The following is a 288358-nucleotide window of genomic DNA, read 5'->3' as shown; positions in this document are numbered from 1 at the left end:
GTCCTCCCTCTCCTCCCACCCCTCAGAATGTCCAGCATCTCTCTTTCTACTACTTCACTCTCCCCATGGTCTCCAGCATTTCTCTTGTTCCTTCTCTCCCTCCTTCCACTCCTCCCTTTTGTTTCCCTTCCCAAGGGTAAATGATGTAGCATGGTAGCTACATCATTTACCCTACATCAGTAGTAGCTCAAGGTGAGTTATATTCAGGTACACTGGGTATTTTCTCTGTCCCTGGAGAGCTCACAATCTAATTTTGTACCTGAGGCAATGGAAGGTTAAGTGACTTGCCCAAGATCACAAGGAGCAGCAGTGGTATTTGAACTGGCCACCTCTGGATATCAAGACTGGTGCTCTAACCACTAGGCTACTTCTCCACTCCATCTGCTGCCCCTTCTGTACTTTCTGTTTCAGAGGGGATGGGAGCTAGCAGGCCTTGAGCATGCATGGATGCTTAAGGTCCCATGCCATCCACCTTGCATTTTCTATAGCAGCCAACTGCCATGTCACCATCCCGGAGGAAGGAAGGTAAGACCTGAACACCTCGGAGTAGAAAGAGGGAGAGAAGGAAGAAGAGGAAACCTGGTGACCAAATGCCAATATGATGCCAGCCCCAAAATTGTGCCACCCTAGGCAACTGCCTAGATGCGTCGTGGATGGGCTGGCACTGACAATGATACTCATGATGTCGGCACAATACAAATGAAACTCCTCAACAGGCATGCAGTAGAACATTAAATAACACAGATATCATTCTAACGCTTGTTCATACAATACTATGAAATCTTAATATGTAGCAGATGGGGAAAGTGCAGTTGAGATATATAGACAGGTCAAGATGGGTAACACAAAGTCATTGGGATAAACAGATGGGTAATGAAAAGTATGTCTCCCTAGAAATATGTCTCCGCATCCTGTGCAGTTCACACCTGCTCTGTTTGTCACTGTTTGGCACCTGGGAAGGCCTCTGGTACTCCACAGCACAAACACTTGCATACAATCAACTCACTCAACTGTTCAGGTTTTTCTTTTTAAGTTATACTTTGTGGGACTTTCAAATTCAGTCAACTGTCAAATTTATTGGCGTTTATCTTTTCAACTCTGCAAAATAGGGCTGATATTAAAGAGTAAGCCAGTGACTTTGGGAGTTACCCCTGTGAATCTTTGCTTTTGAATTTCCCTTCTCACAAGCTGGTTAAATGTTGTCCAGACAACATATTAGACCAGAAGTGAACCTGTTAGTTCCCAGTGGCATGCCAGGGGCATGGTTAAACATGTGAAGGGAATTCTATAAAGAACTCCTATTATTAGGCACCTGGAACACATGCAAATGCTGGTATTGTAGACATTTATGCCCATATGTGAACACACGTGTTCTGGCTACATGTAAATATGCACCCTGCCCATGCTGTTCTGTAAGTCCTCTCCAATATTCTCTGGCACATTCTTTGCAGGTGGGCAGAGCTGGGTGGAGCATGGGCAGGGTGCATATTTACATGCTATGCTATGCTATCTATGTCTTATATAACACTCATTGATCCATAGTGGACTTCTCAGCAGTTTACATATTCAAGATAAAACTCTTCTCATGAAGACAGAACTACAAATTAAAGACCGACAATTATTATACCGTATATAATTCACTTAAAACTCCTTAAAACCAGACTTCAGAAGATTATTAATACTCATACATATAAGTCTTTAAACGTTTCCGAAAATGAAAGAGTGGTAACGCTTGTTTAATATCCAAAGGTAAGGTAATGAATTCCAAAGCCTAGCTCCTTGACCTAAAAAAAAAAACTGTCATGAATGGACTTGTAACGTACATTTTTAAGTAAGGAAAACCCAAACATAAAGTCCTAGAAAAACAAAGTTTACGGCCTTGAGATGATATCATCAATAGTTCTCCAACTCCCTCAGAATTTAATCCATGTAAAGACTTATGGATCAAACTAATAATTTTAAATGGGATGTGTTTTTGAATAGTTAATCAATGGAGATCTCTTAATGCAGGTGAAATGCTATAATCTATGCATTCTTTCACAGTCTAGGTGCTAGAATTTACACGAGCTCCACAGCCATTGCCAGTACAGTATAAAGTACAGCAAGGGCCTACTTTTCTTTATAGAATAGGCTCCAGATAGGCATATTCTTTCACCCTGTTTAGAGAATTACCTTCTAAGGAGAAATTCTATAACTAGTTGCCTTCATTTAGGCACCTCATGGCCATGTGGTAGGTACCTAGATTCCATTGTAGAATACTAGCGTAATTCAGTGGTTGCATGCCTAACATTTAGGCACCCTGTAGAGGTGTTTCTCTGGATCTCACCTTTGTTGGGTCTGCAGACTGGCTACAACATGAATCATCTTTTCTGAAGCACTATGGATTCTGCAGCCTGAGGCTTGGCTACATCACGAACCATCTTTTCTGATACAAAAGGGATTCTGTAGTTCTTCCTGGCAGCATTGCGCTGGCTGGCATCTTTCAAGAACATGATGTTTACTTGCTTTGGCCCGTTAGTTATCTCCTGGGAAGCTGTGTAGGAGAGAGATTCTCAGAGACAGTGCCTCCAGTATCTTGTGTGAAACTGTGTAGGAGACTTTTGCACTGCAAGACAAGAATGAGGTAATGCTACCTGTTTACCTCATTTGCGAGTCAACTACTGAAGCCCAAGGCCTCACTGTGATGACTGTAGGTAACTTACTGAACAGGGGTACATGGTTTCTGATTTGGTCCCTCATGATCACCTGGACCTGGAGGGCTGTGCCAACCCTGGATGTGAGAAAGAGAGAATGAACAAAGAAGAGAGGAGGATCTCATGGTGTATGCATCTCTCTCGGAAGAGGAGGACTGAATTGCTCATATACCTGTGAACTGTATCTCTGTGCTGAGTGCAGTACAAGGCCAAATTCAGGAGTAGATTCAGCTTCCACCAGACGGAGTGCAAGGACACATCGGACTGCAACTTGATAACAGGAGGGACGCACAAGAAAATCTGCACGAGCCTGAAGAGGAGCCAATTCATCACTCCATCTGGATGCTGAAGTTGCAGACTGCAAGGGTGAGAAAAAGGGTTCTAGGTTAATTAGTTCTGATCTTTGCCTGTGAATGACTGGTTTTGCTCAGGCCAATGGCCATTAGCCTACTATAGCTGCTGAGTTGGTAATTTCTTCTCAGGATAGTATTGTAGTAGTGTAATCACATACACATATATAGCTTTATATATATTCATATATATATTTTTGTTAATAATCAGAATTTTGGTGCACAGTATTTTTTTTTTTGTATTTTGCTTATCTATAATAAATAATATACATATTTCTACATTGGCATTAGTCATTCATTATGAACAGCCTAGCTAGGACCCAGAAAGCCACTTTAGGCACTGTCATATCCCTAATCAAATGTGTCCACAGCAATTGCTATCTGAGTGATTACCTGTCTCTAGCAGTGCCTACAACCCGCAGTTACACCAGCCATAAAACTGGTGTAAGTGTGGTCGCTTAAATGTGGTAGGGGCACATGTAACTTGCTACATGTATCAATGGGAGCCCCCTACCTATGTCTATGCCTCTTGAAAATACCTCCTCTGTAAATGAAGTGAATATTTACAGACTGGTTCTTAGGCGCCCTGATAGTACTTATGCAGATACAGTGCAATCTGCTTAAGTGCAAGGGTCTGGGACCAAAGAAATGCATGCAGTTAACTGGAGCGTGCACTTATCCGCTGTGACCCAAAGGAGTTTGACATCTGATAAACATATGTACAGTACTGTTTATTATACGTACAGTATACAGTCTCCGTTAACTGACGTTAGGCTTACTTGAAGTAATCAGTCATAGTCCTCTGTACACTCTTGTGTCTGTGAGTTCCATAGACTACGTCTGCGAGACGGTAAAAATTGTCATAGCACTGACATCCAGTGGCCTCCAGATAGGCCCGCATGGTATTGAGACTCTCCAGCGCTCTTGCAAAAGTGACAGAAGGTTGTTGAATTTCGTCAGCATGTGCCTCGCTGCTCATTTCATCATCTGTTTCATCATCAGCCGTTGCCTGCGTGTAGGCGCATATCTCGACATCAGTGCGGTTGTCAGCTGTTTGTAGATTGTAATCAACAGCTACGTAGTATGAAACTCCTCTTCAGTAACACCAGCTGGGATGTCAATAGCCTGTTCATCTGACACGTTTGCAACAGCTGCATCTGTTTCATCCCTCTCCACATCCTTAACACAATGGTTGCCTGTGTAACATGATTTCAGGCTTCTTTCTGCATATGTAGGGAATCCAACAGTGATAGATTATGAGCCAGTTCAACAACACGTTTATCCTTGCCAGTCTGGTCATCCATAACGCTCATCAGACGACATAGCACAAGAGTCCGATAATGTTGTTTGAAATTGGCTATTATGCCCTGATCCATAGGTTGGATCAGAGAGGTAGTGTTTGATGGCAGGAAGACCACCTTGACGTTAGACAGCCTGACATCATCACTGTGTGCAGCACAATTATCACAAAGCAACAAAATCCGACACTTTTGTGCCCGCATTCTAGTGTCTAAGTTCTTTAGCCACTGCTTCCAAATTTCCCCAATCGTCCATGAATTTGCGTTAGCCTCGTATGACACAGGAAGTCACTTAACATTCTTGAAGCAACGGGGCTGTTTGCTCTTTCCAATGACAAGGGGTTCCAACTTCTCACTCCCATCCATATTGCAGCAAAGGAGGATCGTCAGTTGGTCCTTCGACGTTTTACTTCCTGTAGTTTCGGCTTGTTTGCATGCAAGTGTTCCATCAGGAATCGCTCGCCAGTAGAGACCATTTTCGTCAGCATTGAAAATGTCACGAGGTGCAAACTCGTTCAAGATGGTAGGAAGAACTGAAACAACCCAAATTTCAGCACCAAAGTCATCAACGTCTTGTTTTTCACCATACTGTTTCTTGAATTTTATGTTGCTCCTCTCCTTCCACCTTTCCAACCATCCAACAGTGGCTTTGAATTCAGTTAGTTCAAGACTTTCAGCTAGCTGATTAGCTTTCTCCATAAGCAGTGGACCACTGACAGGAAACTGTCTGCTCCTGACTTGAGAAAACCACCGAAGAAGAGCATCTTCTACCTCCTCAGCTTTTCCCGCCCGTTTTCGTTTCCTGTGAGGATTTGTATTGTTTTGCCAGTCTTCCAGAAGCTGATCTTTCTGCTTCAAGATACGTGAAATTTGACTGGGATTGACACCATATTCTTTAGCAATAGATGCTTGACTTTTCTAATTTTTTAAGAACTTCAATTCATTCAGTCAGTGTTAAAGTCTTACAGTTGCGCGACGATAATGACTCCAGTGTACACTCTAACAACATTCTTTCACTTATTCTGCCTATGACAGTTAACCGAGATTTCAAATTTACTGCCTCTTTGTCACGTGCCAATCGGCTTTCATATTCCGTGCGTGCGCTTATGCGGAGCCTTTCTTGCAAAGAAGCAGTCTTAAACCATGCATATAAGCGAATCTTGCACTTATCAGTGGTGTGCTAAACCGAAGTTTGTCCCCATAGAAATTGATGGCACCAAAAATGGGACCGAAATACGGCATGCAGTTAAACAGACGTGCACTGTATATGTGCACATACATACATACATTGAATGCTAAACATTTATATGTGTAATGCACACTTGAATGTGGGCACCTGGGTTTATAAACCTGCCCTTTGCCTGGAAAACACTGATATTCAGCACCATCTGGTTAAGCCTGGATGAAAAAACTGCTGTCCTAACATTCAGTGGATATATTTTAAATATCTGGTTAACCGGATACACCATATCTAAGTCTTGGCCCAATTATGGCAAGAGAAAAATAAGGGAGAAAGATCTTTAGATCCCACTTTACATCCTTTGCTTTGGTGCTTATTACTCACACATGAATATTTATTATAGGTACCTTGAAATCCAGACCATCTGTCTGAGGGGATCCTGAGGCTAGAATTCAGAAATACTGTACTAGCAGAAGAAAGGCAAAGAGTGCAGATGGTCCTTGAGGACCACAAACAAATCTAATTCAAAATTATCACCATGAATATTTATGACATACATTTACATAAATTAATTTATCTAGTTTGGTTACCATGAAAACCAGATCTGTTTGTGGCCCTCTGGGACTGCACTTATGCACCCTCACCTTAGGAGTTCATCTTCAAATGAAGTTTCCTGTTTATAAGAATGAAAGTATTTTTTGCTGTTTACTTCCTCCCAAGCTGTAATTTTTCATGCAAAAGTCATACCTCTTCAACAACTACTGAATTATGCTGTCTGGAAAGGCACACTTTCTTTTCTATTTTAAATTTTTATTAAATTCTCAACAGTATTACAATCAATAAGAGTAACATACCTGTATATGTAAAGCCATAACAAAACATAAGGCTTTCCTTCTCTTTAAACCCTTAGACTTGTGGCATGAAAAGAAACTTCTGAAAGATCCTCTTCCTTTCCTCGCTCTTTCCTTTCTTTGCCTTTCCATAAATGGCCTGTAAAGGTGTCGTTGGTATCCCTCATCAGTGCACAGGATACATGGATGGGTGACTCCTTTAAGATGCACAAGCAATACTGCAGGCTGATCACTAGGGGCAGCATTTTGAGTAAAGGGAAGCTCAGGAGTACATTTTTGAACCTCAAAAAGGTGAATATGCTTTTTTAGTTTTATATTAGCCCTGTGAACACTTGATTTTTAAAAAGTTGGATAGAAAACGGCAAAGTATTTTTATTAGACATGAGCTACAGTGAGGGGAATCGTCGATATGACGTCTAAGTCCAACTTTGGATGTTTTGCTCAAAATGTCCAAAATTCAAGTGGGGAATATTGCTATTTTTGAAACAGAAAAACATCTATTTTTTTTTTTAAATAGCTATTTGCTAGGTGCTTTTATGCTCTGTGTGTTTATCTTTTTGGCCCATTAAAAAAAAAAGGTTCAAGTGAAAAACACACAAAATCAAGCCATTGGGAAGTAGGAGGAGCCAGCATTCTTAGTAGATGGCCACACAAACATCCAAGAAGAGCAGTGGGGCACTGAAGTGGAGTTCACATAAAAGGTCCCAGGTACTCATCTCACCATTGCGCCCAAATATTGTATGATGAGCCCTCCAAAACTGACCAAAAATCTACTGTACACCACTACAAAAGCCCTTATGTCTGCAGGTGTCACCTACATGTGGGTACAGTAGGTTTTTGATGGGTTTGGGGGAGGGCTGACACTTTCCACCACAAGGGTAATAGGGTGGATTATGAGCCTGGGTCCCCTTCTCCACACAGCACTGCACTGACCACTAGGCTACTCCAGGGACCTGCTTGCTGCTCTAATAGAACTGGCCATAACATCTGAAGCCGTCATAGAGGCAGGTATATACGGTTTCTTTCACATCTTGGGGGTGGGGTCAGGGTCCACTGGGGAAGTAAGGGGGGTCATTCTTTTATTTCTCCAGTGGTTATCAGGTCTTTAGTGGCTTATTCGTTCTAAAAAAAAAAAAACGGTCTAGCACAAAACATCTTAGTTTTAGTTCTGGAAGGTTTTGTTTTGTTCCATTAAGAATGAAAAACATCCAGGTCTTAGGAATGCCCAAATTCCGCCCTTAACATGTCCCCTTGAGATATGGATGCACTGTAGGCACACAGCATAAAAAAAGTCTGGAAAATGGGTTTCAAAAATACGGATTTGGACATTTTTGTGAGAAAAACATCCAGATGCTGATTTATGCCATTTTTTAAAGATGTTTTTCTCTTTTGAAAAGAGCCCCAGTAGTTCTTAATCTGATCCTCAATGTATGCAAACATATATGTTGTACATACTCATTGGAAATATTCTAAAAATCAGAGTGGCCAGGTAGCCCCCTAAGATAAGGTGAAGAAACACTGGACCAGAAAATTTTCACAGGATGCTATTGTAATGCTTGCCATTAATCTGAAGGTCTTTCCAAAGGCAGGTTTTATTGGTTTGTTCTACTAGACCTCAATAAATAAGAACCCTTCAAAATGAGGAACAAATAGCACCGAAGGATGACATTTATTGAATGCCTATTTACAAGTTTTGGCAGTTTTACTTGATATGAGGGGACTGATACATCATATTTATGCTGATGATACCCAGATATTCCTGCCAATTGATGTAGATGTGGATCATACCTTTCATCAGGACTTAGATGCAAAGTAATCATTTGTTGTTGAAACCTGCAAAGACTTAGGAGTAGATATTCAGCCAGCAGTGGTATTTTGCTGACTACTGCTGGCTTTATGCCCAAATATTCAATGCCGAGCCATATTTGAATTCCAGCACCAAATATCTAGGGTATGTGGCCAGCTAAAACTTAGCCGGTAAGGGGCCCTTTTACTAAATGGTTGGCATGCGGCAACAGGCTTTGCCACATGACAATCTGGAACTAGCACTGGGCTATTGCAGGAGCCCGGTGGTAGTTCCCACCCCCAGCATATGCCATTTCCGGCGGTAATCGGGTAGTCCCAAAAAACAGCAAGGCAATCGATCTGCAAACTCCAATGTGGACAAACAAAACAGCAGATCAAGATAAACGTGAAGATTTTATTGATATCATATACCAGAATATTGCCGGACACAGGCCGTGTTTTGCCCAAAAGGGCTGCGTCAGGGGCTAAATTATTATCTGTGCAGAACCAATGTTCCAACTGGAAATATGATTTATACACATCAAACATAAAGGACATATAGTAAAAAACCAGCAAGGTGACCACAACTTTTGTATAACGATCAACCAAACGCCTCACAACTCTGAATACTGGAATAAAAAAAGGAAAAAAATTCAGAGTTGTGAGGTGTTTGGTTGATCGTTATACAAAAGTATGCGGTATGCCTTCCACTCACGCGATTCAACCGTTGAATCGCGTGAGTGGAAGGCGTACCGCCCTCAGAGTGAAGCAAGTATACTGGTAGCGGAATCCTGGATGGATCTTGGTTCTCCTGATGACGCGCAATATCGCGAAACACCATGTGTGTTGAGAACAACAAGGAATAATAGTGTTACAATTGGAAGAAGCATTAACTATAAGCCGTCTTTTGGATGGCAGCATGAACTTGAAGTTTTTAATTTCACTTTCACCCAGTCACGAATTACCCGGGCGATGATGGAGCTACAACTGGCTACAGCGTGATCACATCGTACCGCTCCTCCCCGCAGCTAAGTGTTTTTAAATTCATAGTAGTGTTTATCCAACATACAAGTTATAGGAGGTGAGGGAGGGTGCAAGTGCGATGATGTCTAATAAGACATATTACTCTTTCTGTTGACTCGTCCGAGTAATATGCACTTCACTGAGCACTTTAATAATATTTAAGCACAGTATATTTGGGTCACAGCATAATAAAAAAAAAAAAAAAAGTAGATAAATGAGATACAGCCAACGGTTTCTATGTATGTTATAGGCTTAAATTTAAGGTGCCAAGTTATAGAATGAGAGGACAAATGCTTTATTTATCAGTTAAAATCTATTTGTCCAAAGAAGAAAAATTCCTTTCAACAAAAGTGTGCCTTTGATTTTTAATCCCAAACGTAGTGTTCATGTAAGACAATGAGGAGAGTGTCAAAAGGATGGTGACATGACGTGAAATGCCATTGCTGCTTAAAGAGATTAACATTTCACTGTTGTCTAGTGCGCTATTACCAGTGGACAGTAATGCTGTCTAGACTGCTACATCAATATGAGCTGAAAGTGACTTAACTATGTTTCAAACAAGCTGCATGCAGACTAGAGCATGATAGTACAGCATAATTCCCCCGTGCATTACAATGCTTTTAACTACCCCATTTTACAGATGAAATGAACATGATATGAACGGCACAAAATGCTCTTGCAAAAGCAGGGCAAGAAATAACTGTGTGCCAAAGATAAGTTGATAAGTACCTCACAGAAAGAAATCACATGACTGTTAATAGAAAGAGTGCAAAGGAGAGATTGATTTTCAAGTGCACTGACAATTGAGTCGTGTCCTCTCCACCATAAGCAAGAAGGATGAAACAAATCAATAAACCAATAAGAATAAAAGGTTTGCACTGGTGAAACCCGTGCCTGAGAATATAACAAGGTTAGTGAGCATGCATGCAAAAGCCGATGGCAGTCTAAAAGCCAGCATCCCTTATTCTGGCCCTCATCTGCCACCCACAGATCTGGTTTGCTGGATGCACAGAAAGAGTAATTCATAATATATAAAGGCATGTATTTGCTTAGTTTACATATGATAGCCATCCTGAGATCCAGACCTGTTCTCTCAGGGTTCATATCAGCTTCCTCGGTCCTATGCTTCTGAACAGTGGTATATCTAGACAGAAATAGTTAGGATGGCAACAGGAGGGAGGGGGGAGACAACCTAGGTATGGAGGGGGTGGGCCACCCATAGTGACATTACCACACATCATGCCCTTCACCACATCACATACCCCTTTCCCCAACCCCCTGCATATACTACTACTACTAATCACTTTTATAGCGCTAAAGGTAAACTGCTTTAGTTTAACCCAGAAAGGCAGTATATCAAATCCACGACCCTTTACCATTTTTAAAAATTAGTGATATAAGACACCATGAACATCACTAACCTTGTTCTATTCTCAAGCACAGGTTTCACCAGTGCAAACCTTCTATTCTTATTGGTTTATTGATTTGTTTCATCCTTCTTGCTTATGGTGGAGAGGGTGGTGGACGCTTGGAATGCCCTCCCGCGGGAGGTGGTGGAGATGAAAACGGTAACGGAATTCAAACATGCGTGGGATATGCATAAAAGAATCCTGTGTAGAAGGAATGGATCCTCAGAAGCTTAGCCGAAATTGGGTGGCGGAGCAGGTGGGGGGAAGAGGGGTTGGTGGTTGGGAGGCGAGGATAGTGGAGGGCAGACTTATACGGTCTGTGCCAGAGCCGGTGATGGGAGGCGGGACTGGTGGTTGGGAGGCGAGAAATACTGCTGGGCAGACTTGTACGGTCTGTGCCCTGAAAAAGGCAGGTACAAATCAAGGTAAGGTATACACATATGAGTTTATCTTGTTGGGCAGACTGGATGGACTGTGCAGGTCTTTTTCTGCCGTCATCTACTATGTTACTATGGTGGAGAGGACACGACTCAATTGTCAGTGCACTTGAAAATCAATCTCTCTTTTGCACTCTTTCTATTAACAGTCATGTGATTTCTTTCTGTGAGGTACTTATCAACTTATCTTTGGCACACAGTTATTTCTTGCCCTGCTTTTGCAAGAGCATTTCGTGTCATTTATATCATGTTCATTTCATCTGTAAAATGGGGTAGTTAAAAGAATTGTAATACACGGGAGAATTATGCTGTACTATCATGCTCTAGTCTGCATGCAGCTTGTTTGAAGCATAGTTAAGTGGAGGAGTGGCCTAGTGGTTAGGGTGGTAGACTTTGGTCCTGGGGAACTGAGGAACTGAGTTCGATTCCCACTTCAGGCACAGGCAGCTCCTTGTGACTCTGGGCAAGTCACTTAACCCATGTAAGCCGCATTGAGCCTGCCATGAGTGGGAAAGTGCGGGGTACAAATGTAACAAAAAAAAAAAGTATAAAGAAACCCCTTCCTTGCAGCTCATTTCAGCTACCAGATAAAACCACCATTATAATTAATAGCACCATTCAGTAAATTCTTCTGGGTGGAATGAAGTCTGGATTCTCTATAGGATTGGTCAGAATATAAACCCTGTTCCTCCAGTTCTCCAAGACAAAGTCCATGATCCCGAAAAACGGAGCTATCCCTCTTACAACATGCTACACAAAAAAATATTCATATTGTGATTATCACCTCAAGAACAGCAGACACTCCTTCTACTGTCAAACACTTTGTTTAAAGCAGATGAATTTTTGTTTGTGTGGTTGTTCTGCAGGGCGTAGGTTTTTATTTTGGGGGCAAAGTGTTTAATTTCAAATAGGGTGAGACACTTTGCAAAGTAATATCAAACCCTGCAAAAAGACATTCAAAACCTATATAAGCAAACTTACCAAACCATAAACCACCAGACAGCGCTGTTTTCGAAGAGGTAGATTTAAAAGGAAGGTGACAATATCTTTGTGATTAGCTGTAGAATTTTTTGAAGAGGTAGGTTTTAATTTCTTTTCTGAATTTGAGGAGATTTGTGATGCTTCTTATGATATTTGGTATCAAGTCCACTATATAGAACCCTGGTAGCTAAATCCTGCTGTGCAGATAGTTTTGTAGATGGTGTTTTTGCAGTTCAAAAAATTCTACAGCTAATCACAAATATATTGTCGCCTTCCTTTTAAATCTACCTCTTCAAAAACTATATGAATAAACATCACGAAAACTCTACAAGTGAACACAAAAGCTACCAAGACCTTTTTCTCTTCAAAAACTCTATAAATAACCACATGAACTACACATGCCCTCTCCACATTGCACAATACTATATAGTAACTCCACAAAAATGCAAATTGTAAGCCACTTTGAACCAAAGTTTGTTTTTGGATAATAGTGGGATACAAGAATGCATAAATAAATAAATATATGTAATACATGAATTTTGTTTTTTTTAATATATACTTGTGCTATTTTATAGACTCCAGAGGCAGGCGTTTCAGTGCTGAAACACAGAATTGTGTCAAGTCTTGTAGGTGTATCTTCTATCTTCCTCACGTTCTTGGAAGGACTATCCCTTTTATACTCTACTCCTTGGTTCTCTACCATCAAATCTGTCCAACATCCTCTGTACTCATCCTCTCAGTCCTCACCTATCCTCTACTGCCTCTCTTCTCACCAGCTTCAACTCCATCCATGTCTCCCCTTTCCTCTTTACCTCCAGGCTAGTATTCTAATCTCTTACCTCCTACCCTAATTATATTACCTCTCTTTCACCATCTTTTTAACCCCATTTCCATCCTCACTCTTCCCCTTCAGAAACCCATCCCCTTCTTTCCATACCCCTCCATAGGAACCCCATCCCTTATCAATGCCTCTCTTCTTCAGTCTTTCAGATCATCCATATTGTCTCAGCCTTCCCCCATTTTTCATCCCCTTTCTCTTAACCCCCATTTCACACTTTCACTCATTTTCTGAACCCATCAAGCCAGCCCACTCGTACCTACCAATTGCTGCTACTACTACTACTAACCATTTCTATAGTAATACTAGATGTACGCAGCACTGTACATATATTTTAGGCAGGTATTTTCTCTATCCCTCTCACAATCTAAGTTTTTGCACCTGGGGCAAAGGAGGGTTAAGTGACTTGTCCAAGGTCAAAAGGAGCTGTAGTGAGAATTGAACCCAGGATCAAAGCCTGCTGCACTAACCTATAGGTTACTCCATTCACAAGTCTATCTCCATCTCTCCCATCCATAGTCCACCCCCAACACTCCCCAACTCAATCACCAATTCCCAGTCATCTTCTGCTCTGTCTCCCTAGCCACCCCCTCTAATTCCATCTATCATCTGCTCTTTTCCCCAACCCCCAAGTCTAATTATCTTGAATTTTCATCATCTTTTTATTTGGCTCATAAGGAATGTTCAAAGCACAAAAAAAAATCTTGAGTCTTCTTTCTTTTATCAAGGTGTGAAAATTCGGAGTAACTTAACTCTGAGGATTTGTACAATTCAGATATATTTTGTATTTTGAAAATCTTTAAAGACTTATTTTCTGAAAAGGTTTGATTTTTTTCTGGGATGAGGAAGACAATGTAATTCTCCTGATACATAGGACTTCTTTCTATGTTATTCGCTTAGAATCTAAATGGAGTTTAGCAGACTATAAGAACCAAATAGCATAGCATCTTCTGCTCTTTCTAGGATCTCTAGTCCATCTGACATTTCTTCTCTCTCCATGCCAGTCATTCCCTCTGCATCCCTATATGTCCTATCTAGCATCTAGTCTCTGTGTCTCTGTTACTTCCCTGCAGGTTCAACACCTGCCCTCTGTGTCGCTATCTCTCCTGTGTCCCTGACCATCTCTGTGTCCAGATTTTCCCCTCTCTTTCCCTTCTCCTCCTGCAACCCTCATCCCAGGGCCAGCATCTCTCTCTTTTTTTTTCTCTCTCTCTCCATCTTTGGATCCAGCATCTCTTCCCCTCTCTGGTTTCTCTCTTTTCCCTCTGCTCACCTGGCTCCTCCACCTCGTCCCAGCATCTATCTATTTCTCCTCCTCCCTCCCTGGCTGCAGCCCCTCCCCCATTCTCTTCTTCACTACCTTATCCAATCTCTCTCTTTTCTTCAGGTCAACTCCTCCACCCCCCCCCCCCTCCTCACCAGCCCTGTGGCAAGACATTTTTGTTTCCCTCCCCCCAACAATGCAACATTTTATTCTCCCCCCCCCCCCCTCCTGAGGTCCAGCATCTTCTACCTGCACCCCATCACCACCCAAGGTCTGGTAATTCTATTACCATACTCCTTCAACCTTCTCGTTCATTGCCAGCAGTGTCAGTGATCAAGGCAGGCTGGTCCAGGGAGCCTTCTTTCTGTAGCATCCCACCTACACAGGGATAGGAAATTGCATCAGAAAAGGTGGGACACTGCAGAAAGAAAGCTTCCGGGACTAGCCTGCCTTGAACCCTGACACTGCCAGCAATGAATTAGAAGGTTGGAAGAGTGCCGGGGGGGGGGGGGGGGGGAGGAGTTACTAGACATTGGGGGTGGGGAGTATGCCACATCTCGGGGGCATTTGAAGGATGCTGGACAGGGATTGAGGCACCTTGCCCTGCTACCTTCCTCCTGAACAACACAGCTGGGCACACTGGGGTGGCAAGCTATTTTTCAGGTGAGGCACTTGCCACTCCGTAGCAGCGCCTATGTTTCTGAAGGAGGAGTTCTGAGACCCATGAGGTTCTTCTAGATGAGCATAAACTGGGCCTTTATGACGAGTTAGACTCTTCATTATCCACAAATCCTACCTTTCTTCAGTGCCCGTCTGCATTTAATTTCCTGACCTCTCCGTCATATTCTTTTCTTCTACTTAATGCAGAAAACGGCTACAGATTCGCAGAATGCTTATAGAGGATCCAGTTTCAGAAAACTATTAGCATATAAAGCTCTCCCCAAGCAGCAACTCTAAGGAAGAATGAGCTACTTTTTCTTGGAAGAAACGGAGAATCTCTAGTCCTAAAAACAGAAAAAGGAAAAGAAACCCACATTACCTCTGTCATCCAGCAATGTAAGAGACCTTTCCAAGGCACCCAGAGCAAAATTACAGTGATGTATGCCAGCAGCACACAGCATGGAGAGAAGAAAACCACTTCCCCTCTCTCAAACTCCAGCTCCTACTCTTCCTTTAAAGCCCTGTAGGGGTCACAATAGTGAATCTCACCGATGAACATTGTGGCATCTCCCAAAAGGGGGGCTTGGCAAATGATTCAGTCTACTCTTACCTTTTCTCTCCAACCATATGTCCTCTTTATGAGAGACACCTTTTCCTAGTAAAGATAATATGGTGCTTATTTTCGAAGCATATGGACATCCCAAAATGGCAAAACAGACATCCATGTGCTTGAAATGTCCCAAATCCTGATTTTGCAAATGCAGAATTTGGACACTAACACTGCTCTACGTCCAAATAGCAAGGGGGAGTGCTGTGGGCATGTTTTGGGCTGGACTAGGGATGGCCCAAAATTAAAACATCCAACAGCGAATACTGAAGGAAAGGAAACAGCCAAGTCTAAAAAAAATAGACATCCTTAGTTAGACCTATTTCAATAACATCTAGGGTTCAAAAAGGTGTTCTCAATGAGCAGCTGGCCACTGAAGGGATTAAGGCATGACCCCTCCTTAATCCCCCAGTGCTTTCTGTCCCCCTCCCTCTCCTCAAAGTGAAACTGAAAAAGAATAACAGGCTCTGTGACAGCTTCAGGTACTATAACAAAACAACATGCAGATTTGAAGACTAGACTAGTGTTAGTGTGGTGGACTGTAAACTTTCTGTAACATAATTCAAACAATGGTACTATCACATGTTGACTACTGTAACGCCGTATATGCGGGATGCAAAGAACAGATCTTAAGGAAACTCCAGACTGCGCAGAACATGGCAGCTAGACTCATTTTCGGAAAGACAAGATTCAAAAGTGCTAAACCCCTACGCGAAATACTGCACTGGCTACCAATCAAGGAACAAATAACCTTCAAAATTTGCACTCTGGTCCACAAAATAATCCATGGTCTGGCCCCAACCTACATGACCGAACTTATTGACTTACCAACTAGAAACATCACTGAATCATCAAGAACATTTCTAAACCTGCATTACCCATACTGTAAAGGACTAAAATACAAATCAACATATGCATCCAGCTTTTACTACATTTGTACCCAGCTCTGGAACACATTACCTAGAAACATTAGAACTGTGACCACCCATCTAAAATTCCGAAAAGACCTCAAGACTCACCTCTTCCAGAAAGCCTACCCAGCAGACCCGAACTAATTCATGAACAATGCATCACATCTTTCAAACTAAAATGAACAATACCCCTTCCACATAATCCTATTACTTCAAACTGTACAAATTTTACCACTCCAGTTATAATTACGTGTACTTCTACCCTGTATCCTACTCTGTATTGCTCACTAGAAGCTGTAGTCCCATCCCCGAAGACTTATCAGCCTCATATGCTACTATATATTCATCCCAGAGATGTATTCTCTTTTCCGGAACCTTATCAGCTTCCTTGCACCTACTGTTACTCTATTTTCCACTCTGAATATATTCCCAGAGTTGGTACTCTCCTCTCCGGAACCTGTAAGCCACTTTGAGCCTACTGCTATGTGGGAAAATGTGGGATACAAATGTAATAAATAAATAAATAAACCCAGGTTCAAATCCCACTTTAACTCTTTTTTTTTTAATTTGTTTTTAAATTGGGCGCCCTCCAGGAACATAAAAATACCTACTGTACGTAAATCTATAAGCCATCTGCAAGCCTGGAGGCTATTGAAATGGTGTACATTATTTGGTCCTGGAGGGCTCACAATTACAAAAAAAACAGTAGTTAAAGTGAGATTTGAACCTGGGTCCCTTGGTTTAACAATCCACTGCACTATCACTAGATTGCCCCTCTGCTCTGTATGGACATTTGTGTGGCCATTTGCTAAGAATGCTGCCATACTGATTGTGACAAGACCTTGGGCTCTGTGCTTCTCAAGTACTCCAGGCTGCTGTAAATACTCGCAGCTTTGCAATTCCCTTAAGTTCCAGCCAAGACCACAAACCAGTCCAGTCTGGGTTTTCTTCCTTTATTCATGCCCATAAGCACATCACCAGTTACAGTAAATAAATGATCAATACCACAGTGGCTCCAGTAAACAAAAGTTCATAACCAGGGTCCTTTCATCTTGACCCTTCCCCCAAAGAGTATACAGCTTCAGAACAGTCTTTGCTTATGTTGACTGTCCCACCACCGAGGAACTGGCAGCTCACCTCCCCTTTCACAGCCTTACTCCTTTCTGAGAAGCCTCCCACAGCTGCCTTTCCAGTACCTTGGAGTTATCCCTTAGCGAGCTTCCATTCTATCTCTCCTTCTCCTCCAGCATGGCTGGGTGTTCCTGCTTCTATATAGCCCATGGAATAGCACTGGGAGGAGCTCCCCTCTTTCCCCCCTTGGTTAGGGTTACCATATTTGCGGAGACAAAAAAAGAGGACACAAAAATAAAAATAGTTGCTACCTTTGCTAAAGTAATATTTAATCATAGTAAATGTGTAAATAACTTTTATTTAAAGAACACATATCAAATAGTGACTGACTTACAATACATCAGCAACACAGATTTGAATTTGACTGAGTCTGAGCCCAAGCGTACTTATCAGAAGAGCAGATATCACCTTAACAACTTTGGCTGGCTTCTGAGATACACGTGAAAGTCTTTGCATGACATAAGCTTAAAGTTGTGCTGCACAAATTAAATTCTTTTGACAGATTCATCCAGCAGGGAAACAGAGAGGAGATCAGCAATGCCTTTCTTTCTTTAGCACCCCCATGTGTCCAGACTGACTAATAGGCCAGCGATGGTTTCTCTCATTATGTATAGAGTGGTGTGGTAGCTGTGTTAGTCCACTTTTAAAGGTAATCAATAGAAATCAAACAAAATAAAACATGGAAAAGAAAATAAGATGATACCTTTCTTATTGGACATAACTTAATACATTTCTTGATTAGCTTTCAAAGGCTGCCCTTCTTCGTCAGATCGGAAATAAGCAAATGTGGTAGATGACAGTATATATAAGAAAAACTTCCAGGATCATAGAAAATGTATCTCAAATTATTCAACTTAATCTAACATTCCATCAAAACCTTTTTCCACAGGTAAAACAGGGTTTACCTCTGGGAACAAAAAGTTTGTAATATTACCTCCTAAATAATAAAACACCTCCTATAAGCTGGATACTCTTATGGAGGGAATGCCAAACAAATGGTCCTATACCAGAGAAGGCCTTCTCTTTTGAGCCTCATCACTGATATTGCAGGGGTTTCAAGAAAAGTCTCAAAGGTTGACTGCAAGACTTAAATAGACAAATACAAAATATAATCAGCAGATTAAGTCCCTTAAATTTCCTGTCCACAAAAGCTTCATCAGTGATGTTCGCAAAGCAGAACTAGGATAGTCCCCTTACTACTCACCAGATACAAATTAATATTCAGATCCAGGAGTCACTGCAGCACAAATTCTCTTCACTACCAGGTACTTTGTGAAAACACAAAGGGAATAATTTTATAATAGGTTGTGCAAATAAAGTTAAAAATGTACCTACTTTATCCCTTTTTTTTTCCATGAAGGAACACTGCAGAGGCAAAGAGTGCAAATTCTCATGCACAAATTTACCCCTACTCTGAAGCCATGTTAAGGGCGCGCTAACATTTTTAGCGCATGCTAATGATTAGTACACGCTAAATGCTAAGCACCGCTACTAATATCCGGTGTGCCCCCATAGGCCCTTTTATGGTCACCCGATGTAAAGGGTATCTTGTACTAGCCCCATGAATACATTGAATAGCTACCTCACCAGGACTAGACCCTCCCTGTTCGTTCTTTCCCTTACTTATACGGGACCATAACCTCCTCGAAAGCATAGATTGATCAGCTCCAGAGTCTAATAGGGCCTCCACCTTCAACCCCCTCACCTCCACGACCTGAGAAAAGGGATGTGTAACCTGCTTGTAAGAGTGAGAAGTAAAGCCCTCTTTGGCCCTACAATCTTTCCTTAAGTGTCCTTTATGCCCACACCTGTAGCAAATCCGATCCCCGGCATACCCCGAGACCTCCACTCCCCTTTCTCCCTTACTAGCCGGTACACTCCTTGCCTGCAGAGGCCTAGACCCTGTTATAGAGCTTTCTTTCCCCGCCCGCACCCCTCTCCCACCCGCATGCTGTGACTCTAGAAAGCATTCCATACTTTTAACTGCTTCATCCAAGGTCCCACATCCCCGCCTAATCAAATCCCTTTTTAATTCTTCCGGTAAGGCCTCCAGAAACTGCTCCAACACCAGCTCTAACATTACTTGTGTCACTGAGCTTTTTTCTGGTTCTAACCACTTGGTGGCCAAATCCATTAATTTCTGGGCCAAAGCCCTGGGCGGCTCCCCCTCTGTCCACCTCCATTCTCTAAATCTCAGCCGGTATGACTGCTTACTTAGTCCATACCTGTCCAAAATAGCCCGTTTCAGTTTAGCATAATCCGCAATCTCTACAGCAGGGAGACTGCGAAAAGCCGCCAAGGCCTCCCCAGACAACGCCGGAGCCAGCCTCATAGTCCATTGCTCCCCTGGCCAGGCTGCGGCCACCGCTACCTGTTCAAATGCCCCCAGGTAATCCTCAATGTCATCCTTATCAGACAGCTTACCCCAGGGTAACCAGTTCATTCCCATCATGCCTCCTGGCAAAGGTCCTCCTCCAGTTGCAGCTCCCTCTGGCACTGCCGGCCCAGCCTGTACCCGTGCTCCTCCTTTCAACAACTCTTGACAAAGGTCCAGAAGCGGCTGTTGCTGAGCCCACGAGGCAGCCAAGGAGTCCTCCATCAGCTTGTGTGCCAGTTCCTGTTGTTTTTGGAATTGATGGGCCATGAAGGAAAACATCTCCTTTGGATCCATTGTGGCCGGTCTTCTTCTCACCTAGACAAACCAAAGAAAAACAACATCCAAGTGCAGCTGCTTTCATAGGTTTGCCCCCCTGCGGCACCACACATGCATAAGCAAAATCCCTCCCGGCCCTGCTATATGCTCACCGGATAGCCAAGGATTTTGCGCCTTTGTCAGCGTTGGCCCCCTCGACGGGCTTCTGGAACCTCCAGGACACCACCACCTCGTTCTGGCAACTCGACTGGCCTGTTTGTGGAACTCCCTCCGCTTCCTTGAGGCCTCTCCTCACCCACGTGGAAGTTCACTGTAAATCCCACCACTGCCACCAAATGTCAGCAAGCACCTCTCCGTGCTGTCGGCTCTCGACCCGCACCTCTCCGTGCTGTCTTCACCCACACAATTGGGGCTAATCCACCTCCTAAGAGGCACTGCTTCTGCTCACTTGCAAAAAGTAATTATTCACAGTACCAAATTTATCCTGCAGAGTACTTTATTACACCGCGGTACCAGTGGGAAAAACAGTATGTTCACTGTACCACAGCTGTTGGTCTCCGTGCACTTTGCTTCACTTTTCCAACATACCAAACAAACAACAGTTCAGTCTTAGAATTAGCTAAAGACTTGGGAAAACCTGTGGTTCAGTCTATTCCTCCGCTCCTCTCTGCTACTGCCTAGGAGTTAGAGGCATTTTTACCACCCTCATTTGCCAGACACCAACACTCTGACAACCTCCCACAAATGTTCAGACTGACCTCCTTCAGGTAATTAATTCCCACAGTTCCATGAAGCCAGACCGCATCTAGGCAATGTCACTTAGCAGCCCCAAATCTCTGGCTTCTCTCTCTCTGCAGTCTCTTCCTTTTCCACCTCCTTTTGTCCTGAGCAAAAGAACTCCATTTGCTTCTCACCAACCTCTTTCCTTTCGCTTTCCTCTCCTAGTTCAATCTCCTCCCACTCCATGGAGTCTTCCCCCACCCTCTCTCCTAGGTGCTGCTCCTCCCCCTGATTATCCTCCATCTCCCAATCACCCCCTGACTCTTCTACCTGCTGGGAGTTGTGGTACTATTTCTCTTGTTCCCTCCTTCCTTGCAAGTGTTGCTGGGCTCTGTAGTTCTCTTCCCTTTTCATCAGTCTCCTACTCCCTTTTCCCCTCTGAGGGTTTTTCTCCTTTCCCCGCTTACTGTCACTATCAGCTCTTCTCTGCCTTCCTTCTACCTCCTCCTTACAACCTACAGAATCTTGCTAAAACACACATGCAAATAACACCTTTGTACCAAACCTGACATACAAAAACTCCCAGAAATCAAACAGCAGCAACCTTATCTATGAAAAGGCAGCACTGCAAATATACACTGGCTCTTCAAATATATTATACTTCCTCTTTGGCGATGCACACCGGAAAAAACAAACAAACTAGACTCCTATCACTTCCTACACTGTGCACTAGTAGAATACTTCATCTTGGTTAAAGAGGCAGAACAGAAACCAAATATAGAATAAATGACCACAGATTAGAAATAGAAATATGCAGACAAACTGAAATAGAAACCCCAGGCAGCTGGGCTCTGCATGCAGTGCAACATTGGAGAAAGAGAAACTGAGTGAATTTATTCATGTACTGTGCAAAATGTAAAGCTTTCAGACAGAAATTTCTGAGTCGGAGCTGAGAATGAATATGCAGGGGAAATCCATACAATTTTGGGGAAAGAGCAGCACAATGTGTTATATCTATTTACCTACCCAGAAGCATTATATGAAAAGAGACAATCATGAATATCTGCTAAATCCCAGAATATTAGTATATATATTTTTTCTCTTTTAGCAACATAGAAGCCTTTGCACTCGGAATACACCTAGCTAGTCAGGTTTTCAGTTGTTGAGTCATCATTAATTAAAGTTCACTATCCCCATCCAGCGTCTCTAGTCTGTTTCAAAGAGCCTAACTCTGTTCCCACTCCTTGTCTTTCCGGGAAATGTTTCTGTATCATTCTGCCACATTTTCTTGGTGTCAGACTGCATTTCTTGGTACCTGAGGATCTTCTCTCTCTCTCCACATTCACAGAGTAATCACTGGAGACTGACATCTTTATAATCAACGGTGTTCTGCTGTTTTTCTCTTTTATCACTGTGTCCTGTTTCCTTATATTCCAACTTTTTATTGGTTGGATTAAGGATGTTGCAGGTAATCATAACCTCTTAGACCTCCATAATTGTCTTAAGGTCATGATCCCAGTGCTTCTCCAGTACAGCAGTGTGATATTTATAAAGATTCCAATGAATGAGACATGCCACCTTGTTGTGCTCTTTCTGTAGAGAAATTTTCCACAATCAGAATTTTGCAGCCAGCTACAAGATTTCCAGCTCTTTCTTACAGCATCTATGTCTGCTGTATAGGTCATAAACCATCTCATCCTACTACTACTTAACATTTCTAGAGCGCTACTAGGGTTACGCAGCGCTGTACAATTTAACATAATCCACTGTCCTAAGCTATAGCTAGCAGTCTTTCATTCTTGAGTTTGTTTACCTCTTCTTAACCATTCATATGCAGGGCTTGATTCGTCTATGGTTCCTAAAATAACACTTTGTATTTTCCATTATATTTATGCATTTACCACCTGCTTTTTCTTTCTTTGCCGATCCAATTCTTTAATGAATTTTTTCTCTTTCTATGCATATTCTGTTGCTTGCATTCCTGTGCATGCAGGTGAATTCTCACTCATTCCTTCTGCTTGTCAAAAAACTTGTCCAAGTTTAATGATAAACTGGATTCTGGACACTTACATTCATGTGGATCCACTGATGCTGTTACGTAGGCCTGGAGGCCTATGATGGTATCTCTATATGTATAATCTGTTTCTATGAGGCTCATTCTTCCTTTTCCTCCACGGATATATAGTATTTGTGACAGCTTCCGATGTTATGGCCAGTTCTATTAGAGCAGCAAACAGGTTCCTGCGGTAGCCTAGTGGTCAGTGCAGTGCATTGTAGAGATGGGAACCCAGGCCCATATCCCATTCTTACTGTTCAAAAACCATTACGTTTGCCATTTGACTTTTGTAGGTTTTCAGCAAAATGTCCAAAATTGGATTTAGATGTCATATCAAAAATGCCCCTTCTATATGTTTTATCTTTTATTTTAACAGCTGGAAATTATTGGTGAACAAATTACAAAAATATCAAAGTAATAAATAAGAACTGATAACAACCTCTGATATATATTTGATTGTGTGTTACATGACATTTTAATACACGTTACACTTTTTAGCTAACACATGCTGAACCTTTTCATGCAAGTTCTAATACATATTCCACTTAGGGACACAGTTATCAATGAGGGCTACTGTTTAGATGTGATGTTTTAGCACAGGTCTCATTTTATACAGTGAGACCAAGTCACTCTGAACTGGGGTTAACAGTAACACAACATATCTTAATGGTAGCCCACACTGATAACGCCCCCCCCCCCCCCCTCTAATGTCTTATCTTGGCAGCACACATTCAAATTATCTGCTATGATGTACTGAGAAAATCATGCTACAATTTCTTTATAGTTTCAAGAAACAGCACCAAAACAGGATTTTTTTTCAGGCTTTGCCGTAGACTTTTTCTAATTTCATACCAGTGGAATTAAATATAGAAAAAAAAGGAAACAGTATGTGTCATGGGTTTACTCATATGATTTCCCATGGGAGGAAAATAAGTGAATGCATGGGAGCTATTCATGGAAACAGAAGGCCTGCCAGACTTGGTCCTGCCTTTAGCAGTCTACTCTTTGCTTTCTAGCTTTTAACTAGATACCAATCCATAATAAGACCTAGGGGCACTTAGACTTTCCAAAGTTCCATAGTAACCTATGGAACTTTGTAAGTCTATTTGCTTTGAAAATACCCCTCATAGTTTGTTATTCCATGACTTTCTAATTTCCTCAGGAGTGTCTTATGAAGGTCTTTGTCAAATACCTTCTTAAAATCCAGATATACTATGGGGACAATTCTATAACCGGGAGCCGTGTGTTAAGCGCCATGATGGGGAACTTCTGAGCACCAATTCTATAATGGCATCTGTGTGCACAGATTCTATTATAGGTTCAGGTTCATTTTGGCCTGATATGCCACCCTAAAGAAGACTTTCAAAGCAGTTTACAATTACAATACATAATAATAAAAGAAAAGGAAGCGAAACTAAAGCTCTGGATAGGATAGAGAATATGATAGAATACTGGCTTAAGCCCAAATATGTGTGCACAATGATAGGTGCACTCACACCAGGTTAATGGCAGGCAGGAATGCACTTAACTACCACAGATCACATGCATACCTTACATGATACTGTAAGTTATGTGCATATGTAAGGGACATGCTCATATCCTGCCCATGTGTATGCCCCTTGCAGTTGCATGGTAAAGTGCTTAAGTGCCCCTCCTACATCCCAATGGCTTGATTTTCTCTTTTTTCACTTGTACTTTTTTTTTTTTTAAATGACCTGAAAAAAAAATAAACGCAGAGAGCACATAACCTTGTTACAAATGGTATTTTTGAAAAAAAAAAAAAAAAGATAGCCATTTTGCAGTTTTGAAAATGGCCATATTTCCTATTCGGATTTTGGTCATTTAGCGCAAAATGTCCAAAGTCTGACTCAGATGTCATATTGAAAATGCCCCTCCATGTGTTTGAATAAAAGCCTCACAAAACCTGCAACAATCATGCTCCTGGAGAAATTTACCACCTGCTCAAAAGTAGGTGTAAATGTACACGTGTATTTTATAAAAAGAGACATGCACTTTATGACTCTGCCCTTGCTCTGCTCATAAGCATGTAAAGGTAGGTGCAAACATTCTCCATAGCTATGTTATATGGACTAACATAGTAGATGATTTTTTTTTTTTAATTTTGTTACATTTGTACCCCGCACTTTCCCACTCATGGCAGGCTCTATGCGGTGGGCAATGGAGGGTTAAGTGACTTGCCCAGAGTCACAAGGAGCTGCCTGTGCCGGGAATCAAACTCAGTTCCTCAGGACCAAAGTCCATCACCCTAACCACTAGGCCACTCCAAAAAGTCCTGCACGGTCCATCCAGTCTGCCCAACAAGATAAACTCATATGTGCTACTTTTTGTGTATACCCTACCTTGATTTGTACCTGTCCTCTTCAGGGCACAGACCATATAAGTCTGCCCAGCATTATCTCCACCTCCCAACCACCAGTCCCACCTCCCAGCACCAGCTCTGGCACAGACCGTATAAGTCTGCCCAGCACTATCCCCTAGATTCAGTAAATGGTACTCAAATTTGGGATAAAAAAAATGTGCACTGAGTGCTATTCTATAAATGGTGGTCTAAGTTGGGCACCATTTATACAATAGCACATAGCGCCGGGATCGACACCCAACTTTGGGCATCAGGATTTATACCAACTGAAACCTGGTGTATATCCTCATGCATAAGCTAGGTGTGGATCCCACAAATTCTCTAATGTGTGCATCTTTAGTGAACGCCCCTGACCTGCCCGTGCCCCTCCTATGGCCACACCCCCTTGTCAGTTGTGTACTAAAAGATCTGCATGCACATCTTTATAGAACAGCGCTTAGCAAGATGTGGCAAATCCTAATTGGAGCCAGCTGACTGCAATAATTAGTTTTTAGCACCTAATTATTGCTAGTTATCAGATCATCACTCAATTAAATTGTGTGTGCAAATTGGGCACAAACCCAAATTTGCAAACACAATTTTGGACGCCATATATAGAATCCGGGAGTATGTGTGTAATCCCTAGAGAAATTTTATAAAAGCCCTTTCTATTGGTTGAACATCCCTACCATCCCAACCATTTACATTTTACCAAAGGTACATAAGAATCCACCATCATCCTCCAGGTAGACCCATCATAACAGCTAATGGCGCCATACTCAAACCTCTCTCCATATTTGTTGATCATTTCTTAAGACCATTCGTTCCTGCCATTGCATCCTACGTTCAAGACTCCATCCATATGATCAACTTGCTAGATGCTTTCAATGGCGATCTAACAGATACGATTCTAGTCACTCTAGATAAGAATCTCTATATACAAACATTCCGCAGCTAGAGGCCTTGTCCATTATAGATCACACACTTAAAGAAAGAACCACAATTAGTCGCATCCCCAATAGATTTATCCTTGCATTAGCCACAATTGCTCTCACAAACATTTTTTTTGCATTTCAAGGTACAATTTTTTAACAAATTAAAGGCACGGCCATGGGTGCTTCCATGGTTCCAGACTTAGCAAATCTTTACGTAGCACATTTTGAAAATCTTTTCCTTAAGGACCACCCATTTGTCAAAGACGTCAGGTTTTATAAGTGTTATATAGATGGCATTTTTATATGGAAAGGCTCCATTGCACGATTAGAAGAATTTCACACTTGGCTTAATTCCAGAAACCAAAACTTAAAATTTCAAATGCAGCATCATCATGACACCATACCTTTTTTGGAGATTCTGATACACAAAACTCCTTACTCATTTATCACTACCATTTATCAAAAACCCACTGACAAAAATACATATTTACATTTTGAAACTTTCCATCAGCGAACATTGAAGCAACATCTCCCATTTTCACAGTTCCTGAGATTACGTAGACTGTGCATGGATCTTGGAGACTTTAAAGTCTAGGCAGCCAATATGTGCAAGACATTTTCAGATAGAGGGAACCCAAGGAAAATCATCAAAGAGGGATACATTAAGGCACTATTTACCAAACGAGATACTCTGCTACAACCTCTAAGAAACAAACCAGCACCTGATCTTGTATGCATTCTGAAGTTCTCGCATCTATCAAACATGATCAAGAAGACCATTAAGAAACATTGGCCCATTCTGACAGTCCACCCATGCTTTAAGGATAAAAATATAGTTTTCGCACAATCCAGAAATAAAGGTTTAAAGAGAGATTCTTGTTCCATCTACATTACCTGACATTACAACAAATGATGCATGCCAAGCAGGACATCATCCATGTGGAAAATGTTCAGTCTGTAAACACTCTATGATCACCACAGAGTTTAAAGATTCACAAACCAGAAAAAAGTTCAATCTACGCCACCAATCAGACTGCAACACTAATCATTGCTAGCTTAGCGGAGTTTAAAAAAAGGTTTGGACGACTTCCTAAAGGAAAAGTCCATAGACCGTTATTAAATGGACTTGGGGAAAATCCACTATTTCTGGGATAAGCAGTAAAAAAATGTTTTGTACATTTTTGGTATCTTGCCGGGTATTTATGACCTAGATTGGCCACTGTTGGAAACAGCATGCTGGGCTCGATGGACCTTTGGTCTTTCCCAGTATGGCAATACTTATGTACTTATGTATGTACATATCATCTAAGCCATTATTAGTCCGTGTAAAAAATGTATATTGGAAAAACCAAACAATCTGTCAAAACAAGAATAATAGAGCACAGGAGCTGCATTAAATGAAGAATTCTGTCTGCACCACTCACTGAACATTAGACTTCTCATAATTACTCCATCGATGCCCTTAGACATTTTATCCAGAGATGGCGCAAAGGGGTCATTGACACAATTTTACTCAGAGAAGAACAAAGACTCATTTTCTTTTTCAACAGTTTACAGCCTAATGGCCTTAATGCTGAGATAGACTACAATGTTTTTCTCTAATGGCTCCGTTGCCCACTACTTTATCCATCCTCATTTACTGTACTCCCACAGGATAAACCGTTTCCCATGTGGTACTCCATCACTCCAATATTAACATCTCTAAATCAACATTTTTATATATGTTTTATATATATGTTTCATACTTAATTTGATTTTTCAAGCATTGTTGATGTTTTTGTGCTCAATTTGGGTTTGCTATTTAAGTTATTTCTTATTGGTTTTATTTATTATCTTTTTACCATTTATACATTATATGTGCTTTTATGATTTCCATTTTTAAGATATTATTTAATTTATGAAAGAAAGTATAAACTTTTGCATTGTGACTACTTTAGCCAATTCTTATGTTTGTACATAAGGCATAAGTTCACTTTCTATAAGATTTTGGTTGTTTAGGATCATCATATAATTGTCACTTTATATTCATTCACTCTATTTAGCTAAATGCATTAATTTAATTGTATGCGTTTTTATGATTTCTATTTTAAAGAAAGTTGCTATTTCTGGAAGCAAGTACAAAATTGTGTATCGTGACTTTCACTGCTTATTTTAAATTTTTTATTTTTTTATTCATATTTATTTTTGTATATAAGTCATCGCGCAATCAACTTATAGAAGGACATATGTTTACTCACTATAAGATTTTTGTTATTTAGGATCATTATACAATATTTATTTCACATTCATTCACTCTATTTAGCTAATGTATCAATTAGGGCACTCAAAGTAATAGGTGTCCACATTCATTATTCCAATCATCATTTTTCATATGTATTTTTTTATTATTATTTATTATTCATTTCTTTATTTTAATTTGTTATCTATGTGGTATTTTTTTACCATGACTGCCACTGGTGCTTTTAACTAGATTATTTTAGAGACTCATGGCGCAAGCACTCTGCAATTCACTCAAAGCATAGCTCTCAAACGTTCATCCATTGTTCAAAATCTACAAGCATCCTTTTCATATACCCTAGCGCTGGTCCATTAGTATAATCTATATATCACAAATCTAGACAAAATACTTTGGAAATATAGCATAGACAACATTCTCTCATAAAGAATGTCACTCATGAAATAGCGATCATACATCATTTCTTTCATTAATATGTATTAGGCACACGTCACGTCCTTTCAACCTGTCTATTTAACCTGCACACTTCCGAAACCACCATTTTGCTACACTTGCATCATTTACATTAAGCAACCATATGGCCACTGTTTTTCAGCGCATCTGCAAGACAGAAGGTAAGCTTTCCATTGATTTTTAAACGCTTGAACAAAAGTATTTTTTAAACCCAACCACTTTGATAACCAGCACTAATAGTTTTGTATTATTTTATCTCATAACCTCTCCTCACGAAATTTCACTTTCAACAATTTTAGGCACCGCCGTCATTTTGACATCATTTCATGCACCTGTAATATATCGGCAAGCAACATATATATTTGACAGTGCCTGTTGCGTTCTTTTAACATTCGGAGTCATTTTTATTAGTGCTACATTGCTTTTACTTTCATTTAGTGGTTCCATACATTCTTTACTCTACCATTGACTGCTTTGATATCTTTAGCAACAACGTTTTTTGGCGCCTTTTTAAAAAAAAAAAAAAAAAACATGACGTAAGCATCCCTTCAACCAATCACAATACAATGCCTCAATAGCATCGACGTTGCATAAGCAATTACAAAATAAACCTTTTTAAATGCCATCTTCATGCTTTCCCCATTTCTAATTTGTTCCACAATGTCTCTCTTTTTCAATTTTAATTTTTAGATTCCACAAACTCAAGTTTAAAATAAGCTGTACACTTTCACCTTCCACTAATGTTCAATTGCTATCCACATAAATCTTATCCTCACATCAAATACAAACTGATTTTTTAGTGTCATCATCTATTCTTAGGATTATCATTTGGTTTTAAAGTAATGATTCACATATGTATGCATTTATTTATCTATCTATCTATATTTATCCAGATAATCGATGGATTTCACAGCCAGATCCTTGCAACAAATTTTCCCTGTTGTCAAGCCCTATATCACAACACCAGAGGTATCAAAAGAAACCTTCTACATTTTGATACTTAGAACTGTTTCTCAAATACTAGCAGTTCGTCCATCAATTTGTTCATCATGCAGTATCTTTTATTTTATTATTATTACTTTTAATTGTTCAATTACATTATAAATCTATACAATTTTCATGATTTATAGTTGCACGTGTTTAATTTTATGTATCTTCACACACTCACAATGTCTGCATTGATTAATTTAAATGTTACATCATGTGTTTATATATGCTTTTGATCTTTAATTGCACATAACATGTTTCATTTGATGTATTTTTACACACTCACATGTCTGTAGTTATAAACTTAAATGTTACATCATGTGTTTATATATGATTTTGATTGGCATGTTTCATCATGTATTCAAATTTCAGTATTTAATAATTTTTATACAATGGTTTCAATCATTTATACACATTTTTATGTTACACTACGCGTTTTTTCTATATATTGTTTACAATTTATTCATCCTATTATTTTAGAAAATACATTATATATGTTCATGTCTGTTTTTATGTAGATTTATCAAGACCCCTGAGGCAGGCCTTTGGGCTGAAACACGGCCCTGTCGGGTCGTTTTAAAGCATTTTCAATAAAGACCTTTTCGTTATCCTCCTTGGTTTCACCTCACTGTTTTTCATTTGCTTCTCACGGCTTCGTGAGGTCCTTTCCTCCTCATTGTTGGCTTTTAACATAACCCCTATCATGTTTGAAGGAATTTCCAGCAAGCTATGATGATGTTTCTACTCTAAGTATAGGAGACAAGAATGAATTTAATCCCAGCTGCCCAGGACCTGTCAGTAACTATTTTCAAACTCAGGATATGATTATATTATATGTATTCCATGTGCAGCTGGAAAACAATGAACAAACCCCCCTTATGCTGAGTTTTAAACTCCCTCTTTCCAGCAGGAAAACAATGAACCCCTTTTAAACATAGTTTTAAACTCTCTCTTTCCAGCACAAAATACATTCATGATTTCATCAAATTATTTATGAGGCTCATTTATCCCATTTTGGATATGAGCAATCATTCTGGTGACCTCAACAACATCTGGAGTAGGAAAGAGGAAATGCACAAAGCATGCCCATGGTGTGGTATCTGTGTTTATGGGAAAACTGCCAAAAATGTTTTCTTATTCCTTAAATACCAGTTGCCCTAATTTAAACACATTCTAATACACTTAGGGCTGCTCATACAAAGCCATGCTAGTGATTCTGGTGCAGCAATGCAACAAAGCCCATTCAATTCCTATGGGCTTCGTTGCATTTCCTGCACCGGAATCTCTAGCATGGCTTTCTAAAAGAAGCCCTTACTTGGCTATTCTCCATAGAAAACAATGGGGGGGGGGGGGGGTCAGAAGCATAAGCTCTAGACGTTTTGCCTAAAATGTCTCTATGCCAATGTCCATGACTTTTCTAAAACTGTGCTGTATATCTATATGTTACATGTTACAGATAAAAACTGGGGGGGGGGGGGGCACTAATATACAGACTACAATGTTATTAAAGTTATGCAACCAATACAAAATTGTACAGTTTCCTTTTTTCTTTATCAACTATTTATACAGTTCTAGACATTGAACATAAAAGATCTTAAGATAGATGAGTCATTTAACGTACATCACAGAGCAGTGGGAAACTTTCTGCTCTGCTTTCTGTTGATATAGCGAACTGAGTCATGTTCTCAGGACAGCAGGATGACATTTTACACCTTTGACCTCACAGCTTCTGCAATTGATCTTTTCCTTCTGCCATGTCACTCTTAATGAATTACCAAAATGCTCGATTGTGATGGCCCGGCATGCAAAAGTGAAGGAAGCCCACCAAAGTGACGACTTCTGCTACTACTATGTTCTCCTTAACCTTTAGGCATCTGAGGAGAGTTTGAGAAGAGAAGAGAAGAGAAGAGAAGAGAAGAGAAGAGAAGAGCAGCAATCTGCAGACAAAATGCCCTCTTCCTTAATGAGGTTTAACCCTAAAAATGCCAAATGACAATATACCATATAACAGCAGGTGACTGTTATGAAAACAAATGGAAACTTAGCTCTATGTCATACATGAAGTTGATTCACTGAAATATGGTGACCCATAATGTGCTCCACTAAGGAATTTTTCCTTCTCTCGTCGGCTCCTGTACCAGCTGCTCCATAAGTACGTAAATGGACATAACACAACTCTTCTGCTCTACGATTCCCTAATGTGTCTGTTCCACATGAACCTTATCTTACCACAACATTAATTTATATTTGTTCATACCGGAGTCGACGAACACCTCGCCGGTACTATGTAAGCCACATTGAGCCTGCAAATAGGTGGGAAAATGTGGGATACAAATGTATTAAATAAATAAATAATACCATAGACTATGGTGCTCATTTTCAAAGCACATAGACTTACAAAGTTCCATAGTAACATATGTAACTTTGCAAGTCTATATGCTTTGAAAATGAGACTCACTATGTTTTTTTAAGGGGGGGAGGGGGGCTATTGGTAATTAACAAGCACAGAAACCTGCATTTAGTTAAGAATAAGTTACCATGCCCAGGTTTAATGTTCATTATCAATAAAACATCATGTCATATAAACATGTTACTGTACATCTGGGGATGTCACTGTACAGGATTTGAGATCTTCTTCAATAATTTAACAGACATGGAGCACGGTGCTTTAAAACAGAGTTATTTATCTTCCTGACATATAGCATATGGCACTTAAGAGCTTTATCTGTTATCTTCTTGGTTGTATTATTTAAGCCATTCTTGCCTCACAGTGGGTTCCTTTACATTATGGATACTTTTAGCAAAATAATTAACTATAAAGCAACAGGGAACAAATTAAATTGTTTGGGATAATGCCGGGTACAAATGCCATAGATAAATAATACATTCCATATAAAAAGACAATAGGAAAAGTGTAATGGCACTGCATGCTCCATGAAGTGTTACATTCCATATTTTACTATGATAACAGCACTCTACTGCTTTACTGGACTTACAGAAGTTTGCTTGCAATTTAGCTGCATTTAAAACCACTGAAAGTAACAGCATGATTCAAATGTCACCTGACACTTATCTGTTTATTCACCTATTTACTCAATCACAGATGCGCTCCAGGGTACACAGAGCAAAAGCAGTCAAGTTACAATCTAAATAAAACTGTAAATATACATAAATATTCTACAATAAAATGTGATAATTCAAAACTTTTCAGGCATAAAGCAACATATAATAAAACTCTAAAAGCAACAGTATCTATTTATTTCAATTCATTCCAATCAGTTAAAAATCATATATACCCATTCATGGCATCAAACTTACAAAACAGATCAAATGAAAACTTGTCCTAACAGAGCAGCATTCTAAAATCAAAATAAGACCAGAACTCCTAAAAACCCTCAACAGCATTCAGTTTCAGAGAGCTCTCAATCACTTAAAAGCTTGAAGAAACAAATATGTCATTCAAGATAAATCAATTTCAACACAGAAAAAACATGAGTTACAGACTACAGATAAAGACTGACATAGTCCATCTAGTCTGCACAGTGAGATGGCTAGAGTTGTACCCGCTGCTCCATGCAGAATATGCAGGTTACCTTCCCTACGTCTTTGTTTAGAATTGTACCTGCCGCTCCATGCAGTTTACACACTTTAATGCCATCTGTTTTCCTTTGATCCCATCCTCTTGCTAGATAGGGATCCTCCGTACAATATTTATCTCACACCTTTGTGAATTCTATCAGAGCATCTTTCTGTAACCTGGGTGTTCCTGGAACAGGTCTAAGAAAAGACATCCTTCATTTTAGACATGGCCATTTCTTCCCCTTGGTAATCACTGTTGGATGTCCATATTGCAGGTCCTCCCTAATCCCACCCAGAACATGCTCCCTTGCAATTTGGACATATTGCAGTGTTGGGCATCCCTGTTCTGCCGGGATTTGGACATTTCAAGCATATAGATATTGATTTTGGCCTTTTGAAATGTCCATATGCTTAAAAAAATGAGCATCATAGAGTGGCATGTTCAGATCAGAAATCAGACATCTACATCAAGACATCTGAAGTTCCGCTAGCAGCTTAGAACTGGATTTGCTGACATAGAAATTTGCAGCAGGAAATTCCATTAAAAAAGTCTCAAATATGGACAGGCACATAAATGTCCATTTGACAGCACATTCTAAGGTCTGTGTTGTAAAACAGCAATACAGATGTTCATATTGTCCCAAACTGTCATACAGCTTGGTGTGACCGTGCACAGATGCTTATCACAGGCTCCCACAACTGCCAATAGTGCTGTCACTTACTACCATGGTGCAGTGGCACTATGGGCAGTCTATTAGTGTAGCTACACAGGTCTGCTTTCTGCTTCCAACCCCTCCCAAGATTTCCAAATTCTCCTCCCGAACACCCAAGAGCTCCATAGCCTTTTCCTAACTCTACTCCCGCTAAGTTCAAATCTCCCTCCAAGAATCCTGATCCCACTCCAACCCCTCTCCCATGAGTTCTGATCCCCCCTGACACAGAAGCTTGCCTCAGACACAATATACATGGTCTGTGAGAGTGCTACCCTTCTCCCAACTTCTCCCTCCCCAGACCTATGTGGGGAGTCCCCCTCCACTGCTCACCGGGATGGTGCCAGTATCCAAAATGGCACCTCTGTCTCCTAGCAGTAGTCCTAGCGGGGGTGAGGGGGATCACATGTGTTGGGGGTAAGCCTCTCAGAGTTTATTTCTTTGTTGCTTGGAGTGGGTGTGGCAATCACCTTGCACCCTAAACAATCTGGCTTTAGGGCTAATTTTAGCACAAAAACAATTCTGACACATCTCCTTAGTAAAATTCACACTCACTTGGATAGGTATAATATTCTAGCCGCATCGCTTGACTTCTCATCCGCTTTTGACCAAGTTGATCACACCATTCTACTTTGCCATCTCTCCTCGCTTGGTATCAAGGGCATGGTCCTTTCTCTCAAACCAGTCCTATGAAGTTGTCACTAATTCTTCCACATCATCAATTCATACCTTACCTTGTGGGGTTCCCCAGTGTTCCATATTATCTCCTCTCTTTTTTAATCTCTTCCTTAGTCCTCTTGCTACCATTATCCAATCATCTGGTATTTATAGTTATTTTTATGCAGATGACATTTTACTTCCTTTTCCTACTAATCCATATTCCCCTTCAGGGCTGTCTTGCTTTAGTATCAAAATAGCTTGTTGACCATAAAATGGTTCTAAATCCACAAAAAACTGTGACCTGCTGGTTTACAGGCGGTCCTCCCATTCCCAACTCACCTCTTCATCTTTTGGGAATGGATATTTCACCTGTTGACTCTTTTCTTTACTTGGGAGTAACTCTCGACTCCCATCTTTCCTTCGCTTCTTATATATCAAGTGTCTGTAAAAGTTTTTTCATCTTTAGACAGTTATGTTCAGTTCGCCGGTATTTGAATCCTCAATCTTTCCATTCACTTGTTTTGTCCCTTTTAATTACTAGGCTTAACTATTGCAACAATTTATTTAGGATCCCCCCGCTTTCAGTTTAAAACATTATAGTCTTTACAGAATACAGCCATTAGACTTCTATGTAATAAATGTCGTTATGAGCGCACTTCCCCCCTGCTAAAGTCCTACCACTGGCTCCCTGTAGAACAGAGAATTATGTTCAAACGTCTCAAACTTACTTTTAAGGCCTTTCTGTCAGGTTTTCCATGTTATCTTTCCAGTCTTACTAATCCCTATTCTCCTATTTGCTCTCTCTGTTCTGTTAACGATCACTATTTAATACGCCTGGGTCCAAAGAGGCCTGTCAACATGCCATTGTGCATTCTTTTTTGCTGCTTCCTTTTTGTGGAACACACTCACAAAAGAAATCCAGACTGAATTATCTTTTGACCAATTGAAATCAGCCTCGAAGACCTTTTTAATTCTACTTAATGGGCTGTAGTCCTTTCATCGTTGTAGGTCCATTTTCCCTTACCTTTGTTCCTATCTCTCCCTTTCCTCCACCCCCACTGTTCTCCTCTCACGTCCCACCTCCTCAGTTTTTTATGTATGGAATATATCTCCCCTTTTCTCAGTTTTGAGGTGTGAAGTATATTGGCTTGCATGAATGGTCCTTGCTTTTTTTCTATATAAATTTTCTAGTTCTTTTCTGACCTTTTTGATTTTGGTATGTTAACCGCTTTGATCTGCTGGTTAGCAAAGGTCCAAAGAGGCCTGTCAACATGCAAATGCAAATAAATAATAATAATACATGCAGGGCACATGCTGGGCACGCTGTGTTATGTTTTACTGTTAATAAAAGTAAATGCACACACTTGCTGGTCTTAAGGGCCCCCTGAACATTCTAGGTAGCAGGTCTAACTCTACATATCCCTCTCTTAGGACATGATGAATATCTATTTTTTCAGTCCACCCAAGTCCTGCCTAGACCATGCCCCCTTGCCAGATGCACATTCTTCAGTTTTAGATGTTCTATTCCAGCTTTGAACCTCTAAAACACGAATACAATCCGTTCTCATTATTCGTACGTACGGCATTCGCTATTTTGCTTATCTGTGGAGGCGCGAATAGAGGTAGCCATTCATGGTACTGTGTTCGCATATTCGTGGACATGAACCTTTCACTTTTGCATTTTTGGAGTTTGCTTGTTTGCTTCTGGAAACTGCAACCGAGCAAGTTTGGCTGTTAATCATTGCCTTCAAAACTACTTGCAAAATGGAATACAGTAGCATATTTAATCTGATGACCAGATTAAGACAAGAACTGTTTCCATCTGAATTGCTTCTGGAAATGGCCACCAAACATCCAGGGGGTGAGTTACAAGCTACATGTTCCAATCATAAGAGAAAGAAACATGTGATGTGTTAGATAGTCTTCATTCTGGCATGTCTGTTTCTGTTGTTGGCTGTGAGTTTAAGGTTAATGAATCAACAATCCGATCCATCAACAAAAAGAGGAAGAGATTTAGTGGTCTGTTCGTGAAGCAGCACCAGAAAGTTCCAAAACATCTGTGGTTCATGATGAGTCAATGGAAAAGTGGTGAAATCTGTGGAAAATGCAAATAGTGGATGAAAAAAAAAAAAGCACTGTGGACAGCATTGTTGTGAGGATGAAAGCCAAACAGATTTATAAACACGTTACCCAGGGTCAGAAAAAGAGAAACCCTTTTCTGCTAGTTCTGGCTGGCTTGCTCATTTTAAAAGGTGATATGTGCTTAAAAATGTAAGTCTTTGTGGTGAGGCAGGTTCAGCTGACAACAAAGCAGCAGAAGAAATCAAAACATACCTGCTAAGCGTGATACAAAAAAAGGGTTATGTGCCAGAGCAGGTCTTCAGTGTTGATGAGACTGGCTTGTATTACAAAACAGGATGGCAAACGGACATATATAATGAAAATGGCAGCCAAAGTCCCTGGTTTTAAGGCATTTAAAGATTGCATCACCTTGTTATTGTGCACCAATGCAAACCTCTTATGGTGTACAGAGCCCCAAATCCTCATGCTCTTAAAGGAAAGAACCAGAACTGCATGCTAGTCCATTGGAGATGGAACCACAAAGCTTGGATGACATCCAAATTATTCTGAGATTGGTTCAAGAACTGCTTTGTTCCAGAAGTTGAACAGTATCTCCACTGTAAGAACCTTGCCTTTAAGGTACTATTGATTTTGGATAATGCCCCAGTACACTTGTCCTGCAGACCTAAAAAATGTACACCCCGAAGTTGAGGTTCTGTTCATTCCCCCGAACATGTCCATCATCCAGCCCCCCAATCAGGGAATATTTTAAAGGCTTTCAAATACCACTACATGCGGGAGCTTTACAGCAAGGCCTGTGAAGCTCTAGATGCTGATGCGGCAACCACCATGCTGGGCTATTGGATGGCAGTGACAATACGTAATGCAATCAACTACGTTGGGATAGTCTGGGATGGCGTCACAGAGGTTACTATAAACATTTGTTGGGAAAAAACTTGACTGCCCTCCGTAATGAACTTTGAGGGATTTGAAAGTGTTGTAGGTAGAAATGTGGAAAACATCATGCGCTCTGCGTGAAAAGTCCCCGGAGATGGCTTCAAGGACATGACACAAGAAGATGTTGAGGAATTTTTGGCAGAGACTGCAATACAGCCCAGCAATGAAGACCTGGACGAGATGGCGTAACAAAGTCTCAGGGGCAGTGGTAACGAAGAAGAGAAGCAGACTCCAAAAATCGTGCCTCTCATGTCTGTTAAAATAGCAGAGTGGATGCCAACACTGGAAAAAATGTTCAGCGACATGGAGGAATTTGATCCTATGCTGGAGTAGTGTGTACAATTTAAGTGTCTCACAAGCTCTGCATTTGACCCTTACAATGAAACACTTAAGGACTTGAGAAGGAAAGCCAAGCAGACAAGGCTGACACAGTTTTTTCAATGAGGTGCGAGACCCAGGCATCTGAGGTAGATCAGGCAGAAGTTGACCCCCACCCCCACCCCAAGGATCGCTGTCTTCATCATCTACTATCATTCTGTAAGGTTGTCACTCTCCTGATTTGATGCCCTTGTCATCTCCATCTTTGCAGGAGGAGCAAATCTCTCTGTCCCTGTCCCCTCGCAAGCAGATCTGTAGTTTTCAAACACTGTTTTCATAATGTTGGTGGTTTAATGTTGACAAAACCAGTACAGTACCATTTCTATAGCTTCTGGATATGCAGCAATGTTTATCAAGCACGTTTTTCTTAAAATGTTACCAACTGCAAGGACTTAAAATATGGTGGCAAAACCATGGTACAGTATTTTCCAGCACTGTTCTGTGCTATTTCTTTAAGAGTGTTTACTACAGTACTATAAGTGTTAAGCAAATAAAAACATATTTTTTTCAATACATTATTCCCCCTGTTTACTAAGCTATGCTAGCAGTTGCCAAGCGGCATTGCCGACACAGCCCATTCAAAGTGAATACGCTGTGTCGGCATGTTAAGGTCACTTTTTTTCCTGACGTCTGTCATGTTCAGCCTTCTTGCCACTGTATTAATGCACCACATTCAAATGTGTGAGCAAACAGCAGAGCCTATCCATGTCAGTGTGGTACACACTGATACCTGCCAATAAAGTCTTCTGGAGTTTCAGCAGTATCTTTCTGTTATTTGATTCTCTTACTATTGACAAATGGACCTATAAAAAGTAGCTTAACATTCCATCACATATTACAGCATTGCCATGGGACTGTTTGAGCATATGTTCCCATACTTTAAAAAACACTTTAGCCAAGATTGTTTTTCTATTCTTTATTAACATGGTTTTATATTGTCATTCAGAGCTTGTGCTTGCTTTACATCTGTCAGTGGAATCACCACACTAGGTGGAGGAACAGCAGTCCCAACGATTGCAGCACAGCAAACCAAGGAGTAGGGTGAAAAGTAGGTACTTCCAAAAACCACTAGGGCAACATATCTGTCCAATGAAGTGATGTTTATTGAAAATACATCAAAAAGACTCGACACAGCAGCTGTGTTTTGGCGCTCTAGGCGCCTGCCTCAGAAGTCTACAAATTACATATAAATAAATATAAATTACATATAAAAACACTAAGAGTGCATAAACCCATAAAAGAAATGAATAAAACAATACTCTAAAACATAAAAAGAGTGTAAAAAGAACATAACGAACAAACCACCAAATGTTAAAATAGACCATACTGTGTTTGGGGGAAAAAACATAAATAGCTGGACAATATATCTATGCAAGAATTAAAAATATAAGTATGAAGACGACATATAGCTTGAACTCTATTATAGTTGACCAGCTGTTTTACCAAACAACACTAGCACATTTTTTTTTTGTTACATTTTGTACCCTGCACTTTCCCACTCATGGCAGGCTCAATGCGGCGGGCAATGGAGGGTTAAGTGACTTGCCCAGAGTCACAAGGAGCTGCCTGTGCCGGGAATCGAACTCTGTTCCTCAGTTCCCCAGGACCAAAGTCCACCACCCTAACCACTAGGCCACTCCTCCATTTATGTGATGAGCAGTGTAGATTACATTTAAAAGGTAATTATACATACAAATATGTAAGAAATGAGATGCAAAGGAATACTGAAATATGAAAAGAACACGATGAATGAAATGCTAAGGGATACAATGGATCTTTATGTGTTTAAGGAGAACTTGAGAATAGCATGGCAAAAGATGTTATATGGCATGAGTATAAGAACCGTTATAAATGACCAGCTGTGTTCTGCTGTACAACATGAACTGTTGTGTAATTCTAAAGACAGTATGAAAAAGCATTCATGCACAGTAAAAGCTAACCTGGAAACTGAAGATGTGGAGATTTGATTCTACAAAATAAATGCTTGAAATTTCCAAGGTATACTGCATAGAAAAAAAAGTGTTAAGGGGACGAACACACAACATGCTGAAAAAGTGGACAAACAGACCTGTGTGTTTCAGTGCACTAGTGTGGCTAGAGTGAATTAAGGTGAGAAGATGTTCATAGTGAAACAATATCATGGGCAGAATACTGCAGCAGTGAAGTGCTGGTGAATACAAATCATGTGACTAAAACACCATATAGAAAAGCATATCCATAGTGTAGTGAATAGCAGCGATATCACAAAACAGACTTTTACAATTAAGATGGAGTGCATGTAAATATCGCATGATAAAAAGCATCTCACCGATGCCCCGTCATAAAAGTATATAAGCAATGTATTATTTCAGAATCGGAACAGCTTCCTTAGTAATTTAAAGATTAATAAAAACTTCTGTGATCTTGCAGTTGCCGGTAAACACCTATCAGGTGCCACGAACAGCAGGGACGTTCCAGTAAAAACTCCCACTCTGTTTTAACTGCAACTTATTTAAAAGGTTAAAACAGACATAGCCTTTTTAAAAATAAATCACCTGCAATCTCAAGAAACTAACTGGCATAGCCAAAGAAGTGTGCCGCACATTGAAGAGTGATAGTTATCTGATGGCCTCATGGACTAACATAACGCCAAAAAACCCAAACCAGATTGTGCGCATGCGTAAAGCGAGAGTAGGTGTCATGAAAAAGAGACAGTAGAGAGGAAAGTCTGCGATCCTAGTGCCGGGATTATAAAAAGTAGTAAATGATTATGTGTCTAAAGGCACCCATAAAATATGATACCAATAGATAAGAAATAGGATATGTATAATTCAAATACCCAGTCTAAATGCCTGTATGAATTAGGAATCCGTAAGCGTAATACATTAGAAAGATGTTACAATAATGACAGTACTTCTGTAAAACATCACTATGAAAATAAGATTAACTATGAGAATGAGACGAAGCTAAACCACCAGTGGTGCTTTTCATCTGTATCAGCAATACACACTCTCTCCCACACATCCCCCTTCACTACTGCTCTTCTCAAGGACTTTTGCAATCAAAAGTCAAAAGCTGTCTAAAAGTCACCACATGGTCTCAGTGCAAGATAGGAATAGCATGGAAACCCAACAGAAAGTGATTTCATAATCTGAACTAGGGATCCAGCTGGTTGTTTCCATCCCGAGATAATGCTGCTGGGAACAGTCAGAAATGATTTGTGGTGAAGCTCTTAACACAGATGAAAAAAAAAAACTGGCTTCAATGGCAGAAATTATAAAATAAAAACAAAAAAAATGAATGCAACAGAAAGCCAACACACATTGTAGGTTGACTATTCTTTTTTTCTATATACATGGGTGGTTGCTCTGAATGACAATTCTTCCTGTGCTCCACATAGACAGAGGAAATTTATGATCAAGTTCAGGTAGGTACCATTCCTTGTACCAAGTCTACAGTCTTCACATTCTGTTGTCTATAAACACAATTCACAATGCATATACTACACTTTCAAACAACAATTACAATTATTCAAAAAGCAAATAATGAGAAACCAAAATGTTTCTAAATCAGATCATCCATAATTTTCTGAATGTGGCTAGAGAGACCCAGTTTTGACTCTGAGCTGCCAAGCAATTGCTTTGGGTACAGTCTTTTTCCTTACCTTTGTAGGTGCGAGGTCATGTGTCAGCAGAATAGCAATTTATCTTTTGAAGCGGAACAGTTAGGAAGGTAGCTATTAAGGTGTGTTAGGGCCCTAACACATATTCAGAACAGCTCATTACTATGTAAACTGAATAGTGTGGCTTGTGGTGAATACTGCAAACCGTGTTATTCCTGGAAAATATTCAGGATTATAGACAATTCAGGAAGTTTCTAAAGACATTTTTAATTCTGAATTTTGTTAAATGACTTGTTTTTATGGATGACTGTTTTATTAAGATTGTATTAATTCTCCAGGCTGTACCTGGTTGATTTTTGTAATTGTGATCCAAGTGGAACTAGTTTGTCTGGTATATGTGGAATACAAGAATAAATGCTATGCTAAGTTTCTGTCCTAGGAGCATCAGGCTGCATAGCCATAGCCTGATGATCCCAGTTACATCCTACGGGGCCACCATGAGATATTCAAAGCTGCTCCCCCCCGCCCCCCCCCAATACAGACATAAGAATAGCAATACTGGGTCAGACCAACGGTCCACCTAGCCCAGTATCCTGCTTCCAACAGTGACCAATTCAGGTCACAGGTACCTGACAGAATCCCAAATAGTAGCGAGATTCGTGCTACTGATCCCAGGGACAAGCAGTGGCTTTTCCCATATCTATCTCAATAGCAGACTATGGACTTTTCCTTCAGGAACTTGTCCAAACCTTTTTAAAAACCAGATACACTAACCGCTGATACCACATTCTCTGGCAACAAGTTTCAAAGCTTAACTGTTCATTGAGTGAAAAAAATATTTCCTCCTGTTTGTTTTAAGAGTAGTACCATGTAACTTCCTTGACTGTCTCCTAGTCTTTGTACTTTTTGAAAGAGAAAAAAAACTGACTTATGTTTACCTGTTCTATACCACTCAGTATTTCATAGACCTCTATCATATCCCTCCTCAGCAGTCTCTTTTCCAAGCTGGAGTCCTAACCTCTCAAACCTTTCCTCATGAGAGGAGTTCCATTCCCTTAATCATTTTGGTTGTCCTTCTTTGAACCTTTTCAAATTCTCCTAAATCTTTAAAAAGATACAGTGACCAGAATTGCACACAATACTCAAGGTGTGGTCACACCATGAAACGATACTGAGGTCTTATATTATCCTTTGTCTTATTTTCTATCCCTTTCCTAATAATTCCTAGCATTCTGTTTGCTTTATTGGCCACTGCCACACACTGGGCAGAAGATTTCCGCATATTGTCCATGATGACGCCTAGATCTCTGTCTTGAGTGCAAACTTCTAGGGTGGACCCTAACATCAAATAACTATGATTTGGATTATTCGTCCCAATGTGCATCACTTGCACTTGTCCACATTAAATCTCATCTGCCATTTGGATGCCCAGTCTTCCAACTTCCTAAGGTCTTCCTGTAATTTTTCACAATCCGCATGCATTTAAAAAACTTTGAACAGTTTTAAGTCGTCTACAAATTGAACCACCTCAGTTGTTCCCATTTCTAGATCATTGATAAATATGTTAAATAGCACCGTTCCCAGTACAGATCCCTGGGGCACTCTATTATTCGCCCTCCTCCACTGAGAGAACTGGCCATTTAACTCTTATTGACCCCCCCCCCCAATGCACCTCCAAGCAAGACCTCCTAATGACCTATTGCCCCAGAAATTCCCCTGGTTTTCTTCTGATTAGAAGGAATAAGAGGCCTGCAGCAGAAGGGGGGGGGGGGGGTCAGGGGGAAAGTAGGGACCTGGTACCACCAGGTGTAACCCAAAAATAGGCACCTTAGTCTACACCCCCAAACTCAACTAAATTGGGAAACCCCAAACAGGAGCTAAGCAGCAGAACAAGCCAAGAGCTTGACAGGTCATCTATCTGCCTGCTGGAGATAGATAATACTGACTGGCCAAGGAGTATACCATCCTATAAGAGTTCAGTTCAGTGTGCTTTATCTTCACTTGCTTGTAGATGCTCAAAACCCAGAAGTCTCAATTCATCTGCTGCTGATGACATGAAAACTGATTTTTCTTTAATTACAACCATTTCCGGTTTCCTCCATTGAAGGATTTGTCTCTGATACAATACAGTCAAGACCAGACATATAACTGACATCTGCAAAATGATTTAAAACATCTAAACATTTAAAATTATTTGAATGTTCAGTGCTGCTATACACATAGGCAGTACTGCAAAACATAGGAATTGTACAAATAAGCACTGACTGTTGGTGCTTCTATGTATAATGTACAAACAGAACTGCCACATATTGAGAAATGATGTCTTAACCTGATAATTTTCTTTCCTTTAGATGCAGCAGATGAATCCAGAGATATGTGGGTTGTGTCCATCTACCAGCAGGTGGAGATAGAAAGCACCAAACTGCAGTAGGTATGGAGGAGTACCATAGTGGTTAGTGCAATGCACTTTGATCCTAGTGAACTGGATTTGATTCACACTGTAGCTCCTTGTGACTCTGAGCAAGTCATTTAACCCTCCATTGCCCCAGGTACAAAATAAATACTTGTACATATTATGTATTATTATTATTAACATTTGTATACCGCTACCAGACGCACGCAGCGCTGAACACCTGACACAGACAGTCCCTGCTCGATAGAGCTTACAATCTAAAAATACAGACAGACAAGACAATTAAGGGCGAGGAAAGTACTGGGTGAGAAGGAACAAGGATAGGGTAATTGAGTAGTGGTTAGGAGCCAAAAGCAGTGGTGAAAAGGTGGGGTTTCAGCATAGATTTGAAAACAGGTAGAGATGGAGCTAGGCGTACAGGCTTTGATTATAACCACAGAAAAGCGGGATATCAAGTCCCATCCCCTTTATATAACATGCAAACTGCTTTGCTTGTCAATTACTTGAATAAAAGGTAGTGTGCAGGAACAAGAAAGAAATTAGTTTTCAGTTAAAACTTGAGAAAGAAACATCTCCAAAGTAGTACTATTTATCTTAATACAAAGAAAATGTAATAGAAAAATCTGAGTTTTGTTAAAGAAAATTAGAGAAGCTGCAGTAACTTTGCTCTTGCACAAGCTCATTGGAAAGTGCTATTAAAAATCTTTAGCTGTGTGAAAGTGATGCCCTTTGGCTGTTTTGAGCACGACTCTTACAGCTTTAATTCAAAACCACTGTTGAGAAACATTGAGCACGGAGTGGCCAAGAACTTGCTTTGAATAATCTGAAAAAGTCCACTGCAATATCAGTTCCAACCAGAAATCTGAAGTGTTGTGCAAGTGGAGGGCTTTAGATTATTTGGTTCTTGTTTTCCCTAAAGCTGCCCTGAGAGAACGCACGTTTACTGCTCATACAGATGATCATCTCTTTTTGACAATTTACAAAACATTCTGCTGTTATTCATATCGCTACACCTGTGAAATCTAATCATACCAACGAGTATAGTGCTAAAGTAGAATGCATCATTATGAACAGCATAGGGGCAAAACTTATTTACATATCAAAAGAGCTCTTGGATAACTACAGATCAGTGAGAACACCTTGACTTTGACATCAAATTCAGCATGGTGTTTTTAAATGTACAGTGCTAAGTAGGGGGAATTCATCATGTGCTGAGCAGAGAAAACCCTCATGTGCAACTTGATGGTAAACATTTTAAGAAGGTAGTGGGGAAAGCAAATGGGGCACAAGGATGCATAAAAGGGCTGCAAACAGCAAATAAAAGTTGCTGATACCACTGTAACAAGGAAAGGGCAAAGCTGAAGGCAGCTGGGGTAGAGCTTGCACCATCCCCCTAATCCTATAACAGGTTGTCTAAATGTAAGCACCTTTTGCACACTTAAATTCATAGACTACTGCCATCCACATGGGTAAATGTGCATAAATGGCAGGAACTCGCTTGAGCGCTACTGTACAATTATGTGCTAAAATGGCTTAGCACACGGGGGGGGGGGGGGGGGGGGGGGAAGAAGGGCGCAGACGGGATTGCCATTTACATGCACTAATTACAGAATACTGTAACTTATACATACTATATTTGTTCACACCGGAGTCTGTAACCACTTCTCCGGAACTATGTAAGCCACTTAGAGCATACTAATAAGTGGGAAAAGGTGGGATACAAATGTAATAAATAAATAAATTAAATGTTACATTTAGGCACTAACATTTACAAGAGCCATAGACCTGTCATGTATGTTTGCACATTGACATGGATGTACGTTAGTACTGCATGCTATAAAAACATACATGTAAGAATGGGTTCCCTACCTGCACAAATATGGCACCTAAATGTTGGAACCTTCTTATAGAATTGCCTCCCATAAGCCTAAGAGGTGAGATTAAATATGACAGACATTCCAATACCACGGATGAATAAATAAATACTGGATGAATAAATAAATACTTTCATTACTAGATCAACCTAACATGATTTTCCTGAGATAAAGAGGTCAAGAAGGCAACTTAGCCAGCTGCTCTAATTTATCAGGCTTCTTCATGAAGAAATTTGGCTGCAGCTTCTGCATTAACGGGCTGGAATGGGATTTCACACTTCCTCCTGTGAAATGCTAATTTACAGGCAGAGTTTAGCAGTAATTGCCACTGGGTGCCAATAAGGCTCAGACCAACGGAGTATCAACAGATCAGTTCATGCAAACAATGGGAAGTTTTTGCATAAATACTCGGTGGACTGTACATAAATTAACAACAGTTTCCAAGAAAAATAGTTTTGTTTGCAAGAGTCTTCAAGACTAGTTTAATGGGACAGTCAGCATGGATTCAGCCAAGGAAGGTCTTGGCCTCACCAATTTGCTTAATTTCTTTGAAGGCGTGAATCAACATGTAGATAAAGGTGAGCCGGTTGATGTAATGTATCTAGATTTTTAGAAAGCTTTTCCTAAGAAAATTAAAGAATCATGGAATAGGAGGCAATGTCCTTCTGTGGATTAAGAATTGGACAGAAATCAGAGAGTAGGGTTAAATGGTCATTTTTCTCAATGGAGGAGGGTGAATAGTGGAGTGCTGCAGGGATCTGTAGTGAGACCAGTGCTATTTAACTTATTTATAAAATGATCTGGAAATTGGAACGATGAGTGAGGTGACTAAATTTTCAGATGACACAAAACTATTCAAAGTTGCCAAAATTCATGCAGAATATGAAAAATTGCAGGAAGACCTTAGGAAACTGGAACACTGGGCATTCAAATGGCAGGCAGACAAATGCAAAGTGATGCACAATAGGAATAATACTCCAAATCAGTTCTCTGATGCTAGGGTCCACTAGAGTCAGAACTCAAGAAAAAGAGTGAGGTGTCATTATAGACAATACGCTAAAATCTTCTGCCCAGTGTGCGGTGGCAGACAAAAAAAGCAAACAGAATGCTAGGAATAATTAGGAGAGGGATGCAAAATAAGACCTATAATACTATAATGCCTCTGTATTGCTCCATGGTCACCGTATTTCAAAAAAGATATAGCAGAATTAGAAAAGGTTGAAAGAAACGCGACCAACATGATAGAGGAGATGAAATAGCACCCGTATGAGGGAAGGCTAAAGAGGTCAGGGCTCAAAACAGGATACTGGACATGGGGGTGTGTGGCAAGATGGCATCCTAGCTGGTCTCGCAGCGTTCTTTGTGTTAGCAGGCGATTCCTCGTTTGGTTTGTTTTCCTTTTTAAAACTAATATGCCCCATACTAAGAGAAAAGGGACGACAAGGGGACAACTGCCGATACCCCTAACATCGTCCCCTGCCCAGCAAACAATGGACCGCTATGTGAGAAGCTTACCTCCTGGACAAGGATCGGTGAGCCCTGCTGTGAGTGACGTCGAAGGAGCGAGGCCGACTCTGGGGCTGGAAACTACTCTTTTGCCGTCTACACTGAAACCACCACCTTACCCTGCCACCACCAGACTGGAAGTAGCGGACCAAACTGTTTCTGAAGTGTCGAGTTTGAGTTTGCTTGGCGGTACCTCTTCTGGAGAGGCAGAGGGAAATATTGAGGAGCAAGAAGTGCTCAAGGAGGTGACGATGGAAGTTATTTGGCAAGCGGTCCAGAAACTGACGGTTGAGGTGGCAAATTCTACTAAACAAATGTCTACAGTCGTGAGTAAACTGACGGCTATGTCTGATTCTTTAGATAACATAAAACAAGATCATGCTAACCAGATAGGTCAATTGAAAGAAGATGTTAACTCTGTGAAAACTCTAGTGGACACTTTGGTTAAAGATAAAGTTTTTTCGGCCTGGAAATTTGAACACCTAGAAAATAACAATCGACGATTAACTTTGAGATTATTGAATTTCCTATATTGCCAATTATGACCCCTCGTGATTTTCTTAAAAAGTATTTTCAAGAAATACTGAATCTCTCTCTAACAGATATTCCTCCTTGTAGTAAGATTTACTACTTGCCAAATGTTAAAAAAAAAAAAACAAAAAAAACCAGAGAAGCTTCAGATTCAGAGAAAATTGCTTCTGCTATTGACACTCAAAATTTAACAGCTATTTTGGAAGAATCTATGACTGAAATTACATCCAGAGGAACTTTGATTATAACTTTGGTCTTCGAACAAGATATAAATATGTTGATGAAATTGTACTTTAAATATTCCTCAAAAATATTTTGTGGCCAGAAAGTATGGATGTTTCCAGACGTGGCAAAGATTACACAACAAAGGAGGAAACAGATTTTACTGCTGAGGGATGAAGTTAAGGGATTAGGTGCAACATTCATGTTGGCCTACCCTTGCAAATGTTTGATTCGTTGGTCTGGAACAAAATATGTTTTTTTTGAACCATCCCAACTAAAGACGTTTCTGGACTCTAAAAGATCTTCTAGCTGAATGATATAAAAAACTATCAGCAATAATAAGTTGGGATAAAGATCAGGACCTGCCTAATTTTTTATATATATACGTTTCTTTCTAAGTTAAGAGTCTCCTTGAAATTGTACTTACAAACCACTACCCCCCCAATATTGTGGTCTGAGGAAGAGTATAAATAATTGTTCTTTAGAAATTTTTGATGGAATTTTTTATTTTTTCCTTTCCTTTAAATAATTTCTCTGTATTGCCTTACAAATGATTATTCGTTTGTATTATTGAAAATAATAATAATAAAAAAAAAGAGGTCAGGGCTCTTCAGCTTGGAAAAGAGATGGCTGAGGGGGGATATGATTCAGGTCTACAAAATCCTGAGTGGTGTGGAGCAGGTGGAGGTGAATCGATTTTTCATTAATTCAAAAAGTACAATGACCGGAGGACACACAATGAATTTGAATGGAAATACTTTTAAAACAAATAGAAGAAAACACTTTTTCACTCAAAGAATAGTTAAGCTCTGGAACTCATTGTCAGAGGATGTGGTAATGGCGGTTAGTGTATCTGATTTTAAAAAAAGGTTTGGCAAATTCCTGGAGGAAAAGTCCACATTCTGTTATTGAGATGGACATGGGGGAAGCCATTGTTTGCCCTGGGATTGGTAGCTTAGAATTTTGCTACTAATTGGGTTTCTGCCAGGTACTTGTGACTTGGATTGGCCACTGCTGGAAGCAGGATACTGGGCTAGATGGACCATTGGTCTGACCCAGTATGGCTATTCTTATGTTAAGCATATGGACCTATGAAGTAGGGTAGCTTAGGTTTTCTGCCCCTAGCAGCAGCAACAGATTCTGCATGTGATGTGACCTACTGTTTATTGTAAGCAGTTGCTTCTTTAACTTTCTTAGGAGGCAGCAGAAATTTATCTTAGAAGGAAAAGGCTCCCCTTCATCCATAAAGATTAGATTAAGATTTCAAGAACTCACTGGCCTGGAACTGAACTGTGGTCTCCCACACATGGCAGTGGACTAGTTCCAAGCAGACCTAAATTGTATTTTTTTTAAATGGCCCTGGGGGGACTTTTTTCTTACTAGCCCATTCCCTGGCCTCACTGACAATGGGACTCATTTTCAAAATGAAAAATATCCAAAAAGCAGCACTTGGATGATTTGCCAAAACATCCAAATTGCTATTTCTGAAACATATTTTAAAGATGTTTTTCTATGCAGTTCGTCTGCAGCGAGTTCAAATCACAAGGGGGGCCCAAAACAGTACCCTAAATGACCACTGGAGGGATTAAGGCATGACCCCCTTTACTCCCACCCCACAAAGATGCAAAAGAAACAGTACATACCAGCCTCTATGACAGCCTCAGATGATGTAGCCAGTTCTATTAGAGCAGCAAGCAGATCCCTGGAGTAGCCTAGTGGTCAGTGTAGTGCAATGTAGAGAAGGGGAGTTGGGCCCATATCCTACTCTAACTGCTACATTTGTGGTGGAAAGTATGAGCCCTCCAAAACACACCAAAAACCCACTGCTCTGCTGGGATGTCTGTGTGGCCAGTCTAGTTAGAATGCTGGCTCCTCCTACATCCCAATGGCTTAATTTTGTGCATTTTTCACTTGACTTTTTTTTTTTCAAAAATGATCCAAAAAGATAAACACACCGAGCACACCATCTAGTAAATGGCCATTTTTGAAACAAAAAGACAGACATTTTTCTGTTTTGAAAACGGCCATGTTCACTACTGGATTTCTGGACATTTTATGCAAAATGTCCAAAGTCGGCATTAGATGTTATATTGAAAATGCCTCACACTGTGAACCAAAAGGATTCCTGTAGTCCAGCCTGCACCAAAGGGGGAAAAAAAGTGCAGGGCCTCAAGGCCCTGCTGCATTCCCAGTCCCTATGAACAAGAACTGCCAGCAGTTTGCTTTTCCCATCAAAAATCAGGCAATCTGAAAGCAGCTTTATGCAAACAAACATGTTAAAATCATTCTCTAGTGGTGGAGGTTTCTCCTAGGAGAAAAAGGCTCCCTTTTATCTATGCAGGTTGGATTAACATTTCAAGATGATCACTTGCTGTCCAGGAACCGAGCCCAGGCTTCCCTAGATATAGACACTGTTACTAACACAGGGAATTTGTGCCAAAGAAGGAAGCAAGAACAACACAGCAGGGCCTTAATTAAGTCCCAACTTCTGGCAGCACTCAGCCCACCAGGGCATGCCCAAATAGGCAATCTGCCCCCGATTCTGTGACTCTGGGCACTGCGGCAAATCTTTCTTTACCTGGGGCTTGATTGAGCAGATTAAGAGAGAAGAACCCTTTGTTTTTCTGATGGATTGAGTGGTATTTATTTAGTGTGTCAGAGAGGAATTAATTAGGGTTACAGAGATTTAGAACATAATCTTAGAGGGGTCCAACCACTCTGGTTTTCAGAGTTCCAAAATGACTATGCCTGAGGTTTATTTGCAACCAAGCAACAGCTCAATAAACATAACTGAAACATCAACCCATAATACTTCCAATTACCCCAATATTAACCAGGTAATTGTTGCATCAGAACATACAAGGGCAGTAAAGTTTCTAAATACAATAAATGATTCATTAAGTAGCTCATTCAGAAACGAACAAAAGAGGGAACTATATTACGCCTTGTGGAGGAGTGGCCTAGTGGTTAGGGTGGTGGACTTTGGTCCTGGGGAACTGAGTTTGATTCCCACTTCAGGCACAGGCAGCTCCTTGTGACTCTGGGCAAGTCACTTAACCCTCCACTGCCCCAGGTACAAATAAGTACCTGTATACAATATGTAAGCCGCATTGAGCCTGCCATGAGTGGGAAAGCGCGGGGTACAAATGTAACAAAAAAACATTCGATTTGGTGCAAGAGGTAACAGTGTTGGGGCAACTTGGCAATAGTAATCATAAAATGATCAAAATTGACTTAACTGGAGGGAGAGCACTAAGGACATCTACTGAGTAGCTATAGAGGTTAAGAGTTTACATCAGGCAGGAATGCTTAAAAATTCCATCTTGGAAGGAGAGAATGACACGGGGACAATGTTTTTCCCTGTCCCCGACCTATCCTCATGGGTTCTGTCTCCGTCAACGTCCTGTCCCAAAAGATTCTGTCTCCGTCCCCATCCTGTCCCTGTGGGCTTTGTCCTCCTCTGCAGAAGTTTTGAACACTTGTGATTTTATATTTAAATCTTTTTATTAAAGTATAAAAAAGGAACAATATACTATGCAACTGTTTATACATCACAAATAGAAAACAATAACAACAATGAGGAACTATAATAACCCCCCCCCCCCCCACCATCTACCCTTTCAACCCCAACAATAGCCAACTTCTACTACCCCAAGGAATCATAATCCACCCTCTTAAAATGTCCAGGGGTAAAAAAATACAACTCGTTCTGTATGCCCTAGCAGGGGAGAAATATGCCCTATGAAGCATTGTAATGACATTTTAATCTCTGGATGAATAAGTCATCAACAATCTCAGGATTCAGTCTAGCTCTCCTGTCTTCCACAGTCCTTCCTGCAATAGAAAATGTATTCTTAGAAGATGTACTGGTAGCAGGAATGTACAGGATCCCCCATGCAAATATTGCTAATTGTGAAGGCTAGCATGTTTGCTTGTTTTTCCAAATTTTGTCCTTGTCCCCATCCCTGCGGGCTCTGTCCCTGTAGGTCCCTGTCCCCATGTCATTCTCTACTTGGAAGCTCAAATTAGATGTATTAAAAAATAAAAAGGAAGGAAGGCCTAAAGACTGCAGGCATGGTTAAAAGATGAGGAAAGCCTAAATAATCTCTTTCAAAAATGAAAAAAAAAAAAAAGGATCCAAATGAGGAAAATAAGAAAGCTAAGAACCGGCAAGTTAAAAACAAGGCAGAGCAGACCAGAGGGAAACAGCAACACAAACCAAATGTGGAGCAATAACAGTGAAGTAGGATGCAGACGGAACAACAAGGTAGAGCCAAAAATCAGAGGAAACAGATTTTACTGAAGGACCCAATGGCCTCTGTTTCGGCAAGTATATTTATAAAGAAAGGCAAACAAAAAATTTGAAAAAAAGTTTGATGATCATGGGATATGCAGGGAGAACAAGGGCATAACTTGAGAGACTAGGGGCTCATTTTAAATGGGAAAAGCCAACATGGATTTAGCTAAAGGAAGTTTTGCCTTAATCTGCTAATTTTTTTTTTCAAAGTGTGAATAAAATATGTGGATAACAATGAACCAGTTGATATGAAGGCAGATTTTAGGTAGTATGTGAAGAGGAGAATTTACAAATCCAGGTTGACATGGAAAGTTTAGTTTAGTTTAAAATTTGATGCAGATGCCCTTTAAAGTCGGTAAAGACACAACAAAGTAGTACAACAAAGTAATATATACAATACAAGATGAAAATTATAATCAATTCAATAAAACAGAAAAGAATTTTCAGCTACATACTCCATGCTCCTGGGTCTCAGCCTAGCCATCAGGTCTCCCAAATGCCAAAGATAGAGTTTCTTGTAAAATAAGTATAGGACCATACGTGCAAATTTCTCTATATACAGAGGGAGCAATAATTTTAAAGGTTGCATGTGAGGAAAACATTGAAATCCCCACATAGGTGTAGGAGTAGCTTTCTAAATCACTTGTCCTACTGCAGATGGATCAGATCCTGGCATCAGTGCCCCTCCCTCCCCCAAGGTTTCTCCTGCTAGTATAACTCTCCCTGTGGCCAAACAAACCCCCTACAACAAACACCCCACTCTCCAAGAGTCCAGAACAGTTAGAAATGGCTAGGCCAAAATAAAGATAAAATGACAGCTTTTCTGCTCCTGTGCTCTACACAAACTCTAAAATAAGTAACCCACTGATCCCACAACTGCTGTACAAACTAACCTCTATTAAATTGCTCTGAGTAATGGTTATTTCAGAAAGAGGAAAGAATCAACCAGAAACTCTGAGAAAAAAAACATTTATTTAATCAAAAGTCAATACTTTTTCTTTTAAATAGCTACAAGCCAACACAACTGACTTTATTCAAGAATGAACATAATGTGCAAAAAATATGTTCCATTATAAAAAAAGAAATTAACACAAAATGTTTGTTTCTAACGAGTCAAACATCCAAGCCTGTTTTCCACCAAGAATCTGCAATCAGTGATAAGAAAAGAGAAAAATCACATGGTGATGGTTAACCACAGAAAATGTGGATGGCACAGTTACAAAGGGACAGTGAAGCATAGACTCCAAACTGTTCTTGAAGAAGGGTGTAGCTGACCAAATAGTGTAACCAATCACAAACTGCATCATGGGAACAAGTTTAGTTCCCAGGGTGTTACTGCTCTGTTTGTACAGGGGCAACTGCTGAACATATGACCATCACAAGTGAGTCACTCATTTTCAGTGGAATTGCATGTCTTAAAATGGTAAACAGCTTTTATACAACTCTGGCATCTATCATCTACCTGGATGTACAAAAAGCATAAGTAAAAAATAGTGTCTACGTTTTTTTTTCTTTTTAAAGTATTTAATCTGTTTTTCAAATCTGCTTGATGGGAACAAAGTTCTCTCCCTGTGTATTAAATATGAAAGATGCCCACAATTAACTTGTCATAAACCAAATCTGTGACTTTTTTCTCTCTCTCTCTCTCTCTTTTGTTTTTTAATTATTACTGATGCACAGAAACTCCTCCAAATAAAACATTTTACAGGGTTATTTGAAACCTGTGCAATACTGTATTACAAATTTTACAGCCTGTCAAGGAGGAACATGCCTGGGAAGCCAAGCACAAGGCTTTTTACCAATACTGTAAAAAGTGAACTTGCATGAACTTGCATGTGTGCTATCAGAGTGTTCTTGCCCTTGACAGCAGCATGCCTTTATCCATTTAGCACATGAAGACTGCCGACTAGTTTGAAAGTGCCACAAAATCTTGATTAGTAATTCAGGGGACCTAACAAGCTGATGCTGGACCCTCGACCTGAAGTGAGGCACAAAGTAAAAGAAGCTGCACACAGGATTTTTCTTAAACAGACGAGAGCACCGAACACAACACATTTTTATACATTACTACACTGATTTACACTCCTGAGGTCAGAATTTTCCACAAAATAAATATGCTGAACATCTATAATAGAATGCTTTACAAATGCAATCTTCTTCTATTATTGTACTACTTTTGGGTGAAGATAACCACTAAAGAAAATTATTCTAAAGATACTGAATCACAAGTTCTTTTCTGCAGCTGCTTCCTACTTCAATAAGAGGTGATGGTGCCTGGTGTGGCAGTTCCATTTTTCCTCAGTGGCATTATTTTCACAGCCGCACAACAAGCAGCAAACTATTTCTGGCACTGAGTGGCTACCACAGAAAAACACTAAGCATGCAGGTCATCCACACTGATGAAGTTCCAGGAACAAACTTCTCAAACTTTCAAAATGGAATGAAAATTAAAAAAAAAGAAAAAGATAAACTGAATTAGTTTCTTGTTAAACAGCAAGTGAAAATGAAAGAAGTTTGTAGACCTAGGAAAAAAAAATCATGATAAGATTCAAACATTTAGGAAAAATAAATCTATACGTCCATGGTTCTGGTATAAGCCAAACGCATGCATGCCACTGAAAGGCATGACAGGAGCAGTCAGAAGAAACATCCTCAGAACAGAACAGCCACTTTTCATGGAAGTGATCACAAATGGGAGATGGACAGTGAGGCTTCACATCTCGCTTGCCAGGATGAAGGACATGGAAAGCAGCCACCAAGGCAAAAATGGGAAGGGATAAAAAAATGCCCCATTAGTACCTGCAAAAAAAGATGCAGAGAACACTATTAGCAAGTGTATGTGAATTTTAACATCTATGAGAAACTTAGAGGAATCTTCCAGCCATCCCTTGATCCTTCAGGAAAATATGGAGTTGTAATACCCATACTGATCCTGAAGACAACTGGGTTCATTGTGGGCTGTGGAACCCTTTACTCTGCCACTGAAGGGATAATTCAAAGATAAAAGAGGCAATTCTATAAAGTTGCACCTAGAGGGAAAGGGAAATGGGACTTGATATACCGCCTTTCTGAGGTTTTTGCAATTACATTCAAAGCGGTTTACATATATTCTGGCACTTATTTTGTACCAGGGGCAATGGAGGGTTAAGTGACTTGCCCAGAGTCACAAGGAGCTGCAGTGGGAATCGAACTCAGTTCCCCAGGATCAAAGTTTACTGCACTAACCACTAGGCTACTCCTCCACTAGAGGTAGGCACCACTTAATTTTATTTATTACATTTGTATCCCACATTTTCCCACCTATATGCAGGCTCAATGTGGCTTACATAGTACCGGAGAGGTGTTCGCCAACTCCGGTATGAACAAATACAAAATGATGTTCCTAGTGCCTTTGCACCTATTCTATAAAGACAGCCCATAACTGCAAGGCAGAGCATGGGCAAACCATGGATGTGTCTCCCAGATGTATGTGTAATTTATAGAATACAATAAACTATGTGCATCACTTGGCACATCTTACACCTGCCATTGACAAAGAGTAAGAGGATGTGTCTAAACGTGGGCCCATCAATGCTGACTTACACCAGTGTTCTAGAATAGAATTTTGGCACCAAGATGTCGTTACAGAATTGGAGCTAAGCGCGGGCCATTGGGGTGCCTAAACTGAGGTGCCAATTTATAAAATTGCCACCATAGTATTTGACCTTTCAAGATAACAGGTCTATGTGATCTCACGAGTTCATTACATCATCATCTCTGAAGTGTTCTTAGAGTGGTCTGATGAAAAGGTAGATCATCAAACTTAGGTGGCAGTATTTAAATTCACTTTAGTAAAAACCAAAAATTAGAAGTATATGGGAACAGGAACCTTTACATTTCACATCACATTAAAAATTCAGTGTGCCACAAATCCTCACTGACCTGATCTAAAAGCCACAGAAAGCCTGAGTATTTTAAAATTTAATATATGTTAACGTTTATAAAATGCAAGACATGCCATTTGGAATTGTGATTAAAGAATATATTATTTTACTATTTAAAATACTGAAACCATGACCTACTAATACTACTACTTAACATTTCTAAAGCGCTACTAGGGTTACACAGCACTGTACCAGTTTAACAAAGAAGGACAGTCCCTGCTCAAAGGAGCTTACAATCTAAAGGACAAAATGTGAAGTTGGGGTAGTCTAGATTTCCTGAATAGAGGTATAATGGTTAGGTGCCGAATGCGACATTGAAGAGGTGTGCCTTGAACAAGGATTTGAAGATGGGCAGGGAGGGGGCTTGGCGTATGGATCTCAGCTGCTTAAACCAATTGCATATATAATTTGGTGCCCCTGACCTTCACAGCAGTGCAGTACTCACCGTACATCTTGATCCTAGGGTTATCCAGCCTTTGTCTCCACAAGTTGCATCTGAACGTTGGCAGAAATGCCACCTCCGTATCCTCCCTTGGACTGCATTTGGCTCTGAATTGAACTCACCTAGGAGAGAAAACAGAGATAGTGAAAAAGAAAGCAAAAGGGAAAAAGGTGAATCTGTGCATTGCCGCTGCTCAGACTCCATGGAATCCTTTGCAAACCTTCTCTTGCTGGAATCTTCCACATTCCTCAGAATGACTAGGACACTTGGAGGAGGAGGCGGCAAAAAAAAACCCCAGAAAACAATGGTGCACAAAGATCATACAGCTTATCATATAGGCTGACTGACCACACTAACTTTTCAGTTCTACAATCCCTTCCTCTGAGTGATCCTCTGTGCCAGTCCCATTCTTTCTTAAATTCAGGTACAGTCCTCGTCGCCACTACCTCTGCTGGAAGGCCTTTCTGTAAAGAAATATTTCCTTAAGATTACTCCTGATCCTATCCCCTTTCACTTTCACTCTATACTCCCTTCTTCCTGAGCTTTTCAACTGAAAGAGATCCACCTTTTGTATGGGTATTTAAATCTCTATTTCCCCTGTCTCACCTTTCTTACAAATATATATTTAGATCTTTAAGTGTGCCCCCCCATATGATTTATGAGGATGACTCTATCCAGTTTATATCCTTTCAAAGGTGCAGACTCTAGAACAGCACAGAGTACATCATCACCTCCATTTTCCTGATGACCTGTCCTCTCCCTATGCACCCAAGCATTCTTTGGCTATCTGGCTGATTAAAGTGGAGTTGAATGTTTAATGCCGTTTAGCAAGAGCACATGGATTTATTTGGTCTCGGACCAAAATTTTACTTGTACATCACAGAAGATTCATAGATAAGTGTACTCAAACTTTTTACAATGATGAGCTACATACCAATAGGCAGGCTGCTACCCAAAGATGGGAAAACCCATTAGCACATCTGGCACATGAAGGGAAATTCTGTAATGAACGAAAGTAACAGAAGGAAGCCTAAGCACTATTCTGTAAGAGAGCACGAATGGCATAGTGTTAAAATGAAAGGGGCGTACTCATGAGCTGAGATTCCACTTACTGCGTAACTAGTTAAGTCAGCTCTAGGGCTGGTATAACCGAGGGTGCATTACAGTAGTATTCTATAAAACAAATTTGGGTGCTCAGGAGCCATTATGGAATTTCCTCCTATTACAAGTTATTGGGGTACCCTGTTGTAAAATTGCCCCTTGTCTATTCCAATTTACAAATAAGATTTGAGAAGGATAAATTTGGTATTATCTGATAATTTTCTTTCCATTAGTCTTTCCCACTATTCCAGAACCTGTGGGTTAGCTGTGCCCATCAACCAGCAGGTGGAGATAGAAAACTGAAAACACAGCTAAGACATCTCTCGCTTGGCATCCAGTCTAGCTCCTCAGTATTTATGTAGCAATAAGAAGAAACTCAGAACAAACATAACAACCTTAAACAACTTACTAACCTAACACTAACCAGACTAGCAAACGTGTGGACCTCTCATCTCTGGACAACTTGTAGAGAACAAGAGATATGCAAGAAGCACCATGCAAGGTGACAGTTATTTGATCCGTTACTTTGCACCAACTAAACATCTCAGAATTCTCAGGCGGGCCTCTGGAATAGTGGGAAGGAATAATGGAAATAAAATGACTTAATTTCTCCTTTCATTACGTAGTTTCCCACTATTCCAGAACATGTGGGATGGTTCACAAGCAATTCCAAGAGTGGGTGGAATCCTGGTGCTGCCGCCACCCTGCGGACTGAAGCCCCCAAAACTGATTTCTGAGCGTGCTATAATGTTCACCTTGTAGTGCTTGGCAATGGTTTGCACAGCATCAACCACCTCGTAACCTTGCAAGTATCCAGAAACAGTAAGGTAGTCTCCACCCAAGATGTCACTGTACACCTCACAGAATGAGCTCGCAAGGCCTGAGGAGCCTGATTCCCTGCAAACAAATAAACTGACACAATAGTCTCCTTCAGCAATCTAGCAACTGTGGGCTTGGAAGCCATGAGGCCAAGTCTCTGTTTACCAAAAAGCACAATCTGTCCCACTTGTGAAACTCATTCGTGACTTCCAGATATCTAATGACTCTATGCACATCAAGAAGCTTCAAGGAAGAACACTGAGTATTCCTTTTTGAAGCTCCACAGATTGGTGGTTGAGATGAAATGCTGATACCACTTTCAGAAGAACGGAAGTACCTGAAGATTGGAGGGTGGTCAATGTGATGCCAATTTTTAAAAAGAGTTCCTGATGTCAGTGCTGGGTAAAATAGTGGAAACTATTATAAAAGAATAAAATTATGGAACACGTAGACAAACGTGGTTTAATGGGACAGAGTCACCAATTTGATTCATTTCTTGAAAGATGTGAAAAAACATGCGAATAAAGATGAGCCAGTTGATGTAGTGTATTTAGATTTTCATAAAGCTTTTGACATAATTCCTCATTAAAGACTCATGAGAAAATTAAACAGTCATGTGATAGGAGGCAATGTTCTGTTGTGTACTAGAAATTCGTTATTGGACAGAAAGCAGAGGGTAGGGTTAAATGACCATTTCTCTCAATGAAGAAGGGTGAATAGTGGAGTGCCGCAGGGATCCATACTGGGACTGGTGCTATTTAACATTTATAAATAAATGATCTGGAAATCAGAACGATGAATGAAGTGATTACATTTGCAGATGGCACTATTCAAGGTTAAAACATATGTGGATTGTGAAAAATTACAGGAAGACCTTAGGAAACTGGAAGACTGGGCGTCCAAATGGCAGATGAAATTTAATGTGGACAAATGCAAAGTGATGCACATTGGGAAGAATAATCCGAATTATAGTTACCTGAAGCTAGGGTCCACCTTGGGGTTTAGCACCAGAGAAAAAGATCTAGGTGTTGCTGTAGACAATACGCTGAAATCTCCTGCCCAGTGTGCGACAGAAGCAAAAAAAGCCAACAGGATGCTAGGAATTATTAGGAAAGGGATGGTAAATAAGACTGAGTGTATCAAAAAAGATACAGCAGATTTAGAAAAGGTTCAAAGAAGAGCGACCAAAATGATAAAGGGGATGGAATGCCTTTCATATGAGGAAAGGCTAAAGAGGTAGGGCTCTTGAGCTTGGAAAAAAAAAAAAAAGACGGCTGAGAGGAGATATGATTGAAGTCTACAAAATCCTGAGTAGTGTAGAACCAGTAGAAGTGAGTCAATTTTTTACTCCATCTACCTCCACCTGCTGATTGATGGACACAACTATCCCACAGGTTCTGGAATAGTGGGAAGCTATGTAATGGAAGGCTTTATAAAAATCATATGATCCAAATTGCCTGCCACTGCCCACAAATAGAAAGTAGCATGGCTTGAGGTTGCAACAGCCATTTTGATATTACAGCCAGCATGAGAAGGAGTGACTGGGGATTGCTCCTGCTCTGACAACATGATTAGACCACCGGGGGGGGGGGGGGGGGGGGGGGGTGAGTTCAGCTGATCCAGTTTGGGGTTGGGGGTGCTATGGGGGACATAGCACTAACTTTTGGTTTCAGATGAAAATGCACCTGCATTTTTTGGTTGAAACCCAAGAATAGTTGAATACCAATTTCAAGCCAATTTCAGCACCAAAACCAAACTTCAGTCGGCATACAGGCAAAACAAGTTATAGGATGACAACTTTTAAGCACACTAACAGTATATATGTGACTAGCTTTTCAAACCTAGGATTCATGTAGTGACAATACTACTAGGATAGAAAAACAAATCAGAATCTGGCTGCGAAAAGCTTTCCTAATCAAGGGAAAAAAAACAACAACTTATCATGGTAGCCAAAAGCAGTTATCATGGAAAAAACTTTGGCAACAAAATGGCACAAAACAGCCTAATGGTGTTACAGTTTACATGATTTTCCCAAGTTAGGTGAGAATGAAATTTTTTTCAGGTTAGATTTCAACTGTTGCCATCACTAGCACCAAGAAACTTAGCACAAAGGGTTGTCCTAAAAAACAAATGGCTTAGATTAAAAAGGCATTGAGTTGATGGATAACATTTTTCAAATAGGCCCTATAAACTATAGTGCAATCCACTTAAGTGCAAGGGTCTGGGACCAAAGAAATACATGCAGTTAACTGGAGTGTGCGCTTAACAGTTGTGACCCAAAGAAGCTTGACATCTGATAAACATATGTACAGTACTGTTTATTATACGTACAGTATACAGTCTCCGTTAACTGACGTTAGGCTTACTTGAAATAATCAATGATAGTCCTCTGTACACTCTTGTGTCTGTGAGTTCCATATACGTCTGCCAGACAGTAAAAACTGACATAGCACCGACATCCAGTGGCCTCCAGATAGGCCTGCATGGTGTTGAGATTCTCCAGCACTCTTGCAAAAGTGACAGGAGGTTGTTGAATTTTGTCAGCATGTGCCTCGCTGCTCATTTCATCAACTGTTTCATCATCAGCCATTGCCTGATTGTAGGTGCATATCTTGACATCAGTGCTGTCGTCAGCTGTTTGTAGATCATAGTCAACAGCTACATAGTGATGAAACTCCTCTTCAGTAACACCAGCTGGGATGTCAATAGCCTGTTCATCTGATGCGTCTGCAACAGCTGCATCTGTTTCGTCCTCTCCAAATCCTTAACAAAGCTTGCCCGCTTGTAGCAGTTCACAATGGTTGCCTGTGTAACATGATTCCAGGTCTTTCTGCATAAGTAGGGAATCCAACAGTGATAGATTACGAGCCAGTTCAACAGCACGTTTATCCTTGCCAGTCTGGTCATCCATAACGCTCATCAGACGACTTAGCACAAGAGCCCGATAACGTTTTTTGAAATTGGCTATTATGCCCTGATCCATAGGTTGGATCAGAGAGGTAGTGCTTGGTGGCAGGAAGACCACCTTGACGTTAGACAGCTGACATCATCACTGTGTGCAGCACAATTATCACAAAGCAACAAAATCTGACGCTTTTGTGCCCGCATTCTAGTGTCTAAGTTTTTAGCCACTGCTTCCAAATTTCCCCAGTCATCCATGAATTTGCGTTAGCCTCGTATGACACAGGAAGTTGCTTAACATTCTTGAAGCAATGGGGCTGTTTGCTCTTTCCAATGATGAGTGGTTCCAACTTCTCACTCCCATCCATATTGCAGCAAAGGAGGATCGTCAGTCTGTCCTTCGACGTCTTACTTCCTGTAGTTTCGGCTTGTTTGAATGCAAGTGTTCCATCAGGAATCGCTCGCCAGTAGAGACCGTTTTCATCAGCATTGAAAATGTAACGAGGTGCAAACTCGTGCAAGATGGTAGAAAGAACTGAAACAACTCAATTCTCAGCACCAAATATTCTACCTATACATTAATGCATTAATAGTCACCATGCTGTTTCTTGAATTTTATGTTGTTCCTCTCCATCCATCTTTTCAACCATCCAATAGTGGCTTTGAATTCAGTTAGTCCAAGACTTTCAGCTAACTGATTAGCTTTCTCCATAAGCAGTGGACCACTGACAGGGAACTGTCTACTCCTGACTCGAGAAAACCACCGAAGAAGAGCATCTTCTACATCCTCAGCTTTTCCTGCCCGTTTACGTTTCCTGTGTGGATTTGTATTGTTTTGCCAGTCTTCCAGAAGCTGGTCTTTCTGCTTCAAGATATGTGAAATTTGACTGGGATTGACACCATATTCTTTAGCAATAGATGCTTGACTTTGTTTGTTTTCTAATTTTTTAAGAACTTCTATTCGTTCAACCAGTGTTAAAGTCTTACAGTTGCGCGATGACGATGATGACTCCAGTGTACACTCTAACAACTTTCTTTTGCTTATTCTGCCTGTGGCAGTTAACCAACGAGATTTCAAATTTATCGCCCCTTTGTCACGTGCCAATTGGCTTCCATATTCCGTGTGTGCGCTTATGCGGAGTCTTTCCTGCAGAGAAGCGGTCTTAAACCATGCATATAAGTGAATCTTGCACTTATCAGTGGTGCGCTAAACCGAAGTTTGTCCCCATAGAAACTGATGGCGCCAAAAATGGGACCAAAGTATGGCATGCAGTTAAACAGAGCATATGCTTATCCGATGTGCACTTAAATGGAGTGCACTGTACTACTTATTACTAGGGTTGCATTTAAACTAATCGTGTGATTAAAAGACCAACATTGCTCCCTCTCTCCCTCCCTGGTCCAAAATCTATCCTTTTCTGTTTCCTTCTTTCAAGTCAACCCCCCCCCCCCCCCCTACACACATATTTCCAACCTCACAACATCTTCTCATCCCTCTGCCCTTCATCCCTCCCCTCCACCCCCAGGGTCCAACATAAATCCTTCTCCCATCCTTCCCTCCCTCCGTGCCCCACTCCAGGTCCAACATCTTGCTCTCTTCATTCCTCCCTCCCCCTCCCAGGTCCTGCCTGCCAGCATCTTATTTCTGCTCTGTGTCTGTTTTTCTCCCTCAACATTTATCCTTCTCTCCTACCTCCCTCCCTCCCTCTGCTCCCTGGGTTCAACACCTATCCTTCACCCCCCCATTTACCATTAAAGTTGCTTAGAGAGCAATGGCAGTGCAGCAATGTTTATAAGCTGCCTGATCTGGAAGCTCCTATTGACCTGTCCCCTCCCTGATGCTATTTTCTGTTTCCTCAGAGGCAGGACGGGTCAGAGGAAGCCTCCAGAGAAGGAGCAGGCAGAGTACAGACATTGCTGACCTGCCACTGCTCTCTAAGCCTGAAACACCATGTGTGCCTTGTAAAATTACATATTCAGTATTGCTTGTCTACAGCACTTGGTTTGCTGCTATTTTACATCTCAGGATAGAGATGCAGCTTTGAAGGTACAGGCTAATAGGTGGGGGAGTGGGCAATTCATTTTATTAGCCACAATTTTTTTTAACTCTCAACTAATAATGTGTTAACTGCGGTGTTAACCATGATTAACGTGCAAATCTCATATCTTAATTTCCTAAGCCAAATATGTGCCACAAATGTTATGATGTTTCCCATACCAATGATAAAACATCAAGGTATGCTCACATAGTGTAGCATCATAGAAATTCTTCTTTAGCAGCATTGTCTACATCTTTATCACTACTGAACATCAATCTAAATCCAAAGACTATGTGCAAGACACCTGTTGAGAACATAGACTGGTCAAGAGTGTGATCAAAATCTTTTCTTGATCACATTCTTGGCCAGTTCACTTTTCCCAACATGTGGCATGAACAGAATTTTGATCAGTACTGGTTCTGTATCACTGAGTTTTCCAGCTGTCCTCTTTTTAAGCACAGTTGATTTGCACTCGATTTTGGAAATTATTTTCCAAAAGAAAAATTGATAGTGAATTTTTTAGCCTTCCCCACAGTTAACATCTCTTGAGACCACTTAAATTGACACTGAATTTTAATGTGCCTTCTACTGTAAAGATTCACTGGTGATTAGGCTGAATACAGATTTCTAAAACCAGAAGACATTCACTTGTGCCCACTCTAGCTTAATGCCTTCCTTGACAATGATTTCTCAAAGTATGCTTAGGTTTGAAAAAATAGGTGCACAGGGAGTAATGCAAGTGCATTTATTGATTAGGAGCCTAGAAAGCCAAAAATTCATTGGATAATAAAGATGCTTTTTTTGCAGCAGAGAAAGACATTCCTTCTCTGTACAGCATGTTGCTTTGCTATTATATAAATATATACATATATATTTTTAAGACTGAATAATGAGTATGTATGACAAAAGTTTTGATGTCCTTAGACATAATTACAATGTCTTCTCCTCTGTGCTGAAGAGGCATTGTGATATACAAGCCCCTCAACATACAGTGCCTGGCTCAAAGTCTTCACACCCTTGTACCCTTTTCACATTCTGCAGTCTAAAAAAATGCAATTCAAAATGTACTAATGTATGAGTTTCACTGATCTACACAATATACTCTGCACCTTGAATTTGAAAGAATAGGCAGTAGAATGAATTTGCAGCGGTGTGAAGAATTTTGCATGGCACTGTATCAATCTCATACTAGTAAGCAAGTGGTTTGAAACATGTCCTTAAATAAAACCTACGTTATTTACAGGAATCATCATTGTAAAATCCCTCAACACCACTCCAAAGGGGCTGGGAATGACTATGTCAGAGACGATTGAGAGAGAGAAAAAAATGGAAGCAGTGAAAGTACAGTGTTTCCCAAGTCTGTCCTAGGGTATCCTCTTTACAGTCAGATTTTCAGGATATCCACAATGACTATACATGCAAAACATTTGCATGTAACAGAGGCAATTGTATGCAAATCAATCTCACGCACATTCATTGTGGATATCATGAAAACCTGACTGGCAAGGGGTACTCCAGGACTGACTTGGGAAACACTGGACTATATTTTTGCTCACTGCAAGGTAATTATGTGTCTATCATCTTAGCAAAAAAAGATTTCTTAGAGAGCTATAAATACATGTCTACCATCTTTAAGCACAACAATACAAGAACTAATGCTATCACATTCTTTGTTGGGTTATGTACTCTGTGGTATAAAAAGGCCATGTATGAGCACCTTGAAATGCCATGTGTGCTTTGTAAAATTACACATTCAGTATCACTTGTCCACAGCACCTGGTTTGCTACTATTTTACATCTCAGGATAGAGACGCATAAACTGGACCTTTCCACAGGATTTAGAAATCCCTGTGGTACCATGATAAATCAGATGGCTGACAAGGAGCCAGGTTGTGGGGTGTGGAATGTAGTCGGTGTATGTGAGTGCATTTGCTTTCCTTCCCTCTTACTTCTTATCCACTGATTCTAGGGCAAACTGCAGTCATCAACTCCCCCCCCCACCCACCCACTAGTAGGAGGAGCATGATAATGTCATCTTATGTGGCGTTTGCCAATTACAGCCACCTGGGCAGTCTTGCAGTTTGAATAACCTGGTGTTAGTGTGTCATGCAGCTCAAGCTGCAAATCTGTCTTAGATGACAGGAGCGACAAATTCAGCAGGAAGAGTCACTCTTATCCTAGTGGATGAAGAGGGAAAGGGAAAGAGGACAGGGTAAAGGAAGGAAAGGATGGGGAGACTGGTGGTAGAAGCAAGGGACTGGACGACAATGAAGGGGCAAAAGAAGGGAAAGATCGGAAGGTATGAAAGACTGGTAGGATGAGGATGGGATTAGCAGAACAAAGGCAGAAAGAAAGACTAGGTGGTAAGCCTACATGAGAGGAAAGGATGGGAGTGCAATAGGGAAGACAGAGATGGGAGTGATCAGGGAAAAGCTGCACGACTGGTGGTGGTGGTGGTGGTGGGGGAGGGGCGGAGCCAAGCAAATCAAGATAAAAACAATAGGAAAGGGATAGAGGTAAATAAGGGGCAGATGCACTAAAGCTAAATGAGCCTTTAATGACTCTCCAACGAGGAAAATTTGATCCGTTGCATGCATCAAAGGGCTTTTACCGAGGAAGCCAGCAGCTAACGAAAACGGAATGGAGATGAGCAATTAGTGTGAAAACCCCATTGAAACGACATGCACTAACCTTTTCCGATTGCCTTTACGCAGGAAAAAGGCAGGAAATCTAACGAGAGGTCTGGACCTCTCGTTAGGACAGCTCTGTGCCAGGAAAAAGTGTAAAGTTAAAAAACAAACAAACTTTGAGCCAATCCCAGCGCATTAGCAGAGCTAAAAGCGCTGTGATTGGTCCAAAGGACCTCAAAAAACTCATTAAATAAAAAAAAAAAAAAAGGGTCGGGAGGGGGCAAGGGCGCTCGTCCGAGGCGTCCTGTATGGACGGCCTTGCCCCCCCCCCGCTGCTCCCACTTTCCGCCCAGCTTCGATGGCGCGTCTTTCTCCTGCTGGGCCCGCCCCTGTCTGACGTCAGTAACCTACGTAGGTTACTGACGTCAGACAGGGGCGGGCCCAGCAGGAGAAAGCAGGAGAAAGACGCGCCATCGAAGCTGGGCGAAGGCAGGCATCAGCTGTCTTCTTGCCCGTGCAGCGCCTTCGGACAGAGGAGAGAGGCGCTGCACGGGCCCGGTAAGAGGGAGGGGGGCCCGATGGAGGAGGGGAATGGCGGCGACGACCCCAAAAGGGGGCGGGGCACAGGACGGAGGATGTCGGGAGGCGGAGCTGAGGTGAGAGAGTAGTGAGGAAGGGAGGGGGGCAGGGGCTGCTTGAATTTTGCTTTTTCGGGGTGGGGGGAGCGGCGGAAAGTGGGGAGCAGCGGGGGGGGGGGGGGGGGGGGCAAGGCCGTCCGTACAGGACGCTCCTGATGAGCGCCCTTGCCCCCTCCCGACCCTTTTTTTTTATTTTTGTTTTGATTTGGGAGCCATGTGCTTGTGATTTGACTGTGTTTTTGACTGTTTGTGGCATGCGCAGAGCAGCTAACATAACGCTTGGCTGCTCTGCGCATGATTTGGGGGCCGATTAACGATGTGTATTGTGATTCTTTGATACATTGTACGTTTCTATACCGATCTGAGCATGTGTGACTTTTTTTTTTGGTGCATTCTTCGTTTTTTAAAAATCGTTAGGGCCTTTAACGATTTTGATTTTTTTACGTTTGCTTGATGCATCTACCCCTAAGAGAAAATGCACCCATAAGAGGGAAATACTGACAAACTTCGTGGAATGTGGAAGGACAAAGAATTTAAAGAGGTAAAAACCGAAACTGAAAAGGACAAAAAAAAAAAGTATGAACGAAAATGAAAAAAAAAAAAAAAACCCAATACTGAGACACCAGAAAGGCTGGAAGGCTACCTTGTTCTTTGGGCCGAAAATAAAGGTTGAGCTCTTAAATTTAGACTTCTAATTAGGCTCCTAAATTTGTGCCCTATTTGCAACCAAACTTAGGATCCTAAGTTTTCAGTTGAAAGTTCTTAATTTAGGAGCTGCTTATAAAATTAGCCCTGTCATTCATTTGTCTCAATTTAACAGCTAATTTATGAGCCCAGTGCTAAGTTCCTAATTTTTTTCCTGCTGTAAATGCACCCCTGTTACCATCCACTTTTTATGCTACAAAATTAAATTTTGCGTATAAATTTAGGTACTCAGACCTAGTAAATTTTCAGAAAGAGGAATTTATGAAAATAACTCTCAAAGTTAGAAGTATAAATCCTTTAACCATTGGAACCCTTAATTTTTGTAATGTAAACCGTATACCCATTAATAAACATTTATGCAAATATGTAACAGACTGTCAAATTTGGCCCCAGAATTTACCTCAGCCACTACAGAAAAGCCAGAGGTCCTAAGCATGCTTGATTTAAATGTGTGATATTGCACTTATTTCAACTCACTTGAATGTAGACTACTACTAGCTTTAAGGTAAATCATGTTCTTGTGAGCTCTAATGGGACTCTCTAACATACTTCACCATCCCTCCTACTATCAGAAATGTGTTTTATAAAAAACACATGACATTGCGTTACCCACTAAACACCCGTGGCTTCAGAAACTCTGCTAGCACAGAGTTATCTAAACCTAGGTCAGCTGAAGAATTAGTGATGATGATCACTTGACTGAAACATCTTAGTTTTATAATTTTGTCTTCTATTGTGTTTTTTTTTAATTGTTCAGTTACCAATATTCTGGTTTGTATACTGCCATGATGTGTACAAGAAATGGCAGGTTATCAAATGCTCTAAACTACATTTAAAATTGTCACCTTCAGTAGGAGGCAAGGCATTTTCCTGCTACTTGTGATAACCTTCCCACCCCTCATACACACAAAACCACAGTACAGCTCTCGACATCCAAAAGGTTAAATTTTGATCAATCTTGTATATCATGAACTTCAAGCTCCCCAAATTCCTATCATTAATTGCACAAGGATTCTCAGCTCATGCAGGATTGCATATATCTCTATATATGCCATATTATTTTGTGCTTTTAATCAAAAATGAATGCACTGCTTTACTTTACTGCCTATATGGAACACTATTTGTATAGAGAAGAGGAGCTGGGGAGGCTGGCGGAGGGAGGGGAATGACACGTATGCACATGACTTTACTTACTGAGTTCATTCCACTGAACAGGTCTCCCGATCCTACATGTGCTGTGTGAACAAAATTTGTTGGCTCTCCAATCATACTTCGGTCAATCCTTCGTCGCCTTTTCTGCAAAAAAAAATAAGAGACTTGTGAGATGCAGTGCCATTTTGGCTCCGAATATGTAAAAGAAAGCTACACTGGCTTAAAGACACCAACAAAGCCAAAGGCAAAGAAACATTTCTTTTACCTGCTCTTGTTAATCTGGACCTTTTCAAACTGAGCAATTTCACATGTTCTTTCACGATAGCCCTACCCTTTAGCAAAAGCATCTGAAATTATCCAGTTAATCATCAATTATTTCATGTACACTGAAACGGCTCCTAAGATGACTGGCTTTGGTGTGCAGAGCTAGTTTGAAGTAGCCTACCATTAAAATACGCTGCTAATGTCCAGAACATGACTCAGCACATCATGATGATGCCTACTATACTAGATGGCGAAAGTTTAACTTATCTGCTAATTTCCTTTCCTCGGGTTGGCGCTAGCAGGCTATTTGAATCGCTGCATGCGGCTGCCTACCACTATAGAAAAAAATTTAAAAAGGTACAGGGGAAAGGGGGTGTCAAGCGAGACAAAGGGAGATGCTGGGTTGCTAGCTGGGGAGTGGACAGGAGGATTACTTGGACAAACTGCTTCTAGATGCACTAAGGGGCTGATGATCAGAAGCAAACACGGGCGCTAGAGGCCAATACCTCCATATTAGCTCCCTCCCGATGACTAATACATGTAAAAATGTGCTTACCGGCTCTATATGCTAATAGGGTCTCCCGCATTCCTCCCTCACGATCAGTAGGCAGCACGCCAAACAAAGGCACTGCTACTGCTGTAAACCCTACGCCAGCTCAGAGCTGGTGTTAGGGTTTGCCAGCGAGGGAGGAATGAGGGAGACCCACTGAAGAGGTTTGACAGGTCCGGGATTCTCTCCCAGACTTGTCAAACATAAGCCCCCCCACCCCAAAACACAAAAACCCTGGTGGTCCAGTGGGACCCCTAGCTTCCCCCCTCCCACATGAAACAAAAATGCCCTTGGGGTCCAGTGGGACCGCTATCTAGCTAGCTCATTCTCCCTCCCTCCCCGGGAGCCTACCTCTCCGTAGTAGTAGTAAGTAGAAGGATGCGCTGGGCGGAGCATAACTTCCATATAAGGGTTAAGCCCCGCCAGGCGAATCAGTCAGGGCGGGACGCCACCACTTTGGGAAGGCACCCGAAGAGGAGCGAGAGAGTGCTAGTTCCGCCCTCCTCATTTGCTACTACTACAGAGAGGTAGGCCGCCAGGGGGAGGGAAGGCAGGTTGACTAGATAGTGGTACCACTGGACCACCAGGGTTTTTATGTTTTAGTGAGGGGGGGGGGGGGGGGAGACATAGGTTTGACAGGTCTGGGAGAAAATCCCAGACTTATCAAACCTCTTCTGCTGTTTGACAGATCCGGGCTTTGACAGTACAGACTTGTCAAACAACTTCTGTGGGAGGATTGTGCCTTGAGCGAATGCCCAGGCATAATCCACCCGCAGAAGTACCCGTATGATCAGAGCTAATAGCGCACATAAATTTGCATGCTATTAGCTTTGATCATAGGGGTGTTATAGCCCCACGCTGTTCTGGTGCTACTTTTAAAGCACTATTTGAACAGCACGGGGCTTCTGATCAATGGTCCATGAGGTTCCTTGTCCTCGGGTGGTTCCAAGAAGGGTAGCTAACAGAGATGCTGTCAAGGGGCTGTTGGGGGAGGGTCACATCACCACAGATAATGTCGGGGGAGGGGCAGTCAGGAGTGGGGACCTTTCACCTTTGCCCCTGGAATGCCCTCCTGTAGGAGGTGGAGGAGATTAAAATAGTAATAGAATTTAAAAATACATGGGATAAACACAAAGGAATACTGTATAGAAGGTGTGAAACTAAACAAGCTTAGCAGTGATTAGATAACAACACCAGTAACTGGGAAGCGAAGCCAGTGCTGGGCAGACTCAGCTTCTGTAACTGGAGAACAATGCCAGTGACAGGCAGACGGTCTGTGCCCTGAAACTGGCAAGGACAAATCAAGACCAAGTATATATACCTATACTATTGAGTGTTATCTTGTTCGGCAGACTGGATGGACCATACAGGTCTTTTATCTGCTGCCATCTACTATGTTACCTAATGATTACTGTCTGCACATTATGAAAGCATCTATAAAGTTTTTTTTAGTACCTCAGGCAGTGTTACACAGTACTTTGGGACATGGATTCTCTTGTCACATTTTTTCACATGCTGACTATGGGAGGAGGAAAAGAATTAGAGAGAGAGGGAGATGCTGATGGGGGTGGGCAGGAGGATGAGATAGAGTAGGGGAGAAAGTGGAGGAGATGTCTACTATGAAGGGAAGGGAAGGTGAAGAAAAGGGTAGGGGGTAGGGAAGAAAGGGGATAGGGAGATGCTAGGCTACAAACGTGTGAGGATGGAGAGAGGGAAAATGTTTGGCTACAAGAGTGGGTATGGGGGGGAAGAGAGGGAAGATACTGGGTTACAAGAGTGAGTGAGTGTGTGTGTGTGTGGTGGTGGGGGGTATATGAAGAGTATTTGTAGGGTGTGTCCTTTGACAATTTTAGCACCTTGTCAGTATGACATGAGATGAAAAAGGTTGAAAAAACAGTGCTGTAAACAGAAACACTGAAGCGATAAAGAATTATGACTAATTCTGCATCTTGATTGCTTCTGGACATGCTGGAAGCTTGAGAGAAAGACCATGCATGCCTGTAGTTTGTAGTCATGGAAGATGTATAATGTTCAAAACCTATCATAATGAGTGCCACAGTTATTGTCCTTTATTAAAAAGGTGTAAAATAAATATGAGGAAAAAGCCACAAGAACCGAAAGGTGATTTGAAAGTTTGATTTAGTGCAATTTCACACTAGCAGGTTGAAGCAATGAAGAACATTTGAACAGTAAAGTATAAGAGCCTTTACCATCAAAAGGCAGGTGATTTAAGAACAAAACAGGAAACACAACTGGCAATTTCTGAACTACCCAGCGAGGTAGGACGCTAGACTAAAACATCAAGTGAGTAAGACAATGATAATCACTTCAGCAAGTAATTGTACAGAAGGAACAGGGCTTCATGCCTGAAAACAAAACTGACATTATAAATTGACTTAAATTTTCTTAACATACCAGACTCTTAACTGAGGCCCTGAAAAGGAAACAGTGGACAGAGAACTGTTTTAGAACCCCTGATGAAGTTCATAACTGAAAAGGAGATCTTGCTGCCCAAGCATCCTTTGAACATGGGCTACAGAACTGCAGGTAAAGATGCTGAGAACGTTAGTACTGTGCAGTCAGAGGAAGAGCAACTTCTTCAGAGAATGTGCAGTAGGAAATTGTGGAGATGCAGCGTGGAGCTGGAGATTAGCACCATGGGGAGGAGCCAATACACAATGCTGGTGAAAGAGGACATAGCTCAGTGCTGTGTTGCTGATAAGGCAGATCAGTCTGACTCTAAGGCATATGTGAATTACCACTGTGTAAAGAATGCGTAGATTCCTGGAAGGCTGATTGTGCAGAACTCAACCACAGGACCAGCATGAACCTGCACAGGGGAGTCTGAATACGACCTAGAAACTTTCAAGAAAAGAAAGCAAGGATAAAATGCTCCTTTATATCTGGACCTCTCAGACTTCTGCATAGGTGGGAGATATATGCCTCTGGTAGCGTATCAATTTGATTGGTAGAGTGCAATGCTGCTACCTTAATAACTTAGGTGTCTGGTGAACTACCACAGCAGGAAAGAGGGAACTGAGCTGGTCCTGGTTATCAGCAAAGCTGCTCAAACCTGTTATTTTGGCAGGATATCAACATAACTACATAGAACATACTGTTCTCTGCATCATGATGGTGCCCCGGCAGCCGAGTTGTTAAGTTTCCAGCACATAAAGAGCATGACTGGAAAGTCAACATGTTATAAAAGGTTTGTTGCCTTTAAGATGGCTCCTTTCAGTTTTGAACACTGCTATTCTATTCCTTCAGCTGTTCCCATTCCAACTATCTCTTCCTTGAGAAATTCCTCCATCTCATAAGTTAGTTTTTTTTTATATCTAGGACCTTCAATCTCAAACAAACTCTCCCCTCCTTTGTCTTAATATTGAACCACATAATTTGGTGATCACTAGATGCCAAATGATTTCCCACCGTAACATCAGAAACATTGTTCCCATTTGTAAGCACCAGGTCTAGAATAGCTCCATCCCATGTCTTGCCACAGACTGCTGCTTGGGTGAGCTCTGGCTGTGGTCAAGGCATTGTAATTAGCTGGATTTAAGGTCGGGGTGACTCCCAAATCCACCCCGACCTTCCCAGGGCCTTCGCCACAGTTACCCAGGGCTTTCGCTCCACCTACCCAGAGCTACCAGGTACTTCTTAGCCAGGATCAGGTGACCCTCAGGGGGAGGAATGCTGGCTTCGGCCTAACCCCTGGTAAGCCTTTTCTTGGTTGAGAGGTGCCCAGCTCTCCCACCGGTTGCCTTCTCAGGTGCCGTGGAGGACTTGCAGCTCATCTGCATATCCTCGGAGCCTTCGCCAGAGTGACTCCCAGGTCCGTTCCGATCCACTCGGGGCCTCTGCTCAAGGTGCACAGTGCTCCTACCAGGTGCTGTGGAGGACTTGCAGCGTTCTGCATATCCTCACAGCTGCATCCGGGGTGACTCCCAAATCCACCCCGACCTTCCCAGGGCCTTCGCCACAGTTACCCAGGGCTTTCGCTCCACCTACCCAGAGCTACCAGGTACTTCTTAGCCAGGATCAGGTGACCCTCAGGGGGAGGAATGCTGGCTTCGGCCTAACCCCTGGTAAGCCTTTTCTTGGTTGAGAGGTGCCCAGCTCTCCCACCGGTTGCCTTCTCAGGTGCCGTGGAGGACTTGCAGCTCATCTGCATATCCTCGGAGCCTTCGCCAGAGTGACTCCCAGGTCCGTTCCGATCCACTCGGGGCCTCTGCTCAAGGTGCACAGTGCTCCTACCAGGTGCTGTGGAGGACTTGCAGCGTTCTGCATATCCTCACAGCTGCATCCGGGGTGACTCCCAAATCCACCCCGACCTTCCCAGGGCCTTCGCCACAGTTACCCAGGGCTTTCGCTCCACCTACCCAGAGCTACCAGGTACTTCTTAGCCAGGATCAGGTGACCCTCAGGGGGAGGAATGCTGGCTTCGGCCTAACCCCTGGTAAGCCTTTTCTTGGTTGAGAGGTGCCCAGCTCTCCCACCGGTTGCCTTCTCAGGTGCCGTGGAGGACTTGCAGCTCATCTGCATATCCTCGGAGCCTTCGCCAGAGTGACTCCCAGGTCCGTTCCGATCCACTCGGGGCCTCTGCTCAAGGTGCACAGTGCTCCTTCTAATAAGTTCTGGGAGAAGAGGATATTTCTCTGGTAAGTGAACAAATTTTGCTTGTGCTTTCGGAATTTGAAGATTGGGGTTTAAAGGAGGAACTGTAAGTTAGTGATAGGCTGATATCCTTAATACTTTAGCAAGTTTTAAATTACGGAAAAACTCAAAAAACACTAAGATGGAGTCAGCAGTCCAGCAGCGAGAGGGGTGCTATCCAGTCTTTTGCATTGAGTGTCACATGTATGATTATCTCCCAATTGGTGAGGTGTCATATGTGTGTGCCCGATGCAAAGAGCTCCTAGCTCTCAGAGAACGTGTCCGTTCCCTTGAGGCTAGAGTAGCAGACTTGATGGAGCTGAGGGAGACAGAGAGGTACATAGAGGAGACCTACAGGGATGTTGTAGAGAAGTCCCACCTCCAGTCAGGTAGCCCCTGTGCTACCTTGGAGGAGGGAGGTCTCCTAGAAGGAGAGCATCACCCTGGTGAAGTAGGAAGTACTCCTGTAGCCAGGACCTGCCCACCAGGGGATGTATTATCCTTTCGCACCGAGGATATATCTCCAAATGTTGCCCGGGAGGGAAAGGTTAGGACAGCTGTTGTACTTGGTGATTCGATCATTAGGCATATAGATAGCTGGGTGGCTGGTGGACGTGAGGATCGCCTGGTGACTTGCCTGCCTGGTGCGAAGGTGGCGGACCTCACGTGTCACCTAGATAGGATTCTAGATAGTGCTGGGGAGGAGTCCGCTGTCTTGGTACATGTGGGTACCAATGACATAGGAAAATGTGGGAGAGAGGTTCTGGAAGCAAAATTTAGGCTCTTAGGTAGAAAGCTGAAATCCAGATCCTCCAGGGTAGCATTTTCTGAAATGCTACCTGTGCCACGCGCAGGGCCCAAGAGACAGGCAGAGCTCCAGAGTCTCAATGCGTGGATGAGACGATGGTGCAGGGAGGAGGGCTTTAGATTTGTTAGGAACTGGGCAACATTCTGGGGAAGGGGGAGCCTATTCCGAAAGGATGGGCTCCATCTTAACCAGAGTGGGACCAGGCTGCTGGCATCGGCGTTTAAGAAGGAGATAGAGCAGCTTTTAAACTAGAAATGGGGGGAAGGCCGACAGTCGCTCAAAAGAGCATGGTTCGGGATAAGGTATCTTTCAAAGATATCACCATAACAGGGAAGATAGAGTATCCTGATAGTGAGGTTGCAAAAGAGATAGTAGATCGGGTATCTTTAAATAACAATAAAAATCAGACAAAAGATTGCCAATTAATACTGTCAAGTACTAAGCATGATGTACTTAGGAACAACAAACATAGTTTGAAATGTCTATATGCGAATGCCAGGAGCCTAAGAAATAAGATGGGGGAGTTAGAATATATTGCACTAAATGAAAAATTAGATATAATAGGCATCTCTGAGACCTGGTGGAAGGAGGATAACCAGTGGGACACTGTCATACCGGGGTACAAATTATATCGTAGTGATAGGGTGAATCGGATTGGTGGAGGGGTAGCATTGTATATTAACGAGAGCCTTGAATCAAATAGATTGAAAATTCTGCAGGAAGCAAAACACTCCTTGGAATCACTGTGGATTGAAATTCCATGTGCAAAGGGGAAAAGGATAGTGATAGGAGTGTACTACCGTCCGCCTGGCCAGGACGAACAGACGGATGCGGAAATGTTAAAGGAAATCAGGGACGCAAACAAACTGGGCAACACAATAATAATGGGGGATTTCAATTACCCGCATATAGACTGGGGTAATGTAACATCTGTACACGCAAGGGACATAAGATTTCTTGATGAAATCAAGGACAGCTTCATGGAACAGCTAGTTCAGGAGCCGACAAGAGAAGGAAAAATACTAGACTTAGTCCTTAGTGGTGCTCATGATCTAGTGCAGGGGGTAACGATACGAGGGCCGCTTGATAACAGTGATCATAATATGATCGGTTTTGATATTGGCATTGAAGGAAGTGAAACTAGGAAATCAAGTACGCTAGCGTTTAACTATAGAAAAGGTGATTACGACAAAATGAGAAAAATGGTGAAAAAAAGACTGAAAGGAGCAGCTCGCAGAGTAAAAAACTTGCATCAGGCGTGGATGCTGTTTAAAAACGCCATCCTGGAGGTTCAGGACAAATATATTCCACGTATTAGAAAAAAGGGAAAAAAGACTAAACGTCAGCCGGCGTGGCTAAACAGTAAGATAAAGGAAATCATTAGAGCCAAAAAACAATCCTTCAGAAAGTGGAGAAGAGAACCAACTGAAAGTAACAGGATAGATCATAAGGAATGCCAAGCCAAATGCAAAGCGGAGATAAGGAGGGCAAAAAAGGACTTTGAGAAGAAATTAGCGTTGGAAGCAAAAATACATAGTAAAAACTTTTTTAGATACATTAAAAGCAGGAAACCGGCCAAAGAGTCGGTTGGGCCGCTGGACGAAAATGGTGTTAAAGGGGCGATCAAGGAGGACAAAGCCGTAGCGGAGAAATTAAACGAATTCTTTGCTTCGGTCTTCACCGAGGAGGATTTGGGGGGGACACCGGTGCCGGAAAGAATATTTGAAGCGGGGGAATCGGAGAAACTAAACAAATTCTCTGTAACCTTGGAGGATGTAATGGGTCAGTTCAGCAAGCTGAAGAGTAGTAAATCACCGGGACCTGATGGTATTCATCCCAGAGTATTAATAGAACTAAAAAATGAACTTGCGGAGCTACTGTTAGAAATATGCAATCTGTCCCTAAAATCGAGTGTAATACCGGAAGACTGGAGGGTAGCCAATGTTACTCCGATTTTTAAGAAGGGTTCCAGAGGAGATCCGGGAAATTATAGACCGGTGAGTCTGACGTCGGTGCCGGGCAAGATGGTGGAGGCTATTATTAAGAATAAAATTGCAGAGCATATACAAAAACATGGACTGATGAGACAAAGTCAGCACGGATTTAGTGAAGGGAAGTCTTGCCTCACCAATCTAATGCATTTTTTTGAGGGGGTAAGCAAACATGTGGACAATGGGGAGCCGGTTGATATTGTATATCTGGATTTTCAGAAGGCGTTTGACAAAGTGCCGCACGAAAGACTCCTGAAGAAATTGCAGAGTCATGGAATCGGAGGTAGGGTATTATTATGGATTAAGAACTGGTTGAAAGATAGGAAGCAGAGAGTAGGATTGCGTGGCCAGTATTCTCAGTGGAGGAAGGTAGTTAGTGGGGTCCCGCAGGGGTCTGTGCTGGGTCCGTTGCTTTTTAATGTATTTATAAATGACCTAGAGATGGGAATAACTAGTGAGGTAATTAAATTCGCCGATGACACAAAATTATTCAGGGTCGTCAAGTCGCAGGAGGAATGTGAACGATTACAGGAGGACCTTGCGAGACTGGGAGAATGGGCGTGCAAGTGGCAGATGAAGTTCAATGTTGACAAGTGCAAAGTGATGCATGTGGGTAAGAGGAACCCGAATTATAGCTACGTCTTGCAAGGTTCCGCGTTAGGAGTTACGGATCAAGAAAGGGATCTGGGTGTCGTCGTCGATGATACGCTGAAACCTTCTGCTCAGTGTGCTGCTGCGGCTAGGAAAGCGAATAGAATGTTGGGTGTTATTAAGAAGGGTATGGAGTCCAGGTGTGCGGATGTTATAATGCCGTTGTATCGCTCCATGGTGCGACCGCACCTGGAGTATTGTGTTCAGTACTGGTCTCCGTATCTCAAAAAAGATATAGTAGAATTGGAAAAGGTACAGCGAAGGGCGACGAAAATGATAGTGGGGATGGGACGACTTTCCTATGAAGAGAGGCTGAGAAGGCTAGGGCTTTTCAGCTTGGAGAAGAGACGGCTGAGGGGAGATATGATAGAAGTGTATAAAATAATGAGTGGAATGGATCGGGTGGATGTGAAGCGACTGTTCACGCTATCCAAAAATACTAGGACTAGAGGGCATGAGTTGAAGCTACAGTGTGGTAAATTTAAAACGAATCGGAGAAAATTTTTCTTCACCCAACGTGTAATTAGACTCTGGAATTCATTGCCGGAGAACGTGGTACGGGCGGTTAGCTTGACGGAGTTTAAAAAGGGGTTAGATAGATTCCTAAAGGACAAGTCCATAGACCGCTATTAAATGGACTGGAAAAATTCCTCATTTTTAGGTACAACTTGTCTGGAATGTTTTTACGTTTGGGGAGCGTGCCAGGTGCCCTTGACCTGGATTGGCCACTGTCGGTGACAGGATGCTGGGCTAGATGGACCTTTGGTCTTTCCCAGTATGGCACTACTTATGTACTTATGTACTTATGTAAGAGAGGTTTGTATAATTCTCAGAGGAAAAGTTCATAAATTATTATTAGCCAATTAAAGGAGGGGGATGAGAAAGGGTCACAAACTTGATATATCGCCTTGTAAAACCAAAAAGGTTTACATATTCTATGCAGGCACTGCCTCTATCCCTACTGGGCTCACAATCTGTTTTTACACCTGGGGCAATGAAGGGTTTGCCCAGGATCACAAGGAGCTGTAGTGGGAATTGAATCCATTTCCCCAAGTTCTCAGCCCACTGCACTAACCATTAGGCTACTCCTCCACTTGGGAAAGCCACTGCTTATCCCTGGGAGTGAACAACAATAATGAACATACTTTTTGATATACTGCTAGGCATTTGTGACTCAGATTGACTGCTGTTAGAGAAAGGATTTTGGGCTTGATGCACCTTTAGTGTAGCCCAACATGCCACATCTTATGAAATGGAAAAAGAGGAATGAGAGGGATAGCAAGTTGAGAGAGGAAAAAAAAGGAGGAGGAAGGGACATGGTGGCACCAAAATGAGGTGAGGGAGGATGAGCACTAGTCAAGTAAAAAAGTATGCTCGAACGTGTACTCCTGCAGCTGCACCCACTTCTCCCCTAAATCCCCCCCCCCCCCCAAAAAAAAAAATCAAACTAACCGAAGAGGATGAAGCACACGAATGTACTTGTCCCAGGCAAATAAATCCTGGAGGCATTTTAGAACTCCCGACTTGAAGTGATTACTTTTATTGACACAAACTTAGTCTGTGGTTTGAAAAGAACAGTAATCCACTTACTTGTAGAACTGTCTAGCCTATAATACGCACGCATAAGACAAAAATATCGGTTTTATTGATCTAAAGCCAAAGTATAATTTACAGCATTAAGTTTCCTTTCTTCACTGCATTAATTTCTTAATAGTTTTGGGATTTCTAGTAAAGAGCTTCTCCACACTGACAGATGGGTTATACATAATAATACAACAAGACAGACACCATCCATGAAGCCTGGTGTAGACACTGCCAAGTGAATTGTCACTTTAAATCTTTGAGGCAGTGCTCCACCACGCATGCTCAGGTGCCTTCCCACCCAATCAATGCTTGAGCGCGAGACCAGCAGTACAGTACTAAAGCTAAGAAGACAACTCCAAGGGGAAGTAGGAGTGATGTGAGAATATATGCCAGATTTCCTCAGAAAATACCTATTACAGGTAACTTAGCTTTCTCAGAGGATAAGCAGGCATAATATTCTCACATGTGGGACTTACTAGCTACCAGGCTCACAACATAAATGAATTTTTTGCAACTAGAAGATACATTCAGCCAGCCAGCCAAGTACAGATAGTATGTTCGGTGACGGGAATCCCTAATCTGTTAGGGTCGAAGGACACAAAAAGCTGTGTACGTTCTAGATAATATACTAGAGCATACTTGCAGTCTAAGGTATACAGTGCTGCTTCTCCAGGATAAGAATGTGGCTTAGGGAAGAAGACAGGATGTACAATGGATTGATTCAGGTAGAACTATACTCTGTGTTCCTTGATACCTTAAAGATGTAATTCAGGAATATCAACCCGTTCGATCTTTGCAGTCTGAAAATTTGAAGTTTTGATGAATGATAAACTGCAAACTGTGATACAGTGGTGGAAATAAGTATTTGATCCCTTGCTGATTTTGTAAGTTTGCCCACTGACAAAGACATGAGCAGCCCATAATTGAAGGGTAGGTTATTGGTAACAGTGAGAGATAGCACATCACAAATTAAATCCGGAAAATCACATTGTGGAAAGTATATGAATTTATTTGCATTCTGCAGAGGGAAATAAGTATTTAATCCCTCTGGCAAACAAGACCTAATACTTGGTGGCAAAACCCTTGTTGGCAAGCACAGCGGTCAGACGTCTTCTGTAGTTGATGATGAGGTTTGCACACATGTCAGGAGGAATTTTGGTCCACTCCTCTTTGCAGATCATCTCTAAATCATTAAGAGTTCTGGGCTGTCGCTTGGCAACTCGCAGCTTCAGCTCCCTCCATAAGTTTTCAATGGGATTAAGGTCTGGTGACTGGCTAGGCCACTCCATGACCCTAATGTGCTTCTTCCTGAGCCACTCCTTTGTTGCCTTGGCTGTATGTTTTGGGTCATTGTCGTGCTGGAAGACCCAGCCACGACCCATTTTTAAGGCCCTGGCGGAGGGAAGGAGGTTGTCACTCAGAATTGTACGGTACATGGCCCCATCCATTCTCCCATTGATGCGGTGAAGTAGTCCTGTGCCCTTAGCAGAGAAACACCCCCAAAACATAACATTTCCACCTCCGTTCTTGACAGTGGGGACGGTGTTCTTTGGGTCATAGGCAGCATTTCTCTTCCTCCAAACACGGCGAGTTGAGTTCATGCCAAAGAGCTCAATTTTTGTCTCATCTGACCACAGCACCTTCTCCCGATCACTCTCGGCATCATCCAGGTGTTCACTAGCAAACTTCAGACGGGCCGTCACATGTGCCTTCCGGAGCAGGGGGACCTTGCGGGCACTGCAGGATTGCAATCCGTTATGTCGTAATGTGTTACCAATGGTTTTCGTGGTGACAGTGGTCCCAGCTGCCTTGAGATCATTGACAAGTTCCCCCCTTGTAGTTGTAGGCTGATTTCTAACCTTCCTCATGATCAAGGATACCCCACGAGGTGAGATTTTGCGTGGAGCCCCAGATCTTTGTCGATTGACAGTCATTTTGTACTTCTTCCATTTTCTTACTATGGCACCAACAGTTGTCTCCTTCTCGCCCAGCGTCTTACTGATGGTTTTGTAGCCCATTCCAGCCTTGTGCAGGTGTATGATCTTGTCCCTGACATCCTTAGACAGCTCCTTGCTCTTGGCCATTTTGTAGAGGTTAGAGTCTGACTGATTCACTGAGTCTGTGGACAGGTGTCTTTCATACAGGTGACCATTGCCGACAGCTGTCTGTCATGCAGGTAACGAGTTGATTTGGAGCATCTACCTGGTCTGTAGGGGCCAGATCTCTTACTGGTTGGTGGGGGATCAAATACTTATTTCCCTCTGCAGAATGCAAATAAATTCATATACTTTCCACAATGTGATTTTCCGGATTTAATTTGTGATGTGCTATCTCTCACTGTTACCAATAACCTACCCTTCAATTATGGGCTGCTCATGTCTTTGTCAGTGGGCAAACTTACAAAATCAGCAAGGGATCAAATACTTATTTCCACCACTGTATATGCCAACACAAGGAACACTGCATTTTCAAATCTGGAACAAGTTACCAGGTTACTTTAGACTGTGTAGTAGTAGAGCTCAATTCAGTAAGTTGCTGAAGACATATTTGTTTGAACATGCATGGGATTGTCTTTTTGCTTTTTTATTATGTATGTTGATTTGTGATCCGCCTAGTTGTAGGTGGACTAGAATTTTTTAGATAAATAAAATAAATAATTCCGATACCACTTTAGGGAGGAATTTGCACAACCCTGGCATGGTAGAACCTGGTGTAAGGTAGGTCTGTCACAACGGCTTGAAGTTTACTGACTCTTCTGGCAGAAGTAAGAGCTAATAAGAACACTACCTAATATGTGAGGAACTTCAGAGGAAAGGAATGAAGTGGCTCAAATGGAGGTTTCACGAGAGTTGTTAGGATAACAGAGATTCCACGCCACCGGAGGTGTTTTGATAGGGGAGTTGGTATGAAATAAACCTTTCATCAATCTATCAAGGGATGAATGGAAACTAGCTTATCAGCACTAGAATGAAAAAGCGCTAATGACACAAGAGGCCAGAATCCGAAAGATGGAGCAGGTACTCCATAAGAGTAGGAAAACAGCATCTAGCAGGGTCAAGTGCTGTGGCTCATACCAGATAGAAAATCTTTTTCACTTTAAACGGTAACATTTCTGTGTGGAAGGCTTCCTAGTGGCTAGGAGTATTCTAGAGACTGAGTCAGTAAGGCTTAAGGAACGTAAATCTATGTAATCAGGAACCAGGCCATCAAGGCTAAAGAGAGAGGGTCTGGATTTAGAAGGAACCCTTTGTTCAATGTTATTAGTGATAGAAAAGGATCAACCTCAATGGTTCTCTGGAAGATAACTCTAGGAGGAAAGGGAACCAGATTTGATGTGGCCAGTAGGGAACAATTAGAATCACTGTCCATTGGTCTTGTCGCCGTTTGAGAAGCATTCTCCTCATGAGACGTAGTAGGGGAAAGGCATATAGAAGGTTCTTCCCCCAGAGGAGCAAGAAGGCATCAAAGGCTTGCTTTGCCATACAGTTGGGAAAATATATCCTGGAACAAAAGCGGGGAAGTTTGTTGTTCTGAGGAGAAGTGAAGAGGTCTATCATTGGGGTCCCCCACTGCTGGAATATTCGATGAAATACAGAGATGCAGAGTGACCATTAGTGAGGTTGAAGGACTCTGCTCAGTTTGTCTGCCTAGCCTGTCTGTTTGCAGGCTAGGTAAACAGTTCTTATAGAGATGTTTCAAGAAGCTGCCCAAGTCCACATCAGGATTGCTTGCCAACAGATGGTAAGAACCTGTTCCTCCTTATTTGTTCAGGTAATACACAGCAACCTAGTTGTCCATGCAAATGAGTAGGATGCGGTCTTGGAAGGTTTTGATAGTGTTCCAGACCGCTCTCAATTCTAGGAGGTTGATGTCGTTTCTTCTGTGGGGACCAAGAAACTTGTGTGTGGAGACCATCGAGGTGAGCACCCCAACCTACCATGGAGGCATCCATGGTGAGGAACTTGTGATGCAGAGGAGGCTGAAATGGAAGACCTCGGGTGAGATTCTGGGACACCATCTACCACTGTAGAGAGATGCGTATGTGAAGTGACTCAAATACAAGCTGAAAGTAATCCTGTGGCTTGGGACCATTGAGAAAAGAGTGTCCAGTTGAGCCAATGGTGTTACATGGACTGTTGAGGCCATGTGACCGAGTAAACTAAGCATCTGACGAGCAGATACTTGGGTGGATTTGAACACTTCAGTAGAGAGATGTAGTATGTTGTTTGTTCTTGGCTGAGGAAGGAAGGTTTGGCCTTAAATTCTAAGCTCTGAACAGGCTGAAAATGTGATTTGGGGCAATTGATCACAAACCCAAAGAGTTCTAGGAGCTTAATTGTGGATAGAATGGAGGTGTGTGCCAACTTCTGGGAGACTGCCTTGATTAACCATTTGTCTAGGTAGGGGAAGATGTGTATGCTCACTTGCGAAGTGTTGCAGCTACCACTATCAGATACTTTGTGAAGACTCAAGGAGGTGAAGCCAAGCCAAATGGTAAGACCTTGTATTGATAATGTAGAGTTCCACAATGGAAGTGAAGGAACTTTGTGGCAGGGAGAATAGGTCCTTGAGATCTAAAAAGCAAAGCCAGTCATTGAGTTGTATCATGGGAAGTAGTGATCCCAGGGAAACCATGCAAAATTTTTGAGTAGAAACTTAGTTTAAGTCTCACAGATTGAGAATTGGGGTACTCCCGATGTCTTTTTTGGTATGAGAAAGTATCTGGATAGAACCCTTGACCCCTGTCTGGCGGAGGAACTGGTTCTATTGCATTCTGCCAGAGGAGGGCCGAGAGGCCCTCTTGAAGTAGTGTCAGTTGGAGGAAGTTGACTCTTGGTGGATGGTTGAAAGGCCTTTTTCCCCCCAATGCAGACCATAACCATGCTTTATGGTCCGCTGCACCCAATGGTTGGAGGTTATGAGAGGCCACCTCTGTTGAAAGGGTATGAGTCTCCCTCCTACTGGTAGGTTAATTGGTACAGACAACTGTATGGTGGCAATGCTCTGTAGGAAGGAATAAAAAACTGGGCTGTTTAGACTGAGAAATGGTCTGACATTTTTTACCCTACTGCTGCCTTGGACATGAGCATTGGTGCATAGTCTTTGAGGTGAAGGAGGAGTAGGAGTGTAACTAGATTAGGACACATAGTAATTGGAGCATCAAAATGCTCCTGAAAACCTCTTCATTTATAGTCTTAATTAATAGTCAATTATTCTAACTAGGATAACAAGAGGGTAGTTTTCATTAGAGTTTTAATTACATTTAATTACTATCTGAGAAACAAACACTAAATAAATCACACAGTATTCCATATAAACTTAAGGTTCTTTATATTAATCTAATATCCCTAGTATCCTAAGAAGTTAAACACTAATAAAATATGCAGACAGCAGTTAGCAGTAAGAGGGGAGCTATCCAGTCTTTTGCCTTGAGTGTCACATGTATGATTATCACCCGGTTGCCAAGAGGTTATACGTATGTTCTTGATGCAAACAGCTCCTAGCTCTCAGAAAATGAGTCTGTTGTCTTATGGCTAGAGTAGAATACATGGAGGAGCTGAGGGAGACAGAGAGGTACACAGAGGAGGCCTTCAGGATATTGTAGAGAAGTCCCTCTTCCATTCTGGCATTCCCTGTGCTACTTTGGAGGAGGGAGGTCTCCTTGAAGGACAGCATCACCCTGGTGAAGTAGTAAGTAATCCAGTAGCCAGGACCTACCCACTAAGGGATGCAATATCCTCTCACACTGAGGATGTGTCTCCAGGAGCTTCTGCCCAGGAGGGAAGGGTTATGACAGCTGGGTGGCTGGTGGGTGTAGCATCGTCTGGTCACTTACCTGCCTGGTGCGAAGGTGGCGGACCTCAAGCATCGTCTAGATAAGATTTTAGATAGTGCTGAGTCTGTTGTCTTGGTACATGTGGGTACAAACCAATGACATAGGAAAATGTGGGAGGAAGGTTCTGCAAGCCAAATTTAGGCTCTTAGGTATAAAGCTGAAACCCAGAACCTCCACAGTACTATTTGTGAAACTGCTCCCCATTTAGGACCCAATAGGCAGGCAGAGCTCCACAGTTTCAATGTGTGGTTGAGATGATGGTGCAAGGATGATGTATTTAGATTAGTTAGGAACTGAACAACGTTCTGGGGAAGGGAGAGCCTGTTCTGAAAGGATGGACTCCAACTTAACCAGGATGGAACCAGGCTGCTGCTCTTAAAAAGGAGGCAGAGCCGTTTTTAAACTAAAATGGGGGGGGGGGGGGGGGGGGGGGCGATAATTGCACAGGAGTGCATGGTTCCATGTGGAGTATTTTCAAAGAATACTATTGAAACAGGTCATTTAGGGAATCCCAATAGAGAGGTTTCAATAATGGTGAAAGAAAGCCAGGAGAGTTTAATGGCAGAAAAGAGTAAAGAATGCAAATTATCCCCAACAACTTCAAAGGAGTGTGCAGATGCTAGGAAAAAAAAACAACACAATTTGAAGTGTCTATATACAAATGCTAGAAGTCTAAAAAATAAGATGGGAGGGTTGGAGTATATAGCACTAAATGAAGAGGTCGACATAATAGGCATCTCAGATACCTGGCAATGATAGGGGGGGGGGGGGGGGGGGTAGGGTTGCGCTATATGTTAAAGAGGGAACAGAGTCAAACAAAATAAACATTCTACATGAACCAGCAATGCGGAATCCTTGGGGTTAGAAATCCCAAGTGTGAAGGGAAACACTATACTAGTAGGGCTGTACACCGTTTGTCAGGACAGAACAAAAAGACAGATGAATAAATGTTTATAGAAATTAGGAAAGCTGGCAAATTGGGCAACATTATAATAATGGGTGATTTCAATTATCCCTATATTGACTGGATAAATGCTACATTATCCCTAATGTAGATAAAATTATTAGATGTAATAAATGACTGCTATAGTTCAGGTTCCTCTTTTCTACATGCATCACTTTGCACTTGCTCACATTAAACGTCACCTGCCATTTGGATGCCCAGTCTCCAAGTCTCGAAAGGTCCTCTTGAAATTTTTCACAATCCTCTTGCGATTTAACAACTTTAAATAACTTTTTATTGTCAGCAAATTTAATTACCTCACTAGTTACTCCCATCTCTAGATCATTTATAAATATGTTAAAAAGCAGTGGTACAAGCACAGGACCCTGCAGAACACCACTATCTACCCTTCTTCATTGATAAAACTAACCATTTAACTCTATTCTCTGTTTTCTATCTTTTAACTAACCAGTTTTTAATCCACAATAAAACACTACCTCCTATCCAATGACCCTCCAATTTCCTCTGGAGTCTTTCATGAGATAATTTGTCAAATGCCTGTTGAAAATCCAGATATACAATATCAACCGGCTCACCTTTATCCTTTGTTCACCTCTTCAAAGAAATGTAGTAGATTGGTGAGGTAGGATTTCCCTTCACTAAATCCATGTTGGCTTTGTCTCATTAATCCATTATTTTGAGTATGTTCTGTAATTTTGCTCTTTATAATAATCTCTTCCATTTTGTCCAGCACCGATGTCAGGCTCACCAGTCTATAATTTCCGGTATCACCTCTCAAACCTTTTTTAAAAATTGGCGTTATATTGGCCAACCTCCAATCTTCCTTTACCATACAATAGTTCTGAAAGTTCATTTTTCAATTCTATCAGTACTCTGGGATGAATACCATCCAGTCCAGGTGATTTGCTACTCTTCTATTTGTCAAATTGCGCCATTACATCTCACTGCCAGAGGATGTGGTAACAGTGGTTAGCATACCTGGGTTTATAAAAGTTTGAATAAGTTCCTGGAGGAAAGCATAGTCTGTTTTTGAGATAGACGCGGGGGAAGTCACTGCTTGCCCCAGGAATGGTAGCATGGACTACTGCTACTAATTGGGTTTCTGTCAGGTATCTGTGACCTGGATTAGCCACTGTTGGAAGCAGGATACTAGGCTAGATGGAGCATTGATGGCTTTGCTTATGTTCTTAATCTTCTAGAAGGAGGTAGCAGAAGTCTGTGGCATGGGTAGAGTTTTTATATCACCTTTATGTTTTTTTAAATTAGGTCAGCCACTTGACTTTGTCACCAAATAAATTTTCTCTGTGACAAGGGACATCTGCTGGATGCTCCTGGACAACAGATTTGAGGCTGGAGACCCTGAGTTAGGAAAGATACTGCATTGCTACCCCCTAAGGCAGAAATGCGTGAAGAGACATTAAAGGTTTGCTTTGCCAAATATTTACGGCAGTCCAGAAATTTCCTGTGAATCTTATGGAACTTAGCCTTCTCAGGGGGGAAGGAATTCTGTAAAGGGGAGAGTACTCTGTATTAGAGATTTTAAGTAAATTGTTGAATGATAATCTAATATGCAATTGGTAAGCATTGACGCTTGAGAAGTTTTTCTGCCAAAAAAGTCTAATGTTCTAGCTCCTTTACCTGGAGGAACAGAAGCATGAGATCTTGCACTGCGAGTGTGTTTTAAAGCAGACTGATGAGGTAACAAACCCAGAACATTTCTGTATCCTATACATTTTATCAATTTTCTTTGGGGCCACTTGAACTGTCAGTAGTGTCTCCCGGTTTTTAATCAGAGTATTTTTCATGATTGTATGAAGTGGAACAGTGATTCCTTCTCTAGGAGAAGAAATCTAGAACGTCAAAGAGCTCTGAACGAGGTTCCTGCGTGGCCTCTAATTTGAAAGGTATGGCTTGAGCCATACAACAGTCAAAGCCAGGAAAGAATATACTTTCTGGAGGAGACCTACATCTTTCAGGTGGTGGAGAAGGATCAGATGTAATGCCGTAGGATTTCTCAGCTGAGGAGTCCTGTAGGTCTAGATCCGTCCTTCAGGAGAGGTTTTAGTCTGACTCTTCAAAGTACCATTCATGGGAAGTACATAGATGAAAGTATTGACTAGAGCATTGGCTCTGTGTTGAGGTGGATCAAGTTAGACGAATCTCCAGGGTTGGACAAGGTTCCTCTGCCGATGTCAATGCATGCATCTGTTGGGTCCGTGGTGCCCCCGAAAGTCGACGCTAAGCTAGTGTGCAGAACCTCTCCTGTGACTGTCTCTCCAATGTATCGACAGGCTGGGCTGAAGCTGGCACAAGCACTCTGTGAGTCTGTATAGACTGCGAATGCAATAGCTATGAAAGCTCCTCAAGCATAGCCCAGATTTCTTCCTGCAGAGTTGACATTGGTATTAGCTGAGAAAGTGGTATGGACGAAGCCTGAGTTATAACCTGTGTGGGCCTAGTAGATCTTGAAGGCTCTCTATGAGAAATGAGCTGGACAAAAGGAGAACGATCACTGTGGCATGGATACTTCCCATACATCAAGGATGTCAATGTAGGGGAGGGGTTGGCAGAGTGCCTGCAGGAAGAACGATGGTGATGCTTTTTAGGTTTTTTTACATTGCAGGTCTCTCGATGCACACAGTACCGACGACAAGGATGTAGAATCCTTATACTGTCATGGTCAGACCATCTCGATGTTGTATCTTGACGTTGATGCTGGTTCTGTATTGAGTGCTGAATCTCCTGCCATGCTCAACACGGATGCCGATGTAGAACCACAAAGATTTTCACGCTGGGCGCTATGGCCCGGGAAGCTCGAGTAATCCAAAATTGTTGATGCTTCCCAAGTAAAAAAAAGGGCTCAAAGGCCCCAAAGGCCAAAAATTGAAAAATAATTTAAAAAAATTAATCACGAACAAATTAAGATAGAAAAAAAGAAGAATATAAAGGATGACGTCAAAAGAAGGCGGAACACAGCGAAGGGAAACCTAGACGTCGGGAGCGCCGCCTCCTTCCCTGACGCTTCGCTGCCGGAACCGGCACGGAGGTAAATTTAAAAACAAGAAAAAAAAAAACAAAACAACCATGTTGGGGGGAGAGAAGAGGGTGGCCACTAAAGAACAACAATGGGAGCGGCAGGGCAGGGGAGAAACGACAGCATGGATGCGAAGGGGGGGGGGGGGAAGAAGAGGGCGGCCCAGGCTGGGACATGGGAGAGAGAGGAGCATGGATGCAAGGGGGGTCATGAAAGGGAGACAGGGGACTTGCTGCAAAAGGATGAATGGAGGCGGCAGGGGACAGAGGAGCATGGATGGGCATGGATTGGGATGGCAGGGCTCAGGAAGAGAGGGCAATTGCTGGAAAGGGATGAATGGAGGGGGCAGGGGACAGAGGAGCATGGATGGCCATGGATTGGGAGGGCAGGACTCAGGGAGAGAGGGAAATTGCTGGATAGGGATGAATAGAGGGGACAGATGGGCATGGATGGAAATGGATTGCAGGGCAGGCCTCAGGGAGAGAGGGCAATTGCTGGATAGGGAAAAATGGAGGGGCCAGGTGACAGATGAGCATGGATGGGCATGGATTCGAAGGGCAGGACTCAGGGAGACGGGAATTGCTGGATAAGAATGAATGGAGGGGACAGATGGCCATGGATGGATATAGATTGCAGGGCAGGCCTCAGGCAGAGAGGGGAAATGCTGGATAGGGAAAAATGGAGGGGCCAGGTGACAGATGAGCATGGATGGGCATGGATTGGAAGGGCAGGACTCAGGGAGAAGGGAATTGCTGGATAGGGATGAATGGAGGGGACAGATGGGCATGGATGGATATGGATTGCAGAGCAGGCCTCAGGCAGAGAGGGGAAATGCTGGATAGGGAAAAATGGAGGGGCCAGGTGACAGAGGAGCATGGATGGGCATGGATTGGAAGGGCAGGACTCAGGGAGAGGGGAATTGCTGGATAGGGATGAATGGAGGGGACAGATGGGCATGGATGGATATGGATTGCAGGGCAGGCCTCAGGCAGAGAGGGAAAATGCTGGATAGGGATGAATGGAGGGGGCAGGGGACAGAGGAGCATGGATGGGCACACACACACACTCTCTATCACACTGTGTCTCACATACACACTTGCACACACTCTCATTCTCACACACACACTCTCTCACAAACACACTCTCTCTCTCACACACTCACACTTTCACTCTGACTCTCAAACAGTCACTCTCACATACACTCTCCCAAACATACACACTCCGAGGAAAACCTTGCTAGCGCCCGTTTCATTTGTGTCAGAAACGGGCCTTTTTTACTAGTAAAACTATAAAAAGCAAATTTTATCAACTAATCTCCATAGTCTTTTCCACTTCGTTTTAAAAACTTTGAACAACAGCATTAACAGATAGAATCTAGCAGGCACTGCAGGATCTAGTTTAGTATTGAGAGAGAGAGAGAGAGAGAGAGAGAGAAGCAAGCAGGACCTAGTTTAGTATTAAGGGGGGGGGGGGGGGGAATAAAAATCTATTCTGCAGTTATACCTAAAATGATTTAATATTTTGAACTGTAACTGGATTATTTCTGGATAACATTCTCTTGATTTATAAGAGCTCAGCTTTCACCAGAACCAAAATGGATTCTACAACTTCATTATGCAAGACTAGACAGTCGCCAGGAAAGGGGTGGGGGGGGGGGGGTGGGGGGGAGAGACAAGAGCAAGCAGGAGCCACAGTCAAAGGAAACAGCCACAATTCATACTATTTGGAAAATGCCCTAATTTGTACACACATACACACACAATATAAAGTTTAATATTTAAAACCATAATGTCTTGGGGGGGGGGGGGGGGGGGCAAATTAGGGGCTTGAAAGTTCATTGACAAGGGGTCAGGGAATAAGGCCAAAGGTTCACCTATGGTGTTCAATACCGTTGCACCAGTCCTGCTGCTGAAGTTGGCAGGTAATGGCTGGTCACAAAGCAGTCACCCAGAGTATATCCAAAGGGCTTATTTCTACATACTGGCTTGAGATTATTAATAAGCAGCTTCAAGTAACATATTGAAGTATTTTATGTATAATCTTCACCCACCACTGTAACTCACATATATCTTAGGTTAGCTTATGTGGAAAATAAATGCAAACACCCAAATACTAAGCACTGCCAAGACTATTCCTACATGTCAAATGTTAGGATACTACAATGACTGGTAGTAAATGCCAGTATTACTAGGACACAAATATTTGGCCCAAGTTAAATATGAATCACACACATGCACATTAGCAGTTTAGCAGTGTAGGCGGGATGGTGTGCAGCTGCTTTGAGTTTGGCTCAGGTTCATTTGCACTGGCGTAGATCCAGAAAGGGTAATTCAGTTCAAGCACTTGAAATTCCGGAGAAGTCCAAAAAGCAAGGTCGTAACTGTTTTTTTCAATTTGCTTTCACTTTAAACTGTGGGCAAGGTTCACCTCTCCCAGATAGAATCCAGCAGGTGTTTTTGTGGAGTTGGAACAAGAATGCAACTGGGGAGAAGAGTGACTCTGCACCAGTCGTGTACCCAACCTCAAATATTTGTAAAAACTACTTTACCAATGGGGTCCTTTATTAAAGGCTACTATCTAGTAACATCACAGTAACGTGATGAATGAGACGAAAGGATTCAAGCTTATTAATTTCTCCGAGTACAGGCAACCTCTCTCTATAAAGATCCATAGATAAACAGATTCTGTATACCACTCTTTCAATTCACCCTCCCATGCAAAGTTTCTTTCAACAGGCAATAGCACTTGTTAGCCAGTCCTACCTACCTCTCTGTCCATCCATCCATATGCATTTTGCTTGCCTGTGCATGCACAACCATACCCATACATACAGATTAGCTGAAGGAGAAGTAGCAAGTTCTGTAGCGACAGGGAGTCCAGGATCCTGGCATCTAAAATAAAGGAGCTGGCAGTTTATAAAGGAGCCCAGGCCCCACCATTAGAAGTATGGAAGAAGCTGGGTGCAGTTATGGCACGATAAGTTTGGGGGTGCTGGGGAAGGAAAGAATGTAAAGGATAAGAAGAGGCAAGCGTATAACTCCTATACTTTTACCCCCAGGTATAAACCTATATACAAGCACATCCTCATACCCCTTGCACACTTAACACCCCCCAGATCTGCCAGTGGAGAAATGGGGGAAATACACTATTGTGTTACATAAGTATTGCCATTCTGGGAAAGACAAAAGGTCCATCAAGCCTAGCATCCTGTTTCCAACAGTGGCCAATCCAGGTCACAAATACCTGGCAAGATCCCAAAAAAAGTACAAAACATTTTATACTGCTTATCCCAGAAATAGTGGATTTTCCCCAAGTCCATTTAATAACGGTCTATGGACTTTTCCTTTAGGAAGCCATCCAAACCTGAACATTAAGGAGTTCATTTTCAAAGCAGATAGATGTCTCAGAATGGCCAAAAAACATCCATCTGCTGAAAACATCTAAATCACGATTTTCAAAAAGGCAGAATTGGGACTTTTTCACCAAGTTCATCCAACAGTATGGGGATGTGTTGGAGGCATGACAAGGGTGAGACAAAAAGTTGACATCTGCCCCCCCCCCCCAAAAAAAAAATCCCCCTAAGAAGTGAAAGTGACAGTGGATACCCAACAGAGCAGCAAGCAGGTCCTTGGATTTGCCTAGTGGTCAGTGCAGTGGAATTTGTACAAGGGGACCCAGGTTCATATCCCATTCTATCTATTCAATTTAGGGTGGAAATTGTGAGCCCTCCAGAACCAACCAAATACCTACTGTACCTAAATATGGGTGACACCTGCAGGCTGGAAGATGACTGTAGTGGTGTACAGTTAGACCCAGTAGATTTTTTTTCTGTTCCTGGAGGGCTCACAATACATCTTACAGAAGTTAGGGTGGGAAGTGTACTTGGGTGTCATTGTTTAAAGTCCACTGCACTGACCACTAGGCTGCTCCTCTGCTCTGCAGGGTCGTCAGTGTGGCCATTTCTCTCAAAACGGTGCCAGACAGATGCTTTTGTGCCTGCTTTTTGGCATCAAAAGTTGGACGTTCCACTTTCAAAAACGGCTCTTTTTTAGGCATTTTTAGGATAAGATGTTTCTCTTATAACCCATTTTCAAACAGGAAAACTGGAAGTTAACTGTCAGTTGGACTTTTTAAAATTTGTTTTTGGACATTATTGGCAAAATGTTCCAATTTGGACTTAGAGGGGCATTTTCAAAATGTCATCCAAGTATGCATTTTCCAATTAGTATTTATTTAGAAATGCTTACATAACTCTTTAATCACTCAAAATGGTGTATAAAATTACATAAGATACAAACATAATATATAAAACAGCCATAACATATTAAACCTTAACTCAACTGCCATATTTAATTTACAAATGCTTAACAATGAATCACACAGTACAGTGAATGCTGGACCTGAAAAATACAAAAATATCTATATTTTATGGGGATAAATACTCAATATGTTGAGGCTTAGATTTAGGGCCCCAAATCGTTGCTGATTCTATTCTATAACACCACACGTAACTTATTTGTTTTAACAAGCTAATTGGCATTGATGCCAGCACTTAACAAGCAATAATGAACACTAATTGGCAATTATCAGAGAGTGGTGGATACTTGGAATGCCCTCCCACGAGAGGTGGTGGAGATGAAAACGGTAACGGAATTAAAAAATGCATGGGATAAACAAAGGGATCCTGTTCAGAAGAAATGGATCCTCAGAAGCTTAGCGGAGATGGGTGGCAGAGCCGGTGGTGGGAGGCGGGGCTAGTGCTGGGCAGACTTCTACGGTCTGTGACCTGAATATGGCAGATACAAATCAAAGTCAGGTACACACATAAAGTAGCACATATGAGTTTATCTTCTTGGGCAGACTGGATGGACTGTACAGGTCTTTTTCTGCCGTCACCTACTATGTTACTATGTTTATTACTACAGCTAAAGGTTTTCAGTTCAAAAAGGGAGCATTACAAGTAAAACAAATTTGACATTTAAATATATTTTCCCCATACACTCTCCTAGCACAAGAAACTAAGGGTCCTGTTTACTAAGCTGTGCTGTAGGCGCGCAAACTTTTTAGTGCACGCTAACACTAAAGACACCCATAGGAATATAATGGATGTCTCTATTGTTAGCGTGTGCTATAAAGTTAGTGTGCCTACAGCGCGGCTTAGTAGACAGAGCCCCAAGTGCTGACACTGACCAGACCATTCCTCAAGTATCAGAACGGGACATGTGGTTCCTTTCCACTTTCAGCTTTATACACAGGAGGAAAAGAACATAAGAAATGTCACATGAAGGTTATACCAAAAGGTACATACAGCCCTGCATCCCATTTCAAACAGTGGCCACTTCAAGTCACGAGCACCCAGTGGGATTCCATGATGCTTACTCCCAGAAGCTGTCTAAATCCTTTCTTAACCCAATTATGCTTATTGTTTTGGCCATATCCTCTGATAATAATTCCATAGCTTGACTGCACGCTCAGTGATTTGGTTAAAATGCATTATTAATTACTTTCATGGAGTGTCCCCTTGTCTTAACAGTACTGAAATGGCACCCCCTGAAAAAAAAATAAAACAAAAAACATTTCTCTGTTGTCCATTCTACACCACTCATGATTTTATATATCTTTGCTATAACTTGACATCAAATCAGGCAGCTAACACTATTTCAGAAGGCTTACAAAAACTGCATGCAAACAAAAAAAGATTTTAACTTTTCTCTTGCACTTCTCAATATATTAACTTTACAGCAGATCTACTTATTTTGTTTTTAAAACTTTACAGAAACCTTCAGAGTGAACCTCTTCTACTCCAGTCAGAAAAAGTGAAACATTAACTCATTACAGTGCCTTGCTTCAACTGCTGCAAATTAAAATAAGCCACTTCATTCCATTTCATTCATAACTCATTTTCCGCCATATCTCCATGAGGATTCATTGAAGAGTACAAGAAAGAAACATATCAATCAGATAGAATTACAGAGTAACATAGATAAAAACAATATAAAACATTCTAGACTAAATCAATATCAAAGTAAAAAAAAAAAAAGCTTTCAACTGTTTTCTAAATAAAAAATAGGAAAGAATGGACCTTATCTGATGAGGAATGCCATTCCATAGTTTTACTGCTAAGTATATAGGTTTTTTTTTACTTTTATTTATATAGTTTTTTACATTTACAATCCCAACATAAATGTAATGGTAATATTTGAAAAAGACAAAATAATCATTGGAAATTATAACCAAGGTAATCCATTCCCCTTTAAAACTCTGTCCACAATTCACAGAAACAGATACTAAGCAAAAAGAATAATTAAAGAAAGGAAAATATGTTACATCATTGGAACATGAAGAGCACTACAAATCCCGCTAATCGACTTACTAGCATATTAACATTGGGGTGCAGCCAAAGGCACATTTAACTTTAGATTTTATAAATTGTAGCAATTTTTTGGGATCAAAGAAAACATAATTATTCGTGTGTAGGGATACAAGGCATCTACAGGGAAATTTCAACTTAAACAATGCTCCTAAGTTGAGAACTCTTGTTTTATATACCAAGAATTCTCTTCTTTTCTGTGTATCCCTTGCCAAATCAGGAAAAATCTGAATCTTACACCCCAAAAAAACCTACATTAGCATGGTGAAAGTAAATCTGAAAAATGTTATTCCTGTCCATCTCTAAAGCAAAGGTAACCAATAGTGTGGTCAGTTCTGTCAACATCTCCAATGAACTTTCTAAAAATTCAGTCAGATTTAATTCCAGAACAGTTTGAGGTTGTCCATTAGATATTTTTGAAGCTCCTGTTGTGTACTGGGCTCTAGCAATAGGCGGAAAGCCCTCTGCTGGTATTCCCAGGTATTTTTTTAAACATCTCTAAAGCTGGAATTAACGGCGATTTAGGAAAGTTTATAAACCTCAGATTGTTTTTGCGACTCAGGTTTTTAAGGTATTCAAGCTTACATGCTTGAATATCCTTCCCCTTAATTAATATAGATGTAACATTTTGAAGTTTGATAACCTCCCCTTCCAACACTGCTACCTTATTTGATTTTCAGATAGATTCTGAGAAGATTGTTTAAGTTCCATTACATCTCCCCGAAGGGAGTTAGAAATAGTTAGAAAAGTAGTGTTTAAACCTTGGATTGCATCCCAAAGCGATTCCAGCGTTACCACAGCCGGCCTTACCAGTCCTCTGTTTCCTTTGGGAGTATCACTTCGGGCTAAAGACGAGGAATACTGCTCCTCCGTTGTTATTTTGCTCAGAGTTGAGGCGCTAATGGGTCCCCCTTACGGCTAAGTATTTAAAAGAGTTATTTAAGTTACTCCTGTGACTTATGATTATGATCTGTTATCGAAATAATCCCGGACTTGCCCTAACTTGAACATGTATGCTGATGCTTGTTACTGTTAAGCTGGCTAATTGCTTTATTTTAGCCATTTGTTATCATTTATAAAACACAATAAAAATATTGGAACTAAAAAAAAAAAAAAAAAAGAGTTATTTAAATAACTTTTAAGTTTAATATCTCAAGGGCTAGGAAACATCAAAGTGTATGAGTGTGCAGATCAAGATGACCTTCTTGTAGACAATAAAAGCAGATATTTAGGCAAACTAACTGAATTTTGTCCAGCTAAGGATTTAAAAACCATACAGGTTATTTTAAATTTTATGCGTGAGGAAACCGGAAGCCAGTGCAATTTGCCAAGAGGAAGGAAAACTCTTTCAAATTTTTTAACTCTAAAAATCATTCTAGCCACCATATTTTGAAGAAGCTGCAACCTTCTTAAAACTTCACAGAGGTTCCCCCATATAAAGAGTTATAATAATCAAGATAAGGCAAGAGAACAGCTTGGGCCATACATCTAAAACTTTCAGCACCGAGACTGGACCTGATTGCTCTTAGCTGACACAAGCAAAAATTAAATTTTTTCACCAGAGCAGTAATCTGTTCATCATAAATTAATCTCGAGTCCAATATTACCCCCAAGACTTTGGATTTATTTGTGACCTTTAGTTTCATCAGTAGCAAATTGTAAAAACTTTTGAGGTAAGAAGTCAAAATTCCCAAACCAAACAATATTAGTCTTTTGCCTATTCAGCTTCAAAAAACAGAACTGGTCCACAAATCAGTCAGAGATATTTTCAATTAAAATTTCTTTAGCATTCTCAAAAGCATCCAAAACAGGACATAATAGAAAATATTATCAATATAGGACAATATTTGAACACCCAAGGAGGTAAGCAATGCACCCAGTGGTCTCATATAAATATTAAAAAGCAAAGAGGACAGGGGTAACCCCTGGGGGACGTCACACCCAGGCACCCAAGAATCAAACAATTCCATTCTTGTGAACCATATATATTATCATCCTCAAAAATTCTCCAAACCATTTAATCACTTTTCTACCCATACCCAATTCTTCTAGCCGATGAAGCATCAAGAGAATGATATATGGCATCAAAGACTGCTAAGATGTCAAACTGCAGAACAGTAGCCTGACCGCCCTTACTCAGGATATCCTTTCCTTCAGATGTTAAAGTAAGAAGTAAGGTTTCTGTACTATGTAGAGGGTGGAAGCTATGCTGTGAAAAGTGCAATCATTAGCAAAAACGAATTCCCAAGATTGAGGATATACCAAGAACTCCTTGAGTTTGGTAATCCAAGGAGTGTCCACTACGGGCCTATAATGATCCACTGTGGACAGGTCTGCACTAGCAGTTTTGGGAATAGGAGTGAGAATTATCCCAGAAATGGAATCAGGATAACTACCCTCCTCTAGAAGTGACCTCATTAATCCAGATATCCAAGTCACCAGATTTGGAGGAATAAGTTTCAATAAATAAGATGGACAACCATCCAACTTACAAGATCTTTTAGAGAGAGTATTTAAAAAAAGCTTTGTAACAGCAGCCACAGAAACAGTGGAAAATGAATTCTACATCCTATCTACAGTAACACCAATCAGCAAATCCAGATGTCACAAGATTAGGTGCTAACCAAGCTTCAGATCCAGTATTAAAACTATGCCTAATATTTTGCACTATATTTTGAAAGTAAAGAGCTAAACAGTCTGCTGTTGGTTGTGAGGTTTGTGAAACAGAGGCTACAGCATTTATATCTATTAAATTATTAAAAATCCAAAATAGCTCTTTAAAACCTAGCAGAGATTTGGGGGCAAAGACAGGCCATGCTGTGCGTGATTGTCAAAGCAGACTGTTTGCTGATGCTGCTAATTAGGTTGGAAGTAATGTCAGATCAATCTGTTGGAGGCTCAGGAACCCTGATACTCCCATCACAACCTTCTTTTGTAACTGCACAGAAATTGGCTACAACTATCCTCCCTTCTGTCCAATAACGCAGTTACGAAAGACTGAAAAATGTGCTATAACAATGCCTTACTTGTGAAAATTGTTTGTATATTTCATGGATCAGGAAAGCCAAAATCCACTGCACTCTTACAATTGAATGGACACAGTCAGCTGGTGCTTTAAAGAACAGAACCATAATACTGTTCAATATATTCCTTGCTAGACCGATTATCCCAAGGTGGTGTACAGTATATGTACTGCAATCTTTTTAATCTACTGTTTCCTGCTGATATCATCATTACACAGCCTATGTGATAAACTAGTTCCATTCTGATTTAATATCAGCTCTAACGGGCACACGGGCCGAGTGGGGTCAGGAATACATTTTGTAATTCAACCTATGAAGGTGCCCAATGGACTAATCCTACTACAAGAAAGTCTTATGTTAAAAAAGTTTGCTACTACATGTCCATCCAGGTTTATAACATCTTTTTTTTAGACCCTATAATACAATTTACACTAAGCAGACCACAAGACCTATTTAACAGAGCGTAAAAATTGTTTATCTACTACAACACTGTACCTATGGTCTCTCATTGTATAGTTTGGCCATTCATAATTGGTCATGTCCCCACTCTTCCACTGGGAGAGGGACCATATTGCCAAACTGATTTGAAGAGAACTTTTTTCCAGCATTAAAAAAAAAAGTGCTCTCCTTTTTTAATCAGTAGACATTTGAGTATAAGAGGAATTTTTGCTCTGTTTCAACACTCGGTGCTTGCTTTAATAAAGTTCTTGTTTCAGTATGACATCAGCATGTCTGCTTGTCAATAACTTGCTGGGAGTGTGAGAAACCAGAGTGCTCAATGCAGGGTTTATCGGGACCCGCTGCAAAGTTGGGTATAAGCAGGTACCACTGAACCTTTCAGCACTCTGCTGCAATGGTGGCATGGCAGCACAAGTTAGCGCTTGAGATACGTGCTGGGAGTTTTATATATTTTGGTATTTGGTTTTGATTAAAAAAATTTTTTTTTTGTATTTGTAGTAATCATAAGGATGACATTATCGGGGGGGGGGGGGGGGGGGGGGGGGGGGTATGAGAGGGAAGACAACACCAGGATGTGGCATGGTGCCAAACACAGTTCTTACACTCAAGCTCCTGAACTATTACTTCCTCTTAGATACCAAAAATCAGTATTTGGCCTTGGTTTCAGACAAAATTGCCAGTGCATTTTTGGCTCAACCTAAAACTTTGTGCTGTGTCCGCATAGTGAGCTCTTCCCCACTTATACAGTTACAGCCTTTCCTCCCCCTCCTCCCCTCCAAAACAAACATGAAGCTTCCACTACAGGTCATGGCAGCCATTTTGAGACTGGAGCCAGTATGGGCAGGAGGAACTAGGAATTGCTCATGTCCCAACTATATCACTAGATCACCACTGATTATAAGGTAGGTCCTGGGCAACCAGAGGTGGAAAGGGTAGGAAAGGTCTGGGGGAGCTATTCCAATTTGTGAATGGGGTGGATGGGCCATGGCGTAGCACTGATTTGGGGCAATAGCAGCCAGTTCGGCTGAAACTGAGTGGCGAACTTCAGCTGCAGATTCGGTTTGGTTGAAACTGGAAAAAAATGGTCTACCCTCTACTTCCTCTGGTCAATGAATGCCCTATCTGCCTCTCTATTCATCGACCTGAGTAGTCCCACCCCAGATGATATCAAAGTGTAAACATTCAACAGTGCCTTACAACGGGGATAGGCTGACCCAAGGTGGGTACTCCAGAATGGGTTAACCTAAGGGAACAGCCTCTTAGAGTCATCAGGGGATCAGGATGTTTGGAAATTATAGATAGCTGTGAATGGGCATTTTGGTGATGAAACCAGAGTGACTGGGTGGATCTGACTTTTGGTTATTTGACAGCGACACGGTGTTAGGTATATTTGTTAAAGCTATAGTTTGCTCATCCTTAGTAAATGAGATAGAGTCAAGTTAGCATCAAGTAATATTTCTATGTACTTGATGCATTAATTTACAATCGTTTAGTTATTGCAGATTTGAAGTAATCATTCTCTATTGTATTTTTAAATTGTAAACCACCATGGGTGGTTCTTCATTCCAAGAAAGATAGTACAAAAGAACAAAAGAAGACACTGCTGCATTGTTAATTTTTCCTAACTTCTAGTTTTGTAAAGTTTTTGAAAATTGCCCCCTTAATGCCAAACTGCCTGCAGTGGAACAAAGTCTGCATGTATTTATCAGTGCACTTTGCACCAATTTTCAAAGCAAAAGTATGTGTGTACTTTTCCTTTGAAACTTATACCTCCTCTCAATGCAGCTGAACCTATAGGTGTTATAAAACATTTATTTATTTTTATTTATTTGTTACATTTGTATCCCAAATTTTTCCACCTATTTGCAGGCTCAATGTGGCTTACATAGTACCGGAGAGGCGTTTGCCGATTCCGGTAAGAACAAATATAAAGTGATGTTGGGTAAGATAGGTTTGAGTGGAACAGGCACAGTTGGGGCATTGTTGAGTGGAAGAGTTATGTTATGTCCATTTCGTGCTTTGGTAGAACATTTGTAAACTGAATCAATGCATGGAAATAGCATCAAAATGGCCTCTTCATCACAGACTAAGTCTAAATAAGAATAAATGGCATTATGGATTTCAAGGAGGAATGCACCTCTTACTATACTACTTCAGATATCAGGAATTTAGAGCCCAAGGGGACAGCAACACATTTGGGAGTGAAGACTGACCCTCAATTGAAAATGCTCCCCCAGATTTGCACTGTAGTAAAATCAGTATTTAGTTGTTTGCTATGCCAATTCTGATCAAAATCTTACATTCCCTTGTGACAACAAGACCTGACCACTGAAATTTGCCATCAGTGATTACCTTTGAACAGTATAAAAAGACTATGCTATAGAATACGACAGCCAGACTGACTGGTGAAAGTAAATATGATCTTATTACACCTATTATGGGATGTTCCATGTCTGCCTGTTGAAACCAGACCAAAATTCAGAATTTGTCTGATCTTTAAGGTGGTTTAGTTTCTGGGAAGCCTTGCGCCAGCTTACCCCAAAATAAATGCTGTAAGCAATGAACATGCAAATTACTGCTGCATTAAATCTCAAGGCAGCAATCTGCATCTCATTGCTAAATATCACCCTTCCTGTTAGTGTGCGAGACTGGTGACTGGCTCAAGCACTAAAGAAAGGGTGACAATAAAAAAACCCAGACCACCAGTGTTTGCATTGCCCCCTCCACCTCCCTAAACTAAACTCCCAGTCTCTGGTGTCTAGCAGAACCCTTCCACCCCTGACCTAAACCCAAGTCCTCTCCACTACTTAAAAAAATAATTCCTTGGTGTTTAGGGCACCCCTCACTCAAGACTCCATTCCCTCCCAACCTATTAAAAAAGCCCATTCGCTGGTGTCTAGTGGCACTGGCTACGCCCCCCCCCCCCCCAATCTCCTTCCAGGCTGTACCTTAAAGAAGGCAGGAGCAATGCCCACTTGCTCCTGCCTCCAGTGCCACCATCTTCAAAAATGACAGCACAATGCGCTGGGCAGGGTCAATCTGTTATATAAAAGAATTTTTCCCTTATTTGGTAGTTGGGCTGAGAAGCAGGGGAGCCACGTTTGCAGAGTGAAGGGTGCCACTAGACAGCAGAGAAAGCTTTTTAGGTCAGGGAGAGGGAGGGAGGGTGCCAGGGCAGAAAGCTATGTTGGGGCAGGAGGGCAGATCGGGCTATGTTGCCCTGGATCTGGTTTAAAAATTGTGGTGGTAACTGAATGTCAGAGGCCATCGTTTCCCTTTATGTACTGCTGCAGGAAACTTTAATGGCTTCATATGCATTCATTTGAATCCAGTGTGTGGCCATGTATACCATGTGAGTAAAACTCACGCTCAACCCCATTACTGCATTGTTTGGCCAGTAACGTGCATGTATACTCTGCATGGCTGAGATCATAGAAGCTTTCTGCATTGGCCCCTGGGCAGATTGCTTACATTTGGATTAGCCAAACAAATTCTCAGATGCTCACATTTAGATTTATTTCTATCTTAGGTGATGAACTCATCAATCTGTGTTTAGCTATTTTAGCCTGAAAATTAAGAATTCGGTACCTTTGCAGTTGTAGAGGAGGATTAAATTATCTGTGCTTGGAAAAAAAATCAATCATCATTCACGGTTATTTATTCAATCTTTCAACATAGGTTCCTGATCAGTGGGTACAGCAGCAGATTAGGTGCTAAGAAATGTATAAATGCTTATCAGCGAGATAAGCTAGGAGAATCAAGTGAATTTTTAAGATTATATTGAATTCTCTTTTTATGTCTTAAAAATAGTTTTGTATAAATTAGATTTTAAATTTTACAGTAATCTACTTAGAAGTGCAGACACACAGTGAATAATCAAATTTAAATAAACTAAGCATTGTACAGGCTTTTAGCTGCACCGAGGGAGTGCAATTTCCAGAGAGAAAATTTATATATTGAATTATTATTTACTAATGTAAATGGCTTTGGAAACTGCCCTTGCTGGGGGGGGGGGGGGGGGGGGAGGGTTAGGATTAGGTTTATGGGGAAGGTTTGTTATATGTCTAGAAGAGTTTGGGCAGAGTGGAGAGGGAATCAAGTTATAATTGTAATGGTTCGTCTAATGTTTGCTTTATAAGCCAAAGATTAAAAAAAAAAAAAAAGGGATCTACGCTGAAGGGAATTCATATCACCCTTCTGCTCTGTGGTTAACATTAATGCATTCATCCTGAAAGGCGGAAGATCATGAAGATCATTCAAAACCTATAGCTATCCACGTTGGTGGCAACATCTGACAGGGGAGTTCCTTCAGCCAGCTAGGCAACAAAACTACTTTAACCAAGGTACAGAACAAGGATTTCCCCTTCAAAAGCAAATGGAACAAGCAGTTGCATAGCTGAAGTTTTTCTGCTTTGATTTTCGTATTGTTGAATACAATTTTTCCACCCTCTGCTCATGGATGCTCACTTGGTTCCTTCCAGCTCATACACTCTGCTGATCTGCTTCGCTCAGTTACTGTACTCTAAAATATCACAGAACTGAAACTCTCAAAAACCACTTTCCTCATTTCCATTACTGCTCCTGCTCTTTGTTGAAAATACTGCAGCTCTTTCTGCTCTTTCAAACTTTCATGTTGTGCCTCTCATCCTCTTCCACTTCTCATCCCACTTACAGCAAATTTAAGGGGAAAATAGTGTCTTACCCTATATATTTTTCTTAGCAACACTATACTACACAAACAGAATGAAGTGGATGAGTGGCCTGATGGTTAGTGTAGTGGGTTGTGGACCTGGGGAATTGGGTTCATTCCCACTGCTGCCTGATTGTTGGCAGTGGGTTGAGATCCTGGGGAACCAGGTTCAATTCCCTCTGCAGCTGTGTCTCTCTATTGCCCCAAGTACAACAGTAGTACAATGTACTATCTAGACTGTGAGCCCAATAGGGACAGACCCAGTACCTGTAACGTGAAGCTGTAAACCGCTTAGGTCTAAGCGGTATATAAACATTTGAATGAAAAAAATACCTGAATGAATGAAACAGATGTTATCCCTTCCTACCAGCAGGTAGAGATAGAGAAAGACTGAACTCTAACCAGTGACATCACTGGCAATATGCTGTGATGCCCCCTGGAAGATTCCATTATGCATTTACCCAAGCAGCAGGTGGTCCCTTTGTAATGTACCATGCCTCATCATCACTGCAGCTGCAATGATCATCAAGCAAGCATAACACCACAGAGTGGCACTTGCTACCCTGCATAAACCAGGATATAGCAGTATCATGGGAACCCTGTACTGCTGCCAATCGAGCATTTTTTTTTCACATCAGAAAATCAAACACTAAAAGCAAGCACAGAGCACACTTACAACTCCAGGCTGAGGTCTTCCAAGGGAGGGATTGCAGAATAGTGTCTTTGACTACAGAAAAAAATGTATCAATAAATAACAATAAAAACAATAAAAATCAGACAAAAGATTGCCAATTAATACTGTCAAGTACTAAGCATGATGTACTTAGGAACAACAAACATAGTTTGAAATGTCTATATGCGAATGCCAGGAGCCTAAGAAATAAGATGGGGGAGTTGGAATATATTGCACTAAATGAAAAATTAGATATAATAGGCATCTCTGAGACCTGGTGGAAGGAGGATAACCAGTGGGACACTGTCATACCGGGGTACAAATTATATCGTAGTGATAGGGTGAATCGGATTGGTGGAGGGGTAGCATTGTATATTAACGAGAGCCTTGAATCAAATAGATTGAAAATTCTGCAGGAAACAAAACACTCCTTGGAATCACTGTGGATTGAAATTCCATGTGCAAAGGGGAAAGGATAGTGATAGGAGTGTACTACCGTCCGCCTGGCCAGGACGAACAGACGGATGCGGAAATGTTAAAGGAAATCAGGGCCGCAAACAAACTGGGCAACACAATAATAATGGGGGATTTCAATTACCCGCATATAGACTGGGTTAATGTAACATCTGTACACGCAAGGGACATAAGATTTCTTGATGAAATCAAGGACAGCTTCATGGAACAGCTAGTTCAGGAGCCGACAAGAGAAGGAAAAATACTAGACTTAGTCCTTAGTGGTGCTCATGATCTAGTGCAGGGGGTAACGATACGAGGGCCGCTTGATAACAGTGATCATAATATGATCGGTTTTGATATTGGCATTGAAGGAAGTGAAACTAGGAAATCAAGTACGCTAGCGTTTAACTATAGAAAAGGTGATTACGACAAATGAGAAAAATGGTGAAAAAAAGACTGAAAGGAGCAGCTCGCAGAGTAAAAACTTGCATCAGGCGTGGATGCTGTTTAAAACACCATCCTGGAGGTTCAGGACAAATATATTCCACGTATTAGAAAAAAGGGAAAAAAGACTAAACGTCAGCCGGCGTGGCTAAACAGTAAGATAAAGGAAATCATTAGAGCCAAAAACAATCCTTCAGAAAGTGGAGAAGAGAACCAACTGAAAGTAACAGGATAGATCATAAGGAATGCCAAGCCAAATGCAAAGCGGAGATAAGGAGGGCAAAAAGGACTTTGAGAAGAAATTAGCGTTGGAAGCAAAAATACATAGTAAAAATTTTTTTAGATACATTAAAAGCAGGAAACCGGCCAAAGAGTCGGTTGGGCCGCTGGACGAAATGGTGTTAAAGGGGCGATCAAGGAGGACAAAGCCGTAGCGGAGAAATTAAATGAATTCTTTGCTTCGGTCTTCACCGAGGAGGATTTGGGGGGGACACCGGTGCCGGAAAGAATATTTGAAGCGGGGGAGTCGGAGAAACTAAACAAATTCTCTGTAACCTTGGAGGATGTAATGGGTCAGTTCAGCAAGCTGAAGAGTAGTAAATCACGGGACCTGATGGTATTCATCCCAGAGTATTAATAGAACTAAAAAATGAACTTGCGGAGCTACTGTTAGAAATATGCAATCTGTCCCTAAAATCGAGTGTAGTACCGGAAGACTGGAGGGTAGCCAATGTTACTCCGATTTTTAAGAAGGGTTCCAGAGGAGATCCGGGAAATTATAGACCGGTGAGTCTGACGTCGGTGCCGGGCAAGATGGTGGAGGCTATTATAAGAATAAATTGCAGAGCATATACAAAAACATGGACTGATGAGACAAAGTCAGCACGGATTTAGTGAAGGGAAGTCTTGCCTCACCAATCTAATGCATTTTTTTTTGAGGGGGTAAGCAAACATGTGGACAATGGGGAGCCGGTTGATATTGTATATCTGGATTTTCAGAAGGCGTTTGACAAAGTGCCGCACGAAAGACTCCTGAAGAAATTGCAGAGACATGGAATCGGAGGTAGGGTATTATTATGGATTACGAACTGGTTGAAAGATAGGAAGCAGAGAGTAGGATTGCGTGGCCAGTATTCTCAGTGGAGGAGGGTAGTTAGTGGAGTCCCGCAGGGGTCTGTGCTGGGTCCGTTGCTTTTAATGTATTTATAATGACCTAGAGATGGAATAACTAGTGAGGTAATTAAATTCGCCGATGACACAAAATTATTCAGGGTCGTCAAGTCGCAGGAGGAATGTGAACGATTACAGGAGGACCTTGCGAGACTGGGAGAATGGGCGTGCAAGTGGCAGATGAAGTTCAATGTTGACAAGTGCAAGTGATGCATGTGGGTAAGAGGAACCCGAATTATAGCTACGTCTTGCAAGGTTCCGCGTTAGGAGTTACGGATCAAGAAAGGGATCTGGGTGTCGTCGTCGATGATACGCTGAAACCTTCTGCTCAGTGTGCTGCTGCGGCTAGGAAAGCGAATAGAATGTTGGGTGTTATTAGGAAGGGTATGGAGTCCAGGTGTGCGGATGTTATAATGCCGTTGTATCGCTCCATGGTGCGACCGCACCTGGAGTATTGTGTTCAGTACTGGTCTCCGTATCTCAAAAAAGATATAGTAGAATTGGAAAAGGTACAGCGAAGGGCGACGAAAATGATAGTGGGGATGGGACGACTTTCCTATGAAAGAGGCTGAGAAGGCTAGGGCTTTTCAGCTTGGAGGAGAGACGGCTGAGGGGAGATATGATAGAAGTGTATAAAATAATGAGTGGAATGGATCGGGGGGATGTGAAGCGACTGTTCACGCTATCCAAAAATACTAGGACTAGAGGGCATGAGTTGAAGCTACAGTGTGGTAAATTTAAAACGAATCGGAGAAAATTTTTCTTCACCCAACGTGTAATTAGACTCTGGAATTCGTGCCGGAGACGTGGTACGGGGCGGTTAGCTTGACGGAGTTTAAAAGGGGTTAGATAGATTCCTAAAGGACAAGTCCATAAACCGCTATAAATGGACTTGGAAAAATTCCGCATTTTTAGGTATAACTTGTCTGGAATGTTTTTACGTTTGGGGAGCGTGCCAGGTGCCCTTGACCTGGATTGGCCACTGTCGGTGACAGGATGCTGGGCTAGATGGACCTTTGGTCTTTCCCAGTATGGCACTACTTATGTACTTATGTACTTATGACAATTTCCCTTTTCTTAGCATCAGTGCCACTATTCTGCACAAACAGGATGTACCAAAACAGTCCTACTGGGAAGACAAGAATCCTGAATAACAGCTCTGGCCCACACGTCCAATCTGTAGTGCTTGGAAAAAGAATGGAACGATAACTAAAGTTGCCGCCCTTCAAATGTCTTGAGGAGCCACTCCTGAGGCCTCCACCCAGGACGTAGCTTGCATCCGTAGTCAAGTGGGCCCTCAAACTCTGAGGCACTGGATGATTCTTGAAAATGTAAGCATTCAATAGTTGTCTTGATCCACCTCACCATGGAAGCCTTGGAGGCTGCCTGGCCCATCTGAGGGCCATGTGAAAACCACAAACAGGTGGTCAGAGAAATGAAAATCATTTGTTTCCTGCATATACTGGAGCAATGTCCTCTGGACATCCAGCTTGAAGACTCCAGTCCACTGGAGTCGACCCCACTGTCAAAAGGAGGGAAAGCAAATCTCCCGATCACATGGAATGCAGATACCACCTTTGGCAAGGAGGGGAGACCTGTGCACAGAGACAGAGTCCTCTGTGAAGGAAAGGTACAGATCCCTGTAGGACAGTGTCTGCAACTCTAAGACCCTCCTAGCAGAAATGATAGCCACTAGGAACACTGTCTTGAGAGTCAGATTCTTGATCAAAGCCGAGCAAAGGGTTCAAAGGAAGCCTCTGATAATGCCCGAAGAACCAGATTGAGGTTCCAGGAGAGAAAAAAAGTATGTAGAAGGAGCAGCCACTTCCTCCCCCTTCAAGAATCAAGACACCTCTCTATGCATGGCCAGACAGACATTATGCACCCTTCCCCAAAAGCTGGCCAAGGCAGCCACCTGAACCCTCAGGGAACTCAAGGCCAGTCCCTGATCTAGGCATCGCTGAAGAAAACTCAAAAAGTTTGGGACCTGGGTCCTTCAGGGAGGAAAAAGGGACCGTTTCCACACCAGGGCTAAAAAACACGCCAGACCCTGACATAAGCCAAGGACATGGAGAATTTCCTGGAATGAAGTACAGACCACTGCAGGAGAAAATCCCCGCTTCTCTAGTCGCCTCCTCTCAATGGCCCGACCGTAAGCCAAAAGGGATCCAGATCTTCCATGTCAACTGGGCCTTGCCGAAGCAGACCCCACCTCCTGGGGAGTGGCAGAGGATTCCCCACCAGGAGATGCCACAGATCCACATACCATGGCCTGCGAGGCCAATCCAGTGCCATAAAGATGAGGCACAAAGATGAGGCACAATGATGCGCAAAAGTCGGCCGATCAGAGGCCACAGCGGAAAGACATAAAGCAGTCCCTCTGTTGGCCAAGGCTGAAGCAGGGCATCTATCCCCCGGGAAACTGGGTCTCTCTACTGGTTGAAGAAGTGTTCTGCCTTCACACTGGTCCGAGACGCCATCAAATCAAACGGCTGAGGGCCTCAATGGTCCACTATCAGATGAAAAGTCTGGTGAATCAGTTTCCACTCCTCCAGATCCAAGAGGAAACAACTGAGAAAGTCTTTCTGGACATTGTCCTTGCCCACAATGTGGACCACCAAGAGGGCCTGAAGATGGATCTGCACCCACCAGCTGCCTTACTTCTTGATGTATGCCATCCTTCACCACCTTCTCCAAATTCTCCCCAAAAAGTTAAGTGACCATGAAAGGGAAGCCAACTCAAAAGGTTCTTTGAGGCATCGGCAACCCAGTAGTGGGGCCACAACCAGCGGTCTAGTACCAAAGCTGCTACAGCTCAGGAGGCTAAGCGAAAGAGGTCACAGAGGACACCCACCACAAAGACCGCACATGACACAAGAAGAGCAACCTCCGGTGACTCCACCAACTGCTGCAACCACTACAGCATAGCCCTAGCCATGTAACTACCACAAATAGCGGTTTGAATGCTAGAACTTGTTGAAAAGGTTACATGGAACTGCTGTTCCATCTTCTTTTCTTCTCATGGAGCTTCCTCAGGGCCACCTCCCCCCCCCCCCCCCCCAAACTGGCACCACCGTGGCTTTTATAACACCCATGACCAAGGCATTCACCTTGGGAAACACCCAATACTTGTCTACATCCTCCGGAGTGAACATGTATAGATGGTCCAATGCCCCAGCCCAAGCATGGGCCCGTCCAGAGACTCCCACTGCACCAGCATCATCTTGATAAAGGATTTGTGGAGGAGGAAATGCATGAGGAGGCCAGCCATGCCCTCCAAAAACAAATCATAGTCAGCAGGATCCGTCGCAGACAGATGGAGCATAGAAAGTGTCTCGGTGACCTATCAATGAAATGACGGAGCTCCTCTCACCTAAGCAGCCAGATCACATGGGACAGTTCCTCCACTGCCTCTTGGGGCAGAGTTCCTCCGCCTCTTGGGTCAGAGTTCCTCTGAATCCAAAGGGTAGTGGGTGTCCGTACCAGGGCTTAGAATCCTCCCGGGCTTCTCAGAAGCCGAAGGCTCCTCCTGGAGCACAAAATTGGACGTGCTCCTTGGAGCCCAGAATAGGGCCCACCAACAGTGGGGACCTAGCATCCAACTGCAGAGCATGTTTCACTTATTGAGCCAAGTTCTAGAGCCAAAAATCACTTGGGTCCCCTCCCTTGCATTTCAAACCCAAGGCAGATAGAAAGAAAGGACCCCCCCCCCCTCCACATGTTTAGAGAGACCTGCCACTATAAAACAGCAGCAGAGGAATGAGCAACTGGGAACAAAACGGCTGCTATTCCCGCCAGAGATCCTGTGGGACCAAGACAGACATGGGGGAAGCTACTGCTTGCCCAGGGATTGATAGTATGGAATCTAGCTACTATTTGGGATTCTGCCAGGTACTTGTGACCTGTATTGGCCACTGCTGGAAACAGGATACTGGGCTAGATGGACCATTGGCCTAACCCCAGTATGGCTATTGTTAAGTTCTTAAAACAAACCTCACACAGTGTCATTAAGCAGTGCTAATGGAAGAGCGAAATTCCATGCTCAACCAGGTTTGGTCCCGAGACCAGAACCCTGTGAGCAGCCCTTAAACACTATCACGCTGTGTTGCTGCGGCCAGCAAAGCGAGGAGCTAGGCCAGGGATAAGAGAACCAACCAGTACAATCTAGAATACTGGAATCTTCCAAGGGGCACCACAGCATATTACCTGTGAAGTCACTGGTAGAGTTCAGTCTTTTCTCTACTTCCACATGCTGGTAGGAAAGAACATCATCCATTTGTGCAGAATAGTGGCTCTGACACTAAGAAAAAATTGTTTTTCATTCTTTGATAGTTATGCCCTTTCTCCTACTTAATTTACATTCCTTGTTCTCATGTCTAGCTGTTTTTCACACTTTCCCTTCTCCTTTACTGCGTCTCTTATAGAACCAGCTTCATAATACCATTGCAGCGGACCTTTCAAATAACTGGAGCCAAGGGGGAGCCTTGAGGTGGGTACACAAACAATTTAATTAAGAGTCTGCAGCTAAATCACACAGAACTCCTCAAAATGTTATCCCAAGCTCAGATACTAGCCAAAGGGTCCAATGAAAGTTGAGTATTCACTTAGAACAGTATCTGGTGGGCACATGACAATTTGAAATAACAAAGGAGGCTACTGTACAGTATGCTTAAAAACCAAAATTTAACCCTTCCCAAATGCTAACATGGTAAGATAACATACCTAATAAAAATAAGTAAAATAATTGTAAAAAATAGTGGAGATGTTCCAAGTATTAGCAATTCTTGATCTGGAGATGGGGGCAGAAGCCCTACAGAACCTCAGAGGGAAGCTTGTGGAACCCGTGCTGACATTCTACCTAGAATCAGATGTATTCTGTACTACTGTCATATGACTTTGAAAAAGACCCAATTTGTGTATACCCCTTCCTGATTGTTTTCCCACTAGCATCATCAGAATTCTGAAAAGAATGCACAGGGTAGAAATATCCCTCTGCCAGGCTGCCCACAGTCCATTTCTGACTGCACTCGGATACGAAAAGCAACCTGTTCATGGTCACACAAGGAGTGCTGGATATGGGAATTAAAATAAGGTTGCTAGTTTCATGTTCTAGCCACTGCACACTTTTAAAATCAAAGTTTAAATACTTCTATCCTGTTTTCCCAATTCAGAGAAACATCCAAAGTGGCTCACTAACAGCCTCCAATACATTAAATGAAAGTAAAATCCCAAACCTCAATTCTTTAATTCATTCCTCAACTTTCATTTGCTGTGAATCACAGGCTTAATGCTAAACATGCACAACAACAGCTGTGAGACACAAGCAATAGTATAAATATCTGTGACAATTAATGAGGCATGACCTTCAGACGAAGCACAGGCAAATTTAGTTTATGCATATTTGTTGAGGACATCCTGATTTGGGAACTCCTGCTCTAAGTGATAACTGGTATATTGAACCATCCCGCTTATCAGCGAATTATATTTTCAAAACATTTTCATTCATCTCCCTCTCCTTACTTAATATACCTCTGGAAAAAGTGACAAGTGTGCTCAAGCCCTTTTCCCACCCCCCATGTAGCGGTGCACATAGAAGCTCAATTAATCTTTGCATCTGATGTAACTCACCTTGAGCTACTACTGAAAAAGGTGTGAGCAAAATCTAAATAAAATAGATAAAAATGAATTTGGCACTGCGATCATATATGCTATCAAACAAGAAGACCAATAATAAGTGATCCAAGCAGGACTATAAAAACAGAAAAAAATAATATACAAGGCCTGGGGCAAGGGTAATGCAGTCTGTAGTGGGCTATTTAAAAACAAAAAAAATGTCTCAGGCTTGAAGTCACAAAATGCTTGTTTAAAAAACAGAGCTTGCAACCTGCAGAACATGTTTGTGTGTTTCAGGAAGAGACAGGTCTTTCATATAAAAACAATTTTTTTTAACTAAGCCAAATGATGTTTTTAATATAAATAGGCAACCAGCAGGGAAGTCACAAGTGGGTGCGAGAGCTGTGGTTCTCAAACCTGGTCCTGGAGGCACCCCAGCCAGTCAGATTTTCAGGATATCCACCATGAATATTCAGGTATGCAGTGGAGGCAGTGCATGCAAATCTGTCATGAATATTCACGGTGGATATTCTGAAAACCTGACAGGCTAGGGTGCATTCAGGAGGAGGTTTGGGAACCACTGCTTCAGAAGGTCTTTCATACTTTACATGACAAATCAGGAAAAGCAAAGTGCTGCAGGACATCACTGCTTGGTTTCTTCCTAGTACACAGTGGCAATGAACTTTAAAAGGTGGTTCAAAATATAAACTTTGATACCTGGTACTTGCTTGACAAATTAAACACGATGAAACGTCCAATACGTGAAATTCTAATCTGGCAGTTACAGCCAGTGACATCTTCTATATAGCCCATAACAGGAATGGCAAGGAATCAAAGTAATAAGAGTGACCCTACGACAGAACTAAAAGAAAACATGACACATAACAATAATAAAAACACACCTGCCCCCAGAGTGTGTTCTCCAGAAGCCCCTTCCCTCCAAACATGTGATGACAGAAAATGTCTAATCTGATTGTGTTTATAAAATTTAAACCTATTCCCATCATATTTAATCAAACTTGGCATGGACACCTGAAAGAGTGAAAAAAAAAGTCTATGCCAAAACCTGGCGCACAGAAAAGGAAATTACAACTTTTTATATGGTGATTTTACAAAGATCTGGGAAAACTCAGAACTTCTACCCCAAAACAGCTTCTCCTAAAAATAAAAACATAAAAAACCCCCACCATGATAAGGTCTTAAGCTAAAAGAAGCAAAAGGGTACCACAAAGAGGAAATCATCTCCAGAGACCTTCTAATATTTAACAAGCAATAATTCTTTCGTCTTTTCTCAGCAACTTTATCTCCATTTGTCTTTTGATCAGAAGATTAGTATCAAATGTGCCAGCTCAGATTCTAGTGTACTTTAGTAGAAGGGCCCCTCTGTGCGTTTGTAAGATGCTGAGGTCCTACCAGAAGAGCAAAAGAAAGAAGCAACACTGGGCCTTCAGAACTAGGACAACAGGAGTACTTTATTAATCACAATGACCCGACATGGGCCGTGTTTCGGCGCCAACAAAGGCGCCTGCCTCAGGGGTTGATGTACTGATGCAATGACGTGCAGATGACAAAACACGAGTGCCTTAAGACACTGAGAAGTTGTTTACAATGTTCGCTGTGGCGAAAAAAACGCTAAAAGCGCTGGCTCCAACAAAGAACCTTCTCCTGTGTCGTATTCGATTATACGTTATGGCGCCAGAAAGTGCTGAAAAGCGCTGGCTCCGACAGAGAGTTTTCTCCTGTGTGGCAAAAATACTTTTCAGCACTTTCTGGCGCCATAACGTATAATCGAATACGACACAGGAGAAGGTTCTTTGTTGGAGCCAGCGCTTTTAGCATTTTTTTCGCCACAGCGAACATTGTAAACAACTTCTCAGTGTCTTAAGGCACTCGTGTTTTGTCATCTGCACATCATTGCATCAGTACATCGACCCCTGAGGCAGGCGCCTTTGTTGGCGCTGAAACACGGCCTGTGTCGGGTCATTGTGATTAATAAAGTACTCCTGTTGCCCTAGTTCTGAAGGCCCAGTGTTGCTTTTTTCTTTGGTTTACTTGACTGTATATTGTATTGCCCTCTCTGTATTGTCCTACCAGAAGAGTAAATGCAAGTGAAAGCCCAGCAGACTTTCTTAACCCTTTCTCTTCAGAACAAACCATTTGTTGTTTGGTGGGGAAAGAGGTTTAGGATGAAGTTAAGAGGAAATAGACTTTGGAAGAAACGAAGAAAATACTCTTTCACAGAAAGGGTGGTGGATGAGTGGAATGGCCTCCCGGTGGAGGTCGTGGAGACAAAGACTGTGTCAGAATTTAAGCAAGCATGGAACAGACACATGGGATCCCTTAGGAAAAGGAGGAGTTAGTGGTTACTATGGAAGGGCAGACTGGAAGGGCAATTTGGCCCTTATCTGCAGTCATGTTTCTGTAAGTGGTAAAAAGGGTGATACATCTTAGCAGGGACCTCCCACAAACCTCAGAAGAATCTCTAGCATTTCCTTGTCAAAGAGATTAGATAGTCTGAAAAAATACAGGAATGACAAGTTCAAATGATTGAACCAATTCTTTCTTCAAGACAGAATGGAAGGATCGGAGAGATTATTCTTGAGCAGAGCAACACAGAATCAGATACTTGTGAATCCTCTATCTTTTAGCACAAATGGGAGAAATCAACACAATGTCTCTCTTATTAGAAGTCAATTAACAAAATTTTGCCAACTCATGAACTGAAGCGAACAGTGAAGTTTCCAGAATGGAAAGCAGACAGTCGCCCAGGAGCACATGGTTCGGTATGGAGTATCCTTGAAGGATACTATTGAAACAGGACAGTTAGGAAATCCCAGTAGAGAGGTTTCAACAAAGCTAAAAGTAAGTCAGGTGTGCTTAATGAGAGAGCAGGATAAAGGATGCACATCATCCCCTGCAACTTCTATGCAGCTTATAGATCCAAGGAAAAAACACAATCTGAATTGCCTGTGTACAAATGCTAGAAGCCTAAAATATAAGATGGGAGAGAGTATATAGCACTAAATGATGAGGTAGATATAATAGACATCTCAGAGACTTGGTGGAAAGAAGACAATCAATGGGACACTGTGTTAACAGGGTACAAATTGTATCACAATGAAAGAGAGGATCAAATTGGAGGGGGGTTGCAATATATAGGACCAGACTACAAAGACACGCATAAACTCTTCCAACTTGTTAACAAATTACTAGATACCACACCGGTCACAACAACCAACAGAGAAACTCCATCAGCAGACAACCTCGCTAAATACTTCAATGAGAAAATTATAAAGCTACGACTTACTCTACCACTCAACACCACCGATCATGTACAATTCATTAACTGTCTGGACCCAACATTTGACGAATACCCAGCAGACCGAATTTGGACAAACTTTGCCATAATTACCGACAAAACCATCTCTCAAGCGATTAACAGGTTCGCCAAGTCCCACTGTAAACTGGACATATGTCCAAATAACCTAATAAAATACGCCCCTCAACGGTTCATAACAGACCTCACGACGCACCTGAACCATATGTTGCAACATGGAGTCTTCCCAAAGGATAAGGGAAACATTCTACTAACCCCAATACGTAAGGATGCAAAGAAAAAACAAACAAACGACATAACCAACTACCGCCTGGCAGCATCTATCCCCCTAACAACCAAATTAACGGAAAGTATGGGTTTCTGCCAGGTATATATACACCCCCCCCCCATATATATATATATATATATATATATATATATATACACACACACACATACATATAATTTTTTGTTCACACATTCTGTAATTTAACAGATTCAAGTAGGCTTAATGCATTTGGGAACATTCTACAAGGGAAATATTAAAGAAAACAAATGCACACTCTTCCTTTCTTTGTTAAAACTAGCAGAATGCAACTTGATTTTAAATACAATCAACTTCAGAATCTCATGGACTCTCAAGCTCAGAAGACCCTTTGTTCAGCTGTGCCCCATCACCAGCATCTTGTAGAATCATTTGACATGTGTAGTTTTTAAATTGTTTACACAATATTCCATTATATTTTGGTGGCATTACTCATTGCGTGAAATAGACTGGTATTTTCAGGCTACATCTTCTAAACAAACAGAGAGATTTGCCAGCAAACATCAGATGACTGCTAGAAAACAATAAGCCCTTTCAAGAAACATGTTTAGATTAGGCATTCAAGGGTGCCTGTTCTTTCCAGAAAACAATGGCTTAAGACACTATAGTAACTGAAGCTGAGCATCTCTGAAACAAACTAAACATTTACCTCCTCTAATCTCAAACAGGTGTTGGGACTGGCAAGTCCAAACGTTTCTCTCCAACTGAGCGAGAAATAAACAAAACAATCAATCAGACTGCTCCCATTTGCTTCAACTTACAATTCCCACCATCTAAACATAACTGCAACAGCATCTGCATCTGGAAGTTTTCAAGTTGCAACACAGATCTCGCCAAGACCATTTTTAGGAATCCCTTGTTAAACTGTGTCAATGAATCCCTAGATGAACAGAAGCTGACACAACCTCTGCACAGCAGACAATAAAAATTGCTTAAAGGTGCCATGTTTAAATGCATAAACTAGTATGTAGTGATTTTAACAAATTGGAAAATAACTGAATATGGTAGGTGCAAAAGTTTGGATACCCGGAGGCATCCAAGTTTTATCTGTGAAGGGTTTGAAGTATAAAAGAATACATCAAGGGGCTTATGGTTATTCTGTAGTCGAGATCTGGAACACACCACCTTCTTTTGTTCATCATAGCTTGTCTTATCATATTTTTAGAAAGAATATTAAAACATGGTTATTTGATAATTGTCTTGTATTTTCATGACATTTTTTAAAATACATAACCTGCATTAAACCTGTAGCGTAGCAAGTTCGCGATTTTTCACTTTCACTGGAGATAGAAAGGGCACAGAGTTCCTGCATGGGGACACAGGAACACAGAACAATTAAGGTCTATTGTGAAATTGTTCTGCTTCACCCAGGCACAAGCTATTCTACAAGCAGCCTGTCAGCAGTCCTCATTGAAGGAAGGTCACAAACTTAGCACTGTGCGGGATTTCACTAGTGCCACAGCAAAGAGACGAAAAGATTTCTTAGCTATGAGGCAGCAGCCTTAAACTTTAGGAGTGTGGTATGGCCTGCTGTACCATACGTGTATGACTGTCACACTGCTCAAACAAACATGCATATTTACAAAGCTGGAGGATCTGTGGAGCTTTATAGAATCTGAAAATGAATCTACTCAAATGGTCAGTTGAATTGGATTTCCATTTTGTAATGTGTACTAGGCTTTGATGCTGATTTTTTGGTATGTGACCTGACGATGTGAACCTGTTTGAATTGATAGTGGCAGTGTATCTTTTTATTAATTTGAATGTTACACAAAGAGGGGCATAATCGAAAGGGACGCCCAAGTTTTGCTGAGGACGTCATAAGTACATAAGTATTGCCATACTGGGAAAGAGCAAAGGTCCATCAAGCCCAGCATCCTGCTTCCAACAGTGGCCAATCCAGGTCACAAATACCTGGCAAGATCCCAAAAAAGTACAAAACATTTTATACTGCTTATCCCAGAAATAGTGGATTTTCCCCAAGTCCATTTAATAATGGTCTATGGACTTTTCCTTTAGGAAACCCTCCAAACCTTTTTTAAACTCCGCTAAGTTAACCGCCGTTACCACATTCTCTGTCAATGAATTCAAGAGTTTAATTACACGCTGAGTGAAGAAACATTTTCTCCAATTCGTTTTAAATTTACTACATTGTAGCTTCATCGCATGTCCCCTAGTCCTAGTATTTTTGGAAAGTGTAAACAGACGCTTCACATCTACTCGTTCAACTCCACTCATTATTTTATAGACCTCTATCATATCTCCCCTCAGCCACCTTTTCCCCAAGTTGAAAAGCCCTAGCCGCTTTAGCCTTTCCTTATAGGGAAGTCATCCCATCCCCTTATCATTTTTGTTGCCCTTCTCTGAACCTTTTCTAATTCCACTATATCTTTTTTGTAGCAATACAAAGGCATTATAACATCCTCATTTTTGTTTTCCATTCCTAATAATACCTAACATTCTATTTGCTTTCTTAGCCACAGCAGCACACTGAGCAGAAGGTTTCAAGGTATCATCATCCCTTTCTTGGTCCGTGTCTCCTAACGTGGAACCTTGCATGACGTAGCAATAATTCGGGTTCCTCTTTCCCACATGCATCACTTTGCACTTGCTCACATTAAACGTCATCTGCCATTTAGACGCCCAGTCTCCCAGTCTCATAAGGTCCTCTTGTAATTTTTCACAATACTCCCGCGATTTAACGACTTTGAATAACTTTGTGTCATCAGCAAGTTTAATTACCTCACTAGTTACTCCCATCTCTAGGTCATTTATAAATATGTTAAAAAGCAGCAGTCCCAGGACCCCTGGGGAATCCCACTAACTACCCTTCTCCATTGAGAATACTGACCATTTAACCCTACTCTCTGTTTTCTATCTTTTAACCAGTTTTTAATCTACAATAGAACACTACCTCCTATCCCATGACTCTCCAATTTCCTCTGTAGTCTTTCATGAGGTACTTTGTCAACCGCCTTCTGAAAATCCAGATACATAATATCAACCGGCTCCCCTTTACCCACATGTTTGTTCACCCCTTCAAAGAAATGTAGTAGATTGGTGAGGCAAGATTTCCCTTCACTAAATCCATGTTGACTTTGAGGCGTATTTTCAAAGCACTTAGACTTACAAAGTTCTATAGTTCCAAGTGCTTTGAAAATGAACCTCCATGTCTCATTAACCCATGCTTTCGAATATGCTCTGTAATTTTGTTCTTAATCATAGTCTCTACCATTTTGCCCAGCACCAATGTCATACTCACTGGTCTATAATTTCCTGGATCTCCTCTGGAACCTAAGGCATTTTTTGCAAATGGAATAAATCTGGATGTATGCATAAGCATCTCCGAGATCCAACGAGCACAGCCAGTCTTCCTTTGTGAAATGGGGAGGATGGAGGGAAGAGTGTTCAACTGAACTTTTCTTTGCACAAGTTGAGATCCCTGAAGTCTAAAATGGGATGCAATCCTCTTGTGAACAAGGAAGTAAATGTAATAGAATTCCTGATTCCTTTCCTGAACTGGAACAGGTTCTATACTCTGCTCACTGTAGGAAGAATATGATATCTTGCAGCAGATGAATATGGGCTTGCAGTATCTGAGATCAGGACACATGTTGACCCAGTAGCTGAGACTGAAACCTGCAGTGATAGCCCAGTTTGATGGTGCTGAGAACTCGGGGGGGGGGGGGGGGGGGGGGATCACAACCAATTTCTACAGGTACCAAACCCTTATAGGTAGGGCAGGATGTGTTTTCTGGAAGAACACTAGCAGAATATAGATATAGCATATTTAGAAAAGGCACAGAGAAGAGCGACAAAAATGATAAAGGGGATGGGACAACTTCCCTATGAAGCAAGGCTAAAGAGGCTAGGGCTCTTCTGCTTGAAGAAGAGACAGCTGAGGGGAGACATGATAGAGGTCTACAAAATACTGAATGGAGTGGAACGATTTGTTTACTCTTTCCAAAAATACAAAGGCTAGGGGGCACAAATCAGAGAAAATATTTCTTCACTCAACGTGTAATTAAACTCTAGAATTCATTGCCAGAGAATGAAGTAAAAGCAGCTAGCTTAGAAAATCGACCACTCTTTGGGTTCTTGCCAGGTTACTTGTAACCTGGATTGGCCACTGCTAGAAACAGGAAAACAGGCTTGAATGGACCTTCGGTCTGTCCAAGTATGGCAACGTTTATGTTCTTATGTAGCTATACAGGATGGCCAAAAGTAGAAAGCTGCTTTGGCTGCACAGGTGCAACCTGCTTTGCTTGCCCTCTTTCTCAGTAACAAGGTTTAAGCGATAGTGAGACTCTGGAAAGCAAACAACATGTCCTCTATGATAATAGAAATTTCTGAGATAATGGGTTTTGCTTGTTGGTTTGGTGGCAAATGTCAGAAGCTGAAGTTCTAGAAGATATATCCAGCAAGTCATATGCTAAGCATATAAATTAGATTCTGTACTCATCTGTCTCAGTTGGGGTTACCCCAATTTGTCTCCAACTAGGGAGACAAGCTGGATAAGAACCTTCATCATTTAGAAGATGGTATGTATATATTAAACTATGTCAAGTTGATATGCTGCAACTCAGGAAAATATCATTTGTATCCTGACATACACTTCTTTCCTAAATAGTCCAACAGCTTGGTTTCTTTACCAGTTGGCCTATCAGTAAAATCTTTGTATTTCTTTAATTTCTTCACAGGTGATATAACTATTAATGAGTGAAAGAGTTGGATTTTATTGAAACAAGGTGCATGCTGAACTTTATATTGTAAGTTAATCTTTCAGGCACAGAACAAATAAGTGGCGATTTATAAATCAACAGTTCTGCATATGGCAGAAGCCATAGACTGGAATGACATTTGGCACCTCTATGAACTTTAAGAGGCCAAATAATCTTAATGAGGTTTTACCTCTTGCTGTAAATATCAGGTAAGTCATACCTTTGTAGGGAGACTCATTCTGCACATGAATCTCAGGGGATACCAACTGAGCACTCTTGAAAAGATGATTTTGGGAGAATAAACTCTGGACTCCATTTATACCTCGCCTATCTTAAAACAACAACTAAAACATCAAACATAGGAGACCCAGCTTAGAAAGACGGTGTATCAAAATCCACGACCATTTGTATATAATAAAAATACATACACATTAAAACACATATTTTTATGTCTTCTTGAGCAAGTTGGCACATAAGGTACAGAGACATCTTCTACACCTGTCAAGTCTTGTGTTTCATCAGCTGCTTCTAATCAACTGATATCCAGCTCAGTGATGCACTTTTTCAACTGTTTGATGTCATGTCTATCTTGACTTCTGGTTTCCAGGTCATGGCTTGCCTTGATGTGCGCTGTACATCCATTCTTTGTAGGTGCCCAACCAGCTCATTTTCAAAGCACTTAGCCTCCCAAAGTGCTTTGAAAATATGCCTACAAGCCATCCAAGTTGATGTTGCTATAGTATCTTACTAACTGGTGGCTATTAGTTGACTCATCGCTGGTTGTAGCCTTCTCTTGCAATGTGATACATATAATTTTTCTTAAGCTGCATGAATCAAAACAATTTACTCTGTTTTGGAGAGTTTTCATTACTGGCCAAGTTTCTGCACTGTGTAACAGAAGGGTATCATAGTACTATTACACATGCATCTTTGTTCAAGTTGTCAGTTTCGTACTGTCTCAGATCTTACCCGATCTGTTCACAACTGATACTGCTTTACCAATTTTAATTTTTATTTCTTTTTCAGTGTTGTCTTCTGTTACCAGACTTCCTAAATAAGTGAATTCTGGTACTTTCTCTAGTTCAGCTTCTTTTAATTTGGTTACTGTGTTATCTGCTATGTTTATGGTCAAACTTTGCCTTTTTGCTAGATATAGCTAACTCAATCTGTTCACCAAAACACATTGTTCTATCTGTCTTGGTCTGCGTTGCCTGAAGAGAACTCACCAACAAAAAGGCCATATCATCTGCAAATTCCAAAGTCCTCATGCAAGTTCTCAAGCCATGCGATTCCTGTAGTTTTTACTCCTACTCCTTTCTGCATTAACCAGTCCAGGTCTAAGCTGAACAACAGTAACTAAAGCCCAGCAAGGTTGTATATTATTTTAAACTAATTTGTGTAACCATCTTCCACTGTGACAATGCATTCACTGTTCACATACAGGTTTTCAATAACTCTGATGAACTTGGCAGGTACTCCATATGATTTCATAAAACTCCATAAGCTACTACTAACTACTACTATTTAGCATTTCTATAGCGCTACAAAGCGTACGCAGCGCTGCACAAACATAGAAGAAAGACAGTCCCTGCTCAAAGAGCTTACAATCTAATAGACAAAAAAATAAATAAAGTAAGCAAATCAAATCAATTAATGTGAACGGGAAGGAAGAGAGGAGGGTAGGTGGAGGCGAGTGGTTACAAGTGGTTACGAGTCAAAAGCAATGTTAAAGAGGTGGGCTTTCAGTCTAGATTTAAAGGTGGCCAAGGATGGGGCAAGACGTAGGGGCTCAGGAAGTTTATTCCAGGTGTAGGGTGCAGCGAGACAAAAGGCGCGAAGTCTGGAGTTGGCAGAAGTGGAGAAGGGAACAGATAAGAAGGATTTATCCATGGAGCGGAGTGCACGGGAAGGGGTGTAGCGATGAACGAGTGTGGAGAGATACTGGGGAGCAGCAGAGTGAGTACATTTATAGGTTAGTAGAAGAAGTTTGAACAGGATGTGAAAATGGATAGGGAGCCAGTGAAGGGTCTTGAGGAGAGGGGTAGTATGAGTAAAGCGACCCTGGCGGAAGATGAGACGGGCTATCTCTATCAATGTTGTCGAGTGTTTTTTCATAATCCACAAAGTTTAAAGTACTGAGAAATAATATTCAAGGACCTTTTCTAATACTCTGCACAGTGTGAAAATTTGATCTATGCAGGATCTGCTGGGCCTGAACCTTGCTTGTTCTTCTTATAGTAAAAATTGTCCACTTGAGCCTTAAGCTAGCTAAGAATCATTTAACTGTAATTTTCGGGGGGGGGGGGGGGGGGTATAGATAAAAGCAATTCTCCTCCAACTACTGCAGTCCAATACATCTCTTTGGGCAGCTTTAAAATGACACCTGTCTTCCAGTCATGTGGTGTGTTTTTCCCCTTTCCCATGCTGCATTAGACAATCACAGTAACCATTCTACCTGCACATGTCTAATCCTGGTCATTTTCCTTTCCTTTAATAGTTTCTTAATAGCTTGGATTATCTCATCCATTGTGAATGGCCTATTGTCTATCTGGAGCTCTCTTGATGCTTTAGCAGTTGGATGGTATAATGCTGTTTCAAACTTTGGGCAGTTTAGTATTTTAACCCTCCATTACCCCTGGTACAAAATAAGTACCTGTATATATGTAAACCGCTTTGAATGTAGTTGTAAAAACCTCAGAAAGGCGGTATATCAAGTCCCATTTCCTTTCTGTCCCTTAAAATGTTCTTCCCAAGGTGGACTTCTTTTGTCTATAACAACTTTGTATGCCTTTGTCTTAACAGGTAATACTTTTTTTCCCCTTCTAATCCTGTTAACTGATTAGGTATACATTGTTTTCAAGTCTCATTTTGTGTTGCTTCTGCAACTGGAGCACTTTCTTCCAAGGATGTGGAGTCAGAGTTGAAAGCAATTTTCTTACACCAGCCCTGACCCTTGCTGTAGCTGATGGGGATCCCCAAGCATCACCAGCTCAGGACCTGCTCCAAAGATGGCCAGAACTCTTTTCTACCAAGCTCTGCATTGGCAGCAGAATCCTTGAGTCAATATCAACTAAAGCATGTATGAGGTGCTGGCATTAGTGGCTCACAGATGTTTCTGCTGTCTACCAAACTTGGTAAAGGAGAGTTCTGGCCACTTTCAGAAATGCTAGGGAAGGGGGAAGATGTGGGGGGGGGGGGGGGGGGGGGGGGAGGTGGAGGCTGACAGAAAATTTTGTACCTACCCAGTTTGAGCTCAGGCCCACCCAAAATTGCCCCATGGCTTCCGCCATGTCCATCTCAATAAAAGACTATGGACTTTTCCTCCAGAAACTTGACCAAACTTTTTTTTAACCCAGATATAACCACTGTTAATGCATCTTCTGGCTGCCAGAGCTTAACTATTCTTGAAGTAAAAATATTTCCTCCTATTTGTTTTAAAAGTATTTCCATGTACCTTTATATTGATGACCGTAAGTTATTGATAAGTACATAAGTAATGCCACACTGGGAAAAGACCAAGGGTCCATCGAGCCCAGCATCCTGTCCACGACAGTGGCCAATCCAGGGCAAGGGCACCTGGCAAGCTTCCCAAACGTACAAACATTCTATACATGTTATTCCTAGAATTGTGGATTTTTCCCAAGTCCATTTAGTAGTGGTTTATGGACTTGTCCTTTAGGAAACTGTCTAACCCCTTTTTAAACTCTGCCAAGCTAACCGCCTTCACCACGCTCTCCGGCAATGAATTCCAGAGTTAATTATGCGTTGGGTGAAGAAACATTTTCTCCAATTTGTTTTAAATTTACTACACTGTAGTTTCATCGCATGCCCCCTAGTCCTAGTATTTTTGGAAAGCGTGAACAGACGCTTCACATCCACCTGTTCCACTCCACTCATTATTTTATATACCTCTATCATGTCTCCCCTCAGCTGTCTCTTCTCCAAGCTGAAAAGCCCTAGCCTCCTTAGTCTTTCTTCATAGGGAAGTGGTCCCATCCCCGCTATCATTTTAGTCGCCCTTCGCTGCACCTTTTCCTACTACTATTTAACATTTAACATTTCTAGAGCGCTACAAAGTGTACGCAGCGCTGTACAAACACAGAAGAAAGACAGTCCCTGCTCAAAGAGCTTACAATCTAATAGACAAAAAGTAAAGCATTTAAATTTAAAATATTTAAGCAGTCAAGCACAAGAGAACAGTCACAGAAGGACAGAAGATGTTGAAGGGTGGTCAGTGTGATTAGGTGTAACTCTGGTTGGAGTAGTGGGAGAAGGTGATAGAAGAATAGAAATGGGTGAGGTAAAGTAATGAGTGGGTTGATAGGGAGGTTATATAAGACATTTCACTCTACCAAGCTAACCGCCTTCACCACGCTCTCCGGCAATGAATTCCAGAGTTTAATTATGCGTTGGGTGAAGAAACATTTTCTCCAATTTGTTTTAAATTTACTACACTGTAGTTTCATCGCATGCCCCCTAGTCCTAGTATTTTTGGAAAGCGTGAACAGACGCTTCACATCCACCTGTTCCACTCCACTCATTATTTTATATACCTCTATCATGTCTCCCCTCAGCTGTCTCTTCTCCAAGCTGAAAAGCCCTAGCCTCCTTAGTCTTTCTTCATAGGGAAGTGGTCCCATCCCCGCTATCATTTTAGTCGCCCTTCGCTGCACCTTTTCCAATTCTACTATATCTTTCTTGAGATGCGGCGACCAGAATTGAACACAATACTCAAGGTGCGGTTGCACCAAGGAGCGATACAACGGCATTATAACATCCTCACACCTGTTTTCCATACCTTTCCTAATAACATTCTATTCGCTTTCCTAGCCGTTGCAGCACACTGAGCAGAAGGTTTCAGTGTATTATCGACGACGACACCCAGATCCCTTTCTTGGTCCGTAACTCCTAACGTGGAACCTTGCGTGACGTAGCTATAATTCGGGTTCTTTTTGATATTTGAAGCCTTAGCACAGATCTACCTTCTTCCTCCTTCACAAAGATTTTCCAATTTGCAACTAACCCATCTGCTTTCTCAGAAGGATTCTAGAGGCGACAAACCTTGAGGATATCTGTGAGGATTTCCATAACACCACATATCTGATAACCGCTTTGTACAGAAGTTTGGTTGAAGCGGACCCACCTATCCCTGCTCATCGGGTTCACCGGGGTAGGGTTCTTAGTTGCATAACACTGAAACCGATCGGTTGTCTATTGAGGCTTTATTGCCTAAGTTTGTAGTCAATCTTTCTTCAGGAAAACCATGTTAAATGGTATATCATTGTCACATCACTCAGGATCAGCTGCTTCAGTGGTACCCTACTGTTTCTCTTTCCTGCTTACGAGGCTGCTTGGACATGGGTACTTTTTCCATATTTGGTGGACATGTCCTAAGGCTTGGAAGGGTGTCCGCTCTGCCTGACTCTTGGGTCCTGCGTGTGAAAATGCTGCTATGGAGGATCTGGATTTCAGCTTTCTACCTAACAGCCTAACTTTGGCTTCCAAAACCTCCCTCCCACATTTTCCTATGTCTTTGGTACCCACATGTACCAAGACAGCTAGCTGGAAACCAAACTGCTTTTATCAATAGACCTACAATTTCTCTTATCCCACTCTTAAGTCACCAAAGAACAGAGGAAAATAGTGTTCACTTACCCAGAGAGATCCTCTTCCAAGAGAACTCTCTTAGAAAAGAAGGTTATTTGAGCCCTATGGTTTATTTAAATTTGCTATACTACCATGACTAACTACCTGCTGGGGATGGGTGAGAAAAGTTCCAAAGTCATTAATAATCCTCAGGAAGGTAAGACATCAAATACCCTTATAGAAAAGGGGGGGGGGGGGGGAAAGAGTAACATCTGGAGAGCCTTGTATACCAATGCCCATAGTATGGGAAACAAATTTCTAGATCTAGACGCTGCAATGACAGAAGCCAGCTTGGATTTAGTGGCGGTCACTGAGATGTGGTTCATGGAGAACGGTAACTGGGATATAGTTATACCCAGTTATAATCTATTCAGGAAGGACAGGATAGGAAAAAAGGTGGAGGAGTGGCATTACATGTTAAGAATAATATTAAAGTGACAGAACTGCAGGACATATGGGGTAAGGAAGAAACACTGTGGGTTAAACTGGTAAGAGGGAAAGGAAAACGCATTTACATTGGTGTAATATACAGGTCACCTTCACAGCCAGAAGAAATGGATAGAGGCTTAATTAAAGACATCCAAAAGATAGCTAGGAAAGAGGAAGTACTACTGATAGGTGATTTTACAGTGCTGGACACTGATTGGTGGGTCCTTGCTGCGGGGTCGTCTACAAGCAAAGGGATCTTGGATTCTCTACAGGAAGAATTTTTTCAGCACTGGGTAACAGAACCAACATGGGTTAGAGCTATTTTAGATTTGGTGCTTACAAACGGGGAGATCCACCTCCCTACCCTGCCGTCCTTCCCCCTGTCCTTCATATCTCCTCCTGCCTCACTTCTCTCCCTATCCCTCTTCAAGCCACTTTGATTCTATGTAATTTAGATCCCCTATCTTATTGCATTTCTTAGTTCCATGTAAGCCAGATTGAAACAATGATAGTTGGAAAATGTGGGATAGAAATGCAGTAAATAAAATAAATAAATAAATGTATGTTATGGTGGGAGATCATTTGGCATCTAGTGATCACCAAATGGTGTGTTTAAATATTAACAAAAAAGGAGGAGAGGGTTCTGCATCGCTATTCAGTGTATTTATTTCCTATACCGTTTCATATTAATCCTATTACTAGGTTTTAATTCACAGTTTCAAATTTATATCTCATTGATTGTATTCATGCTTATACTTGGTCATTTTACTATTGTTATGCTGTTAAAAAAATTATAAGTTTTATGTTAAATTATACCTGTTGTACACTGCCTTGAGAGAATCTCTTTATAAAGACAATTAATAAAACTCAATAAATAAATAAATAAATTACTTTAAATCAAGAATGACTGACTGAAGCCTTGATATACACTACTGTGCACAAACTGCAAACATGTATTAAATCAAACAGATTCTTAGTGTCATATTAGATTAGAGGTTCTCAGTTCAGCTCTCGGGACACACCTAGCCTGTCAAGTTTATAGGATACCCACAATGATACATAGGAGATAAATTTACACAAAATGGGGAGGTAGGGCATGCATCTCATACATATTCGTTGTTGGTATACTGACAACCCAACTTGCTAGGTGTGTCCTGAGGGTTGGGTTGAGAACCTCTATATTAGAATTAAGTAATTAACTAAACCAAGACACTGGTTTCAACACCTGCTGTTCTCAGCACTGACACACTTGTTCACAAAAATTCCAAAAAAGGTTGGACAAGCCTTCTCTAGAGTGTTCCTCAAACTCTGCTAGATCTCTCCACATATTATCCAAGCACTGTCAAACCTTTCCCCACATTTTGAAAATTTGGATGTTTATCTTACTGCATTTTCGAAATCTGAAAAAAAAACAACAGTTTTTTAAAGTGCGCTAGAAGAGTAATTTGGGCAAAAGTATTAACACAGCATAGAAAAGAGGTTCTGAAAATGAAACACTATATATTGGAGATGGAGGAAGGGGTAATGAACAAAAATGCTTGTATATGGTACAATCTGTCCAATTTAATTTAAACATGAACAACAAACAGTACTCCTGTTCTATATAAATTACAAAATCTTTATTAGTGAAAACAAACCAGTGCATTAAAAGAATTACCAAATAGTATCCCTGCAACTCACTCACACTGCCATCCACATCAGACTTATACCCTCATCACATATGTAAATCCCACAAAGAACATTGAACATAAACCCTAAATTGCAGTTTCTTCAGTCTCTGTGTATCATCAGAGCACAATCTCAATAAAGATCAGTCAGTGAGCCCTAAAAAAACACAAGGGCACACAAAACCCAGTTCTTAATAATTGTAGCAGATATTGAACATTGCTGATCTTTGTATCCAACAAGTTCTCAAGTGAAGAAAGAACTTTGGAGTATACCAACTATGTGGGTTTAATTTACCTATCCCTGGAAGCCTCCCACTTACCTGAAGCATTCTTTGGCTGCCTTTAATTTAAAGGTTTGACTGTGTGCAGGAGGATCACAGAAGATTTGTGTGACTCTGCAATTCCCAGTGTTTCTCTGTGTGTTTTTTTTTTTTATCACAGGGATAAGAACAGTGGCTTTATATTGCAGGGGAGTTTTTTTCTTTCTTCACTTGAGAAATTGTTGGATACAAATATCAGCAATGTTCAATATCTGCTACAATTATTAAGAACTGGGTTTTGTGTGCCCTTGTGTTTTTTTAGGGCTCACTGACTGATCTTTATTGAGATTGTGCTCTGATGATACAAAGAGACTGAAGAAACTGCAATTTAGGGTTTATGTTCAATGTTCTTTGTGGAATTTACATATGTGATGAGGGTATAAGTCTGGTGTGGATGGCAGTGTGAGTGAGTTGCAGGGATACTATTTGGTAATTCTTTTAATGCACTGGTTTGTTTTCACGGATAAAGATTTTGTAATTTATATAGAACAGGAGTACTGTTTGTTATTAATGTTTTAGGTACCTCCTATTATATATATATATATATATATATATATATATATATATATATATATATACCCTATTAGGATTAAGATTTTAACAATTTAATTTAAAACCATAAGCCACTTCAGGTTAAACAGATGAAATAATTGCGCACCACCATCCCCCACACTAATTTTCTTTTTATCCAAATTCAGGGGTCCTTTTACTAAGTGGTGGAAAGCACTAGTGGAGCGGGTGAATTAGTGGAGTGGAGGAGTAGCCTAGTGGTTAGTGCAGTGGACTTTGATCCTGGGGAACTGGGTTCGATTCCCACTGCAGCCCATTGTGACTCTGGGCAAGTCACTTAACCCTCCATTGCCCCAGGTACAAAATAAGTACCTCTATATATGTAAACCGCTTTGAATGTAGTTGCAAAATACCACAGAAAGGCGGTATATCAAGTCCCATTTTCCATTTCCACTAGCGTGCTTACTGTGCGGGGAAAAGTGCACTACCACGTGGCACACTCAGGAATCCTGTGGTAGTGTTGGCATCTAGTATTGACAACTAGTGTTGGCAGGATATGGGTGTGGACTGAACCTTGCAGTTAATGCATGATTAAATTACTGTGGGCTGTCACTACTGTGGATAGCACAGACACATGTGGAGAACAATTCTTTAAAGGGATGCCTAATTGGAAGAAATTCGATAAAGAAAAGTAGGTGACTACTTTCCTTTATAGAATACTAGTATAACTGAGCATATACGCACATATGCGTTTTAGGCACCAGCACTTGGAGAAGGAGTAAATGCTTGTGCCTAAATTCTAGATACGCACCTATCTTACAGTATTCTATAAGCTATGCATGAGTGCCCTTACTTACAGAGTAGCATGTGGCTGGATTATTGGCATTTACACATGCATTTGGTGCTCAACTGTTGCTGCCCAACTTATAGAATTGTCTCCAAGTAAGAGCACTAATACTATGAATGTTGCACTTATCATGACCTGACATCTTTCGTAGAACCTCCCACCCCCTGGCTCTTCCTGGAGTTCTCCCTGATATCTAATGTTTAGCAGGAGTGAATCCCAGACACTCCTAATGCCTGGGTTTAAAATGGCATCTCTGACCAATAGCGCTGGTCTCACGGTAGGACTGGGAGGGGTCAAGCTGCCAAACAAGGGCAGGATAACTGCATAGACAGATGCTGATTATGCTCCCAACACTTTCAACTCAGCAATGGAATAGCCCACCCAGCAGCAGTGCACCCTTGCTGTGGTTGGTGGGGATCTCCAAGCCCTGTCAGTTAAGTCCTCTGTGTTCTGCCCATAGCCTTTTTAATGTGCCCGCTGCCTGGCAAACCCCTCCCCTCCTCCTCACTGGTTTACTATCTCTCCCTCTAGCTTTCCCCATGCCCCCTCCCCCCTCACTGACAATTCCCCACACTCTCAATTCAACCCACCCCCTGTGCACCTTTAAATCTTCACTTCTAGAGATCATCAGTAGTGAGCAGAGACTAAGACATGTTGCTCAGTCTGCCCTAGAGCCTTCCCTCTGACAACTTCCTGTTTCTGCATAGGTAGGACCGTGTTAAAAAAGGGGGGAGGGGCTTTGGGGCCTGTCAATTGCTGCTCACTGCCAGCAACCTCCAGAAGTAAAAGATACATGGGAGGGGGAAGAAATCTTTCATGCCCACCCACTTTGGGCTCAAGCACACTCAAAACTGTCTCTCTGGCTATGCCACGACTGCACAGGCTTTGCACTTACTGTTTTGTTAATTTTTGAAACCATTACATGGAATTTGCAAAACTTTACTGTATTGTAGTAAACATGCACTAAATATGACCTTTTCCACATACTGTTTTTAATTTGTGTATGGAAAAGTCACTTGTCCTTCATTTGTTTCTATCTATTTTTGTTATATTTTGAGGGCGTTTTCTGCACAAAAATACAGAGAAAAATTGGACAATCGGGTCAACCTCCCCCCCCCCCCCCCCCCCCAATGGCGATAAAAGACTACTGGGTACCCTATACTGTATATAATGGTCGAACATTCAAAAAGGGCAAAAATAGCCTAGAGACCTAAAACATTTCTTTATTTTACTACTACTACCTATCATTTCTAAAGCGCTACTAGACGTACACAGGCAATTATTTATTAGCGGTTTTAAATATGCATTTTGATATCATACATTATGCATCAAAGCGTATTTAAATACGACAAGTTTGACACAGTTCTTTCATTCAACCCTATCACGGTAGTGTACTCCACGATTGTGTTATGCACATACTGCCACGATTTAGTTTTGCTCAGTAATCCAGTGCCGTATGGCGATGTTCAAAGGATAGCTGTTTTTTTTTTAGGGGGACGGTATTTCAAATGTAGCGGTTACTCTACACAACTGCCGCAGCTCTAACATTTTAATATCTCAGATTTCCTGTCCGTTCACTATTTTCTAAGTGAGGTATTTGTTAAGCCAAGTTTAAAATGAGGAGTTTTTAGGCTTGGCAGTTTATGACAATTGCTTTTAAAGTGAGCAGGAGAGATGCACGTTTTACTGACATCCTTTGTATTTTTAGGCATCCCTTTAATTATGGCACCAGTTTGAACCGCTGGTTTTAGTGTTCTAATCGGTTTTTCAGTGACTGGAATAATTCTTAACCTTTTTATCACAAGCTTTCTATTTTTACATTTTCTATTTTATTTATTTATTTAGGATGTGCCATTTGACAATACCTAAATGTTATTTTTATTCAAAATGTTGCTTTAAGTAATGCTGTCTATTCATAAATTTATACCTTTCCACAACGGATGTTGTTGCTATATTGGCTTGTGCTACTGCACCAGATACCATACCCAGCTGCTTCTGTAACTTGAGGTACTCTTTATTAGTTATTTTGCTCATTTACATTGGTTTTAATCATGTTAGTGAACCTGCTAACACTATGTATTTGCCTCTTCACATTATGTTCTTGATGTAAGCCTATTATCAGCCGCTTCTTAACCTTGATAGCATGTTGTTCCATTTTGCCAGAGAGTTGTCTATTCATTTATTTGTTAATAACGTTTATCGTGTAGTCCACTTTTTAATTAGTCTGTTAAGCACAGACTGTTGTTTTTGAAGTTTTACATTTAGTGTTTATACATGTACAGTTTTATTGCTCCTGCACATTATATATTGGAAAACAGACAGTGCTTATTGGGGCCCCTGAGGCAGGTGTCTGCATCTGCCGAAACACGGCCCTTGTCGGGTCTTCCCTTCTGGTGCTTCAATAAAGTATTCTAAAGTTTCAACTCCCTGGTGGATTGTCGCTGTGTCATCCTCCGATCCTGTTTTAGTCTCAACGTGAAGAAAGAACCAGAGATTAACTGGTATCTAAGGCATAGTAAAAATTAATCGGATAAACCAGAGGAGCCATGTAGACCTCTTCTGCTGGTATATTCTATAGTTCTGGAAAAGGACACATGAAATAGTAACTCCACATTAAGTCCTTCCTCAAGTTATCCACACTATCAGGAGTGTCCCTATTGTACATTTTGCTGCCATCTGCAGAAGCAAACCTTACCAAACAGCACTTCAGCAATATCGTTTACAAACATTTTAAGACAGGGGAGAGGATGCGTCTGTATATTCCCGGTAGACAGTTAAATCATTGCATACGTGTATAGTAGAGGTCCCTAGTATGGTAGTTTTTAACAGTGGAGGAGAGCATTTACGGTTATTGAACATGAAATGTGGAACAAACTCCAACAGTATTTAGGATTCTTCAGACATTACAATCTTTCAGGAAAGGTTTGAAGACTTATTTTGTTTTCAAATATTAGATATCAGTTAATTGTATTGGCACCATCTTGGAAGAGTGCATTTAGGATTATATATTACTTTAAGTACCAGAAAGTTATTCCATATTTTATTAGGATATTTTATTATTTTTATAAAGGAAAGGACTGAGATATATTAGATAGTTTTGTCAGCAATTTAATTTCTCTCTTTCCATTACTCTGTGTGTGTGTCGTGGACCTCCTAATCTCACAAAATATTAAACATGACCCCCGATAAAAAAAAAAAAAAAAGTTGGACAAGCCTGATGCCAACCAATGAAACTACCTAACTAAAATCAAATCAATAAAGTCAGAACAAATTATTAGGACATGCGAACATTACTACCACCTGCTTTTCCATCTGGTCCTAAAAGGTATTCATTCCATCCAGAAAAGATTGTTTTCTGTTTGTCTCATGAAAAGAAGTCAACAAAATGAAAAGATACAAATGTCTAAACTGCACACAGACGGTGAAGTAATTATTTACTAACAACCCAACAGCGCACAAAATAGTTGCTTTATCAGCAGGCATAGAGCAGAAAACCCAGGGGAAAAGATGCCAAATAAGGTAATCTGCAGACTGCCGCCTCAAAAGGCAGAAACAGACATAGGTCATCTATGTATCTGCAAGACGAAGCCTCCTCTAGCTCGATTTCATTAAAACTGACAGTTCTTGCTGCCCTCTTGCTATGCACTAAGCAGGTCTAGACACAGACACCTCAGGAATCTTCCTGCCCGAGGACTCCTTGTGACAGCTTATATGGAAAAAAATCACCCCAGTGCGAAGAATAAATTGCTTCATTGAACTGCCTCATTCTGAGTAGTTACAAAAATACATTTCTCTTGCCATTTTAGTAAGTGCCTTATCTTTATCCCAAAGTTAATTGCAAAACGGACCAGCTACTGTGTTATTCACAGTAGGGGCTAGTTAATAAAACGTTTAGGTTTAGCCTCAAAAATGAACAGTCTGGTTCTGAAAATGTAATGAAGAAAAACAGATCACTGGATAAAGAATATTCAACTATGAAGCTGAAAACACAAATTGCTTTATCTGGAACATGGCAACACTGACATTTGATCAGTTACAGATCTGACGCTAGAGTTTTAATGTTCTTGGCCTATTTCCATCCAGGGATTCTCCTATATCCTTTTTTACCCTTAAACCTTATGTTTCTGTTTTATCTCCTTAGCTGTGATGATTTTTCTTATTATACAAAAGAACCAAGACACCGCTGTGTTTCCTTTTAGAAAAGAGGATGAGAGAAACCCTAGGTTATCTCTGTACAGATAGTCCCAAGTTTTAAAAAGCCCTTAAACGCATAAAGAATGCACTGTTCAGAATAAAACAGGACCTGCTAATGAGTATAATGATCTGAAAACATCTTGGCTTCCTCCTTTTCTTCTCACACTTCTTCTTTGTGCATCCCGTTTCTCTTAACCTCAGTCCCTTACCTTTCATTGCAGCTCTCGTCTCTGTCCCCCTTTCTCTCCTGCCATGAAGCCTTCCCTCCCTGCCAGTTTTTCACTCTTCTAGAGCAGAGAGAAAGGAAAGGAAAGTGCACTGTACCGAGTCTGGGGCTGGTGCTCAAAGCCTAACACCAGCGTTAAAAGCAGTTAGCACCACACTAGCGCACACGTTAATGCGCGCAGAATGTTCAGAGACCTCTAGCGGGCACTAAAAATGGCCGCAAACTGTACTGAAATGGTATTTCAATGAATTTAAGTGAGGTTAGCATTATTCCTTCCCCAATACTCAAATGCAAGCCCTGCAATGTGCAGAAAGCAAATGCTGGCCATATCACTGAAAACTTACGCACGTTCAGGAGTGGCACTCAAGGTTTTTCAGGTGAAGATTTTTTTTTTTGTAAGTTTGGCACATTAAACTGCTGCATGTTTTGTCCTTGTTGGCAAGGGGAAGGAAGTCTATGCAAGTTTTAAGTGCTGTAGTGAATCCGTGCAAAACCGAAAGTGGAAGCACACATCAGCGCCTGTTGACCTACGCTTACATAGCAGCCTTTCAAAAATTTATATGCAAACAATTTTTGAAAGCTCATATTTAAAGGCATAGAAAAACAGCACCGATGTATGCCTACACTTCCAGTTTTTGTCTGCCCAACAAGATATGCATATAAAGTAGCACATATGAGAATACCTGACCTTGATTTGTCCTTGTCATTTTCAGGGAACAGACCGTAGAAGTCTGCCCAGCACTAGCTTTGGAATTAAATTCTTCTAGGGAATCACTTCAGAGGCAGTTCAACAAGGCATTTTGTCTAAAAATGAATATGCTTTTTCGAATCATAAACAAGCTAAAATACCAATTTTTTTATCTTCTTCCAAAAATACACAAGATTTTAATACATCACCGGGAGGCCCAATCACCTTGGCTCGTGACTCTCTTTTGGAAAGATCTTGCAAAAATGTAGATTGTTTCCTGGCACCCTTAGTTCCATCTATCCCATCATACATTAAAGATACAACTCACTTTCTTACTAAAATTGCTGGTATTTCGTCTATTCCCGATACAGCGCTACTTGTAACACTAGATGTTCAGTCATTATATACAGCTATCCCGCAAAGTGAAGCTATAGAGGTTCTTGAGAAAGTTCTAAATCAGTGACCAAGACCTGTTACAGTGCCTACAACTTTTCTTCTTCAACTTATAAAACTTGCCTTACTGAATAATTATTTTTTGGTTAATGATGAGTTATACAGCTTTCAGGAACTGCTGTGGGGGGCATTGTTTGCCCCATCAGTGGCCAATTTATTTATGGCCAATCTGGAAGAACAAATTATTTACAAACTTCCTCTTTTTGAATATGTTTTCTGTTGGTGGTGCTTTATTGATATTTTCATGATTTGGTGCGCCAGTGAACAATGTTTAAATCAGTTCATGCAATCTTTAAACACTTGCCATCCTACTATTAAATTTCAATGTGTTGCTCATCCTGTGGAAATTTGTTTTTTGGATGTTAGAATAGCACATCAGATTTCAGCTCGACTGTGACCCTGCTAGCTTTAGCTGTACATCTCCTTTCTTATTGCTAAGTTATTTTTTACTGCTTTTCGTTATAAAAAGTTCAAGTTAAGTAGTTTTTCACTCTTTTGAGAAGAAAGGTTTTTTGCCGGTGATGAGGAAAACTTGCTCCTGCAGTGTATAATCTACAGCTGGGAGTTTCTGGAGGCTTTTTCCTCCTTCTATACAAGCATCCTTCTGGAAAGCTTACTTTACATTTTATTTGTTACATTTGTATCCCACATTTTCCCACCTATTTGTAGGCTCAATGTGGCTTACATAGTACCAGAGAGGCCTTTGCAGGCTCCGGTGTGAACAAATACAGGGTGATGTTGTGGTAAGATCAAGTTCGTGTGGCACAGCCACATTAGGGAATCGGAGAACGGAAGAGTTGTGTTATGTCCATTACGTGCTTTAGTTTGGTTGTGTTGCAGAGATTAGGCATTTAAGTTGGATTGGTAGGGTATACCTTTTTAAACAGGTTCGCTTTTAGTGATTTCCGGAAGTTTAGGTGGTTGTACATCATTTTCAAGGCTTTTGGTAATGTGCTCCACAGTTGTGTGCTTATGTAGGAAAAACTAGACGCGTAAGTTTTTTTGTATTTAAGTCCTTTGCAGCTTGGGTAGTGCAGATTTAGATAAGATCATGTTGATTCGGATGTATTTCTAATTGGTAAGTTGATCAAGTCTGTCATGTATCTCGGGGCTTCTCCGTAGATGATTTTGTGAACCAGGGTGCAGATTTTGAAGGCGATGTGGTCTTTGATTGGGAGCCAGTGTAATTTTTCACGGAGGGGTTTTGCACTTTCAAATTGCGTTTTACCAAATATAAGCCTAGCTGCCGTGTTTTGAGTGGTCTGAAGTTTCTTTAAGGTTTGTTCTTTACATCCTGCATAAATTCCATTGCAGTAATCTAAGTGGCTTAGTACCATTGATTGTATCAGGTTGCAAAATGTTTCCCTCGGGAAGAATTGCTTCACGCATTTGAGTTTCCACATTGAGTGGAACATTTTCTTTGTTGTGGGTGCCACTTGGCTCTCTAGTGTTAAATTATGGTCCATTGTAACGCCAAGGATTTTCAAGCTGTCTGAGATAAGAAGGGTGTGATCTGGGGTGTCCATACTGTGTTGGGATGAGAGGATGAGACAATGAGTTTTTTCTTTACTGAGTTTTAGTTGAAATGCATTTGCCCATGAATCCATGATTTCAGGCTGAGCTTGATTTCGTTGGTGATTTCTGTCAGTTTGGTTTTGTAAGGAATGTATATTGTGACATCATCTGTATATATGAAAGGGTTAAGGCCATGGTTGGATAAGGACTTGGCAAGTGGGGTCATCTTAAGTTGAATAGGATCGGTGATAGCGGTGATCCTTGCAGTACTCCACAGTCTGCTTTCCACGGTGATGATATGTTTGAATTTGATTTTACTTGATATGTTCTTGTGGCTAGGAAGCCCTTGATCCAGTTAAGTATGTTTCCACCAATCCTGAACTTATCTAGTAATCTTATTAATATATTATGGTTTACCATGTCGAATGCACTAGACAAGTCGAATTGGAGGAGAAGGATGTTTTTGCCGGTTGCTATTTCCTGCTTGAATTTGGCTAGAAGAGTGAGTAATACTGTTTCCGTGCTGTGGAGGGGGCGAAAGCCTGACTGTGATTCATGTAAGAATCCCATTAACTTTTGTGTTATATTGATATTAGGGGTGTCTCTTCCTCTTAATACTGTTAGCTGGGAGTGAGACCAAAAATAATTTTGTATGCCAGTGTTCAGAGCTTAAATGATATTCATGCTTTAACTGGGAGCCGATGAAAGGCTTGTAGTAGTGGGATGGGCTCTGTCAAAAACAAGATTTTCTGTGAATCAGCCGTGCGGCGCGTTTTGCACAGTTTGTACTTTTTTTCAGAACTTGATCCAACATAGATTTCATTACAGTAGTCTAGGTGTGCTAAGGTTAGTGTTTGTACTAGCATTTAAATGAAAAAAGAGGCATAGAAATGCTAATAAATATAATGCCGGGAGGGGGGGGGTGGGGGAGGAAGGAAAAGAAGGAACTTTGGCATTTAAGGTTTGAAGGTCTTCTAGAGCTTTAGGGTTCTTATTCTGAAGGGGGCTAATTCTTTAGATATAATTTAATGACCTCAGGCAGATCTGGTACAGAGACTGCTGACTGCTGGAAGAGGAATTGTTTTTACCAGGAGGAGGGACCCAAGTCTCCCTTCCTTCTAAGGCTGGCTTTTGAGGGCATGCCACACCATGGAAATTAGGTACGTTATCGGCAGATTTGAAAAAAATATATATGCAAAATCTGAACACCTCTTATACATTTTAAATATGAAAAAACAAGGATATTATTTAAAGTTTGGACTATTTACTTCCCTTAGCAGAGGATTTTGCTTCTTCTATTGTGGATGAGGGGTTGGTTTAATAAAAATGTATGTTCAGGGGGGGTCACATAATTATGGTGTCTTATAGTTGGTCTCTTGTTTTTAGCAAACAAGTACTACTACTTAACATTTCTAGAGCGCTACTAGGGTTACGCAGCGCTGTACAAAATACGGACTTAAAATGTATCATGTTGATCATATAACCTCCTTTATGCTGATCTTTCAATAAAATAGGAAAGTAGGAGAAAGTGTGAAATCAGAACACCCACTAAGGTGTCAAATGTCAATAAACATTTTGCAACTCTTCTCTTCCATTCTGCTAGTAAGACAATAGAATACATACATCTGAAGCATTGCATGATGAGTCCATGAGGCTTCATTTATCCAGGGTATGAAGCAACACTGTCAGAGCAGCTTTTATTTTCCTAACTTTTTCTTTCTACCATAGTCCTTCTGTGTCAACCTTCCTAACGTACTGGGGAACCACCTGCACATGAAGCTAACTGCTTCCATGCAGATGCTTCATCTACAATCCTTCCAGAAAGCACCATTAAAACATAGCACATAACTTTCCAGACAATACCTCACATTTGTACCTCTTCTGGCAGCACTCCAAGTTTTTAAATTGATTTTTCAAAATTTATTGTACTGTACAGATTTAAAACAGTTGTGTGAAAGGTCATGTAATGAGAAGAGCAGGAGATGGATGCTCCATGGCCCATCTCATCATCAGCCTGCATCTCCCAATTTTTAACTGCTAAATCAAAGATTACTCACTAATGTGTAAAGAATCCCACCAAGCAGGTATCAGTAGAGAACTCCAAGTGAATATGGTTTAAAAAAATGTTGAAAACGGGACAAACAGAGAATGACACGGGGACAAAATTTGTCCTCATCCTGTCTCAGAGGGTTCTGTCCCCGTCCTCACCCTGTTCCCGCAGGCCCAGTCTCCATCCACCCCCCGCCCCCGTAGGCTCTGTTCTTATTTGCAGAAGCCTCAAAACTTATGATTTTTATATTTAAATCTTTTTATTGAAGTATAAACAGGAGCAATGTGCTGTGCAACTGTTGTGTATAAATTACAAATAGAAAACAATAACAACAACTAGCAAGTATAATAACCCTCAACTCCTAGGAATCCTACTCCACCCTGTTAAATTGTCCAGGGGTACAAAATACAACCTGTTCTGTATGCCCTAGAGGGGAGATTTTTTAATCTGTGGATGAATAAGTAGTAATCAGCAATCTCAGGATCCAGTCTAGCTCTCCTGTCTTCCACAGTCCCTCCTGCAATAGAAGATGTCTTCTTAGAAGATGTGCTGGTAGCAGGATGCACAGGATCCCCCATGCAAATTTTGCTAGCTGTGGCCAGCATGTTTGCTTGTTTTTCCAAAAAATAAAGATATTGTCGTCTGCATCAATCAAACATAAATAACAGTCAAGTTCATTAACAGGCTTCAAAGTAGACAGTGACACGGGGACAAAGTCTGTCCCCTTCCTCATGGGCTCTGTTCCCGTCCCCACCCCATCCCCACGGTTACTGCAGGTCCCCGTCCCCATGTCATTCTCCAAGGACAAAGCAAGAAAGGCTCTCTGACCCGAAAACGGCAGACAGTGCTGCAGACACCAGACTGGCTAATGAAACATTGGTGATATAAATGTCAGAGGCTGTGGTGTGTGTGTGGTAGAAAATGTACAAAAAATTTGAAGAGGATCCCCATACTTTAAAGACTTTTCAGAAGCACGAGGTGGAGGTGGAACAATGGTTCCGATACTGGAGGATTCATTCCATAAGTCAGAGTAAGAATTCACTTTTGCTTATTAAGGAGTTCATTCCTCCTGTTATGGACCACTGTTGTGGTTGTATGTGTCTTGCTGTGTCCAAGTGGAACCAATGTTTCAGCCATTGTATTGTGGCTTTCTTCAGGGTATGCTGCAATGGGCTACAATTTTTCTTTATATAGAGTACTGCTTTTCAATCCAGTCCTCAGGGCACACCTAGCCATTCAGGTTTTCAGGATACCCACAATAAATATGCATGAGAGAGATTTGCATATCAAGGAGTCCATGAACACAAGTCTCCCTCATTTCATATTCATTGTGGATATCCATAAAACCTGACAGGCTGGCTGTGCTCTGAGGACTAGGTTGAGAAGCACTGATACAGAAGGTTCTGACTGACTGTGGTTTGAGGTGAGTGGTTTCATCAGGATGACTGGAGATTTTGGCAGGTAACTCCATTGGTCACACATTTTGGCAGGAAATTCACTGGAACAGTTCGGACTCTGTTGGGGGGGGGGGGGGGGGGTGGAGATTTAAATTCAAATTTGTGACCATGGACTTTCCTGCTTTAGTTTCTTGCTGAAATCTCCCACCTTCCTGAGAAAACCACCCACCTTAAACTCCAATCAGGTTTGAGAACCCACTATATCAGGCTTGTCCACAACCTTTTTTTTTTTTTTTTTTTTTTAAATCGGGGGCCACATTTTATATGTTGTAGCATTTGAAGGGCCAAAATATGTACAGTCATATTTTGCCACACCTTCATCTGGTCTCTCTCATTCTCTCTCACATACCCCCATTCCCCTAGTCTTCACCCAGTCTCTTTACTCTCACCTGGGTTTAGCTGTAGAAACAGTGGGATTCCTTCCTGCTTTCCCACTGCAACACAGTTCCCTGCAAGCTTCGGCTGCGTGGTGCTGGAAGTTTGGGTTGGTCTCGTGAGACTTGAAACCGCAAAACCAACCCGAACTTCTGGTCTCAGCTGGCTCAAGCTTACATAGAGCTGAGTTGAGATGGGGAAGCAGGAATCCCACTATAAGCATTACACAAGAATTGCCAAGCTTCCGAGGGTCAGAAAAACACACTTGCAGGCTTATTTTCGAAAGAGATGGGCACCCATCTTTTGACACAAATTGGGAGATGGGCGTCCTTCTCTCAGGGTCGCCCAAATCGGCATAATCGAAAGCCGATTTTGGGCGTCTCCAACTGCTTCCCATCGCGGGGATGACCAAAGTTCACGGGGGCGTGTCAGAGGCATAGCGAAGGCGGGACTGGGGTGTGCCTAACAGATGGGCGTCCTTGAGCGATAATGGAAAAAAGAAGGGTGTCCCTGACGAACACTTGGCCAACTTTACTTGGTCCATTTTTCTTACGACCAAGCCTCAAAAAGGTGCCCGAATGGTCCAGATGACCTACCCTGAAAAAAACTTTAAAAACTTTTTTTTGCCAGCCTCAAATATCATACTCAGGTACATCGCAGCAGTATGCAGGTCACTGGAGGGGGAGGTGTGTGTGTGTGTCAGCGGAGGCATAGCAAACGCGTGGACGTCCTTCTTTCAAACATTTTGGACGTCCTGAACCGCCCCCCCCCCCCCCCCCCCCCCCCCCCCAGGGAAGGCCAAATTTCAAGGGAGTGGAGGAGTGTCTAGTGGTTAGAGCACTGGTCTTGCAATCCAGAGGTGGCCGGTTCAAATCTCACTGCTGCTACTTGTGATCCAAAATCCAAATAAATAAATGAAGGGGGTGTCGGAGGCATAGCAAAGGCATGGACGTCCTTCTCACAGAAAATCCACATTCTGGACGACCTCAACTGCCCGTCGCAGGGACGGAGGCATAGCGAAGGCGCCTAACACTTGGACGTCCTTCAACCATACTCAAAAAAAAAAAAAAAAAAGGACGTCTCTATCGAGCACTTGGACGTTTTCACCTGGACTTGTGTTTTTTTAAGGTTGTAGACGGCTATTATACACGTAGCTTGTCTGCGTGTATGAAGCCGTCTTTGGCATGCTCTGCACTGGCTTCCCCTCCTTAGGAAGGAAATCATGTGCAAATGAACTAACAGCGAGCAGCTCTCATTTGCATGCGATTTCCTTCATGCATGCCTGTTCCTTTCCGAATCGCTAAGGGATCGGTAAGGGAAGGGCTTTTTCTGTTCAGTTAGTGCATCAGTTAGTCCACTGCAGTGCCCCCTAGGGTGCCCTGGAATGTCAGGGGGACCAGTGCACTACGAATGCTGGCTCCTCCCATGACCAAATGAGTTGGATTTGGTCATTTTTGAGATGGCCGTCCTCAGTTTCCATTATCGCCGAAAACCGGGGACGACCATCTCTAAGGTTGACCTAAATGTTGAAATTTGGGCGTCCCTGACCATATTATCGAAAACGAAAGATGGACGCCCATCTTGTTTCGATAATATGGGTTTCCCCGCCCTTTCGCAGGGACGTACTGCGAGGACGCTCTCAGGAAAACTTGGGCGCCCCGTTCGATTATGCCCCTCTTGGTGAGATTCTGGCTCACAGGCCGTAGGTTGGACAAGCCTGTACTACATAAAAGACTAGCTTCAGAACTCAAAGAACAACCCTGAAGAAAGTCACAGTACAATAGTTGAACATCGGTTCCACTTCTCAGAAGTGGCCAGACCTAGACAATCATGATGCCAGGCTCAGAAGCCTAAAAGAGAAGATACACGTCCATTCCTCATTATTAAGACTAGCTCTTTAGAACTCCAGGGTAGGTGACCAATCTTCTGGCTAAGATGGCAAATACCATCTGTGGCTGGTGAGCATGACTGGGTCCTTTTCTCAGAAAGCACAGGCTATGCAAGGTGGAACACACTTGGACAACCTACGGAGTAAAACTGCATGTATTTAAAATGCCTACGAATCAGTAGATCTTTGCAGTACCAGTGATGGTGAGAGTACAAATGGGTCTTGCCTAGTGACTGGGACCCTTACTGTGCTGCATTAATGAGATGCTATTGTGACTAGAACTTGGTTTACATTAGCTAGGAGACACTTTTGTTAACTTTTGCTAGCTACCCTTAATACACTCCCAGTTCATATGGACACCATGCCTAGGTTTCCGTAACCCTATAAGTGCAAACTATAATGGACAGGAGAGAGACTGACTGGGTCATTTGTCTCATCCAACTCATTAGGACAAAGTTTGGGTCTGGTCCTTTTCTGGGTAGCCAATGTAGCACAGTAGAGAAAAACAAGGTGTGGCGGCACAGCAAACTACACTCTGCACAAAAAGCAATTGCTCCAAAGTAGGTTGCTCCAAACCTGGACTGGCCTGGGGCTCTGGGAGGGTAATCAGTCAATGTATTGGTACCATTCCTTAACCAGGGTTATGAGTCATCCATTCCTGGTAAGCCCTAGGACCTAGGCAGCAGAAAGTGAGCATCCAGTGCGGTGACCAATTTCTTTGTCCAGTTGAGCTGGGGTTACAGTATGAATGTTAAAATGGATGATAGCCAAGTGGTGGAGAGAGTTCTCACCACATCATTTGTAACCAAATAGAGAGGGGGGGAGAAGCAGGTAGCATGGAAAACTTGTTAAATGACTGAAGTATATCTGGTCTACCTGGAAGGGAAGAAAGGGGCTCTCTGTGTCTGCTGGGACTCATGACTTCAGGTATGTCTTCTAGATCAGTGGTTCCCAAACCTGATCATGGAAGCATCCCAGTCAGTCTGGTTTCCAGGATATCCACAATGAATATTAATGAAAGAGATTTGCAAGAAATGGACGCAGTGCATGCAAATCTCTCATGAATATTCATTGTGGATAAGCTGGAAACCTGACTGGATGGGATGCTTCCAGGATCAGGTTTGCGAACCACTGTTTTAGAATAGGTTTCATAAGAACAGAAGAATAGCCATACTGGGTCAGACCAATGGTCCATCTAGCCCAGTATCCTGTTTCCAACAGTGGCCAATCCAGGTCACAAGTAACTGGCAGAAACCCAATTAGTAGCAACATTCCATGTTACTAATCCTGGGGCAAGCATCAAGAAACTAGCCCAAACCTTTTTTTAAACACAGACAAGCTAACCGCTGTTACCACATCCTCCGGCAAAGAGTTCCAGAGCTTAACTATTATTTGAGTGAAAAAATGTCCTCATTTGTTTTAAATGTATTTCCATGTAGTTTCATTGTGTCCCCTAGTCTTTGTACTTTTTGAAAGAGTGAAAAATTGATTCACTTCTACTCGTTTTACACCACTCAGGATTTTTACAGACCTCAATCATACTCCCCCCCACCTGTCACCTCTTTTCCAAGCTGAAGAGCCCTAACCTCTTTAGCCTTTTCTCATATGGGAGGAATTCCATTTCCATCATCATTTTGGTCACTCTTTTTTGAAGCTTTTCTAATTCCGCAATATCTTTTTTTTTTAGATATGGTGACCAGAATGAACGCAGTACTCAAGGTGAGGTCGCACCATGGAGTGATACCGAGGCATCCGTTTTCTAATAATTCTTAGCATCTTGTTTGCTTTTTTGGCCACTGCCGCCACACACTGAACAGAAGATTTCAGCATATTGCCTAAAATGACACCAAGATCTTTCACTCAAGTGCTGACTCCTAAGGTGGATCCTAGCATCAGGTAACTGTAATTCGGATTATTCTTTCCAATGTGCATCATCTTGCATTTGTCCACATTAAATTTCATCTGCCATTTGGATGCCCTGTCTTCCAGTTTCCTAAGGTCTTCCTTCAATTTTTTACAATCCTCATTTTTTTAAACAACTTTGAATAGTTTTTATTTTATTTTTAGTTACATTTGTACCCCGCGCTTTCCAACTCATGGCAGGCTCAATGCGGCTTACATATACAGGTACTTACTTGTACCTGGGGCAATGGAGGGTTAAGTGACTTGCCCAGAGTCACAAGGAGCTGTGCCTGAAGTGGGACTCGAACTCAGTTCCTCAGGACCAGAGTCCACCACCCTAACCACTAGGTCACTCCTCCACTTGTGTCATCTGCAAATTTAATCACCTCACTCATCGTTCCATTTTCCAGATCATTTATAAATATGTTAAATAGCACTGGTCCCAGAACAGATCCCTGCAGAACTTCACTATTCACCCTTCTCCATTGAAAAAAATGACTATTTAATCCTACCCTCTGTTTTCTGTCCAATAACCAATTCCTAATCTACACCTGAACATTACCTCCTCGTGACTTTTTAATTTTCTCAGGAGTCTCTCATAAGGAACTTTGTCAAAAGCTTTCTGAAAATCCAGACACGCTACATCAACCAGCTCACCTTTAGCCACGTTTATTTACGCCTGATCTAGTCACTACTTTGGTACCTGCAAACACCCCAGGCACTACTCATGGCCCCGATACACATTCTGCTCCTTGCCCTGTCCCTTCCTAATCTCTTCCGTCTCCCTGTTCCCCTACCACTGCCTTCCTCAGGAACTCACTGCCCACCCATATCCTCTTCCGTCCTGCTCACTATCTTATTACCCTACCCACCCACCTCACCATCTCTCCTATCCACCTCTTTCTTCCTAGCCCTCAATCTTCAACACTTCCTTCCTGCCATTAACCCAACCCCATTCCTCTTAAGCGCACCCCGCCTTCGCCGCCCTACCTCCCCCACCCTCCTCCGCACTCTCTTGCTCCTTCTCCTGCTATCCGCGGGTGACATCAATCCCAAGCCAGGTCCCCCACATCTGTCCTCGTCCTATCCACACAAACGGGATGTCTCCAATCTCATCCCTATTCCCCTCTTCCCTCCCCTTCTCGTGTGCCCTGTGGAATGCTCACTCGGTCTGCAACAAACTTCCCTTCACCCATGATCTCTTCATCTCTCGTTCTCTTCAGCTACTTGCCCTAACTGAAACCTGGCTCACTCTTGACGACTCTGCATCAGTCGCTGCCCTTTGTCACGGAGGTTCTCTCTTCTCCAACACTCCCTGCCCTGATGGCCGTGGTGGAGGCGTTGGGGTTCTACTCTCGCCCTCTTGTAGCTTTCAACCCCTCCTCCTACCGCAGTCTTACTGCTTCTCCTCCTTCGAAGTGCACTCCATCCGTCTTTCCTACCCACTGCCACTCAGAGTTGCAGTCATTTACGGCCCCCCCCCCCCGACAAGTCCCTCCCCTCCTTCCTCACTGACTTCGATGCCTGGCTCTCAGTTTTTCTTGAACCCTCATCTTCGTCCCTCATTCTTGGTGACTTTAATATACACGCCGACGACCCATCCGACTCTTATGCTTCCCAATTCCTCACTCTGATATCCTCCTTCAACCTCCAACTGAGCTCCACCACCCCTACTCACCGCTCTGGCCTTTGTGTCAACCTCGTCCTCTCCTCTTCCTGCTCACCCTCCGATTTCTGCACCTCTGCTCTTCCTCTCTCAGATCATCACCTGATCACCTTCACACTTCATCACCCTCCCCCGCAGTCCCGTCCACTACTAACCACCAGTTCCAGAAATCTCCAGGCTGTCAACCCTCCCACCCTTTCCTCTCAAATCTCCAATCTCCTCCCGTCCATCATGTCCTCCGAATCTGTTGACAAGGCTGTCTCTACTTACACCACCTCTCTTTCCTCTGCCCTGGATACCCTTGCACCATCCATCTCCCGCCCCACACGACATACTAATCCTCAGCCCTGGCTGACCCCTTGCATCCGATACCTTCGCTCCTGCGCACGATCGGCTGAACGCCTCTGGAGGAAATCTCACACCCAAAGTGACTTCTGTCATTACAAATTCATGCTATCCTCCTTCCAGTCCTCCCTATTCCTTGCCAAACAGGAATACTACACCCACCTGACTAATTCTCTCAGCTCCAACCCTCGTCGCCTCTTCGCCACCCTTAACGCCCTCCTCAAAGTGCCCTCCGCTCCCACCCACCCCCTCACTCTCTCCTCAATGTCTAGCCGATTACTTCCGCGACAAGGTGCAAAAGATCAACCTTGAATTCGCTACCAAGCCACCTCCTCCTCTTCACCCTTTAACCCACTCCCTCAACTATCCAACCCAAGCCTCCTTCTCCTCTTTTACTGATATCACCGAAGAGGAAACAGCCCAACTTCTCTCCTCCTCGAAATGCACCACCTGTTCCTCTGATCCCATCCCCACCAATTTACTTAACACCATCTCTCCCACTGTCACCCCCCCATCTGTCATATCCTCAACCTCTCTCTCTCCACTGCAACTGTCCCCGACTCATTCAAGCATGCTGTTGTCACACCGCTCCTCAAGAAAACTTCACTTGACCCTATCTGTCCTTCCAACTATCGCCCCATCTCCCTCCTACCCTTCCTCTCCAAGAAACTTGAACGCACCGTTCACAGCCGCTGCCTCAATTTTCTCTCCTGTCATGCCATCCTTGACCCGCTTCAGTCCGGTTTTCGCCCTTTACACTCGACGGAAACGGCTCTTACTAAAGTCTGTAATGACCTGTTCCTTGCAAAATCCAAAGGTCACTACTCCATCCTCATCCTCCTTGACCTATCCGCCGCCTTTGATACTGTTAACCATAATCTACTTCTTGTCACACTATCTTCACTTGGGTTCCAGGGCTCTGTCCTCTCCTGGTTCTCCTCTTATCTCTCCAACCACACCTTCAGAGTTCACTCTCATGGCTCTTCCTCCACTCCCATCCTGCTCTCTGTTGGGGTTCCTTGGGACCCTTCTTTTTTCAATCTACACCTCCTCCCTGGGCTCACTGATCTCCTCTCATGGTTTCCAATATCATCTTTATGCCGATGACACTCAGCTTTATCTTTCCACACCAGACATCACCGCAGAAACCCAGGCCAAAGTATCGGCCTGCTTATCTGACATCGCTGCCTGGATGTCCAACCGCCACCTGAAACTGAACATGGCCAAGACTGAGCTCATTGTCTTCCCACCTAAACCCACTTCTCCTCTCCCTCCACTCTCTATCTCAGTCGACGGCACCCTCATCCTTCCCGTCTCATCTGTCCGCAACCTTGGAGTCATCTTCGACTCCTCCCTCTCCTTCTCTGCCCATATCCAGCAGACAGCCAAGACCTTTCGCTTGTTTCTCTACATCATCAACAAAATTCGCCTCTTCCTCTCTGAACACACCACCCGTACTCTTATCCATGCTCTCATTTCCTCTCGCCTTGACTACTGCAATCTGCTCCTCACTGGCCTCCCACTTAACCATCTATCCCCCTTCAATCCGTTCAGAACTCGGCTGCGCGTCTCATCTTCCGCCAAAACCGTTATGCGCACATCACCCCCTCCTCAAGTCTCTTCACTGGCTTCCGATCAGACACCGCATACAATTCAAGCTCCTCCTACTAACCTACAAATGCTCTCAATCTGCAGCCCCTCATTACCTCTCCACCCTCATCTCCCCGTACGCCCCTACCCGTAACCTCCAATCACAAGGCAAATCCCTCCTCTTGGTACCCTTCCCCACCACCGCCAATTCCAGGCTCCGCCCTTTCTGCCTCGCCTCACCCTATGCCTGGAATAGACTCCCTGTGCCCATACGCCAAGCACCCTCACTGTCCATCTTCAAATCTCTACTCAAAACCCACCTCTTCAATGTCGCTTTCGGAACCTAACATTGTACCTAGTAACCTAGACTGTTCCAGCTATTGATTGTCTACTCCAATTATTGCTTGTCTGCTCTCCTTGTCCGTCTTGTCCTCTAGATTGTAAGCTCCTTTGAGAAGGGACCGTCATTCTTTGTTTATTGTACAGCGCTGAGTAACCCTAGTAGCGCTCTATAAATGTCAAATAGTAGTAGTAATAGTAGAAATGAAGCAAATTGGTGAGGCAAGACTTCCCTTAGAAGAACCCATGCTGACACACTTCCACTAAACCATGTTTGTCTATGTGTTCTGTAATTTTATTCTGTATAATAGTTTCCATCATTTTCCCTGGCACTGAAGTCAGGCTTACCAGTCTGTAATTTTACAGATCACCCCGGAAAGCTTTGTAAAAATTGCTGTTACATTGGCTACCCTCCAATCTTCAGGTACAACAGATGATTTTAATGAGAGATCACTAACAGATCAGCAATTTCATGTTTGAATTCTTACAGTACCCTGGGGTGTATGCCACCCAGTCCAAGTGATTTATTACTCTTTAACTTGTCAATTTGGCTCATTATCAGGTGAATTTTCAAACGAGAAGGGCAACCATCTTCTGACACAAATCGGGAGATGGGCATCCTCTCAGGGTCACCCAAATCGGCATAATCGAAAGCCGATTTTGGGCGTTCTCAACTGCTTTCCGTTGCGGGGACGACCAAAGTTCACAGGGGCGTGTCGGCACCATACCGAAGGCGGGACTGGGGCGTGAATAAGAGATGGGCGTCCTCGGCCGATAATGGAAAAAAAGAAGGGCATCCCTGACGAGCATTTGGCCGACTTGGTCCATTTTTTTTTCACGATCAAACATAGTAACATAGTAGATGACGGCAGAAAAAGACCTGCACGGTCCATCCAGTCTGCCCAACAAGATAAACTCATATGTGCTACTTTTTGTGTATACCTTACCTTGATTTGTACCTGTCCTTTTCAGGGCACAGACCGTATAAGTCTGCCCAGCACTATCCCTGCCTCCCAACCACCGGCTCTGGCACAGACCATATAAGTCTGCCCAGCACTATCCCTGCCTCCCAACCACCAGTCCTGCCTCCCACCACCGGCTCTGGCACAGACCGTATAAGTCTGCCCAGCACTATCCCCGCCTCCCAACCACCAGCCCCGCCTCCCAATCTCCGCTCAAAGAGCTCACAAAACAAAAGAAGCAAGTTCCCACAATGTTTCTGCACCAATATAACACGTACTAGGGTGTCCCTATAACCAGCCCCTCCAAATAACACACTGATTTAGGATTAATAACAAATTACTACTGTACGTACGTACAAAAAGTTATTCCATTATTATACTTCCTCTGCGTACATCCGTATGCTGCACAAAACCGGCATGTTTGAAAATATTAGTGAGATTAAATAAAAATGCTACCAACAGGGACGACAACATGGATGCACCAGCTGCTAGGTTTGTTTGCTTTGTTTTAAAATAAGTAAAAATAAAATAGTCACAATTAATACCATTTATTAAACTTGCTGTGTCTGGGGTCTGGAAATCCCTGCAAGACCCAGTCTCAGATTTGCAGAGGGAATTTATCTGAGACCTGGAATCAGCATCAAAAAGGTGCCCGAACTGACCAGATGACCACCGGAGGGAATCGGGGATGACCTCCCCTTAACTCCCCGCAAGTGGTCACCAACACCCTCCCACCCCAAAAAAATAAAAATTTAAAAACATTTTTTGCCAGCCTCAAATGTCATACCCAGCTCCATGACAGCAGTATGCAGATCCCTGGAGCAGTTTTTAGTGGGTGCAGTGCACTTTAGGCAGGCGGACCCAGGCTCATCTCCCCCTATCTCTTACACTTGTGGTGGTAAATGTTGAGCCCTCCAACCCCCCCCCCCCCCCAAAACCCACTGTACCCACATGTAGGTGCCCCCTTTCACCCCTTAGGGCTATGGTAGTGGTGTACAGTTGTGGGGAGTAGGGTTTGGGGGGGGGGACGTTTGGGGGGCTCAGCACCAAAGGTAAGGGAGCTATGTAGCTGGAACTATTTCTGAAGTCCACTGCAGTGCCCCCTAGGGTGCCCGGTTGATGTCCTGGCATGTCAGGGGGACCAGTGCACTACGAATGCTGGCTCCTCCCATGACCAAATGGCTTGGATTTGGTCATTTTTGAGATGGGCATCCTCGGTTTCCATTATCGCCGAAAACCGGGGACGTCCATCTCTAAGGTCGACCTAAATTTCATTATTTGGGCGTCCCCGACCGTATTATGGAAACAAAAGATGGACGCCCATCTTGTTTCGATAATACGGGTTGCCCTGCCCCTTTAAGGGGCTATCCTGCGAGGATGCCCTCATGAAAACTTGGGCACCCCGTTCGATTATGCCCCTCTAAGTCTTCAAAGTTCACTGAGATTTCTTTCAGTTCCTCCGCATCGTCACCCTTAAAATCTATTTCCAGTACAGGTAGATCTCTTGCTATTGCAGCAGAACTGTTCTGTATATGTGTAATGCATATACTCCCAATCCTTATGATCTAGAGTTCATGGCTTTCCTGGTGTAGTCCATTGGCTCTTTGGAAGCAGGACCCTTGACAATGAGTAGGAACTTTAATCAGACTACCCTGTGGAACCAATGGGGCCTTAATCAAAGTAATCCCAAAGCCTGATAAGGGCCCACAGAGTCCATAGACAAACTCTCCTTGCTCAAGAAGTATCTCAGAGTGATCAACAGCTTAGCAAGGTGGTGTGTTGATGGGGAACTAGTAAGGGAAGGGGGAGCAGTCATATAAATCTTGAAATGTATAATCTGGCCTGCATCATGCAAAAACTGAAAAACTGGTTATATGACATGATACGATGAATATACTCCCTGGGCTTGGGAGGGAGTCTCATACACCTGTTATGCCTTAAATTTGTACTTTTGGCTACTTTAAGAAGCTATGGATTCATCTCCTCAATGTGGTCAGGATAAAGTTGGAGATCAGAGCCTTTAACAACTGGGAGCAGAAAGGACTAGCAGTACTGCAACTGGTACAAAATGATGGGATGATATATTTCTTTCCATATTTGTGGCAGAATTTCAGCCTGGGTGTCAAGAATCTATACACTTGCAAGTGCGGTGTTACATCAAAACGATTGAACAGGAGTCTCTCTCAGGTGGAATCGGTTCTAAGGTTACAAAATTATTTGAACTAAGTCCATGAGAATGTCTCCAACTCAGCACTCCAAAAATCTCTTGTAGACCCGGACTCTGTAGCGAGATATGAAATCGTAGTGGAGAATTCTATTCTTTATGTTCCCTCGCCTTCTGTTATATGCCTTCACAGCACTTGCTCCTCTGCTTATTCATATATTGGCCCTAAGCTCTGACAATTCCTTACTAACTCATATTAAAACAAATTTCATACCCCACTTTTAAGAAGCTTGTTAAGTCTTGCCATTTTAACCAAGCCTTCCCTTTATAAAAGTCAGTTTTTTCCCTGATTTATCCCCTTGGTCTTTGTCCCCTTCCCTCTTTATTTTTCTTCTGTGTTTTTACCTTGTTCCTCCAGGCTCCATAGCCATTTTATTGTAAACTGCTACAATGCCATTAGGTGATGTACGGTATATCAAAAAAAACAAAGTAAGTGGAATAGAGAGCAGGGGCTGCAGTTAAGTGGCTTATGTACACTGAAAGGTGTACCCTAGACCCCCAAACCGATCAGTAATAGCTTGCACAAGAGAATACAACACAAATTCTTAATGTGAACCTGTATTTCACAAATTAGAGCTCACTGAGCAGTAACCTAAATGCTCAGAGTTAGGATCCTGAATCATTTATTTTGGGCCTGCCTGAGAGTACAGGCATTCTGGGAGAAGATTAGCCAAATCCCCAGGAAGTAATAGGTCGGAGGGCAGGCTTAGATTCCTGGGCAGCCATGTTTAACAAATTCACTGCTATAAAAGTGAGGCTGTGGGTGTGCAAGGTGAGTATTTTTCAGGTCTGGAAGGGCCCTACTTATAGTCCGCACATTTGCAGAGAAGAAATACTTAACATAATCTGATACAGATAGTATGTTGTGGAAAAACTGGCAAGGGCATGAATATTCATGGAGAAATGGTAGCTATATATATTTTAAAAAAATTCTTCCTCACATGGCTCAGAGTAACAATCATTTGGTTATGGGAGTTGGGAGCCCTGGCTCGGTAACAAGGGGAAGAGGTAAAGGGATAACTGAAGACTGGGAAGTCAGGAATAAGGGTATTAGGGTTGAGGTTTTTTCACAAATGGGTTAAAGTGGGGAGGGGATATTTTGCTTAAAAATAAAGTTGCTTGTTATGGCTTGTTTCTTGGCAGGAGGGGCCTCAGAGTCACAGGTCTCTCCTGTCTGAGATGTGCATGTATTAAATAACATTTTTAAAAAAAGTTTTAAACATAAAACACACAGTTATGTGGCCTAGTTCACATCAAGAAGTTTAATAAGCCCCTGAGGCCTGCTGGTAGACCAATGTGCCATCCTGCTACCACTCAGAAATGACAGACACTCATTATCACATAGCCCAGCTAAAACAGAAACTTGCAATGAAATATTCTGCTGTATTTTGCATGTGTCTATAATCATAAATGCTGACAGAGACTGCCTACCAAAACAATGATGAAACTGCATAACTTAAGTATGGATTTGCAGTACACAGTGGTTGATAAATGAGGCCCTTCAAGTAAAACTGTTTGCTTTTAGGGCAGGTGAATGACCAAAAGATACACATTCCCTTATTAGCAAATTGCCTTTCCAAAGGCTAAACACAAGAGACTACATATGTACTGTCAGAGCTTATACTTACAGGCTGAGGCTGCTCTGCAATGCAACAGTTGAAACACAACCAGAATTCGCTCATTGTGAATAGTCCCAAGTGCAAGCACCAGTAATGGAGAAAGGATCCAAATCTTTTTAGAAAGACTCCTCAGAGGATGTTCCTTGAATCAAGTATTAGAAAACTGTCCTAGACATCACAGTGTCTTTTTGTCGCAAGTTTTCCTGAGCTATGAAGTCCTTGGTTACTATGGCCACCAAAGCAAAAATTCCTGGCTGGTCGAGATCCTACACCAACCACAGAAAGGTAGAGAAATGCTCTCCTGGTTCTAAAATGACGACGACCGATAACCTGCAAGGAGTGGAAAACGTCATTTTGATTATTATTATACTGCATACAAACCTGAAAGCTACTGAAGCAATGTACAATAAAGAGAATGTTTCTCTAGTTTGCAAATTATTTTTTTGATTTTACCTTAAACATTTAGAGCAAAAGTGGGCAACCACAGTCCTCAAGTGCCACAACCCAGTTGTGTTTTCAAGATTTCCACAATGAATAAGCACAAAATCTATTGAATATAATGGAAGCAGTACATGCAAATCAATCTCATGCATATTCATTGTAGAAATCCTGAAAACCTGACTGGGTGGTGGCACATGGGGACTGTGGCTGCCTACTCCTGATTTAAGGGATAAGTTTATAGGTGACCAGAGTGCATAAAATGGTATTTTACATGCTCAAGTGGTACATACATAAAAGTAGACAACTAAAAGCATTTCAACTACTTTTATGGGATACTTATGTAGACAATCCTGGGCATGGATAATGGACACAATGGGATAAGCACTTGTGTATTTCAGAAAATACAGGCATATTCATAGATTTTTACCAGCACATAAACGGACTATGAAGCAGGTTTAACTTCGTGTGGAAGCCTTTAATGATCCTACCTTATACAGAGCACAGATATGCATATGTTGCATTTAGGAAATAGGCACAATATAAGTGCTTACATGCATTTATTGCTGAAATACAAAAAAAAAAAAAAAGCTTTCTTACGCATTACTTTGGCAACAATACAAAAAACTGTCATACCAATAAAGTTATTGCAATTAACAGTAACAAAGGATTACAGGATAACATAAAATGGGATCTTTACTAAGCATACCAAAAATACTGCTCAAACCCAAAGAAACTATTTTAGCTCTTGGAAAGGTCTTGCTTCGGTAAAACTGAGTCATAAAAGGAGATTATGCTCCAAGTTTTTTTGTGGCAAAATGACATACATAACAAGCTAAAATAATGGCAGCCCAAGCCAAATCAAGGAATGATTGATTTTCCTGTGGGTCTCCCTTGTATAAGCACTGGAAAGTCAGATCAGATCCCATGTACTCTCTGAAGCAATTATAGATATTAACCAGCTAAGAATGCCATTCAGTTCTGTAATGTAAAGAAATCAATTGCTTCGTGTCTGTAGAGATTACTGACAAATCAGCTGATAGAACAGCCTTCATCAGGTTGTACCAGGAACAGAATATGCAATAATCCTAAATACACTCTTTAAAAGGAATGCAAACCTGCCATTGTTTCACTTCTGCAAAGTGCAAATGTGGTTTAGCATAATTTCATACACAAGTCAGGGGAATATATATAAGATTGCTGCTTTTCCCTGAAGATTAGAAATAAGCAGGCAGACTCTTCTCAGTATTTCACAGATCCACTCTCATTTTATCCACCTCATGCAGTTACCCAATTTTCTTCAAAGAACTATAATCTACTGTTCAGTTGCATGGCATGTTTCTGTTCAATGTATTTAAACATAACATGTGGCTATTGGGTCATAACTTAAAACCCAAAGAAATTAGCAAACATTCTCTAAATATACGTAAAATGCAGTTGCATTCAAGTTTTTCCTACCTCCTCCTGAGGCTTGGTTATGTTTTTCCTACCTCCTCCTGAGGCTTGGTTATGTACAGGAATGCTTCAGTAGCTTCCGTTTATATTGCATTACAGAGAACATGGACCCTGGCAACATACACAGCTAGAGCAAGGAACAGTGTATACAGGTTGCCGATATGGATTAAATCCTATAAACTTCAGAAGGAAGATCTCTTTAGCATAATTCAAGTACTATGGTGAGCATCAACAGTAAAATTTGAGAGAATGATTCATACTCCATACCTTAGCTTGGGAGTGAGGCTCAATACTCTCGTGGTATGCGTAAAACTAACCCATTTGGCGACATTGCCCTGAGAGGGTCAATAAAGGGGCAATTCTATAACTAGACGTGCATGGGAGCAAACTCCTCTGTGTATAAAGGCAGACAAAAGTAGCACTTACACATGCAAGCACCTTAAGTGCAATTCTATAAGCATGTGTCAGTGCTGCAGCGCACAAATGCAAGGGGACATACACATGGGCGGGAAATGGGTGCATTTCCCACTTTCACATCTAAGTTACAGAATACTGTATGATGCACCTGCCATTGCTGCATTTATGTGTCCAACGGCTATGTAACTGTGGCTCAATAAATTTTAGGTGCCTCAATGATAACTTAGGCTACAGGCCGACCAAAGTTCGGCTACAGTGCTGAAACTGGCCCAAATTCCTTTTTCTGTCTGGTTTTGGACAACAGTTTATTTTAATTTTCGGCCATGTTTTTGGTTTCGGACAAAAATGACCACGTGTTTTCAGAGGGAGCCAAAAATGTGTGCTTTGTTTCATGTATCTACCTCCCTCCCCCTCCCACCTGAACAGGAATTGCCCCTCCTTCCGGACCCCCTCCCCCACCCATAGGTTCCCCTTAGCCTATTTTACATTCCCTGGTACTCTCAAAGTGGCTCCTATGAATGGGGCATGGCTCCCGCCCTGCCTACATCACTAGACTACCAAAGATTGTAAGTCTGAAAATTTGGAATGATAAGCCCCTTCGGAATTAGTCTCTCTGTGGAGTTATGATATCAACTGTCACTCCAAGAGTGGTACAAAGACAGCCACTGTAAAAGCACTGTTGCTTTTAATTTCAGTCCATGTGTGTAGAGGTAAAATACCAGTCTTATTATTTAAATTAGATTTTATCCTAGAAATAAGCAGTAGATTTTCCCCAAGCCCATCTTAATAAAGTCTTATGGGCTTTTCTTTTAGGAAAATTATCCAAACCTTTTTTAAACCCTGCTCAGCTAACTGCTTTTACCACATTCTCTGGCAACAAATTCCAGAGTTTAATTTCACGTTGAGTGAAGAAATATTTTCTTCTATTTGTTTTATTTACCACTTAGTAGCTTCATTGCATGCCCCCTAGTCCTTGCTTTTTTAGAAAGATTAAAGAGATTCACGTCTACCAGTTCCACTCCACTCAGTATTTTAGACCTCTATCATATTTCCTCTCAGCAGTCTCTTCTCAAAGCTGAAAGGCCCTATCCTCTTTAGTCTTTCTTCATAGGGAAGACATCCCATTCCCTTCATCATTTTCATCACCCTTCTCTAATTCCATATCTTTCTTTGCGACGTGGTTGCCAGAATAGTATACAATATCTGAAGTGCAGTCACACCATGTAGTGATACAGGCATTACAATAGTCTCAGTTTTGTTTTCCATTCCTTTCCTAATAATTCCTAACATTCTATTTGCTTTCTTAGCTGCCACTGCACACCAAGCAAGAGTTTCAATGTATCATCTAGATCTTTCTCCTAGGTGGTGACTCCTAAAGTGGAACCTTACATAATGTAGCTAGTTTGGGTACCTCTTTCCTACATGCCTCACTTCGTACTTGTTCACATTAAAGGGCTCATTTTCAAATCACTTAGACACACAGTACCATAGGTTACTATGAGGCTTATTTTCAAAAGCACTTAGCCTCCCAAAGTTCCATAGAAACATATGGAACTTAGCCTCCCAAAGTGCTTTGAAAATATGCCTCCATGGTACTTTGTATGTTTAAGTGCTTGGCAAATGAGCCCCTAAATGCCATCTGCCATTTGGATGCCCAATCTCCCAGTCTCATAAGGTCCTCTTGCAATTTTTCACAATCCTCTTGTGATTTAACAACTTTGAATAACTTTGTAAGTTATTACCTCACTAGTTATTCCCATCTTTAGATCATTTATAAATATGTTAAAAAGCAGCAGTCCCAGCACAGACCCAAGGGGAAACCCACTATCTACCCTTCTCCATTGCAATTGTGAGAAATATGTACAGTGGTGGAAATAAGTATTTGATCCCTTGCTGATTTTGTAAGTTTGCCCACTGACAAAGACATGAGCAGCCCATAATTGAAGGGTAGGTTATTGGTAACAGTGAGAGATAGCACATCACAAATTAAATCCGGAAAATCACATTGTGGAAAGTATATGAATTTATTTGCATTCTGCAGAGGGAAATAAGTATTTGATCCCCCACCAACCAGTAAGAGATCTGGCCCCTACAGACCAGGTAGATGCTCCAAATCAACTCGTTACCTGCATGACAGACAGCTGTCGGCAATGGTCACCTGTATGAAAGACACCTGTCCACAGACTCAGTGAATCAGTCAGACTCTAACCTCTACAAAATGGCCAAGAGCAAGGAGCTGTCTAAGGATGTCAGGGACAAGATCATACACCTGCACAAGGCTGGAATGGGCTACAAAACCATCAGTAAGACGCTGGGCGAGAAGGAGACAACTGTTGGTGCCATAGTAAGAAAATGGAAGAAGTACAAAATGACTGTCAATCGACAAAGATCTGGGGCTCCACGCAAAATCTCACCTCGTGGGGTATCCTTGATCATGAGGAAGGTTAGAAATCAGCCTACAACTACAAGGGGGGAACTTGTCAATGATCTCAAGGCAGCTGGGACCACTGTCACCACGAAAACCATTGGTAACACATTACGACATAACGGATTGCAATCCTGCAGTGCCCGCAAGGTCCCCCTGCTCCGGAAGGCACATGTGACGGCCCGTCTGAAGTTTGCCAGTGAACACCTGGATGATGCCGAGAGTGATTGGGAGAAGGTGCTGTGGTCAGATGAGACAAAAATTGAGCTCTTTGGCATGAACTCAACTCGCCGTGTTTGGAGGAAGAGAAATGCTGCCTATGACCCAAAGAACACCGTCCCCACTGTCAAGCATGGAGGTGGAAATGTTATGTTTTGGGGGTGTTTCTCTGCTAAGGGCACAGGACTACTTCACCGCATCAATGGGAGAATGGATGGGGCCATGTACCGTACAATTCTGAGTGACAACCTCCTTCCCTCCGCCAGGGCCTTAAAAATGGGTCGTGGCTGGGTCTTCCAGCACGACAATGACCCAAAACATACAGCCAAGGCAACAAAGGAGTGGCTCAGAAAGAAGCACATTAGGGTCATGGAGTGGCCTAGCCAGTCACCAGACCTTAATCCCATTGAAAACTTATGGAGGGAGCTGAAGCTGCGAGTTGCCAAGCGACAGCCCAGAACTCTTAATGATTTAGAGATGATCTGCAAAGAGGAGTGGACCAAAATTCCTCCTGACATGTGTGCAAACCTCATCATCAACTACAGAAGACGTCTGACCGCTGTGCTTGCCAACAAGGGTTTTGCCACCAAGTATTAGGTCTTGTTTGCCAGAGGGATTAAATACTTATTTCCCTCTGCAGAATGCAAATAAATTCATATACTTTCCACAATGTGATTTTCCGGATTTAATTTGTGATGTGCTATCTCTCACTGTTACCAATAACCTACCCTTCAATTATGGGCTGCTCATGTCTTTGTCAGTGGGCAAACTTACAAAATCAGCAAGGGATCAAATACTTATTTCCACCACTGTAAATATATTGTTTTTTCACTTAACAAAATTGCAAAAGTGAAATACATAGCTTGTACAAGTGTGCATATACTAATATTGCAGGTAATATTGCAGACCCTTGAAATATTTCCTTAATTATTACTTCGAAAAGAGTGAAGCCTGTGAAAACTGGGATTGCTTTAATCAGTGGGATTTGAATTAGAGACTTGAGTATGTGTATCGTTAAATAATTTCTGGTTCTTAAAAGAGAGAGAAAGTAATCAGATGTATTATTTCTAACTAAAACCTGGACAATAAGTATGTTCTCAATGAAATGAATTGACTATATGCCGTATTTGGTCTTGAGGAAGCCAACCAGATGATCAATGTGGAATAATGAATTAGGTGAGTAATATCTGGGGATAATTAGGTTAATACAATTTTTTCTTTTTTTCTGTTTACTGTTTAATTGATCTCCTTGTCTTATTTCACTCTCCCTATTTTTCTTCACTTTGTGGTCTAAGAAAGAGAAAGATTGTATATAATCCATATATTTAGTTGGGATTGTTTTCTTCTTATATTGTATTAATGTGCAATCATCTCTGTATTACTGTTTGCAAGTGACCCTTGTAAAATGAAAAATTATAAATAAATGATTTAAATAAAAAAATTATTGCAGACCCTTTCTAATAAAGACCACCACATTAACACATAGATATTAACATAACATATTAATTTGCTTAAGAATTGGTAGTTTGAAAAGCAGGATGTTGCTAACAAACAATGTGAAAGGAAGATAAGCTATAACCAGTAGGTGGGGGGGGGGGGGGGGGGGGGGGAGAGAAGCCCAACATGCCTGAAACAGGAAGGTCTAAAGGCTGGGATAAGAGAATGTAAGCCAAGCGTAAGAGCTACCCATGAGTGGACACCTGCGAGATAACACCCAAAACAGAAACTCTGTAGCTATGGAAGAAAAGAAAGAGGGAACAGAATAAGGGGTGGGCGTTGACATACAATGCTTAGAACTAATGTAATAGGTTATAGATGTGAAATTAATATCCAATGAAGAAGTTAGTGGCAGAAACCTATGTTACAAGGGAAAGGAATATAAGCTGTAAGAATTAAGGAATATGTGTGCCTGCTTACTATGAGACACCCATTCTTGCAAGATTGTATTTTGAAATAATAAATTAATTAAGACTTGCTTCACCAATTTGTTTTTGGAAGTTCTTTCTTTGTATAGATTCTCAGGTTATCTGGGACCCATTTCTAACAAGACTACTAACCATTTAACCCAACTCGTTGTTTTCTTGGAAGTAGGGAATGGACTTGTAGCAGAAGAGGGAACCCCATTTGAACCTCAGCTACTCTTGAGGTGAAGGAAAGACTCCTAGCTTGGGCAGCTGCAATAAGCCCAGCTGTTTCTTGGACGGGGCAGTTTGTACAAAGAGACTACCACAGAACTCTGCTTCTTTCTCCACAACTTGGCTTTGGCTCCTGTCCTGAGTTTTGGACATACTGTTCCAACCCAAATGCCTACAAGCCAACTGACTATGCCATAATTTTATAAAATATGAAAATGAATGACACTGAAACCCCTGCACAAACCTTCATCTGTTTATTATAGCACATATGGCCTGAGTATCTTTGAGCTAGGACTGCTGCAGGGAGAGAAAGCAGAAGACTCTGGCATGGCCCTCCCTCTGCCTCCATGGGATTTCTTCGCTGGTCCAGAAGCAGAATAATACAAGCACACAATATAGCAGCATGGCTCACAGAAGCAGCAAGGTTCTCTCCCCACCCCCACCCCCCATTTACAAATGGCATCTTTAATGATGCTGGAGAACCTGCCCTTTGGCTTGACAACTTTCAACCCTGCAGCCCTTTAGCTCTGTCAGGCCACACACAGGGGAGGCAGCACCAGTAGAGATTCCCCATGGTCTGCAACAGTATTGCCCAAGTGCCCAAGTGTTTGTTTCCTTCTTTTTTCATACCACAAACTTTATTGGCCCCAGTTAAGTAGCTCTAGGTTGAGAACTCTATATGCCTGGCCTCAAGGTACATCCTCCAAGGCTCCTAAGCTGTGTGCTGACCTGAACATGTATACCCTGGAGGAAAGGAGGAACAGGGGTGATATGATACAGACGTTCAAATACTTGAAAGGTATTAATCCGCAAAAAAATCTTTTCCGGAGATGGGAAGGCGGTAGAACGAGAGGACATGAAATGAGGTTGAAGGGGGGCAGACTCAAAAATGATGTCAGGAAGTATTTTTTCACGGAGAGGGTGGTGGATGCTTGGAATGCCCTCCTGTGGGAGGTGGTGGAGATGAAAACGGTAACGGAATTCAAACATGCGTGGGATATGCATAAAGGAATCCTGTGCAGTAGGAATGGATCCTCAGAAGCTTAGCGAAATTGGGTGGCAGAGCAGGTGGGGGAAGAGAGGTTGGTGGTTGGGAGGCAAGGATAGTGGAGGGCAGACTTATACGGTCTGTGCCAGAGCCGGTGATGGGAGGCGGGACTGGTGGTTGGGAGGCGGGAAATACTGCTGGGCAGACTTGTACGGTCTGTGCCCTGAAAAAGGCAGGTACAAATCAAGGTAAGGTATACACATATGAGTTTATCTTGTTGGGCAGACTGGATGGACCATGCAGGTCTTTTTCTGCCGTCATCTACTATGTTACTATGTTCTAGCTTTTGCCATCACTTTTTCTACCTGTTTGGCCACCTTAAGATGATCGTATGCTAGTATATTATATTAGTCCTTGCTTATACCCTACGCTATTATGTATTGTGTGTATACTATACCATACTTTGTATTGTTATTTGAATATTTTGACTGCTGTAATTGTCTATTGCTTATGTTCGATTTATTCTTACCATACACCGCTTTGAGTGAATAATTTCAAAAAGGCGGCAAAATCCTAATAAATAAAACATACGATCACACCCAAGTCCTACTGCTCTTTTGTGCACAGAAGGTCTTCACCCCCAAAACTGAACTGTTCCCTCGGGTTTTTGTAGCCTAAGTGTATGGCCCTGCATTTTTTAGCATTAAATCTTAGCTGCCCCGGACCATTCTTCAAACTTCACTGGGTTTTTCCTCATATTATCCACACTATCGTTGGGGTGTTTACCCTATTGTAGGTTTTGGTATCATTTGCAAACAGGCAAACCTTACCAGACAGCCCTTCAGCAATATCGCTTACAAAAAATGTTAAAGAACCGCCCCAAGAACTGAACCTTGTGGCACACCACTGGTAACATCCTTTTACTCAGAGTGGGCTTTATTTACCACTACCCTCTTTTGCTTTCCATTCAACCAGTTCCTAACCCAATCAGTCACTTTAGGCCCATACCGAAGGCACTCAATATATTAGCTGTTGTCAAAGGCTTTATTAAAATCGAAATACACCACATCTACTGCTCTCCTTCGATCCAACTATCTGGTCACTCAGAAATTAATTAGATTTGTCTGTGAAGACCAGCCTCTAATGAAATATCCTCTTTCATTCGCCTCCAGTGTGGCTTTCGTTTCTTATAAAAAAAAAAAAAAAAGAGAAGAAGAAGAAGAAAAAAGTGAAGTATTGCAGAATTAGGTACGGAAAATACTTAGAATGTGGGTTTGAAATGAAGATCTAATGTGCCTCCGAGATGCATCTCACTGTAGGAATGAAGGCTTCCAGTTTTGCACACCTCTTCCCCCTACCTTTTCAACAGACAACACTCACCACTCATGGAGAAATTATGTGAAACTCTGCAATGCAGGATTTGTGCACAGTTTCCAGCCAATGAGGAATTCTGTACTTGCCATTTAGAATTATGCACAGCCACTAGAAAGAGGTAGTTGACAAGAGTCTCCCCTCTGCCCTCTCCCCATTTGCTGATTAGCAGAACAGCTTTATACTGTTGTCCTCTGCTGCCCTGGCTCTGACTGCAGATTTGAACCATGCAAGACACTGTACAGGTGCACAATTCAGAATCAACAGCTAAGACTCCAGCCAGCATGAGGAAGAGGATGTGGCCTGACATGCAGTCTGCTGCTCTCCTCAGCTGATCAGAATGACAAGGGGAGGAAGGAAGGAAGAAATATAACAAGAGACAGAAAGAGGAAGAAAGATAGCTGGGAGTCTTGTGGGGTGGGGAAAAGGAAGAACTGGGTGTTCTGCAGGGGGTTACATAGAAAACTGGGGAGCAGAAACATGGAAATAATGCTGAGTGTTGAACGTACGAGGAACGTAACTGGGGGAGTGAGAATGCTACAGAGGGTAGAGTCTGAGGAAGAGAAAGCTGAAGGTATCAGGCATGGGATAGGGAAGGAGCCAGGTCATTACAATGGGGTAATTTTGCATAAAATAAAATTTTTAAAAATTCAGAATTTTAAAATGATTTTGCACAGAATTCCCCCAGGAGTACTTCAAACAGATTGTATGCGAGCTCTGCATAACGTCCAAGTGAAAGAGACTTTACAGGCCATGAATATATAGGTCAACTTTTACTTCAGATACATGCACTACTGGGATTTTATCCCTCTATGAAAAAGGCACTTCAGGTTCAAATGTTTGTACACAGATTTAATTTTAGAAGTGTTGCCTTTAAAACAATTTAGAAAGTAAACAAATTACTTAGATGCGGTATATGAAATATAAAATAAATCTAGAACTTGGAACTACAACTGCTATTAAATAAGTCAAAAATAATCAGAGTAGATTTCAGAAGTAGCATAATTCACGCCCAGAGGCATCAGAAAAGTATTAGACACAAGATGTTGGATCTCTTACAGTGCACAGTTGTCCAAATCCTAGCTCTCTTGTACTATCATCAATCATTTGCCTCTGGAGCGCTAACTCAACTTGAAAAATAGATATTTCACCATTAAATACCTTTCCATTTATTAAACTGTCAAAATAAATTCACCACTTAGCTTACCGTCCAAGGTTGTCCAACACTTACCTAAATCTGAAATCTATTAAAATAACACAGAGCCACATGCAGGGGTAACCCACTGGACAACCAAAACAGAAAATTTCCAAACAGATATAAGGAAAAAAACCCTCAGGTAAAATAGACATCGGAGAAAAAAAAAATAATGAAAAGAGTTGAAACGCACATACTCCCACAGTGTAAAATCAAAAAGAAACAGAGGAGTAGACTTCAGCAGTAGCATAAATCACGCCCAAACTATGACCACTGAGCTTAAGTTTCTTATTAAGCTACTGGTTTTGATTAGCAGTAGCTTAATAAGTAGTTTTTAACTTGTGTATATGTTCATTGCTCGTTTATAGTGATATTATGATCCTCTGAAGCAGGTCGCATAAACCGAAACGCCCAGAACAGTAGGCATCGGGAGGTTTCCAACTTTTAGTGCTGTTTCCATGCAAGTGGCTTAAGCTAAGTGGTCATAGTTTTATAGCTTAATTTGTGAATTTATTTTGACATTAGTTTAATACATTCATTTATAGTGACCACATTACGATCCCCAGAAGCAGGTCGCATAGACAGAAACACCTAACAGTAGTAGGCGTCGGGAGCTTTCAAACTTTTAGCACTGTTTCCATGCAAGTGGCTTCAGCTAAGTGGTCATAGTTTTATAGCTTAACTAGTAAAAAAGGCCCGTTTCTGACACAAATGAAACGGGCGCTAGCAAGGTTTTCCTCAGAGTGTGCATGTTTGAGAGAGTGTATGTGAGAGTGACTGTGTGAGAGAGAGAGAGAGTGAATATGCGAGTGTGTGTGTGTGTGAGAGAGAGAGAGAGTGAGTGAGTCTGGGTGCGAGTGTGTGTGTGAGAGAGAGAGAGTGTGTGTGTGAGAATGAGAGTTGTGCAAGTGCGTATGTGAGACACAGTGTGAGAGAGAGAGAGTGTGTTTCACACAGATACAGCGTATGCGAGAGAGAGAGTGTGTGTGAGACACAGACTCTCTGTGAGACTGAGTGTATGAGACCAAGAGAGTGTGTGAGTGACTGTGTGACACATATAGAGTGAATGTGATACAGTGTGAGACATAGAGTGTGTGAGAGACAGTGTGTGAGAGTGAGAGAAAGACATTGACTGTGAGAGAGAGAGAGAGCATGTGAGAGAGAGAGAGTGTGTGTGTATGACAGAGATACCTCCCCCCCTCTGGTGTCAGGCCCCCCCCCTCCCTCTCTCTGGTGTCTGAGCGTTACTGTGCAGGACGCTGAGCTCTGGCTGTGCTTGAAGGAACTGACCAATCCTATTTAATAAAATGCACCTCCAACATTCTGAAGCCGAGAAACCCCGTGTGGTTGGTCACTTCTGCTTGTGACGAACCCGGAAGTACGTGATGTCAATTCAGGAGATGGATACAGAGAGCAGGAATGCCTCAGCCATGCAGTCAGCTTCAGAATGTTGGAGGTGCGTTTTATTATATAGGATTTGTGAATTTACTTTGACATTAGTTTAATACATGGAAAGGTATTTAATGGTGAAATATCTATTTTTCAAGTTGAGCTAGCGCTCCAGAGGCAAATGATTGATGATAGTACAAGAAAGCTAGGATTTGGACAGCTGTGCGCTGTAAGAGATCCAACAGCTTGTATCTAATACTCTTCTGATGCCTCTGGGTGTGAATTATGCTACTGCTGAAGTCTACTCCTCCGATTCTTTTTGATTTTACACTGTGAGAGTGTGAAGAAACAATGTGTTTTAAGCCTGTAAAATGTATTGTATACTTCCGTTTTAATTATGTCTGAAGTCCTATTTGGCCAGCAGATGGTACATGGTAATGCGTAAAGCTGTTATAGGGAACTGAGTGTTCTTTTTCTTTAACACAAGCAGGAAGCAAGCAGCAGTATACGTTTAAAACTTGTAGACTGGGCTCTGATTGGCCATACCCAGTAGTGCTATTGCTTCAGTCAGCCTGGAAGAAGAAAGAGACCGATCTTTTTGCCAAGGCTCTGTGAACAATTCTATGTCCTGATCTTCCCAGGTACTGTTTAGACAGTTAACAAATGTTTTCGTTAGTTTTCTAATTGATCCATATTTCAGTTACCTGTTATTGTTTGCCAATTAGACATTTTTATCCACTGTTCAAGTTCTGAGAATAAACATAATTGTTTGTTCATTCTGCTTGTATGGACTGATAAAGAATTCTGGTGGTTTGTGTGTTGGGTCTATGAGTACTTTCTGGGAACTGAGGGACCACTGGGAGTGTGGTCTCCAGTAATCTAGAAATCACTGGGGATAACTGGAGAGCGGAAGACTCACCCAGAGGTGGTTGTGACCCAGTCGGTGGGAGGAGGGTGCTAGTATAGAGCACAAGTGGCACGTGCAGGCAGACCTGAGTTGGGGATAGGCCCTCTAAGTGGCCACGGGGTAACCCCAGGTGGGTGGCTAAGCGTTTTGTGACAGACACTATGTGTTTCCCCTCTTTATTTCCTCCAATGTCTATTAAATAATTAGGTGACTGTAAACTGACCATGTAGCACCTAAAAGCCATGCCAGACTTCTCAATGCTGCAGTAAGATGGGGAGAGAGTGGAGTTAAAGGCTCTGGAGCTACTGACATTGTAACTGCTCCAATAGGCTCATTTCTCTTTGATAAATGTTTATTATCAGCATCACCAAACAGGAAGGTCCTTAAAAAGGCAGGGCTGGTCCATCTGGGTAATAAAAAAAAAAGTTACAAAATATGGGCATGTCTAACTTTGAAATACCTCTCTAACAAAATGCTGCTGAGCTAGTTACAGCAGTGACTCCTGCTCCTAATGGAGCACAATATTTCACCTTCTTGAGCAGTCAATCCCACCCTGAGCCAGCCCCCTCCCAAACGTCAGCACTCTTATTCTTACTAGCACAAGACCAAGCAGCTGAGAGCCAAAACTGGATCTACAACCAGAAGCACTGTGTCACTGGATCACACTAACACATATAAGGCAACTCTATGAGCTTGTGCCTAGAGCTACACACCAATTGCATACTTCAAAGGAACCTATAATTGACGTTTTTGCACATAAGTGCCCCAAGCGCTATTCTATAAAGTACTGCCTATGTGCTATAGCATGTAACTCCAAGGTGGGCGTAAATGCGGGAGGAGCATTGGCAGACCATTAGTGTGGCATCAAGTAAAACACACGTAACCTGGGGCACTATGGCACAAGCATTTACACCTGCCATTGTCATTGTGTAAAGGGTTGCACCTAAGTTTTGGCCATGACAATGTGGATTTGCACTAGTATTCTATAATGACCTAGGTGTATGTAAGTGCCATTATAGAATGGACACTAAGCACACCCCACTGTAGCAACTAAATCGAGGTGCTACGCTATAGAATTGCCTCCTTACTGTTTGGATGTACAACACACACACCTGAGTTCATATTTGTTTATGAAGCACAAGTTTTTATATCTCAAATGATCTTTAGCTTTGGATGGAGCCAAATAGTTTTACAGTGTCCAGATAAAATCCCTCTAATGAAAAAAAATTAGTTATCACCTGATAATTTTCTTTCCTTTAGTCCCAAAGGATTAGTCTATACTTGTGGGATGTGCCTATCTACCAGCAGGTGGAGATAGAGAGTAAAGTACAGCTGATCAGTAAGAAGTTAATGGAAAGAAGTAAATTCTTGCCTCTTTAACAAATTTTTATAAACTTTGAAGAACAAACACTAACCTTGTACCTAAAAAACAAGAAAAAAAAAATCAACAAATAACCTAGCAATTCAGAAGAGAAGGGTGGGATTTAGACTAATCCTTTGGGACTAAAGAAAAGAAAATTATCAGGTTGAACTAATTAATTTTTTTCATCCTCAGTGTCTCCAAAGGATTAGGCCATACTTGTGGGATGAATAAAAGCATTCGTCAAGTTGGGAGGGAATGTGATAACCCTTTTGCAAGAACAGAAGATCCAAAGGAAGCCTCTGCCCTGCCTGCCACATCTAGAAGAGAATGCTTAGAAAATGTATGAAATGTGGCCTATGTGACAGCCCTACAAGTTTTATCTACAGAAACAGTAATGGCTTTTGCAAAGGAAGCAAATAGTGCCTTGTAGAATACGTTTTAAGATGGAAGGGAGCTCTTTTCCCTGCTAACAAATAGGCTAAAGAGATGAGATAGAACTCTATCCACAATCCTCTTCGGAAAAAGAAGTGTAAATACAGAGTTTGATTAACATGAAAAGCAGAAACCACCTTAGGTAAAAAGGAAGAGACCATATGGATAGACACACAAAGGAGTCTCTACAAGATAAGGCTTGAAGCTCAGATCCTTCTGGCTGAAGATCCTTAAGATTAGCTTTGCATAGGGGTTTAAAAAAGGACCTTAAAATATTAAGAATGAGATTAAGGTTTCATTCAGGACAGACCTATCTAGATGGAGGCCTAAGGTGGCTGATATCCCTTAAACAATGCACAACATAATGTGTTGCCAAAGAAGACTGCTGGATATGACCACAAAAACAAGCCAGAACTGCTACATGAACTTTGAGGGAATTGAAGAAAAACCTTTAAACTAGAGAGTTGCACGGGAACGGGGTTCGCGGGAATCCTGCGGAACCCGCGGGATTCCCGCAGGGACGGAGGCAATTATAAAAAACAATCTCACCAAAGAGATTCAGTCCATACCCCATCCAAAGGGTAAATGCAAGAGTCCCCATCCAAAGTTCCTCTAGGAACTTCTCCAAACCTTGTTTAAACCCTGATAAGTACATAAGTATATAAGTATAATTCAGACGAAATTTAAAGACCTATCTATTTTGCAAGGCCTACCCTCCTGCTTCTGCTTAGCTGGCTCGACTCTGCACTGATTCAAAGGACATTGCTATTTCTTATTTCTTTGTCACTTATTTTACCACTTGTCCCTACCTTTCCTGATCCTATTTCTATTTGTTAAACACCTGCCGTACTTGGCGTTCACCAATAGGTGTCTTGTAAGCCACATTGAGCCTGCTAGTGTGTGGGAAAATGGGGGATACAAATGCTGCAAATAAATAAAGTGTTTAAAAATGCAACTACATCGGATTGATGTCCATGCTTATGTATAGGTTGAGGATCACAATACTGAAAAGTTACGGCCTGTAGGAAGGTATTAAACTCTCTAACTGCTGACAAATCTGCATTTTCTAAATGCAAGTTCACATCTCCTAATAACAAAACATAAGGAAAATTAAAACAACAAGACACAAAATCATAATACTCATTTTAACAGTCATCCAGTTTCCTGGTGGAGAAAAAACAATTAAACAAGTCAAAGTGTTAGCTAAAGTAGAATCTCTAATCTGTACTGCCATAATTTCTAACCCTGACAATAGTGACTGTTCCAAAACAACAATCTCAAAAGACTCTTTCAAAAGTATTGCAATTCCACCTTCCTGCCTCTTTTCTCTGCATCTCCATCTTATACCCAGGGGACACAATTCTCTTATCCGTGCATCCTGTTCTGACAACAATCATGTTTCAGTAAGAAAGAAAAAGCCTGGTTGATTAATTTCCACCCAATCCTTTACTATCTGAACTTTGGGACCAATAGATCACATGTTAATATAAACACAAGGGATAGAAATATTAGTAACATCTGAAAAAATATTAGAACTTCTTTACCATCTTGTACAAACTCTAATATTTTTTCAGATGTTACTAATATTTCCATCCCATATGCTGGACAGACTTCTATGGTCTGGGTCCGGTAAATGGCAAAAACGGATCAGAATGGAAGCTAGAGTGGGCTTTGAAGGCAACTCCAGTTGTTGGGAAATAGGAGGAGTGCTGCCAGGCAGACTTCTATGTTCTGTGCCCCGAAATTGGAAGGGAGACATAGAGATAAAGTATACCAGTATTTAATCATGAAGAAATGGAACCTATGTAGAGTCCCAGATTCAACTTTGGCCTCCCTAATGGGCAGACTGGATGGACCATGCAGGACTTTATCTGCCAAAATTTACTGTTACTATGACTCGGGAACCACTGACATATGAAAAAAAAAACCAGCACAGAATTTCATCCAATGTTAAGCTTTTTGGAAGTTGTGTGAAGCTTTTAAAAATTCTGTAGTCAAATCTACATTTTCCACTCAAAAATTATTGGGGTCCAGGTGTATACATCCTGAGACATGTTTGTTCATTCCACACTTGATATGTTGCCTTTCTGTAAATACAGTCAGTGGCCGACATACTACTGACACCACCATAAACATATCCCCCACCCATCTCTAATGAAAGAGGTAGATGGACTGGGTCCACCTGGACACCCCAAGGAATGACAAGAGTCTGCCCACAGTCATTTCTCTCCTGTATACTTCTCTTCCATCCAGGGGAAGGATGGTCTCAGAGAATTCTAATCCAAAATCACTTATTATACTAACAGTAATTTCTGTTGCCAAGTAGAAAACCAGCACTGATGTGATTTTGAAATACGTGTAATTATATTGTGCTTGAACACAAAAAGGTATGTCACTCCTTGATGTGAAATGCTATTTTACACATAAACAAGAAAGGAGACAGAGGTGACAACACAATGACAAAAACACTACAAGGTGACTGATGACACAGAAAAGGATTTATAATTTCAGAAAACATACTCTCTTTCTAAATCAGCAAGCACATCATTTACAGCTTTTTAATAAATACATGAATTTATGAAAAGAACATTTTCAGCCCTATGTGAGACAATATTTTTCTTTCATTCATCAGGAAAGACAAATCACTCCTCCACCTTTTCAGCTAGTCTTTCATAACACTTCAGCATAAAACCATGTGCTTAAAAGCAGTCACACCTCCTACACAAGTACGTGAATGTGATGGAAAACTGGAAAGATTTATCGCTGCCCATCTTACTCCCTGTGTTTGTATGCTGTTGCAATTAAATTTCTATATTATGGACATGGTCCCCCTACTGCACGCTGTGTTCCCTGACTGGTATTTGTAGAGTGGCTACCAGCCACCCTACATTTTTTAGTTTGTATTAGTTTTCTTTTAATAATAATCCAGCATTTATATCCCACTTAACCAAGTGGATCTAAGCGAGTTACAATAACAGTAAAAGAAAAGCGATCAGATTTTAAGCAAATTACAATAAAAAAGTAACAAAAAACAATTTAAGTCACACTTTAAAATCATATTTTTAATACACCCTCTAAGACATCAGTTAGAAAATATCCTGTCAGATCAACTTAAAGATATTTTATAGCATGTCGAAATTGCATATAATCTGTAATTTTTCTAATTCCAGATGGTAGGCTATTCCATAAAGCTGAAGCTTTATCAAATAAATGTCTATTTCTAGTTTTCACTAATTGGCAGAATGAACAAGACAGAAGTACCAAAACCAATTCTCTGTTTCCACTATGTATACTCATATTAATTTCATCGCCTTGATCACACATACCATTCAGCTGCTTCAGTGCAAGCTAGAAGCATTCTAGTCCATGCTTGCTATCAATACATTCATATATCATAGGTTCTCTCTTTTCCCTAGAAAGGAAGAGTTATTACTAACTAGTTGTAGGTGCAGTTTCTGTTCTACCTTCTTTCAACTTTTGTTCCTGCTGCTCTCAGTTCTTTGCTTTAGTTTCTAACAAGCTAGCATTTTATCTTTACAGCCCAACAAGGCCAGGCTGCTTTTCTATCTTCAAAAGCAGGAAGTTGAAGATGGCAACCCATCACAACCCATTAAGAGATGCTAAAGCAGGCACTGACAACGTTTACTTTGGATCTGTGAGCTAGAACAAACCATGTACAAGCCAGAACTGGTATCCACATGGCGGGGAGGGGGCAGTCAAAATGCAGCTCTCACCCTATACCCTTATTGACATCTTACCTCTCCTCCAGTCTCTGCATCCACCCACCCTTCCTGCAATACCTCTCACTCACTTCTTGGTGCCCCCTTTCCTGCACAGTAGTTTCCCCTCCCCCCTTCCCTGCTACCATGCTCTCTCTCCACTACTCCCTAACAACTATTACTCCCCTAGTCTTTACCTCATTTCTACCAGCAGAAGGGGGCAACAACTCTCTGAAGAAGATAGCAAGAGAGGAAGCAGGCCGGCTGTACAAGGTGGTGGTCAGATGGCTCTCTCCAGTTTCTCAGAATACTAGAGCCAGTGCCACCTCCATGGAGGTTGCAAAACAGCTCCTGCATGTGTCCCTTCTCCCCTCTATTTCTAATCTGGGGCCGGCCACGTACCAGCTCTAATGGGCTGTACAAATGCTCCTGCTTGGCCATGCCCAAATATCATGGTGAAATTTCTTATTACCATATGATTTATGCTGGATACCTTTATTTCCCTGTCCTTCTAGAAAGGGACAGAAAAGGGTGTACTTTTTTTTTTTTTTTTTTTAAGTAAAACCTTCTTTCTTGTATAAGTTTAACAATGTGCAAGACTGATCAGTTGAATGATTTTTGGAAATTTCTCTGCTTATGAATATATATATAATAAAATACAGTTCCACAAAGTGATATTCAATTATTTTTACAGGATTGTTGCGAGGCTGGTGGTGTTATAACACATATACACCATTTAAAACCTACTTTGGAGATGTGACTAAATGAATGTGAACTGGAGTAATACATAACAAGTTGTTTTCTTAGAAAACAAGTTCCACAGTTTTTTGTGGAAAACACAATACCCAGAGCCAGTACAAGAATATTAGGTGCTCTGAGCAAACTTTCACGCCCCTAGCACCCCCAGACCTGAGATTTCGATTGTTAAACTCAACATCATGATCAACCAAACACCACCACTCTTACATAAATATTAAACAATTGAATATCATATTCAAAACAGAGGATGACTAACCCTTCGTGAACTGAGTTAGAGAGCAGAGTCATGGCCCCTTACTCTTTCCTAAAATCCCCAGATTTCTTAGAGAGCTGAATAGATTTGTTTACTCTAGTTATACCAATTTTACAACAGTTGACATTCTGCAAACCTGAATATCTGGTGTTAGTCGAGAAATCCAATATGCCAGAAACGAACTAAGACGAATATTAGGAATCCTTCAAAAGCATCTACTAATTCACCTATCAGATAAGGACTACAATGTAAATATTAAACAATTGATTATCATATTTTCTCTCTTTAGTTTGGAAACTGTCCACCCTCCCAGAAAAAAAAGTATACAGATAGCGCTTTACCACCCCCTAGATGGTGCCATTTTAGGCACTTGCCTGGTCTGCTTAAAGGTTAAGTCAGCCCAGACAGTGGAGGAGTAGTCTAGTGGTTAGAGCACTAGCCTTGACATTCAGAGGTGCCCAGTTCAAATCCCAGGGCGGCTGCTCCTTGTGATCTTGGGCAAGTCACTTAACCCTCCATTTGCCTCAGTTACAAAATTAGACCCAGGGAAATACCCAGTGTACCTGAATGTAACTCACCTTGAGCAAATACTGAAAAGGGTGCGAGGGAAAACCTAAATAAAATAAATACCACCTGTATAAAAGTAGCAAGAAAGTGATCCAAAAAGGATTTATGACTTTTCTAATCCTTTTTTCCTCCATATTTTGAGTATAACACAGTAGAACAGATGAAGAAAGGAGGCCAGTAAAGGACCTTGTCCAGGCAATCTGCTCAGTTACCTTCTTTAATTTAATACCACTGCAGATGGAGGCGCTTAAAAATACCCAACCTTAAAACAAAACCAGGCCCTGCTTCAATATCAACCCCGTTCCTACTGCACCATCTCCCAAGGGTGTTTAAACTATCCTATAGAGCTTGTTCTCACCACTGAGACTAGTCCAGTCATTGTCATCATACTTTCCAGTTTCTACCAAAGACCAAAAGAAAATAAGGTGGCAGAGCTCTACTTTCGGGATTTTTCATGAGAGAAAAGAAAATCAAGTTGAAATTTTTTTCTGCTATAAAAGATAACGGGATATATGCTGCAAATGGGGGAGGGAGACGGCGAAAAAAGTTTTTTTTTCTGCTTCTCTACTTGAGAAGGAGACCTCCAGGAAGCAAAATAGTGAATCCAGACTGCCCCAATTTGACTGCCCCTATCGGACCGACCGTTCACTTGTCTATTAGATTGTAAGCTCTTTGAGCAGGGACTGTCTCTCTTTGTTAAATTGTACAGCACTGCGTAACCCTAGTAGCGCTCTAGAAATGTTAAGTAGTAGTAGTAAAATACTGGCTGTTAAGCGGGAGGACGACTCGTAGTCCTTTACTACTCTTTCCTAAAATCCCCAGATTTGTTTACTCTAATTATACCAATTTTACAACAGTTGACATTCTGAAACCTGAATATTTGGTGTTGTTTATCAATATGCCAGAAACGAAACGAAGACGAGTATTAGGAATCCTCCACAAGCATCTACTAATTCACCGGCCAGATAAGAACTGCAATGCCTACCTCTGCTTCGGGTTGGAGAAGAATACTGAAAAGTACTCTATGCATGCTAGAACGGCATCAACTTCTGCAATCCTTTAGAAGCCCCATTAATTGTAACCAATAGCTTAAATATGAAATCCTAATCGGTGCCTCATGAAGCATTCCTAAGCGCAACCGAACGTTCCCTGTGATCGTTCTGCATATCACAGATGGTAAGCAGAGAGAACACATTTTTTAAAAAGTACGCACGTACACATATGAACATGCGTACAGAAGAGATACCATTTCACACGCCGAACATCTTTTAGGGACCGGGGACACCCCCCACCTCGGTGTGGCATCTTTTCCTCTGTCTCTTCTACTCTCCCCTGTCCAACATTACAGGACCAGTATTCATTTGTATGAGCAGTTACAATCTGTCCCTCATTCACACCCCCCCCCCTCAAAAAAAAAAAAAAAAAACCCCACCTACCTTCAAACGTATGGAGATCGCCAGCGGCGGCGGCAACAGCAATTCATACAGACAGCCCACCGCAACCAACCCTTCAGCTTTCCCAGCCCTCCGCCGCGTCCCACCTCCTCCCGTGATGTAACTTCCTGTTTCCGGCAGGGCTGAGACGACGCGGTGGTGGGAAAGCGTAGGGGTCAATTGTGGCTATCTGCATGAGTAACTGTCGCTGCCGGGGATGATGACTGCGAAGATTCGTTTGAGGTGGGGGTGGGGAGCTGAGAATGAGGGAGAGATGGCAGAGTGCGGGCGGGGCCGCGGGATAGAGGAGTGGAGAGAGGGTTGAGTGCTGGGTTCTGCTGCTTCCTGTGCTTTATTTCAGCCTACTTGAAGGTGTCGTCGTTACAACGGATGGGTTTCAACCTCGTTGATGCGCCTGTGTTGGGGGTAGTTCTGGTTGTTGCCCGGAGGAAGGGTGCAGGACTCGTCTGTAGAAATCCCTAAAGGGAGAGTTCCCGTCTGGAGCCGTAGTTTGCCATAAGCCCCACGAGCCTGCGAATCATCCTTTCACCTCTAGACTTGTGTAGTTGCACTCCAAGTTTACGCACGGATGCAGGAACTTGCACTTGTATTTACAAATTCAGAGGCAGTGAGTGTGGGGAAGGTATAGTGCAAGACCTTTCTATGCCCTTTTTTTTTCTGAAAAAAAAAAAACTAGCTTGAAGGCATTCTCTCAGTGTGAGGCATGTTCTGTATGAGGAGATGGCTTTTAGAAAATTGTGGCTGCACGTGAATGAGCAAGAGTTTGTATACTTTTAAGAAGTCTGCTTGTATATGTTCCTGGTGGAGGTGTTATCTACCTTTGTGTTTTATTTTATATATACTAGGCACATATCAGAATTAGAATACAAGCATATAATTGCAGCTTCCTAGAATCAGTTGTAACTTTGTGTGAGACCTTTTCTATGCTGTTGGGGATTGTTGTTGGAGCTTCTTGTGTAAAGGCAATAAAACACACAACTTTTCTTTATAAAACTGAAGTATGAGTTGACTTTTTTTTTAATTTTTATTGACGCACTGTTGTAATTCCTCACCTATGACTTGCGCAACACATGTTAGGCCAATAAAGTTATCTGAATCTGCTCTCTACTCCTGCCATGGCCCTCCCCAAAAATTATCATACAGTTACCAAGCAAACATGGCAAAACTAATGCGGAACACTGTTGTGCGGTCTGTGTTAAGCCATTTTTTTTGCTGCATTAGGCAGCTTAGAAAAAAGGCCCCTTAGTTCTTATTTATACAGAACTCTAATCCTTAAAGCAAGGGTTATCAAGCCAGTCTGGTTTTCAAGATATCCACAATGAATATACATCAGATAAATTTGTATGCAAATCTATCTCATGCATATTCATTGTGGGTATCCTGGAAAGCTGACTGACTAGTTGGGTGTGTCCCGAGGACTGGGTTGAGAACCCCTGCCTTAGTCATGAGTGAGGCAGACGTTTCTGATCGTAATAGTAGTCTACTAAAGATCTATAAATGATGGGGTTTGGTTGGTTTTGCACAAAACTTTCCATAGCAGCATTACTGTTTCTCAAAACCTCTTAATTTCAGTGGCTGCTTCTATTACAAAGCCCTCAACATAAGAATCCTCCATTGTAGTGGCAGCAACTTTTAGTATAGCTTAAGGCTCATCTTCAAACCTTTTCCTTGGACAAAAAAAACATCTCAAAGGTGTTTTTTTTTTTAAAGTTTTTCTCCATTATAATGTAAATGAATATGTTTTCACAGGTTCCAGTCCTACCAGCTGTTCTGTCTTCAGATCTGAATAAATATGGGGCTGGTGCTTGGTTCTGCCTAGAGTATTGTGTGCTTGGGGATTGTCAATCTGGGTTTGAAATGCCTTGTGTCTGGGTGTACTACAGGAGCATAACCAGGAGAAGAAAGGAGGTGTTAATGCTTCTGCACAGATTGTTGATGAGGCCCAACTTGAAATATTGTTTACAGTTTTAGAGGCTGTATTTCACTAAGAACATGAAGCAGTCTAGAGGAAAACAACAAAAATGGTATAGCGATTATGTCTAGAAAAAGAAAACGAGGAGAGACTGGAAGACCTGAATATGTGAGGAAAGGAGGGACAGAAGAGATACGATACAGATATTTACCTAGGTGAAAAGTATTAATATACAAATCTTTTTTTTAATAGAGATGTGGATGCAGTAGAAACTGGAGGAAATGAAATACTAGTCCTAATTCTACCACCCTGCAATTTCATCAGATGTTGTTTATCAGAGTGCTGAGATGGGAAATGGATGGAGGCTTACTGTTTGTTATACTGTGATCTCCTGCCTCCCTGCAGTCAGACTGTGTGTATAGACTTGTTCTGTTTTGGAGACTGTGTGTGCCCAGTAGGCTTTGGGATCCCTGCTTCATTGTTGTAGTGTGTGGAACACAGAGGTGAGGGGGTAGTAAGAAGTAAATGGAAAGAATGGTGTTTCTGGGGACAGCAGGAACCAAGCAGGATAGTGATGGTTCTCAATATCGTGCTGGCCAGTCTCTCTGGCTTGGTGGCCCTAAGGCTGGTGCATCGCTGTAGCAGTGCCTAGGAGGCTGCTTGAGGCACAATTTTGTCTTCATCTTTTCCTCACCACCATAGGTGCTAACATTCCCAAAATGATTAGAAAGTGCCAAACTACTACTTCCTGCACATAAATGAAGGAGCTTTCTTAATACTGGGGTTCAGTACCCAGCACTGTTCCTCTTCCTTCACCCCCCCCCCCCCAAACACACACATACTGCTGGCTCCTGTGCACCAAGTGCACATGGAATGTGGCGTCTTCTCAGGGGCCCTTGTTACGAGGTGCTCCATTGATGGATAAATACATCAGTGTTCCTACAGAATTAATTGATCCTGATGCTCTTCTCTCTTTGCAGGCACACTCTTATCCCAAAGGAACAGATTCTCTGCTGAGTATTTCCCTTAAAGGTCCTTCAAACAACCACTCAAAGATATAGTGGTCTCAAACTCACTTTACTGAAGACAAGTGCAAACCAAACTGCTTTAAGGTAATCTTTCTGTTCTGAGGTTGTATAGCATTAAATAAACATTGTATTACTCTTCGCGCCTTTATCTGTGTCTGTGATTAATTAAATACCAACCTTTCTGGAAGGCAGGTGTTTCCCAGTTGCTGGGGAAACCTGTTCTCTTATGCACAAATGAATAATTTCTGAAAGGTAGAAGTTTTCTAGTTATTGGCCAACCCTTCCCTTTCTGAACAAATACTATATGGAGAGGCATTTTCAACCTGACATCCAAATCCGACTTTGGACGTTTTGCTGAAAACATCCAAATATCAAGTAGTGAAAATGACCATTTTCAAACTAGAAATATGTCTCTTGTGCTTAGTATGTCTATCTTTTTGGACCATTAAAAAAAAGTCCAAGTGCAAAACGCACAAAATGAAGCCATTGGTACATAGGAGGAACCAGCTGTCCTAGTAGACTTGCCACATAGGCATCCCAGCAGAGCAGTGGGGCATCCTAGGGGGCACTGCAGTGGATTTTACATAAAGTGTCCTAGGCACGTATCTCACCATTATCCCCTTACATTGTGTGGTGAGCAAACGTACTGTACCGAACTATACACCATTACAATAGCCTTTATGGCTGCAGATGTCACCTATATGTGGATACAGTAGGTTTTGGGGTTTTTGTGTGTGTGTGTGTGGGGGGGGGGGGGGGGGGGGGGGCTGACACTTTCCACCACAAGTTTAATAGAGTGGATTAGGCCTGGATCACATCTACAGTGCCCTGTACTGACCACTAGACTATTCCAGCTGCTGTAATAGGACTGGCCATAACATCTGAAGCTCGGTCATAGAGGCTGGTATGTACTGTTTCATTTACAACTTTGCAGGGTGGGAGGAGGTCAATGACCACTGAAAGAGTAAGGGGGTGTCGTTCCTTTATTTCTGCAGTGGTTATTTAGATCACTTTTTTGTAATATCCAACTTATAGCCCTGGATGTTTTTGTTTTTAATGGCAGAAAAACATCCGTATTAGGGATGCCCAGATCATGCCCTTAACACGCCCCCTTGTGATTTGAATGCACTTCTGACGGACGTCATAGAAAAACATCTAAAAATTGGTTTTGAAAATCACTTATTTAAATACATCTGTTCCTAACTCAAGTTTTACTGGTCTAACATTATATGATGTATTTTACTTTCTGTTAATATATTTTGAACATATTCATGCTTTTCTAATTATTATGTGAGCCACATTAAACCAGAGTTCTGCTCGGGCTAATGCGGGATATAAATGTAATAAATAAATTTGGATGATTTTGTGAGAAAAACGTCGAAATGCAGATTTATGCTACTTTTTGGATGTTTTTCTCTTTTTTTTTTTTTTTTAAACGAGCCCCATGATCTCTCTATGACCTCACAGTAGAGTTTGCACTCTTACCATGAAATTAGCGCCAAGAAAATACTGTGGCATGCTATAATCAATGCGCATGTAAATTACTGTTGTGTTAAAATAATGGCAGTAATCCGCAGTTCATTGCTGAATTTCACTTTTTCTGTTAGTCCCTGAGTGGTGATTGGCACAGGCACTAACAATAATGGTGACAAAAATCACACACATAAGCATGCTGTATCATTCCTATTTCTCCCCCCCCCCCCCCCCCCCCCCCCCAACAGACCCCTCTCCCACCTTGTCACTGAAAAGAAATCTCTGGTAGTCTAGCAGGACTCCTAACCCAACCTAGGACCCTTGTCTAGGCCCCCAGCTCAATATCTTAAATGAAGCAGGAGCGATGCCATCTGGCAAATGGTGATGCACTGGGTAGGATCATATTGCCATATAAGGGAAAATCCAATACGTAATCCACCACAGAATCTCTAGGGGTGTCCTTGGCTTGTATAAGGGCAAGCAGAACCCCAGCAGTTATCCCCAAATGGAAATGCTGTAACCAAGTGATACACACCTACTCTTTAAGTTGGTATGGTTCTGAATCCAGGAGCATTCTGGGCAAGTGAAGGTTCTGAAAAGATTCTTATATAATCCCCCTGTTTACTAAGCTGTGCAGCAGCCGCTAGCACGACTTAGTAAACACGGATGAGTTTGGTCACAGCAATGTAACTGAAATAATTTTTTTTTCAGAAAAAAAGTCCCTGGGTATTTTACTTTTTTTAAAGGACAAAGTAGCCCATATCCTTTTCATTTATGATTACAGGCTCAGGAGTATTAATTCAGATGGCAGGTCTTGAGACTTCAGCTCCCCATCCTTTCACTACCCTGTCAGCATAAGCAGTGGTAAAATAAGAGGCATTTTTCAGACACGAAATGAATTAAAATTCTGAGTTCATTTGAGTGTATGAGAAATATATTTTCAATTGTTTATTCTTACAGGCAAGAAGCTTTTTATAACATCCTACACTGTTGGATAATAAATTGCCTTGAGATGTATAAAATAAAGCCTGGATTGATTGAATACATCAAACTATACTCCATGTTGAATTATGATGGACAGTATGTCATTCTAACAAAGAAATGGGTCAGGGTCTTTTATACAAAAACAAAATATCACAGATAAGCCAGAACAAAGCAATAGTTCTAGTGAATGTTAATGATCCTCATATGTACTTAATACATTAGGTTATGCTCATACAGTCTGTCTTAAATGTACCTTTGGAAATGCACTGCTGGGACATGTTTTGGCATTGTCCAGTGGTACAATGGTTTTGGACTCAGCTGCTTTGGTTTGGTGGTAACATATGGAAATGTGCAGTCACAAGGAGTCCTTTACTGTTGTGGAGTCCACCAGGAAGGAAAGTTGTACCCTAAAGGATTTCAGTCATTTTTGAAGAAGATGATTCTCCAAGCTCTAAGAAACATTGTCACCTTTTGGTTGATTACTAATGCCCCACATCTTTATCACTAGTAGTCATTGATGATATCCCAATTAGGGATGGAATGTTTGAACGTTCAAAACTTTGAACATGCCACTGGTCGACAATTCCAGTCTATTTGGGAACCATTTTGGGAGACATTGACAGCAAGAGCTTGCAGTTAAATTTTTGAATATACTGCCCTTATTCCTACCTGATGCAGGGTGGACGCTTCTGAATGCATGGAACAGGGGAGGGTGGTGAGTTGGGAATGATGATTGGATTAATTTAGTTGAAATTGGCATCATGTATTTACTCTACAGTTATCTTTCTCTATTCTGGATGTCATTAATAAAAATGATTGAAACATAATGTAGCATACCCATTTTCAAACAGTATTAAACTTTGTGCACAGGAGAAATAAGATGCAGGAGAGAACTACTTGGCTGTTTTGGTGTCCGTTGCAGCTGCTAAAGTGTAGCTCAGTCAAACATTGCCCCAAGGGGACGGTACTAGCTTCTGAACTGGAAAAGCTTTCCTTGTTGTGGTACCTGAATGTAACTCGCCTTGAGCTACTACTGAAAATGGTGTGAGCAAAATCTAAATAAATAAATAAAGATGCTGAATCATAAATCCATAAGTGCAAAGGCTGTGTGGTAACTGTTAGGGGTGTGCCCAGCATTTCCTCTCTTATCACACAGAAAAGTTGTCTACTGTATGATTATTTGCAATTAGTGAGGATACACTTAATACCTGTCGAGGAGGCCATAATGCACCTGTGCTAAGTACTATGAGCTAACTGCTGTGTGCAGTATGTGCACATTCTCTGCTCATAACCCACCGAGTTCCTGCCCTCTAATACAACATGCAGTTAATGTGGGAATGTTATGCTAATTCAAGCATTAAGTGCTTAAAACATTATAGTAAAAGGGCCTCTTAATTAGTATAAGCTAACAATTATCTGTTTACATTTATTTTTCTGTTTATTATTATCATTGTCTTTTGTATTGATTACTTATTCACTTTTATCTTTATATGTCTTTGGTTTCCCAATTATGTGTTTGTACCTTTTATTTTCTGTTTCTTGTAGTATTAACAGGTTTCAGTAAGACTGATTTTGTTTATAGGAACTGCTCTATATAGTTTTTCATGAATAATGTATGCCTCTATTCATAGGTATTTGAGCTGTAACAAATATAATTTGTTTCCTTATTTGGCTTAATATAACGATTAGGCCATTTTTAGATACTATTTCCACAGTCTACGATAATAGCATTGCCTTGTAGCTATGTTATGCTTTGGCTTAAATCTTTATGATAGCTTCAGATTGCTATGAGCAACTGCCAGTCTCACAGAACCTTGGGAAGTTTTTCATTAAAGATGGCTGCTGTGTCTCAATGGTACCTTTTATGCTGACAGCAATTTGATTTTTTGTGAAGACAGTGCTATATTGCTAGTTGTAATTTGATGTGCAATATGTTTGCCTCAATCTGTTTTTGTTTGCTGAGATTTATTCTAAAAAGAAAAAAATATATAATAAGAATGGTGTGATTTGATCGGCTTTGTCTGTGTTTAAAGTCTGCCATTGCATTTGTAAAGCTCTTATATAGCAGTTATATGTGAAAGTTTGGGAGATAGTTTTAGTAGTTGCTAGTGATTTAAAACGGCTACAAAGGATAATACTGTATTTTTTGAAGCAGTTTCAATATCACAGTGATTTAGACTAGTTTTATAAGAACTGCAGTATTTGTCATATCAAATTTGAGCCACCAGGAGAACTGCTTGTGCTTCAGTGTGTTCCTTCTTTAACCTTTCAGTACAGTACGATGGTGATTTTATGCCAAATTATTCAGAACTGAAGCTCTTTTACTTGAATTGTTGCTTCCTGTTTCACTGTGTGCAAGATTGGATGAACAATATAATGATAGATGCTGGATCCAAGATGGCCGCCGAACTAGACGTGGGTCTGTGTCACGGAGCGCTCCCCGGGTAAAATGGGGAAGAGAAAAGGAAAAGCGGCGACTCATACCTCCTCGAGTGCCGCTGGTGGACCCACCATGACCCAACCCACTGTCGAGGTTTTCGGAATCCGCCCACCGGGACCAAGAATTCTTGCTTCTGGAACCTCTGAAATAGCATCTCCGGAGCACAGTGCTGAGGGCGCTACCTTGAGCCCGTTGGCAGGTTTGACCCCACCACATCCTGGAAGGAGAAACGGAACAGAGGAAGCGCTGATTGTACAGGTGTCCAATTCGGGCGGACTATCGCTAGCGGTGGGAGATCCTGTTCTGGCTTCAACTCCAGGTATTGAAACAACAGGGAGGGGATTTTTGCCCCTGGCCCCAACCCCAGAAGTAAACTCTCTGGGGTTAAGAGGTGGAGTGGAAAAGCCTGCAATAATTACCATGGATGTGTTATGGGAGGCTATCCAGGGGGTGAATGTGAACCTCCAGCGCATGTATGATTCCACACAGACTGAAGTAAGACATTTGAAGGAACAATCTAACCAGATTTCTGCTAGTATCGAGTCCCACCATGAAAAAATTCAATCTATGCAGACAACAGTGGTGACTGTTATTAAAGAAAATACAATTCAGGCGAACAGATTGGAATATATAGAAAATCAAATTAGAAGGAACAATCTAAGGATACTTAATTTCCCGATTTCTGCATATATTACTTCAGCTGAACTATTGAAAAAGTATTTCTCAGAAGTTCTGGGCATTTCTGTTGAACATCACCCTTTGGTGACGAAAATGCAATATATTAAAAAAAGTAATGTCTTTGGATCCAGCACTTCCTCAAGATAATTTGACTGATTTTCTAGAACGTTCCGAGATCTCAGAGCGAGCAACTCTACTTGTAACATTAGCCCTGGAGTCAGATAAGAGTTTAATTTTGCGTTGTTATTTCAGGAAAATGAGTGTTGATTTTATGGGCGGAAAAATACGTATTTTTCCAGATTTAGCTAAAGATACTCAAGCCAGGAGAAGGGAGTTACTGGCACTGAGGCCGAGAATCCTTTCCCTGGGTGGAACTTTTATTCTTAAATATCCATCTAGATGCATGATTTCTTTAGAAGGGGTAAATTACCTGTTTTCCTGTCCCATTAAATTAAAAGATTTTCTTACATCTAAGGAGACTGTACGTGAACCTCCTGTGATGGCTGTTCCCATATAGCAGTACTGTCCAGGCTGCAAGATTCCGATGTCCTTCTAGTTGTTTCTTGATATGTATTATTTAAATCCTGTTAGTTAAGATTTCTTATCTTGGATCCATGTGTTGTGGACAAATATGTTATGATTTTACTTCTGATATAAATTCTTGGAGTTATGTGCTAAATCTCTACATCTTAATGTATGAACATTGGTGTGTAATTATGTTGAAAATATAAATAAAATATAAAAAAAAACAATATAATAATTGTGCACACCGTATTTTCGACTTCTGAGGCAGACGCCTATGCACCGAAACACAGCTGCTGTGTCAAGTCTTTTACTACTACTACAAATCATTTCTATAGCGCTACTAGTCGTACGCAGCGCTTCACAATTGAACATGAAGAAGAGACAAAATTACTCCATAATTGATTATATGTTAGCATTCTGACACGTTCAAATCAGAGAGTAGGGTGGATGGGCTCTGCCAAAGGACAAAAGGGAGACAAAAAGAGTCTTGTAGGCAAAAATGTATTAAAAGTACATCAAATTAGATTGTAAGCTCTCTTGAGCAGGGACTGTCTCTTCTTCATGTTCAATTGTGAAGCGCAGCGATCACAGATATATGTCACACCTTTTTATGATGAAGGCTCGGCAGAAACTAATTGTGTTGTGGATTCTCAAAGCTAAAGTCATTGAACAGTGGTGCTGAATGACTGAATTTCAGGAAAGCAAATTACTCAAAAGATTGAACTTGTAGCCTAAAGGTGGAGAAATTCTCTAGGGTCTTGTTAAATCTGATGTATCAAACTTGACAAGTTTCCCCAGTGATCCTGGAGAAATGGTGACAGATTTGGACCAGGCAAACATACATTTGCTTGAGGTATGATCTGAAATGAAAATAGATTATTGTTGCAAAAAAAAATGGGTGGATACTACATATGGTTCATCAGCTAAGATGAAAAAAAATTGTGGCTGCTGTACTTAAGAACATAGGGGCAGATATTTAGTCAGCAACAGTGACCATTTTTTAGCTGCCATCAAAGTTATTCCCAGATTTTCAATGCTAGGCCATGCCTGAGCACTAGCATTGAATATCCAGGAGTGGCCTAGTGGTTAGGGTGGTGGGCTTTGGTCCTGGGGAACTGAGGAACTGAGTTCAATTCCCACTTCAGACACAGGCAGCTCCTTGTGACTCTGGGCAAGTCACTTAACCCTCCATTGTCCCATGTAAGCTGCATTGAGCCTGCCATGAGTGGGAAAGCGCGGGGTACAAATGTAACAAAAAAATAAAAATCCAGGTTTATTGACCAGCTATCTCTTATACAGTTAAGTGTGATATTCAGCTCTTAACTTCATAACTGACACTGCATAAAGATAGGACTGACTTTATGAGGAAAGGCTAAAGTGGCTAGGGCTCTTCAGCTTGGAGAAAAGACGGCTGAGGGGAGATATGATAGAGGTCTACAAAATAATGAGTGGAATGGGTAGACGTGAATTACTTGTTTACTCTTTCTATGAAGCTACAAAGTAGTAAATTTAAAACAAATGGTAGAAAACATTTCTTCACTCAATGTGTAATTAAACTCTGGAATTTGTTGCCAGAGAATGTGGTAAAAGCAGTTAGCTTAGCGGGGTTTAAAAAAAGGTTTGGCTAACTTCCTAAAAGGAAAGTCCATAAGCCATTATTAAGATGGACTTGGGGAAAATCCACTGATTATTTCTAGGATAAGCAGCATAAAATGTATTGTACTGTTTTGGGATCTTGCCAGGTACTTGTAACCTGGTTTGGCCACTGTTGGAAACAGGATGCTGGGCTTGATGGACCTTTGGTCTGTCCCAATGTGGCAACACTCATGTACTTATGACTTTTATATAGTCCGATTTAACCACTAAACTGAGGTGGTTAACCACACAAGTGCCGACTCCATCTCCAGACCACCCACAAAATAGCCTGCTTTGAGTTTAGTGATCTGTTATTCAGCACCACTAACTGGTTAAGTGCCACTGAATAGTAGTAGATAGCCTCAAACAAACGCTTTAACTGACCAAGAAGCCATTTCTGGTCAGTTAAATCGCTTTGAATATTGACCCCATAATCACTGTTCAGTACTGAAGGGAAATGTATCACATTGATGAGTATTCCTGGACAGTCATCTTTGTGAATCTCTAATCTCCAATTATTGAGTCCAAGTTGTTCTTTTATTGCTGAGGTTACAGAGAAGGAGAGGCTTTATTTTAGACACATTTCAATGAGAAGCATTTTTAAAGCAGGGTATTTCTCTACAAATTATGAGCCCAGTGCAAAGAAAAGGGGAGCAGCTTGGCAGGGAATTTCTTTGGCTGGTGGGGCTTTGGCATCCCCGCCATCCATTTAATGGGTGCAGTGCAGGTTTGGAGGGGGCCTGAGCCCAAAGTGGTGCAATCCATACAGAAAACACATCAATAGAGTCCATAAGTACCTACTGTGGGCAGATTTCTAATGAGTGTTTCTTCACCAACCAGACTGAAATGCACTGTTTTTCAAATAATTCATCTGCATTAAACTAATTTTAAAACCACTCCATTCAGAATTATTGTGTGCTTTTAATTTGTAATTGGGTTCCACGAACCGAAGGACCTTGAAAGACTATCATTTCCATCTGCTATAAAAGATCCCAGGAGCAGGGTTGACAGCCATATGTCTTCTGAGCTCCCAAAGATCCCCTGCATCTGACCTGAAGGGGAGTCGGAGGCTACAGTCTATTGTGTTAATGCTTTTTATATGGCTTTGTGCCCAGAGCACCTTACAAAGAATGAACAGTTTTTAAAATAGTACAGACAATTAAGGGCCTATGTCTCTGGGAAAATAGTTTGTTTGTTTATTTATTTATTTATTGCACTTGTATCCCACATTTTCCCACCTATTTGCAAGCTCAATGTGGCTTACAGAGTTTTGTTATGACATTGTCATTCCAGGATATCAGATACAATTAGTAATGAACAGAGGTTAAATATGGGAAGAAAAAGGAAAGTGATAGGTGGGTAAGTATAGAAGGTGGACTTTCATAGCTGGGTGGGTTGGTGAGGTAGTTTAGTAAGGCTATGGGTTCTCTTTGTAGGCCTTGTTGAAGAGATATGTCTTCAGAGATTTGCGAAAGTTAGTTGTTTCATCAATAGTTTTCAGGGCTGTAGGCAGTGCATTCCACAGCTGCGTGCTTATGTAAGAGAAGGTAGTGGCGTGCATCAGTTTGTATTTTAGTCCTTTACAGCTGGGGAAGTGCAGATTGAGAAATTTGCGGGATGATCTTATGGCGTTTCTGGGAGGTAGGTCCATGAGGTTTAGCATGTAGATTGGGACGTCTGCATGAATGATTTTGTGTTTGATGAATCAGGCCTGAAGTGAAAGGTAAGCATTCAGTTTGTATTAGTTTACTGTTTCCTTAGATACTTGGAAGTGCGCCTATTTTTTCTATATAAGGTAATATTTGTAGTATTATTCAGGGTATACAAGGCAAAAGACTCTAGTGTATTTATGAATTTTCTTTTCTGACAGCCTTCCCACTACACTAGTCTTCTAGTCCTGAGTCAACCAGAGGGGGGAAAGCTGGGATTCCCTGCTCTGCAGTTCCAGCCAGCCCAAGGGGCATTCGTTGGGGATAGGAATCTAATTTATTTAGTCATATTTTAGCACATGCTTTAGTATCACATTCAAAGCAAGGTATAATAATTTATAATTATTTCAGTAGAGTGTGGTAGCCGTGTCAGTCCACTCTTATGGTTATCAATAGAAATCAAACAAAATAAAACATGGAAAAGAAAATAAGATGATACCTTTTTTATTGGACATAACTTAATACATTTCTTGATTAGCTTTCGAAGGTTGCCCTTCTTCGTCAGATCGGAAATAAGCAAATGTGCTAGCTGACAGTGTATATAAGTGAAAACATTCAAGCATTACTATGACAGTCTGACAGGGTGGGAGGGATCTTTCACTTGCTCATCTTCCAATGTGGTATATATCATTCAGTGTAAAAAATGTAACGAAGGATGCTATATTGGAGAAACAGGCCAGATGCTTAAGACAAGATTCAATTTACATAGACATCATATGAACAATACTGGTGCCAGCAGGGTTCCCACGCCTGTTGGTCAACATTTTACAGGACCAGGACACTGTACCAGTGACTTCACAGTGAGAATCCTGAAAGGTAACTTTAAAACCATACAAGAACGTAAGATCTTTGAAGTCAGAATGATTGAATATTTTAACACCCAACAGAAAGGACTTAACAAGGATCTGGGGTTCCTTGCCCATTATAAACCATAAAGCTGTATGTCTCTGTTGATCACCCCACCCCTCACCTATCCACACCCGACCTGTTAGAATATCAATGATATGCTTTGATGTCCCCATGCATACCTCCTACCCACCCCCATCCTCCCACCCTGTCAGACTGTCATAGTAATACTTGAATATTTTCACTTATATACACTGTCAGCTAGCACATTTGCTTATTTCCGATCTGACGAAGAAGGGCAACCTTCGAAAGCTAATCAAGAAATGTATTAAGTTATGTCCAATAAAAAAGGTATCTTATTTTCTTTTCCATGTTTTATTTTGTTTGATTTCTATTGATAATTATTTCAGCAAACATTAAACAATAAATACATACGTCAGATAAATCTGTTCCCCCCCAATAACTCCAGCACCCAATACATTCACTTAATCTGCCCAATCTTGCTTCAGTTCTCAAGGCAAGCAATGCCAAAAAGAAGGGCCATAGAATGCAGATCTTTGGTGTCTTGTCAAGCCATATACAGACAACTTCTATTGTAACAGAGCTTCACTGGTGTATAAGGAAACAACAAGTCATAGTGTCAATAAGATTTATATTTATAGTACTTCTACTGCGTCTGTGTAGTACAATACAGTGGTGATTCAGGTACATAATTTCCTGCTTGAAAGAGCTTACAATTTAAGGGGCCCTTGTACCAAACTGTGGTAAAAAGTGGCCTTAGCGCGTCTTTATGCGGGTCATTCCCGTGCATTAAGGCCATTTTTACCACTGGGGTAAAATGGCCAGTTTTCCTATTTTCCCTATTAATGGCCACATGCCAATTTTCCCGTTAGTGCGTGAGCCCCTACCATCACCCATTATATAGGCGGTAAGGGCTCTCATGCTACACATGTGCTAATAGGTTAGCGTGTAACAATTTAGCTGCGCTAGCTGATTAGCACAGGATATGCCCACTCTCCGGCCCCAGACCCGACCCCAGCGCTAAAAAAATAAATTTTATTTTTAGTGCATGGGTAGTGCATGCACTTCCACAATAAAATACTACTACTACTACTACTTCACCTTATCATTGCTGTAGCGCTACTAGACGTACGCAGCACTGTACACTTGAACATGAAGAGACAGTCCCTGCTTGAAAGAGCTTACAATCTAATCAGGACAAATAAGGGAATTACTAAGGTGGGAATGATAAAATATACATGGGGACTGTACAAGTGAATAGGAGTTAGGACTTAAAAGCAGCATCAAAAATGTGGGCTTTTAGCCTAGATTTGAAGACAGCCAGATATGGAGCTTGAGTACTAGCCAGGAAGTTTATTCCAGGCATATGGTGTAGCAAGATAAAAGGAACAGAGTCTGGAGTTGGCAGTGGAGAAGGGAGCGATAAGAGTGGAGAGGGACTGAGGAGCTGCAGAGTGAATGCACTTGTAAGTCAATAAGAAGATTTTGAACTTTATGCAGAAATGGATAGAGAGCCAATGAAGTGACTTGAGGAGAGGGCTAATATGAGCATAGCGACATTGGCGGAATATAAGTCGTGCAGCACAGTTTTGAACAGATTGGAGAGAGATGGCTTAGTGGGGGTCCTGTGAGAAGCAAGGTACAATAGTCTAAGCAAGAGGTAATAAGAGTGTGGATAAAGGCTTTGGTAATGTGCTTGGAAAGGAAAGGATGAATTTTGGTGATATTATAGAGAAAGAAACAACAGGTTTTTAGCAGTCTGTTGGATATGTGCAGAGAAAGAGAGGAGAGTCAAAGATGACTCCAAGGTTACAAGCTGATGAGACAGGGAGGATGAGAGTGTTATCTACAGAGATAGAGAATGGACAGAAGAGGAGAGTTCTTACTGAAGCTTAGTAAAAGGGCCCCTAAGTGGCACCTGAAGCAGTGGATATACCACTGGATTCTGTATAGGTCGCTCAAAGTTGGGTGTGCAAATTGGGGCATGGATTTCAGATCTGCGTATAAACAAATTAGTTATTAACAATTAGTAATTGGTATTAACAGGCACTTAATTGGCAGTAATTAGGAGTTACACATAGATCTGCCCTACAGCCTATTCAGCAAACCTAAATTTCATACGCCCAGATGTTCAAAAGTAAACATAGTCACTAGAGGCCATTAGCGCTGCACTAGCGCTGTTTACCTGCACAGAATGTTCAGAGTGGTCTAGTGTGGCAAACCATGAGAATGCCAGGCATTAGTGCAGATAGCATGTAGTCAAGCACATGTAAATGAGACAATTTGGTATTCCTCCCTAATGCTCAGAAAGTAGCACCGCAATGCGCAGACGTATCACAAGGCGGTTGACAAAAATTAATGCTGGAAAATAACGCCAGGTCCAAGCAGGGTAGTGTTCACCACCTGTTCTGTGGGCGTCAGCTAGATGTTGGTCGGTGGTCCGCCACCCGACTGCTAGTGTGATGCCCTGATATGCGACACTTTGTCTTTCACCTTGCTGCACATATCATTCCGACAGGAGGAGTGGAGGAGTGGCCTGGAGGAGTGGAGAAGTGGCCTGGAGGAGTGGCCTAGTGGTTAGGGTGGTGGACTTTGGTCCTGAGGAACTGAGTTTGATTCCCACTTCAAGCACAGGCAGCTCCTTGTGACTCTGGGCAAGTCACTTAACCCTCCATTGCCCCAGGTACAAATAAGCCTGCCTTGAGTGGGAAAGCACAGGGTACAAATATAACAAATAAAAATAAACAGCATTTTACCTGCTCCATGGTGCACTTTGTCACTCCCAGCACATTCACTTCCTCTGCTATCTGCACCCACACTTTAATTTTGGCAGACATGGTGTTGCGTGCCCAGGAGTGGTACTGGGGTTTCAACCTGGTAAACTCCTCACACACACGCCTGAGGAACAGGTCATTCTCTGCTTCTGTAAAGTGGGCAGACTGTGTTTTTTTGGCCTGGCCATAAGACAGTGGAATAGACTCACGCTGGCTGCTACCCTCCTTGCCTACTTTAGGTATAAACAAAGAAAAAGGGTAAGAATAACACACAAAAAGAAACATAGCACAAACATATGCTCATATGTAAACCCACCTTGATGATGGTGCTGCATCACTGGGTAAGAAGCCAAATGGCACCCAAACGCTATAGTACAGAAAAGAAAAAAATATGGGCTACAATCTGAAACACTTTTAAAGGAAAACCACACAAAGCAATAAGCATTTTTTTAGAGGGAGGCACCTTTGCACTTGTACACGGTTGGAAAACCACAGGCTATTTGAGGAGTAAATGCCTGTGCAAGATGGCTGGCAAGCAAGCAAGCAAACGCCCTTGCAAAGACAAAAGCCTAAAAAGGAAGAAAGAAAGGTTAGTAAATGATAAACCAGATGCACAAAAAATGGTTTTGCTGTTGGCCACCATTTACACCTACCTGTAGACAGTTCAAAAGCACTGGCCAGTTGAATAAAAAATGCCAATTCAAGTTACAAAGCAAGCAAGGACAAAAGCCTAAAAGAAAAAAAAAAAACTTGAAACCCTTCCCCACAAGCGGTGGATTACACACACACATACACACCCCTCTATCCACTCACCTCTACTGGAATAAAGATCTACGAGGAAAGCATGTACAAGTACTCTGCAACCATGCACAACACCGATGCAAAAAACGCAAAGGCAGAACTATAGCCTGCTACATAGCCTCTGTTTACAGTACTTTTTCAGCAGCATCAATGCACTTTATGGCACACTGATATGCTGTATGCCCAATGATGCCCGCTGCATATGCACATTACAACTGTGTTGTTCTGGGCTTGTATCAGTGCATGAAAGAAGTGTATGTGCATTCCGGTTGCTTTGCATATTCATTAGTGTTGTTATGGGGGAGGGTTAGTGCCCTTACAATGTGTATATATTTGAATATAATTAGCTTTGAGCATTGGCGTGCTGTTGTTCTGCACTAGTACAGCAGCATAAAATGCCGCCTTTTCCCTCTAGCATAGGGGTTCTGAGCATCTGCACCATAGTACACAACTCCAAAGGCAAAGTGACCATGGGAGGGGCATTTTGGGGGGTGGGGTTAGGAGCATTCCCAGAATTTAGATGCAATGTTATGGAATACCTACATTTTGCGCACCTAACCGCCATTAGTTGGGTGTCAGCAATTACAACAGCCTTTGGCAGGCATAAATATTCACACCCAAAGTTAGATGCAAAATGTGCATTGGTAGTATTCTATGATGGGCACTCTGTGCCAAAATACGAGCCATGAGCTACTTGTGCACTTATCTTATTCCAAACCCAACAGAGGCCACTGTTTCACCATACTTTCTGGCTTCTTCAGGAGTTTTCATTAACATGCTTCAAATGCTTAGAAACACAGCTTATATCTGCTCACAGAGACTGCTCCCAGTCATGCTCACAAGACTCACCCTGCAATGGAAATTCTTATGCATTATGAAAGTATTGTAAAAGGTCTGTGGAAATAGCCTTGATATAGAATCTGCACTTATTATTATTTACATCACATGATAAAAATACTAGGGAGTTTATAAAGACCAATGAAAGTAAATAGAACTGCATAAAAAAGACATTCAAAGCTGTTTTTCTACTGGTTTGTGAGGTCTTTTTTCTTCCTTATTAATTAAGGTGGTTGTATTTAAATTCACTACTAAACTTACAAAAAATCCGCTGCCTCAAAATAACCATCAAACTGCATCTAGTGCAGTCTAATTTACAACAGGGAAAAGGCCTCAAAGAGCTTACAGATCTTGACTATGGCTGTTAATGCTGGAACGGATCAAAGGATCCTGCCTTCATCATCGGCCAAAAAGTCCTATGATGTACTATATCTCCTGCTGGTATAGCCAGTGTCAAATCCACTAGTCAATTGTGTGAATAATTATTTCAATATACAGAAAAATAATTGGCACCACCACTTATCTTATTCGTGCTGTACTCCACTCTCCTCTATTCATGTGCCGGCACATGATGGAGAGTGGAGTACAGCACGAATTTGGGCAACGCGGTCCAGAAGCACCATCAGGAGGAAGTCTTCAGCTGGCCAAGCTTGGGATCCCACCAGCTACCACTAAACGTGTGCTACTGTTGGGTGGGCCTGAGCCCTAGGTGGGTGGGCCCTGGCCCACCCAGGCCCCCCTGTGGCTACGCCACTGAGATGAAGTATGTATATGTTATCTCTTGTTAGGTAGACTGGATGGATCATGCAGGGTCTTTATCTACGTTACTATGTTTTAACTCCAAAGGAAAATCTTTTATTTCAAGCAGTGTCTCTTAGGTTCTCTGCCCCAAAGGAATGATATACTCTTACCCTCACTACTTGGATTAAGTTGCACTGGAGTACCCCAAAGTGGGTGTGAGTGTTCAGAGTAAAAAAAAAAAAAGAGCATACTTGTTGGGACTCTTCCATTGGGTTGCAGTGTTTCTGCATGGGTGGTTCCTTGGCTCCTCCGACTGCTGGCATGCCTTTCCCATTGTAGTGGTTTTTCAGTCCATTGCCTCATACAGAGACCTGTCTCCCTGACTTAAAAACTCAAAGAGACAGAAAACCTTAACTCAGCCAAGCTTCTTCTTATAAGCTACATGTATTGGTTCCCTACCACACACTGGAACCTTGGTGCACTTGTGGCACTATCTAGCAAGAAAATAAAATAACATTCAGGGACCCTGTCTATGTGTGCTGCATAGGTTTTCAATACAGTCTCTTTATTGTACAGAGGAGCAGCTTTCAGGATTGAGCTTTTGAAGTTAACTTCTGCACAAACTATCATGTGCCCATAAAATTGCATGCAAACTTCATGCTAACTCCACACCAACATCTGTGTAAGTTTTCCACACCGACTCCAAAGTTTGTAAACTGGCGCAGTCTAGACACTTGCCTGCTGTGCAGTTATGTGCATGGTTGCAAAAGCAGGAGCTATGCAATATAATGGAAGAGCAATTGAACGCTTGTCCCACTGTGGCAGTACATCACATTCCATCTCCTTTCCTTCCCCTACTGTTTCAGAAGATTCTGTCAGATCTGCGTAAAAGAATTAATATAAAAATTAGAGAAATCTGTCAATTGAAAATAAGCTTTAGATTCATCATGTTTCATACCCTTCTGGTTGTCATGTGTTAATTGCCATGATGTGCAGGTCAATCTCATATGTGTGCTCCTGTTTAATATCCCCATGTAAGCAATGGACCTGGACAGAACCGATGTAACTTCCCACCCTTTCTCCAACCCCAACCTCTTGACTAGGGTTCCTGAAACAAGGTACTGATTACTACCAGTGTCCAAGAGAGCAATTAAGCCTAAGCCCGCCACCCTTACTCTTTGCTTTAAGGGCTGTTCTCCCCCTACTTGCCATAGACTTTACAAATTTTTTTTGCTATTATTGGTTATTTGGTCTTGTGACTGTAAATTCATGATTGTAATCCAGTCTGGATCTAATGGGATAAAGTGGGTTATGAGAAATTGAATTAAATTAAATACAAGGTACAAAGGTACACCCATTAATATGAAGATTCATCGTGTAGTGATGAAGGAAAGGCTAAAGTGGCTAGGGTGATGAGGAAAGGCTAAAGTGGCTAGGGCTCTTCAGCTTGGAGAAAAGGCGGCTGAGGGGAGATATGATAGAAGTGTATAAAATAATGAGTAGAGTTGAACGGGTAGATGTGAAACGTCTGTTTACGCTTTCCAAAAATACTAGGACTAGGGGGCATGCGATGAAGCTACAATGTTGTAAATTTAAAATGAATCGGAGAAAATCTTTCTTCACTCGACATGTAATTAAACTCCAGAATTCGTTGCCAGAGAATGTGGTAAAGCTTAGCGGAGTTTTAAAAAGTTTTGGACGGCTTCCTAAAGGAAAAGTCCATAGACCATTATTAAATGGACTTGGGGAAAATCCACTATTTTTGGGATAAGCAGTATAAAATGTTTTGTACTTTTTGGGGATCTTGCCAGGTATTTGTGACCTGGATTGGCCACTGTTGGAAACAGGATGCTGGGCTTGATGGACCTTTGGTCTTTCCCAGTATGGCAATACTTATGTACTTATGTACTTACTTATGTAATAGCCTGGGCCCTGTCATTTCGTCTTTTAATTTGGGAGGATTTGATAAGCTTGTTTATGAACTGTTACCAGTGGAGTAATGCTGAAAAATGCAATTCTTTACATAAATACATTCACTCATTTACTAGTAGAGGAAAAGGAGATTTACTCCGCTGGTTCTTTGACAAGGAAAACAAAAGTTAAGTGATCAAATTAGCATCAATGACTTTTGGTTTTGGATCCTAAGGATCACCCCTAACCAGGCAAATCCTGGCTCCATCAAGACTCCACCCCTGGACTGCCCTGGCATTAACTGGATACTGCTATGGTGGTCCCTCACTCCCTCTGGATTTTCAGCAGCATTATCCAGATAAATGTGCATCCAAAAATCTAGGGATCTTCCCGGTCAGCACGGTTTAACTGTGCAGGAGCCTCTCCTGTCTGGTTACATCACGTTAAAATTGGGCCTAAAAATATCAAAGGGCCCTAGGAATATGAAAGCTAATATGTGTGGGAGGCAGGGGGTGGGGGTGGGGGTGGGGGGAAGGCTTGCATAAAGCTGAAAGTTTGCCTAGACCATTTAACACCCTTGCACAGGCCCTGGAGGAGCAGAAGTTTGAACTGAGAGCAAATTTGCCACAGGTAGCCAGTGAAGGGGCCAGAGAGCAGAGTGGAAGAATGACATGAGATTGATTAGGAAACATTTTTTTTCCCCATTCACTAGCAGTGGTTCTGCTAGCTGTTCACTTTAATGCAAACCTCAGCAGTTATAGTAATAGCCCTGGCAAAAGCTTGTATAAAATTGATGCTATCCTTTAAAAAGCTGTCAAAGAAGGGATGAAAAACCTGCATTGGCTAACAGCTAGAGAAAAGCCCGTCCATAGGTTGTAGTCTAGAACTGATTTTTGGCCACTGTCTTCCTGGGAAGTATTCAGAGGACTCTGTTTATACAGTGTGTTTCAAAATAACAGGATCCCTTTTTCTCTCTATAATAACTAAATGGGTGTACAATAATAAAATTTGGCTCACATGATAGAGCTATATAATGATCATGTGACAAATGCGTAGCATAAGTATTCTTTGCAAACTTCATGTAATAAAAGTTCTTAGAAACATCACTTGAGCAAATGAAAACTATAAATGTGAATCCTAAGAATGTTATGCTCAAAATCAATTTGCATGCAAACGTTTGCAGAATTTAAGGGGCCCCTTTACTAAGTGGGCCAATCTGGAGCTACCACCGGCCCAACGTGGGTGCTGGTGGTAGTTCCACCCCCAGCACACAGCATTTCCAGTGCTAGTGGAAATAATATAGATTCAGGATGGCCGCTGCATGAGTCTGACGTACCTGAGGCTTCTTTGATTCTTTCAGTCTTTGGTGATGCCGAAAAGAAGGGGTCGGCCCTCCTCCACTGCTCCTCAGCAGCAAAACCTTTCCCCTGGTCTGGCAACAATACAAACAGTTTTTCAAATAAGCACGGTGCCAGAAGCGTTGGGGAATAACCCGCTGGTCCATTCTGGGGTGGATGGAGACCCCGCAGCGTTCCCAGGGCTGGAGCTTTCGCTCAGCCCCGACGTAAGAACTCCTCCCCCTCAGCCCTCTGGCTGCAGCACTCCTCGAATGGTGTCCTCTTCCTCGTGGACCATTGATGGCATGGGAGAGGAGAGAAGAGACGGGAGGTGATAAGAACGACCGGAGAAATTCTGACCAAGGGAGATTTGGACAGCCAGACTGGAAGGGTAATATCAGCTATTCCCGGAACAGTAAAGGAGACTCTAGCCGTGAGTGAGGAACATGGCTCTTCTTCTACTAACATAGAGGTAACAATGACTCTTTTTCCTATATTGACGGACAAACCAAGTGAAGTTACGCTGGATAGTCTATGGACATTAATAGTAGAGCTTAGAAAAACTATTTGTCCACAGATAAAAAAAAGTTTCTCAAGATTTATCCATTTTGGAACATAAGACAAAAGATATTGAAACTAAAATGGAAACTTTAATGAATAAAAATAAAGAATATGAAAATGAGGTTAAAAAGATACAATCATATCAAGAATGTATAACTAAAGATTTAATATTCCTTAGAAGAAAAACTGAATCCTTGGAAAACTCTGTAAGAAATAACAATCTTCGTTTTTTGACTTTCCCCAAACAATTTGTGACTACTCCAAGAGATATGCTAAGGAAATATATAAAAGATGTACTGGGAGTGGCTGAAGAAGCCATTCCCCCGTTTTCTCAAATATATTATTTACCAACAAAAATAAAAGAGAATCAAATCCAGGATCTTAATGTTTCTGAAATTCTGGAAGCTCCTGATAGTGAAACGGTAACACTGTCAACTTTGATTGCAACTGTGGCGTTGACCCCAGATAAAAATTGACTAATGAGACTATTCTTTCAAAATAGAGAAAAATGTTTTCTTTGATTGAAAATTCATGTATTTCCTGATGTGACTAAAGATACTCAGAAGCGTAGAAAACAATTTCTAATGATGAAGCCAGGGGTACTTCAGTTGGGGGCGACACTTTTTCTTAGATATCCTTGCAAGTGCGTTGTTAAATACCAGATGAATAAGTATGTTTTCTTCGATCCACCTCAACTCACTGCATTTCTAACTGCTAAAGGGTCCACAGTGAGGGGAGAAAGTTCTGTGAAATAATTGACTGACACCTTTTGGGAAGCAGATTCAGCAAATTCCTGTTGTGTTTCTTTATATAAATGATTTAAATATCCATATATGAAACATCTTGAAGCTCAGTTGTGGACTTGAGTATAATCTGGTGTAATAACTTTCTTTATATTTTTTCTATTATAGAATCTTTGATTTTATATATTATATAATGGAACCAGATAACTTTCTGTACAAGTGATACGCTTGATTATAATTTAAAATTCAATAAACAAAAGATAAAAAAAAAGCTAGTGGAAATATTAAAAATATATTTCCACCTGGGGATACCCAGCAGTAATCGGGCAGCACCACACGCTATCTGGTTACTGCCAGGTTAACGCAGGAGCCCTTACTGCCATCTCATTTGTGGTTTTATTTCTTATTTTTTTATTATTATTATTTTTTTATTATTTTGTCATCAGCTTTTATATGTATTATAAGTTTATCATTATTATTTAGCTAACATGTTGTTACATATTTATATCAGCTTGGTAATAATTATTATTTCTTCTTTGTTGTTGTTATATGTTCCTCTTTTTTGGACATTTGATTGTATTCATGTAATTTTTTTACTTTTTTTATTGTTTCTTATTTATAGACTCCTGATGTAGGCCTTCTGGCCGAAACACAACGTTGTGTTGAGTCATTTTCTATGTATAATTGTTTTATTATTATTTGTTTCAAAACTATTAAACGTCATATATTTTAATTTTACCTTGGTTTCAGTCTTTGGATAGCCTGGCTCACACTCCCACCTTTTTTTATTTTTATTTTACGCCCCATGGGATCTACTGAGTTCTCCACGCACGTGGATTCTCTCTAGGTAAGTGCTCCTCCCCATATGGACACACATTAAGAGCAATCTTACCGCATGATCAAGTCTTTTTCGGCCTTTTTTACCCACTGCGGTAAAAAGGGCCTCAGCAAACGGCAAAAACGGCCACAGCCACTAGCGCAGGGCCCTTTATACTGCAGCTTATTTTATTTATTTATTTAGATTTTGCTCACACCTTTTTCAGTAGTAGCTCAAGGTGAGTTACATTCAGGTACACTGGATATCTCTCTGTCCTAGGAGGGCTCACAATCTAGTAAAAGCTATTTGCACTAACAGTTTAAAGTGCATGTTTGAAAGGTCTTTGTGTGGAGTGGGTCTGCGGAGTGTCCTCCTGACTTAATGACATCGGTTGTCAGTGTGCACAGGGGTCGCCATCTACGTGGTCAGCATTTAAAATTGCTGCTGTTTTTGATTTGACAAGTAGATTTTATTCAGTGCTTATCATGATTTCACTTGGGAAATTAAATCAAATAAGTGCCACACGCAACCGTGACACCTGGATGGAATGCAGTTCTGAAGAAATAAAGGGGGAGTGGTGCTACTTGTGCCCTTGTGCTTCCTACTGCTGCAGCTGCTGCCACTTTGTAGCTGCCGCCGTGACACTCATTAGACTGCTGGGGCTTATGCGGCCGTCTTAGAGCTGCTACCCTGCAACACATCTCCTGGGTGTTTGTGACACTCTAGTGCGTCACGTCAACCTGGTTGAGAATCACTGTTATAGAGGAAAATAAAACAGGCCCCGTTATTTTGAAACACAGTCTTGGCTTGCTCTTTCCAATTGAACTGAGGACAGTGAAAGGAGGGGTTGAAGGGTGGCTAAGAAGCAATCCACCTCTCAGTGATTCAAAAGCTGGTAATAAATGAAAATGTGCCTGGGCACAATTCTTGAATAACAGTGCTGGCAAAATTAGTTAGTGGAGGGGGAATGGGGGATGGAGAAGGAGAAGGAGGGAGAGAGAGGGGGAAGAAGGTATAACTTCATTTAAAGCCAGGAGAATGAATACTACAAACAACTAAGTTTCCTGTCTCCAGCAGAAGATTAATATGAAATGACACATTCTGAAAGTTTTTTTAGGAGAATGGATGTTTGCTAAAGGCTGTTTAAATTATAGAATGGAATTTTCTATGAAAATCGCTACACGAAATGTACCGCTAGGCATTTGCAAACACAAAACAAATGGAATGTAACTAAGGCTATTCACATGACTGCAGGTGATATGGGGAACCTAAGGGCATCGTAATATAGATATTAATTTTTTCTGGAAGTTCCTACTTCCTAGGTTATCTGCAGATGACAGCATGGCTCAAACAACTTTTTGCCCAGCATGGCATCAGCAGCGAGGGACCAGGCAGGGAAACATCAGTTCAAATGTTTAATATTGCGCCTCTGAGCTCACATGCGCTTACATGTACCATATAGGATCTCAAGATAAACCCCACACTTTCAGTTCTGTAACTCACACTCCATATTCATAAAAATTCCCCTGATGGGTGCAAAACAAATAGGATGTTTCCTTTACAACTCGCCATACATAGAAAAATACAGCTCACTAAGAACATTTGCTTCTACTGTAATTCCCATTCAAAGGACGTCTAACTCAGAATATGGACATCCATTTCTCATGTAATTTAGAACAGGATCTACCAACATACAGCCTGTTTTAAAATATATGAGAAATGGACATCCATGTGCTGGTGATGTCCACCATGAACATGCATTTTACAAACTGAAATATTCAAATTATGAACGGGGCAAAACAAGGGACATGGGCATCTTTGTAGCAGCATAAGAATATTGATTTTATAAAATGTTATAAAATGGCCACAACACATAGATACTTCTGTAGAGCAGAGGAGTAGCATTATGGGTAGAGTGGTGGGCTGTGACCCAGTTTCAAATCCCACTTAGCTCTTTGTGATTTTTTTTTTTAATTGTGAGATCCCAAGGACAGAAAAATACCTACTGTATCTTAATGTACAACACTTATATAGTTTCCAAGCTAGCAGGTGCCTTATTTGTTCAGGTACAGTAGATATTTTTTCTGTCCCTGTAGGGCTCACAATTAAAAAAAAATATATCACAAAGAAGTGAAGTGAGATTTGAATCTGTATCTCTTGGATCTCAGTCTGCTGTATTAGCTATTAGGCCAATTTTAAGATATGGGATAGGGGCATTCATGTAATATGTATGTCTAAATGCTGGTTTTCAGATATCCAAAACATGAATAGAGCTTGTACAATAAGGGCCTAAGGCCCCGATGATCAATTTCCCCATGCTGTCCCAAACAGTGCTGTAAAATTAGCGCCGGAACAGCGCAGGGAAATAAAGCCCTGATGATCAGAGCTAATAGCATACAAATTTAGATGTGCCATTAGCTCTGATCATCAGGCACAATCCTCCCACAGAAGTTGTTTAATACACGGGGCTGGAGATCCGGTGGACCTTCAGACCCCTAATCCCCCTGGACAAGTTTTTCTTGTACGGGTGTGTGTATAGGGTCTGTAAGCATTGCAATACATGCTAGACAGTGTTTCCCATTCGTCTCCAATGCTCTGCAAACCTTAATGCCAGCTCTGAGCAGGCATAGGGTTTGCCACGGGAGCAGCGCCAATGTTTGTGGCACTGCCCACTGAGCATTGGGGAGGAATGAGCATTTGCATGCTCATTCGTTCAGAGCTGGTGAGTTCATTGTTTCAACTGCTTACCAGCTCTGTTCATGGGGCGGGAGCAAATGTGGCCATTAGTATGGTGCTAATAGCCTCTAGTGCCCGTATTTGCTGTTCATTGGCCTCTAAGCTTGGTAATATATCAAATTGTTCGATGTCACTATTTATTTATTTATTTGTTACATTTGTATCCCACATTTTCCCACCTATTTGTAGGCTCAATCAGGGGCGTATCTGCGTGGGGCCTCAGGGGCCTGGGCCCCCGCAGATTTCGCCCTGGACCCCCCTACCGCTGCCAACCCTCCCCCTCCGTTGCTGTCGCCTACCTTCGCTGGCGGGGGACCCCAACCCCCGCCAGCCGAGGTCCGCGTCCTCCTGCCGCTGCCGGCTGCCGTTAAAAGAATTCCGTCAGCTGGCGGGGGACCCCCAACCCCCGCCAGCCAAGCCGAGGTCCTTTCATTTCTTCTTCCACTAAAGCTGGCGCCGAAAGTTTCTTCTGAGTCTGACGTCGCTGCACGTTGTACGTGCAGGACGTCAGACTCAGAAACAGAATGAAGCTCCCCCGCCAGCGAAGGTAGGCGACAGCAACGGCGGGGGGAGATTGGCAATGGCAGCGGCTGGGGGGAGGGGGATCGGCAATGGTGGCGGCGGCGGCGGGGGGGGGGGGGGCTATAATGTGCCCCCTCACTCTGGCCCTGGCCCCCCCTACCGCCGCAGTTCAGATACGCCCCTGGGCTCAATGTGGCTTACATAGAACCAGAGAGGCCTTTGCGGGCTCCGGTGTGAACAAATACAGGGTGATGTTGTGGTAAGATCAAGTTCATGTGGCACAGCCACATTAGGGAATCGAAAAACGGAAGAGTTGTGTTATGTCCATTGCGTGCTTTAGTTTGGTTGTGTTGCAGAGATCAGGCATTTAAGTTGGATCAGTCGGGTATCCCTTTTTAAACATGAATAGATTACAAAGGGCGAGGATAAGGGGAATGGATTTGATATACTACCCTACAATCTATTTTTTTTTTCTTTTACCTAGGGTAGTGGGGATTAAGTGATTTGCGCAGGGTCACAAGACGCTGCAATGGGAATTAAACCCAGTTCCCCTGCTTCTCAACCCACTGCACTAACCATTAGGCTACCCCTCCAATACAAATGATGGATTTAACAGTTTAACCACAGGGCACACTGTCCCATGGCAACAGGTATTGGTAGATCAGCCAGCAGGTTTCTTAATCAACTTTACAACAAAGAAAATGAAATACACATCTGAATCATTAAGAGGCAACCTATCAGAGACAGGGGTGTGGCAGCACCCCTTATTCACCTGTTTAGCACCTAAGTTGTTTTAATAATTCCCACAATAAAGGAAACTCTCTAATCCTTTTGTCCCTAATCCTGTTTGTCTTGAATGGATTATAAACTCTTGTGGAGCAGGGATGGTCTCCTACATGTCTGTGTACAGCACTTCAAATGTCTAGTAGTGCTATAGAAATGATAAGTAGTAGTAGCAGCAGCAGCAGCAGCACTGTGGCAGTGGGTACTGTGGAAAGCATGAAACATATGCCTTATGGAATTATTTCCATCTCTGTGCCCATGTATGTGTGTGTTGATTTATGACCAGGAGAGTAGAAAAGAGGGGAGAAGCATTTTGAAAGGAACAATTTCCTAACTGCTGTGTTTCACTGTATCAAAGTTTCTATGCAGCACAAGCTCAAACTGCCTCCCCCATAGCAATGCATTGAGTCATTTTTGGGAGAATTTATAAGCCCCGTTTTATTAATTAATTTTTATTTTGTATTCACTGTTTTGAAATGCTTCCCCCCCTCAAACAAAATCCATAAGTAAATAAATGTCAAGTTAAGGAGAACAGTGAAGAAAGCAAATACACTATTATTCAACAGAAATGAGGATATATATCTCAACAGACCTGCCACACTCCTAGACCCAAAGTCAAACCATCTCCCCCCACCCCCCCAAGGATACATTTTTCAATTAGAAATTGCTCAAGTTGGACAGGATCAAAAAACATTAAGGGTTCGATATTCAACATGATTTAACCAGCCAGAAATGGCTCCTGGCAGGTTAAATCTCCTGGTTGGGGCTAACTGGCCATTTTCAGTGGCACTTAACCAGTTAGGGCTGCTGAAAATAACCGGTTTGTGCCAAACTCAAAACTGGCCAAATCGGTATAATTGAAAGCCGATTTTGGCCGGCTCCAACTGCTTTCCGTCATAGGGCCAGCCAAAGTTAAAGGGGGCGTTTCGGCAGGGTATGGAAGGCGGGATGGGGGCGTGGTTACGAGATGGCTGGCTTCGGCCGATAATGGAAAAAAGAAGGCTGGTTCTGACGAGCACTTGGCCGGCTTCACTTGGTCCATTTATTTTTAGGACCAAGCCTCAAAAAAGTGCCCCAACTGAGCAGATGACCACCGGAGGGAATCGGGGATCACCTCCCCTTACTCCTCCAGTGGTCACCAACCCCCTCACACCCAAAAAAAAAATTAAAAATCTATATGGCCGACCCAAATGTTGAGATTTGGCCGGCTCTGACCGTATTATCGAAATGAAAGATGCCCATCCCAGAAACGGCCAAATCCAAGCCATTTGGTCATGGAAGGAGCCAGCATTCGTAGTGCACTGGTCCCCCTCACATGCCAGGACACCAACCAGGCACCCTAGGGGGCACTGCAGTGGACTTCATAAATTGCTCCCAGATCCATAGCTCCCTTACCTTGTGTGCTGAGTCCCCCCAAACCCACTCCCCAGACCTGTACACCACTACCATAGCCCTTATGGGTGAAGGGGGGCACTTACATGTGGGTACAGTGGGTTTCGGGTGGGTTTTGGAGGGCTCAGATTTATCACCACAAGTGTAACAGGTGGGGGGGATGGGCCTGGGTCTGCCTGCCTGAAGTCCACTGCAGCACCCACTAAAACTGCTCCAGGGATCTGCATACTGCTGTCATGGAGCTGGGTATGACATTTGAGGCTGGCATAGAAGCTGGCACAAAAATGTTTAAAAATGTTTGTTTTTTGGGTGGGAGGGGGTTGGTGACCACTGGAGGAGTAAGGGGGAGGTGATCCCTGATTCCCTCCGGTGGTCATCTGGTCAGTTGGGGCACTTTTTTGAGGCTTGGTCCTAAAAATAAATGGACCAAGTGAAGCCGGCCAAGTGCTCGTCAGAGCCGGCCTTCTTTTTTTTCCATTATCGGCCGAAGCCGGCCATCTTGTAACCATGCCCCCGTCCCGCCTTCCGTACCCCGCCAAAACACCTCCTTTAACTTTGGCCGGCCCTGCGATGGAAAGCAGTTGAAGGCGGCCAAAATCGGCTTTCGATTATACTGATTTGACCCGGTTTAGGAGATGGCCGGCCATCTCCCGATTTGTGTCGGAAGATGGCCGGCCTTCTCATTCGAAAATAAGCAGGATAGTCACTTATTCTTAGTAAACTGGATTAATGCAACATTGTATATTTAGGTTTAGCAAAACATCTATTGAGAAAGATCCAAACTATTCAAAATGTGGCCGTATGTCTGATTTATTTCTCTTAAAATATCAGATCAAATTACACCATTTTTTTTACTAGACTGCATTGGCTTCCTGTGGAAGCTCAGGTGCTGTTCAAACTAGGATATTTATTACATAAGACCATATGTGGCTTGATCCCTCAATATATGCTCGCTTTGATATGTTACTTAAAATTAGATCAACAATATATTACTTGCAGTTCATCTTTATTTTCCTTTCCCAGCCCTCAGGATTATTTCGAAGAAATTGTTTATTTGCTTGTTCGTATTACAGGCAGCTACTTTTTGGAACATCTTTCCATCTAAGCTAATGCACATCCCTAGTTATGATATTTTAAAGAAGGGATTAAAGACTTTGTTGTTTTATAAATATGTGTTAAGGAAGTAATATGCTGCCATTCATCCCATTGAAGATAAGTTTTGGTAAGATTATTGCTGATCGGGATACTATGTTTATGATAATTTTGGCTTAACTTTATTACATCCTAAATTTTTTTTGTTCTAGTATCTTAGCTGAAATCCACTATGAACTATTATTGGTATTGGTATTAACGGGCTATAAGTGAGTTAACTGTAACTGTAACCACTGCCTTGTCACATAGTTTTGTCACCTTGAGATCATCAGACACTAAATAGTGTAACCTAGGGTAAAGAAAAGGGAAAAAAAAGAAAAAAAACTTACCCTGGGTCCGGTCTGGGCCTCCGACGATGCGGGGCTGAGTTGGGGCCGAGGAGGGGTGCTGCGGAAAGCAGCATTCCAAATTTGGGAGTCCGGGGAGGGATTGGATGTTCGGGGCCGATTTCAGGCCCGTTAGGGAAGCTGGGGAGGCTTTTCGGGTCGTTCTGGGGGGGAGCAGCGGTGTTGTCTCGAACCCGGGGACAATTGGGTACGTCCCCGGGTGTGAAGAGACGAAGATGGGCTTTTTCGGGCCAATTCGGGCCCCGGTGGTTGAAGGGGCGCTGCAGCAGGCAGCGCGACGATTTTATGGGTCTTCGGGCCCTGTTTTTAGGGCCGTTTTGCTCCGGGGTTCGGGGGCCGAGTGGGTGCCAGGAGGGGCGCTGCGGGAGGCAGCGCGTCTGTTTTGGAGGTCCGGGGACGATTGAGCACGTCCCCGGACGTGTAGCCTCGAACCGGGCATTCCCGGTGTCGTCGGGCTCTGCGGGCCGCTAGTGAGGGGAAGGAGCGCTGCGGAGGGTTTTTTTTTTTTAAAGAAAAAATGGCCGGTGAGGAGAAGACGTCGGCGCGCGTGTGCATGAGGCGGCGCGCCTCATGCACGAATCGCGGACGCGCGTCTTCGCGAGTAGGCCGAAGCCGGGGCCTAAATTTTGGGCCGGCTTCGGTTCTTTTTTATTTTTGGATCCGTTTTCGCACCAGGACAACCGGGACCGGAACCGAGGGTAGGCATCGAGTGTGCTGAAAATCACGGACAAGGTAAGGGGTCTTTTGACCTGAAATTTTATTTTGTTTATTTTTAAATTTTGTAAATTCGGTTTTTGATTTTTTAAAAATCAGGGGTTGGTTCAATTTAAATTTGGTTTACATATTTGTGATCGGGGAATTTTTCTGGATTTTTGGGGTGGGTTAGTTTTTAAATTTAAATATTTTTAGGGGGTATTTTGGAGGGGTGCCAGTTTGAAGGGGTTAATAAAGGGTTAAGTTCTTAAATTCGACAGGGTAGATTAAGGAAGGGGTATATTAATTTTTGAGATGGGTTTTACAAATTTGGGTAATTTTGGAGGGGGTTAGAGGGGATAATGTGCGACGGATAGGAAAATTGGGGTATTTTTAAAATTTAAAAACATGGTTAGAGGGAGGATTCAGGGTTTTAGTGGCAGGGAAAATTGGGGGTGTTTTGGAGAAATTGGGAAGGAGTTATAATTTTATTTTATAATTTCCCATTAAACTCTATGGGAAATTATAAAATAAAATGGAGATTTTGCTGTGCTTCTCAGGATTCCGCTGGTCAGCTAGAGAGTTTAGAATGTTGGAAAAGGCTTGGGATTGGTCAGCACTGCTCGGAATCCCAAGCCAAAGCTTGGTCTCCTAGGAGATGAGGCTAACTGGCAGTTGCAGTGAGAGGCTGGTGACTGAAGAGAGCGGAAGCGCAGCTCAGTGTGGGAGAGTCAGTGTGGGATTTTTGTGGGTGGAAGTTAAAAAGTGAGTCTAGTGTGATAGTAAAAAGTGTGAGAGTGATAGTGAATGTAAGGAAAAGCCAGAAAAGGGAGTTTATTTAATTTTTGATTAATTATAATAAACTTGGGGGGTATGAAGTGTGATTGGTTTTGGTAGTGAAGTGTATGAATGATAGAGGAAAGTGTGAGAATAAGAAAGTGGAATGTTGGGATGAAAGGGTCTGAAAGGGTTATCAGCCTCTTAAATTTAGGGAATTCAGTGATTAGAATAGGCTTGAATCAGTACAGGGATTTTTGTGTAATTTTATTTAAATAGTTAAATTGGCCCTAAGTATTAATTAATAATTCACTAGAACTAAAGGTATAAATTAAGTGTGAGAATAGATAGGGTTTTCCTTCCTATTAAGTTTTTAAGAGATAGGTTTAGGGAGAAGATCTGGAAGAAGAACCTGAAAGTTGGTGAACAAGGGCCCCTCCGCAAGAAAGACTACACCTCCAATGAACTGCTATCAGCTAAGTGACCATTGAGGAAATAGAGGAAAAAAATAGAGAATAAAAGATAGAGAAATACAAAGACATATATACTTACCTTACGTGCTTCTCTAGAGTGAGGACAGGTACCTGTGAAAATAAAAACAAAGAATACACAAAGTATCAATTCTAGTAGTTTACTGGTTAGCTTATTTGTTATCTGTTTGAATTTAAAAGAAATTGAGAAATGTTTTTTTTAGATACTTATCTGAAAGTTCTTGAGTGTGGAAGGGATTCCTGTAAAGAAAAAGATAATAGAAAACCAGTTAATATATTAAACCTGAGTCTGAATAATTGTTTAGCTAGTATTGTGATAGGAATAGAAGGGAATTTGGTTAAAAATCATAAAATGTTATGGTTCCTAGTTTTTATTATTAACAGAATGTGATAAATAAACTTGTTTTATTTATAGTAAGATAATAGAGTTTCATTTATTTCTTCAACTAAGGGGATAATCCTGAATTTAGTTTTTCTTTCCCCTCATGGTTCAAGGGATTGTGAGGAGAGGTTAGTTTTTGTAGCTTGTCCCCTCCATTCTGGTGTAGAGCCCCTGAGTCACGACTATTGCCATCTGAAAAATTGGAGCTCTATTTCTGATGACATCTGGTGCCAGAGTGAGAGGGGTACAGCCTACAATAGCACACATACATGTTTGTGTGTTGGCATTTTAAAAAAGTAGTCAAATCTAAGGAATTAGAATTGGCTACCCCTTCCCCTCCCTCAACATCAGCAACTCAAGTCTTCAAAATATAGTTACAGTTATTAATAACAATTTCATAAGAATTTTCAAATAACAAACCTTCCTTCAGATGCCTTTGTAACACAATTTCTGGAGACAGAAGGTGAAAAATAGGAAAATGTAAAAAAGAAAAAAACCCCACAATATATTTACTCTAAGACAATTCTCCAGAAATTTTAATTGTCTATGAATCACTTAACTATCTTTGATAGCTGATGTATTTGTAGCCTGCAATTGGCTTCCTGGGATTCACGCTATCCCAATCTAGTTTTCAGATCTGAAAGTATCTTATTCACATCCAACAACTTGTCCACTCTTTGTTGTGAGAAATCATAAAGTTAGGTAATCAATGACTAAAGCCATCCCTCAGTCCTAGGGCCTCTTATCAAGCAGCACTAGTGGTTCCCGCATGGCAATGCCGACGGAGTCCATTCAAATTGAATAGGCTTTGTTGGCATTACCACACCAGAAGCCACTAGCACGACTTGATAAAAGGCGCCCCTAGTCACAATCTTTAACACATCAAGAAGGAAGACCTCCTAAGTGGGTTGCGCAACTGAAGCAGAAAATGACAGACAGTGGTATAGGAACTGTAGATATCAGAACACATGTAGACAATTTAACCATAAAGAAGAAGACACTCCCTGCAAGGAGGGCAAACCATCAAGAGAAAGCCCTCAATCAAAGAGAACTGGGGAAGATTTAGGTGTGGGTAGGGTAGGCCACTGGCCCCAAGAACTCAGGGAAGCTCCAGCCAGAGAAAGGTCGCCCGCCACTGGAGAAATATCTTTTCATGTTTATCTGTAGGGCCCATCACTTGCTATATACTAGTAATTCCCTCTTTAGACTTGCCCATGATAGCTAAAAACTACCTCCAAAGAAGAATAAGGGGAGAAATGCAGCAACTCTGGCTTCTATGATGTTCTGAAGGGGCTCCAAAAGGGCCTGGTGTGCCCGTTTGGGCATGATTCTTTAGGCACACATCTGCAACCACATGCCACAAGTCCAGGATTCTTTTAAGCTCTTCTGGCAGTGGCCTTGATGATGTCAGACACTGCTGCCAAGTGCTGGACTTCTGAGGTACTGTTCTCCTCCTCTCAGATAATCCTGGCAGGTATCCAATTCCTTTCTGTTTGAACTCCATCACAAGTCCAGTGTTCTATAAGCTCTTCCAGTGGTGACTTTTATGACATCAGACACTACCTCCAAACACTGGGCTTCCTTGAGCACTGCCTTCTTCCTCTCTGATGATCCTGGCAAATATCCAATTTTATCTGCCTCCTATAAGCCCCCCCCCCCTCATCATTTTAGATAAAACATAGAAATAGTATATGTCAAGTTCTGCTAGTAGTTTAGGGGGAAAAAAAGGATCTGCAAATGCAGAGCCGGTCCTAAATATATGCAGGAATAGATCTAAATGTGGCAGGAGCATTCATTTTACAAGCATTGCTGTGTTGGCACCATTGATATTTTAGATGTTAACATGCACTTCTAAGTGTCAGCACATACATATGTATGTTGGTAAATGCTGACACGCAGATGTGTATGTGTGCCACTTTAGAAACAGACTCATCTATGTGTGATCAATTAAGAACAGAGCCCACCAACCATATGGTAGAATCGATTTAGTATGTGTGGGGAGAGGGAGGGGGGAGGAGACAGGTGAACTAAGGGGGCAACCTCCTCTAATCCCTAATATAGAGTACTGCCCACAATGACACTTTCAAAAAGCCTAGACACACCCCAGCAGCAACTGCAGTATTTATTTATTTATTTCAACATTTATATTCCACACTATCTACCAATTCTAGGCTGAGTACGTGATCACATACATAATAATTAAAAATAACATTATAAAATATCAACAAAATACAAAGCATCAAAAAATCTTCAGTCATAAAACCTTCAATGCTAATGTTCAGAATGGCGAACATGAACATGCATTCCCCTTGTGAAATGAGAAAAACATGTGCATATCTTGGCCCTGCTTCAATCATTCCCAAGCCACACCCCTTACCACATGTAGGAATTCACAATTTGCATGTACAAATAGCTTTCTAAAATCAGGGTTTCTATGTTTATTTGTTATGCATGGTAGGGCTTCTAAAATAATCACCTATATCTTGGGAACCCCTAGACTGAACTGGCCCATTTTTGAACTTGATGCTTGTTTGCAACTATTTCTCCCTATGCAAAATATGGTCCTATTGCATTATAGTTTCAAAAGGTTATTTTGCCCTCAGACAGACACAGAGAGAGAGAGAAAGTTTTGACACCTTATGTATAATTTTTATCTAACGTACTGGCTTGGTAACTGGAAACAATAAAAACTGATAGCCCATCTGCAAATATATCTTGTGTAATGGTAATCAGCCCTTTTGTAATGTTATATTTGTGAAAAGGTCAAAGTATTTGACTATCAGCGTCAGAGGATAAGCACAATGAAAAAGACAAAGTTTCAGTTTTGGAAAGCTTCTCTCTTCAGGTCACATGGTCCACTGAAATTAAGAGAATTAGGAGAAGTGGTACATGTACTCTACTCATGGTGATAATTTAAAAAGCAGTGACAATCAATTCTGTTTGTGCCTCCTGCAACCCTGATATCACAATTCATTCAGGTTTATCTCCCCAGTCTCCCAACATTTGCTCTCAGTTGCTAGGCAACTGCAGCAATAGCACCATGAAGTTCTCCTATTTGCAGTCACGTTTTATTATTCAAAAAAAGTAGAAAAATGGAACAAGTATGCATTTTAATTTCTAATGGCCAAGTGATTTCTGTGGGAAAATGCAAAAGTTCCACTGTTCATGAGTTAATGATTCATAAAACACCTCGACAAGCTCTAACACCCACACTGAACCAAAATAGCATCCTCCTCCATCTGAGGGTGTTTAGGCTAGTTACATAGAATTGGCAGTTGAGTGGCTGTGTGCCATCACTTCTTAGTGATAAAGAAAAGATTCTCAAATAAAGAAAATAGTGCAATGGTCCCAATTCAGTGCTCTATCAGTAATTAGAACTCATATTTTTTAAAAATCCAGTCATGGAGGTCACGTGATGCTGTGAGTAGTGGAAGACGCAAGTCACCTCAGCTGCTCGGGGCCCCATCTGCAGTCTGACTTTTTCGCATGTCTCCTGGAACTTAATAGAAATCAAACAAAATAAAACATGGAAAAGAAAATAAGATGATACCTTTTTTATTGGACAGAACTTAATACATTTCTTGATTAGCTTTCAAGAAATGTATTAAGTTATGTCCAATAAAAAGGTATCATCTTATTTTCTTTTCCATGTTTTATTTTGTTTGATTTCTATTGATAACCTTAAGAGTGGACTAACACGGCTACCACACTCCTGGAACTTAGAAACTAGATTTTTCAACTCACGAGTAGCTAACAACATATGGACAAATATCTAACCCGGGCTGCGATGGTGCAGGCTCCTAAATGTTCGAAATGAAAAGAGGAACAGAAGCATTTAGATTCCAAAATGGCGGCTGCCTCTCCAGCAGCCTCGCCGCCCCACTCACCTCCTGACAATCTGATTCTAGAAGTTACCGACTCAGTGGTGCGTGCCCTGGATCCTAGATTTACACAACTATAAGACCAATTTACAGAACTCACAGCTTTAACCTCGGAACTCACTCGCAGAACTGGGGAGTTGGAGGCGCGAGTGTCTGAGGTGGAGGATGTGCAACAAACCCATGCAGGAGAGTTAGAAAAGTTGGAACGCTTGACCCAAGAATACCACCAGAAGCTTGAAGACCTGGAGAATTGCTCCGGCCATGATAATCTGAGGTTTGTCAGGTTTCCAAAATCCATTGGTGAAACGAAACTTAAACAGACACTGGAAACCTGGCTCCTAGCCACTTGCCCGGATGTGGGAGAGAGAAGGGTGATCTGCCTTGAACGGGCCCACCGTATAGGCCAAAAGCCTATAAGAGATCTAAGGTCTTGGGTGGTGATCGTCAAATTTCACTGCTACTCTCAGAAAGCTACCTTGTTGCGACTTTACAAGAATTGTAGAGAGGACACAAAATTCAATGGCGAATTGATAAGAATCTTCCAGGACTATTCTGAGGCCCTGATGGTCAAACGTCGTGCATTTTCTGTAGCCTGTGCCAAACTGGTGGAAAAGCAATTTTGTTTCATTCTGCAGTACCCAGCCACCTTGAAAGTTCTGATTAATGCCGCCTGGAAATCCTTCGTCACGCCTGAAGCAGTGTCGGAGTGGCTTAACCAACCGGATACTTGAGCAGTCATTTGGTTAGTGCCCAGGACCAAATGTCGCTTTATGCTTGGGAGAACATCTTCGCTGGTTGCCAAGTTGGCCATGGATCAGTTTGTTGAGTTTGGAATTGGGACTGCACTATTTGAGTTCGAAATTGGATTACAGTATGAATGTTGGACTAAGAACACTGGATTATCACAGAGTCCATCTGATAGGCTTGAGCGTGGCTGGCAGACCCTTATGCAGGAGAGGCCAGAATGTGGGGGATCAACAAGCTCGGGCCCCTGTGTAGTGAGTTGCCGCTTCATAGAAAGTGAACATTCCTGGTTAATATGTATTCAGGCATTGACTCTGTGTTATTCCTCTGGGATCCATGCGTTGTGTTCTTAAGTTTATGTTAAAAGACTGTGGATGGGGACCTCACAGCATTCTAGACCTTACTTGACTGCCCTTTTATAATAGTTGCCTATTAGTAGGGTAGGGATCTGGGGTTTGTTATGTTGGGGGGGGGAAGGGGGCTGGTTCGGGGTACGGGGAAGGGAGCCGACTGGAGGATGGTGTGAATGTTAGGTTGCAGTAATGGGTAGTGGTAGGTGTGTATGGTGGGTGTATGGATGTCAGTGTCATGCAGAGGGCGCCGTACAGCCTTTGGATTGCTTGGATACCCCCTGCTTGAGGCTGGGCAACTGGGGGCCTGATAGAGACCTGAAATCATTTGCCATGTTGGATCTGAATGATTGGGATGCCTAGGACCCCACCATTGCGAATAATCTCTTGGAATGTGGCAGGGATTACATCTCCTATTAAGCGTACCAAAATTTTGTCGACCCTTAAGCGCCATGGGGCCTCTATAGCATGCTTACAAGAAACAAAAATCTCAGAAGCAGAACATCAGAAGCTGCGCCAGCAGTGGGTGGGGGAATGTAACTTCTCCGCCTCGGCTGGCCGGCGGGGGGGGAGTGGCGATCTTGTTAAAATGAGGTCTGCCTTGAGTGTCACGATTGGTGGAAAGAGACTCTGAGGGCAGATATGTCTTAATACATTTAAATTATATGGGTCAAGTATATTATCTATGCGCAGTGTATGGGCCTAATGTATATGAAGCTAGTTTTTTTCACACACTTGTCAATTTGGGACTTAGATATGACACGGCCCAGTGGATTGTTGTGGGTGACTTTAATCAGCTCCTGGACCCAATTTTAGACCGCACATCGCCTGGGGCATGGCGTGCGTTGACCAAGGGCAGGGATTTGCCCTATCTCTGCAGGCTCCTGGACCTAGTGGGCCCGGGGCAAATATTATACCCGACGCGGCGTGATTATACACATCTGTCTCGGGCCCACCACACTTGGTCTCGTATAGACTATATCCTACTAGCTACCTCGATCTTCTCGCGGGTTGTGTCAGCGGACCTGGGCCCTATGGCGATTTCAGATCATACACCCATCTAGGTGGGTCTATCGCTGGGCCCGGATGTAGGGGCGATGAGAACTTGGAGATTCCAATCTTTTCTTTCGGACAACACTGATTTCTGGGATTTTTTGATTCAAAAATGGGAACTCTTTGCGGAAACTAATGCTGGTCAAAGGGAAGCCCCGGATTTGTTTTGGGAAACATCAAAGGCAGTGATGCGGGGCGAAATTATTAGTTAAATGAGTGCGCAAAACAGGAGAATCACCCAGGGAATCCTCCTGTTGGAACGCCATTACCAACAAGCCAAGAAGTCCCATTTAAAACATCCATCCGGGGTTAACTTTGAGAACGTGAAAGCCACCTTAGCTGCATTGAATTCTTTGCTTCACTAATTGGCACTTATTAGAATTTAGACACACAAGTCGCTAAGTGTATTCTGTAACGATGTGCGCCAAATTTCTAACACACGCAGGCAAAAAGTGGCATGTTATAAGTAGAGAAATGGGCATTTTGTGGGTGTTCTGAAATTTACACGCCTAGTCATAGAATATGGCCCAGTGCGCCTAAATCTACGTGCTGGGACTTACACCATGTTTTTGTTAGTGTAAATGGATTCATGTAGATTTAGATGCTGAAATATTAATTAATCATATACTATAATCGAATATGCTTAGTCGGCACTGATTTCAGCGCCGATGTTTTTTAGGCGCCATATACAGAATCTAGCCCATAATATATAATTTGACAGCTATAGTTTATGGGAGCTTATAAAACTTGATTTTGATCAGAATTAAGCCTAATTATCTGCTTATCACGTGCTAATGGCAACATTAGCGCATGGCCATTAATGAAAAATCAGTCATTTTCTGGCTGTAATAAAAACAACCTTAGCATGTGGGGAAAAAGCCTCATAAGGGCATGTTAAGGCCACTTTTTACCACAGCTTAGTATAAGGACTCCTTGGTCTGTTGATACTGATAAGTATGCCTGAAGGACTATGATAGTAGTGCTGTCTATAAATGTAGGTTCCATTCTTCTTTTGATTCTTAGAATGTGCAGACTCAGAATGCACTGATTCTTATAATTATCTGGTAGTGAGGGGGAGATTTTATGTGTGTGTTCTCAAACTGTATGAGCATGCATCAATTCCCTACTGATGGATGGCTTGTATATTATTCTGTGCTGTCAAAGCACTTTTCTAGATCAATTTCAGTCTCCTGTAATACTCTTTGCCGATCTTCTCTCTCCGTAATTTGTGCTGGGTTATTGCTCCTTCCTCTGCTCCTAGATTTTTATATCCATGTTCCTGTTCAAGTTCCTTTACATCATAATGTTCAGTCTTATTGGTGTTTTCACTTTTACTCAGTTTTCCTTTAAGGAAGAAGATTACCTTAGCACATTTGCTCAGACAAAATGTCATCCTGACACTGAGAAACTTTTTTACTACATGGAGTTGTTCTGTTAAATGATGATTATCAGAGATGTAGAGCTTCACATTATCTACAAACAGTAGGTATGATGTACCTGATGATCATTAATATCTTTAGAATGAAGGTTAAATGTTTGGCCTAAGGATTTAAATAAGGGTACTCAGTGGATTTAGTGCCATACAAAACAACAGTGGTGACACCAAGGCTGTTTGGGATCAGATTATTTTGCCTATTTTGTGAAGGCTTCAGAGTTCTTTTGGACTCCAGATGCAGGCAAGATTGCCAAAACATGGCCCATGTTGAATCTCATTAAGGAACTGTGTATAGTACCTTTTGGAATAAAGGATTTTGAATTAAGGACTTCAGTTTGCACACTGTTTAGTCATTTGACATTTTGGTTATCTCCACTGTTTGTTTTCTTTCATTTTGTTGTGGAGGTTAGTTCTTCTGTCCCATGTTCCTGTTGTTAACCATGGGCCTGTCAGGTTGGACTGCTTGATCAGCTGATTTTTTTCCATGTGTCAGGTTTTGGCAGAAAGCACTTAACTGTTTGAGCCAAAAAGTAGACCTTCTGTCTGGACCAAAGCTCTTCAATTTTTGGGCTCTATTTAACTAAGGGGGTCTTTTACAAAAGCACAGTAGCGTTTTTATCGCACGCTAATGACTAGTGCATGCTAAACGCTAGAGACTCCCATAGGAATATATGGGTGTCTCTAGCATTTAGCACACACTAAAAAACGTTAGAATGCCTTTGTAAAAGGAAGGACCCCTTAGTTTCCAGATCTTTTGTTATTATTTCAGTTCATTCCATAGTTCTGATGTTTGCCTTTTTCAAGTTTTCAAATATTCTTCTTGGTTGTATTCTGTGCAGTCCATTTATACTTTTATTTAGAACTTCTCTCTTTTAGTTTTAGCAAGTGATATTGCAACAGCAATAACTCTCTTCCCCAACAGGAGTGGCCCATGGGGGATACAAAGGGATGCAGGGTCACGTACAGAGACTCATTGTGAGGCATCATTTTTCTATGTGAGTAAGGTCTAAAAAGCAGGGCAGACAAGCGGAACCATATGCAAGAAATACAGTCACTCAGTGGTAGGGCTGGCCCTGTTCCCCAGTTCCCTGTTGAGTTGTTTTCGGGATTCTCTGAGGCAGTGGTTCCCAACCTGGTCCTCGAGGCACCCGTCCAGTCAGGTTTTCAGGATATCCACAATGAAGATTCATGAAAAAGATTTGCATGCAGTGGAGGTAGTACATGCAAATCTCTCTCTTGAATATTCATTGTGGATATCCTGAAAACCTGTTTGGCTGGGGTGCCTCCAGGACCAGGTTTGAGAACCACTGCTGTCAGGGGGTTCTTTTACTAAGCCGCACTAAAAGTGGCCAGCAGTAGGTTTTATCATGTGGGTTTCCCGTGCACTCTGGCAATTTTTTAGCATGCTTCTAAAATGGCCAAATTTTTATTTCTCTCATTAATGGCCACATGCTAATTTCCTGAGCTGGTACGTCAAGCTCCATCTCTGGCTGTCTCAAATCTAGGCTAAAGCCCACCTTTTTGATGCTGCTTTTAATCCTAACCCTTACTCACTTGTTCAGTGCCCGTTTTATCATTCCCACCTTAGTAAGGGGGTCTTTATAGGTTAGCTCGAATTATCTGCAGCAGGTCCCATTTTATTCCTATGGGCCCTGCTGCAGATAACTCAAGCTAATTTTTAGTAAAAGACCCCCTAATTCCCTTATCCCTTATTTGTCCTGTTTGTCTGTCCTAATTAGATTGTATGCTTTGTCAAGCAGGGACTGTTTCTTCATGTTCAAGTGTGCAGCACTGCGTACGTCTAGTAGCGCTATGGAAATGATAAGTAGTAGTAGTAGTAATTGATTGTTTACTGTTTCCAAAGATATAAGAACTAGGGAACATGCAATGAAGCTACTAAGTAGTACATTTAAAACAAATTGGAGAAAATATATCTTCACTCGACATGTAATTAAACTCTGGAATTTGTTGCCAGAAAATGTGGTAAAACAGTTAGCTTAGCAGGGTTTAAAAAAGGTTTGGACAATTTCCTAAAAGAAAAGTCCATAAGCCATTATTAAGATGGACCTGGGGAAAAGTCACTGCTTAATTCTAGGGTAAGCAGCATAAAATCTGTTTTGCTCTTGGGATCTTGCCAGGTACTTGTGACCTGGATTGGCCACTGAAGGAAACACAATATTGAGTTAGATGGAGCTTCGGTCTGTCCCAGTATGGCGAGGCTTATGTTCTTATATGCCTAGAGTAGGAACTCTGCAATAGAATTACCCTCTAGCTCTCTCTGGGCCCCTTTTCCCAAGCTGCGGCAAAAGGAGGCTGACGCTGGCATTGACGCTTGTTTTACACACGTGCCAAGGCCCCCTTTTACCGCAGCTGGTAAAAGGGAAATCTTGCTTTCCAACAGGAAATGGCTGGGCGGCAAGTAAAGCACTTGCCGCGGTGGTCATTTCGGGGGGGGGGGGGGGGGAACCCTTACCGCCACCCATTGAGGTGGCGGTAAGGGCTCCTGCGTTAACCTGGCAGAAACTGGGCAGCATGTGGCACTGCCCGATTACCGCTGGGTATACTCCGGTGCTACAAAAATAAATAAATTTTTGTAGCACCGGAAATGATGGTGCACTACAGGTGGGAAGTACCGCAGGGCTGCTGCGGTAGCCTGGCGGTATTTCCTGTATAGCGAGCGGTAAGCCCGTGTTGGGCTTATCGCTGCTTAGTAAAAGGAGCCCTCTATGTACTACACGAACAGTGCTCATTCTCACTTATGATATATCCCCTTTACCTTTTTATTTTCCATTTATATTTCAGTGGATGATTTGTTTATGAGTTTCTCTGAAGTTCCCTTTTAATTATTATTTTTGCCTTGAAAATTGTTTTATTTTTATTTTGTGTGATCTATAGTCTATAAGCACAGCAAATAATCCTTAGACTATCTAACAGCAGTTGTATAATACATGCAGGCCTCTGGAGTCTGAAGGCCTTTAGTTAATGTTCTGTAGCTATATATATTATGGGATTAAATAACCTGTCATGTGTTAGCAACTATAATATACAGTAATATAAACACAACTGTAATAAAATCTTCATGTAATATTCAATAATAGTGTGAAATATTCATTTCCTGTGTAACATTTCTATTTTCACACTTAAGGACAAGGAAGTAAGTTTTAGATAACAATGCTTTTCTGTGCTTCCAAATAGAAAACTCATGAACCATATGGGATTATCATCATGTTTATTTTAATAGCATTTATTTTATCATCTTCAATTAGTCTGCATCCATCCTCAAGATAGAAAAAACTCACTCCATTCTGCAGGAAGCAAAGGAATAAAAGCACTCTTTATAACATTATAACCTAAAGGCTGTATGTGGTTAGAGAACAGGACTATGTTGAGGGACATGGATTACATTTCCAATGGAAATCCTGTCATATTCTTCACTAAAAGTAGGTTATATCTGATATTTAACATCTCATTACTTTCTCTGAAATCTATTGTTGTAAAATTGATAAACTAAAAAAATGAGATTTCTGTCACTGTCAAATCTTCTTTTGTACTTTGCTTTATAAAGAGAAAATTGTTAACAGCTTTAAATATTTGCACTGAGGGGCTGTCCTGATGGCTTAGTAGCAAGCACTATGCATTGCATTCAGAGGGCCTGGTTTCAACTCCTGGGGCAGGCCTTTGACCCCCCTCCCTCCCCAGGCTACTGGGGCTGGAGTTGGGGATGCTGTAGAGGTAATCTTTACAGTCACGGGACATTGGGGGGGCAGGGAATGGAGGGAGCCTCAGCCATTATTTAATGACAAAACCTATTGACTAGACCATGTTAGTTGGGTTTTAGTAGGAGCCACTGTTTCTGGTCTCTGGTCAAGGACTGTCACTGCAGTAGCTGACCACAGGTAGGAGGGCTATATAAAATAGTGGAAAACTCCCAGATAGTTGAGAATGAAGGTTCATGGTGCCATAGCCTGTTCCAACTGAACTAGAAGCCTAAAGGAGTTGGAGAACAGAACATAAGAATTGCCATACTGGGTCAGACCAACGGTCCATCTAGCCCAGTATCCTGTTTCCCAACAGTGGCAAATCCAGGTCACAAGTACTTGGCAGAAACTCGAATAGTAGCAACATTCCATGCTATCAATCCCAGGGTAAGCAGTGGCTTCCCCATGTCTGTCTCAATAGCAGACTATGGACTTTTCCTCCAGAAACTTGTCCAAACCTTTTTTAAACCCAGATATGCTAACTGCTGTTACCATATCCTCTGGCAATGAGTTCCAGAGCTTAAGTATTCATTGAGTGAAAAAATATTTCCTCCTACCTGTTTTAAAAGGTGTCACATGCAATTTCATTGAGTGTTCCCTGGTCTTTTTACTTGTTTACTGAGAGAAAAACTGATTCACTGCCACTGGTTCCACTGTACTCAGGATTTTGTAGATCTCAATCATATCTCCCCTCAGTCATCTCTTTTCCAAGATGAAGGGCCCTAACATCTTAGACTTTCCTCATATGGGGAGCAGTTCCATCCTCTCTATCATTTTGGTCACTCCTCTTTGAACCTTTCTAATCTGCTATATCTTTTTTGAGATACAGCGACCAGAATTGAACACAATACTCAAGGTGAAATCGCACCATGGAGCAATACAGAGGCATTATAATATTCTTGGTTTTATTTTGCATCCCTTTCCTAATAATTCCTAGCATCCTGTTTGCTTTTTTGGCTGCTGATGCACACTGGGCAGAAGATTTTAGCGTATTGTCTACAATGACACCTAGGTTTTTTTCTAGAGTGCTGACTCCTAAAGTGGACCCTAGCATCAGGATTATTCTTCCCAATGTGCATCACTTTGCATTTGTCCACATTAAATTTTATCTGCCATTGGATACCCAGTCTTCCAGTTTCCTAAGGTCTTCTTGCAATTTTTCACAATCCGCATGCGTTTTGACAACTTTGAACTCGAAGATCTTGATGCGAAAGGAGCTGGAGAGAAGGAGAGCGATCACTGTGCCATGGACACTTCCTGTGCATCGAGGACATCAATGCAGGGGAGGTATGGGCTGAGTGTTTGGAGGGAGAATGATGTCAATGCTTCTTAGGCTTTTTGCACTGGAGGTCCCTTGATGCACGCATTTACGGCATCGAGTCCGATGTAGCACCTTCTTGATGTTCAATGGGTGCACCTGATGTTGATGTCATTGCAGGTTCCATGTCAAGTAACAACTCTCCTGCTGTGCTCGATGTGGATGCCAATGTCGACACAGAATCAAAAGGTTTTTCACAATGGAGTCTGTGAGCTTTAAGGGACCTGGTCTGCATGCACTGGCATGCAGTGAATGTCTAGGCACTGAACATACCAATTATTGGGGTCTTTGCCTGAAATAGTCCTATTGCATTAAGTACAGTTCTTAATGCCACTCGGCACCCTCGATGACATGGAGGGAAAAACGTGTGACTCAAGGTTGAAAGGTTCTATGGTCTGGGGAGCTCAAATAGTTCTGTACCCAAAAAATGTTGGTACTTCCTAGGTAGGAAAATGGATTCAAAGGCCCCTTGTGGCAAAAAATTGAAAAATCAAAATAGTGTATAAAAAATGAGTAAACTATATAAATTATTGCTGAAAAAGATAAATACGAAGAAAAACATATCCCAAAAAGGGAAGGCACCAAAAAGCAAACATTTTTTGCACTGAGGAGAGATTGAAAGCAGAACGTCTCTACTCCATGGTCCCATGCTCACGCAACAGGCAGGAAGGCACCTGCGAATTCACAGTGGGAGCTCTGCCTCAAAGATTTAAAGTGACAGTGCCCTTTGCAGTGTTTGTTCCGGGCTCCTTGAATCATGTTACCCATATGTGAGAATATTATGACTACTTGTCCTTGGAGGTTGAAGGAAAGTGGGCAACTACTTTCATTTATAAAATGTACACCAATCAGGCATCCTCTGGGTGCCGATATAAAGGTGCAAAGTTATAGAATTACTCCCCTGATATTCAAGACATGCTTCTTTGCTCCAAATCAGGGGTTCTCAACTCAGTCCTCAGGACAAACCTAGCCAGTCAGGTTTTCAAGATATCCGTAATGAATATGCATGAGATAAATCTGCATGCACTTCCTCCATTGTATGCAAATTTATCTTATGCATATTCATTGTGGGTAACCTGAAAACCTGACTGGCTAAGTGTGTCCCTCTCGCTTAGACTACTGCAAAGGTCTCCCACTAAGCTATCTCTCTCCCCTTCAATCCGTTCAAAATTCTGCTGCATGACTTATATTCCGCCAGTGTTGCTATGCTCACATTAGCCCTCTTCTCAAGTCACTTTATTGACTCCCTATCCATTTCTGCATACAATTCAAACTCCTCTTATTGACTTACAAGTGCATTCACTCTTCAGCTCCTCAGTATCTCTCCACTCTTATATCTACACTCCTCCTCGGGACCTCCATTCATCAAGTAAATCTCTCTTATTTGTACCCTTCTCCTTCTCTGCCAACTCCAGACTCTGTTCCATTTATCTTGCTGCACTATATGCCTGGAATCGACTTCCTGGGTCAATACATCAAGCTTCATCTCTGATCATCCAATCTAGGCTAAAAGCCCACCCTTTTGAGGCTGTTTTTAACTCCTAACTCTTATTCATTTGTTCAGTGCCCATGTCTGTTTTATCATTCCCACCTTAAGCAATTCTCTAATCCCTTATTTGTCCTGTTTGTCTGTCTTGATTAGATTGTAAGGTCTGTTGAGCAGGGTCTGTCTCTTACATGTTTTAGTGTACAGTGCTGCGTACATCTAATAGTGCTGTAGAAATGATAATAGTAGTAGTAGTGTCCTGAGTACTGGGTTGAGAACTGCTGCTCTAGATGCATACAGGAAGCAAAAACCACTTGTAAAGTCCCGGTTATCAAGCAGCAGTTTATTGTTAGGTTCTAAGAGTAGCAATATAATCCTTCAGCTTGAGAATGAGGGCAACTTTAATATTCTTTGGTCAGAAGCCAGGTTGATGTTCAGCTGTTCTGTGGTTTTCAATCATGCAGTACATTGCTAAGCAGTTCATGTACTGTTTCTTTTGCATTTTATTGACATACCATTATCTTTAATCTTTTTTTTTAATCCTTTCATTTCCCTGATTTAGTAGGCTCATTTTCTGATAGCTGTTTCCTTGCAGCAAAGGATCAGCTGAAAACTGCAGTATTTGGAAAGACAGTAAAGTTTCTTTCATTGATGATTCTTATTTCTTTTTCACTTCATAGTTCTCGTCTTATTTTATTCAAATAATTTTAGGTTTCTGAAATAACATTGCTCTGTCCTACATCTATACCACCTCCAGGGAAAGTACGCTTTCCAAGTCCAGAATAGACCCATTAGAGCTCATGACAGTTCTCATTTCTGCAGCAAGAAAAAGCACAAAAGGGCCTCCAAGACTGGAATAATGGTACAATCTTTAACGAAATGGACCCGACACAGGCTGTGTTTTGGCGCAAAGAAGCGCCTGCCTCAGGGGTCAAACCAGTATTCTTTTAAGTTGGAAATGAATATTCCAAAATGTTCTTCTAAAAACACGTCTCAATCAGCAGCAGATTGTACCAGACATTACCAAATGCAGTAGTGGATTTCAATGAACCGCAAAAAAAATAAAATAAATAAATTAGTTCTCACGAGACATTAGATAACTCATGATTCATTCTAAGAGACTGAATTTAGATCCAAGCTTAAATGCTAATTCTGTAAGTCTGAAAATCCACATACTGTAGTATTATCAGTTATCTAAAGGGCAATTCTACGATCTAAACACCTGCAGGTATGCAGGGCTGTGCCAACACGGTAAGCGAGGTAAGCATGGCAGGAGGGCGCCATCCTCTGGGAGGCGCCCTGCCGCACCATGCTTACCTCGCCCTCTTCTCCCCAGATCCTTTTCCTTTTTTTTTGTTTAAATTTACCTCTGTCCGGCGGCAGCGTAGCGTTAGTGAGAAGGAGGTGGCGCTCCCCCGCCCCGACATGTCAGTCTTCCCTTCGCTCAGTTCCGCCTTCTTCTGACATCAGAAATGACATCAGAAGAAGGAGGGATACTGAGCGAAGGGAAGACTGACACGTCGGGGCGGGGGAGCGCCGCCTCCTTCTCACTAATGCTACGCTGCCGCCGGACAGAGGTAATTTAAACAAAAGGAAATGGATCTGGGGAGAAGAGGGCGGGTAGTGTAGCGATCATTTTCGGGGGAGGGGCAACTGCAGGGGGGCGCCGGAGACCCTAGGCACGGCCCTGCAGGTATGCCCTATTATGCAGATGTCTAGAATACTAACACTTATATGCATAAATGTACATCTACCCATAAAAGTGCCAGCAGGGCGCCCGGATAAAATCTGAATACAGCATTCCCTGTACTGAGGTTTTATCCAGGCTGAGCTGGGAAATGCTGTCACAGAGTCGAGTGTTGTCTTATGACCCCTGAAGCAGGCATTACACCAATAACGAGCCGTGTGAAGTCTCCAGTAAATGTTGCCTCCTCTACTCCCTTTTGTGGCCAACTATGCTTTTTTTTTGGTGTACTAGTATTTTTATAAGGACACACTGAGGGGCATTTTCGATATGACATCTAGGTCTGACTTTGGACGTTTTGCTCAAAGCATCCAGAATCCGAATAGTGGATATAACAATTTTCAAAACAGCAAAACGTCTATTTTTTTTTTTCAAAACTGGTCACTTACTAGATGTTTTTGTGCTCTGTGCATTTATCTTTATGGTCCATTTCAGAAAAAAAAAATCCAAGTGAAAAATGTACAAAATCAAGTCATTGAGATTTAGGAGTAGCCAGTATTCTTAGTAGACTGGCCACACAGCCATCTCAGAAGAGCAGTGGGGGCACTGCAGTGGTCTTCACATAAAAGCTCCCAGGTATACATCTCACAGTTGTTCCCTTATATTGTATAGTAAGCCCTCCAAAACCCACCAAAAACCTTCTGTACCTAACTGTACACCACTTCAATAGTCCTTATGGCTGCAGGTGTCTCCTATATGTGGGTACACTAGGTTTTTGGTGGGTTTTGTAGGGCTCACACTTTCCACCACAAGTGTATCAGTTAGAGTAGATTATTGGCCTGAGTTGTCTTCTCCACAATGCACTACAGTGACCACTAGGCTACTCTAGGGACCTGTTTGCTGCTCTAATAGAACTGGCTGTGACATCTGAGGCTGCCATAGAGGTTGGTATGCATTATTTCTTTCACATCTTTGGGGGGTGGCAGGGGGTCAGTGACCACTGGGGGAATAAGGGGGTTATTCCTTTATTCCTCCAGTGGTCATCTGGTCATTTAGGGTATTTTTTGTGGCTTAGACATTATTAAGACAGGTCTAGCTCGAACCGCATTAGTTTTAGTCTTGGATGTTTTTGTTTTGTTCCATTATGGCTGAAAATCATCCAAGTCTTAAGAAGACCCAAATTCCATCCTCTAACATGCTCCCTTGAGATTTGTATGAATTGCAGAATAACAGCATAGAAAAGCATCTTGATAATGGTTTTGAAAAAAAATGATTTGGACTTCTTGGCAAGAAAAGCATCCATCTGCCGGTTTATGCCACAATGGCACATCCACATCTGCCACACCTTATGAGTTCCTGAGACACCATGACCTCTCCTCACGATCAGTGGCTTCTACTCTCAGGGAAGACTCTGTTCTGGAGTCTTTAACAGCGCACACTTAGGACTGATAAAGAGCGTTAAACCCAACTGACTTAAATTAGCTCCAAAAGCTATCACCATGAAGTGACTCACATGGATTTGCTTAGCCCTTTTGAGCACGTCAGGCGGCAACATATCAGATAACTTAGTGCCTAATCCTATTCCCATAATCTATAATCCGTCTAGAAAACACTGTATTAAGAAACACCCTAACTCTAATGTCAGATACCTGCTAGCAATGTCAATATATACCATCAGCACACTACTAAGGTTTTAGACCAGAATCAAATGGCTAACATTGAATGGCCTAAAAAAAAACTTGTTACCTTTTGAATTTCCCTAAACAAGTCTCCCCTTTGGAACACAAGTCTAAACTCATTCCTGTCCCAGCCATTTATATCAATGCCAGGTCTGTGGGGAACAAGGCTCTCTTACTCAGGGATCTGCTAGAATCTTGAGATCTGGGCTTTCTGTTTATCTCAGAAACATGGTTCACAGAAGCTGATAGTCCAATATTGCCTTGCATCTACCCACCTGGTTATGGTATTCTTCACTCTCCAAGACAGGGTAAAAAAGGCAGCGGACTTGCTGTTATATTTAAGAGTTTTTTCCACGTCTTTAGTTAGTTCTGGGGATTTCCCTGAACTGGAATATATGCTATGAAAATTCTGCAATGATTCAAAAGATGCAAATCAAATTGCCCTACTCCTCATTTACCATCCTCTGGGAGCTTGGTCCAAGTCTTCCTGGAAGACTTAAACCAGAGGCGTAGCCAGGTTTTGATCTCAGGGGGAGCAGACTTTTATAAAATAGGTGCCGGTTGGTGTCAGCTAGACAGCAGTGTCTGTGCTGTTGCTCAGGAGTTCTGGCGGGCAGTGATTAATACAGGCTGTCTCTGTTGCGTCCTACCTACAAGGAAACAGTAAGTTACACCAAGAGGCAAGACGCAGAAGAGGTCCATCGACTGGCCAGAGCAGGCAACCTGTCTTCTTAACTACAAAGTTAAAATATTCAGGAATAGTACACACATTCCTTCCACTGCTAGACACCTTGATTAAATCAGATGGGCTTTTGTTTGATGGTGACTCTACAGGATGTGAAGAACACTAGTCTTGAGCATTTTTATTTTGGGTGACAAGGGCCACCAAAGGTGGCCGTTGCTCCACAGCCTACTTTCAAATAGGGTTAGACACTTTGTGAAATAACACAAACCCCTGCAAAAAGACACCCAAAACCTATACTGAAAACTTACCACACCATAACAGCCCTAATCCACCTATGAAGTGTTTCCCTAGTATGCAAATCAATGTCATGTATATTTATTGTGGATACCCTGAAAACCTGACTGGCAAGGGGGTACTCCAGGACTGCCCTAGAACACAAAACTTACCACACCATTACAGCCCTAACCCACCTATCAGAAGACAGTGCTATATATATTGCACTGGGCTCTGGAGCACCAATATCCTGTCCACGTGGTCACTTTTACTGCCCTGAAGCGTTCTCCCTCTGGCACTGGCGATTCACAGTCAGCCTTCTGCCAGCGTCAGGACCTCTCCTCAGGCGCATCCCGCCTACTCTAATGCAACTTCTTGTTTTCAGCAGAGGTGGGATACGCCTGAGGAGAGGCCCCGATGCTGGCAGAAGGCTGACTGTGAATCGCCGATGCCAGAGGGAGAACGCTTCAGGGCAGTAAAAGTGACCACACAGACAGGAGAGAGAAGGCAGAAGAAACAGGAAAAGACTGAAGACTTGCTCAGGAGGAGGCAGAAAAAAATATTGGCATGAGGCGCATAGGCGCTATTTTTTCAAAAAATCTGTTTGGGGAGCAACCGCTCCCCATTCGCCCCCCTAGCTACGCCACTAACTTAAACCTTGTGAAGTAACTACATTCTCCGAGGGTGCAACTCATGAAAAGGCCATACGTAGACTTCTTGACTTCCTATCCTAATAGCTTGATCGGTTTATTCAAATGGAAGCCAGTACCATGGTCTGACCACTTCCAACTGGATTTCACCATTGATATCTCTATGTCAAGCTTAACTAGGCAACAAGTCCTCAAAACACATCGCTACTAGAGGTAAAATCAATGAGGTAACTTTCTGGTCTGAGTTAACAGATTCCCTCACTACCTAATCTCCTATACATGGTTCAATCAAATCCCACTGGGATACCAAGGTGAAAGCCATACTAGACAAAATTGCAACATTTACCACTAAAAAGGTCAAGGTGTACAGAAATTCACCATGGTTTACAGAGGAACTATCCATCCTAAAAAGGGAATGACAACGCCTTGAAACGTAATGGAGAAAGAACAAAGATACTACTGTTAAATCCAAATGGAAGTCAGCCTTCCGATGCTACAAAAAGAAGGTAGCTGATTCAAAACGTCAGTATTATAGCAGCCTAATAGGTCAAGATGATCTTGACAACAAAAAACTTTTATCTCTAGTGAAAAAAGTAGCTTCCACTAATGATGATGGACATTCACAGAAAACATGTCCCACCGCTCAAGACCTAGCTGATCATTTTGCCAATAAGATGCTCCAAATTAGGTCTGAACTATCCAAAGCTAATCCAACAGAGAAAAATAATCCAGCCTGTAATTCAGCCTCTCTTTCTGCATCTGTATATTCAGCCTGGCACAGGCCTGTACAGAACTGAACATTCCTTGCCTCTGTCTTCATGCTCTCATTGATGTCAGTTGCTTCCATACACCTTGAGCAGTCTCTCAGGATTTAAGACTTTGCCATGGTCTTTTATGTTCTCGGTGCTTGACAACCAACCTCAATTTTTTAAGAAGAATTTTCTAGTTTCTATATAAACATGCTAATGTACTTGCCATCTCCTGCCAAACCTCTGAAATAATTGTTTCTCTGGCTCCATCAAGCAGTCCATTAAGCTCATTATTGCTATTACTAGCATGCCATTATACTAGTGCCCTCTGTTTATATTGATTATTATATCATTTTCTCTGTTGTTCTACTCTGTTTATCTGAGTAACACACATTATGGCACTTTGTGTTCTGAATTTTTTAGTAATGATACTTTTATCTGACGGACACAGAAGCAAAGACAATTGTCTTGCATTGGTGACCTTCATAAAGAGACACGTTGGGCTGTGTTCACCAAAAATACGTTTGACAGGGAGAAGGAAAAGTTTTGGAGAGCTTTTCTTGTTATATATCTTTCTATAAAATAAGAGAGCAAGCCAAGGTTTTCTGATATGTCTCAGATATTCATTGAGAGCCAAAGATAAATATTCATACAACAGACGATAGAGAAGTGCAGAAAAGTTCTATACATTTTCAGGATTAAAAAAATTCTTTATTTATCAGTTTCATAAGAAACAAGAAATGTTTAAGATAGTTACAAAAAGAAAAAGAATAATTCCAACAAGAAACATAAAATATTATCATGCCTACATCAATGGGAGCACATGGCATATAAGTAACACCGATACTCATTTTTACTGTGAATATATACCCTAGTTTAAACTGTTTCTTTTCTAAAGTCTCACAATAGTTGACTCTTTATCCAAAATAAACTGTTCTAACTCACTTGGATCAAGAAAAATATAGGGGCCCTTTTACTAAAATGTGGTAACACAGGTTAAAATAAGAATATAAGGGTTTTGCTAAGCAGCGTAGGAGTCTACGCACATCCAACGTGTACTAAAATGGAGTTACCAACCGGCTACCGCGTGGCTCTTACAGTCATTTCATTTTTGGCATGCATCCGATACACGTGTCTGAAAAATTATTTCCGGACATGCGCCAAGTGGCATTTGATGCACGTAGTTTATTACTGCTCTGTTACCGTGTGAGTTTTTACTGCTAGATCAATGGCTGGCATTAAGGTCTCAGACCCAAAATGGACGAGCGGCAATTTTCATTTTGCCTTATGTCCATTTTCAACAAAAATTTTTAAAAGGCATTTTTTTTACATGTGCGCTGAAAAATGATTCTGCGCATGCCCAAAACATGCATCTACACTACCACAGGCCATTTTTCAGCGCACCTTTATAAAAGGACCCCTAAAAATAGAAGAATAGCCAGATTGGGTCAGACCAATGGTCCATCTTGCCAAGTATCCTGAGGCATACTCAGTCATTCCACGGTAGGTTTCGCATTTGCGCATGCTACCTACACGCTAAAGAATACAATTTATTTTTGTAGCGCTGTGGGCGTGTTTGGGGATGGAGAGTGGGCATAGCTATGCTAATCAGTTAGCATGTGGGCATTGCAGCACACTAATTAGCCCAGGATTCACGCGTGAGCTATTACTGCCTACAAAATAGGTGTCGGTAACTGTTTACATGCTCATGGGAAAATAAGTGTTTGGCCATTGTTGCAGAAATGTCAAAATCGGCCGTTTATTGATAGTGGTAAAAGTGGTCTTAGCATGTGGGAAAGACCCGTGCTGGGGATAGTGCAGGCCACTTTTTAGTGCTGCTTAGTAAAAGGGTCCATAACTAACTCTTTGAAGCATGATGAAATACTTGGAGGGAATTTTTTTTCTTTTTAAATGAAGCCCCCACCGCAAGAAGACATGGCTTCAATTCTAGAAATCTTTTACGCTTCACTTGTGTGGATCTCGCCACATCTCAAAAGATTCAAAGCTTCTGACCACAGAACAAAACATCTTTCTATTTAACATGTGCTCGCAAAAGCTAATTATCATTTTCACAAACAAATGTAACCATTACTGTGGACTGGTCCTGGAAATCATCTTGCGAAGTTTCAAGAAGTTTAGGGTCTCTTTATCAAGCCGCATTAGTGGTTCCCACCCGGCAGTGCCAACAGAGTCCATTCAAAGTGAACGGGCTTTGTCTGCGTCTTGATAAAAAAGGACCTTAGCTAAATCAAATTCAAAATCATTGCCAAGCATAGCCATAGCTTCTCCGTCAGGTTTCTGAGAAATTTAATTTTCAGGAAATTTGACTTTTGCCTCTGATTTTCATTATTTTTTTCCAGTTTGTTTCACACAGAGGTTTTAATATGTTGCATGCAGACTGATTGTGATTTAATTCTTAGGTTAATGTGCATTAAATCAATTTTGCACGCACTAAGGGCCCCTTTTACTAAGCTGTGGTAAGTGCTAGTGTGCGCTTACCACAGCTTAAAATGGCTTATCTGGGGATGTGCTCAGGTGTCCTACGGTCAGTTCCAAATCTGCACATACTAATTGGGGTGCTAGTAAGTTTTTTTATTTTCTTATTGGATGGGGAGTGTCAGGGAGTCAGACAGTGGGAGTCTTTGCGTTAATCAGATAGAGCAGCTACATTACTGCATGCTAACTGATTAGTACAGGATTGCCACATGAGTCCTTACTGCCTACAAAGCAGGTGTCGGAAAGTGCTAATGTGGTAATTTATTTTTAATGGCTGCGTGGGAAATGGACCAATGACTCCAGAGACTGGGACAGAAAAATCAATTATGAGCAATTTTATTACAGACTCGACACAGATTTATTATTTTGACTCAGCTGATGTTGCATTGCTGCGTGCCCCAGCTACAAAGCTTTTTTCCAGTGGCAGTCCATTTTTAAAAAAATAAACGACACAGAGACTCCTGAGGCAGGCCTGTGGCCAAAACACAGATCTGTGTCGAGTCTGTAATAAAATTGCTCATAATTGATCCTTCTGTCCCAGTCTCTGGAGTCATTGGTCCATTTCCCACTCTCCTTAGCACTTTATTGATCCCATGGGATTTTGTTGTTCTACCACCTAGGTGGTTTTCCCTCTTTGTGTGCTAATGGCAATATTAGCGCATGGCCATAAATAAAAACAATAGAAAATCAGCCATTTTCTCGCTGTGGTAAAAACAGCCTTAATGCACACGAAAAACCAACATAAGAGCACACTAAGGCCAATTTTACTGCAGCTTAGTAACAGGACCTTTAAATTTTTTAATGTCCTCTAATAAACTGAAAGCAGGTTAACATATATAAATCTCTAGCCTTCAGAGATACCATGCTGCCTGACTGAATTTGTAGTTCTGATTATCCCATTGAACTACAAATCCATTAATAAACTGTGATCTACTTCAAGGCAGTGGCGTAGCCACATGTGGGCCTCACTTAGAGCTCAGGCCCACCCAACAGCAGCACACGTTTAGCGGTAGCTGGTGGGGATTCCAAGCTCTGCCAGCTGAAGATTTCCCCCTGATGGTAACGAAAGCACTACTCTCCATGATACCAACACCTGTGCATGCTCAGTTTTCAGCGCATGCCTGCTGCAGACTGCCAAGGTAGAAAGAAGCGTTTTCCTGCCAGCTGAGATATATTTTTGGTGGTGGTGGGGGGGAGGGAGAGAACACTTGGTGCCCACTCACTTCTTGCCTAGGCCCACCCAAAATCTGTTGTCTGGCTATGCCCCTGCTTCAAGGGATCTACAAATAATTTCCATAATGGCTGAACACCATTTGTGTGGCCCCTGTAAGTGCCTCCAAGTCAAATATATTTTACTTATTTTTCTCAGGGATGTAACTCACTAAGGGCCCCTTTAACCAAGCTGTGGCAAAAGGCGGCTTGCGCTGGCATTGGCATATGGTTTTGATGCGCACCAAGGCCCCCTTTTACCGCAGCTATACGTATTTTACCGCAGATATGTGTATTTCTTGCAGAAAAACATCTAAAGTGTATATTAAAAAAAAAAAATACATCCAAGTGTAATAGTCGCTGAACAGAAGACGTTCCCAGAGGAGGTGTTTTGTGGGCGTGACATGGGTGGTGTTAAGTATTTTTTGGCAAGAGCGAGTAGCAAAACTACTTCCTGGGGGCAGAAAGAAAAATGTCTGGAATTAGACCTGTTTAAAAAGTTTCTAGGATAAGCTAAACATGTCTTTGGACACATGTGTGATTTTGAAGAGTTGGAGAGTGGAAAGGGGAATACGACAAAATAAGGAAAATAGTTAAAAAGAAGCTACAAGGATCGGCTGCAAAAGTTAGAACTTTAAATCAGGTATGGGGCTTGTTTAAAAATATCATCGTGGAAGCCCAGACCAGATGTATTAACAAAGGTGGAAAGAAGAGCAAACAACAGCCAGCATGGTTAAAAGGTGAAATGAAAGAGGCTATTAGAGCCAAAAGAACATCCTTCAAAGAATGAAAAAATGATCTTGTCACAAAATGCCTAGCCACCTGCCTGGGGTTACCCCGCGGCCACTTAGAGAATCTATCCCCAGCACAGCTCAGGTTTGCCTGCACCTGCTGCTCGTGCTCTGCACTAGCACCCTCTTCCCACCAACTGGGTCATAACCCCCTCCCACCTTCAAAAAAGAACTTTAAAAATATTTTGTGCCAGCCTCTATGCCAGCCTCAAATGTCATACTCAGGTTCATCGCAGCAGTATGCAGGTCCCTGGAGCAGTTTTAGTGGGTGTAGTGCACTTCAGGCAGGTGGACCCAGGCCCAACCCCCCCAACGTGTTACACTTGTGGTAGTAAATGTGAGCCCTCCAAAGCCCACCACAAACCCACTGTACCCACATCTAGGTGCCCCCCTTCACCCCTAAGAGCTATGGTAATGGTGTACAGTTGTGGGTAGTGGAATTCAGGGGGGGGGGGTTGGGGGGTTTGGGGGGGCTCAGCACACAAGGTAAGGGAGCTATGTACCTGGGAACTTTTTCTGACGTCCACTGCAGTGCCCCTTAAGGTGCCCGATTGGTGTCCTGGCATGTCAGGGGGACCAGTGCACTACGAATGCTGGCTCCTCCCACGACCAAAGGGCTTGCATTTGGTCATTTCTGAGATGGGCGCCCTTAGTTTCCATTATTGTCGAAAATCAGAAATGACCAAGTCTAAGGACGACCATCTGTAGGGATGACCTAAATGTCAAGATCTGGGCGTCCCCAACCGTATTATTGCAACGAAATATGGACGCCCATCTTCCGTCCCTTCGCCGGGACGTCCTGCGAGGACATCCTCAGGAAAACTTGGGCGCCCCTTTCGATTATGTCCCTCCACGCTACGCTACTCTACTAGAGTCTTATATCCCACAAAAACTCTTAATACAGGTTCAGAGCAAATTACATTTAAAAAATTGACAATGATCAAAAACACAACATAGCCAAGTTCACAGTATGCAAATCAATTCTAGCTGCAAAAATAAATAAATAAAAATAAAAAAAAGATTTTAAAAAACCCATGTCTTCACTCTCTTTCTAAAAACATGATAAGACGAACTTTGAAAAACTTATAAGAGTAGTGAATTTCAAATCTCAACCACAGAGAAATAATAAGATCCCTGGTGTACCCAGTTATATGTAATCACTTTAACAGATGGAAAAGATAAGATCAAGCGTTCATAATTAGACTTTCAAACCGACCACCCAACAAACCAATCAACAAAGGAAAATTATCAGGCATATATCCACATAGGGGGAGATTCTATATATTGCGCCTTCAAAATTGGCGCTGAAATCAGTGCCGACTAGATTATAGAATAAGATTAGTGGATATTTCAGCGCCTAAATATACATGCATCCATTTATATTATTTATTTATAGTACACTTCTAGCCCACATTTTCCCACACATGCAGGCACAATGTGGCTTACATAGGATTAATAAAAATTACAATACAGTACAGAAGAGTTGTGGTAAGAGACAGGAAGCATAGAAAGGGCATATCATTCGGTAAGATTATGGTGAGTTTTCAGCAGCTTCTTGAACAATGAAAACATGGCATAAATTGCAGCGCGTAGATCTAGACACACTAAGCCAAATTCTATAACTACGTACGTAAATTTCAGAACCTCCACAAAATGCTCATTTCCCTTCCCATAACCATGCCCCTTTTTGCCTGCATGCATTAGAGGTTCAGCACACATCGTTACAGAATATGCTTAGTGAGTTGTGTGCCTAAATTCTAATGTGCCAATTAGTGCTCCTTATTGCTTGCTAAGTGCTGTTAACAGCGCTCATTAGCTTGTTAAGCTTGTTAAGTTACACGCATTGTTATAGAATCAGAACTCTAGGCACGCTATATAGAATCCAGGGAATAATGCCTTAAACACCAAACAACAGCACAGTAGCTCTTTCAGGGACAAACACTATGGGCCCAATATTCAAAATGATACATTTGGATACTATGGAAGTTTCAACATCTGTCCTCAAAGTGTTCCAATCCAGCCCTTAAATTCAGCAATTTCTCCTTCATCCATATCCAGCATTTCTCCTCACTCGCCTCCCCTCCATCAATGTGCATCTACTTCCTCTGTCTTTTTTTTTTTTTTAATTTGTACCCCGCACTTTCCCACTCATGGCAGGCTCAATGCGGCTTACTTCTCTCCCCTCCATCCATGACCAGCATTCCTCCTCTCTCCCTTCCACTCCATCCGTGTGCATCTCCTTCCTTTGTCTTTCCTTCCCTCCATCCTTGTCCAACATTTCTTCTCTCTTCCCTGCCCTCCACTCCATCCATGTCCAGCATTTCTCCTCCCTTCCCTCCCCTCCATCCATGTGCATCTCCTTTCTGACTTCCCTCCCCACCATCCATCCATCCATGTCCAGTAATTCTCCTCTCTCCCCTGCCCTCCCCTCCATCCATCCATGTCCAACAATCTCTTCTCTCCCCCTGCCCTCCCCTTCTCTCCCCCTGCCCTCCTTGCCATCCATCAATGGCCAGCAATTCTCCTCTCTTCCCTGCCCTCCCCTCCTCTCCAGTGATCTCTTTTCTCTCCCCCTGCTCTCCCCTTCTCTCCATGTCCAGCGATCTGTTCTCTCCCCCTGCCCTCCCCTCCTCTCCAGCGATCTGTTCTCTCCCCCCTGCCCTCCCCTCCCCTCCATGTCCAGCAATTCTCCCTGCCCTCCCTCAGCTCCCCGACAGCCCTCCTCTCCGTTCCTTCCTGCCCCCCCCAAGCATTTAACCCTTTTACTGTCCGTGGCAGCGGCTTCAGTAAAGAAGAAGGCACTGCAGGCTCACCTTCAGCTTCTCCCTTCCCTCTTCACACAGTGTCCCACCCTCGCGGAAACAGGAAATGCATCATCACAGAAGGCAGGACACTGTGTGCTAGGGAAGGGAGAAGCTGGAGCCAAGCCCACAGTGCCTTCTTCCTCACTGACGTCACTGCCATGGAAGGTAAAACACGTGCGTGGGGGGGGGGGAGGAGGAATGGAGAGGAGTCGGGCTGCTGGTCGGGGAGCTGAGTCGGGAGGGAAGGAGCCCTGCGCTTGTGGGGGCAGCAGTGGAAGAAGGTCACGGTTGGGCTGGGGAGGCTTAGCCTCCCCAAGCCTCTTATACGAGGCGCCTATGTTGGTGAGGCCCTATTTAGAGTACTGTGTGCAATTCTGGAGACTGTATCTACGGAAGGATATAAACAGGTTGGAGTCAGTAAGTTGGTAAGTGCTCTTGAACATAAAACATATAGGGACAGGCTTTTGAACCTCAACATGTATACGCTGGAAAAGAGGAGGGACAGAGGAGATATGATAGAGACATTTAAGTATCTTAGGGACATTAATGTACAAGAAGTGAGCCTTTTTGAAATGAAGTAAAACTCTGGAATGAGGGGGCATACGATGAAGTTAAGAGGAAATAGGCTTAGGAGGAATCTAAGAAAGTATTCATTCATGGAAAGGTTGGTGGAAGTGTGGAATAGCCTCCCAGTTGAGGATGTGGAGATGAGGACTCTGTCAGAATTTAAGAAAGCGTGGAACAGGCACGTGGGATCCCTTAGGAAAAGGAAGAGTTAGTGGTTATGGAGGATGGGCAGACTGGATGGGCCATTTGGCCTTATCTGCCGTCATATTTCTGTTTCTATGAAATAAATGTCATTAATAGTTTGCAATATTTGCATATAGTGCACACTTTTCTTAGAGTGCACACTTTATATACATAGTGCACACTCTTTACTGATAGTGCATGCATATGCAAAACCATTGTGCATGCTTATTATTGGGAAAGAGTACGCACTATCCCCTATATATGGTGCTCAAATTTGGGTGCACTGCTAAATGCACGTACAAATTAATTGGATAATGAGCTCTTAGCCATCAGTAATTGGTGTGCCCTTTAGTGAATCATGCTTTGTGCCTATTCCCGCACCCTAGCTTTGGGTGCCAGACTTACACCTGCTGAAACCTGATGTAAATGCTGGCACCCAAGTTGAGCGCACTGACCCATTATTCTGTAACAGTGCACGCAACTTTTTTGAATTCCCCTGACACACTCATGCCCCTCTCAAAGCCATGCCCATTTTGAGTTGCATGCTATGGGATTTAGGTGGCCAGCATTATAGAATAGCGCACAGCCAGATGAGCACGCAAATTCTAACTGGTGCCAATTAAACTCAATTGAGTGTTAGTGGCCAATTATTGCTCATTAACAGCTTGTTAGCCAATTAAGTAGCATGTGCATCTCGAGATCATGTCCAAATTTAGGTGCCCAAATCTGGACGCCATATATAGAATCTGGAAGGTATCTATTTCTGGAGATTTGATTACTGCAGAATTTTTAGATATTTTAGCCTTGATAGAGATCTGGATGAATGAAGCTAATCTGCTACAGATAAATGAGTTATGGCTTCCCTATAATGATTTACAGTAGGCTGACAGACTCAAGGGAAGGGGTAATGGGGTAATACAATTTGTTGTAATGATTTGAAGATGTACAGCTGCCGTTTTTAATACTCATGTTTCTGAGGCTTTGTTAGTTCATAGCAGGAATTGGGGCTTGTATATTGTATATACTCCTCCACATTATGCAGATTTATCAGCTGTGTTAGACATTGGTTTTGCAATATTAATTAATGAATTTTAGTGTTTTTCAAATTTATTTAAAAATGTATACCCTACCTAAGAAAACTAAACGGCTTACAAATTAACAGCATACATAAAAGTAATTCAAGAAAAAAATATAGCATGTATGTTTTCAATGCAAAGAGCTCCTAGCTCTCAGAGAATGAGTCCATTCTCTTGAGGTTAGAGTAGCAGACTTGGAGGAGCAGAGGGAGAGAGAGAGGTACATAGAGGAGGCCTGCAGAGACGTTGTAGAGTAGTCCCACCTCCAGTCTAGCAGTGTCTGTGTTGCCTTGGAGGAGGAAGGTCTTTTAAAAGGAGAGCATCACCCTGGCAAAGCTGGAAGTAATCCTGTAGCCAGGATCAGCCCACCAGGGAATGCAATATCCTCTGGCATCGAGGATGTGTCTCCAGGAGCTTCTGCCCAGGAGGGAAGGGTTAAGATGGCTATTGTAGTTGGTGATTCGATTATTAGGCTTGTAGATAGCTAGGTGGCTGGTGGACATGAGGATCGCCTGGTTACTTGCCTGCCTGGTGCAAAGGTGGTGGACCTCACGTATGACCTAGATAGGATTTTAGATAGTGCTGGGGAGGAGCCTGCTGTCTTGGTACATGTGGGTACCAATGACATAGGAAAATGTGGAAGAGAGGTTCTGGAAGCCAAATTTAGGCTCTTAGGTAGAAAGCTCAAATCCAGAACCTCTAGGGTTGCATTTTCCAAAGTGCTCCCTGTTCTATGCGTAGGGCTCAGGAGACAGGCAGAGCTCTGGAGTCTCAATGCGTGGATGAGGCAATGATGCAGGGAGGAGGGTTTTAGATTTGTAAGGAACTGGGCAACATTCTGGGGATAGGGGAGCCTGTTCCAGAATGATGGGCTCCACCTTAACCAGGGTGAGACCAGGCTGTTGGCATCAGCATTTAAAAAGGAGATAGAGCAGGTTTTAAACTAGAATCTGGGGAAGGCCAACAGTCGTTCAATGCACTATCTTTCAAAGATATCATTAAAACAGGAAAGATAGGGTATCCTGATAGCGAGGTTGCAATAGAGACCATAGTAGACCAGGTGTCTTTAAATAAAAAGCAGACAAAAGATTGCAAATTAACACTGTCAACTGCTGAGCAAGATGTAAATAGGAACAGCAAACATAATTTGAAATATCTATATGCAAATGCTAGAAACCTAAGAAATAAGATAGGAAAGTTAGAATATATTGCACCAAATGAAAAATTAGATATAATAGGCATCTCTGAGACCTGGTGGAAGGAGGATAACCAGTGGGACAATGTCATACCAGGGTACAAATTATATCTTAGTGATAGGGTGGATCGAATTGGTGGAGGGGTAGCAATGTATGTTAAGGAGAGCCTTGAATCAAATAGATTGAAATTTCTGCAGGAAACAAAATACATCTTGGAATCCCTATGGATTGAAATTTCATGTATAAAGGGGAAAAGAATAGTGATAGGAGTGTACTACCGTCCACCTGGCCAGGATAAACAGACAGTTGTAGAAATGTTATCAGAAATTAGGGAGGCTAACAAACTGGGCAACACAATAATAATGGGTGATTTCAATTACCCCGATATTGACTGGGTAAATGTAACATCAGGGCATGCTAGGGAGGTAAAATTCCTTGACAAAATCAAGGACTGCTTTATGCAGCAGCTGCTGTAGGAGCTAACAAGAGGAGGAAAAATTCTAGACCTAGCTCTTAGTGGAGCACATGATCTGGTGCAGAAGGTAATTGTGCTGGGGCCGCTTGATAACAGTGATCATAATATGATCAGATTTGATATCGGCTTTGGAGCAAGTACACACAGAAAATCCAATATATTTTTTTTTGTTACATTTGTACCCCACACTTTCCCACTCATGGCAGGCTCAATGCAGCAGGCAATGGAGGGTTAAGTGACTTGCCCAGAGTCACAAGGAGCTGCCTGTGCCGGGAATTGAACTCAGTTCCTCAGGACCAAAGTCCACCACCCTAACCACTAGGCCACTCCTGCATTTAACTTTCAAAAAGGAGACTATGATAAAATGAGAAGAACTGTAAAAAAAAAAAAAAAAAACCTTAGAGGAACAGCTGCGAAGGTCAAAAATTTACAGCAGGCATGGATGCTGTTCAAAAACACCATCCTGGAAGCTCAGGCCAAATATATTCCATGTATTAAAAAGGGAGGAAGGACGACCAAATGACAGCTGGCATGGTTCAACAGTGAGGTGAAGGAAGTTATTAGAGCTAAACGAAAATCCTTCAGAAAATAGAAGAAGGATCTGACTGAAAATAATAAAAAACAGCATAAGGAATGGCAAGTTAAATGCAAAGCGCTGATAAGGAAGGCAAAGGGGGACTTGAAAAGAAGACTGCATTGGAGGTAAAATCGCATAATAATTTTTTTAAAAGATATATTAAAAGCAGGAAGTTAGCAAAAAAAATCAGTTGGACCGCTAGATGACCAAGGGGTAAAAGGGGCACTCAGGGAAGACAAAGTGATTCTTCACCGAGGATGACAAGTCAGAGAAACTGAATGAAATCTCTATAAACCTAGAAGATATAGTGGCGTAAGTTGACAAACTGAAGAGTAGAAAATTGCCTGGATCAGATGGCATTCATCCCAGAGTACTGATAGAATTGGAAAATGAACTTGCAGAACTATTGTTAGTAATATGTAATTTATCTTTAAAATCAAGCATGGTACTGGAAAATTGGAGGGTGGTGAATGTAAAAAAAGGTTCCAGAGGTGATCCAGGAAATTATAGACTGGTGAGCCTGCCGTGTTTACACTTTCCAAAAATACTAGAACTAGGGGGCATGCACTGAAGCTACAAAGTAAATTTAAAATGAATCAGAGAAAATATTTTTTCACTCAACGTGTAATTAAACTCTGGAATTCATTGCCAGGGAATGTGGTAAAAGCAGTTAGCTTAGCTGGGTTTAAAAAAGGTTTGGATAAGTTCCTAAAAGAAAAGCCCATAAGCCATTATTAAAATGAACTTGGGGAAAATCCACTTCTTATTTCTAGGATAAGCAGCATAAAATATATTGTACTGTTTTGGGATCTTGTCAGGTACTTGTAACCTAGATTGGCCACTGTTGGAAACAGGATGTTGGGCTTGATGGACCTTCGGTCTGTCCCAGTATGACAATACTTATGTTCTTATTAAAACAATATAATTACTAAAAAAAACCCTAAAATATAATGTTTTCCAAATACTACAATGATACTACTGTACCAGTTAATTAGTAGAGCAAACTTGAATAAACAGATGAGTCTTCAACAATTTCTTAAATTGTGACAAGTGGCACCAAAACGCAGATGACCTGGAAGCTTGTTTCATAACCAAGGACCTACAATTGAGAAGGCTCTTGCCAAGATTGCCACGTAATTTAAGAAACTCAGGCCCCGATTCTCAAAAGCAAACATGGGCGCTAGAAGCCATTAGCACTGGATTAGCACCTGCATTTACCTGTGAAGAATGTTCAAAGGCCTGGAGCACAGGAACAAACGAGTGCGCAGACGAACAGCATGCTAATATAGTCTAGCTTATGAAAACGAGGTCATTTTGTATTCCTCCCCAATGCTCAGAAAAAAGAGTGCCCAAAAGAAAGCTGCCTTACCGCTGCCAAAAAAAATAATGCCAGGTCTTCAAAATCTGCTGGTTTTGATTGCTTTTGGAAGCAGAAGGAAGCCCGTGCAAGCCCTTAAGCGCTGGTTTTGAGAAACTAATGTGCGCAAGTCACAGCAGACCCAAAAGTGAAAGAACACATCCAAGCTGAAAAAACATTTAAACTCTTGTTTGTAGGCCGCAGAAAACAGATGCTAATGTGTGCTTCACGTTCGGGTTTATGCCAGGTGCATGCGCACAGGAGCTGAGCTTACCGCAGAACTCCTGTGCGCAGGCGCCAAACACAATCCTTCCGCCGAACTCCCTAATGCTCACCGCCATGAGCGTGCCTTTATTTGCATCTCATTAGCGTTGAACATTAGGGAGTTGCTTTACGGCTCTGTTCGGAACAGTGTCGGAGTTTTGAGCATCTGGGAATCAGTCCTGTTACTGATACTTGCTTTACATTCTCTAATCTCAATTGCCGTAAAGGGCGGTATAGCTGCATTGCTTTGCTAAATACCATGGCACCGATTGATGCGAGATTTGATAAATCAAGGTGATTTTAATAAACGTTATTGTGTTCCCACTTTCTAAATTTGAAGATGATTTTTTTGATGTGTATATCTATGGTTGGTTATAAACAGAAGATGTATTTTCTGACACTCTCAGGAGGGCCAGACCCTTCACCTACTTCTTAGCCCAGAAATGAATTATGATCCATTTAAATGTGTTCATCAGCATGCTGAAATTGTACCATGGTGAGATCAGTTTTTAGCTAGAGCAGAATTACTCATTAGCTAAACCGCAGTTGTCACAGGTTAAACCATATTTGTCACAGATTGTAAAGTATAAATATGTAAAGTCTGATCAGCAGTCAGTTGTTGATAATTGGAAATATTGTGGTGGAGCACTATAAGGAACTTGAAACTTAGTTATGCTGACATGATTGATGGAGAAACGGTAAATAATGTTACAGAAAGCGGATGAGAAGAAAAACAGGTGAAGGATCAGTGTGAGGAGAGGAAGGCTTCAGTTCAGAGGCCACCTTGGCCATGTGAGATACTGAGGGGGGGGGGGGATGGGACTTGGTATACAGCCTTTCTGAGGTTCTTGCAACTACATTCAAAGCGATTTACATATATTCAGACACTTATTTTGTACCAGGGGCAATGGAGAGTTAAGTGACTTGCCCAGAGTCACAAGGAGCTGCAGTGGGAACTGAACTCAGCTCCCCAGGATAAAAGTCCACTGCACTAACCACTAGGCTACTACTCCACTAAGTGAGATCAAAAGCAGAAAGTGATGCTGGAAGAGTTCTGGATGGTGGAGTAGGTCAGGGGCAGGGCCGCCGAGAGGGGGGGCAGGGGGGACAAAATTCCCCGGGCCTGGGCCTCCAAGGGGGGCCCGACGCCGCAGTCCCCTCCACCTGCCCCCCTCCATCCACTACTGGGCCAGGCCCCCCTGAATTCAGATCATAGCGCCTCACCTCGAACTCGCTCCGTGTGAAAGAAGCGCAGCAGCGGCAGTCTGCAGATCGCCTCCCTTTGGGCCTTCCCTCCCTGTGTCCCGCCCTCATCTGACGTAACTTGTGCGAGGGCGGGACACAGGGAGGGAAGGCCAGAAGGGAGGCAATCTGCAGACTGCCGCTGCTGCGCTTCTTTCACACGGAGCGAGGTGAGGTGCTATGATTTGAATTCAGGGGGGCCTGGCCCAGTGGTGGATGGAGAGGGCAGCGATGACGACCTCGGGGGGGGGGGGGGGGGCAGTGGCGGCAGCAGGGCCCCGGGGGTGGCCTTGCCCCGGGCCCGGCTCAGTATCTCGGCAGCCCCGGTCAGGGGAGGGGGCAGGTGAAGATGAACTAGGTGAAAATCTTAACCTGGAGTGGAGGAATGGCCTAATGGTTAGTGCAGCAAGTTGTGGGGGGAGTTGGGTTCAATTCCCATTGCTGCCTGATGGTCACTGAAGCAGAATTTTTTTTTTTAACAGATAAGCTTTCAATAGTTTTTGAAACAGTAGGAAAGAATTAATCTTTCTAATATCAACTCGGAGAGAGCACCATGTTGAAACTGCCTGATACATGGGTGGAGCATAGGTTGGACTTATACTTATGCATGTAACTTACAGAATGCTATGGCACTCATTTTTGAAGGAGACGGATGTCTCAAAAAGGCCAAAAAAAAGTCCACCTGCCAAAATCTTCCAAATCATGATTTTTGAAAGGCAGAATTTGGAGGATTTACACTGCAGTTCATCCAAATAGCAAAGGTGCGTGTTCGAAGCATGTTCTATGCAGGACTAGGGCAGGTCCAAAATTAGGATGTCTTTCAGCGATAATGGAATAGGAAGAAATGTCTAAGTTTAAAAAGAAGGACATTTTTATCTAGACCTTTTTCAATCACGTCCAGGGTACAAAAAGTTGCCCTGATTGAGCAGTTGACCACTGAAGGTATGAAGGCATGACTCCTCCTTATTCTCTCACTGGTTACAGGCTCCTTCCCACCCCTCTAAGAAGTAAGTGACAGTGGATACCAGGCTCTATGATAGCTTCAGGTATTATCATTCCTAATAGAGCAGCAAGCAAGTGGAAGAAGTAGCGGTGGTGGGAGTCGGGGATAGTGCTGGGCAGACTTATACGGTCTGTGCCCTGAAAAGGACAGGTACAAATCAAGGTAAGGTATACACAAAAAGTAGCACATATGAGTTTATCTTGTTCGGCAGACTGGATGGACCATGCAGGTCTTTTTCTGCCGACATCTACTATGTAGTGGTCAGTGCAGTGGACTTTGAATAATGTGACCTCAATGTAACTTCCACTTTAACTCTTATTTCTGTACAAATATGTGAACCCTCCTGAAAGTGTACTGAATTTATAAGACAGCTGCAGGCCTGGTGGCTATTCTGTCTGTTGCTAGAGTGCTCACAATAACATATAACAGAATTAAGGTGGGATTTGTATCTGAGTCCCATTGTCTAAAGTCTACTGCACTGACCACTAGCACCACACACCAGAAAATAAAAATATTTTTTCCGGCGCGCGTAGTGGACAGACATAGAAATTACTGCCCGGGTCACATGGTAGCTGGGCGGTAGTTCTCAATTGGCATGCGTTGGGCACACGTGGGTGCCAATGCGGCTTAGTAAAAGGGCCCCTAGGTTAGGTAAACTGTTATATGTTGTATGTTTTCTGGAAACAGATAGGTCTTGAGATGTTTTCTAAATTGCAGTAGTGAGTCAATTTTGTGCAAATCTAAAGGTAGTGAGTTCCGTAGCTTTGCACCAATAACTTGACAGATGAATGAGCAAAGGCCAAGAAGACTCGTTGCTCAAAAACTGGGAACTTCAAGTAAATATCCACTGACTGGAATGCAGATAAGACAGCAGGATCCTCATTCTTAATGGATTTAAGTACAAGAGTCAGTCTTTTGGATTGAATCCTCATCTCAATCGGAAGCCAAGGAAGAGATATCAATACTGAGGATATATGGTCAAATTTTGAAGTATGAGAAATTAAACGTGCAACAGAATTTTGGGCAATCTGTAAAGGTTTTAGGACATATAATGGAAGACCAATAAGCAAGGGATTACAGTAATTAAAGTGTGGGTATCCTGAAAATCTGACTGGCTAGGTGTGTCCCAAGAGCTTTTATAAAGGAAAGTAGACACCTGTATTCTTTTATAAAATAAGCTTCTACCAGGTTCTCTGTTATAGAATTGCCCTTTGAATCCTATCTTGTGACTTTTTAATTTCCCATGGAGTCAAATGTCTTCTGAAAATCCAGGTACCTTATATTGACCAGCTTACCTTTATCTGCATGTCTCTTTGTACTTTCAAAAATTCTGGTAGATTGAAAACCAGTGCGGGGAATATTTTATTAAATCCACATTTATTAAAATTAAGGTAGCCTAGTAGTTAGAGCACTAGCCTTGATATCCAGAGGTGCCCAGTTCAAATCTCACTGATGCTCCTTGTGATCTTGGGCTATGGTAATGGAGTAGAGGTGTGGGGAGTGGGTTTGGGGAGGATTTGGGGGGGGGGCTCAGCACCCAAGGTAAGGGAGCTATATGCACCTGGGAGCTTTTTTGTATTTTTTAAACATTTTTAGAAGTGCCCCCTAGGGTGCCCTGGCATGTCAGGGGGACCAGTGCACTAAAAATGCTGGCTCCTCCCACGACCAAATGTCTTGGATTTCACCGGGTTTGATATGGCTGGCATTTTTTTCCATTATCGCTGAAAAACAAAACCGGCGATCTCAAACCCGGCGAAAACTCTGGAATGAGAAGGCATAGGATGAAGTTAGGTTTTCTCAGACGTGGTAAAAACTGGCCCGGCATGTGCCAAAAACATGCGCCCACACTACTGCAGGCCATTTTTTGCCAAGGCTTAGTAAGTTTTTGCTAGATGTACGCTGGACAACTATCACGTTTTGTTTGAAACTTTGTGTCTGGTATTTTACAAGATATGTGAGAACAGTACTAGAATGTAGTACATTTCTGCTTGTTTACTGAAAATTTGACTTAAATATGTGCACAGTAACTCATGTTATGAGATGAAGTGCATGGGTTCCATTTTGTCTGTTCACTTTGAGTGTGTGTGTATGTAATATGTATTTCTTATTCTTTTAAAACCTTTCACTTTTATAAATATATGCACTTCTCTTCACATTTCTTCTTCAAATCTGTCTTCCCATATCTTATACGGAAACATGACCCCGAGTAGTAGTCACGTGGGACTACCGCTAGAGGTACCATTTTAAGAGATGGTGCTGGAAGGACAGGAGCGACTGGCGATTGTTCCTGCTGGGGACCCGCTAGGCCACCAGGGAATTAAGGTATATCACAGGGGTAGGTGAAGGCTTATGCAAAGGAGGGTCTTATTTGGGGGGCTCTACTGGGGAGGGTCTTGTTCAGGGATCCTCTTTGGGGAGAGCTGTATCGGGGAGGGCAGGATTGGGTGGTTTTGTTTGTAGGGGGCTTTTGTTCAGGGGAAGTTGGGATTAGAGAGAAACCCTGGAGGTTACAGTCAAGAACATTGGGCATGGCTTAGCGGGCCGATGTTCTTGGGCAATAAAATAACCCTAGCTAAAAGCAGAGGTGTCTCTAGTATTTAGCGCATGCTAAAAATGCTAGCATGCCTTTGTAAAAGGACCCCTAAGTGACTTGCCCAAGATTACAAGGAACAGCAGTGGGACTTGAACTAGGTTCCCCTACATAGCAAGCTTAGTGCTCTAACCATTAGGTTACTCCTCCATGTTTATATATGGTTTATCATGCAACAGCACAAAAAAATCCAAACTAATATGTATTTATTTTATTTTATTTAAAATATTTACATTCCACTTTGTCCACAGTTCCTAGCAGATTACAGTGTTAACATACATAATCAAAATAACTGATATTACATCACATCACATCACATCACATCACATTACAAGTAACAATGGAGAGCTAGTCCCTGCCTTCACTCTGTTCATAAAATAAACTTATGATAGTCCCATTTCCAACAGGTTTTCTCCCATTTTCTGAATGTGGCAGATATCTATCAAGCTCTCAGCATCTGTGTAACTACCGCCAAAAATTATGCTTTCACACAGGAGTCCAGTTTGCACATGCATATGTACTGCCCAGTGCGAGAGGCAGCTCCACATCGCTAGTTGAACTTGTTCTGTCCATGAAATGATCACCACAGCACGCGTCTTACAGTGGGCTGGCATAATTTGCTTGCTATATATTGAGGATTTTTCATCATGCTTATATATATTTTTTCAGGTTATAGCAATGAATACAACATTTTATCATCATTCATAGTTTTTATATTGTTTCCAGTTGTAATTGATCTTGTTCATTTTATGTTGTTTATTATCAGTGTCATGTTGTAAACTGCCTAGTACTGTGGATAGAGTGGTACAGAAACTATGGAAATAAACAAATAAATAAAGTGGTTTAAAATATGCTAAAACTACAGAGGCAATTTCAAATAAGCCGCATAGGGCCAGATTCTATATATGGCACCTAAAAAATCTGTACAGAACTCTATTTCACCTAAGTGTATTCTATGATTTATGTGTGGTATATAGAATATGCTTAGTCGATATCTTCGTGCCTAAATCTGCATGTGCCCATTTACACCAATGAAAAACTGGCATAAATCCCAGTGTGTAGATTTAGGCAGACCGAGTCATCTAATATAATAATTTGCACCTCCAACATTCTGAAGCTGACTGCCAGGAAGTTGAAGCCCGGTTCGTAATGTCTGAAGCCTTCTGGTGATGTCACCGTGTTGCCTGGGAAACCGCGATGTGTCTTCACCTTCCAGTTCAGCAGTCCCACCCCCGCCCCCCCATACGTCTCCTCCGATGTCCGCACCCCCCCTCCTCCCATGTCCGCCAGCCAGCGCCTCCCTCCCTCTGTCTCCATGGCCTCCGATAGCAAAGAGGTTGTGTGCAGGTGCCCCAGTCCTTCGTACGTGGCAGCTGCTGTTTAAAAAGTTTTACCTCCTGCTCGGCTGCCAACACTGAAGTCCAGCAAGTACAGACGCCGCTTCAGACAGGCTGTGGTTTCGCTTCTGTTTCTGAAGTTCCTGTGGTCCCGCCCTTCTGCAAACAGGAAATGAGGGCGGGACCAGAGGAACAGCTGAACCAAGCGGCGTCTGTACTTGCTGCACTTCAGTGTTGCTGGACGAGCAGGAGGTAAAACTTTTTAAAGAGCAGCTGCCATGTACGAAGGCCTGAGGCACCCACACACATCCTCCTTGCTGTCGGAGACCACAGAGACAGAGGGAGGGAGGCGCTGGCTGGCGGAAATGGAAGGAGGAGGGCACGGGCATCGGAGGAGAGGGGGGGCCCAGATAGAGGGGGGTCCTGAGACGAGGGGGGCTCCTGAGACGAGAGAGAGAGGGGGAGGGGGTCCTGTGATGACAGGGGGGTCCTGAGATGAGGGGGGAGGGGGTAGAGGGGGGAGGGGGTAGAGGCGGGGTGGACGAGCAGGAGGTACCTTGCTAGCGCCTGTTTCCTTTCTGTTGGAAACGGGCCTCTTTTACTAGTATTCTATAACTACTCATGTAAATTTTGGAACACCCACAAAATGCCCATAAACATGCCCATTTTGAAATGAATGCTTCACCATTTAGGTGTAGTTCATTATAGAATGCGTTTACTGAGTCGTATGCGTAACTTGCAATTATTGTCAATCAGTGCTCATTATTGCTTGTTTACTGCTGTTAAAAATGCTGATTGGCTTATTGAGCCAATTAAGTTACGCACATAGTTTTAGAATGCGCCTGGATTTCGGCACGCAAATCTAGGTGCCATATATAGAATCTCCACCATAGCAGAACAATATGTCGGTATTTGTCCTTGCATAACTTTAGGCAAGTTTGAAAAGTGCCCATGTATTAGTACCTGTTGTACAATTTGAGAATACCATTCTACGGGCCTCTTTTCCCAATGCAGCAATACCAGCTAAGCTCATTCATGCATTGCCACGCAGCTTGACAAAAGAGGTCCTATGTACGTACGTACTCTTCTCCTGACACAAAGACACCCCCAAGAACGCAGACTTGCAAAGCAGTCAAATATTGTGACATTGTGGATGTGTGCAGCTGTCTTTAGCCACTTGTCACGTCTGTGCTCACCTCGCCCTCTGGTGGCCAGAACCGGTGGCTGCTGTAGACCGTCACCCGTTTCAGATTTCAGCCCAGTCCAGTCCGGATCTTCTGGGCTGCCAGACTTGCTTGCTTGGATTGAACCTACACAGCACCCATAGTTTCCTGATGATGGCTGCAGCTGAGCTCCAGGTGCTGCTGGGCTTATTAGTCATTCTGAAACCTTGCTGCTTTGCCTTTGCATTGCATATAAGGCCCTGGTATGTTGGTGCTTGTTGCACTTCTGCTAGTCCAGTGTTTGCCTGAGATTCTTGCCTGTTTCTAGTTAGTCTGTGTTTAGTTTAGGTTTTGCTTGCTCTCCTTGCCTGGTTTCTTGTTTGTAATTCTGTGTTTAGTTTCTGTTTGTCTGTGTTCTGGCTTTGGGGCTGCTTGCAGCTCTTAGTTCTGTGTCTTGTTAGTCAGTGTTTGTTCCCTGTTTAGTGGCTGTTCTGCAGCTTTCTGTTCTGCCCTTTAGCTTTCCCTTCCTTGCCCAGTCTCCTGCCTTGCTGCCCATGTTCCTCCCTTGCCCCTCTGACCCTCAGTCCCTGTGCTGCCTTGCTGTTATCCAGTCCTGCCCTGTCCAGCAAGTCCTGCCGGCCATCTGAAGCCCAGAGCTCAACTCTTGGTGAAAAGTGGCCAAGTGCAGGTGAAGCCTAACTGTTTGCCCGAGATTTGCCCTGTTTCTAGCGTGGGGTGGTTTTGCCTGCCACTGCCGCTCCTCAGCAGTGGCCCAAGGGCTGACAGCCTAGTTTTCAGCCCTGAGAACGTGACACCACTCTGCTTTTGCCAGTTTCTCTCACTCAGGGATCTAGATACATAACTCCATGGTTAGGTACCTGCATACATTCATTTTACACCTTTTAGAAATGATTGCTTATTGACAGGTTTAAATGCCAATGACCTTGCTTTTAGTAACATTTTGTAAGTAGATTAAGTTGGGGCACATCTGGATTTTTTAGATTTTACAAACTTCCAAGATTAAGGTAGCATGGACACTATTAAAAATGGTGTCATCCTGATGGATTAGAATTGTTTCCCCTTGAATTCTAAATAGTTATGCTTTTTTTTTTATTTTTCGCCTTAAATGCTCCTGAGGGCCTTTCCTGTGGTATATAATTATATTTCCCCCATGCCTCCAGCTGAATCATCTCCATTAGTATTCAGACCAATTCATAGCTAATTGGGTAGAAGGCTAAAATGTTTTGCGACCCTCTGATAATTGAATCCCTTATCTTCAATGACAGTAAATTGTCATGCTGCCCTTTGTGACACTATTACAACACTCACAGTTACTGAATAAACCTCATGCTCATGCTTTGGGAAACTGGTGTTTTTGCATTACATTAATTTAATGACAAGAAACATCAGTGTTTTCGCCAAGATCTTTATCTCTGGTTTTAATGCATTTCTAAGTTTTGGGTAGTGGGCCCCTGTTTGTAATGTGTTTTCACAAATTTCTAAGAAAAATTACCAGGGGCAGGGAAATGTCAAATATTAATGAAGCTGGAAGCAAAAGGCTTCTTAATAGATTTTGTAGCTAAGTCTTTTTTAGGTTATTAAGATACCAGAATGCATGGGATTCTTTTCTGTATAGAAGGCAAACCAGATACTTTATGCCTTGAAAGCATTTATGTTTTAGAGATTCATGAACCACCTAAGCCAGTGGTTCCCAAACCTGGTCCTAGAGGCACCCCAGCCAGTCAGGTTTTCAGGATATCCAGAATGAATATTCGTGAGACAGATTTGCATACACTACCTCCATTGCATGCAAATCTCTCTCATGAATATTCTTTGTTGGTATCATGAAAACCTGACTGGCTGGCGTGTCTCCAGGATCAGGTTAGGGAACCAATGACCTAAACAAACAATTTTAATATCACCTCTGAAAACACACTGTTATAACCATTTTTGTAACATGGCAAATTAATCCATTCAACTTACGTGAAAAACTGAAATGTTTTTATTCAGGAAAACACTGTCTAACCCCAGTGCTGGAAGATAGTTTGAGACTTGACACTGGTGCTACACCCCTGTGCTCTGTCTGAATTTAATGTTATACCTGTAACATTTCTGTCTTCAAGTACAAATCATGCCTAGCGTTTGGTCTCAAACATGGCCATTGTTACTTTTCACAAACAGCATTATATTAGTATCTTTTGCCTTTGAGTTTGGGAAACAATTTGTTTTAATTATTGTATGTGTTTCACAGGGCTGTATCTATCAATGCTAGAAAATACAGTCGATTCTGGTTAATTGGGACACATCGGGACTCCTATACTTTGTTCCAATTAAGCGGCTGCCCCAATAAATGAAATTTTCAGTGAAAAAGGAGTACAGTACAAGCACAAGATAAAAGTCAATTTTTTTTTTATTCCTGGATCAGAATCAAGCAAACACAAAAGTTGAACACGACCCAGATGATTAAAAAACAAAAGTTGCCCTGTCTTGGGGACAAGATGGCGTCGTGAGCGGACGCGCTGGAAGTGAGCTCTGATCTTTTCCTTCCAATTAAACAAATTCCTGGTGATATGCCGCATTCTAAGCGTAAGGCGATGCTCCGAGGGATTCCCCTACCTTCCGGAACATCCACACCGGTAGGACAAGGACTCGAGCGCTTCTTCCCCGCTCTTTCTCGTGGAGGCGGTGCGGATTCCTTGACGGGGGGAATTGGTGAAGCGATCCCCCCACTGGAAGCTGAAATATCTCTCTCCCCGCCATGCTCGACACCTCCTCCGTGCCCTGCAACGATTGCCAGCCATACGGGGTCTACCCTGGAGCCCGGAAGGGGCGATTCAGAGAGGCCCATAGGGGAACGTGGCAGAGCTGAGACAACAGCGATTGCAGGAAGAGACACAGAGGTGAATCTGGACAGGATTTGGCTGAAGCTTTTAGATATTGAGAAAGCCTTGGGACGCTCCTCAGAAGAGGTAAAATCTTTAAATTTATACGTGAAAGAAGTGAAAGACTCCTTGGATATGGCCAAGCAAGATTTTTCCACAAGAATTGAGGCCTTACAGAAAGAGACTAAGCAGACTGTAGATTTCAAGGTGGCTGTGATAAAGGATAATTTGGATATTAGAAGGAAGATCGAACAAATAGAGAACTATAACAGGAGATTGAACTTACGTGTTTTAAATTTTCCTAGACTGTTGGGTGTATCCCCAATTGATATGTTTGTTAGATTTTTGAAAGAAAACTTGAATTATTTACAGGAAGTAGTTCCTCCATTAAATAAGATTTATTATATACCTAGCACAATGAAAAAGGCTGAAGGAGAGATATCAAATAATTTACAAAATGTCACAGCTATTTTGGAGAAATCTATAGATGATGCAAGTGAAAGAGGGACACTGTTGGTGTCCTTTGTTTTTCAGCAAGACCTGAATGCAATTATGAGATTATATTTTAAATCAACTAATCATATTTTTGCAGGTCAAAAGATTTGGCTTTACCCCGATGTGACAAAATCAATTCAAGAAAAAAGAAAAATGTTTATTTCTATGAGGTCAAAAGTTGTTGATAAAGGGGGAACTTTCCTCTTGGCTTACCCGTGTAAATGTCTCATAAGGCTTAATCAGACAAAATATGTTTTTTATGTTCCTGATCAGCTTAAATCCTTTCTGGAAGTAGAACAGAGTCAGAGTTAAAAGAAATGTAGAGAAATACGACTCCAAATTTGGATAAATTAGTTGATAATTTGATTTTTGTTAAAACTTCACTAATTCCTACCCCCCCCCCCCCTTTTTTTCTTTGCCTTATTTAGGCTTTGAGGTCTAAGTAAGCCAGATTATATTGGATTGTAAGTTTGAAATGACTATATCTGTATGACTATTATGGCTGTGTTTAACTTGACAGTTTGTTATACCTGTGTCAGGCCTAGTAACCCTCAGAAAGTGAGCCCCTGTGCCGAACGGAGTTAGGCAGCCGGACAATCCTGATCTTACCTGAAGAGTGGAGCAGCAACTCCTCAGGAGGTCAGGGGTGTGTAGACACAGGTGAGACTTCCAGGGTGGATGAAAAGCAGGAGCAAAGTCCAAGACCAAACAAGTCTCAGAGCAGGTGACAAACAAAAGCAGAGTCCAGGTCCAGACAAGTTTCAGGGCAGGCGGCAAACAAAAGCAGAGTCCAGGTCCAGGCAAGTTTCAGGGCAGGCGGCAAACAAACGCAGAGTCCAGGTCCAAGCAAGTTTCAGGGCAGGTGGCAAACAAAAGCAGAGTCCAGGTCCAGGCAAGTATCAGAGCAAGAGCAGTCCAAGAAAAACACAACGCCACAGAATCCACAAAAGCAGAAGCCGAAGCAATGAGAGTTCTACCTTGCTGCTCCTAAATAGCCCTCCCCATCAGGAGGACCGGTAACAGCTGAAAGGAGGCGGAGCTACCCGCAACCGTGACTCAACAGCCCCGGATTGGCCGGCCAGAAGCAGGAGGCGGAGTCAGCCGCGATCGGCCAATCCGGACGTTGTGGGGAGTGACATCATTCCTCTGAGGCTCTGCGCCTGCAAGGGATCCCTTTCTCGGGGAACGCCGGCCCTGTCCACCTGGCCGGCGTCTCCCCGCCGCCACCGAAGCGGACCGGAGGGCCGGAGCAGCCCAGACCACAGACAGGACTCCAGCGGTGCGATGCAGGGGCCTGGCGCCCGACCACCTCTCCTGGCCAACACTCCCTGCGGCACCCTGACAGCGCGGCATGCCCGACGGAGAAGCGGCACAGGTGAGGGACGCGACAGTACCCCCCCGAAAGCCCCCCTCCTCCGTCTCGGCCCAGGTCTAGAAGGATAACGAGAGTGAAACTCTCGAACCAAGTCGGGTGCATGGACATTCTTTGCTGGTTCCCAAGAATTATCTTCAGGACCAAAATTTTTCCATGAAATCAAATAAAAAAGTCTTCCCCTTTGGAGCTTGGAATCCAGAATTTCCTGTACCTCAAACTCAGGATCCGGCTCAGAATCAGGAACAGTAATCCGCTTAGGTTCAGGATGCCACTGTGAGGCCCGGAAAGGTTTGAGTAACGAGACATGGAAAGCATTGTGGATATGCAGGTTACTAGGTAAGTGAAGATGATAGACTACCGTCCCCACTCTGGTTTGAACAGCAAATGGACCAATAAATCGGGGAGCAAACTTCAAGGATGGAAGACGAAGCTTCAGATATTTGGTACTGAGCCACACCCGTTGCCCAGGCAGGAAAACAGGAGCGGCCCGACGATGGCGATCAGCAAACCGTTTATACCGGGCCGCCGCCCGCTGCAAGTGGTGCTGTACTGTTCTCCAAGTGTCCTGGATAGTGGAGAGAGTCGGCTGAACTAGTGGAGGAGCGTGATCCAAAGGAAGCGGAGGAGGAAGACACGGATGACGTCCAAAAACAGCAAAAAAGGGTGAAGTCTGGGAGGCCGAGTGCACACTATTATTGTAGGCGAACTCAGCCCAAGGCAAAAGATCAGTCCAATTATCCTGACGGGCGTTAGTAAAAGCCCGGAGGAAAGCCTTAAGCGTCTGATTAGTCCGTTCAGCCATGCCATTCGTCTGCGGATGATAAGCTGAAGAAAAAAGTGTGGCGACACCAAAAGCGGAGCACAAGGACCTCCAGAATCAAGACGTGAATTGAGAACCTCTATCACTGATGATACGCTGAGGAAATCCATGTAACCGAAAAACATGCTGGACAAAATGGGAGGCCAAAACAGCAGCAGACGGTAGGGTTCGCATAGGAACAAAATGTGCCATGCGGGAAAAACGATCCACCACCACCCAGATGACAGTGTTACCCTTGGAGGGAGGAAGATCCGTAATAAAGTCCATAGAAATGTCCTGCCACGGATGCTGAGGTATGGGCAAGGGTTGCAGAGGTCCCCAGGACTTGCCTGGAGGAGACTTGGTGCGAGCACAGGTGGGACAGGTAGAAACAAACTGTAGAATGTCCTGAGCCATATGAGGCCACCAAAAATAACGGGAGATGAGATGATAAGTCTTCCGGAACCCAAAATGTCCAGAAAAAGCAGAAGAATGACCCCACTGTAATACCTTGCGTCTGGAGCGGGAAGGAACCGGGGTCCGCAGAGAAGCAGCAGCCACCACCGACGCAGGAAGACAAGCCGGATCTAGCATAGGAGAAACCTCATCAGGTTCTTCGGGCTCCTCAAAGGCTCGGGAGAGCACATCAGCTTGGACGTTCTTTTCAGTAGGTCGGAAGATCAAGTGAAAGTCAAAATGGGCAAAAAAAAGAGACCATCTGGCTTGCCGTGGATTGAGACGCTTGGCATCCTGTAAATAAAGAAGATTCTTATGATCAGTGATCACAGTAAAAGGATGTGCGGCCCCCTCAAGAAGATAACGCCATTCCTGAAAGGCAAGCTTCATGGCTAGCAATTCTCTGTCCCCCACCGTATAATTACGCTCCACTGGGGAAAATTTCTTAGAAAAGAAAAAACAAGGATGCCGTTTACCAGAAGAAGCCACCTGTGATAAGACAGCTCCAGCTCCAAGAGCAGATGCATCCACTTCAACAACAAAAGGCTTCGCAATATCCGGAGTACGGAGTACTGGAGCAGACACAAAAGCAGTCTTTAAAGTAGAGAAAGCCTCCAGAGCTGTGGTGGACCAATTCCGCACATCGGCCCCTTTTCTGGTCAAAGCTGTCAAAGGAGCCGTAATCAAAGAATAATGTGGAATAAACTGTCTGTAGCAATTGGCGAAACCAAGGAACCTCTGCAAGGCCCGGAGTCCTTGAGGCAGGGGCCAATCTTGGATAGCCTGAAGCTTAGCAGGGTCCATCTGAAGGCCATCGGCGGAGATAATATGTCCCAGAAAAGGAATAGTCGACTGGTGAAATGCACATTTCTCCAACTTGGCAAACAGTCGATGAGCCCGAAGGCGTTGGAGCACCGTGCGCACGTGCCCTGGATGGTCCTGAGGAGAAGCAGAGAAGATTAGGATATCATCCAAATAGACAATGACAGATGAATACAGTAAATCCCGGAAAATGAAATTAATAAAGTCCTGAAAAACAGCTGGAGCATTACACAGGCCGAAAGGCATGACCCGGTATTCAAAGTGGCCTTCGTGAGTATTAAAAGCAGTCTTCCACTCATCCCCCTCACGAATGCGGATCAAATTGTATGCACCTCGGAGATCCAACTTGGTGAAGATAACCGCCCCCTGAAGACGATCAAATAACTCAGGGATCAGAGGAAGAGGATAGCGGTTCTTAATCGTGATAGCATTCAGTCCTCGATAGTCAATACAAGGTCTCAGCGACCCGTCCTTTTTGGACACAAAAAAAAAACCCGCACCAGCCGGGGAGGAGGAGGGTCGAATAAATCCCTTGGTAAGATTCTCATGAATGTATTGCCGCATAGCAGCCGACTCAGTTCTGGACAAAGTATATAATCGTCCCCTAGGAGGCATCTTGCCCGGCAGTAAATCAATAGAACAGTCAAAGGGGCGATGGGGAGGGAGGGAGTCTGCCTCCCGTGCATCAAAAACATCTTGAAAATCACTATATTCCTCTGGAAGACAAGCTTCATAAGGTCGAAGAATCCCAGGTGAGGCGGAAATGCTTCTAAGAGGAGGTTCCACAGGAGTCAGGCAGACCTCAAAACAACGTTTACTCCATTGACTGATCTCCCCAGTCGGCCAGTTGATGCTGGGTGCGTGCAGACGTAACCAGGGTAACCCTAGAATAACAGGATGGATAGCATGGGGCAAAATAAAAAATTGGATCTCTTCATGATGCAAGAGGCCCACTTGCATCTTCAGTGGCGGGGTGAGCTGAGTAACAAGATGAGGCAGAGCCGAGCCATGAATGGACGTTACCTGCAGCGCGGGCTTACAAGGAACTGAAGGTTCTCCCAGCTTCTTAAGAAGAGATGCATCAATAAAATTACCTCCCGCTCCAGAGTCCAACAGAGCTAAAGTGTTCACCCTGAAGTCACGCCAAAGGAGAATTATAGGCACAGAAATCAAGTTATCTGGAAGGGAATTCGAATGACCCAACGCCACCCCTTCCTCAGGGCTTGGGTCTAGGCATTTCCCGGCTTATTGGGACACTCCTTCACAAAGTGACCAGGTTTACCACAATAAAGACAAAGTCTATTGTTTCGTCTATGGGCCCTCTCAACGGCTGAAAGACGATGTCTGCCAATCACCATAGGTTCTTCAGACCCCTCTGTGGTCGATCCTGCAGCACCCTGAGGAGACATGGGCCATTGCCTAGGAGGCGAAGTTCTTCGAGGCGGACGCGAAGTCCCCTGTTCTCGTGCTCGCTCCTGGAATCGAACATCAATCCGGACACAGAGGGAAATAAGTGCATCCAATGTGCTAGGAACCTCCCGGCCAGCCAACTCATCCATGATACGCCCGTTCAGGCCTTGCCAAAAGATCGCCGTGATGGCCTCTTGATTCCACTTCAGCTCTGCCGCTAGCGTACGAAATTGGATAGCATAGGCTCCGACTGAACTGCTTCCTTGCTGAATACGTAGCAGTTCACTAGCTGCGGAGGAGGGGCGTCCTGGGACGTCAAACACCATGCGAAACCTTCGCAGGAACTCTCCCAGATCCGAAAGAAGAGGGTCTTGTTGTTCCCACAAGGGTGAGGCCCATGCCAGGGCTGACCCGGACAGTAGCGAGATGATGTACGTAATCTTGGATCTGTCTGTAGGGAATGAAGCAGGTTGCATGTCAAAGAGCATTTGGCATTGGTTCAAAAACCCGCGGCAGGCGGCAGGGGTACCGTCAAACCGGGGAGGCTCAGGTAAATGGAAGGAAAGCTGGGGTGGAGTTGTCCGGCTGGCACCAGTAGTCGGACTTCGCTGGGCCGACATCTGTGAGCATACATCTTGAAGGACTCCCGAAAGTCTATTAAGCTGGACCTGCTGTTGTTGAAGAGCTTGGGCCAGGTCGGTCAAGTCAGGCTTATCCGGCGAGCTCATGGCTTCGGCTTACTGTCAGGCCTAGTAACCCTCAGAAAGTGAGCCCCTGTGCCGAACGGAGTTAGGCAGCCGGACAATCCTGATCTTACCTGAAGAGTGGAGCAGCAACTCCTCAGGAGGTCAGGGGTGTGTAGACACAGGTGAGACTTCCAGGGCGGATGGAAAGCAGGAGCAAAGTCCAAGACCAAACAAGTCTCAGAGCAGGTGACAAACAAAAGCAGAGTCCAGGTCCAGGCAAGTTCCAGGGCAGGCGGCAAACAAAAGCAGAGTCCAGGTCCAGGCAAGTCTCAGGGCAGGCGGCAAACAAAAGCAGAGTCCAGGTCCAGGCAAGTTTCAGGGCAGGCGGCAAACAAAAGCAGAGTCCAGGTCCAGGCAAGTTTCAGGGCAGGCGGCAAACAAAAGCAGAGTCCAGGTCCAGGCAAGTTTCAGGGCAGGCGGCAAACAAACGCAGAGTCCAAGTCCAAGCAAGTTTCAGGGCAGGCGGCAAACAAAAGCAGAGTCCAGGTCCAGGCAAGTATCAGAGCAAGAGCAGTCCAAGAAAAACACAACGCCACAGAATCCACAAAAGCAGAAGCCAAAGCAATGAGAGTTCTACCTTGCTGCTCCTAAATAGCCCTCCCCATCAGGAGGACCGGTAACAGCTGAAAGGAGGTGGAGCTACCCACAACCGTGACTCAACAGCCCCGGATTGGCCGGCCAGAAGCAGGAGGCGGAGTCAGCCGCGATCGGCCAATCCGGACGTTGTGGGGAGTGACATCATTCCTCTGAGGCTCCGCGCCTGCAAGGGATCCCTTTCTCGGGGAACGTCGGCCCTGTCCACCTGGCCGGCGTCTCCCCGCCGCCACCGAAGCGGACCGGAGGGCCGGAGCAGCCCAGACCACAGACAGGACTCCAGCGGTGCGATGCAGGGGCCTGGCGCCCGACCACCTCTCCTGGCCAACACTCCCTGCGGCACCCTGACAGTGCGGCACGCCCGACGGAGAAGCGGCACAGGTGAGGGACGCGACAACCTGTTAAAGTTTGCAAATAATAATAAAAAAATTATTAAAAAAAAAAAAAAAAAAAAAAAAAAGTTGCAAAGCACTAATAAATATTCATTGAAAGCATACCTTGACGAGCTCTCTTCATTGACTGCAGCTGAACAAAATCGGCACAGGTCTCTAGAGCAGACACAGGACTGCCTTCATTGCTTTCCTCCATGAAATAAAGGTTTAATCCAGAAATAAAATTCCTGGCATCCTGCTTTGTCACTTGTTCATGCTCAGTAGTGTCATCTTCTTCAGTTTTCTGATGTTGTGATGTCTTCGGATGTTTAACTGAAATTTGCTCATTATCTTTTCTCATTATAACACTGAAGATTATTGTTGATGCATGAAAACTCTTCATAGTTTTAGGTGGGACACCCAGGGACATCAGAACCAGAGACCTTAAAGCCTAACTTTGAATCTGTGAGTAAAGATACTATCCTTACCAACTGAACTAATCCTATAACTCTGAACCCTTTGGACTTCCTGGATTAAAAGGAAAACTATGCATTGACTCTGATCGAAGATTCAGCTGACGGATCTGCACTAGATCTAACTGAAATAACACACAAGATCAAAACACTGAACCCATACCAAAAAAACCAAATTATACCCACACATCCAATCATCAGGAACAACCACACTGTTACTCCACAATGAACGGAAACCAAGATGAATACCCCCAAACTACACCTAATAATCTACTCCTTATCACTAATCCACCTTACACTAACCACCCCTCTTACAGACAGTAACACAATACGAATAATACACAACCATCAAAGTCTGATCAGACACACCACAACCCATCAAACAGCCAACAACCTAAGCAAAGGTAGAACACCAACATGTAGACAACCAACTCAGAACACAGAAGGGCCCTAACAAAAACACACCAACCAAGAAAAGACAACTAATAAAAGTGCACACAATACCAAATGCAGAAGACCCATACCAAACAATCCAAGTGGGATATATCAATGCCAGATCTGCAGTAAACAAAACGGCTTCACTAACAGACTGGATCATGACAGAAGACCTTGACTTACTCTTCATCAGTGAAACCTGGATCCACGACCAAAAAGACCCTATAATCCTAGACCTGTGTCCCCCAGGATACAAAATCACACACTAGACCAGGAAGGAAAAAAAGAGGAGGAGGCATAGCACTGATCTATAGATCTCACTCCATCACCAAAACCATTGCTGAGTCCATAACAACCCAACTCGAAATCACTTCAATCAGAATCCACAACAAAACCCTATGCGACTATTTAAATTGTGTATTGCTTTACAGACCCCCTAATAATTGGAATGAAGGTCAGACCAACTTCATGGACTTTATTTCAAACATATGTACGACCAACTCCAATGTACTAGTCCTAGGCGACATTAACCTTCACCTAGAAGACCCAAGCTGTACCAACGCACGGGAATGCAAGGAATTCCTTCACCTATGGGATTTCAAATGGCCACAACTGCAAGCAACTCACGATAAAGGACACACACTCAATCTCATAGCACACAAACTACCAACAGACCAGAACATAACAATAACAGACATTAAATGGACAGCAACACCCTGGTCTGATCATTGCAAACTAAGCCAATCAGTACACTGGCGTAAGAAGGGAATACACCAAACACAAGAACACACAACATATACATTTAGAGACCATGTAGACACAAAAACATTCTGGCAACTGTTATATAACAATGGATGGACAGCACATACTGAATCCACAGACTACCTCCAGGAATGGGATAAAAGATGCAAATGCATACTGGATGAAATGGCACCTTTACAAACAAGAACATCACAAAAGCACAGCTCGATACCATGGTTCAACGATGAACTGAAAAAGCTAAAAACGCAAACCAGGCAACATGAACGAGCATGGGAAAAAAACAAAAGATGAACACACACTCAATACATGGAAACAATCACAACGTAAATACAAATACGCAATACGACAGACCAAAAGATCATACTACAAAACCAAAATAGGAACAGACTACAAAGACACAAAGAAACTATCCTGCTTATAATTGAATGAGAAAAACGCCCAAGTTCCGACCTAAATTGGGAGATGGACGTTTATCTCACAAAAACGAATAACACGGTATAATCGAAAGCCGAACTTGGACGTTTTCAACTGCACTCCATCGCGGAAGCGTACAAAGTTGACGGGGGCATGTCGGAGGCATGGTGAAGGCGGGACTGGGGCATGGTTATCACCCGAACAGAGATGGGCGCCTTTCGCCGATAATGGAAAAAAAGTATGCGTTTGTAGCTAGAATTTAGGGCACTTTTCCTGGACCCTGTTTTTTCACGAATAAGGCCCCAAAAAGTGCCCTAAATGACCAGATTACCACCAGAGGGAATCGGGGATGACCTCCCCTGACTCCCCCAGTGGTCACTAACCCCCTCCCACCACAAAAAATGATGTTTTACAACTTTTTATTTTCACCCTCAAATGTCATACCCACCTCCCTGGCAGCAGTATGCAGGTTAACCTAATACAAAATTAATATACCAGTGACGATTGACGTGCTTATTTAAAAATGAAGAAAAAGCCCTCAGAAACCGTGGGTAAAATACCCAAGGTTTAGTGTGCGGTTATATGAATTTTTGTAACACGCACCACGGTTCGATCATTGGGCTAAAAAAACTTCATTCTATAGTAAGCTCCTAATTTTATAGCTTTTTTTCTATATTGTAATTATTCTTTTTTGATTATTTTCTAATGCATTCTTATTCTTTCCCACGTTGTAATGCTCAATTCAAATATCCAATATTAGTAAAGCATGAAATGTTACTCTACTTAGCTTTAGAATCGGGCGCTTTTAGTTGTCCGTTCGTGCTGCTTGAATTTAGAGTCAGGCACTCTTCATTATCCGTTCTACGGGGAACCCGTTTCGCCAAGAAACGTGGCTTCTTCAGGAACGGAGTGCTTTGAAAAAGCTGGAACATAAAGCATTGAGTAAAATTGTAATCGTGGAAAAAGAATTAAAGTATAGTAGCACATGATGTATCAACCTAAGGTCAAACATACTTTAGGGAAGCACAAACATAATTCAAAAAATGGCGCCTCAGCGTTCACGTTTGTTCTGTTGTCTGAAATACTCGCACCTGCGTTATGTGATGACGTCAATAGAAGTTGTGCCAATCAATGGAGCTGTTGAGTCCATTAGGCTCCAAAGTGTCAAATTCAAAAATCAATTTGGTTTCCCTTCTCAGTAAATTGAGTTTGCGATTTCCTCCTCTGCGGTGAGCTTCTACTTGATCCAATGCGAAGCATTCAAATTCTTCAAACTTGTGTTGATGAGAGATACAGTGTTCAACTATCGGCTCCTTGATTACAGATCTGCGAATGTTAGATCTGTGTTCTAAAATTCTTACTCGTAAAGGTCTCGTTGTCATACCTATATACAGTTTCTGACAGGGGCAACGCAGAACATATATCACATGATCAGAAGAATCCTGGCCCCTCCCACGAACAAATGCCTTAGATTTATTTGTTTTTGAGCCGGGCGCTTTCATTTTCCATTATCGCTGAAAAGTAAAAACGCCCAGCTCACAAATTGTCGAATAAAACATAGACATCTATTTTTTTTTAAAATACGGTTCGGTCCGCCCCTTCACGGACCCGTTCTTGGAGATAAACGCCCATGGAGATAGACGTTTTCGTTCGATTATGCCCCTCCACATCAACTAGTGAATAGACTCCTAGATACTAACTGGGTCACTGCATCAAACATAGACACCCCACCTGAAAACAATCTTGCTAAGTACTTCAATGAAAAAATTGTAAAATTACGCAACATGCTTCCCCAAGGCACCACAGACATTGAAAACTTCCTAGATGAGCTGGACCCAACAAATGGAGAATATCCGGCAGACCACACATGGCTAAACTTCGCCCCCTTACCGTTGATACTGTAACGAGCGCTCAGGAGGTTCGCCAACACTCACTGCAAACTAGATACAAGTCCCAACTACCTACTGAAATCAGCCCCTGACCACTTCATAACAGATCTCACATCCCACCTAAACTATATGTTTCAGCAAGGTCTCTTCCCAAAGGAAAAGAGCAATATTCTACTCACCCCGATACTGAAGGACACCACAAAAAAGGCAAATGATATCACCAACTACAGACCAGTAGCATCCATCCCGCTGACAGTCAAACTGATGGAAAGTATGGTAGCCAAACAACTAACAGACTACATAAACAAATTCTCAATATTACACGAATCACAGTCTGGCTTTCGACCGTTACACAGCACAGAAACAGTCCTACTCACCCTACTAGCCACATTCAAACAAGAAATAGCAAAAGGAAACAGCATCCTCTTCCTACAGTTCGACATGTCTAGTGCATTCGACATGGTAAACCATAACATATTAATAAGATTACTTGACAAATTTGGGATTGCTGGCAACATACTTAACTGGATCAAGGGCTTCCTAACCACAAGAACATATCAGGTAAAGTCAAAATCAAACATAACATCACCGTGGAAAGCAGATTGCGGAGTACCACAAGGCTCACAGCTATCCCCGATCCTCTTTAACCTATTGATGACCCCACTAGCCAAGGCCTTATCTAACCAAGGTCTTAACCCTTTCATCTATGCATACGATGTAACTATATACATCCCTTACAGATCCACACTGACAGAAATCGATAACGAAATCAAGACCGGATTGAACATCATGGACTCCTGGGCAAATGCATTCCAACTAAAACTCAACAAAGAAAAATCTCACTGTCTTATCCTATCATCTCAATACATCACGAACACTCCCGCAACCATCAACACCCCAGACCACACACTCCCTATCTCAGACAGCCTGAAAATACTCGGCGTTACAATCGACCGCAACATTACACTAGAAAGCCAAGTAAAATCCACAACAAAGAAAATGTTCTACACAATGTGGAAACTCAAACGCGTGAAACAATACTTCCCGAGGGAAACATTCCGCAACCTGATACAATCGATGGTAATGAGCCATGCAGACTACTGCAATGTAATATACGCAGCATGCAAAGAACAAATCCTAAAGAAGATTCAGACCGCACAAAACACAGCTGCAAGACTCATCTTCGGAAAAACACAATTTGAAAGCGCTAAACCCTTTCGCGAAAAACTACATTGGCTCCCAATCAAAGAGCGCATTGCCTTCAAAATCTGTACTATGGTCCACAAAATCATATACGGTGAAGCACCGGAATACCTGACAGACCTAATCGACCTACCAGCCAGAAACTCATCCGTATCTACATGAACGTACCTGAATCTACACTACCCAAGCAGCAAAGGACTCAAATACAAATCAACTTACACATCCAGTTTTTCCTACATTAGCACACAACTATGGAACACACTACCAAAAAACTTGAAAACCATACATGACCATCTACAATTCAGAAAGACACATAAAACCCACCTGTTCAAAAAAGGCATACCCCGCAGATCCAATGTAATTACCTGAGCTCAGCGACACAACAATGCTAAAGTTCATAATGGCCATCACCGAACCCCACCGTTGAATGTTCCCTCTATGTGGTCCTACCACATGAACCTTACCCTATTACAACTTCACCTTTGTATTTGTATACACCGGAGCCTGCAACTGCTCTCCGGCACTATGTAAGACACATTGAACCTGAAAAGAGGTGGGAATATGTGGGGTACAAATGTAACAAATAAATAAAAAAACACCATTTTCATTTTCAGCCCTATCCTGTGTAACCGAGTTGGGGTGGTTGTGAGCAAAACAATGGTGAATGGTTGTGATGCTAACATTTCAGCAGCTATCAGCAATAAACTGCACTGCTTGTAAAAGATCAATTTTTGCACTGACCTCCTTTGCTTTTGAAGATGATGTGAGTAGATTTTCTTTGATAGCTTCAAGGATGTAATTTACCAGCTTTGTCTGGTATAAGGTCTTCAAAATTTTTATGATTCCTATGGCCATCAGTTGAATGAGAGTTGTGCTTTTGGGAGACAGAAATTTCACCTCAATATTTTTCAAAGAGTCAATGTGTGGATGTGCTGCACAATTATCAGACTAGCACAATCTTCCTAGACTTCCTTTGTAATTCCATGTCTCAACTCATTAACCAGTTCTTAAAAATTTCCGATATAATCCATGCATTCCTGTTAGAATGATACAAAACAGCAGCTTACATTTATCAGTTCTTGACGTGTTGGAACAGCACAGCACTGTGACACGATCCATTGCTTTCTTTGATCCTGACAGTATCGTGTGTTTATAGGTCAGGGAACCATCCAGTGTGGCACGATATAATAACCCTATTTGTCAGCATTGTAAAGGTCATCCACACAAAAATTACAAAGCAACTTGGAAGATTTGTGACATTCCATTGTTCAGTACTTATAGCATCAGCACTGTCTTTCTCACTGTGTGCTTTCTTGAACTTTATCCCAGATCTACATTTCCTCTGTGACAGCTAGCTATCCATTGCTTTAAATTATTGTGACTGAGTTTTCTTGTTACCTGCTCCTACTTGCATTTAACATTGGTCCACTCCCACTCCCATCTCTTCCAGTTACAATTGAGAACTATTGATTGAGGGTCTCTTCAACATCTGGATCCTTACCTTCACATATCCATTTTTGGGAAACTCCCTGTTGTCTCATGTAATGTCAATTCATTTCTGTTGTTGTATAGCACATGCTATTGTAGATTTTGGTGCTCCAGTAATCACTGGAGACTATGCTCTTCCCCTATCTAGACTTTCTGCTTTAGGGCGCTCTGTGCCTCAGAGGGTAGCTGTGGATCAAACTGACCTCTCTAAACAGTTCAATACAGATGGGAAGCACTTGGGGACAGGACAGCTGATGATTAGACTGGCAGCCCCTGTAGTTATTTATTTATTCATTTATTATCCTATATAATAATTCGCACCTCCAGTGTTCTACGTCTGGATGCCTGGGTTCGTAACATCCATAACCACTCATTGCCACGCCCTCGCGTCAAAACGTAATGACATCAGAGAAAGGAACAGTGAGAGGAAGTGAAGCCAGTGCCAGCCAGCCAGAGAACGTTCAGGTACAAATCGAGGGGAGTAGAGAATCATGGGAGAATCGCTCCCATCCCTCCCCCTCCCCCCGAGTTCCAGGTCCCTCTCTCCTCCGAGTTCCAGGCCCCCTCTCCGAGTTCCAGGTCCCCCTTTCCCACCCGAGTTCCAGGCCGCCCTCCCTCCCTCCCTCCTTCTCCTCCGAGTTCCAGGCCCCCTCCCCCCTCTCCTCCAAGTGCTAGCCCGACCTGCGCTGCCTGCCCTCTCTCTCCCAGTCCTTTGCCTGCTCCTCACCTTCCTGCATGCCGCCCAGAATTTAAAAGTTCTTACCTCAGGGTCAGGCGGCAGCAGTGAAAGGCGAGCAGCACGGGCGCTTCAGCCTGCCTTCCCTTCTCTCTCAGCTCTGCCTCTGGTCCGCAGCCCTCATTTCCTGTTTCCTCAAGGGATTCTCAGAACAGACCCTCCTACTGATTGATGTCTGGTTTGGGAACATTTTGTTGCTATCATTGCTGATCGAGCTAGATGTTTCACGTTGGGATTGGAGGGATCATTTTAACGTTTTCACACTGAAGAGTGGGATACTATGAACTGCTGAATGATAGCTTCCTCTGTAGTGTTGTCATTCCATTCTACATATATCTTTTGACATTGCTCAGTCTCCTGATGCGGCCTAGCAACCGAAACACAGCCCGTATTGAGTCCTAGGTTTATCTGCAAAAAAGAACTTTTCAGCACCAATAGTGCATCTTGTGCTTTGTGTCTCCTCCACTGTTTTGCTGACTCTGATAGAGATCTGTGAAAAAACTTTTCTTTCTGTTTCCTCCTTTCGGGAACAGGGACCAGAATATTCTGTCTGCAACTGTAATGTCAAAGCATTTTGGCAGCCTGCTACAATGGTAATAATATTAAGGTAAATGAATACATTTATTTAAGAAGAACACTATTGATAATCAATGTGAAAGGACCCAGATGTCCTACAATGGAGGCTCATTGGGGTCAATTTTCAGACTGTGTGCATAAGTGCAAAGTCTAAAGCACTGTCTGACTTGCAGATTTCACATCAATTTAAAAGGGAAAGATTTTGCTTCTGGAAAAGTATGCAAACTAATTTGCACCTGCTATTTGTGTGTGTGTTTGTGAGGGGGGGTTGTCTTCCTGTGTAACTTATCTGCTAGAGAGAATCCACAAACGTGGAGAACTCAATAGATCCCACGAGGCTTAAAGACAAAAACAAAAAGGTGGGAATATAAAAGCCAGACTATCCAAAAATTGGAACCAAACAGAAATTAAAATAACCAGCGTTTATTAATTTCCAGACAAATGATAATAAAACAATTGGCAGACAAATGGTGATTATTTTTTTGCTTTCTTTACATATATTATTTGATGCACACATTGTTCATGTATTATTTATCGTTTGATTGTTTTGTGTTTTTAGACTCCTGATGTAGGCCTTTCCGGCCGAAACACAACGTTGTGTCGGTCAATTTTTATGTGCAATTGTTTTATTATCATTTGTCTGGAAATTAATAAACGCTGGTTATTTTAATTTCGGTTGGTTCCAATTTTGGATAGCCTGGCTTTCATATTCCCACCTTTTTTGTTAACTTATTGCTTACATTTGGAAATTCCAAAGTATGCACATAGAACTAGATTCAGTAAATGGCACCCATATTTAGGCGCTGAAAAAAATGTGTGCTGAGCACTATTCTAATATAATGGCACTCTAACTTGGGCGCTGTTATAGATTAGTGCATAGCACCGGATCCGCACCCAAACCTTGGTGAACTGAACGTGGTGTAAATCCTTGCAAATTAGGCGTGGATTCTCTGACTTCTATAATCTGCACACGTCCTTTAGTGAATGCCCCTGACCCACCCATGCCCCTCCCATGGTCACATCCCCTTTGCAGTTGCATACATAAAGATGTGCCTCTTTATAGAACAGCGCTTAGCAAGATGAGCACACAAATCCTAACTGCAGACAATTAACTGCAATAATGGTTAGCACCCAATTATTGCTAGTTAGTTCATTTGCTCAATTAAATTGCACACACAAATTGGTGTGCCCAAATTTGCACATCACAATTTTTGGGCACCATATACAAAACCCGGGGGATAATGCCAACCCCACATCAACATTGCTAATAGGAATGCTTTCCTATATGCACTTAAATGTATATATGCAGTAGTACTCCATATATAAGTTTACTCGCCCATGGGATTTGTAGTATTCAATGAGGCTATTTCTGTGCATAAATCATTGTTTGATGCATACCAATGCTTTTGAAAAGTGTCCCCATGCTTATTAGTCATATCAGGCCTTTCTCTATAAATATAAACTCCTATAATGCTGTATTTTGTGTTAGTGGACAGAGTGTTATCGTCTGTGTGGTTTTTTAAAATTGTTTTCGCTGTCTCTGCAATCCAGATCAGTTGTGTGCTCAAGCATGGTTTAGTCTGTTTTCTGTGCGATCTGTAACATTACTTTTATGTTCTGATAGAGCAAAGGTAGTAAAAATCTATGAATTAAATGAAATAAGTGAACAGAGTAGGGGGGGTGAGAGGGTTTGTTTGTTGTCCAAAAATTGAATTAATAATGTATAACTGATGTTTGGTGGCTAGGTTCCAGTCCATCCATGGGTCATGGGTTCTTCATTAGTCACCAGTCAAGCAGCTGATGCTGTGGAGCACATAAGGTGAATACTACTGGAAGGCTGACTAACCTTTCTGTGGGATGGAGGTGGCTTCTTGAACCCTGACAACCCCAACCCAAAGCACAAAGAGTTTAGTCTGTTGGCAGGGTGATCACTCCACAAAGTCTTTTCATTTATAGGAGAAAGTAAATTTTTCCACTGTCCAATGCCACAGGCATCACAATGTAGTTAGTTTCCCTTTGTTGTACCAAAACAACAACCAGCTGCAAAGCTCCCGCCTGTTGGTAAATACAAGCTAGAAACGTAATGTAGCCTGATAGCCAGAGTTCGGTCTTACCTAACTCTGTATCTTCTACAGAACAAAGCTTTTCAAGGTCAAATTCTGCTTATGGGAGTTCTATCAACATCTCCTTTCAGTAGACAATGTTAAAACACTTACCCCCCAACACTCAGTCGACGACGGTGAGCGTTATTTAAAATGACTACCGTTGATGGCTAGTTTAGCCCCCAATATTCAGTGCCAAGTCATGTCTGGGCCTGGCACTGAATATTGGGGGCTAACAGAGGGCAGGCTGGCAGACAGAGGTTATGCGGGTCCCAGCTAAATATTGGGCCTGGACCTACGCTAAAAAAGTATTTTCCACATTCCCCCCTTCTTCCTTCCTTCCTCCCTCCCTCCTGGCCCACCATGATGTGTGGCAGTGGCAGCAAGCAACACCCCCCCCCCACCAAACAATAGCCCCCTCCCAGGCAGCATCCACTTCCCAGTCAGGATAGGACCTCCCTGGTCATCCAGCAGGGCATTAGGGGCAGGAGTGAACTCTGCTCGTTCCTGCCCCTAGACGCAGCTTCTTCAAAATGGCTGCCATGAGCTCTTGTATCAGCCTGTACCATGAGAGGTCATGGCAGATATTTTGAGAAAGCTGCTGCTAGGAGCAGGAGAGAGGGGGGGGGGGGGGGTTGCTCCTGCCCCAAACACCACCAGGGAGGTCAGGTATGCCCTGGGGAGGGTCCTATCCTGACCGAGTTGTGGGGGTGGGATGGAATGGGGATGCTCACCAGGGGGCCTGTTGTTGGGGAGGTTGCCACCATCGCTGTATATTGGAGGGGGGCAGGAAGTGGGAAAATACTTTTGGGGGGGAGCTGGTCAGAGGCGATATTCAGCGGCACTCCCCGCTTTATTGCCGATGAATATTGGCCATTGAGCGGTGACAGGCCATTTAAGGGGGCAGGAGAGACTCCTGCCCACCTAAATCACTTTGAATATCGACTCCTTATGAGGCAATTCTGTAAAATGGCACCTAATTTTAGGCACCATCAAGGGGCGCTCTTACTGTCAATTTTATAATGGCTTTGTGGCTATCTAAGTTGTTGTAGAATACTAGTGTAAATCCACTTTGGTGTGCCTAATGGTAGGCACTATCACTTACCCAATGTCAATGGCAGGCATAAATTGGCATGCCTAAATGTATCTTATAATACACGGAACTGATAGTATTCTATAAGGTCCAGGTGTCACAAAGTGAAATACCCATAACATGCCCATCACCTTCCCCTATTAATGCCCCCTGCAGTTGCAAACTAAGGACTATATTCAGTAAATGGTACCCAGATTTGGGTGCCCCAAAAAAAATACGCATGGAGCATTATTCTAAAAAATGGTGCTGAGTTGCTTGCTGTTTATAGAATAAGCACTTAGAGCTGATTTCTGCGCAAACTTTCGGTGCGAGGATTTGCACCAAATAAAACCTGGTATAAATCCTGGCATGCAAGATAGGCGTGGATCCTCTGTATTCCATAATACTGCACAAATCTTTAGTGGACGCCTCTGACCCACCCATGCCCCTCCCATGGCCATGCCCTCTTTTAAGTTGCACGCTATAAGATTGCACGTTATACTTTATAGAATAGTGCTTAGCGGATGTGTGTGCAAATCTAAATTGTTACCAATTATGCCAATAATTGATTGCAAAACACTCTGGGAAGGAAACTAGAGAGAAAACAGCACTTTACAACATTCATACAGAACATGCTGGATAATGGCCATGCAGAGCCAGTTCCACATTAACGAGCTTTGGTTGTACCTCAGAAAGGCAGTTTATCAAATGCATTACCCTTATACTATAAGAATGTTGGTACTTACCTACCTTTGGGGTGTATCACCCATAGAACCAGGCCAAATCAGGATTATGTTCCATTCCCAGTGCTCAATTTCAAGGAATCTTTCTCAACAATGTGCTTCTTTCTAGGGGTGACATGATGACAGTCTATTAGGAGTCTAGATTCGCTTCAGAAAGAGCCCTATTGCCATAACAGCAGATATCCAGCAAATGTTTTACTGCTTTGTTGCACACCCAGATTACAAAAACTACTTGAGATTCCTGTGGTATCGTGACAATGACGTCAACCCAGGAAATTGTAGAATACAGAATGAGAGTTCAACATCTTTGGTAACAGTCCATCACCTGCAGTGGTAATCTATGGGCTTAGAAGGACAGCCCAAGAAGGTGAAAGAGAATATGGCACAGATACTTCATTGAAAAAGACTTCAATGTTGATGATGATTTGAAATCCTTACCTACTGAAGAAAAGGCCATTGACTTGCTAAACCGAACCACAAGCAATTCTGGCAGAGGCCGTCTCAGACTTCATAAAATCACCTCCCAACAGTCCAGAAGTAATGAGAGCATTTCCTGCAGAGGATCATGCCAAGGTTTAAAAGATCTAGATCTAAGAGTAGACACCTAACTGCTTCAGAGAAGCCTTGGATTGCATTGGGATCTAAAAAGAGGCATTTTTACCTTTCAAGTCTCCACCCAACAGAAACCATATACATGCAGAGCTGTCCTTGTTCACAGTCAATAGTCTGTATGACCCACTAGGGTTTGTGGCGCTAGTCATCATTCAAGGAAGATCCTACTGAGAGAACTTTCCCAAAGTACCTGAGTGGAATGTTCCATTACCCCAGAAATGCGACAAGAATGGGAGAAATGGAAAAATTCTCTAAAGACTCTTGAACTTCTGCACATCCCACACACTTACATCCCTGCAGCACTCAGTTCTACCTGTCACAAAGAGCAGACGCTTCTGAAAAGATCATAGCCGCAGTGGTTTACTTGAAAGCTACAGACACAGATGAGCTATCTCATGTGGGATTATTTTTGGAAAAACCAAGTTAGTACCACAAACCCAATCATACTATTCCACGTTTAGAATTGGTGTGCAGCAGTGCTAGCAATAGAGATAGTAGAAATATACTAAATGAAATGGACATTGAAATAGACTCAGTCAATTTTTACACCGACAGTAAAGTTGCCCTGGGCTACATTTACAACCAAACCAGGAGATTTTATGTGTACGTCAGCAACAGAGTTGAATGTATTCAAAAGTCAACATGACCAGAACAGTAGCGTTATGTGCCAACTAACCAAAATTCAGCAGATTGTGCCACAGAGCTGTGCCATCATCTTGTCTAATGGAAACCACATGGTTGTCAGGACCAGACGTTTTTGTAAAACCTGACCACAATCTCCAGTTACAGAGAACGCCATTGAACTTATAGGTCCTGACTCTGATGCTGAGATCCATCCAGAGATGACAGTTCTTATCACCAACATTGTGTCTTCAGTTCATCAACCAGTGGATGAAAGACTGGACACCTACCACCAAAATGCCATCTGAGATACAGAACTAAAGCTCATCAATGACAACTTGGCACCCTCTGGGAGCTTTGACACAAGACTTCCCTGAAAGGCAAGTAACTTCTTCAGTGATGCACACCATGAAGAGATGAGGACTCCGTGGACTATAGTCCACTCCAAATACTTTTTCTCTCTCTTATGTGTTGTTTGTTTGTATTGTCTGTTTCTCATTTCAGCTCCTGTGAGACTGCAAGTGAGAAGTTGTCTGAGCTACAGTGAAACCGGTGACAAACAAGAAGTTCTCAGCCTTCAAGATCCAGTTTATTTATGGATTTGCATGGACTTTGTGGTATTGATAAGTTGAAAAGTTAAATAGTAGTATCTCCCGATACCAGGTGGGGAGTGTCTGCCCCCATTTGTATGGCGGCGTTGCCTATTGTTTATATATATATATTGGACATTCCCAGTTCCCTATACCTTATGGACTTTTCCAATTGGCTGGACTTGTCTCTGTGTATGCTGAGCAATAGCCAACCCCTTCTCTCTCCACTGGGTTGAGAGTGTGCCTGCATCATGCTTTTCTAAAATCTGTAAGCTGATTTCCTGTACCTTGTTGTATACTCTCCCTTCAAGCTACTGTAAATACCCAATTTTTACCAGTTTATAAGTATTTACAGCACCCACTCTTCAGCCAGTACTCTGCAGTGAGAGAGAGAGAGAGAGAGAGAGAGAGAGAGAGAGAGAGAGAGAGAGAGAGAGAGAGAGAGAGAGAGAGAGCTGGTAGAGACAGACTCACATCTTCAGGGCAGAGACTCTTGTTCAACACTCCAGAACTGTAAGTTTGTTTCAATTTGCATTAAAGAAGATTTTAGTTTTAGTTTCCCTCATAGTTATGCTACTGATTGTGATCAGTACAAAATGAAGTGCATTTCTGTTTTTATTTCTCCAGTGTTGCAGTACTTGCCGAGTTTAATTTCTTGGGATTCCCAGTTCAGTTTTGGTGTTCATATTTCTATTTCTAATTTGTGATCACTTGTTCTGTATTTGCTGAAAGTCTGTCTGTGTTTTGTGTGTGAAGAAGTCATTTAAAGTAGTTTTATATGTGGTGGTAATGTCGGATGGAGAGATCAGGGGAGGGAGCAGGAAGGAGAGGGGATTGGGAGGCCCCAGCATGTCTAACACCGGCCCGGCTGTTCAGATACCATAAGAGACAGTGCCAGAGCTTCCAAGTTCCAGGAGGGGAGACTTTTTTTGGCTATTCCTGGTTTCAAACCTACATTCCAAAGCAATGTGGTATATTGTAGACTCCAGAGCAACCGACTGAAATCAATGCTGCAGGTCCTAAAATACATCAGAATAAAGTTGTTAGAAAATCTAGACTAGCCTAAAATCTCCCTTCTATACACACACATACATATATACAAACACACACATACGATCAACTTTGGAAGAACTACAGCCAGATAAAAGATTAGGTGAACTCTGGATGTGAAAACAGTTGACAGCACAGTCCTTTCCTACTGTCACCCCTCCTCCCAGTGGTGTGCTGGTAAATTTTTAACAACAGGCTCTCTCCCCGGTCCACCTCGGCGCCCCCCCCCTCCAACTCGGCGCCCCCCATCCACCTCTGCGGCGGCCCCCCGTCCACCACTGGCTCCCCCACCCACCTCTGCGCCCCCCCCAAAAAAATTGCAGAGCTGGCTATACCCGGGGGGGGGGGGGGGGGGGGGGGCGGCTAACACATTACTCTCTCCAGGAAAAAAAATTAAATGATCCCAGGTTCCAATCTAATTCATGTTTTAATATGGGATAAAATGCCATAAATAAGTAAATAACATAAACTTTTAACGTTCAGCACCTGATTCTCAAGTGCACATATTCCAAACACTATAATGAAAATAAAATTATTTTTTTCTACCTTTGTTGTCTGGTGACTTTGTTTCTCTGATCATGCTGGTTCAGTATCTGATTCTGCTGCTCTCTATCTGTTCCCTTGACTCCGATTCCAGGGCTTCCTTTCCATTTATTTCTTTTCTTTCCTCCTTTCTTCTTCATTTCTGGTCCTCCGCATATTTGACTGTACAGTGGATCCAGCTTCTGCCTATTTTCTCCATCTATGTGCAGTTTCTCTCTTCACTTCCTTTTCCCTCATCTAATCTCCTTCCTCTATCTTCCCTCCATGTCCAGCATTTCTTCTCTCTCCCTTCCCTCCCCTCCATCCATGTCCAGAATTTCTCTTGCTCTCCCCACCATCCATGTCCTGAAACTCTCCTCTCTCCCCTGCCCCTCTCTATCCATCCATACCCAGCAATTCTCTTCTCTCCCCTGTCCCCTCTGCCCATCCATGCCCAGCAATTCTTTCCTCTGCCCATCCATGCCCAGCAGTTCTCTCCCCTGCCCCCCTCTGCCCATCCATGCCCAGCATTCCCCCCCCTGCCCCCCTCTGCCCATCCATGCCCAGCAATTCTCTCCCCTGCCTCCCTCTGCCCATCCATGCCCAGCAATTCTCTCCCCTGCCCCCCTCTGCCCATCCATGCCCAGCAATTCTCTCTCCTGCCTCCCTCTGCCCATCCATGCCCAGCAGTTTCTCCCCCTGCCCCATCTGCCCATCCATGCCCAGCAGTTCTCTCCCCTGCCCCCCTCTGCCCATCCATGCCCAGCAATTCTCTCCCCTGCCTCCCTCTGCCCATCCATGCCCAGCAGTTTTCTCCCCTGCTTCCCTCTGCCCATCCATGCCCAGCAATTCTCTCCCCCTGCCCCCCTGCCCATCCATGCCCAGCAATTCTCCTCCCCTGCCCCCCTCTGCCCATCCATGCCCAGCAGTTCTCTCCCCTGCCCCCCTCTGCCCATCCATGCCCAGCAATTCTCTCCCCTGCCTCCCTCTGCCCATCCATGCCCAGCAGTTCTCTCCCCTGCCCCCCTCTGCCCATCCATGCCCAGCAATTCTCTTCCCCTGCCCCCCTCTGCCCATCCATGCCCAGCAGTTCTCCTCCCTCCCCTACCGCTCCCGCTCCCATCCAGGTCTAGCGATGTCCTTCGCCAATCGCCCCCACCCTCCCCAGCAATTCTCCTCCCTCCCGCTCCCATCCATTGTGTAGCAATGTCCTTCACCCCCCCATCCTCCCCTGCCGCTCCCATCCGTCAGTTTCCATTACCTGCCTCGAAGCGCCGCATTATTTAAGGCCTGCCTGCTGCCCGTCTCCAGCTGCCTTCCCTGCTTGCTTCTCAGGAGTTCAGTTCGCGCCCTTAGTCCCGCCGCGGGAAAAGGAAATGACGTCAGAATGACGTCAGAAGGCGGGACTAAGGGCGCGAACCGAACTCCTGAGAAGCAAGCAGGGAAGGCAGCTGGAGACGGGCAGCAGGCAGGCCTTAAATAATGCGGCGCTTCGAGGCAGGTAATTGAAACTGACGGATGGGAGCGGCAGGGGAGGATGGGGGGGGGCGAAGGACATCGCTACACATGGATGGGAGCGGGAGGGGAGGTAAGCATGGCGCCCTCCTGCCATGCTTACCTTGTGCAATGGAGCCGGCTCGCCCCGTAACAACAACCGGCTCGCAAGAGCTGTCAAAATTTACAAGTGGCTCTTGCGAGCCGGTGCAAGCTGGCTCCAGCACACCACTGCCTCCTCCTCACCTAGCTGCAGAGCCCCTATGGCTGTCCCCAGTTTGAGACAGATTGGACTACCATGAGCCAGCCGAGTGAGCACACAGGTATGTCCTTGGGAATAGAGGAAGAGGTAAATTCAAGGAACAGAACTGTGAATTTCACCCCTCTTGCCTCTGTCCTTCCATGACTCCTAGCTTGAAACCCCAGGTGAACACCTGTCTTGTCCACCTTTTGCAACTACCTTGAGGACCACATTACTACTACTACTACTACTACTATTAAGCATTTCTATAGTAATGCTACAAGGCGTACGCAGCGCTGCACAAACATTGAAGAAAGACAGTCCCTGCTCAAAGAGCTTACAATCTAATAGACAAAAATAAAGTAAGCAAATCAAATCAATTAATGTGTACAGGAAGGAGGAGAGGAGGGTAGGTGGAGGCGAGTGGTTACAAGTGGTTACGAGTCAAAAGCAATGTTAAAGAGGTGGGCTTTCAGTCTAGATTTAAAGGTGGCCAAGGATGGGGCAAGACGTAGGTGCTCAGGATGTTTATTCCAGGCGTAGGGTGCAGCGAGACAGAAGGCGTGAAGTCTGGAGTTGGCAGTAGTGGAGAAGGGAACAGATAAGAAGGATTTATCCATGGAGCGAGTGCACGGGAAGGGGTGTAGGGAAGGACGAGGTGTGGAGAGAGTGAGCACATTTCAGAATAAACAGAGAGGAAATCAAGCCTCTAGCTTCTAAAAGTATATATATATATAAACAAAACAGAAAGTTGGGCGGGTGGAACTATAAATTGTATGCCAGACAGGCATTTGGGCTTCAGAATTAAACAGAACCTACAGCAGATTAGGCCTTCAAAGACATACTATACAAGTGCTTCTCAGATTAACCCTTAAAGAAAATAAAAAATTCACACAACAGCATACAAATGTTAAAATTGCATTTAGCTATAATTGTATGTCAGCTGAGTAATATGAGTTATATTTTTCCCTACACCAGCTGATGGCAAAACGTTTAATTCCAGACAGACATTGCAGCCCTAAAATTGAATAACACCTATTACAGATTTGCTCTTCAAAGCATTACTATATAATTGCTTTTCAGAATCACCCCAACCAACAGCCTTATCCTACTCTTTGAGGTTCTACATGTTTAATTCTCTGGAGTGTGTAGTGATATATGTATACATGGATCCATTAAGCGTTGTGAGATTATTGAATGTGTTCATGATGGTTGAAGGAAACACGTTTGAGGGCACTATGGCACAATTTGTGAGTGAGAGTAACATACTTCACAAAGTGTAATGGTGGTTAGTATGACTATTGTAAGCATAGACAGTGAGATTTGAATTAGGTTCAACATATTTGGTTCTGTTCTGTTGCATCAATAAGTATGTGAGAAACTTCATAATACGGGTTTGCATGCATGCATGCTCAGTATACAATGCAAGTGCAAGGTGTGACAGGATAAGTGATGGTTTCTGCCAGGTTACAGACCTGGAACCTTTTTTTTTTTAAAATAAGAATTTAATTTTACAAGCACTAAAATAACTTGCCAGAAATACAGACAAAATAATACAAGAATTATTTCAATCAGGTAATTATAAACTCTTCCTTAGACCACAAAATAGGGAGAGTGAAACAAGACAAGGAGATCAATTAAACAACAGTAAACAAAAACGTGATATTAACCTGATTATCCCCAGTTATTATTTATCTGAATCATTATTCCACATTGATCGTCTGGTTGGCTTCTTCAAATCCAAAACTGTGTATAGTCAATTTATTTCATTGGAAACATACTTATTGTCCAATATTAGTGGAAATAATACACCCAATTTCATTTTTTCTCTTTTAAAACCAGAAATTATTTAACAATACAAACACTTGAGTCTCTAATCATTTCAGAGGAAAAAACTTTAGGAGTCATACCCGGAACTCTGGGAAAACAACAATCTCGATATTAATCATCTGTAATAATATTCATTTGTTCAAATTTTTCTGGTCTATTATCATCTTCAAAATCTTAACCATTTCCTACTCCTGTAGAACTTAATTTGCCGTATCAATTTTTCATTCTCAAAAGGATTTGATTAGATTATCCATGTGGCTACCTGGAACCTTTTTGAATTTCACTTTTGTTTTTCTGTACTGCAGCTGGAGTAGAAGGTAGATGCTGCTATTGGTCCTGACTTTATACATTCCATTCCCCCTCCACCTGAAATTACCACTGACTATCAATATGAACATAAAGGGAGGGCTACATGAGCTTAAGTCTGCAATTAGCCATGTGATAGGGGATAATGTAAGTAGGAGCTGGGTCTGGAGTAAGGAATTTTCAAAAGGTCAGCATTGCAGCGCCAGTAGAAAGAACAGCACTTTTCCCTTTTAAAGGTTACTTTCCTGACCAAAAATGTCACTAGCGTTTTTTTAATAGAAGGGTTTCATGGGTTTCCTTCCCATGGGATGTGACACAGTAAAACATCATAGGTTGTTTTAAGCTGCATTCCTGTTTCATCCATGCAAAATAATAATAATAAAAAAGCTAAAGTGTAAAATCCGCTACTGTTTGTTACACTGGAAGTTGTGCCACGATTGCAGCTCTGAGATATTCCATCACTGTGCAGGAGCAAACATATCTGGGTCAGGGTGGAAGCAAATAAAAAAAGTATGCAGTAAAAGCTTGAGGGTAAATAATTGTTGAGGGTAGGTACAGAGTAGTTAATAAATTATCTGCTGTGACTCTTTCTTATATACACTTTCAATAACAACAAATATATTTTTCAGCATCCTGAATATTTCCCAAATATTTTATGAAACAAATATCTTCTAATATTCTCTACTGAGAGGAAAATGTTGTTGAGGCATTAAGTTTCATGTGGTGATAAGATATAGCAAGTCAGGGCAAAAATCTCTCTGAAACCCAGATATTAACGTGGCCCAGATTCCTTCAAGTGTGTTCTGGACTATGAAGTTCCATTTCAGAGGCTGGAAACCACCAGAGGCAAATTGCTAAAAGATATTTGCATGGCTGGATTGAGCTGAACAGAAGAAAGAAAGATGACCTGCATAAACAAAGTCTGGTGTTTTAAGGGAATTCCCACTGATTTATGGGATGTTACAAAAAAAACCCAAAATAAAAACACCACACAGAGTGGCTTTAGGGGGCCTGTTTATAATGTGTGATACATGTTTGCAGTTACTGTGCATCAGGTGCAAAAATTCACATGGTAAATGCAAAGTCTGTTCTGTAAACGTTGGGGGCATTCCCAGTATCTGTTCTGCAGTTACCAAACAGAGCTGACATTTACCACACGGTATCTGCATGCATTTACTATGGCTGCTCCTGTAAAAATAAAAACCCAATCTTCCCACTCCCATCCCCCAATTATCCTCCATAGCCCTTGCCCCCCCCCCCCCCCCCCCCATGAGATTGCTAGTGAGTGGTGGGGGTGGGAGGCAGGAAAGGAGCAATCTCTGGATGCTCTTACTTTGTCACCAGCTTGTGTTCAAAATGGTGACTGACACCTAGCAGTAGTCTTTCAGTGAGTGGTAGCTAGTTCAATAACTTTACGAATTTAAACACCAACATAAACACCTTGAATTTAATACACCTTTCAAGATGTAACCAGTGATGAGCGTAAAGCACAGGCAATGCTGTATTTGCTAATGCATTTTTTTTCTCTGATATCAAGTGGGCAGCAACGATCTTTATCATTTGAAATGCTTGAATTGATGAGGCAGAAAGTCCTAAATATATAGAATTACAGTAATCAAGTGCAGCTAAAACCAACTGCTGTGATACTGTTCTATGATCACGCCGTTCCTAATAAGGCTTTAACCTTCAAAGATGCCTTAATTTAAAGAAGGATTTCTGTGTAACTTGATTTGTAATCAAATACCACCCCAAAGTAAGAAACTTTGGAATGGACCAGTACTAATCAGAGGTAGACTGACCATATGGGCAACAGAGCAGTGCCCAGGGGCCCAGAGGGTCTGGGGGTCCCAGTGCCTCTATTCCTCCTGAACACTATAGCTCCTGAAGCCTCAGTGGGCCCTCCCGGGCCTAGTTTGAAGGGCTTTGGTGGTCTTGTGGCCTCTTCTGGAGCAGGAAAGAACCTCATTCTTTCCTGTCCGCTGCCGCTGCTCTGTCCAGCACCACCATGTCATCAAAATGGCTGCTGAGACTTCCCACAGCAGTCTTAAAAGACAGCTGTGACCCACGAGACCGCCGTAGAAAGTCTCGGCAGCCCAGGAAGCTGTAGTGTGTGGGGGGGCCCAATGACCCTTTCTGTCCGGGGGCCAAGATCTCTGTCAGTCCGCCTCTGGTACTAATTAATTCTCCACTTCTGCTTCAGCCAGAAAATCATAATTATATTGTCCATCTTCATCCTTTCCTTTTTGTGCTCCTTCCCTGTGACCCGGTAGCAGTCTGATCTATTATGTAGGAGTGTTTATTCAAATAGCTTCTCCTACTTAGAATGTCATGAGAAGAGAGTGAAGTAAGCCAACATCATGTTTATTTATATTAAAAAAAACTTTAATGCGTGAGGAATTTTGGGCCCGATATTCAGCCCGCAGCTAGTAAGCCGCTTCCAGCCGCAGGCTAAGCTAACCCCAGATATTCAATGCCCAGGGCATGCATGGCTCCCAGCATTGAAAATTCGGTTATGTCCACTAACCTGGAAATTAACTGGCCAATATTCAGAGAGGTGCTCAATTAACATGGCACATAAAGTTAGGACAGCCGATTTGCTGTTTCCCCCACCTCCTCCAGAAACAGGAAATAAAATCAAGTATAATCAGGGGAACGGGACCGGCAGAGGGAAGGCCCTGTGGACCGCCCACAGACAGCCTGCTTTCAATGCTGCAGATGACCAGGATGGAAGGCAAGCATAAAGGATACCAGGGTGCGGGAGGGAAAGAGTGAGTGACAACTGCTGAACCAATCGCAACTTGGACGTCCCTTTCGAAAATGCCCCCTATAAGACGTGGCCACTTGCCCTTCAGGACACCCTCACAGAGTCAAAACCAGGAAAGCTAGAGTTCAGATTCCACTGATACTCCTTGTGACTTTAGACAAATCATTTATCCTTCCATTGTCTAAGGTAAAAACTTACTTTTAAGCCTTCTAGGGACAGGAAAATACCTACCATACCTGAATAGAAGTCACTTTGAAATACTACTGAAAAGATAAGAGCAAAAAAAAAAAAAAAAAAGCACTATCAACATACCAGACACAGAGATGCAAGTTACCCAGTTCCAAACTAGAAACTTTGAGTCAGTCCTGGATTTCTGACAACCCCATACTGTTGCACGACCGGGCTTGTAGCACTGATTTTAATGGGCAGGAATGAATTCGGAACAAGTCCCACACTGCTTTGAGACATAAGCTCAAAACTAGAACTGGACAAAACGTCTCCAGCCTGGAACTGGGTAACTTGGCTTCACTGGAGACACACTAACAAATAATACAAACTGGATTTATATGACTCTTTTAAGCCACAGAAAGAGCAACTTTATCAACAGTAGTAAATCAAAGATCACAGCTTATTTTTAAGATTTAAAGTGAATCAATGGAAGGACAATTACTAGTAGTTCCTTGCCCCGTTGACAAAGCATCTGTCACACTTCAGAAACACTGCAGCAGCTGACCATCAACATGTGATCCCTATGTTGTCATACTGTGCTGGAATGCAGCATGACCAGCACTTAAAGGGCCCAAGCACAGCTGAGAGGCATATTGTACTCCTTGATAAATAGCTGACTTGAGAGAGAACACCACGAGGGAGTAGTGACAGTTACTTTTTGACCCCCAGATATTTCCATTCCTTTGTATGTAATATGCATGTCTTCTCAGAGAAATGTGACAGCAAGAGGTGCCTAGGGCATCCTAGACTAGAAGGCACTATGTCATCAATAAATATGATGGCTGTCTAGTAGAAGGCCACAGAGTACTTACAGGGATTGTAATGGATGAAGGCAGAAGCCCATTTATAGTGCATGGCTGTGGGGGATGCAAGATAGATGATGCAAAGAAGGATCCCTTGTATATGATAGAAGAGCTCCAGGGGTTTGTGCTTTTAGCTTTGCTGGCCTGTGTGGATGGGAGTTAGGAAAATGTTTGTCTGTTACAGCAATGCAGGATTTGTGTGAGTGTGTAAAGGAGTTGTGTGTGGTTAGTGTCCTGTGTGAGTGCTGTCCCTTCATGGAGAGGAAAGCTGTGTGAGTGTGTTGATTGGAAAAGCGCATTTTCATGCCTAAGAACATAAAAATAACCATACTGGGCCTATCTAGCCCAGTATTCTGTTTCCAACAGTGGCCAATTCAGGTAACAAGTACCTGGTAGAAACCCAAATATTAGCAACATTCCATGCTACCAATCCCAGGGCAAGCAGTGGCTTCCCCATGTCTTTCTCAATAGCAGACTATGGACTTTTTCTCCAGGAACTTGTCTAAACCTTTTTTTAAACCTAGATACGCTAACTACTGTTACCACATCCCCTGGCAACAAGTTCCAGAGCTTAACTATTTGTTGAGTGAAAAATATTTCCTCTTATTTGTTTTAAAAATATTTACATGTAACTTCATTGAGTGTCTCCTTATCTTTGTACTTTTGGAAAGAGTAAAAAATGAATTCACTTCTACTCATTCTATACCACTCAGGATTTTGTAGACCTCAATCATATCTCTCCTTAGCTGTCTCTTTTCCAAGCTGAAGAGCCCTAACCTCTTTAGCCTTTCCTCATATGAGAGAAGTTCCATCCCCTTTATCATTTTGCCTCCACTGCATGCAAATCTCTCTCATGAATATTCATTGTGGATATCCTGAAAACTTGACTGGATGGGGTGCCTCCAGGACCAGGTTTTGGAACCACTGCCCTAGGGTGCATGCCATCCAGTCCAGGTGATTTACTACTCTTTAATTTATCAATTTGTCTCAGTACATCTTCCAGGTTCACCGATATTTATTTCAGTTCCTGCACATCATCACCCTTGAAAGTCCATTTCTGGTACAGGTAGATCTTTTACATTTTCTTCTATAAAGACTGAAGCAAGGAATTCATTCAGTCTCTCCACTATGGCCTTGTCCTCCCTGAATGCTCCTTTTGCTCCTTCATGATTTAACGTCCCATGGATTCCCTCACAGGCTTTCTGCTTCTGATATACAGTAGAGTCTCAATTATCCGACCTTCACTGATCTGACCATCCGACATATATGACAGACCCCTGGTGACATCACCGTGTCACCTTTAAGAAGCACGCGTCTTCTCTTCCTGTTTTCTAACTGCAAGGATCTGAGTCCATGCTTTGCAGATGATACCCCTTCATGCACCCCTCATCGCTGTTAACAAGCGCACGGTTTCTCTTCTAGTTTTGCAGTAATGTACTGTTTATGCAGTAATTTTTGACCCTGAGACCCCACTTTTTCAGTGAGGGAACCGGTTTTGATTTGAGACCATGCTTCTAACAATGCTTATTTGAGCACTGGATGATGGTAAAGGAAATACTAAAGAAAGTGAACATTAAATATATTTTGAGCTGAGACCTTGCTTTTCCTTCCAGGGAACCATTTCGATCTGAGGCTGTGCTTTTGCAGAAACAGAACTATGGTAAGATTCTTGTGCACAATGAGTTTTATGCAGTACTGCATGCAAACCTATTCCTGTTTGTTCATTTACATCTGCAGCACTTTCTTTATTTTTACTCTCATTCTTAGATCTGTTTTGCCTGTGAACTTGGAGTTTGTAGAGTTTCCAGTTTCAGTTCTGCTGTCTTGATGTCTGCTTCATACACTTATTAACTAAAGAAGACTACTACTACTACTAGCAGTGAGCTGGGCTCAGTTCTGTATTTCTGCTCACATTGCCTGCTGTAGAAGACAACTCTGCTGAGGCTGACCATGCAGTAGATAAACATGGTTCCTTTGCTCAGTTCTGTATTTTTGTTCACACTGCCTCTGTACAGTTGCTGTTTTGAACAGTACTATACTGTATTGTGAAATACACAAAAACCAAACTGGCAAGCGAGCCACAAGATCCAGAACAGTGAAGAAGAAGAAGAGTGAAACACGGCCATGTTGAGCATTTAGAGAATGTTATGTTTTTAATTTGTCTATGTTGAATACATTTTCCTTAACTCTGCTACTTTGGTCTGCTCTTCTTCTTCGCTGTATGCTGTTCTGTATTTGTGCTCAAATTGCCTGCTGTACAAGAAACACAATCACGCTCTATACAAATTTTTACTTTTCTTTTTTTGTTGCTGATTAGTGCTAATAAACCATATTTTAAATACAGATACCTGATGCCTGTTCTTCATGCATAAAGTATGTTTTCCATGCATTTTTAAGGGGTTACCATTGTTTTCTGTATTATCCAACTTTTCACTTTTCCAACAATGGGTTGGTCCCGTCTATGCTGGATAAACAAGACTGTACTGTTTCTGAAAAAGTTGTTACTGTGAGTTTTTGCCTCTGCGGCAAGTTTCTCTTCATCTCTTTTAGCCCTCTTTATTAATGCTTTGCATCTAACTTGCCAGTTCTTATATTGCTCCTTATTTTCTTCATTTGGATCCTTTTTCCATTCTTTGAAGGATGTTCTTTTGGCTCTAATAGCTTCTTTCACTTCATGTTTTAACCATGCTGGATGTTATTTGCTGTTTTTTTCCACCTTTGTAAATATGTTAGTTACGCAGGAATTCCTAAACTACAGCTTAAGAAACTACAATTTATTCAGAACACTGCAGCTTGTCTGATTTTCTCAGCTAATAAATTTGATAGTGTGACCCTTTGCTGATAAACTTGTATTGGTTCCCTATGGAAGCCTGTTTTTATTTTAAGGTTTGTGTGATGGTTTGTAGGATATTTTATGGTTTGGCACCTGCCTACATGTCAAATTTAATCTGGTTACAATCCTCAAGATGTTATATTTGCAATGCTGTGCTTTCACATTTTCCTAATCCAAAAGGCTTGAAATGTAGGAACAGTCATAATGCTTATTTTATGAATCAAAATCTTTTATTTGGAATGAACTTCCGTTGGAAATTAGGTCATTGTGAAGTTATTTTCACTTTAAGAAAGCCTTGAATACTATCTTTTTAAGAGATTTTTATCTGATTCTTAGGTTTATGACTTATTGATCGGCACCATTGTATTTCATTGGATCTCTTGGTATGTAATCCATATAATACCTGGTTGGGTATTTGTAAAATATAAGAATGCATGTAATGTAATGTAATGATGCATGTAATGTTAAACAATACTTCTGGTGAGTAGGATTAGTAGGTCATATTAATATTGTATGATTGAAAGTTCTTAGATGTATAGGTGTATTTCGGGTTTATTAGACTTCTCTCTATTATTCTGTTGGATCCCCTTATTTAGAGGACTTGGTAGACAGTGGCTTTGTGGGTCATTATTTCTTTATGCCTGCCATGGTTTTGATGCATAACTTTTCCTGGCAAGAGTACACCACTGAAATATAGCACAGCTCATCCATAGCAATGTTGTTCACCAAAAATGGCAGCATGATTTCTGATGTTCTACCCTCTTTCTCCCTGTGTATGACTAGATAGATCTCTTTCACTGTGATTTTTCTCTGCTGAGTTTCATTGCCCTTTGACAACTGTAGCCATGATGATGAATGCATTCTCTGTTCTGTATCTGTTCAGGATTCAGAACGCTTTCACGTGATGCAGCCTTGCTGATTTATTATTCTGGAAGAGCCTGGATGACAAATAGTATAAAAGAAGCAACCTATACTAAAAGAAAACAAACAAACAAAAAAAAAACAGCAGCAAAGGAAACAGACGGGGGAAAATTTGCACGCATAAACTGATATCAGCAAAGGTGGTATAACAGGAAGAGAAATAAGAAAATATATCACTGAAATTCTGGCATTATGTTGTGTTACTTTAGAGGTGTCTTGATGTTATTTTAGATATGAAATATTTTGTTTGTTTGTTTTGGTGACAAATGTTAGCCTTTGTAACTAGTGGCTCCAGCTTATTCCAATTAATAGCAAAATCTAAAATTTATATTTTGTAAATCACTCGGGGGGGGGGGGGGGGGGGGGGGGTCTTTTATTAAAGCTTAGCTCGAGTTATCTGCAGCAAGGCCCATAGGAAAAAAAATGGGCCCTGCTGCAGATAACTTCAGCTAAGCTTTAGTAAAAGACCCCCTCAATTCTATGTTGATTTCAGTAGAGCACTGACAATATTACAAGACACACGAAACAAAGATTCACATCAATAGACACTATACATAACACATCAGTATACTGACCAGCAGATCAAATTCATACCAGAATTCTCTAAAGATCTGGGCAATCTAGGTGCATCCCTGTATTAGTGATCTCTTCAAAATGAAGATGACTGTAAAGTAATCTAAAAATAACTTATTAGTGCGGCAGTTAAAGGGAAGTTATCCCAAACTCATCATACAAAGAAATTTTGGTTTCTAGTGTAATCTCAATAACAGACATATTATAAATACATTTTTTTAAAATCTATAAAACAAAAGTCACTCAGAACCTACAGCAAATCTACCATGCCAACACTAACTTCCAAAAACAAGGATCCTACCTATGAAAAGGAAGTGCCTTAAATATTATAGTGGGGCCCTGAAATACAAATACATTTATCAGGAAAGCTGTACAAGCCAAATTACTACAGAATGATACATAGAAACTTCATGCTAACAGAATACCTCAGTCACACACAGAGAACACAAATGCCAAATACAGAATAAGTGACCACAAACTCTAGAAATATAAATTAAACAGAAACCCCAAGAAACCAGACCTTGCATGTAGTACAACACCAGAGAAACAAGAAAGAAAGGAATTTCCTCCTGTGCAAAATATAAAGATAGCACATGCCAGGGATGGTGTTAGGGGTTGCAACTAGGGCAATTGTGCTTTGTTCCCTGGCCAGAGAAAGCCCGCCTGCTGGAAGCTGAAGGCATAGCCTGGTAATGGTCTTTGGGGTCCTTTCCTAGATTTCTGCCCTGGACCCCAGCCAAATTTAAAATAACTCTGGCAAGATGTACATTCCAAATCCAACATATTATATTCACAACATTGAAAATAAAATAATTTTATTGTACCTTTTTGTTGTCTGGTCATTTTATTTTTCAAATCATATTGGTCCCAGTCTCTGGTTTCTGCTTCCCTCTGTCTTCTCTTAACTCACTTGCCAGGGTCTCCTGTCTATTTGACATTTCTTCTTTCTCCATGTCCATCATCCATTTACCATCCCTGTTTTCCTATATTTCCTTGTCCAGTATCTCCCCTGTATTCATATCCCCTCATCCATCATCATACCTCTGTGCACCTATGCACCTCTTGCCCAGCATATCCCTTCTGTGTTCCTATTCTCCCCCTTGTCTGGTATCCCTCCCCCTCTGTGTCCATATACCTCCCTCTCCAGTGTCCATCACTGTATCTCTATTCCATAATCCCCCTTCCCCCCATCAGGCATTGCCCTTCTGTGCCCATATGCCATCCTCATACAGCATCTCACATTTGTGTCCCTGTCCTCATGCTTCCACCTAATGTCCATCATCTCCCTTCTGTATCTGTACACCTCCGTATGTCCCCTTTCTCCCTCCTCCACACCAATGTGTCCCTCTCCTCTCTGATCCCACCACAACCAGCTTCTCTTCCTCTCTCTTTCCTTCCCCTTATGCATCTGGCTCTTTCTCCCACTGTGGGTTCAGCATTTGACCCTCTCTTCCTTTATCTCCTTGTCCAGCATCTCTCTCCCTTCCCTCTAACCCCTCCCATAGGTCCAGCACCTTTCTCTCTTTGCTCCAGCCCTCCTTGCAGCTCTCCCCTTCACTTCAACCCTCTGCATATCCAGCTCCTCTCCCCTTCCCTCCAACCCCCCTATAAATCCAGTACCTCTCTCCCTTCTGTTCTTTCCAACCCCCTGCCCCTAGCAAGTCCAGCACCTTTCTCTTCCCTTCAGGCCTCTCCCCTCCAAGAGCCAGCACCGCATCTTCCTTATCCCCCCCCCCAAAAGTCCAGCACCTTTCCCTTCCCTTCAGCCCACTCCCCTTGCAGGGCCAGCACCCCACTGTCTTCCTCACCCTCTTCAATCCCTGCCACAGCGCTTGCATTTAATGCTATGGGCGCTGCCTCCTCCTGCACCTCATGGTCTCCGTCTTCCACTCCTGTGGCAGCGCTTGCAATTTGCTATTGGCACTGCCTGACAGCAACTCACAGGCGCGGCACCGATATCCTGCTCTGGGACCTTCCCTCTGCCGCATGCGTCCCGCCTTGTGAAGCAGGAAGTTGCATTGCGGCAGAGGGAAGGCCCCAGAGCAGGACTTTGGTGCCGCATCTGTGTTGTTGTTAGGCAGTGCCGATAGCAAATTGCAAGTGCTGCCACGGGGGTGGGATACTGTGAGGTGCAGGAGCCGGCAGCGCCGATAGCGTTAAATGCAAGCGCTACAGCGGGATGGGAGAGGGTGAGGAGACAGGGAGCTATTGGGACTCTTTTTCTGGATGGGCCTGAGACAAAACTAGGTGGGCCTGGGCCCATCTAGGCCCACCCGTAGCTACGCCCCTGTTAGTGGCTAACAGCAATATATGTAGCTCACTAGTGGACATGTCATTTAGGAAGTGGGTGTGAGGATTTATTGATCAGTAAAAGAGGTGTGTCAACCAAAAAAGGTTAAGGACCCCTGCCCTAAGGAAGGTTCAAACCTCCTTCTCCAGGAAAAAGGACCCTCCAAAACAAAATAAGGGAGAAAACAGAAAAAAGAAAAAGCACATAGAGAGCACATGGAGCTATAAAGATGACAGCCTGTGGAGGTGGAAGAGGAGCTCAGCAAAGAAGGCTCCAAAAAGGAGCTGAATGAAAACCTGAAGCCAAAGAAAGAAGAAAAGTCAGAAGCAGAAGAGAAGCAAAAAGGAAAAGTTGAAGCAGCAGTGAAGAGTAGATGAGAGATTTGCAGCCTGCTTGAGTGGTTCTGCCAGAAGAAAGATTGAAAAGCAGCTGAGCCTGGGAATCCAAGTTAGATTCCCAGGCTCAGCTATAATGCTAAAAAATGCTGTAATGCTAAAAAATGTAGGGCCATGCATTTGGTCTATAAAATCCCAAGGGAGCCATACAACATAAGGAGTGAAGTACTTTGTGCATAGAAGAAGAGTGGGACTTGGGTGTGCTTGTATGTGATGATATAAAGGAGCAACCCTAGTGGATAATGCAACTAATACCAAATTGAGCTCACAAACAAACTTATATAAAAGAAACGGAAAAGCCTCAGAGGTCCATGGTAATACAACTCATTTCTTTACATTCATTTTACACAACCTTTTGGATTGTGTTTGG

At 42.2% G+C, this 288358-nt stretch overlaps 1 protein-coding gene across 3 annotated transcripts; it reads right to left on the bottom strand.

The window, feature by feature from the left end:
- Positions 1-54246: 54246 nt before the first annotated feature.
- On the bottom strand, positions 54247-175314 carry CDC42SE2 (CDC42 small effector 2). Of its 3 annotated transcripts, none has more exons than XM_030193598.1 (5): positions 175295-175314; positions 153473-153793; positions 68999-69100; positions 56975-57093; positions 54247-55405 (listed from the first exon to the last, which is right to left on the bottom strand). In XM_030193598.1, the coding sequence occupies exons 2-4, from the start codon at positions 153524-153526 to the stop codon at positions 56995-56997; spliced, it is 255 nt and encodes an 84-aa protein (XP_030049458.1). In that variant the 5' UTR covers positions 153527-153793; positions 175295-175314; the 3' UTR covers positions 54247-55405; positions 56975-56994. The 3 variants fall into 3 exon arrangements, with proteins under 3 accessions (XP_030049458.1, XP_030049456.1, XP_030049457.1); XM_030193596.1 differs by lacking the exon at positions 175295-175314 and adding an exon at positions 174932-175267; XM_030193597.1 differs by lacking the exon at positions 175295-175314 and adding an exon at positions 174481-174557.
- Between the last annotated feature and the right edge of the window lie 113044 nt (positions 175315-288358).

Source organism: Microcaecilia unicolor, chromosome 2 (genome assembly GCF_901765095.1).
Source record: "Microcaecilia unicolor chromosome 2, aMicUni1.1, whole genome shotgun sequence".
Taxonomy (NCBI): domain Eukaryota; kingdom Metazoa; phylum Chordata; class Amphibia; order Gymnophiona; family Siphonopidae; genus Microcaecilia; species Microcaecilia unicolor.
This window is presented reverse-complemented; position numbering and strand designations above follow the sequence as displayed.

What these genes read in the sequence shown, in the direction of transcription:
- CDC42SE2 (XM_030193598.1), bottom strand. Translation starts at nt 153,526, where the DNA reads ATGAGCGAATTCTGGTTGTGTTTCAACTGTTGCATTGCAGAGCAGCCT. An exon ending in TTGCAGAGCAGCCTCAGCCT is followed by an intron (nt 69,101 to 153,472) that starts GTAAGTATAAGC and finishes TTTTTTTTGCAG; the next exon opens with AAAAGGCGACGAAGGATTGA. An exon ending in TGTTCAGTGGAATGAACTCA is followed by an intron (nt 57,094 to 68,998) that starts GTAAGTAAAGTC and finishes TTTCTCTCCTAG; the next exon opens with GTGAGTTCAATTCAGAGCCA.